The sequence below is a fragment of the Haliotis rubra genome, unplaced genomic scaffold (assembly GCF_003918875.1).
Source record: "Haliotis rubra isolate DU_JTF1 unplaced genomic scaffold, ASM391887v1 Scf22, whole genome shotgun sequence".
In the NCBI taxonomy this organism is placed as follows: Eukaryota; Metazoa; Mollusca; class Gastropoda; order Lepetellida; family Haliotidae; genus Haliotis; species Haliotis rubra.
This window is the reverse complement of record NW_025766225.1, coordinates 3,077,809-3,366,166: the sequence shown is the minus strand read 5'-3', so window position 1 is coordinate 3,366,166 and position 288,358 is coordinate 3,077,809. Positions and strand designations below refer to the sequence as shown.

The window sequence follows — 288,358 nt, the reverse complement described above, 5'->3', positions numbered from 1 at the left end:
AAAAAACGCCACGGAGTTGGGTTACGATGACATTGTCAACCAACCAAGTCAGCGAGTCTGACCACCCTTCCGTTAGTCACATTTTACGACAAGCATGTGTTGCTGAAGACCAATCTAACCCGGATCTTCACGGGTAACATGGGGAGTAGGCAAATGTGTAGCTTAGCCCAGTGAAAAACAGAGCTCATAAAACAGGACTCATAAAATACCTAAAGGTATTTAAGAGAAGTTATGGGCGTAAACTTCTGTTTTTGTATAACACGATGCAACGGAGTATATATTCTTATCCTCCATCGAGTGAATGAAGAGACTAGAAACTAGGAAACAGAAAGCTAAAGACGTACAGTGATAAACAAACAGTGATAAGATAACAAGGGAAGCCAGTACTTAATTAGCGCTAAATTGGTGGGGTGGATGGACAAATGGAAGCCAGGGATTGTTAATCCCGGCATGAATAATGAGATAACAATGGTGGCATTTAACAAGGGAAATGACAATAAAGAAATGCAAGCCAGGAATTAATCCAGACCTAATTAGTGATGTAACAATAAATTAAATGATTGTTATCCTTTTTACAGACTTTTTAAGAGCGCTCATTTATTTCAACGAAACACACTCGGTTTCTGGTGTTATTGTTGGATTATTGTTTGGACAAGTCAAAGGATTAATTACAAAAATGCCACAGAATTCGAAAGCATGTTCATTTTGTTTCTATACGATTAAACCAAATGACAATAAAGCCTCCTGTTGGATTAAGCGAGAAAGCGATAGAGCGAGAAAGCGAGAAAGCGAGAAAGCGAGAAAGCGAGAAAGCGATAAAGCGAGAAAGCGATAAAGCGAGAAAGCGATAGAAGCGATAAGCGATAGAGCGAGAGAGCGAGAAGAGCGAAGCGAGAAAGCGATAGAGCGAAAGCGATAGAAAGCGATAAAGAGAAAGCGAAAGCGATAAAGCGATAAAGCGATAGAGCGAGAAAGCGAGAAAGCGAAGCGAAGCGAAAGCGCGAAAGCGAGAAAGCGAGAAAGCGATAAAGCGAGAAAGCGATAAAGCGAGAAAGCGATAAAGCGAGCGAGAAAGCGATAGAGCGAAAGCGATAGAGCGAGAAAGCGATAGAGCGAGAAAGCGATAGCGAGAAAGCGATAGAGCGAGAAAGCGATATTTCACATAATTCTGCCCTGTCTGCACATGACGTCTAACCTGCGTATGATTTAATCCAACAGGAGGCTTTATTGTCATTTGGTTTAATCGTATAGAAACAAAATGAACATGCTTTCGAATTCTGTGGCATTTTTGTAATTAATCCTTTGACTTGTCCAAACAATAATCCAACAATAACACCAGAAACCGAGTGTGTTTTCGTTGAAATGAGGTCTGGATTAATTCCTGGCTTGCATTTCTTTATTGTCATTTCCCTTGTTAAATGCCACCATTGTTATCTCATTATTCATGCCGGGATTAACAATCCCTGGCTTCCATTTGTCCATCCACCCCACCAATTTAGCGCTAATTAAGTACTGGCTTCCCTTGTTATCTTATCACTGTTTGTTTATCACTGTACGTCTTCAGCTTTCATTCACTCGATGGAGAATAAGAATGTACTCCGTTGCATCGTGTTATACAAATACAGAAGTTTACGCCCATAACTGCTCTTAATACCTTTAGGTATTTTATGAGTCCTGTTTTATGAGCTCTGTTTTCACTGGGCTAAGCTACACATTTGCCTACTCCCCATGTTACCCGTGAAGATCCGGGTTAGATTGGTCTTCAGCAACACATGCTTGTCGTAAAAGGTGACTAACGGAATCGGGTGGTCAGGCTCGCTGACTTGGTTGGTTGACAATGTCATCGTAACCCAACTCCGTGGCGTTTTTTGCTCATAATGTTGATCACTGTATTGTCTGGTCCATACTCGAATATTAACAGATCGCCGCCATATAGCTGTAATATAATGCCTAGTGCGGTGTTAAACAACAGACCAACCAAACCAACTCCCCGTCGGGCTGTATTGTATCCGTGGTGGAATTTTATGCACCATGTGCCTTTCATCTGGTCGTTTAATGTGTGCATATTTCACACATATATATATCTACTATTATGTTTTGTAGATGTGTAGGAGGGTTTATTTGCCTGCATCCCAGTGAATGCCACCTATTGCTCTATTTGATTTGAATCGTTTTGACATGAGTTGACCAGGTTATAAACAAGATGATACAGGTAGATAGTTCCATATATTGAACGAGTTTCAAGTCCTCCTCTGGAAACGAAAATGTTACGAAGGATTAACTGGATACACTAATCAGCTTTTCAAAACCTATGCGACCACGTCCAGCTGTAGCCTTTACTTTACTTTTATTCTCAATAGACCACCAATGGTGGTATAAGAGTACATATCACACACATCAATTATTACATACAGTCAAAATGGCGGCGGAGGGTAATAATATATTGTAGAAAACCAGTTGTTGGTATAACATGTCTATTATCTAACTTTTGCCAGAAGAAAACATGGCGGAAAAGATGGGTTTTGATAGATATTTTGATGGCAGAACAGGTTTGAAATTGGCGGACCAAAATGTCTCTTACATTATAATAAAGGCGTTGTATATCCATATAACTTTCCTCGTTGTTAAGCACACCAACTTCTAAATGCCATCCAAAGAAGTTCACTATATATGGCTAGACCAGCGTTTAACTGCGTACTATTTTCAGCTTTGATTAGACGAACGTTTGACTGCATCCTTTTATTTGCTTAGATTACACCATTGACTGTGGAATGGTTCTGTTACTACATTGAGGTACCAAGGTGCTTTACTGTCACGTGCGTCTTCTCTATCTTTGGGTAGGAGCGAATTGGGTTCATGTAGGTGAAGTTCTTCAGTTAATAAATTTCATCGTTTTTATTAATTCAAAGAAACTACAGCTGTATTTTGATCACCCTGAAATACAATAAAGTGACATAAACATAAACGGTTAAGTTCCCATGCCTCATTTCTAATTCCTCCACCTATAACCAAACAGCGAGAACTGATAATTATTTTTGAATTGTCTACATACAGCTCATTTATAGTGTCACATACTTCAAAACTCTCTGAATGTGATGTATATGTAATAAACTGAGCTGCAAAAGAAACGCAAGCTCCAATTTGTTTGAAATGTAAGTGTAACTCACCATTCCATTAAGTTGGAATTGAACTGATGGCGTACAATATGGCGTCACAAAACCATCAACAATGAACCTAAAACATGAATATTGCTCTTAGGCGACATATACATGTATTTCAATTCACACACTCACTCGGTGATTTTATTTTAGGATGCTGGTTTGGATGTGGTTGATTGTCTTAGTGCTGGCCACTCATGGTGGAAATTGACATGAAAATATACTCGTCACAATGCCTTATTTGTCATAGGTCCCTCTCGTTCATCTGGCACTTCCGACACATTTCTCACACAACATCATAATTCAAAGAAAACCATAAAAAAGAACCAGTCAGACTAGAAAATTCGTAAACTTTTGGAAGCAGTACACATCAAGAAGATATGATCCGCTCTCAACAGAGATGAAGGATAGTACATTCCCAATGCCTATTATTACTTGATAAAGTAATCAATAATATTTCTTGTGTACATTATCTGTTTCAATTCAACTATGTACATTAAACCCATCTTTTGTATATACATCCACCTGGCCTCCTATAAATTCTAATTCAGTCCTTGTATATCACCCTTCTGGATTCCAATCAACTTACTCAATCTCTTCTACAAGCGTTGTACATCAACCTCATTTAATGTATAAACAACTCATCCCCTATCTACTGTAATAACAACTCATGTATATATTCTCTCAATTTGTTACTCATGTATCACTTGCTTGACAACGACATTAGAATCTATGTCGAAACGTCGCCTCCACAGAATAAAAGAAGTTGTATATCCAATATAATTGTCATTATTCTTCATCAACTCAACATCTAAAATGCCCATCAAAGAAACAATTCAATTGGTTGGTGTGATTAAGTTGGTTAAGACAATTCGAATCCAGTTATGTAAAAAAATATGTAATTCCTTAAGTCACATCACAAAATGAACGTTTCCGTTATTTCACGATATGACTATTGCATACGTGCAAATTGCATGTCAAAGGAAAGTCTACATCTCTATAAAATATTTTCTAAAAGTCTAGTCATACACCGCCATTCGTGGGCAAGAACATTACTGAAAACCATTTAATACTATCCAGAAATTACGATGGCGACTGAGCTCCCGTTTGCAGTCGATCATGCGCAGACAGCACTGAATTGTGGGTAATATCGCTTTCTCGCTCTATCGCTTTCTCGCTCTATCGCTTGCTCGCTCTATCGCTTTCTCGCTTTCTCGCTTTCTCGCTTTCTCGCTCTATCGCTTTCTCGCTTTATCGCTTTCTCGCGTAATGGTATCGCTTTCTCGTCTCGTGCTATCGCTTTCTCGTCTCGTGTTATCGCTTTCTCGTCTCGCGTTATCGCTTTCTCGTCTCGCGCTATCGCTTTCTCGTCTCGCGCTATCGCTTTCTCGTCTCGTGCTATCGCTTTCTCGTCTCGTGTTATCGCTTTCTCGTCTCGTGATATCGCTTTCTCGCTTTCTCGCCTCCGAATTTTAAGGCAAGAAAGCGATGGCCCTAATCAGCCACCATAGACAATAGGTAACAATGTGTCATAGAATACTATCAGCTACATGTAACTTCAATTTGAGACTAAAGTACATACATCCGTGAAGTTCAGGATTAGATTTGGTCATGCTTGTCGAAAGAGTAGAAAAGCGGGTGGTCAAGCTTGCTAACATGGACGATGCATGTACACCTACTTCTACAAGCGGTCGGGACGAAAAGATATAAAAGCTAATCGAAAACACATGCTTCTTAAAACATCTTAAAGACAGACAATGTCTATTCATTTGTTCACGAGTTCTTAGAAACATCCTGGTCCTTAGGTTGATTAAACTTAAAATAAAAAGGACGTTTCCGGTGTTGTTACTAAGTGTGCAGAGTTATAGCATATACATGTAGTCTGGTCATGAAGTCTTATATTCCGTTCATATTATTGACATTGTGTTAGTAGTGAACGAGTGTGCCGGAATGAAACAGTAATTTCCAGTTTTGTATAACATTCATTATTCAGATTCCACAGAATTTGTAAACCAAACAGTCACACAAAGACCTTTAAAAGCATCAATAAGATTTACCGCCGTTTCTGTCACATATCCTGTTAGTTATGGGGAAAATACATTCTCTCACATCACTTTCTTATGCACAGAAACGTCAATGGCTGTGCCAGTAATCCTCTTTACGGTCTGAAATCTGTTGATCACTCCCGACAAAGCTAAGCTCTTCAATGCATCACCCGAGTCTCTTGGTGCAGCTAAACCCACTGAAGGACACTGACCACTGTTGCTGAAGGGACATCTACAGTGAGAACGTTGACTACATCTCAGAGGTGCCCATTTGAAGGGAGGGAAGCTTTCACTGTTATCATCAATTTTAGGTTTAATTACAAGGACACATACCACAGGCTCCGCATGTTGGACCTTTGTGGGGAAGTATGTGTACATAAAAATACTGTCTGGTGCTTTACGCCGTATAAGTTAGCATTTTGACTTGGACCTTCAGCCAAATGTATGATATATTGGATATGGTTCGGAGTAAATTTTGAGTTCTATAGAAATTATGTTTTCATCAGTGTCATGAGCGGACTCTCTGACCATTTAGCTGCCCCTAATGGCTAATATCTTGAGGTGATATCATGGTAGGTGACACCAGGTGATATATATCTAATAACAACAGATAATGGCAGATGACTTGCTCACAAAGTGTGCTTACCCGGTTGTTTTTACTATGTTGATTTTTAAAAAGTGCAGTTACTAGGACCCCTGAAAACTGTGAAGTTTCAAACGAATAATACATTTTCCTAATACTAGAGTGACACTGAACGTAGGATTATTCGCAAGTACACAGTGCTTCTAAACAACATCTGAGCCTACGGTTTCACAAATAATAACTGAGTCAATCAAAATAGAATGCAGTATTGGGAGACTCTTGAATATAATTTGAAGGCTCATACTCTTAAAGGATGATTTCAAATCATTGTTTATGAAACGTCATAATTGGAGTCGACGTGTGAAACGTGGGGTTTTCTTCTTATCAGTCAATCAGATTTTAAGAACACTCGGTGTCACGTTCAAACGGTAACCCAGATATAAGACAAGGTGTAAAAATGTTTTACTTTAGCTTATGGAGTGCAGATGGGCAAAATGTTCCTCTCAGATGAAGAAGGGCATACATCAGTATACGACCATTACATCAGTCTCCTGACTCCAAAGAGTCCTGCCGGTTTCTGAGCTAAAAACAGTAAATTGACCATCAGCGTGCGCTTCAAAGACAGAGATGCTGAGTTTAAAGACAAGACAAGACATTTAATAATGTGCTGCTCAACATCAAAGCCTTCCAATTGTCTGCTCAAAGGAGAGAGAGAGAAAAGTCCAAAGATGAAATATTTTACATTTAAAATATTGTCACAATTCCAAATTTTATGAAATAACATCACATAAAGTATTTGACAAGATGTTGCACCTCTGGGAATACGTCATATATTCAGTGGCTTCAACAAATACTTCAAAGGCTCCAATTGCCAAGTATACTTTTGTCTTCTAGGGCTATGGACGCTTGAATACTTCAACGACTCAAAGACTATAGCTAGTTCAGTGGCTTCAATAGCCACAGATACTTCAATGGCTAGGAATACTCCAAAGCCTTTGAAGGCTATGACCAATTCAAAAACTGCAATGGCCATGGATACTTCAACGAAATCAAAGGTCAGGAATATCAAGGTATAGTTCATGATATGGATACCTAAACGACTCTGATGGCTATGGGTAGCTAGTTCAATGGCTTATTTGCTCCACACCGTGAGTGACACAATTTGTTTGCTGGCAGATGCAGTGATATAGATCTTTTTAAATGTTGTGTCGTAATTATATTACTGTTCAACGTTTGATAGGGATAGTGCTTTTGATTTTTCGATAACAGTGGATCATTCATCTTTATGACAATTAGGTTTCTTTGTACAAAATGCCCCATCTCAACTATTCCTAGAAGATCCCTTTAACAAGTTCGTACTAACTAAGGTATAGTAAAAGGTACATCTTCTAATATGTGTGGAGTGAAGCAATCTACGGCAGGTAACATTGTCACATATAAAGCCAAAAAGTTACAAGGTTAAGATGGAGTGTGAATAAGTTGCATGATGCGTTCAGTTAAATCAAGCCCAAAGTATTCGGGTGAATAATTGACTTGCCTATGGATGCATTTGAGACAGGAGACGCTTTCCTTCTGGTCAGCACCTGGGTTAGTAATATTTGATACTGAATTACCAACATGTTCATGATATGGTGGGAACCTTTCATTGACTGCACTCAGGAAAACAACACAAACTCATTTGATGATTGTATTGCCTCAAAACAATACTGCTACATGTTTGAAATTATTGACATCATATATATTTTTCAGTTAACCAAAGTGAGACCAAGCCATCCATTTTCTGTTTGACCTACAAAACTATTCCCTCAAACTTTAAAAATAGTCTTGGGTAAACTAGATGTTATTTTCAACACCAACAGCACATGGGAATCTCTTGATGGGCAGTTGAGACGCTCAAGATGGTCTCCTGAATCAGATGTTACTATTAGCCACAACGCTTCCCCCATCAAGGAGCAGGATAGAGTAGGGACAAGTGGCTGTTGATTCATCGGCGTAGACTCTTAAATATGTGCATGGCTGAACCCAAAAGGACGCTGCACGATGTTACTGTCGTTGACCATAATTCACTGCCACTGAAATGCGGACTCGGGGTTGAAAACTAATTAAGAATTAGGGATTCTTCCGATCGTGAAACAAATAACAACGACAAGATTATCAGGAAGAAAATCGATTGATGCGGGCACAATACATTCGCTGCAGTAACGACCTGAATACAATGTGCAGTGTCTATCCACCTTTCTCTGCTTCATCAACGGTCTTCAAACCTTGTGATAGACCAGTCAATTTGCTCAAGGGAAGCAGCTGATAACGTGACATGTACATTGTATGAACTCCAGACAACACTTAAGGAACAAATTCATGGCCGGAAGTGACAGAAGGCCAGGGACATACAAGCCAACCGTATGTTTACTTTATCTCTGCTGATTTGGATGGCCGGCATAATCAAGGGTATTCACGCTTATCAACTATCTGGGTCGTGAGTAGAAACCACATAGATGTTCAGGTGTTAGATACACAGATGTCAGACCATTGCAATCTAACAATTGGTCCGGAGAGAAGTGCAGATACGGAATCTGAAAACTATTGACACAGTTGATCTTGTGATTGATCTGAATAGTTTTCCTCTTGTGGAAGACCCTCCAAATGACATGTTCAATGATACTCTCCAATGTGTTCTTGATAAGCATGCTCCGTTGAAGACTAAGAAGTTGCGTTCTCAGGCTGTATCACCATGGTACAATGATGATGTTTTGTCCTCAAAAAGACGCAAACGTGTTGCTGAATGACGTTGGCGCAAGTCTCGGCTCGAGATACACCGCCAGATGTACAACGCTGCTCGGCAGGAATTGAAAAACATCATCAGAAAAACTAGAACAGATTACATTAACTCTGAAATCATCATAGCTGAGGCTGATCCCAAACTGCTGTTTTCAAAACTTAATGGCTTATTAGGTAGAAAACAAGACGTTGTATTACCTAAAGGAAGTGATCCTGTCACTCTTGCAAACAGTTTCTCATCCTTCTTTGCCAGCAAAATTTCCGATTTACGTGGGAAACTTGGCTCATTCTGCGATAACCTGTCCTGTAGTGAGTGTAAAGGTGAACACTTCAGTAACTTCCGTGAAGAAAGTGTTAACGAACTGCGCAAAATCATCAAGGACACAAAACCAACCTGGTGTAGCCTTGACTGTTTTCCCACCAAGTTACTTCTTCAAATCATCCACTGTGTTCTGCCAGTTATAACCTATATTGTTAACTTGAGCCTGTCAACCGGAGTGGTTCCGGTAAGCTTCAAGACAGCTGTCATTAAGCCTACAAACAAGAAGCCTTCCCTTGATCCAGACATCTTGAAAAGTTACAGGCCAATATCTAACTTATCTTTCTTGTCCAAAGACTTGGAGAAAGTTATGTCCTTGACCAAATTAAGACGAGGGTCGACTCAGGTTCAGTGGCTATGATGGTGTGTTTGGATCTCTCTGCCGCATTTGATACGGTTGGCCATCAAGGACTATTGGACCGCATACACCAGGAGTACGGTTGACCATCAAGGACTATTGGACCGCATACACCAGGAGTACGGTTGAACATCAAGGACTATTGGACCGCATACACCAGGAGTACGGTTGACCATCAAGGACTATTGGACCGCATACACCAGGAGTACGGCTGACCATCAAGGACTTTTGGACCGCATACACCAGGAGTACGGTTGAACATCAAGGACTATTGGACCGCATACACCAGGAGTACGGCTGACCATCAAGGACTATTGGACCGCATACACCAGGAGTACGGTTGACCATCAAGGACTATTGGACCACATACACCAGGAGAACGGTTGACCATCAAGGACTATTGGACCGCATACACCAGGAGTATGGCGTGAGCAGCACAGCACTGTCATGGTTCACATTTTATCTGTCTGACAGAGTTCAAGCAGTTCAGATAGGTAATGTGCGACCCGACTATATGTCTCTGACCTGTGGAGTGCCACAGGGCTCGGTCTTAGGGACAGTAATATTTACAATGTATACGAGACCACTTGGACGTATCATCTCCCAACAGCAGGTTGCCCATCACAGTTATGCTGATGACTCACAGCTAGTAGATCACTTTAATACAGACGAAGAAAAAACAGTTATTTCCAAGGTCGAGACCTGCATCTCAACAATTCACCATTGGATGTCATCGAACATGTTGATGTTGAACGATGACAAGACAGAAGCGCTCTTCATAGGACCACTTTCAAGACTGAAGAAATGTGACACTAAGCAGCTTCACATTGATCAATCTGCAGTGGATGTTTCATCTTCACTCAAAAACTTGGGTGTTCATATTGACTGCAAACTTTCTATGGAAACTCAAGTTTCACAGTTATGTAAATGCTGCTATTTCCATTTGAGAAACATTGGATCAATTCGCCATCTGTTGACACAAGATGCTACTGCATGTCTCATGAGAACTTTAGGCCTCTCTTGCCTAGATTATTGTAACAGTTTATTGTTAGGATTTTCCAACGATCTGATCAACAAGTTACAAAAGGTTCAGAACGTTGCTGCCCGTATTATAACAAGAAGCAAACCATCTTGTCACATATCACCCATTCTCCAATCTCTTCACTGACTTCACATTCCTGAACGTATCAAATTCAAAACACTGATACTCACTTATCAGGCAATTCACAAAATGGGACCTGTCTATCTTCAAGATCTCATGACACTGTACACTCCCTCCAGAACTCTCCGCTCCCATGATCAGTTTCTCCTGTCCATGCCTACTTATAAACTCAAATCGTTTGGTGCCAAGTCCTTTCAGTATGCAGCTGCTACCCTTTGGAACTCTCTGCCTCTTGATCTAAAACTAGTACCAACTCTGCCACTCTTCAAAATCAGACTCAAAACGCACCTCTTTCAACAATATGTTTCATAAATCCATACATTTTCTTGTACATATGAACTGTGACTTGTCAGCGCTTTGAGCATTGCCTTTGTGTGGTGGAAGTCACCACCATATAAATACTCTTATTATGTTTTACAGATTAAAAATTGTATGCAGCAGAGAGGGTTCGGGTGATCCTGGCACAGTCAGGCTGGTAAGGCTCATCATCAGCTCAGGGCCCTTGCCCCCTCTACACGCAGCCCAGACAGCGAATGGGACTTCTCCCAGGAAACGCTACCTAGTTGAACCCACCAAGAACTTTCCGGAGAATATGAAGGCTCCCCAACACTGCAGCCTTCTGCATTACCCAGAGTGTCAGAAGGGCTGTACTCCCGGTGGAGAACCCGGGCACTCTCCTGATCTGCGCCAAGAGATCAGGAGGTACCAAACCAAGGGCACCGAGAACAATGGGGAGCCTGACGACAGTGTACTTGGGATGCAAGCAGAGAGACATTTCAAAGGCGAGGTCCGCATATTTATCATGCTTTTCCTTAATCTTGCCAATCACATTGGTGTCAAAAGGGACAGAAAATTCAATGATATAAATAAGTTCATTGGCTTTATCAAAAAGGACAAGATCAGGTTTGTTAGCTGTAATTCTTCTGAGGCTGTATATGGGCCTATTCCACAGAAGTTTGAAAGCATCATTTTCCATGACGCCCTGGACATGTTCAGGGTTGTACCATGGATGGACCTCGGAGTCAAAGCCACAGGCATGTCGGAGACGGTAGTAAAAGCAGCGAGCCATGCCATCATGTCGTTTAAGATATGCTGTTTGTGTCAAGGAAGGGCATCCACTGACAAGGTGTTGGACAGTCTCTGTGAATTCATTGCAAAGTCGACATTTCATGTTAATATTCTCTTTAAGAATCACATTTAGGCGATTACGAGTGGGAAGTGACTGGTCCTGAGCAGCAAAAAGGAAGCCCTCAGTTTCACATTTAAGACCAGCCGACTTCATCCAGGCGAAGGAGTCTGTGGGATTGCTATTCTGTTCAACACACTGCATGTACACACGATGCAATGGCTTCTCAGAAAGCTTCTCCACAAAAGACCGACTCTGGGCAGACTTGGTAAAGGACTTCACCTGGTTTACTCTCATTGCTGTACCGTCCAGCAGTACATCGCCATCAGCAAACTCAACCTCAAATTTCAGATTCTGTCCAACAACCTTGGCACGCTTAAAATAGCTGTGGAATTCCTTGCTTTCATCATGAGTCTTCACATGCATCACCAGAGGATCATCCGATAAATAAATATGTGCAAAAGTACACAATAAAATTCTGTCATGAAGAGCCTCCACATTAATCAAACCCCGACCTCCAGAATTGATTGGCATGTATAAACGGTTAAGAGAGGAACGAGGGTGGTGGGCTCTGTTATCAGACATGATCCTTCTGGTCAGACGGTCAAGACTCTGGATGTCTTGTTTTGTCCAATCAACTACTCCAAAGGAATAGGAGAGGACTGGCACAGCAAAAGTATTGGTGGCTTTGACCTTGTTACGAGCATTTAGCTCTGAGCTCCAGATTTTCTTTAAACGAGATTTATACTCGGCCCGAAGTTTTTCTTGAATCTGGGCATTCTGGAGCTTGTCTCGAACTTGCATTCAAGATAGGTGTAGGCCTGATCTTCCACAAGATGCTCAATAACTCCTCCCCTTGTAACCTGACCGATCCATCATTAGTTACCTTGCCACGTTTCAAATGAAGAGTATTACATTTGTCGAGTCCAAATGTCATGCCAATACCATTAGAAAAGGACTCGACAAGGAGAACCTGCTCTTTCAAATTGGAATCTCCTTTGGCAAGGAGTTCGATGTCATCCATGTAAAGGAGATGAGTAAGAGGTGTTGGGGATCTGTGCTGAGGAGGTCCGGGATGGTAACCCTCCTCTTTATTGAGCAGAAAGCTCAAAGGATTTAGAGAAAGACAAAAAAGCAAAGGACTAAAGGAATCCCCCTGAAATATTCCCCTTCTGATTGGAATAGATTCCGAAGTCTTCACCTGCCCCAGCGAGTACATCTCAAGTTGAGTCGACCAGCAACTCATTAAAGACTTGAGTAAATCAAGTAGTCGCTCAGGGAGGTCAATACAATGAAGACACTTCAGAATCCATTCGTGAGGGACAGAGTCGTATGCTTTTTTGTAGTCAATCCAGCACATGGAGAGGTTGCGGTGATAAGTTTTAGCCTCTTCCAAAATCATTTTCTGTACAAGAAGTTGATCCTTGCACCCCCAACATCCCTTTCTTGCTCCCTTCTGCTCTCTGTAAATGATATCATTGGAAGAGCAGTAAGATGACACGAGGTTTGTCAAACACCCTGTGAATATTTTGTATTGTGTATTCAAACATGTGATAGGGCGGAAGTTTTTGGGATCAGTCAAGTCTCCTTTCTTGGGGAGAAGTATTGTGCGACCTTTGCAGAACCATGGAGGAACATCACCTGTGTCCACGAGAGTATTGAAACAGTGTAGTAATGGTGTTTGGACACAGGGGAACAGTTTCAATACCGGTTTCGAATGCCATCAGGCCCTGGAGCTGTATTAGATTTGGACTTTTTTATAACACTTTTCAGGCAATCTGGTGAGATGTAACAGACAAACGACCTAGTTACTTTCTCATGCATTGCATGGTCATAATCACGGACCCATGGTGCCTCAAGGTTACAGTTGCCGGGTACAGACCACAACTGTTTCCAGAACCTTTCATTGGCATCCATGGGAGGCCGTTTGTCTTGTTCACCATCACCTTTTGTTTTCAGTTGCCTGTAGAAGTGTTTTTCATTGGTTCTAAAAAGTTTATTTTGTTTGATGAATTTATTTTTCTTTTCCCATTTTTTCTTTCTTTCAGTCCAAACCTTTATTTTGGCCTTAAGGGAATCGACAATTTGGAGAAGTACTTTTTCTTTTGTTGTCTTGTATTGTATTTTTAATTTTCTCCAAATTGCCTTTTGCCGTTTTGACATTGGACTCCCTGATGATCTTAACTTCAGGCACAGCTCTATCCAGGAAATGTATTTTCTAGTTTCCGTTAGTTTTACTTGAAACCGGTTTTTCTTTGGTGTATTGTTCTTAGTGTTAGATGTTTTTTCTTTGGAAACTGTGTGAATTTCCTCCAAGGTTCGAGCGGCAGCATAGACACAACAATTAACTTCATGTAATGAACAGTCCGATGAAAGTTTCATAGAAATAATATCATTTAATAAATTGATTTCAGTTTTGGGAAAAGATTCATTTGTTTGTTTAATTGGCCTCCGATTTTCTAAAGGTATGCCAGATATTTCATCATAAATAGAATGAAACAAAATATACACAGGGTTTTCAGAAAGATCTGCAACTGAAGAAGAGGAAGAGTGAGGGTCTGAAATTTCGGGGCCAATTAGCTCTTTGTCGGAAGAGTTTCCATCAGCAAGAGGAAAGAGGTTGACACGGACGTCCATTAGAAGTTTCGGGTCTGCTGCCACTTGAGCATTCTGTTCATGCAAAGGTTCCTGACGGGCACCAGTTGTGGGTTGAACTGGCTCGCGGGGCAAGAGATTTTTAAGCCGCCGGAATTGATCTCGAAGATTTTGCTCCGTCAGGTAAGCATACATGGGCATGGCATTGTCCCAATGCAGCTTAAGCGACTTGCCATTTATTCGTGGATTATCAGGCCATCCTGTCGCTTTCGCACACTCAAGTAGTGTGGATTTTAGATGGTTTGACCAAGATATTCTTGGCCGGGTTCTGTGCCTTCCCCTGGGGCAAGTCCCATCTCTGTTAGTAACCCAGAGAAACACCAGCTTCGGGGGGGTCAGCCCTAACTGGGTGATGTACGTTTGGTTCAGGGAATATAATTCCCCTATCTAGGCCCACCACGGAAGAGGCGTACATCATCAGGCCCTTATTATTATTATTATTATTATTATTATTATTATTATTGGCATCATCTCCTCACTCTACTACATGATTGACAATGTTTCCCTGTATCGGGTTTGATCTTCAGAACCCAGGGCGAAGGCCATACAACAACTCTTGTACTTCCAATCGCATCAATCAGGAATGAAACCGGATACCAACCAAAAGAACCCAGACTGCCCAATCAAGCACTTTCAAAAAATCGCCCTGCCTTCATGACATGACATTACCAATTCAATTCAGTGCGTACTGAAGCGAACAACTGTCTTCTCATTAACCATAGCATTATTTTTTTCCTTAACAGTATGTCCAAGCACGGAATATATAAATACTTCATTGCCAAAAATGTATCGGTAAACACAAGAACCCAAATGTTGTCGTTATTGGTGAGTTGACGATTCTATATAGTGAAGGATTTTGAGTCGTGCGGAAACACTTTATATGCTCAATAATGTAGAATCCAAGCAGACAACTTTATGCCCGAAATTTTTTGAAATACATTACATAAGCACAATGTTTCACTTGACTCTTTTCTGATAAGCTTGCTACATTTCTCGTGAACCAAATTTAATGTGTTAAATGAGCCATCACTTCATTGTTTCAGCAGCATTTCTAGTCTGTAATAGACATCCGTCTTCGACTGACATTGGAAAATCTGTCATGCTCCTTGCCTGATTTCCTTTCTCTCAAGGAGTAAGGACTCATTTTGAGGTTCTTCACTTTGGAAGGGATGTTACCATCGACTTGCGTTTGCATGGGTTTCTGAAGGGTGCCACAGCGGGGCAAGATATGCTTATCCATTCGCGTGCACCTGACACCTCTCTTGATAGAGATAAGCAAGATGATGTTTTAGTCTGAATCACACACTGGACTTTTCTGGGTATTTCCTATGATCATGCGCGCTGAAAGAGTCAGGTTCAGCTCCCCACATTGATCCCTAAATTGGTCACAATGATATGTGTGAAACTCATGTCTGATGTGTGATGGAATATTGCTAAAGCAGCATAACAGTCTTACGATTATGGAAATGGTTTCGTCCCTTTGAATGACATGGTTCAGAAGAGATGACTTGGAGCTACACCACGACAATTGACGAGTTCACGCTCATAACATGGTCCCTAGTATGGTAATCTCCCTTCAGTTGTTGGCGATCTCTAGACACTTTTTTATATTGTATTGTCCAAATAGTGCTATTTGTTTTAACTTTCTACGCTAGTTTTATTTCAAATTGTGATATTCTAGTTGTTTTACTGTCCTTCGTCGGCAGGTTTTTATAATATCTATATATATTCTTTTTCCATGTAAAATGTTCTCGTCACGATATGGCTGCAATATTGCCGATGTGACGTTAAATAATAACTCACTCACTCACTAACGCTCATAAAGAACGATCTACGAATTTGGGATATGGTGACACGAATCATCCAGGTCACCGAGACTGACCGCCCGATCCCGTTAGTTGCCTTTTAGGACAAGCCTGGGTTGCTGTCACTATTCATGACCTACCTCTTCATGGGGGAGGTAAACATGGGTTTGGACGTAACTCTCCATAGGCAGGTAAGTAGAAACAGAACCATGTGTAATGGATGTCAAAAACAAGTCTTCTTTTGGGGTTTGCAAGAGGGCCAAGGGATCTCAGCTGCATGCTTTAACCAATAAAAGCTAACAAAGACCATGTTCTCACTACTCTTAGGTCCATATGCGGCACTTTCCACATCTGAATATATTCCGTATTAGATTAAGGAGTGACAGTTGTATAATGAGTAATAATTCCCATCCAGCAAGATACACGTCAGTCATGCTTCTGGATTAAATGGAAGTACGGCTTTGGATAACCCAGTGGTAGTGTCCTGTCAATGTGGAGATAATGCTTTTAACATCCCAACTATGTGTTTATGTACAACATAGGTACACATGGTAGACGAGTTGGGCGCAATCTTCTGCACACGGAATGAAATCATTTATATTCTGATTTCCATTAGCAAGGTGACATATAAACGCGTGATAAATGCATCACTCCTGCAGTTTAATGGCGGTTGGCTACATGGTTGGTGAGCACGGAGCATTCGTACATTAGACCTTGAGTGCTTTATACACATTCGTGGCCAGGTAATGTTAGCATTACGACAACTATAGCCTGCATACTCCAATACAGTTTGTACTATACCCATGGTTTTTACAGCACAGTCCTCAAGAATTACTTCACGAAATGCGCTGAAATTCCTACAACTAAACCACAATGTTTGAGTGCAAAGACAAGACAAGGTAATATTTCATGTCAAATCAAAGCCTTTAAAATCAAAGCCTCCCAATCGTCAGCTGAACTAAGCTAAAGAAAAGACAAAACTGCTATTTAAAGTGTTTCAATATATTTTATATTTCAAACTATAACATCACAATTTGTATGGGTTAAGATGGAGTTGTTCGTCTGGGTATATCCCGAACATTCAGTAGGACAGGACTCAAGTTTAGGGTAGTCTGTTCAATAACAGACAACTCAGTTTTGGTTCGGCTGACATTTCATTTCTTCAAACAGATGCTAGACAAGCTTTACAATATCTCGGTATACTTTCCTTCCTAACAGATCCACTCCTGAAACGATCTGCAAACTAATTAAGATACTGTGACATATAAAGCCTCTCATGTGAGCGTCGGTCAGCAACTCTTAGGAGGTTTGTGATCAGCAACATTCTTCCACTGAAATTAAAAATACACGCAAAAACAAGAAATTACATTGGAACATGAGTTTAATGCCGCTTTCAACGTTATTTCAGTTCCCACTGTTTTTTATCATTGAATGTAAAATATTTGAAGCGGGTGATTCATCAATATGCAATAACTTTGTCTTTTATGATTAGGTGTTTGTGATTTTGTTAAAACACATGAGCACAGATAGGTTGGCGACACACCTGTTGACATAAGCAGGGCCAACTGGCATTTCAACACAGGATTAAAAAGAGCATGATGCAACTCTTACAAGGGGATCACCCGTTCCCCCAAGTTTCAACCAAGATAACTCCAGGAAAGATTCTGTATTATGTTATTTTATTCATGGAACATAAACATCAAAATACCACTCATACATTTTTTTCAGAATCTCTCAAGCATTAAACATCCACTTCTTTTGCAATGTATTTGTGACTATCAATGTACAATGAAGTCAAGATAACTAAATACAAATATTATATAGTCCGTTGTGAGTGAGAACTTTTCGTTTCCTTAATCAGCACTGGAGTTACATTATTTAGGGAGACACACGGTATGACCGTCAATATAAGTTCCTATCATGGGAACTGAACCTGTTCATTCGATGTTGCATGGTTACTTTGGATAAATGTAAAACTCATTCTACAGGACAAAACCCCAAACATTACTACGTTGTTTGTAATTAATGACATCATATTTGTAATAATATGAGTTGTTAGTTCACCACCAACAGACCAAGAAATCATTTAAGCATGAATTAGGGAAATATTTGATCACCTCGATGTTATTTTTTTTCCAAAACATCAACTTAGGATCTTGCTGGCCAGTAGATACGCTCAAGATGGTCTCGAGGTTTTAGTCACTATGCTGCTCCAATCAACGAATATGGTAGTGTAGAGACGAGTGGCTGTCCATCCATCAGAACAGACTCTGAATCCACAAGCCACAACCCTGAACTCACAAGGACGCAGTTCGCCGTCGCTGTCTGTAACCACTCAGGCTTGGGTTTCAGACCTAATTTTGGATCAGGAAATCCTTCTGATCGTGCAACAGGATTTTCGGGAAGAATATCAGTTGATAATTGTCCACGGTCTCCTCTAATACAACGGGTAGGTTTCTATCAAATCTTCCTCTTCAAAATCTTATCATAGATAAGTTAATTGTTTTATCACCTGCCACAACAAAATGAAGCAGCTAGTGCCGATCCATGTATACTGTTAGTCCTTTCACTTAACACTTTCAGGACGACGTCAAGAAGGGTCATGCAAGCCAACCGGAAGTTCACTTTATCTGGATGGTCGGCGTAGTCAGCACTAATCTTGTCAACTATCTCCTTATTCCACCACAAGGCAGACAATGTTTCCGTATATACGATTTATTGTGGCAGAAATATAAATCATCACAAGAAAATAATGATTTTCTCAGACACCTTTGATCCTCAGGACCCAGGGCGATGGTCATACAACAACCCTAGTGCTTCTAATCGTATTAATCAGGCATGAAACCGGATAAGGGCTAAAATAACCTAGACTCTTCAATCACGCACATCTCTCAAATATCGTTGTGCCTTCGTGGTATGACTGATACTATACCGTAGTGTGTGTTGAAGCGAACAAAAAAGACAAGACTGTCTGAACATTAATAACATTCCTTAACAGAATGTCCAAGCACAGACGATAATACTTCATTGCCAATATATCTTTTAAAAGTATCAGTGAAGACAAAAGGTGTTAAAACCGAAATATAAACGTAATTGGTGACTTAATAAGTTTATACAGTCAAGGACACCTAATAGTGTTAAACGCCAGTGGACAGCCAAGTGCTCGAATAATCGATAAAGACAAGCTCAATCCTACTCATTTTACTTTTCTATCGTTGGGTTTGTCACATTTTCCCACTGGACTTGAAGCTGTTCGCATGACTCAAATGTTGTGAGTTTTATAACCTAACAGTTCATTGTTTTAGCAACATTTCCTGTCTGCATGAATACCCGCAAGGGATCAGCCTTCGACCTCGAGTGGTTTATCTCTCATGTTTCTTATCTATTTTTGGAGGAAGGGAGATGTCCTTTCTCTCAATACAAACAGGACAGGACTGACTTTGATTTGCTTCCACCATGGAAGATTACAAGTGATTACAGTTGGCTTGCCTTTGCATGTTTTTACAACATGATCTATTGACAGGGCAGGATATATTGAATCTTAAATACGTTTGGTGGGAATCATACAATGGACTTATCAAGGATTTTTTTTATGATTAAGGGGGCATTGGACTAACCTTGTTGCTAAACCTTCACCGAAAGACTCGGGTACAGTCAGTATTCCTAAAGCAGCAAACGTGGTTTTGTCTGACTCAGATCAGTAGCTGGGTGTAAGAGATTTACGAGATGATGTGCGTGTACATCACGAAAATTTAATGTTTTCAATACGGTGCACATATAGTTTCCGTGAATGGCACTGATTTTGCTATCTTCTTTCAGCGTCACATAACATGTTTGGTTACACTGATTGACATTCAGTTACATTGTAAGATTTAGGACATAGCTGACCCTACCTTGTGCTACAAAACCACATGTTGGCCTTGAATAAAGCCACAATAAAGATGACCTCTGTTCTGTTTAAAAAACATCAACAGTAAGTTCAAGTTCCCCGATGTATCTGTATCTGTTTCCCCTTTGGTCTGGTTTTAATAACTCGGTCACTTAATTAGATGTCCGGGGATTAATTTCCGCAGGCATCTGATTCCTGAGATGTTCTGATTCCTCTGTTGTACGTCAAAGAAATGTATTCTCTAACCACACAGCATTCTGAAGAAGCATTGCGGGCAAGAAAATCGGCTTACTATTAGGGAGGTAATCCTTTCGTACATCCGAAACTGCCCGTGCTCAACTTACCTACACTGTCCTCACTCTAGATTAGATACACATTTGGAATGTTGTTTAAGTGGAATGACTCATTCCATGCAAGGTCATTACAAAGAAAAACATTGGGCGCCAGTATACTCAAACACACACGAATGCTCATACAAACGCATACACACATGTACATACTCTCAACACCTCATTTTGTCAGTATAAAGAATATGATGTTATGTGAATTCTGTGGCCATTACACAAGTGGATTTAGCTTTCCAAAGGGTTAACGAATATCCCGATTCATGTTATTTAAAGGAAAAATGCTACCATGAACTAATGAGCTGGTTTTACTGTTGAGTTGTTGGGGTTAAATTGCTTTGTGGTGTATATTTGTTTCAACGCAGATCGGACGCTCTACCCACAAGACGAAGCAGACGGTCGGGTATTTATCCCACGGACGTTACGACAATTGACTGCCGAAGATGGGGTTATGTAAAAATTGCATTGCACCCTCCAATGTATCCAATTCCAAGTAAACATGACGAGTCCCTTTAAAGAACTATGTTAAAAGCACATGTGTTCTAAGTGAGATGAGCAAATGTTGTGTGCCACCCATTATAACCAGTGGTGGTGGTGGAATTGGGTTTAACGTCGTGCTTGAGAATATTTCGCTCATATGACGACGTGCATGCGTGTGTATGTGTATGTGCGGCTGCTTGTACTAGCCCAGACTTAAGCTGGTTTTATAGCGCTAGCCCACTGAGATACCATGCCGCAGTGAAGCATGAATACCCCCACTCAGACACATTATACTGACTCCGAGCCGACTAGTCCGACTTGTACCCATTAATGCCGAGCGCCAGGCAGGGACCAACAAGAACCATATTTTAACGTCTTTTGGTATGACGCGGTCGGGGATCGAACCCGCGACCTTCCGCACTCCGGGCGGACGCTCTAACCACTACACCACGGAGGGGGTCTGTTATAAACAGTAATCAAATGGGCACATTACTATACACCAGTGAAACAACACGGAGGAATCTTAAGGTATTGTTGGTCTGTACAATAAAATCAACAAGATTCATTAAAAACTTAATCTCGTCAATTCAGAAGTTCAGCTTGCATTATGTGACGTTAGATCCACATCGATGCATGATTTTAATCAAACCTTGGAGCTTTATAACAAACCGCAGGTTCCTTAAAAGATGTAACCCCAATATGTGTTCCTTTTAATGTCGTTTCATAATTTAATACCGAGATGGTACGGTCCATAATGCCCTAACTACCCACCACAACAGTTTAACAACGATGTCAGTACTTTTCAACCTTCGGAACATCGTTGATAGTTATTCTTTGTTCCTTCGAACCTTTGCAGCTTCCGGAGGATATGTTATGCCACATATACGAGTCACACTACCGTGGTACCTTATGTCTGGATGGAGCCATGGACAAAGATCCGCAGAAATAAGTCTTTCCAAGCGTGAAAGATAGTCGAGACTAAGCAGTGTCGTTATTCTTTTATCCTTGCAATGGTTTTTGTCTTAGTCCTGGATTGTCATCGATTTTACACTGATTTCTGCCAGCAAACGTCCAGGTAGAAGAACACATAATTCTGTCAATTAAGGTAAAGATTCAGTCCAAGTAGCGACAATAGCTAACAATGTGTCATAGAATACTATAAGCTACATGTATATGCAATTTGAGACTGAAATACGTATATCCGTGAAGTTCAGAATCAGATTTGGCCATGCTTGTCGAAAGAGTAGAAAAGCCGGATCGGGTGGTCAAGCTTGCTGACCTGGTTGATACATGTACGCATATCTACGAGGTTTCGTCGGGGCGAAAAAATATGGAAGCTAATCGAAAACACATGCTAGTGAATACATCTTAAGGACAGACAATGTCTATTCATTTGTTGTGGGCTCTTGAAATCATCCTGGTCCTTAGGCTGATTGAAATCAAAATATAAAGGTTGTTTCGGGTGTTGTTACCAAGTGAACAGATATAAAACATTTCAAATTGTCTAGTCATAAAGTATTGTCTTATATTCAGTTATATCTACACTGTGCTAGCAGTGAATGAGTGTACCGGAATGAAACATTAATTTACAGTTTTGTGTTTTATTCATTATTCAGATTTCACAGAATCTGTAAACCAAACAACCACACAAAGACCTTAACAAGGAATCAATTAGATTTACCGCCGTTTCTGTCACATATCCTGTTAGTTATGGGGAAAATACATTCTCTCACATCACTTTTTTATGCACAGAAACGTCAATGGCTCTGCCTGTAATCCTCTTTACTGTCTGAAATCTGTTGATCACTCCCGAGAAAGTTAAGCTCTTCAATGCATCACCCGAGTCTCTTGGTGCAGCTAAACCCACTGAAGGACACCATGACCACTGTTGCTAAAGGGACATCTACAGTGAGAACGTTGACTACATCTCAGAGGTGCCCATTTGAAGGGAGGGAAGCTGTCATTATTATCATCAATATGTCGGCTTAATCACAAGGACAATTATATAATTCAAACTATAACATCCCAATTTTTATGTGTTAAGATGGAGTTGTACGTCTGGATATACCCCGAGCATTCAGTAGGACAGGACCCACTGTTAGGGTAGTCTGTTCTATAACAGACAACTCAGTTGGTTCGGGTGGCAATACATTTAATTTCTTCAAACATATGCTTTGCAAGATTTACAGTATCTCAGCATACTTCCCTTCCTACTAATATCACAAATTACCAGTAACAAACAGCGTGGGCTAGATGTGTCCAGGAGGTTTGAGATGGACAACATTTTTACGCCATAGTTAAAAAAACAGACATGCAAAACCAAGAATTTACATTGGAATATGTGTTTAATATTATTCAACATTATTTGATATCAAGCCCCAAGGGATCAAATGGTTTTTTTTCAAATGAACAATTGATTTACCATTGCATGTATTTGTAGCGGGTCCCTCCATTGCGACAAGACACACTCATATGTTTTGTGAACACCTGGTATCAACGATATTTCATAGTGATTCATCAACATGCACATGACATAGTCAGAAGTGTTCAGTCGACTCCAAGTTTGGCAAAGATTTCTAATAACTACGGAAAGAGTTTTGTGGCTTATAATGAGATGTTTGTGATTTGTTTTAAAACACATGAGCACAGACAGGTTGGCGACAAGCCTATTGACATAAGCAAGCCAACCGGCATTTCAAAGGTGTCTAGCTACAATAAATGATGTACCTCTGACGACGGGACCATCTTTCCCTCAAGTTACAACCAAGCTAACTCCAGAAAGTATTCTGTATTAAACATCCACTTCTTTTGCAATGCAACTGTGAACTTTCAAACGAATAATTTATTTTCCTGATACACGAGTGACACTGAGAGTAGATACATTATGAAAGTATCCAATTATCGCATGTACACAATGCTTCTGAACACCATCTGAGCCCACAGTTTCACAAACAATAACTGAGTCAATCAAAATAGAATTCAGTATCGGGAGACTCTCGAATTCCTTTGAAGGCCCTTGAAACAAAGGCTCTATAAAAGCTAAAATTGGCACGTTACTTTAAGGGGGGATTACAAATGATTGTATATGAAGCGTCGTGATTGAGCCGGCGTGTGAAATATGGCGACAGTGGCTTTGATGTTTTTATCTAATCAGTCCGTCAGATTCCTTGAAAATTTTAATATTATAAATACCCCGTGCTAGCCAAACCTGAAAAGGTAGCCCAGACATAACACAGGAAAAATTGTTTCCCGTTAGATGAAAGGTAATATGATTTCAGGCAAACTTTTCTTTTCAGACGAAGGAGGACATAAATCATTACACTCCGGATATAAGGCAAGGGGTGGAAATGTTTTACAAGGCAAGGGGTAAATCGTTTCCCCTCATATCAAAGGCGTAGAACCTGAATGCAGCTGGGCAAAATCTTGACGACTAGTACAGTACACGACCCAAAAAGTCAATCTTCTGTCTCCAGAATGTACAGCTGCATACTAAGCTAACCTTAACGAACAAACGGGATGTTAGTAATACTACAGACACGATTAAATTACAACATGACCATCAGCAATGGCTTCAAAGATAGAGATGCTTAGTTTGAAGACAAGACAAGACATTTAATCATGTGCTGCTCAACATCAAAGCCTTCCAATTATCTATCTGCACAATGGAGAGAGAGAAAACATAGAGAGTCAAAAGATGATATATTGCACATATAAAGTATTGGTCAATTTCATATTTTAAAAAGTAACATCACAATATGTATTTGACAAGATGTTGCACCTATGGTAATACGTAAAGTATTCAGTGGATTTAACGACTTTAATGACCTGGATGCTTCAAAGGCTTCAAATGCTATGTATACTTGATAAAAGCTCACTCACTCAATATCCACGGATATTTCAATGACTTATAATACTTCAAAGCCTTCATAAGCTAAAACCAATTTAAAACGCCAATGGCCTTGGATACTGCAATGACTTCGATGGCAGGGAATACTGGAAATGCTTCAAAGTCTAGGTATAGTTTATAGCCCACGTATACGGCTCCATAAAGGAAGTGGATGCTTAAATGACTGTGATGGTTATTTTTAACCTCTTCAACGGCTTATTTGTTCCACACCCTGAGTAATACAATTGGTTCGCTGCGAATAAGTAGGCGTGAAGGAATTCCAATGCAAAGCCCTGGGATTAAAATACATCCGCCTTTGTGAGACGTTGAAAGAAAATAATTCCCAAGTAACTAATTTAAGCGCTTGTTACTTTTCATAAATGCAGTGATCTAGATCTTTATAAATGTTGTCTCGTAAATTTACGCTGTTAAACGTTTCGTGCTGTTGATTTTGCGATAACAGGGCATGCCACATAATTCCTATTTGCTGACAATTAAGTTTCTTTGAACACAAAGTCAACCATTCCTAGAGTATCCCTGAAACAAGTTCATACTAATTAAGGTATAGTACAAAGCCAAAATGTTATATTTAGTTTGAGGTGGAGTGAGTGAATGTGTTGTATGCTGCATTCAACAGTATTCAGTTACATTAAGCCCAAAGTAATCGGGTGAATTATTGACTTGCCTTGCATTTGCAGCGGATCCAGATCCGGAGACACTTTCCTTCTCGTCAGCACCTGGATCAGTAATATTTGATAGTGATTTACCAACATGCTCATGATTTGGTGGGGCTTGTTCCATTGACTCTATTTATCGCAGAGAATTATTATACATTATGAAAAGGGTTGTGTGTATTTTCTAAAAAAACAAAAACGCCATACATGTCACTAAAGGGCAGTCATAACTATGACGAGCGAGAAAGTTTCGTGCTTCTTTAAGCAGGACTGGGGTTACATTATTTTGGAAGACTCAACCACTGACCTTCAGTAACAGTTTCTATGTCAGAAATTCAATCTTAGCAATCCGTCGGACGTGCTAATTCTTATTATTAGTGAAACAAATTTCAGAAAAAAAATGCACAAACTCATTTGATGATATGTTTTCAATTATTGACATCATATATTCTCCAGTTAACCAAAGTTAGACCAAGTGATCCATTTTCTGTCTGACTTACAAACTTAAAACATAGTCTTGGGTAAATCAGATGTTATTTTCAACACCAACAGAATCTGAGGATCTCTTGATGAGCAGTAAAGATACTCAAGACGGTCTACTGAATCAGGTGTTACTATTAGCCACTATGCTTCCCCCATCATGGAGCAGGATAAAGTAGGGACGAGTGGCTGCTGATTCATCGATGCAGACGCTGAAATGAATGTGTGCATCGTTCAACCCACAAGGACGCTGCTCTCTGTCGCTGCTGTTTACCATAATTCACCCCTTGATCAACAATATTTATACCTTAGCATTAGATTAGTTAATTCAGTCATCGTCGTCTTCAACAATGAAGGGAAGCAACTGGTGACGCGATATATATATTGAATGTAAGCCAGACGACACTTTCATGGGCGGAAGTGACAGAAGGGGGCCATGCAAGCCAATCGGCAGTTTACTTTATCATCGCTGAGTTGGATGGTCACTTGGTGTAATATTTATCTTCTTTTATCACCTGTAATATGCATCTTTGAATGGCATTAGCTATGCTATTTTTTTTAGATCTATTTTAAAGTGTTCGGGTACCATAAATTAAATCGTGTCAGAATGCATAGGTTACACCTTCTGCTGAACTAAAACAGATCGTCATTATGACACTCCCTTGTGGTAAAACAACATATTTTGTGCGTGCCTTGATATACACCACAGTGAAAGATTGGTTGGCAGAAAGCAGTGGCGTCGTGCTGTCGTCTTCTTGAGCGTCGAGTATTACGCTAAAGAGGTCGATGACTGGACCCTTCCTTTTCCAAAAATCAAATTCAGCCAAAAATGCTCCATGTATTTGTAGGCTCTTTTGATCTTGTTTAAAAGCGAAGTCGGTCACTTCATTAAATGTGCGTGGGTTAATTACCACATCATTCTAATTATTCCGCTGTTCGTCAAAGAAAAGTATTCTCAAGCTAATGCAATATCTTGAAGAAGAATTATAGACCAGACAAGCTGCTCTTTGATAGACAAGGTTGACGCCGCTAAAAGGGAGGTATTCCTTTAGAACATCCGGCCTACAGAACAGCCTGTACTTATCTTTATATATTTCAAGTTGACTAAATTTATCCCCAACTAAACTTTAATAGATGTGTCTTATTTGCATTGTAGGTTAAGTGGCATGGCTATAGGACAGGGAGGTGGAAGTATGTGTGGATGTGTTGCGAAGCCATAGGAATAAATACTTTGGCGTCGGAATACGCACACGCACACGCACATGTAAAGACACACAGACGCACATTCACATGTCCACACCACAGTCCCTCATAATCTCATTATAAGATATATGAAGTTATGTGAATTCCGAGACCATTAGACAATATTTAGTTTTTTGAACGGATGAACGAACTCCCCATTCATGTTCACTACCATGAACGAATGAGCTGGCTTTAACTTTTGAGTAGTTGGGTTTAACTTGGTGTATGTTTCATATGGGTTTTTTCCAACGCAGGTCGGACGCTCTACCCACTAGACGAAGCAGACCGTCGGGTCGAGGCAAGGGTATTTATCCCACGGAGGTGAACTACAAGTGAAACAACACAACACGGCAGTGTTATCAGGTCATGTTGGTGTGTACAATAAAATCAACAAGATTCAGTTCCAGTTTCCATTTTATGACTTTAGATCCACGCCAATGAATGATTTTAATCAAACTAGCTTTATAACAAACAGCAGAATCCGTAAAAGGTGTAACACCAATATTTGTTCCATTTAATGACATTTCATAACTTGTTATGGATCTGGTTTGGCCACCTATCAACCCCTGGCATAGTTATCGATCCTCCAACTATTCACCACAACTATGTAACGAATTTAATAAAATATTTCATTACTTTTTTAACTATAGCAGTATCAGTGGTCCTTATTGTTTTTCCTTTCCAACATTTGCAGTTTCCGAGTGATACGTTATGCCACATACACGAGCCACATAATCGTAGTACCTTATGTCAGGATGGAGCCATTGACAAAGATCCTTGGTAATAGGTCTTCCGCAGCGTGAAGAAGCGATCGTCAAGACTAAGCAGTGTCGTTATTCTTTTATCCTTCCAACAGTTGCTGTCTAAGTCCTGGATTGTCATCGATTTTATACTGATTGCTGTGGGCAAACGTCTAGTTAAAAGTAGACATAATAATTATGTCCATTAAGGTAAAGCTTCAGTCGAAGTAGCGACTAAAGTGAACAGTGTGCGAAAGTGTCATAGAACACTATGCTAAATGCAATCTGAGACTGCAAGAAATATACCCGTGAAGTTGGTCACACTTGTCAAAACAGTAGAAAAGTGGGATCGTTTCTATCACATATCCTGTTAGTTATGGGGAAAATACATTCTCTCACATCACTTTTTTATGCACAGAAACGTCAATGGCTGTGCCTGTAATCCTCTTTACTGTCTGAAATCTGTTGATCACTCCCGACAAAGCTAAGCTCTCCAATGCATCACCCGAGTCTCTTGGTGCAGCTAAACCCTACTGAAGGACACCATGACCACTGTTGCTGAAGGGGCATCTACAGTGAGAACGTTGACTACATCTCAGAGGTGCCCATTTGAAGGGAGTTAGCTGTCATGGTTGTCATCATTCTGTCGGCTTAAGCACAAGGACACATACTACAGGCCTCGCATATTGTTCCCTTGATGCTGTCTGGTGATTTACACCGTATACGTTAGCATTTTGACTTGGACCTTCATTCAAATGTATCTACTTGTGATATATTAAATATGGCTCAGAGATCATTTTGAAATATACGAAAATCATGTTTCCAGATCATGAACAGACGGTTTGGCCATTTGGCTGCCCCTAGTTGCCATGTCTCTAGTCGACATTACGGTACGTGACGCCAGTTGATAAATATTTAATGACAACAGATGGTGGCAGATGATACCTGCTTTAAACATGCGATTACACCGTTGTGTTGCTATGGTGACATGATCAACAGATTTTAAAAAATGTGCAGTCACTAAGACCCCTGAAAACTGTGAATTTCAAACGAATAATATTGACTCCGAGAAAAAGGGTGACACCGAAAGAAGATATTTTATGAAAGTATCCAATTATCTTAAACACACAACGCTTCTAAACAACATCTGAGCCCATGGTTTCACAAACAGTAACTGAGTCAATCAAAATAGAATTCAGTATCGGAAGACTCTGGAACTTCCTTTGAGCATGCTGTCGGTGTCGGTGTCGGTGTCGGTGTGGATTTAGCGCAATACAAATGGACTAATTATTAATTATTAAGATCCTTGAAACAAAGGGCCTATACAAGCTAAAATCGACACGTTACTTTAAGGGAGGATTACAAATCATTGTTTATGAAGCGTCATGATTGGAGTCGACGTGTGAAATATGACGCCAGTGGCTTAGATGGTTTAGTCTTATCAGTCAAATTGCCTGGAAAAAGGGATTTTTATAAAAACCCGGTGTCACTCACGTTAAAAAGGTAACCCAAATATAAGGCAAGGGGTAAAATTGTTTTACAAAGCAAGGGGTAAAATGTTTTAGAAGGCAAGGGGGTAAAATGCTTTCCCTTAGATTAAAGGCGTAAAACCTGAATTCAGAATGGCAAAATCTTCTGAGACGAAGGAGAGCATAAATCAGTACTCGACCAAAAAGACGGTCCTCTGTCTCCAAAAAGTCCTGCTGCTTTCTAAGCAAACTTTCAAGAACAAAGGAGATGTTACAGGAATTGACCATCAGCGTGGGCTTCAAAGATAGAGATGCTGAGTTTAAAGACAAGACATTTAATCATGTGCTGCTCAACTTCAAAGCCTTCCAATTATCTGCTCAGTGGAGAGAGAAAAAAAAAGTCAAAAGGTGAACATTGTACATTTAAAGTATTGTCACAATTATATATTATGTAAAATAACATCACAATATGTATTTGACAAGATGTTGCACCTCTTGGAATACGTCAAGTGGCATGAGCACCTTAAGGACCCTTGATACTTCAAAGGCTCCAATTGCCATGTATACTCTAGTGTCTTTTAAGGCTATGGACACTTCAAGGAATTCATCACTATGAATACTTCAACGACTTGGTGGCTATAGCTACTTCATTGGCTTCAATATCAATGGAAACTTCAATGGCTAGAATACTTCAAAGCCTTCGAAGTCTAGAACCAAAATAAAAATATTAATAACCATGGATACTTCAACGACATCAATGGCTAAGAATACCTTAAATGCTTCAAAGACTAGGTATAGTTCATAGCCAATGTATACGGGTCCATACGGATATGGATACTTAAACGACTCTGGTGGCTATGTTTAGCAACTTTAACAGCTTATTTGTTCCACACCCTCCGTAGCATAATGTGTGTGCCTCGAATAAGTAGGTGTGAGCAAAAGCACAGTATGGTAATGAAGAATGTTTGAAAGGACCGAATTTAGTAAAATGATTTCAAAGTGCTTCCCATTTCAGTGCAAACACTGGGAAATAAAATACATCTGCCTTTGTGACACGTTGAAAGAAAATAGTTCCTCAGTAATATATTTCAAAGCATGCTACTTTTCACAAATACTGTGATCTCGATCTTCATAAATCTTGTATCGTAATTTGATTATACTGTTCAACATTTGATAGGAATATTGCTGTTGATTGTGCTATAACAGTGGATGGCACATCAATCATCTTTGCTGACAATTACGTTTCTTTGTACAAACAGTCCCGTCTCAGCCATTCCTAGAAGATCAATTCAACCAGTTCATACTGATTAAGGTACAGTGAAAAGTACAGATTCTAATCTGTATGAAGTGCAGCATTCGAAGTCAGGCGACATGCTTATATTTAAGGTAAAGCCAAAAGGTTACATTTAGTTTGAGGTAGCGTGAGTGAAAGCGTTCTGTGCTGCGTTCAACTGTATTTCAGTTGCATTAAGGCCAGAGTAATCGGGTGAATAATTGACTTGCCTTTGCGTGCATTTCCTTCTTGTCAGCACCTGGGTCCGTAATATTTGATAGTGATTAACCAACATGCTCATGAGCAATCAGTCTGACGGGCTAATTATTATTATTACTAGAGCCAATTTCTGAAGAAGAAAAAATTCATTAGATAATTGTATTGCCTCAAAACAATACCGCTACGTGTTTTAAATTATTGACAACGAAGTCATCCATTTTCTGTCTGACTTTCTTGGGTAAACTAGATCTTATTTTCAACACTAACAGGATCCGAGGATCTCTTGTTTGGCAGTTGAGACGCCCAAGGAGGTCTCCTTATTCAGGTGATGGTATTACCCACTATGCTTCCCCCATCAAGGAGCAGGATAGAGTAGGGATGAGCTGTTGTTGATACATCGGCGTAGGTGCACACATATATGCATCACTGATCCCACAAGGACCGTGCTGTGTGTCGCTGTCGTTGATCATAATTCACCGCTACTTGGTCGAAGTGCAGACTCGGTGTTGAAACCTAAATTAGAATCAAGGATTTTTCTGATCGTGCAATAAATAACGACGACAGGATTATCGTGAAGAAAATCGATTGACGTTGGTCTGCGGACACCATGGATTTGTCCCCCTAACGACCTGAATACAACGTGCAGAGTCTATCCATCTCCCCCTGCTTCATCAGCGGTCCAGAAACAAAATGCCATAGATCAGTTCATTTCTTCATCGTTGGTGAAGTCTTCCACAACAAAGGGAAGCAACTGGTGACGTGACATGTATATTGTATGTAATCCAGACAACACTTTCAGGACAAATTCATGCATCATGTATCACTCCTATGATGTATCTTCTTATTCCACGTTCCACGTTTCCATATATTGGGCTTTATTTGTGGCAGAAGTATAGATCCTCACCAGAAAAATTCACTTCCTTAGACTCCAGGACCGAGGGTGATGGTCATAAAATAACTCTGGTACTTCCTATCGTATTCATCAGGTATGGGCTAAGAGCAAAATATATTCTCCTATTATGTAATTCTTATAAGGACATCACTATGTCATCGGGACATGACTGATACGATTTTCTTCGCACAAAGCAGTGAAAGAGCAAGACACATGTGTGCCCGCCTTAATCATACTGTTACTTAACTCATTAACAGTATGTCCAGTATGTCCAGTATGTCATTGCAGAAGGCGTGCTTCTTGACCAAAATACCTGAAAAGATATAGTTGAAGACATCACACAAACACATTTGACACTTTAATTGGATGCGTTTGTTTGTTTGTTTTTTGGCCCATACCCGGTAATGTAGACATTGTATTGCATCCCAACTATGTGTTTAGGAGACACGGTAGGCACGGTCGTAATGAAACCGTTTCTGTCCTGGTATTCTATTAACATGGTGAAACATTAAGGTTTGATCGATGCACCGCCTACCTCTGTTGGTTAAACTCTAAACGTGACAGAGCACGAAACATGCACACACTGTTAAAGTAAGCAGCGACAGCCTAGAATTTAGCAGATGCATTTAGAAGAGATTTCCTAAGAATGTAGAAAGGGTTGTATCGTTTTTATTTGGATACCAAATGTGCCAAGGAACCCGTTCTTGGGGCCTTTTGCAGTGGTGATATTTTGGCAACATTGTTTGATGCGACGAAAAACATTTTCTCTTAAAGTTTGTTTAACGCTTTTGAACCATCATTTTTGTTAAAATGTACAAATGTACAAATGTTTTGCATGCAATCAATGCTTTAGGCATTGGAAGTATTCTAAACTTCTTTTTGTCAGCATGTTGATGTTGAACACAGAGCATTATTTATCTTTAATGTGGTTCCCTCCTAAATTAGGATACGGTGTCCAAACTGTATCTTAACCCGATACCTTACATTGAATCGAGCCGGTAGGGTGTACACCTTCTGCTGAACTGTAACATATCGTTATTATGACACTAGCTTGTGTCACAACACACATTTTGGCCGTGCCCTGATATGCACCACAATATATAACAGACTTTTCGTGTTAGTGACTGGCTGGCAGCAAGCAGTGGCGTCGTGTTGTCTAGTACTCGAACATCGAGTATTACACTGATTAGGATGATGGTTAGACCCTTTTCTATTCCAAAATCGTATTCAGCCAAAAGTTCCTCCATGTGTTTTATTCTCTTTTTGATCTGGTTTTAAAACCGAAGTTGGTCACTCAATTACCGTATACCGGGAAATTTTCGAGGTATCTAATTTTCGAGGTTTTCGAGGTTAGAAACGCAACCTCGAAAATATTATATCCATGAATTTTTCCGAACTTCAAACCTTTGGGTTAGATTTCGTATCGATAAGCATTTCAACTGCTGGCAACCAATGACTTCCTGACATGCTCATTAACTCTTTGATGCATGTCTAAACTAATAAACAAACAACAGAAATGCGGTGTCGAGACTATTTAATTGTGTTGTAATTGTTGGTCCAGAACAACATGCATTATAAAAAAATGGGTAATTCAATCAGTGTCTTACATGTGAAGTCAAACCAACTGTCAATACACTCGATGTCACTCTCTGGCCAAACGGACTGCATCGGCGATGCCAGGTTTGATGAATGCGCGTCTTTAAGGGGATGGTTTACACAAACATCCTGGGGCTGTAAGGTTCCGTGCAGTTGGTCAGTTTCGCTAAAGAGGTCAACTTGTCAGCTTTCTAACAACAACATAGTTTCAGCAGAGACCCATGCATACATGCTTATAGTTAGTTGTTAAAAAACAATATCGTCTGAGCAAAAATGGCGTCATGTTTGAACACTGCCTACAGAGTGTTTCATCGGTCATTTATCACAACAAAGGATCAAAGGGTTGTTTTCATTACTATTATTTCTGCCATGGACTGGTATACCGGTAGTTATAACAGTCAGACGGCAGTTATCACTGGCTACTTGCCGATAGTTCACTGAGTATTAATCCGGTAAGTCATGTTTGTGGCCACTTTCTTCTAACCTCGAAATTAAAACTGTCTAAAACATTTATATATCTTAGGCCCCGAAACCTCGAAATTTAAATCACCTCGAAAGCTCTGGGGGTCTCAAACCTCGAAATTTTAGTACCTTGAAAATTTCCCGGTATACGGTACATGCGCTTGGAACAATTTCCACATTCCTCTAATTATTCTGTCGTTCGTCACAGAAATGTCGTCTCAGGCCAACACAATATTCTGAAGGAGAAGAACAGACAAGAAAATCTCTTTGATAGATAAGATTGATGCCACTAAAAGGGAGGTAATCCTTTTGAATATCCGGTCTCCGTAACAGCCTGTAATTAACTTTATATATTTGAAATTGACCGAATTCACCTTTACCCAAACATTTAATGGACCCGTTTAATTTACAGTGTAGTTTAAGTAGTATAGTTGTGGGCCCGGATTCAAAAATATTTTTGTTCCATGCAAAACCACATATTTTAACAAGGTCAAAGGATAATGTTTAATTCTTTGAAGGGTTAACAAATTCGCCCATCGATGTTCTGTAAGGAAAACCCTTTTTCCAAATGTTTAAGCACCACATCCGAAGACATATGAACATTTCGTTGTGTGTTTTATGTACTTTTCAAAACATTAGTTTTCTTTATCTCGAGAGCCTGTCATTACAACCGACATCATTTAATGTCTTGTGGTGATAACTCTCTGCTCATCCACTCTCCAGGCAGATGCTCTATCCACCAGATCACGAAGACGGACTGATGTGTTAAAGGTATGATAATACTGAGGTATACCACAGTTGGCAGTCAAGATTGTGACTATGCTAAACCTGCAGTGTATCCTCCACTATTATCGTAGAAGGGCATCATAATGCACTGTTTAAGCCATATCCAGTTTTTGTTAACGCAACGAGTTACTTTAAAGAACTGTGTTAAAAGTACATGATTGTTAAGTGCGTTGGGTATGTGTCTGTTTGCTGCCCTTTGTAACCCTTAATCAAATGTTCCCATATGTCTTTGCACTAGTAAAACAACACGGCAGATTTTTACGGTTCTGTTGGTTTGTACAGTAAAATGAAGTAGATTCCGTCAAAAGCCTGAATCTCGTCAGTCCAGCAGTTTCAGCTTCCATTTTATGACATTAGATCAACACCACTGCCGGATTTTAATCAAACCTTTGCAGTTTTATGGCAAACAGCAGATTCCGTAAAACATGCAACGCCAATATTTGTTTCATTTAATGGCGTTTCATAATTTAATACCGAGCTGATTTGGCCATCGATAAACTCTCCTACTGCCCTCGGCATAGGTATCGATCCCTCCACCAATCAATACAACTGTTACAAAGTTACCAAAGATTATATTAGTTTTCAACATTTGCTATATCCGGGAGGAATGTTACGTCACATATAGGAGTCATCCAATCATGGTCTGCCTCCTTATGTGTAGAAGGAGCCATAGACAAAGATCCAATATGTGAATAAGTGATCCAGCGTGAAGAGGAGATCGCCAAGTCTAAACAGGGTCGTTATTCTGTGTTCCTTCTGACTGTTTTCGCGTTAGTCATGCATATGGATAAAGAAAACGTAACAGTGTTTGCAAACGTCTTGATATAAAGAACATTATATTGTTGAAGAAAATGTTAAAATATTATTTACAATATATTTCACTATAAAGACACCTTTGCAATGAACGTGCTGATTTTATACGTATGGTGTAAATTAAATACAAAAACACCTTCCAGAATTGAAAGAGTGAATGAGTGAGTGAGTCTGCAGTTCATAGCAATGTTCCAGAAATATCACGGAAGGGAACTCCCAAAATTAGCAACAGACACATGGAACGGAAGTGGGAATAAAAACCAGACCTTCCACGTAATGACCAAAAGCTTTAACCACCAGTCTACTCTACCGCCTCATAACCCTAAGAAATCACTACAAACATCAGAGCCCATTGTCTTACTATATCATAAACATGTGCTTATGTGGATTACGATTAGATAATTTTTATACTATGAGCTCATAAAAACGTAACTGATCATGCCCCACAGTTGGCACCCGTCAAATCATGTACGAGAGCTTGTCATTTGTTAACTCAAGCATAGTCCCTTCGGCAGTGAAATATCAAAAACAGCCATGGTCTGTCTATATGCCCCTTCCACCCCGTGAAAATGGAAATTTATCTTTTCCATCAACAGAAATAATTAAAATACATATACTAGACATCGGCCACTCTCGGGAAAGACAGATGCCAAGGACGAATCGTGCATACGAGAAACGCTGCTTCAACAAAAAAACAGAAATTATGAAATTGGAGTCACCAGATCAGATTTAGCTCCAGTGGGAAAATAAGGAAAACGCATCAAACAGAAGAGTCAAATGAAACACTGAGCTTGTGCGATGTCTTCATCGACTATTCTAGCGTGATGGTTGCCCGCTGGCCCTTGCCATGCTACATTATTGAGCATGGGTATCAGTGTTCGGGCGCTCCCCAATGCCCTTGGCTGTATCAACTAGTCAGTTAAGACACCAATGTGGTAGCGAACACTTGTTTCCTTCACTGACACTGTTTAAAGAGATTTTAGTAAACAACCGAATCGTCCATGGCTGAGCTAATACCTAAGGCATTAAATAACTCTAAGATTAATGGGTAGACATTCTGTATTCAGTGTTTGGTACAATACACACTACCTGCAGAGAAAATAGTCATGTCATAAAGACAGTTTGGATGAAGTGGGTGATTGGAGTTTCAGTGTTCCTTTGCCTCTTATCTGATTTCCTGTCAGATTAATATGATAGAAAGCACCCAGTTTGTTCTGTGCTCATCGCCCTGGGACCTGAACATGAGAGATGTTGAAGACACTTATCGTTTTCTGGTGAGGAGCTGTACTTCTACTACAATAACCCAATATACGGAAACGTTCAAAGACTTGCTGATAGGAGTGAATAGTCCTGATTAAGCCGACCATCTATCTCAGCGACCATAAAACAAACTTCCGGTTGGCTTGTATACCCCCGTTCTGTCACATCCGGCCATGAATTTGTCCTGAAAGTGTTGTCTGGATTTCTGCAGTATACACAGCATATCACCGGTTGCTTCCCTTTCTTGTGGAAGACTCCAACGACAACGAGCAAATCAACTGTTCTGTGACTAGCTTTGAAGACCGTTAATGAAGCAAAAGACGATGGATAGACACTGCACGTTGTATTCAGGTCGTTAGGGGGGACAAATTCATGGTGCCCGCGGGCCAACATCAATCGATGTTCTTCCTGACAATCCTGTCGTCGTTATTTGTTGCACGATCAGAAGAATCCCAGATTCTAAATTAGGTTTCAAACCCGAGTTTGCACTTCACCTAAGTAGCGGTGAATTACGGTCAACAACATAGACAGCAGGCAGCGTTCTTGTGGCTTCAGCGATGCACACATTTCAGCGTCTGTGTCGATGAATCAACGGCCACTCGTCCCTACTCTATCCTGCTCCTTGATGGGGGGATCAAAGTGACTAAAACCAACACCTGATTCTGGAGGCCTTCTTGAGCAAAGAAAATATTCCCTCGGTAACTAAGTTGAATGTATCTTACTTTTAACATGACTACATGGTGTAGATCTATATAAATACCGAGGAGAAATCATAATATACTGCCAAGCTTTTGATAATGTGAGGATTGGTAATTAATACCAGTGCAAAACATACCATTCACTTATGGAAGTGAAATTCATTTCATTTTTTCAAAATAGTGCCTCAGTTTTCTAATTAAGCTTAATAACATCTCTGCATTATTCCATCCTTAGGAAATCCGTTGAACAATTTCCAAACTAACTATGGGTCTGTTATATGTAGAGCTGAGACATACTGCAGCCGGTAATAAACAATGCTTACGGTGAGCAACATGTTACCTTATAGCTCATAACACCCAGAGCGATGAAATAACATTTCAACTTGAGTGAGTGAGTGAGTTTATTGCCACTTTGTACAGTATTCCAGATTACATTGAGCGTGAAGTCATCGTGTTTTTTTCAGGTGAACAACTGACTTTATGTCCTTTAACGGCATTTAGAATCAATACACATAAGAAGTCCACATAGCAATATTATTCATTTTTCTAGCTGCGAATAGCTGTAATATGCTGATGCGGCTTAAAACAACATTTACTCACACACTCGTAAATAGTCAGAATCAAACTCGGGTCTTCAGCGTGACGGACGGACGTTTAAACCATTAGGCTACCCTAACGCCCCCATGAAAGGTAAGAATTTTATGGATGTCAACGTCTTTATTATGAGGAGCACGACATTTTGGAGTCGGAATCAATCAAACGACTCTGGATTTGGCAGATATTTCTTGTGAATATGGAAAAGGGTTTTGTCCTTTTTAATGAGAAGAGTAACATTTTGGTGGAAGGTAAAAACAAGCACAAATGATGTGCTCACAAACTTGTGATCAGAGCGGACCGGTATTTCAACATCTGCAATTCCACATTACACACGAGAAGGATTAGATTGCACCGAGAAAGCTCCTGGAAGAATCCTGTGTGATTACATTATACCGAGATAGCTCCTGGAAGAATCCTGTGTGATTACATTATACTGAGAAAGCTCCTGGAAGAATCCTGTGTGATAACATTATACTGAGAAAGCTCCTGGAAGAATCCTGTGTGATAACATTATACTGAGAAAGCTCCTGGAAGAATCCTGTTTGATTGCATTATACTGAGAAAGCTCCAGGGAGTATTCAGTATCATTCCATTGTACTGGTGAAACATATACGTGTATTATAAAGAATCAAAATAGAACTGGCCCCGATTTCTTGAAACAAACTTAAGTCTGAGTTTTTACTCAATTTTTAGAAAACGCAGGAAAATGCATTTCCCAGAATAAACTGAAATCAATATTAAACTCAAATTTAGTACACAATTTGAGTTTGGTGGATAGATTACGTAAGTTGTTTGGGCTTTTTTTATTTTACAAATGCAGTTGACATAACAATTCAGCTATTTCAAATTGTCAAACTCAGTTTGAAATTTGAGTAAAAACTTAAGTTTGTTTCGAGAAATCGGGGCCTGACCTTTTCAGAATTCTCAAAAGTAGTTTGCATAGGCGGATCCAGAGGGGGGTGCAAGGGTGGTCATGATGATGTCAGTTCAGGGGTTTATCGGTAGGTTTGTGTGAGGGGTAGGATGTTGTCTTTCAGCTGTACAGAGGATACACTATTTCGGGATACAGAAAATGAACAGCAATAACGATTCCGATGCTGGGAATTGAACCTGTGCATTTGGCTTTACATGCAAATTTGCTTTTTCTCTTGGTGTTTCTATTCCTTTGACGCAAAACTATTTTATGTTCTAAATCCTTGACATACTATTTTCTCAGTTGCTAGATATTAACCGAAATGAAGTCATCTATTTCCTGTATGACATAGATCTTAGGTTAACTAGATGTTATTTTCAACAAAAACATCATCTGAGTATATCTTGATGGGGAGTTCAGACGCTCGAGATGGTCTCCTGAATCAGGTATTGGTTTTAGTCACTTTGATCTCCCCCATCAAGGAGCAGGATAGAGTAGGGACGAGTGGCCGTTGATTCATCGGCACAGACGCTGAAATATGTGCACCGCTGAATCCACAAGAACGCTGCCCGCTGTCTATGTTGTTGACCGTAATTCACTGCTACTTGGTCGAAGTGCAGACTCGGAGTTGAAACCTAACTTAGGATCAGGGATTCTTCTGATCGTGCAACAAATAACGACGACAGGATTGTCAGGAAGAAAATCGATTGATGTTGGTCCGCGGGCACCATGAATTTGTCCCCCCTAACGACCTGAATACAACGTGCAGTGTCTATCCATCGTCTTTTGCTTCATCAACGGTCACAGACTGACTGAGTTTGGTTTTACGCCGCTTTTAGCAACATTCCAGCAACATCACGGTGGGGGACACCAGAAATGGGCTTCACACATTGTGCCCATGCAACGGTCACAGAACAGTTGATTTGCTCGTTGTCGTTGGAGTTTCCCACAACAAAGGGAAGCAACTGGTGATATGCTGTGTATACTGCAGAAATCCAGTCAACACTTTCAGGACTAATTCATGGCCGGAAGTGACAGAAGGGGGACATACAAACCAACCATAAGTTTGTTTTATGGTCGCTGAGATAGATGGTCGGCTTAATAAGGACTATTCACTCCCATCAGCAAGTCTGTGAACGTTTCCGTATATTGGGTGATGACCTCAGAGCAAACCTTATGCTTCCTATCGTATTAACAGATAAGAGGTAAACGAACACTGAAACTCCGATTACCCACCTATTGTAGTAAAGAATGCCTACCCATTAATCATACCGTTATTTAATGTCTTAACATTAACCCAACCACGGAAGACTTGGTTCTTTACTAAATCTCTTCAAAAAGTGTTAGTGAAGAAGCAAGTGTCCGGCACCACATTGGTGTCTTCACTGACTAGTTGATACAGCCAAGGGGATTGGGGAGCGCCCTCACACTGATACCTATGCTCAATAATGTAGCATGGCAAGGGCCAGCGGACTACCATCACGCTAGAATAGTCGATGAAGACATCGCACAAGCTCATTATTTCATTTGACTCTTCTGTCTGATGCGTTTTCCACATTTTCCCACTGGAGTTGAATCTGGTCTGGTGACTCGGATTTCATACATTCTGAAACCTAATGGTTTATTGTTTAAGCAGCGTTTTTCGTGTGTATGATTCGTCCTTGGCATCTCTCCGGGAGTGGCTGATTTCTCGTATTTGATTCTTAGTATTTCTGGTTATGGAAGAAGATAGATTTCCATTTTCACGAGGTGGAAGGTACATATAGACAGACCAGGACAGTTTGTTTGATAGTTCACTATGGCCTTAAGGGACTATGCTTGAGTTTACAAATGACATGCCTTCGCACCTGTTTTGACGCATGACAAGTGTGGGACAGGGTCAGGTACCTGCTCGTGAGCACCTGGTATGATCACTATTTAAACATACAAATATTCGGAATGCTTTCGGTCATTACGTCAAAGGTCTGGATGTGATTCCCCAAATTCGCTACAATATGTGGAGCTAATTTTGATAGTACCCTGCAGTGATATTGGTGGAACATTGCTTTGAAAGCACAGACTCACTCACTCTTACGATTCTGGAAAGTGTCTTTTCGCTTTAATATAAACTCAATAAAAATCAGACCTGTTTCACGGTCGCCAGTTAGAACATATGAGCAAAGGATGCATTGACTAAGGTATTATTTAATTCTGAGCACCACGATGACGAAGTTCCCTAGATATCAGGTCAATAGTGAGACCATTCCGACCAGAACAGTCTTCCATACGTCTAAGAGTGAAAATTGTAATTCGCAACTTGGATACTGTTCCCAAAGCAGGATGTCAATAACGCGTATGCCCCCCACGTGCGTTCACAACTGCGATGCATCGTTTCCTCATGGAATGACTGATGCGCCGTAACACACCATCAGGGATACGACGCCATAACTGCACCAACATGGCACCAAGTTCCTGTAAAGTCTGTGGGGGGTTCGGTACTTGGCGGAGACGTGTTCGATGGGATTCAGGTCGGGAGACCTTGAGGGCCACTCCATTACATCGATGGCCGCGTTCCGGGGGAAATTCCTTGTCAAGTTGGCCGTATGAGGTCTGACGTTATCGTGTTGAAAGACCAGGCCTGGGTCATGAGCTGCCCATCCTCGATAATCTCCAGGGTATACGTTACGATCACTCTCCACTATACCTTGGATGCATCCACGGCTTGGCCCGATTATTTTATTACCTGCCTCGGCTGGCTTTTTATCCAATAAGGTGTCTACGTTGGGAAGTTGAGCGAACCAATCACAACTCACTTTCGCTTATTAAATTATCTAACCGTTTAAACTTGGCAACACAATTGATGCAGAAGTACTCTTAAAGAGGTAGAAGGAGTTTTTTCATATATTTTTTTAGTTTCAGATCTGTCAATTTTTCTGTATGATTTCCCGAAAAATATGAGTGGCACTGCAAACAAACCTTCCCTATCTTTGTTGACACTGGCAAGCTCGGATATAACGGCGGCTTAGCTGATTGGCTACTGTGAGAATGCGGAGCCAGCAAAGGGAGGTAATATAAACATCGGGCCAAAGCCTTGGATGCATCCAGGGTATAGTGGAGAGTGATCGTAACGTATACCCTGGAGATTATCGAGGATGTGAGCTGCCATGAAGGGTAGAAGCTCCGGAGTTAGCACTTGATCACGATATCCTGCAGCATTAAGGTTTCCCTGGATAACACACAGTCGGGAACGGACATGTCCACAAAAGTCACCCCAAACCATAACATTTCCGCCTCCGAACCGCTCCACTTCCTGTACACAACACTTGGGGTGATGTTCACCACGTCTCCTCCATACTCTGATCCCGCCATCAGCGAATCGTAGAGAGAATCTGGATTCATCAGTAAACACAACCCTATTCCACTGCCTCTGAGTCCATCTCAAGTGACGTTGTGCCCACAGCTGCCGTTGACGTCGGTGTAAGAGTGTCAAAATGGGTCCATGATATGGTCGCCGTACGTGAAGGTGAGCGGCTCGCAGGCGATTAGGTATGGTTTGCGCAGACACACGACTTTGGAACAGTTCATTTCTGGTGGATGTTGCAGTGACAAATCGATTGCGAAGGTGACGTAACACAATATAGCGGTCTTCTGCTTGTGACGTCACACGTGGTCTACCAGGACGGGGACGGTCAGCTGTGGAGCCCGTTAATTGCAGCCGTGTCCGTAGATTATGGATTGTCCGGCGACTGCATCCCATCACCCTCGCAACGTCTGTTACGGACGTACACGTGTGCAGCATGCCAACGACACGTTCATGCTGAAGATTTGACAGTCGTGGCATTGAAATTCACAATATCAATTCTTGTTTGAAATCGTTTTCCTGGTTTGTCACTCTACCGTGCGTAAGTGAGCACAAAAGCGCCTGTCTCATGTGGTCACGTGACAAGTGGCACGTGAAAACACACTTTTGGTCCAAAACTCGTTGCATGTGCTATGGATTGGTGCACGTGGGCATTGATATGCGGCATGTCGTCTTTGACGTTGTCTTTACCGTCAATATTCATGACAACTGTCAGTTAACAAATTTCAATTCATTCTTTACAAATTTATGGGTGTGAAGTTTTTAATTTGACTGAGTATACATGTGTCAGTAGCCGGATGTTGACGTGTTTTTAAGAGATGAATGGGCCAGTTCCTCAAGAGGCCGAGGGTCGAGAGTGCATCCGATTGTTCAGTTCATTAAGTCCCGTGTAATTTTCAAAGGTGTATTTCTACTGCAATATTTTGTTATTTTTACTGTTTCTTCTACAATATTATGTATTTTTTAATCAAGACGGTTGCTCGAAGCAAAAATTGTTACAACTTCTTTATCCATTAAACACAAAACTAACTTTTCTCAATTTGATTTTGTTCCACATTGGAAACTTGCTCATATGGAAACACCTCTCACCTGTAGCTGGGACGGGAATGAGTAAACAGACTGGAACATTTCTGTAAATAAAGTATAGGATCATGTCATAGACAACATCAGAACAGTCCTTAGAGAGAATGAAGCATGTAGATGCAAGAACACAACTCCAAAACTCGCATCGACAGGTATTAATTAAGGTCACATTTTTGGTCACTGGCATATGAACGTTGACATGACTCGATCCATCGATGAGGTTTAAGAAACTAAAAGAAACAAAATGATTATTTTAGAAAATATATTAATTACAGCATTTAAATATAACTTTTCTGAATTAACAAATAAAGCATTTCAAAATTGTTAGGTCAAACGTTTGAATGTTGTGAGACAATGCATTTCAATAACGTGCTTCAATAACAGCTTTCTATCAAAATTACACAATAATAATGGTCAAATGATAAATCCTACAACATATACTATTCAAATATCATGTAAAGCGCACAAGATATAATTAAAGGTACTCACATTTGTGTTGCTATACAGAGAGGTTTGCAGGCAGGCAAGTGACCATGTGGATATCACAGTGATTCAGACTTTGCATGAAGATTTAGTGCAAGGGTTAGGTCATGTGATCATCAACTATGAAAGTGAGGCTATATATTTACTGATTACATCTGCAAAAGTTTTGATCATTAAGCTGGATTTGAACCCTAGCACTTTGGATTTCCAGTCTAATGTGTTAACCACTAGGCCACCATACAAGACACTCATACGTGCCTGGTGTAACATGTTGAACATTACTGAATATGAAATAACTTGAATTTGGCATAAACAAACCATATTCTGTCTAATAATCGACTTCTTTTTTTATCTTATGAAATAATGAAAAGGTTTGGACAGCAACTGCAGTTGTTTCCTTTGCTGTGTAACAGATGTACGCATTCACTGACCTAGACATTTACACTTTGTGGCGTCTTATGAATATACCATCTATCAACTTTTTTATTAATGCTTGCTTCCATTAAATATTACGTGAAAGAGTTACAAAAACGGAACGTCTAAGATGTTTTTCCATCAAGGTTGTCAGTAATTAGATTTGAAGTGAAGTGAAGATGTTTCTTCTTGGCTCATTTGCATTTGCATTTTGCTGGATAACACTTACGGCCGGGTCAAGGGAAGATAATTACGGTCACGGTAATCGCCCGCAAAATCTTCAAGTGTAGCAACACGTGGAACCTTTATTTGTTTTTAACCATTTTCAGTTACTGATCTCGCCATCATTAGACAGGCATATGGCTAGTATCCAGAGTAAACAGTCAGAGTGCTGTACAAATGATGAAGCGTGAATGGAGGGAATGGTTCAGCGGAGAAAGTTGTGGGATCAGACCAACACAATCCCAGGATGACTGGAATACACGCAGCAACATGAGGCTGTGATTTGATATCAATCAGTCAGTGATGTGCGGAGCGAACGTTTGCGGATCGACCATTCAGTTATCCATTCATTCATTCATTCATTCATTCATTCATTCATTCATTCATTCATTCATTCATTCATTCATTCATTCATTCATTCATTCATTCATTCATTCATTCATTCATTCATTCATTCATTCATTCATTCATTCATTCATGCTTTGAGCAAACGTCCTGATTACAAACTACATAAATAAACATTGTAGGAGAAAAAATATAAATTCCAAAATATAGCACCAAAAATACACACTTTGAAATAAACCTGTGCTGACTTTTTTCATATAATTACATTAAAATTACATGGGGCTCTACTAGCTCAACGAGCGGATGCACCCTGTAACTTTATCATCTCGTCTTGCTATAACTGATATCAGTAGACACTTGGGTGAGATTCTCTATGTAGTGATCATACCAGGTGCTCACAGAAAGGTAACTGCCCCTACCCCACAGTTGACACCCGTCAAAAACATGTGCGAAGGCATGTCATTTGTAAACTCAAGCACAGTTCCTTCCACACTGACATATCCCCAAACAGTCCTCGTCTGTATTCTTGTTTTACCTTCCACCTTATGAAAATGGAAATATATCTTCTTCCATACACAGACATCACCACACAAAATGACTGTATTACCCAAATGTACTAACGTCAGGAAATACTCGTTTCATCCGGCGGCCATATGAACAACGTTTGAAATCTACGTATCATCTGGCTGTCAGATTTACACACGTTTAAAGGGGTGTTAAAATAAACGAACATTCGACTCTGCATTTTCATGTATTTCACAGGTGTGTAAATCTGGCCATTGTTTCCATGTGTTTCCTAACATGTGTAACATATGTAAATGCTCTGATTGTAGGACATGCATTTCAACACCCTTGAAATCTCATATGGCCAGGGTTAGGTTTGTCATATATTTTGTACATGCGTAAATGGTGGGAAATGAGTAAGTATAGCGTTACAAGATTAGCACTACTTTAACATGTATTTCAGTGGTGCTGTAATGTAACTGTCACATTGGGTTCGTTAGCGCGCGTCCGACCACGCCATAATGTACTGAGATAATTAGAAACACATGGTGAAGTGATACCCATGACTGAGCACCACTAATAACGTGCGTGTCTGTTTAAAAGGTTCAAATATCGGGTCTATGGGCCAGAGCGATATGTATGTTAGGAAGAGTGTGTGTGTGCGAGGGGAGGGTGTGACATGGGGTAGGCCTAGGGTGGGGTGGTGGTGGCGGTGGCGGTGGTCTGTGTTGGGGTTCTGATAAGTTTTTGACCAATAGGTAATATCATTTATACTTTTTGTAATGGAAATTACATAACAGTTTAAATAACTGACCTTAGGTACACTTCTTATATATGCTATACAAGGAGACACTGCTAATTACAATAAAACACAGACGAATGTGTTCACACAGACATGAACCGGTAGGTTCCTAATTTTAGTGCTCACTTGTATGAGTTATCCGACTGATCATAACTGAACAAATTTCATTATCTATACTTTCATAAAAGATGATTACAATGTATTAATGATTCCCGGTGTAAATTACTGTTGTAAATGTGTGAACATGCACATACTTGGTATGACCTCTTTTTGATTCGGAATACAGGTATTATTCCATACGGACGTTTTCTCAAATTTCAGTTACCCGACGGAATATACTGTAGACATATTTTGTTTCCACCTCTTGGGTAGACTAAAGAAAATTGTAGTGATTGCAATTAGCTCAAAATTTTCATATTATACCTTTTTTGTTTCCATCTGTTGGGCAGACTATAGGAAATTGTAGTGATTGCAATTAGCTCATAACTAAGCAGTTTCGATAATTGTTGAAAGCTTACTACCTGACAGCATTATGTTGCTCATGCGTTTTCTTTTTTGCTTTTGCTTTTTGCTATCTAATTTGTTATACATTATATAATTATGTTAATCATTTTGGTATCTCAATATCATGGAATATGTACTTATTAATCTATCAAAGTACCGAAACGTATTATCTGTATGCTTTACTGTTATTGGGTGAAACTGTTAAAAGTACCTTCGTACAGAATTTCGTGGAAATAGCAACTGAAAATTACTAGATCAATGGAAAACTAAATTGGATAGAGATCGCAAACAATCATTATTCATATTCCACTTTTTAAATTATCAGTGTGCAGATCATGTAACTAACATAAAAACTGAGGGATTTATGGTGACAAAACTGGGTTCAATCTTGAATGTATAATAAATGTACCAACAGTATCAAGGAATGATGGGGTACGCTCGTGGCTAAAGCGGTCGCCTGTCAGGTCAAAAACCGGTGTTTGATTCCCGACATAGGCACATTAAGACTGAAAATATATTATTTTGATAAACGGCAACATCTTAATTTCAATTGAAAAAAAGAGACGAAGTAATTTGGAAGATTCACAGACTAACAACATCTATATTTGGGCTACAGGTTCGGGAAGCATCTTCAATTATAAAATCACATTCCACAAATATCAGATAAAGGTTTAAATGACAAGCATATTTATTGGTATCTTGCCAAGATCTGTCCTCTCTCAATGCAGTATAACCAGAGTGCTGTGGTCACTACCTTAGGTGGACAAATTCAGCAATCCCATTACTTTACAGTATTTTCTTACAGGCATATATATGGAAAGTTAACTTTTACGGGTATGGAGAGTGTGTGTGTATGTGTGTGTGTGTGTGTGTGTGGGGGGGGGGGCACGTGCAAAGTATTAGTACGCTGATATTATCCTTCACAAACATCATATGTACAACAATCACTTGGCATTACAAAAAGGCCATATTTCAAGAAAGCATAACATCACCTTTGGCTGGAGTTCCAAATAATTTGACACCGAAAGCCTGTCAGTTAACGCAAAGGAAATAACCCTTGTGTTTTAAAGTGATAGTCACAATGAAGTGTAGGTTGCCATATGCATTTTATAGTCTGTCTCACAGTCCCTGAACCACATTATTTTCCTTACTGTTTAGTCTGTCTAACAGTCCCTGAACTACATTATTTCCCCTACTGCCAAGCCCTCTGTGCAATGCTAAAACCTTAAATGAAGCAAGTCTAGATCTCCTCAGGTCCATCTGCAAGAACCCTAACTCACTTTTGGGGTCGGCTTACAAAGTAAACATATCTATAGCTAACTGCCATGGCTCGCCGGACTGAATCTCGTGTCTCCCTGGGGCTCAATTTAAATGGGCTTGTTTGTTTCTATCAAAATTATATATATTCAGACACTAAGCGTTAGTCTATGTATTTTCCGATATGATGGAAATACTAATATTGACCAGATAAAATTCTAAAGCAACCTTTCTTCAAGCAGTGACTTAACGCCATATATAGCTAGACTTGCTTAGATGATAGACTTCATATAAGGCATCACAGATATTTCACAAACATGGTACAGGACCCTTAGCCTCATTAGCTTATTGCCTCACCACTTGCGAATTAATTTTTGGCTGATGTAAATGTTACTGGAGATGTTGGTCCCGCCAGCTGTGGGTGTTTGGTATGGCTCTCCATAACCCGAACCCTGCAGTGAGTTTTCCTAGAGACGGAAGGGGAGAAAATATCGTTCTGTGACTATTGAAAACCAAAAATGTGGACGACACACCATTGTTTGGGTCTTTTAATAGTAAATATGATTCAAATAGCTTAACCTAGATTTCGATATCCTCCGAATGTACATTTTGTGGAAAATATACATTTATCCCGAGACAAGAACGAATGTTTATATATAATTAAAAAATGTAACAGCACTAGTATCCATTTTGTCTTTTGTCTTCTACCCGTCAGAACTAGATTAACAACTAGTCTCTGATATGAACATATTTTACAGAAAAGAATTGATAGTAAAAAAGGAATATTATATAAGGAAAAGGAGCCCTGAGACTTTCTCCTGAAGCTGTGGAAATCTAGACTTGCCACATTTTGTAGACTTGCGTGGGCTTGGATATATTTGCTTCAGGGTCTGTATGACAGACTACGTCCCAACACCCGCTCAATCACATGTGTCTCCAGGTCACGGAGAATCAGTGGTTAGAGGCCCGTATTGCAATTCTCGTGCGTTTGCCAGGTTTTTTCGTGTAAGCCCTATGGGCTGCAAAGCCTTATATTTAGGTGGTATTGAGGGCTTACCCAACTTTCATTTCTTATGAGACCTGAAGAGTTATCGTTTGACGTTTGATGATTTCAATAGCTTCAAAATATTGTGGAAAGACTTCCGCCTGTATCCCCCCTTAAATTTCATTCTAGTCAAATAATATCACCTGAATATATATTTAACGTGTTTTGTTTATTTAATCTGAACATACTGAAAGACAGCCGTGGCAGCCGTGGTCACGGACGGAAGTCTTACTACCATGGAAATTCAAGTGTGATTTCCTCATATACAAATATGTTATAAATGTCAGCTGCATTCATACAATACCATACATCGAGTATTTGGGTTTTTTTCTAAAATAATTGATAAACAAATGTTAAATAAACAACAGCATTTCAGTGATCACATATAATCATGACTGTAACAAAACATCCTCATACATGTCAATGGAAAAACAATCATCACTGAAAGCTATGATATGAAGAATAACCTGTTTACTGTACATGGTAATGCTTTAATCAAAGAATATTGTAGTCAGTATGATACATAGAGGGATTTCCACTCTTTAAACGGAACGTGTTTGTAGGTATTTTTGGCAAGAATTAGAAGAAACATTATTTTTTAGCAAAGATCATGTGTATGCTCGAGCTGTTTTTTTTATAATGGTAGCTACGCCCTTGTTTGCATGTGTTGTTGACGCGGCATGGACTCCTTGTAACATCCCTATTTGATTATGATTCACAAATACATGCCCATGATATGGTCCGACTCGTGCCACGGATTAGCAGATACTTATCATGAAAACAGGTTTTTATGTAGGTGGCTTGAAACTCGCTATAGGCCTATAGGTTCGATCACAATCCATTTCGTTTTACAGCTTCTCTTTTCTTGACATGCTCACGTCAAAACTGATTTAAATTCTAATCACAGATTAAAGAATAACACAATAAATAGTATGCCAAAATTATCGTTACCATGACAACCCTGTGATATTTCACCTTATGTAAGAGAGTAATGCAGATGATACTGTCGGCTGTAAATTTTGATAAGTTGCTTCATCGCTATCAGTAATCACTGGGTATTTATACAATTATATGTGTGATCAAAGGCCATATGATAGATTATGTGGTCTCTGGTGTGATGGAGGAGAACTTGCGTCGCTAGTTTTCTCGATAATCTGAACACATGTATGTAACGTGAAACCGGCAGATACTTTAGAAGAAAGTGTTTGCCCTACCTGTAACAACGATATCCCATGTCTATAAAATGGATATAATGTGGGGATGAATGACATGTACTTTTATCTTGGTCCGTTTATGATGATACATACTGCAATCTTTCACAATAATCTCACTGGCTATCAGACTGAAGGTACGTTTTAAACATAACCGGTATTTCTATTATTGTATTTATAAAGTTCTTAGAACGTTCTCCATATACGTCCGTCATATACATCGCACCCTACCCTTTTCTCTTTTGATCTTCTCAAACGACTGTTACAAGTTCGAAGAATCCTGGTCAAAGTAGAAAAGTCTTAAGACTATTCCCTACAATTCTGTAACTTACACATTGTACCCTAAATGGGTAGAGCTTACGTTTGGGGGAATATCAGAAGGACAACGATACAGTTATTTCCAATGTTGTAGAAAGATCTCCACTTACTTAGGAAAACACTGTGATATTGTATTCATGTCGGAATGATATTTTCAGCCCCTGTCAGATAAGAACTTGAACATGCGATGTCCGCGTCTGTGTCAGACTAAAGGCCTATAAGATGTTTAGCAACACTGGGGCGTAATAGCCATAGATCTTCTCCAAACAAGGGAATATACAACTTGTGAGAATGACTTCTTCGACAGGGAAATTTACAGCAATGCGACATCACAATTACTTAGGTGATATTTACTCGCAATCTGAGTTATGGATCGTCATTTAAACAGGACAATATAGACGAATTTCACAAAAGGCACGGAAATCCAACATGTCTATGATATACTCAGAGAACGCACCCGCCTGTGCTATCCGGTCATAATCGCTACTCGATAAAAACAATTTTTCATTTCATGTCTCACAGAATATATAATTTGATATGGCATTGTTTCTTATTGTATACTTTGCGTTAGTGAAACAAACTTTAAAGTTTATGTTTGTCTTTATTTCAGCAAAGGCTGAGCGAATGGAGAAATAACATGGTTCAGGCACTGTGAGACTATTAAGAGGGTCACATGCAGTGCAATAATATTCCAATTATGTACTGCCACAAAATATTTTACAGCAGATGCGCGAGCTGAACAGACTTAAGAAATTACGAGTTGGTTCGTGTAGCATATTTGACTGTGCTCCAAGAGAGAGACAAAGTGCTATTCTTTTGGGGCAGCTAGGGACACTGCGAGGACAAAGGGGCAACGCATCGCCCTTTGTTCACCACTGAAGCTTTCAATCCCTCGAAACATGCACCTCACAAGATTTGCCAACACCACAGACAAGGCGAAACTGATACTGGTAGCAAGAGCGAGTGCAGCTTAATAAGGCGTGTTAGCTTGCGTAATACCGCTTTCTTTGTCAGGCTCTTTGGTGATAAGAATATTGAGGTCATGTGAACGTTGATTTCAAACGTACTCAAATGTGTGAAAGTGAAATTACATGAGCCAAGTAATTCACATGATGGAAACATATGATCATCTTGCTTGAGTACAGGTAACATGATGGTGTATGAACCGTTCATATACATACCCCTGAAATCCGGTATGACACATAAATATCTAAGGTGTGTAAACATTTGCAAATTTGAAACTTTACATGTGTTTCCCCACCTAAGTAAATTCACATGTTTCCAACCCGAGTAAACTTAGAACGGAATCGGAAATTTCAGCACCCATTGAAATTCAAAGGAAAGCATTGGAAATACTGTATGATCATGTATTTACCGGGGTATCTGTTTTGCAGTTCATATTTGGAAATCCCTGACAATACGGTCAGGGCATACATGAACGAGGTGCTTGTGCATACGAAAATGTACGATGAGCATATGTTTCAAAGGTATAGATTCATATGAAATATATGCCCGAAGTTAGGAAATATCTGAAAACATACGTAAACCCGGTCAGGGCATGTATTTCCTACTGTATTTACGTTTATTTCAATGGTTTACTATCCGGTTTTTGGTGCTGTGCATAATTCAGAAACAAATGATATCAGGCACTCGGATGCAAAAATAGATGCAAAGGTCGAATCATGCCAACGAGAAACGCTGCTTAAACAATAAACCATTGGATTTCACAAGTTACGAAAATGACCAGACCAGATTCTACTCCAGTGGGAAAATGTGGAAAACGCATCAGACAGAAGAGTCAAATGAAACACTGAGCTTGTGCGATGTCTTCATCGATTATTCTAGCGTAATGGTTGTCCACTCGCCCTTGCCATGCTGCATTTCTGAGCATAGGTATCAGCGTTAAGCTGTTCTTCAGTGCCCTTGGTGTGTTCATTTAATTCATGGCTAAAGTTGTCAAAATCGTTAACATCTGAAGGGATGCTGTAAATTGTTTTTCTTTCGTTTATGTATTTACAAATTTACAACTTGAATAGTTACGATATGGCTGAAATACTGCCGATATGACTCTAAATTTTAACTCACTCACTCCCTCAGTGCCCTTGGCTGTATCAACTAGTCATTTAAGACACCAATGTGGTATCGGACACGTGTGTTCTTCACTAACACTGTTTAAAGCGATTTTAGTAAACAACCGAATCTTCCATGGCTGGGCTGATACCTAAGGCATTAAATAACTCTAAGAGTAATGGGTAGACATTCTTTACTCAGTGTTTGGTACAATACACACTACCTGCAGAGAAAATAGTCATGTCATAAAGACAGTTTGGAAGAAGTGGGTGATTGGAGTTTCAGTGTTCCTTTGCCTCTTATCTTATTTCCTGTCAGATTAATATGATAGGAAGCACCCGGTTACGGAAACGTTCACAGCCTTGCTGCAGAGTAAGTGGACCGTTGACAGGAGTGAATAAGCCGACCATCCATCTCAGCGACCATAAAACAAACTTCCGGTTGGCTTGTATGTCCCCCTTCTGTCACTTCCGGCCATGAATTTGTCCTGAAAGTATTGTCTGGATTACATGCGATATACACAGTATATCACCGGTTGCTTCCCTTTGTTGTGGAAGACTCCAACGACAATGAGCAAATTAACTGTTATATGTCTAGGTTTGAAGACCGTTGATGAAGCAAAAGAAGATGGATAGACACTGCACGTTGTATTCAGTTCGTTAGGAGGGACAAATCTATGGTGCCCGCGGACCAACATCAATCGATTTTCTTTCTGATAATCCTGTCGTCGTTATTTGTTGCACGATCAGAAGAATCCCAGATTCTAAATTAGGTTTCAACCCCGAGTCTGCACTACGACTAAGTAGCAGTGAATTACGGTCAACAACAGAGACAGCGGGCAGCGTGCTTGTGGGTTCAGCGATGCACATATTTCAGCGTCTGCGCCGATGAATCAACAGCCACTCGTCCCTACTCTATCCTGCTCCTTGATGGGGGGATCAAAGTGACTAAAACCAATACCCGATTCAGAAGAGCTCGAGCGTCTGAACCCCCCATCAAGAGATCCTCAGATGATGTTTTTGTTGAAAATAACATCTAGTTCACCTTAGATTTATGTCATACAGGAAAAAGATGACTTCATTTCGGTTAATAACCAGCAACTGGTGTTTCTGGGAAAAGGGACAAACTACTTTTGCGAATTCTGAAAAAGATTAGTTCTAATTTGATTCTTTATAGATACGTATATGTTTTACCAGTTTAATGGAATAATACTGAATACGTTCTTGAGCTTTCTCAGTATAATGTAATAATACAGGATTCTTCCAGATTTCTCGGTACCGTGTAATCTTCAATGAGCTTTCTCGTGTGTAATTTGGAATTATGGATGTTGAAATACCGGTTCGCCCTGATTATATCTGTAAGTTTGTGATCACCTTATCTGTGCTTGTTTAGCCCTTTCACCTAAATGTTACACGTCTGAATAAAAGTGACAAAACTATGGAAGCGTATTAGGGTCACATAGAAAAAAATATTATGTCCAAATTAGAACTTAGTATCTCCTAATTAGTACTTAGTATCTCCTACTTAGCACTTAATATCTCCTAATTAGGAGTTAATATCTGTATATGCTTTTAGGAGTGTAGGCAGAATGTCATGTAGACACAATGTGAGTGAACCAACCCAAACGGAAGGAGTGATTGACGTTTTCAAATGTATTTATAAGATCCTTAAGTCCTAATTAGGAGATATTAAGTGCTAATTAGGAGATATTAAGTGCTAATTAGGAGATATTAAGTGCTAATTAGGAGAAGAGTGCTAATTAGAAGATAATATGTTTTTCTATGTGATCCTAATACGCTCCCATACAAAACCCTTTTCCATATTCACAAAAAATATCTGCCAAATGCAGAGTCGTTTGATACATTCCGACTCCAAAACGTCGTGTTCCTCATAATAAAGACGTTGACATCCATAAAATACTCACCTTTGAGATGTATCACTTTTGAATGTAGTTCAAGGACTTTAAGTCTATTGTTCACCTGTAAAACACACATGATGACTTTAAGCTCGATGTCATCTGGAATAGTGGTAATATACTCACTCACCCACTCAAGCTGAAATGTTATTTCATAGTTGTGCGTATGTTATGAGCTGTAATGTCAACATGTTGCTCATCATCAGGATTGCTTATTGCAGCTGCAGTATGCCACACGCAGTCTTAGCTCTACATATTACAGAACCTTAATTAGTTTGAAAACCATTCACCGGATCTCCTAAGGATAGAATGTTTCTTGAGATGTTATAAAGCTTAATTAGAAAACTAGTCAATATTTTGAAAACATGAAAATAATTTCACCTCAACAAAAAGTGAATGTTATGTTTTGCACTGATCTTGATTAACTACCAATACTGTCTTTATCAAACGCTGGGCAGTATGTTATGATCTACACCACGTAGTAATGTTAAAAGTAACTCACTTTCAAATTAGTTACCTAGGGAAAATTATCTTTCTATCCTTCACCAAGCAGATGTTGTTTACCACAGGATATACAATGAAATGGGTTGTACTTTGAAACGTTTTTACGAATTTCAATCCTTTCAAAAATACACCCAACATAAATCTTCTAAACGTGTTTTTATTGTGCCTACTAACCCGCAACATTTGTTAAAGTATCTATAACCTTTGAAGTAGCTGAAGTAGCCACATCCTTGAAAGACTTTGAAGCCTTCAAAGAAGAAATAACCATTGATGCCATTGAAGGATCAATAACCACTGAAATAGCCCCAGTCTTTGAGACATGTGAGGCCATTGAAGCTACTATACCTACTGAAGCATCTGAAACATCAATAACCATTGAAGCCGTTGAAGCATCCTTAGCCTGTGTCAGCCACTGTGGTAGTCCCAGTCTTTGGTACCTTTGAGGCCTTTGAAGCTGCTATAGCCACTGAAGCATCTGAAACATTAACAACCATTGAAACCATTGAAGCATCCATAGGCAGTTTCATCCACTGAAGTAGTCCCAGTCTTTGAGACCTTTGAGGCCTTTGAAGCTTCTATGCCCACGAAAGCATCAGAAACAGTAATAACCATTCAAGCCATTGAAGCATCCTTAGCTAGCGTTAGCCAATGAAGTAGCCCCAGTCTTTGAAACCTTTGAAGCTGCTATAGCCACTGAAGCATCTGAAACATTAATAACCATTCAAGCCATTGAAGCATCCTTAGCTAGTGTTAGCCAATAAAGTAGCCCCAGTCTTTGAAACCTTTGAAGCTGCTATAGCCACTGAAGCATCTGAAACATTAATAACCATTCAAGCCATTGAAGCATCCTTAGCTAGTGTTAGCCATTGAAGTAGCCCCAGTCTTTGAAACCTTTGAAGCTGCTATAGCCACTGAAGCATCTGAAACATTAATTACCATTGAACCCTTTGATGCATCATGGCATCGAAGGCAATAAGGTATCCATACCCATTGAAGTTGTTGAATTATCAGAAGCTACTGAAGCCTTTGAAGTCACAGATTGCTCGGATATTACTTAGAGGTACAACTCCAACCTTTTCAATGCATATCATGAGGTAATACCATGCTTTAGAATTTGAAATATTTCAACTTGGTCTCGGTTTTCTGTCTCTCAATAAAACAGATGATTGCCTTTGATGTTGAACAGGACATGATAAAGTATTTGACCTGTCTTTGAATTCAACATTGCTCTGTTTGAAGCCCACGCTGTTCGTCATGTGGCAATGTGTGGTTTTAGTAACGTACTCTTGGTTCGTGGTAGTTTGTTATGGAATCACTTTCTGGTGGGTGTGGACGACCGCGTTTGGTTATTAACTGATGTATCTAGTCTTTCGTATAAGAAGAAGACATTGCCTGAAATCACATTACTTGTCTTCAGTCGGATTCTACGCATCTGAGGGAAACCACTTTTACACATCGACTAACATCTGTGTTACCTTTTCAATGTCACTATCAGACTTGGCTAACACTGGTTATTTTTCAAATTCCGCTTCCCAAGGAACCTGATTGATTCGATAAAAATATCAAAGCCACTGCCGCCATATTTCACACATCGGTTCGAATCAAGACGCTTCATATGCAGTAATTTGTAATCCCCCAAAATGAAACATGTCAATATGAGTGCATGTGACCTTAGTTTCAAGCGCTTTTAGACGAATTACGAGAGTTTCCTATATTGAATTCTGTTTTATTGTTAGCCAAGACGGATGCTCAGATGATGTTTAGAAGTGTAGCTTCGGTAGAATAAATGCACTTTTGTATTAAACCCTACTCACACTGTAACCGGTGTGTTAGAAGAATGTATCACTAGTTTGAATCTGTATCCTACAGTGATTCTAATGATTCTACATTCTAGAAATACGCTGTATATTATGTTACGGTTAAAAATTTGCCGTGACAAAAGGTTTAAGAGTCCCCTTATACCAGCAAATTAGAACACAGACAAGTCTAAAATATTCAATAATATATTGAGCAAACAATGAGCGAGCTACAATGAATGAAAATACAGATACAATGCAATTGAGTCACAAATCTATAATATTGGGTCACAAGTATAAAATATTAAAGGGCCACTGATCCAGAGCAATTTCCGTGGACTGGTTGTTGCTTTTGTTACTGTTTTGCTCCCTTGAGTACCCGGATGATATCCCAGAATTCTTGACTGGGTTCGTGACCTCTGCTGCTCTACCCGCATGCGCAATTGATAGTATAACTAGATAGATTGATCAACAAAGAGGAAATCTTTTTTACTCGATAATGTTTCCATCTTCATTAATTTGATAACAAATGAAAACATTTTGAAGTTTAACAATCTGACAGTGTTGAAAAATGTTAGGACTGAAAATAACGAAGTCAATGTACGTCTTTATATTGTCTTATAATCGTCATTAGTTTATTGTCATATTTGTATGCATTTTGAATCCTAATAAAATGCACACGATATGCTTATACATACTGTAAATTTATAACATGACTGTAATATCTAGACATTTTATAGATTGCAAACGTCGATTATGTATTATTTCGCACACGCCCCAATGCGACCTAGTGTATGTTGTCTGTCTCATTACACTTCACGGCGAAAAAAAAGATTCTGTATAATGCTACAACACATGAATAAAAACAATGATGTCAGCCATTCTTTAACAAAGTAATTTAGTTAGCCAACAATGAGCAATAAATCAATGTATTGGCGGTTAATCCTTTGAAGGGAGGACGTTGTTTTAACACAGGCACTTTGCGACAGGGTGTATTCAGTATAGATTAGTAAATCTACGTAGGCTAAACACTACCTTTTGACAAATCCACTGTGGAAGATAAAAGTAATTTATCAATCATCGTGTTATCGGTTAATCCATTGATTGATGTTTGTTTTTTTAACTCAGCTGAGTATCCCTCTTGCTGCAACTTCCATGCGCATATTACATAAGATGTATTACATTTGCCACATCAGACCTAGTTTATAATGTTGAGTATTTACTCCAGACACGAGAAATGCCAAATGGAAAACTTTGTCGGGTAATCAGAGTGGTGTTACAACTAATTATACCCGTTGTAAATTCTTTAACTGACCATCAAGTGAATGATGACAAATAACGTGCAGGTTTACCACCAAACAAGGGTTACAGAAAGGGAGTAGTAATCGCTGTATTGCATGCAATTTTGATTGCTTGACAAAAACTATTAGGCCGACACTGTTTTGAGGATACGAACGGAACTGCATTATTGCGTAAGAAATACATATACGCATTTGCTGTATATACCTATACTGGACAGATATGTGTAAATTTTGAAGTTATGAATAATGATCTATTTATTCATTGACACACTGACAAAATATCAATCATAAAAATACCAATATCCCTAACTTATTTTGTCCAGTATATTTACCTATTAAGTAAAGTTTTAGATTCTTCTAGCAATGGCAAGGTGAGGTTGTTTAGTTTACGGATTCAAATACATCAAATGTGTATTTTTAATATCTTAGCATAGGTAATAAACATCATATTTTTACATGACATGATTGAATATCCAGGTAAAAAACAAAGAATTAGGATCAAATTGGATCAGTCATTATACCATCCAGGCATTAGAAAATCTGAAAATGTTTACACTTCCGGGGATTCTTCATTACAGTCAGACAAGAACCACCGGGGATATTTTCAAATAACGTGCATCCACCCTTCCTAATGTCCTACTGTTTAGGTTGAAGAAATTCTGCCAAGGTGTTAGCCCATTCCCTGTGCCCGTCACGGTCGAGTGTGGAGGTACCGACCAGCCTGCAGCTTGGTTTCGTAATTAGACTGTTGTCGAGAAACATTACTCGCTCTGGATCAGTGGCCCTTTAACTCACCAGAGTCTTGACATTCACGATGAGAACAGATATACTGATTGAAGGTTGTTTACAATGACAACAGTTGCATATAGGCAAGCACGGTTAGTCTTGACGATATTGAGCAACCTCGACGATGGCAGACAGATGTGTATCAGTTTCATGACGGCAGACAGATGTATATATAACTCCAGTCATGTGATAAATCCGTGTGCGTGTGGCAAAAGACAACAACCAACCTTACACAGTTCTAAAGCATTCCAGTAAAGCTAGGCTGCATTTTTATCCACTCAGATCATTAGGCGATTTTCTCGAACATATGACCGGAAGTTAAAACAAAATAGAGCCAGCCAAGGGAGGCAACTCTGAAGGCGTACCGCTAAAAATACTATTGCCATTGAACATATATGATGCGAGATGTGAGCCAAAACCCACACTCAAATCTTTAAACATTGTGACCCATAATAACTATCACCTAATCAATGATAATACAAATTACAAAAAAAACACTCTCATAACAATTATAATTGGTACTGTCCTTGTAGCAATGATGTAAACTGGTTTCTCCTGAAACTAACTACGTCAGCTGGCGTCATCTAACATCACCCACGTAACCTGGCATCACATGAAGAGGTCGTCTGGAGCAGGCTGGTGGTCAAAGTTTCCGCTCGGGACATTGGGTGTTCACGTGATCTTTTCATTTGTTTTGTGATTCGCTGTATAATTTAACATATCATCCATAAAAATATCTAATTGAAGGGCCATCTAAGTTGAAGTGCAAACTTATAGGGTGTAAAGCATGCGCCTGTGGTATGTGTCGTTGTGATTAAGCCGAAAGAGTGATGACAACGACGACAGCTTCCCTCCCTTTAAATGGATACTTCTGAGATGTAGTCAAAGCTCACATCACTGTTGGTACTCAGTGGTCAGCGTGTCCTTCAGTGGGTTTAGCTGAACCAAGAGACTAGAGTGATTCATTGAAGAGCTTTCACGGGAGCGACCAACAGATTTCAGACAGTAAAGAGGATTACTAGCGCAGCCATTGACGTTTCTGCGCAGATAAAAGCAGAAAACGAGAATATTATATTTCATAATTAACCGGATATGTGACAGAAAGAGCGGTAACGTTAATTGGCCCAAAGAAAATATTTGTTATCCACTTGACGGATCTTAAATGATGAGGTTAACACAAAGCTGAAAATTGCTATTTCATTCCGCTCAACGTGTTTCCAGTCCAAACAAAGTATGCATACAATATGCAAGCCTGCCTCTAAGACAATACGCTATGCAGGTCTTTATTACTAACGCTGCACTGGTAGGATAATCAGATGATCTCTTAAAAACAGACACATATCTGCATTGTCTTTTTCTAAATTTGATAATTAATCAAAGGACATGGGTTGGTTTTTTTCATAGAACAAGAGCGTAAATTAACAAAACAAATAGATATTCAATGGCGTTAAGATGTATTCACAAGTAAGTGTATAATATCTTTCCCCATTTGGTTTGTACTTTTACCATAATTGTCTCTGAATATATCTGGCACGGTCGTTTTAAGAAAAAGATCAGGTATATCGATGAACAAATTCTTTATAATAATACTAGTGGCGTTTCTGTGTAGACTGCTTGGTAACGGTGTTAGAACCAAGACAGAAACGTCCCTCCATCCTTAGTGAGTCAGTATGGTTGTACGCCGCTTTTAGCAATATTCCAGCAATATTCCAGCAATATCACGGCGTGGGACACCAGAAATGGGCTTCACACTTTCTACCAATTTTGGGAATCGAACCCGTGTCTTCAGCATGACGACCAAACGCTTTAACCACTAGGCTACCCCACCGCCCCTGTTCATCCTTATATCTTCTTAGCCTTCCTTACTGCTTCAACTTCTCAGTGCCTCTCAAGACGGATTGTTTTTCTTATCAAGATGTTTGTTTGAAGCAAACTGTATGAAATCTTCTAAATCCACGACAAACACTGATCCATCGAACAAATAAGAACGATACCTGTTTAGTCTTGACGATGTCCTCTTCACGCTGGGGAAGACATCTGTCTTGAGTCTTGTCCTGGGTTCTTTGTCTGTGGTTCCTTCTAGACATTAGAGCGACAGACAATGATTGGATGACGCGTATATGTGACGAAACATACCCCCGGATATTGCAAATGTTGAAAACCTAATCAAATCTTTGGTAACTTTGTAACAGTGGTATTGAGTGGTGGAGGGATCGATACCAGCTCGGTATTAAATTATGAAACGCCATTAAATGAAACAAATATTGACAGTGTACCGTTTACGGAATCTTCTGTTTCTCATAAAGCTGCAAAGAGCTGATTAAAATCACGCATTGATGTTGGTCTAATGTCATGAAATTGAAGCTGAAATGATTGAAATGACGAGATGGGAGGTTTGGGGGCTAAATCACGTTGAATTTATTGTACAGACAGACGTAAACCTGTAAAGCGGCTTCTCTGTTTTACAGGTGTATATAGTCATCCGGGCCCATTTGATTTACGGTTTTACGACAGGTGCAAACAAACTTTAGCTCGACTCACTTAACAGTTAACAGCCGTGTGCTTTAACACATTCCTTTAAAGGCACTCGTTGCGTTTACTTAAAACTGGATATGGTTTCAACAGTGCATTACGATGATCTTCTACGGCAACAGTGGAGGATGCACTGAAGTCACATTCCCGACTGTCAGCTGTGGTATACCTCCATAAGATACTCTCTACCTAGCGGTCCACGTCCTGAACATGAAACAGAGGAGACATGCCAGACCGTCTCATGTGGTTCATATTTAGATCTCTGCATAAAGATTCAGTCAGACACAAAACTCCACAAAACTGTATGACAGAAAGGATGATTATATACTTTATAATTATCAGCTTCCCTTCATGTCGAGCAGTATTCCAACAGCTCGAGGCGTTGGTGTCTATCATTTACAACTTATTTACCTCGTCAGGCTCATGATAAATAAACTTAAAAGCGCGTCATACGACTCTTGCTCAATTGGTTCAATCAAGATTACAACATTCAAGGCCTCAGTAAAGCTTCATGGGAGATTTGTGGATTCAGAATCTGACGCTTCACTAACAAACATTTATATCCGATACTTCCCCATTTTGAATAATCTCGGTTCGTTGACTTACCTTCGCACATGTTCTTGACGGGCGCCAACGGTGGGGCAGGATTTGCTCAACTGGTCTCAACACTAGTGACGCATAAACTCATGCTCATAAGTCGGAACTGTACAATCGACTCTGCTTTTAGGATGTTGAACGGGATTTGCCTCTCTTATCTTGAGGATAGCGTTTGCCAGGAGACCTGACGGTTAAACCAGAAGACGTTAAAAGAAGGTACTGGTTATCTCCCTCATTTGAGCTTGGCATTGATTTAAACACAAATGTGATAGGGATCGGGGACAAGTTATCCAACTTAAAATACCCTCTCCCTAATATTTACATACATACAATTTCAATTATATACATCTTAGGAAAGAATACAGACAAGAGATAGGAAAGTAAAAGAGAGAAGAGAAGAAGGGACACAACTGATGTGATCACTCAAAACGTTTTGATTGAGGAATAAAAGTTTGCACACATTTGAAAATGCATTCATTCTGTTGAATAGTCAGGTCAGGACTTCCAAGTAACATCAGTGACAATGTGATTGGAGAATCAAGTTTTACAATATTTTTGATATTTAACATTAATATCTCTCTTTGAATGTTGTACAGTTTACATTCTAATAGGAAGTGGTGTACATTTTCACAAGCACTGTCACAGTAACAAGAAGCAGAATCTTTCATGTTGAAACGATACAGATCAAAATTTAACTGACTAGTCATATATCTCAACTTTGTGTGAATAATATTAAATTTTCTAATACCAAACGAGTAATATGATGGAGCTACAGGTAGCTCACCCTTTAAATATGACTTGAAACTTTGTAATGAAGGTCGATTTCTTTCGGTTTCAGAAATATTATTCCATATTCTTACAGTTGATGGAAAAAAGGAATCACACGAAAGTCTTAACCTTGCAGAAGGAAGGATAATATTGTTAGCATTCCTAAGGTTATAGTTAGATCTGGATCCCACACTCTCTGGAGTAATATCTTTTAAGTATACAGGAGCTAAATTATTTTGAATTTTATAAAATAGACAAAGTTTCTTCTTTTCCTTCGTTCATCCAGTCTTTCCCACCCTGTCTCATAATATAGAATTTCCCGTGAGGTATATCTAGGAAGACCCGTAACTATTCTGGCAGCTTCTAACTTAAGTTTCTCTAAGTTTTCCTTCTGTTGTACGGTACAACCATCCCATAATTCACAAGCATATTCAAAGTGTGGTCTGATAAATATCTTATAAATATTGTTGATTGTATTTCTGTTTAGTAAATATTTCAATTTTAGCATTTATGATATCATTTTGGAGCACGACTTGATAATTTGATTAGTGTGACAAAACCATTTGCCGTTTGCTTCAAATAATATTCCGAGATGTTTATGATTGTTTACCAAATTGATTTGCTTTCCGTCAAAATATAATTTCAATTCTTCAGTTTCATCAATAATGGAAAACAACACTGCTTGGCATTCACCGGTGAAAACAAGGAACTGTCACCAAGGAGTCAGTATACAGTGTCTAAGCTGGGTATCCATGTTCAACAACAGCATGGTATCTGAGTGGCTTAGAGCTGTAACAACGGCATTTCTCTGGACTAATGAATTTACGTCATTTTTCTTTTGAAATTTGAAATGTCTACCATAAACATCTTAGGAAAGACATAATCAGGTCTTTGATGGTGAAACCTTGATTTAGGCGGATAAACAGGGAAGAATAAGACATTTGGATGACTGTGCCATGGTGTGTGGAAGGCGACGCTCGTTGTTTCCATTATTTTTTTACTGTAACTATCACGTCAAAGAGTTACAAAAACGGCACGTCTATGATGTTCTTCCATCAAGGTGTATCAGTAATTAGTTTGGAAGTTAAGTTATCATCGTAAAGATGGTTCTAATTTGCTCAGAAGATGCCAGCGTGTTGCAGGATAACACTTACAGCCGGGTCAAGGGAAGATAATTACTGTGACGGTAATCGGCCGCAAATCTACCTTCAAGCGTAGAAACACGTGGAACCTTTATTTGTTTTTTAATCATTTTCAGTTACTGATGTCGACATCATTAGACAGGCATATGGCTAGTATCCAGAGTAAACAGTCAGAGTGCTGTACAAGTTAGGCAAGTGATGAAGCGTGCGGCGAAGGGAATGGTTCAGCGGAGAAAGCTTGGAACCCTTCTGGGATGAGGGCAACACCACCTCAAGCGTGAGACACGGCAGCATAAGGCTGTGGGATGATAACTAGGATTCAGGCAGTGATGGCCGGAGCCAACGTTTGCGGATCCACCCATCCATCCATCCTTACACCCAGACCATTACTTTGTCTGCCCTGTATATTTCCTTTTATCCGTCCACTTAGCTGCTTCGTGGCTCTTGGTTGTTCTCAAGGGCACCACCATACTGGGTCCTGGGTCGAACTATCAATAATGCGTGTGAATTTATTAATTAGAAATATGTCACAATTCTGCATTAACACAGACCAACAGCACAAATGAATTTCAAAGAATGTTTGGTTTTAAGGGGTATTGTTTATGGTTGGGTTTGTTCTCTATTTTTATAATTAGATGTTATGCACAATTAACATCGCATGTAGTATGATTCGATTAAATATAGGTCTGTGGCGGACAGATCACATATAAGATGTATATTTACCTCGTCTGGTGTACACAACCCTGCCGAGTAATGCATTTACTTGTTATAGATATTTAACAAACGTAATTCCTTTTTTACAATGTTCAGAAAATGGCATTGCTTGTTCCTATGTCGATGCATCTTACTATACTGAACAGCAAAAGAAACGCAAGTCTGGCTTTTTGTCACTTTGCCATGAACGTTCCATAAGCATGAACGCTTACTTTTATGAGATTTCTTCTTTTTTTTTAACTTGCGTTTCTTTTGCTGTTCAGTATAGTTCAACCAATAATGTGTCCGAGCTACACAGATTGTGCAAGCGCTGTCCTACTGTTTTTCAAATGTATCTACAAATGTTAAATTTGAGCGTGTGAAAGAGTTAGGAAATAAGCATACTGTCTTGGAACATCAGAGGTGTATAACGAAATTATAATAGCTCTAGCTTTGATTTCAAACCGAACACAGTATGTTTATCTCCATTCTACCATAACCGCGTTATTACCATTTAAAACAAATACATACTGTGTTGCAAAATCAGAGGTATATAACGTGATTATATACTTCTGAATGACCTTTATTAACAATCCAGTATTTGCTGAAGTCATGGTAGAATTGTGTTTAACACTGATCCCGTTATATATATATCACGTTGTGTCGGGTTAGTATTTTGTAGAAACGGCCGAACCTATGAAGGTCAGAAACGTTTACCACTTTGGTTAAACCCACGAGCACTCGCTTGGTGAAAACTTAGAAATACAATCGGAACGAACCGGGATGCGACTACACACTCACGGGATTCCGACGTGCCCAAGGGACATAAGCTTACGAAATAATAGAAAGAAGATATAACTGAAACGGTGCAAATACTGGTGTCTGAAGACAGGAAGTTTCTCTGCTCAGATATGGACGTAGCGAATGGTTACCCTGTTACCCTGACAACATGCCTCTTGGATGGCTCGGTTTTAATTCCAAACAGAAGCAATAGTCAACAACTTCATATTTGCACACGATGTATAGAACAAATGTCCCAAAATACACAATCCCCATATATTTTCATTGCGTGCTTTACTTTGAAACGTCAGTTCAGTGTCGCCTATTTGGTGTTATGTATATTACGACAACTACCATCAAGCGTCTCGACCCACACTGTGAAGAAACCCAATTCTGTACAAACAACCACATGGGACGAGTGCTGGTTTAAGATAGCACCGTCCAATTCTCACCCATTTCAGTTGAATATATCTATAACTGTCCTACAAATGAACGTGGAGTGAGCGAGCAAAAACTCTGTTGGCCCTCTCTTTGATACATAAACAAACAGTGCAATTCATAGCTGAATATCTCAGGTTACTTGCCAGTCAGTACGAAGAGAGAGAATTATGTTTTTATTGACACGGAAATGCCTGCTTATATCTTAAGGGCTTCTTTCCTGATGTGGTAATTAAATCATTATCTTAGTTATGACGTATTAGTCACGGGCGGAGGGTGCATATCGGATGATAAGTATAATTAAGAATCAGAACAGACAGTTTTATTTCTTCATTTCAGGATTGACTAAAAACGACAGATATGAAAAGTGGAAAGAGCTACATATACATTATCGCATTGTTGTAATGGCGTCTCTCGCTGTTATTTGGCTGAAGTTTGTAATCTTTATCTTTATGTCAGCAAAATATTGTATCACATTTCATAAACTTTTTCAACGATTTTTCTTTTGAATGTGACCTAAGTAACCTTGAACTCTCGTCCTTGTTCACGCGTCTTCATATCACTGATATGTATCGTAAATATTGATCACAAACTGTAGTCGTAAAATTAATTCAGACCTGCAAACTGGTGATCTGGAATCGTAAACGTCAAAATGTTTCTTAATGCTGTCTACACCGCCTCGTTAACGTCTCAAAAGTCATAAACGACTTGTCTGCACGGATTTACCATGTACCGTGTTGTCTGAGAAGTATTGTGCCTAATATTTAGATACACATTCCCCTAACCTACATAACATAAGTATTTTGGGCAGGGGTAGATTTGCTGACTTTGCAGAAGGTCCCAGGTGAGATTTTGTTTTGTTCAACATTTGGTGTTACAAGCCGTCAATCCCAAGCAGCAATACCTACGATGGAATTCACGTAACATGCTGGCTACTACCAAACAGAGTATTAAACTGCAACACTGAGAGTTCATACACACAAAAAATACAACATTACATAGTGCCATTTCAAAATATTTTGTAGCGGTAACACCTGGTGTTTGAGCGAGTGATACCGGGTGTTTGAGCGAGTGATACCGGGTGTTTGAGCGAGTGATACCGGGTGTTTGAGCGAGTGATACCGGGTGTTTGTAACACAATACCATGGAACTCGTTCCAGTGTCATCCCCTAAGGACAACCCCAACCCTACGCATGCAACCCACCCCTCAACACCACCCGCCCCTACACATTCACCCTACCCCTAGACATACACCCCTGCTCCACCCCAACCACCCACCTCCTTGTGGACACAGTACCCCCCAACGCGCCCAGGTCGATGCGAACTAGACGAGACAGTTACTAATGAGTTCTGGACAATTCCTGCGAGTCAAACATAAATAGCGTTTTCAAAAAGAATATTGTGTTATTACTTTGATCGTGTAATCTTTGAAGTTGTGACTTAAAACGCTGCGCTGATAAGACTCGAGTGCCTCTCCGACTGACGTCTCGAGGTGAGCTCAAAATATGTTGCCCTGCTCTCAGGGAATGGATGTGATCGGTGTTGTCATAAATCTTGTTATAAAACCCTCGGACTCTAAACACGAGGTGTCAAGCCGATGTACCACTTCCTGCTGCACCTTATATTGAAAGGCCCCTTAATATTTCCAAGAGATTAGCTGGTTTCTGTCGAGGGGTGATTGCTTAGTTCTCAGCCTCACACAAACAGATTGAGCCGGAACACATTGGGTCTTATCCGTCAGTTGATGAACGGCTATTTTTCTCAAAACTAAATGTTGGTGATCTAAAAAACACAATTTCAAATTTTGTGTTGTCTTTTGTGAAAACACAACGTGAGTAGATCCTGATGAAAAGCATTATTTGAATTTTTTTAATTCAATGTCATGATGGCCAAATCCTGAACACTTACAGTTTTTGTAAAGAGGCTCTTTGTTGGAGATTCTGTTTTGTTATGTCAGTCGTGAAAACAATTGGTGATACATTTTATTGTTAAGCGCGGTTTACAATCTCTGTGTGTATATGTTACAAGGAATGTGTGAAACCAGGGATTTCACGTAATCCCTGAAAGAGTCAGTGATTTCATGAAATCCCTGTGACCCCCAGGGTTTTCATGTATTCCCTAAAATTTCCAGGGATTTCATGAAATTACTGAAATATTAGCTCAGGGATTTTATGAAATCCCTGTAAGCCCTTATTGAAATAGAGAACACCACATTTAAAAAGCGAGTACAGAGTATATCCTGATAAAATTCGTTTGTTGGGACAAGATAGACAGTTATCAAACAAGCTATTACACTTCAGTAGCACTTTAAAACATTTACAACGTATCTATTTACATTGGTTAGGACCACAGTTACATTTCTGGAAACCCTGACCACCACAATTCGACTCGAAAATCACAGCTGTGTGGAGAAACAGCTCTTTGTCCATTGTCACCTCATTCGTAGAAAGAAGACGCTGAGGACAAACATGAAATATGTGCTTTGAAAAATACCTTTTCCTTCCCAAACCCATATCAGTAATTTCATGAAATCCCTTGAAACTTTAGGGATTACGTGAAATCCCTGGTTTCACACATTCCCTGTAACATATATAAGAAACGGCTCTGAAAGGAGACTATAGAGGAAATATATTTTTTCTTCATGTTTACGGTTGGCGGATCCGTAAATTACTTACAAATAACGCCTTAAAATGACTCTTTGCAACACAGTCCTTTCCACAAGGATACACTTATGACTGCGAAAAAAGTTCCAAAAATGTACCGAATAGGTACCAGAAAGGTTCCAAAAAGAATCTCAACAGCTGCTTTGACTTCTCCTCGTTCGGGCCGAAACAGGTTGTGGCTAGAGTTGAGAGTACCCAACATTACAGGGAAGTAATGTCCGTGAACCGGACAATCGCAAGTAATGTCCGACAACCGGACAATCGCAAGTAATGTCCGTCAACCGGATAACCGCAAGTAATATCCGTCAACCGGATGGGGCGTAAGTAATGACCGTCAACCGGAAAATCGCAAGTAATGTCCGTCAACCGGACAATCGCAAGTAATGACCGTCAACCGGATAATCGCAAGTAATGTCCGTCAACCGGACAATCGCAAGCAATGTTCGTCAACCGCATAGTCGCAAGTAATGTCCGTTAAACGGATAATCGTAAGTAATATCCGTCAACTGGATGGTCGAAAGTAATGTCCGTAAACCGGATGGTCTCTCTGAAGTTGTCACTTTTTACAAGATGCTGACACGTTAGGGTCTCATTGCTTGTTATATATAGGTGAATCGTGAGTAACGTTCATGTGAAGATATCTAGATTTCCGTAGTTGGCCCTAACGCTGTCGGTTGTGGCAAGAGGAGACTAATTTTAAATCTTTGGCCCAAGACTTGTTCATGAATTAACATGTCCACAACACATTCAGAATATGTGAATTTTACCTGTAGTAAACCTATTACTTTCACTATAAGCAAAAACAAAACACATCCCCAAAGTAATCTTTGCTTAAAGCAAAGCATATTGTACGATTCCGACTATATCCGAGTTTATGTATATGGGGAATGCTGCTTCTTTATCTGATTTTGAAACACGTGTTTTTGTCAAGCGCGACTCTTCGAAGTTCACTACAATAACACAAGAAACTCCATTACCTGTCACAGTGTTATAGAGTGCACACCAGTTCAACAGTTTTCTAGGAAACTTCATTATTCAAAAGACCGAATAGTTTCAATATATGTCTAAAGTGCAGAGAAATATCTCCTTTGTCTGTTTAATGCAATCAGCAACCATTCGGTGTATCTTCTCTTATACTAAAATGTCCTCCGTGCAGGACGCTTAATTCTCAATGCCATCTATAAATGTCAAATTGAAATAACACCTGACGTCGGCAGATGGTACGTATGTACGTGTGCATAGGTCAGTGACCCCCCACCACATGGCGTAATGTCTCTATCTATGAAACCGGTCTGACGTGATCAGTCATCGAGAGGGACCCTGATCAGAGACAGAAGCGGACGGATTGTGCGGCTAATCGCACACCTACGACTCCGACGACGATGGAGAAATACCGTCCGGCTTCTTGCGAGCGGGTCTCAGCATCGGGAACATTGGCCACTTGGTCCCGGTGTGCGTTCTGTCACGTGTTTGCCATCAGATTGTTCCATTTCGACCATTATTGCTCAACTATAATACAAACGGCTGCTGCTGTCGCCGCCAGCTCCGCACCTGACTTTTGTAATCCGTTTTCCATCCATCCGAAAGGACCAAACGAATGGCCGCACCATTGTTGGAGGTAGAGACTACACCTGTGAGACACCTGGTTATCCCAGCTGAACTGATAGCATCAAAACACACACACACATAGGAAACGGAAGTACCACGCCTTCCATGAAAGGTAAAGGGTTACACGAGGGTGGAAACACGCGATCTGTAGGATTACGTACATCATAGACTGGTACAGGGCAAGTGAATGAGTCATAGAAACGTTAAACCATTAAACACAAGTCATGATGGAAAACGGCGTGTGTTTGTTTGGTTTATTGTGTTATAAGCCACACTCAGAAATCATCCATCTCAATGATGTCGATCTGTCAATAATCGAGTCTCGACCAGACAATCCTGTGATTAACGCCATTAGTATCTAGGCAATTCATGTATCAGTGAACCTTACCATTAGTGCCTGAGATCAACAGAGACCAAGGGGTTTACCTCCCCAGCGCCCGGTTCATCAACCAGAAATCATAGACTCTCAAACTCAATCTGCTTTAACCACTCTGCTATGTAAACACACCCTTGCCCTTATTGTAAAAAAAATACCCTATCATTGTATTATATTGACCGACTCCGTGGTGTAGTGGTTAGAGCGCCCACCCGGAGAGCGGAAGGTCGTGGGTTCGATCCCCGACCGCGTCATACCAAAAGACGTTAAAATATGGTACTTGTTGGTCCCTGCCTGGCGCTCGGCATTAATGGGTACAAGAAGGACTGGTCGGCTCGGAGTCAGTATAATGTGTTTGAGTGGGGTATTCATGCTTCACTGCGGCATGGTATCTCAGTGGGCTAGCACTATGAAACCAGCTTAAGTCTGGGCTAGTACAAGCAGCCGCACATACACACGTACACACGCATGCACGTCGTCATATGAGCGAAATATTCTCAAGCACGACGTTAAACCCAATTTCACCTCACCACCTCATTGTATTCTGCTCTTTAATCTCACTGCAGTGTTTGTACATACTTAATTATACCTCCTTTTTCCATTGTATATACTCAATTTACATATCTGGCTTCCTGTACATCTATATATCTGAAGAAGGGGCAAGAACTAGCCCGGAAACGTTGTGAAAAATAAATCAAGAAGTTGTTATCCATAAGATTTGTCTTGTCTTACCATGTCTTAAACGCGTCTCACGACAAGACTGGGTTGCTGCAGAACAGTTCTCTCCCTCAACGCCACGAGGCCCGTCAGTGTAATGTTATACCTTTCAAAAGATTTCAGGATAACATACAACTTGAAGCCTATTTGAAGATACAACTACCGTTGAGCAAGAGCAAAGCGACCCGTGTAGAATTGCTAGATTTGGTTGACACATGTCAACGTATCCCAATTGCGTAGATAGATGCTCATGTTGTTGATCAATGGATTGTCTGGTCCAGACTCGATTTTCTACTGACCGTCGCCACATAGTAAACAAAAGAAAAGCCTTCTTATCATTGGAGTTACAACAGTCGTAACGGGTCCCTCGACTGAAGCGTTACGTCGACAGTACCTTGTTTTCACAAACACCTTTCTGATATTTATTCTGCTAGTGCCAGGAACCATCTGACATTTACATGATATTCCATATGCGTATCGGCTTCACCTTGAATGGAAGGTTTACTGCCGGTCTGGGCAACAATCTGGGCTTGGATGAAATCCCCCTGTATCTAGAAAAACAATATCGCCCTTTGAGGTGAGATGAGGGGTTCTTTACGAGGAGTCCGGTAACGCTTTAAGTCTGACATTCATACGGTGAAGCTGTTACTCCCTTACATCATGTGGAGGCGGGTTACACTCTGAGTGTTTCAACCTGGTCCATCAGCTCTGTATTACTTCTCCGGGGGTCCCACCAGTGTACCGCTGACAAAGAGTTGGGGATAACAGAGTTATCGAACTTGAAGACATTCCCTGACTTCCGGTCTTGGAATTGGACTTAATGACGCCATCCTGCGTAGTCTGTCTAAACATGTATATTTTTCTTAATAAACAAAGAAACATACGTTTCTTTTCAATAAAGATTGTCGCATAAAGAGCATGTAATGCTCTGTAATGCTCTCCGTTTTCTAACATTAGTATCGATTTTCATTCGTTTGTTTTGTCACTCTGTCATCAACGTCCTGACATGGAACGCGTTCGTAACGTTTCGACCTGTCGTAACTCTATAGTTTATCATTGGCTTACGAATGTCGTAGCGCTACAAACGTTTTGTGGATCGGGGCTCTGGAGTTATGACGTAGTGTAGTATTTGAGAACATAAACATTGGCTATTTGGACATGTGCCGCTGTAATGTTACGTCAAAACATATGACCAGCCTCAAGACCTCCCACTTTTGCCGAGTTCTGAAATATTTAACTTGCCTTTAATATCATTATTGTTTGTAACCTTATATGGATTTTTTATCATTGTAGTGAAAAAAATCTTCTAATTCGGAAAATGCTATGCGCCTTCAAAAGGTGCCTTGTTCATAGATTGGTTTCACAGCTCGCGCCGCACGTTTGGCGTTTTGAGCACCAGTTTAGATAGGCAGGAGCTCAGTCAAGGGCTACATTCATTTTGGGTTAAAGGCGCTAGATATTCCCAAGGTGCTTGTAATACGATCTGGAGTCGTTGCACTAAAATGATTTTGTGAAGAAATAGAATAATCATCTAAATATTCTATGTTCCCCATGGGTTTTAGTGTCAAAGATATAATCTGGCTTACTGTCACCTAAGTCATCAATTCCACCGCAAAATGATACAAAAACTAATCTCATTGAATGAGTTAGGTTTCACGCCGCTGTGAGCAGTGCCCTAGTTAGACCACCGGGTGTCAGTATGGTGTTGGACACAATGAACCCACATAAAACAGACTGTGATGCGCGTATGAGAGAATAACAAACACAATGCATATCAGTTTATATCTGATCACCTGATTGTCTGGTTTGTTGACTTCGCACTAAAGGAGTACTGCTGTGGAGCATCAGGCTTACTGTACTTCCATGTTCAGCAAATTTTGTGACAGGATGTGCTTACCCTGATTGTCAGTAATGAATTCATATAATTTTCACAGCTATTTTTCTACACCAAACGGTATTTATTCAATACTGGCTATTTATTTGCAGCGATTTTCTATATTTAAATAACAGTGAATAATCAAACTGGAATTTCGTCTATAACAAATATTGTATCATCTACAAGACTGTATAAAATACAATTTTATTTCTGTTTAAATGATCTGGGTCAGTCTACCTAGTGTACCTGGGCCCACATACACAAAACGATCTCAGACCTCAGTGTTTGTTAGTGTTTCGGTCAACGATCAACGTAATACCAAATCGCTTTGTGCTAGGTCTCGCTATTTCTCGTTCGCCGTGTTTTGTGTAATATAAACACAAGGTTGTATGAAGACGTTCAAAATGTTTTCTGGAGCGAAGACAGGATAATGCGAGTCAGATTAGATCACCCGTACGCCACATTGGCCGGCTACTGACGGTTTCATAACGAACGGTGTAACGTAGGCGTGATAGAAACACGAGGGTCACAGGTGTCATACAAAATTGATCTCAGTTTACTCATTTCACTTGATTGGATAATGATGACATAGCTGAGGTCAGACATGGAGTTCAGTTATACACAGACTTACTACAGACAAGCTGCGTCCATTTGTTGAGAGACAGATAGATGGTATCATTGGCTAAATTCAGTACGAAACGTTCAGCACAAGCGAAATGAAGCCTGATTGAAAGGATGAAGAACAATACCTAGATTTACGTTGGATGCTTCATTGTAGCATCAATGTTCAAGGGGCGGTGGGGTAGCCTAATGGTTAAAGCGTTGGCTCGTCACGCCGAAGACACGGGTTCGAATCCCCACATGGGCACAATTTGTGAAGCCCATTTCTGGTGTCCCCCCGCCGTGATGTTGCTGGAATATTGCTAAAAGCGGCGTAAAACCAAACTCAGTCAGTCAGTCAATGTTCAAAGCATGATCTGTGGAATTGATTACGATAGTGTTGTAAATTAAATATATAGCTAGTCACTGAAACTGTCTGCGTAGAAAATACCTACGCCGGATGATACTTATTTAGACTGTGGCAATATGCGTCTCCATATGACACCAAAATATCCCGAGATGTGAACAAAAATATTCCGTGTCATGACATGAAGGATGATTGATTGTGATTGGTTATATAGAGGTGTCTTATATCCACACAAAATCCGTGGCTGTGAATACATCCAGTTATAGACTGCCTACGTATCGATGGATATTACAATGCAACCCGTTAGGACATTGTATAAATTCGATATCAGAACAACAGCTTATCAAGCATGATGGAATCTAATTCAGAACCCACACAGTTTCGTGAAACACACGCTAACCACTGTGTCGGGACCACGTAATAATCGGTTCCAAAAATTGAGCTGTCTCTCTCCTGTCTGCAGCTAATACTTCACAGCGTTTCCAGGGCAATGGTTGTGGTGCCAGCGTACTCATTGCCACCAGTGCATTATCAGGGAAATGTTCAACACAACTAGAGGTCGAGACTGTTCTCTGGGAACAGTAAGCTATAAATGGCACTGTCACAGCGGACAACTATTGTACAGACATCGACACCGACGAGTAGGCCATGGACAGTGACGAGTAAGTCAAGAACACCTACGAGTAGGCCATGGAGGACTAGGTCATGAACAGCGAGGAGTAGGTCATGGGCACCGACAAGTAGGCCATGGACAGCGAAGAGTAGATCATGGACAGCGAGGAGTAGGTCATGGGCAGCGAGGAGTAGGTCATGGACAGCGAGGAGTAGGTCATGGGCACCGACAAGTAGGCCATGGACAGCGAAGAGTAGGTCATGGACAGCGAGGAGTAGGTCATGGACAGCGAGGAGTAGGTCATGGGCACCGACAAGTAGGCCATGGACAGCGAAGAGTAGGTCATGGACAGCGACGAGTAGGTCATGGGCACCGACAAGTAGGCCATGGATAGTGAGGAGAAGGTCATGGACAGCGAGGAGTAGGTCGTGGACAGAGAGGAGTAGGTCATGGACAGAGAGGAGTAGGTCCTGGACAGCGAGGAGTAGGTCCTGGACAGCGAGGGGTAGGTCATGAACAGCAGGGAGTAGGTCCTGGACAGCGAGGAGTAGGTCATGGACAGCGAGAAGTAGGTCCTGGACAGCGAGGAGTAGGTCGTGGACAGTGTGGAGTAGGTCGTGGACAGCGAAGAGTAGGTCGTGGACAGAGAGGAGTAGGTCATGGACAGCGAGGAGTAGGTCCTCTACAGCGAGGAGTAGGTCCTCTACAGCGAGGAGTAGGTCAGGGACAGCAAGGAGTAGGTCAGGGAAAGCGGGGAGTAGGTAATGGGCAGCGAGGAGTAGGTCATGAACAGTGAGGCGTAGGTCATGAACAGCGACGAGTAGGTCATGGACAGTAAGGACTAGGTCATGGACAGCAAGGAGTAGGTCAGGGACAGCGGGGAGTAGGTCATGAACAGCGAGGAGTAGGTCATGAACAGCGAGGAGTAGGTCATGGACAGCGAGAAGTAGGTCCTCTACAGCGAGGAGTAGGTCATGAACAGCGAGGAGTAGGTCATGAACACCAAGGAGTAGTTCATGAACAGTGAGGAGTAGGTCATAGACAGCGAGGAGTAGTTCATGGACAGTGAGGAGTAGGTCTTGGACAGCGACGAGTAGGTCATGGACAGCGAGGAGTAGGTCATGAACAGCGAGGAGTAGGTCATGGACAGCGAGGAGTAGGCCATGGACACCGACGAGTAGATCATATTCATCAAATTCGAAGTTAGGGGTGGGGAGAGAAAAATTAAATAATATTTATTACTGGCGCGGAATTATTTCAAAACAGTTGCTACGTGTTCAAAATAAATAAATGCTGTTATTTAATACAATTTTTTCGAAATTCATGTCTTATTATAAAACGTCTCACATCTACAACTGGAGACATCAGGTTGATTTTTCAAACACGACTTGTCGCTTTGATTTCTCAGAAATGACTTCGTCCAAACAGCGTCATATGCAACAGGTTAGGGTTATATTGAATATGACTTTGAGGGTTATTCGATAACTCTCTCTTGAAAATCTTTGATTTGAATCGCATTTGAACTGGTCAAGACTATGAGTAATTTAATCATGAATGTATGTATACATGTATTACATTTTTACTGTGATCCAGCTTTGTTCCAATGTGTAATAGAGAACCGTTTTCAAAGCCGTTTGTGGTCATGGTAGAATAGAGTTAAAACTTAGTGCAAGGTTTCAAATGTATAAATTAGAGGTATATACTATCTATTCCATAGTGGAACTAAATTAAGTCTCAAAACACCGTAGGGCCCCCTGATTGATCTCCAGCGTTAACGCTACAGGTAGATTACGGCTGTTCTTATTCTGACGGTGACCTTGTCCTGCAGCCTCTGAAACGGCTTCAAGCAGATTCAGGTTTGTCGATTTTCGTTTCTCTAGTACAGGATGGCACTGTTAACACGAACGTCTTGGGCGACTACAGCGATTTCCCCTTTCCCAGATGGTGCGAACAGGTTGTAAATTCAGCTGATTGATCGAGGAAACCCAACCACACTGATTGCATCGGCTGCAGGGTGAAGATTCAAAGCTGTTTGACTGTCTAAGTGTTCGTATAACTACTCTGTCCACTAACAACTAGGGCTTGAATTGCTGCTCCTTGAAGACATTCTTTAGATGTTGATTAATGTTGCTGTTGTCATTGCACACACAACAGCAAGAGGTTTTATTATTTTGTATAGTGTCAGCTTACCATAGATAGTTCGCTACCCGTGAGGATCCGGGTTAGAATTGGTTTTCAGCAACCCATGCTTGTGGTAAGAGGCAACAACAGTCAAAATAGACTAGACGCCAAAAGAAGCGTTACCTTTATGAATTACTGAAAAACTATTAAAGATATTTTAGAAGGTTTTAGTTTACAAGAAAGCTTAACAACACAGCTTTATCACGAAAACAAATTCTCAAATGCATTCATATTTGGGTGAAATGAATCCTTTACAGAAGAGTTAAATCGTCCTATATTCGTCCATGCCGAAATAAACCAATAATAGTGATTTTGATGTCCAAAATCAAGGTTCAAGGTTGAAATAAAATTCTGCTTTGGGACAATGATAAACCAATTAAAGTCATCATTTTTCAACTATTAAAACAAGAAACAACTGTTGTAGAGTGTGTAAAATTTGCTTGCAAAGTAACATATTTCCATTTCCATTTTACACATAGCAATATTAAACGCCAAAACGCAGCAATATTCAAACAGTATTTACATCCATTTCACATGCAGAATGATTCTATAGGGTATAAAGAGAGCCTAGAAGACATGATCTGATACACAAGTCCGAGAAATATGTCACGATTAACAGCTGAAGGGAGAGAAAGAACCATTGGGATGGTACAGATGGGGCCGACATACAATGATGTTGCCAACGCCCGCGGATGCCACCGTATCACGGTTATAAGACTTATTCAGGGCTTCAGACAGACAGGGGTCACCGTAGACAAACCAAGAGGTGGACGTCCACGGATCACAACGCCAGCTGAAGATAGGTACCTCCGTCATTAAGGAAGGAGGGTAACGTTTCTTTTGGCGTTTAGTGTATCTCTGTACAAACTTCCCACTAGTGCACAATAACAATAACTGAATGGTTCATCAACATTTTTTTTAACAAACAGGTAAGAAAATCAGAATATGTTCTACTGTGTAACGGTAATTGGTATATAATTTCTTACGTTTGTACTCTTCGGTGTTTGTTCACAACTAGACAATATAATACTCAGTGAGTAAGCGAGTTTAGTTTTACGCCGCTTTTAGCAATATTCCAGCAACATCACGATGGGGGACACCAGAAATGGGGGTCAGACATTGTGCCCATGTTGGGAATCGAACCTGGGTCTTCGGTGTGACGAGCGGACGCTTTAACCACTAGGCTACCCCACCGCCCAAGAACACTCAGTAGTTTAAGTAACATTATGGGTTCTATATTTCAGTTACAAAGTGCTTACTGTCCGATAATTGTAAATTCAGTACAGAGAGCGTGGTGGTTCGATCGTTGAGCTGGCTTCATGGTGTAGTGGGTAGAACTCTGGACGGAGAGCGGAAGGTCGGCGGTCCGATCCCCAGGTCGCGTCATACCAACAAATGGTAAAATATGGAACTTGTTGTTACCCTGACTGACGGTCGGTATTCAAATGCTAAGACAAGAACTGATCGGCTCAGTATATCGTGTGTGGGTATCCATGTCGAATTGCGGTTTGGTATCTCAAGTGATCTAGTGCTGTAAACCCCGCATTAGTCCAGTCTAGTACCAGCAGTACTCTACTTTAGACATACGTTCCCGATCATCAGTTGGAAAGGAAATCAATATCTATCCAAACACTGACTGTACAGGCAACTGGCTACCGAGTCGCCGCAAATGCCGAGTTTGTTTGTGTAGTAATACGTGTTATTCTACACAAACGAGTCATTAACCTCCCATAGTGCGCCATTTCCACTCTAACCCTATACTAGCTGCAGGCGATGAAACCCGCCAGGGAGACCGCGATTTGGCATATCGGTTTCTGTGGAGCTATATCAACAGCCAGTGTTACTTAAATTACATGCTGACATGGATTTCAAACAGTGTCGATTCCTGTTTAAATAATGTGGTTTTGATCGTACAATCCAGTGACTGACAGCATGAGCATCATTCAACGCAGCTGTGATAACGGTTCCATGCATTAACCAAGACACCGTCTTGACACGTTGAGTTGCTGATGGCTGGTTTGTAAAGACAATAAAATATATCGTTTAAACTATGCTTGATATCCATTCAGATATTTCAGTTGATTGAGACATATTTTATTCATTCAAGAAAAGGATTGGGCACAACTTATCCGACATAAAGCCCTCTCCCAAACCAGATTTTTCTGTCCATTGATTAAGAGAGATTTTTACCCCAGTGTCTTTTTGTCTCAAAACTATCTACACAAGTCGATGAAATTGTATACTTCAGTAACATGACTCCTTTGAAAGGAAAGTTTTGGATTGAATAAGCGAATATTTTTAATATCAGTCAGAATATTCTAATTAAATTACTGCGGGGAGATGACTAATTCTGTCTAGGTAAGGGAACAAGTGGCTGATAGTATGAGCACCCATTCCTGCCATCAGGATCCGATGACACGCTATAATCACAGCCTCTGACCACCTGATCCACGTTCCAGCTACACACTCCGTCTGACTTTGAACGTGCATATTGAATACAGGTTCCAGTGTGGTTCACATCAATCATACGGGGGTTAGCCTAGTGGTTAAAGCATTCGCTCGTCACACCGAAAACCCGGGTTCGATTCCCCACATGGGTACAATGTGTGAAGCCCATTTCTGGTGCCCCTGCCGTGATAGTTTTGGAATATTGCTAAAGGCGGCGTAAAACTCACTCAATCACTACATCAATCGTACCTCCACGGCCAAATGTGATTCCACAGCATGGCATGGGTGTCGTAACCAGAGTCATGTCTAATCAGGTAATGACTTTGTCAGCGGGGGGCTCGACGTCTACAACAACACACTCGACACAGCAAAGCGGAAGTTATACTTTGTTCAATTGGTAACAATATGGACAAAAATAGTGTTTGTAAAGTCTAGCAAACATTCAAGCCACATCAGCTATTCTCACGTTTCGTTATCGATGTAAGTAAAGTGAAGTATTGATTAATCAATACATGAAATATAATGCACTGAAATACCTGAAGCTGGTCCAGATGTCACCTGTCGCCATGTGTTACTGACACGCCCTTTTCTCCAGCACCGTTAGAAACATATTTTGCAGGCTAGTTTTAACGTTTTATTGACGTGCCTTGTGTTTTACACTGAAATTGTCATTGGTTACTTTATTTATAAAGTATTGACAGACATTGTATTAATATATGCTGCGTGTAAGTTTGTGTGCTTTCGGCAAACAAACCCACACAAAACCATTCATACTGACGTACAAAAGAAACTATACGCACCCTGCCTCGGTATTAGTTTCTAGAAAACAAAAACAACGTAGTGTATTAGCAATGTTTGACGCCTGTAAGTCACAATGGAATCAAGTTTTAAATAATTCCAAAACACAAGGTGTCTGTGTTCATTGTACTAGTCAAGAGAGTGAGTGGGTTTAGTTTTGCTATATTATAGCAATATCCCAGCTATATGACGGAGGTCTGTAATTGTACTAGTCTAATGTGTACCATATCATCAGGTTCGTTGAATATGTCAATAGTTGCTCAAGTCAAAATATTGATTACACAACAGTCTCGTTTCCTGCTGACTGGGTCCCATCCTATTGCTCAACTTAGTACAATAACCAGTCCAGAATTTTTAGACCAACTCATTCAACTGGATATAAAAATATTAATCATTATTATTTGATACATCTAATCACTTGTATATTGCAACACTGCGCTCCTTCTAATCGTTGCAAACCCGCCGTGCAGCGTGCTCTGTCTTACAGCGTGCTCTGTCAAACAGCGTGCTCTGTCTTACAGCGTGCTCAGTCGTACAGCGTGCTCAGTCGTACAGCGTGCTCTGTCGTTCAGCGTGCTCTGTCGTTCAGCGTGCTCTGTCTTACAGCGTGCTCTGTCTTACAGCATGCTCTGTCGTTCAGCGTGCTCTGTCTTACAGCGTGCTCTGTCTTACAGCGTGCTCTGTCTTACAGCGTGCTCTGTCTTACAGCATGCTCTGTCTTACAGCGTGCTCTGTCTTACAGCGTGCTCTGTCTTACAGCGTGCTCTGTCTTACAGCGTGCTCTGTCGTTCAGCGTGCTCTGTCTTACAGCGTGCTCTGTCTTACAGCGTGCTCTGTCTTACAGCGTGCTCTGTCTTACAGCGTGCCCTGTCTTACAGCGTGCTCTGTCTTACAGCATGCTCTGTCTTACAGCGTGCTCTGTCATACAGCGTGCTCTGTCTTACAGCGTGCTCTGTCTTACAGCGTGCCCTGTCTTACAGCATGCTCTGTCTTACAGCATGCTCTGTCTTACAGCGTGCTCTGTCTTACAGCGTGCTCTGTCTTACAGCGTGCCCTGTCTTACAGCGTGCTCTGTCTTACAGCGTGCTCTGTCTTACAGCGTGCTCTGTCTTACAGCGTGCCCTGTCTTACAGCGTGCTCTGTCTTACAGCGTGCTCTGTCTTACAGCGTGCCCTGTCTTACAGCATGCTCTGTCTTACAGCGTGCTCTGTCTTACAGCGTGCTCTGTCTTACAGCGTGCTCTGTCTTTACAGCGTGCTCTGTCTTACAGCCGTGCTCTGTCTTTACAGCGTGCTCTGTCTTACAGCGTGCCCTGTCTTACAGCGTGCTCTGTCTTACAGCGTGCTCTGTCTTACAGCGTGCCCTGTCTTACAGCATGCTCTGTCTTACAGCATGCTCTGTCTTACAGCGTGCTCTGTCTTACAGCGTGCCCTGTCTTACAGCGTGCTCTGTCTTACAGCGTGCTCTGTCTTACAGCGTGCTCTGTCTTACAGCGTGCTCTGTCTTACAGCGTGCCCTGTCTTACAGCGTGCTCTGTCTTACAGCGTGCTCTGTCATACAGCGTGCTCTGTCTTACAGCGTGCTCTGTCTTAGCCCAGCGTGCTCTGTCTTACAGCGTGCCCTGTCTTACAGCGTGCTCTGTCTTACAGCGTGCCCTGTCTTACAGCGTGCTCTGTCTTACAGCGTGCTCTGTCTTACAGCGTGCTCTGTCTTACAGCGTGCCCTGTCTTACAGCGTGCTCTGTCGTACAGCGTGCTCTGTCGTTCAGCGTGCTCTGTCTTACAGCGTGCTCTGTCTTACAGCATGCTCTGTCGTACAGCATGCTCTGTCGTTCAGCGTGCTCTGTCGTTCAGCGTGCTCTGTCTTACAGCATGCTCTGTCTTACAACATGCTCTGTCTTACAGCATGCTCTGTCTTACAGCATGCTCTGTCGTACAGCGTGCTCTGTCTTACAGCATGCTCTGTCATACAGCGTGCTCTGTCTTACAGCATGCTCTGTCGCACAGCGTGCTCTGTCGTACAGCGTGCTCTGTCTTACAGCATGCTCTGTCTTACAGCGTGCTCTGTCTTACAGCATGCTCTGTCATACAGCGTGCTCTGTCTTACAGCGTGCTCAGTCATACAGCATGCTCTGTCGTACAGCGTGCTCTGTCTTACAGCGTGCTCTGTCTTACAGCATGCTCTGTCTTACAGCATGCTCTGTTGTACAGCATGCTCTGTCTTACAGCATGCTCTGTCTTACAGCATGCTCTGTCTTACAGCATGCTCTGTTGTACAGCATGCTCTGTCTTACAGCATGCTCTGTCTTACAGCGTGCTCTGTTGTACAGCGTGCTCTGTCTTACAGCATGCTCTGTCTTACAGCATGCTCTGTCTTACAGCGTGCTCTGTCGTACAGCGTGCTCTGTCGTACAGCATGCTCTGTTGTACAGCATGCTCTGTCGTACAGCATGCTCTGTCTTACAGCATGCTCTGTTGTACAGCATGCTCTGTCTTACAGCATGCTCTGTCTTACAGCATGCTCTGTTGTACAGCGTGCTCTGTCTTACAGCGTGCTCTGTCTTACAGCGTGCTCTGTCTTACAGCATGCTCTGTCTTACAGCGTGCTCTGTCTTACAGCATGCTCTGTCTTACAGCGTGCTCTGTCGTACAGCGTGCTCTGTCTTACAGCGTTCTCTGTCTTACAGCGTGCTCTGTCTTACAGCGTGCTCTGTCTTACAGCATGCTCTGTCTTACAGCGTGCCCTGTCGTACAGTGTGCTCTGTCTTACAGCGTGCCCTGTCGTACAGCGTGCTCTGTCTTACAGCTATACAGGAATGAACATGCTTGAGAGAACTAAAAAGTAGAACAGTTTGGAATCTAACCATAACAGCAGTACCTGTAGTGTTAATATTCATACTTTAGTGTATCGAAAAGCCCTTTAAAATGCGCTTCTAACGACGTATAACACGTACATGTGCAATATCTTGCAAAGGTGCTACACACATCTGAAAATGCCGCTCCTGTGTCCAATGCCTCCGACATTAGCGGATGTAGCGTTCGGCTATAACTTCTATACCCGTCGGTCGATCCATCATTTCTATAATTTTATGAAAGCCCTTTAAAATGCCCTTCTAACAACGTACAACACGTATATGTGCAAGATTTTGAAAAGGCGCTACACACATCTGAAGTTGCCGCCGCTCATTGTGTCGTGTCACCTCCGACATCAGCGCATGTAGTGTTCGGCTATAATTTCTCTATCCGTCTTTCGGTCCTTCATTTCTATAATTTTATGAAAGCCTTTTAAAATGCCCTTCTAACAACGTATAACACGTACATGTGCAACATTTTGCAAAGGTGCTACACACATCTGAAAATGCCGCTTCTGTGTCCGATGCCTCCGCCATCAGCGGATGTTCACTTCGGCTATAATTTCTATGTCCATGGTCTGATTTTCAATATGTCTAATGCAGTCGAAAGTCCACGAAAGTACGCTTCAAACGACGTATAACACGGACATGTGAGGATTTGTGCTGAGACGTTACACACGTCGGTTTATACCGCCGCTTTTGGTGTCGGCGGCCTTTCAAATGGGCCTTTGTTCAGGCTTTGCCTTATCGCGTCTTTGTTTGCTTCTAAATACGTTATACCTATCTGCAACATACCTGTATTGGTATCATTAAAAAGCTCTGTTGACGTCGGTGACGGTGGTGAACGCAGATTTGATCTATCCTGAACATTAAAATATATATTGCACAATTTGTTAGAAAAAAACGTCATTTTGTGCTATACTTCTGCAGAAAATCCTATATAACTTTTGTTTCCAGAAGTCAGAAGTCAAACTACATTGCCAGAAAGCCCATTTAATGGCGGAAATGCATGCAAAACGGCGTTTTTCTAACTCTTCAAATAAAGTATTTATTAACTTTTGTAAATGCATAGTACTCTCAGGCGAAAGTCTAACATTCCAACGTATTGACGGGGTATTCTTTACTTGGGGGAAGGAGCCAGGTTGGCCACTGGCTCGGAAATTTGCCTTTGTTCCCCGGGCACGACGATGCGACGGGCACGGCGATGTGAAAATTGCGACGCTGCCCTCCACATCTGCCCACGGAGGTCGGAAAGATGTTAGTGCATAGAGGGATAATTCCAACCTCCACCATGATCAAGCACTTGGTTGACTTGGTGCTTAGCTTGTGTAACGGCGCGCGACGTTGCTCATGCTATTCATCATTCGTTCTCCCGAAGATGCTTGATGTACAGACGGCCATGGTGTAGCAGAACTGAAAAAGATTGAGTCTTGACAGGTGGCTCCAAGGCGACTTAGATAAAAGCAAGCACAAATGTTTGTGTTGCATAGGACTGAATGGGCGACCCTTAGAGGAGAGGAGATGGTGGCGAAACGGTGGCTGGCGCAGGCAAACCAGTTCAAGTCTCGGCAGTGGCTCAGAGGCGACTTGGCAGTAATCAAGCGCAAACGGTGGTGATTTTCTGCTGGAAGCAGGACGAAATACTGGTGTTGCATAGGAGTGAAGGGGCGACCCTTAGAGGAGAGGCGATGGTGGTGAAACGGTGGCTGGCGCAGGCAAACCAGCTCGAGTCTCGGCAGTGGCTCAGAGGCGACTTGGCGGTAACTGTGCATAATTTGCCGTGTCAAATCTTTGCAATTCCCTAAGGTGTGGCATATGGGAAAGGAGAGGTCTATTGCTGTAGTGTCTACAGCTATATATGTGAGGCACTCAATTGATGGGTAGACGCGAGGGCATGACATGCCAGACGGACATTGACGTTTTCTGACGTTTGTTATGCATGTTGATGTAAAGTGTAGTATGTGTTGTTCATCACGTGTGGCAGCTCCACTGCCATTATCAACAGTACCTGGAGACATCACAGAGATCTGATCTACCACGACGACCTTCCTACGTAGACTCAACTGCGCCTTCACAACAATCAGACTTTGAAATCAAGTAGTATCCTTCCAGGTGTCACGTTTCGTATTATTTATTTGTGCTGACATATTTGAATTATCTGTCCATTATGAAATTGTTTGGGTATTGAATTCGTGAGCTATGGTTATCCATGTGGGTATATGACTGTGTTGGATTGTTGTGTTGCACAAATGCTTCGTCCTTATTATGTTGGTCATACAAATGGGGAATGCAAAAATAAAAGTACAAGTTAACACCGTCTCTCTCTTAACTAAACCACTAATCCCAAACCGATAAAACATAAAGTTAACGCGAAGAAGCAGTAAGTCCTTCTCTCTCTAATCTAAAACGCTAACCCAAAACCGAAATAACATAAAATTAAAGCTAAAAGCCTACGACCTTCTCTTTAAGCTAAATCACTAACCCAAGCCGCAATAACATAAATTTAAAGCTAAAAAGCATTAATACAAAGAAGATTAAAACGTAAAATAAACAATAAGAACACGAAACAAAGAACTAATAATACTATTCAAATAAAACATCGAGGTAAAGTCGGTCACGTGAAACTGAAATATAATCCTTGGCTCAAGTGATATTCTACACTTGGTTCAAAATTCAGTCGGTCGGCCGAGGCATTGGAAGTATTGTTCCCAGGTTAGGGGCACATGCTTCAATGTCTACGAACTAGCCAGGATATTTGTCTTTAATTCCACCTGGTGTGATGGCGAAACTCAATTTTCTTATGTTTGCACCTAGTTTGATGTTGTCTGGAAGGATGAAAAAAAACGTTGTTATTGCTGCGTTTTGCCTGGATATCGCCTTTAATTCCACCTGGCGTGATGGTGAATGTTAAACGTTCTTATTGCTGCGCTTAGCCATCGTATTGTATTTAATTCCACCTGGTGTGATGGCGAACTTAATTTTGCTATGTTTGCACCTAGTTTTATGCTGTCCGGAAGGATGAATAAAACGTTTTCATCGCTGCGTTTAGCCTTGGTATTGTCTTTATTTACACGTGGAGAGAAAACGGAGACACGGTTTTTGTGATATTTAGTTCTTATTGTTTGTTACCAAAGGTTACCTTCACACAACATACATTCCTAAAGTAGCTTCATGGTGAGTTCTTACTCACAACGTTGTCTTCAATTGAGCCTTGATTGGTGTCATGTTTGCAGAGGCACTTGTTTGGGTGGGGCACCCAAGCTTTGCTCTGATGTTTTGATTGTAATGCCTAATCCGAGAGTTTCTGAGTGAGACATGGAAGCCAACCAAATGGCGGGAACTACGACTGAAACCGCCAATCGCTGATTGGTTGTTAAATGCACAGATCAGACCCCTTGTGATAACAAATCTGAGCTGTTTTGGCTCCCGTCACACGCATGGGGCTTAGCTTCGAGTGGCTTTAAGGGTGGGGAAACGTGACGACACCCGCACGTGTCGCACATGACGTGAAAGCCAAGACACAGGGCTTTCAATCTATAGTAACAACAAGTGTGGTCGATGTACGCGGCGTGAAAAACTGCCGTAAATCGGGCTTAAAAGCGCCCCGGCGTCGAACCTGTTAAAGACAGGTCACTTCTGATGATACCACCAGTTGGCCCTGGGAACCAGCTTCGCGTCGATATGCAACATGTCAATGGGTTGTGTATAGTCGTAGTTCACGCGACGTTTAAACAACGGCACCCACTGATATAGGTCATACGAAGTATTTATTTCATAGACGTATTTGAATACAGTGTTAATAAAACAATTGTGGTATAGTAAAGACGGAGCTGTCTCCGATCCACTTATAACTGCCTTGCATAATGGAGTTTGACAGTTGAGTTACACACTGGGATGTAGGTCGGAATATAGATAGCTAGTTACACAAAGGTTAGCCCACGGGGTGCTCCGTTGCCATAGCATGTCATTGCCAAACATTGATCCGCGTTATCAAGGCCACATTTGAACCGTTGCTGTAGTACATAATCAGAGAGTGATTCTACCACACCGTCTTGTGAGGAACGCCCTAGGGTGGAACCTCACCACGAAATCTTAATAAAGATATCAAATTACAAATGTCGTTGCAAGATAGCCATCAATGTTATAATGACTCTCTTCTGTCACAGCACTAGCATATGAGGGTGACTATTTGTGGAGATTCAACAACCCTGGTGATATAGCCATGGTGGAGACACCATTACAGTGTCATTGAACTCGTTTCTGAGCTGGTATAGCGATAGTTGAAAACATTATTGGAATAGTAATAAACAGATCCTTCTGCATTGTATAGCGGCCATTACAACCCTGTTGTGACATTATTGAACTACTAATACTGCAATGCTATGGCGATATTTAAAACAATATTTCAATCTTATTGAATTATTACTCTGGTAGTGGTGAATGTTGCAACACTATTGCGCTCTTAGTGAACTACCAAACTTTTACAGTGGTACAGCGGTTGTTAAAACAATCTTGCAATAGCCTTGAGCAAGCACCTGCTGTAATGATATAACCACAGTTCTAACACAAATTCAATATTATTTACCTACCAGTACTTCACTAGTACAGCCACAGTAAAAATCAAAAGCTCTATTGGGATATTATTGAACCACCACTTTTGCACTAGTATAGCGAAAAGGTATATAATAGACACTACATTAATAATATTGAAAAAAATATATAAATATTAATATCAAATACTATTAATAAAAAAACTATTGGGATATTATAGATCTACCATTCCTGCACCAGTGCAGCGATAGAAAATAAAAACATTGTGTTAAAAAGAACATATTGTGATAGTGCTGAACCACACATGCTACACTATACTTCCCCTGCGTCATAGTGACGTAGAACGTTGATGTGTACCCACTTGATGAAACCAGTGGATATGGTACTGACAAATCCAGAAACATTACCACTGCGATGCTGGGATTCTTAACCACGATCCTAGGTTTCGGCGCTCGCCAATGGGAACAAGTTCTGCACAACTACCTCAATGCCTTATGTGATTTGGTTGATAAACGCCATAAACGCAACAGATCTTGAAGTCATTTCTTAAATAATTACGTTTTCATTGTTTCTTTATTGCTTCAGTAATGTGATGTAACTGGATATGTAAGATAACAACCAGATGAATAGCAAAGAACATAGAACAACTATTTGGACTACACTTTTTTTGAGGGGGTGGTAAGTTGAGACAGCTCCCTGTCATCGTTTGTTTCAGAATATAATACAATCCATTAAGAGATTTTACAATTTCTTTGGAAAGCATCCCATGGCGATGTGACGTCATATATTGTCGCGAAAGACGTCAAGATAAGGTCAAGGCTGTTTTATGGGTTTACAAATAGGATGGATAAAGCGATATTGTCTCCGCTTGCGTGAAACACACATTTTTGCAAGTTGCCAGTCAAATTACACTTCCTCATTCAGGTGAATGCGGAGAGATAACGACTAATTTCAGTCTTAAATAGGACCATCTTTTCTCCATTACTTATTATCTATACAGTACGATTTAATAATATCTAGGATTTATCATGTCATCAAATATTTAAAAGTTTCCATAGTGACATTTATGTTGGATCTTTTTAGTTAGTCGTGATCAAATGAATACGAACATGTTTTGTTTGTTTGTTGTTTACCGCCGCACTCAGCGATAAACAAATGTACTGCCTTTGTAACAAATTACCACTATGACTGACTGCCTGACTGAGTTTAGTTTTACGCCGCTTTTAGCAATATTCCAGCAATATCACGGCAGGGGACACCAGAAATGGGCTTAACACATTGTGCCCATGTGGGGAATCGAACCCGGGTCTTCGGCGTGACGAGCCAACGCTTTAACCACTAGGCTACCCCACCGCCCCTACCACTATGAGCTGCGATGGCCCAGTTTGAATACTACTGGAGTTACACCTACTTTTCTTTGTGAACGGGGGCGGTGGGGTAGCCTAGTGGTTAAAGCGTTGGCTCGTCACGCCGAAGACCCCGAGTACAAGCAGCCGCACATGCACATACACACGCATGCACGTCGTCATATGAGCGAAATATTCTCAAGCACGACGTTAAACCCAATTCCACCACCACCAACACCGAAGACCCGGGTTCGAATCCCCACAAAGGTACTATGTGTGAAGCCCATTTCTGGTGTTCCCCGTCGTGATTTTGCTGGAATATTGCTAAAAGCGGCGTAAAACCGAACTCAGTCAGTCAGTCTTTGTAAACGTGTGTACCGCTGTGTCGTCTTTGACGTCATCAGGAAAACTCGATTTCCGCGATCCGTATAGAATATGTAATGGTATACACGGCCTTATTGACCCATTTATATCAGTATGTCGGTCAGATATTAGGCAGTATTTTGTTCTCTTATTATTGACATCAGCGGCAAAATAGAAAAAATAATCTTTGTCCAGTACATTTACCGGGGAACCATTAAAGACAGCTACATTTGTAACTGCTTGAGCATCTGCCGACCGCCCTGAATAAACAGTTTTCTCATCTTAGTGATCCAAAATTAAGAAAATTTAGGATAAAAAAATACTCTTTATGACTACATCAAACTTAATTAACAGACTTGTATCAAGTGACACAATTAGTCAAACATTTTTTTTTTTTCTGGTATATATTATTTCATGTATTTCCACTATTCCACTATAAATACGGATTACCTCACGGACCTTTGGGCAATACTTTTCCGTGTCGCTTTTTCAAACCGATCATAAATTGCAATTTATATGCAGACAGGATGTTTTATATTCTCTATATCTATGTAGTTATAATTATAGTTATGTAGTTAAAGTCATGCAGAGCTCAAAGAAAGTTAACTTTTCACCGTTTATGAAACTTGGAGTCAGAAAAGAGCTCTTGCAATGCAACCCGTACACGCTCCCGACTTGGCGGATGCACGTTCTCGACAAACAAGGGTTAGGATGAAGCCGAACCTGGAATTCAGCAGTGGATCCTTGCAAGACAAGCAACTCTGCACTTTCGGATCATAGTACAACAACATTGCCACTCATTTTCTCCGAAGCTACTATTGTAGTGAGTGAGTGAGTTTGGTTGTACGCCGCTTTTAGCAATATTCCAGCAATATCACGGCGGTGGACACCAGAAATGGGCTTCACACATTGTACCCATGTGGGGAATCGAACCCGGGTTTTCGGCATGACCAGAGCTACTATAACCCTGACAACATGGAGAGTCCTGTGATTTGTCTAATTGAAACACATCATTCAGGATGGGATAATATGAATATACCACCACCGTCCTTTCAGCTATCTTTGTCAGGAATTGTTGCCATGGTACGCCGCTCCCCGCTTGGTCGCCATCAACGTTTTCTGTCGTCTATTAATTAGTGGTGTGACGATTCATCGATACGCATCGATACATCGATCCAAGGGCCGCCGATACAGTGAATCGATACAAAGTTTTACATTTTCGTATATCCCGATACGATACTTCAAATGGGCCACGATACCTCGATGTTTAACTTTGAATATTGCCGAATCGCGATATCTGTCAAGAAATAGGACTTACTTTTGTTTGATGATTAAAATATATGCTTCCTTATTTTCCCTTCAATAGTAAACGTTTTCTCGGAAATTCAAGCGTCAAGAAGTGTGTCAGACATAGCACTCGCATGTTATTAACATTCACAAAGTCCGTGTATAAACTTCAGCATCTCGTTTCCGAATGAACATTGAAAAACGCTGGCGGAATTTGACGAAATACTTTAAAATGGTTTTGCTTGATCTTAAGGTGTTTTATACTTGGTGTTAGAATTAAAGACGTTAGCATCGTGATACGTATCGTATCGCCACCCTTATATCGGGATTCGTATCGTATCGCCACCCTTATATCGGGATTCGTATGGTATCGCCACCCTTATATCGGGATACGTATCGTATCGCCACCCTTATATCGTGATACGTATCGTATCGCCACCCTTATATCGTGATACGTATCGTATCGCCACCCTTATATCGGGATTTGTATCGTATCGCAGCTTCAGTGCACAATATTTTGGCAATATATCATTGTGACTAAAATGTTAGTATCGTGGAGTATCATATCGCAGGTTGTATGCCAATACCAGCACTACTATTAATTGGCGATGAGGAGGGGTGGTGGGGTAGACTAGTGGTTAAAGCGTTCGCTCTTTACGCCGAAGACCCGGTTTCGATTCCCCACATGAGTACAATGTGTGAAGCCCACTTCTGGTGCCCATCCTCTTCCCCGTTATTTCTGGAATACTGCTGCGTAAAACCATACTCTGTCACTCACTCACTCTAGCATATCCCAAAGTGTCCCGCCTACGGGTTAGGGTTGCACGTTTCACAGATGGCACGTTTTTTCAGGTGGGCTGCACAAAGCCGGTTTCTAAGGGAAGATTTTGACATTTGTGTTTCTATTAACCAGAATTCTCTAATGAATACAGGTGCAGATCTGAATCTATTGCGTTGTGCAATTAATGTAATGAGACGATCTGGACAGTATACCATGACGTAAAGCAGGTTTTGACAACCCATGGATACAGGTGCCAGTTCACACACTGCTGAGAGAAACCACGTGTAACAGCAAACATTGATTGTATACCTACAAGGCGCTCAATAAACACTTTTGTTCAACCGAAAATAACGCTGACGCAATGCCAATGGCTTGCTTCAAAATCATTGTCCACGCGCTGTGGGTGTGGTGCAAACAGGAATGGTGCAAAAGACGTTGCCATGTTCATAACAACACGACACATATGTTTGGAGACGTTGTCTACAACAGGGCAAATCTCGTGCCTTGCCACGGACCTGTCGTCCACGTGTGACGTTACGTCAACAAGACAACCATATTCGATTGGTGCCTCTTCGCAATCGATACCTAACATGTATATTTAACGACCAGGCTATACATGCTGACTATGCAATATGTTATCTAGGTTGTGTATGTTTTAAGGTTTGACAACATGCTCTCCATGCCGCTCCGAATGAAACGCCTCTTTGAAAAAGTGGGGTAGCCCAGTGGTTAAAGCGTTTGCTCGTCACGCCGAAGGCCCGGATTCGATTCCCCACATGGGTACAATGTGTGAAGCGTATTTCCGGTGTTGCCCGCCATGATATTGCTGGAATATTGCTAAAAACGTCGAAAACCCCAACTCACTCGACTCTTGAACAAGTTGATAGAACGTCAGACAGAAGACCTTAAGGTCGTTAGTTAGAACCCGGGTGACGTGAAAACGGTTTAACCACATATTGGAAATTGATCCGTGAAGATCCAGGTTAGAATTTGTCTTCAGCATCCCATGTTTGTTGTAAGGCGCGACTAACGGGGTCGGGTGATCCGTATCCAAATTGTGGAGATCGATTCTCATGTTGTTAATGACTGGATTGTCTGGTCCAGATTAGATTACTTACAAACCGCCGCCGTATAGCTGGAATATTGCTGAGTGCGGCGTAAAACAACAAACCAACCAGCCAGCAAGCAATCAATCCATGGCTGCGTCATACCTACAGCTGTTAAATGATGCTGAATGTTGTTACCCTGCCTGGAGATCGGCATTAATGGGATAAAACAAAGAACGGTCGGTTTGTTATCAGGATAGCGTCCGACGTGGGTGTTAATGATCAACTGCCATGGCATCTCAATGGGCGGTCACATGCACATCGTAAAATAAGTGCAAAAACCTATAACACGACGCGAAACGGCAGTTAATAGGGTACATACGGTAAGGTACTCCCAAGTCGTGTCACCAGTTCATAGGTCCCGCACCCTTCGCTCCTAAAACCGGTATACCCTTATATGCCTGTCTTCACAGTTACTTGAATAACGGCCCGTGTGTACATTGATGCGTTTGAAGTGAAACACCTACCTGCAATGATACACGTAATCAGGCCCACCTACTGGCTCTGTTGACATAGCGCACCAGGACTCACAACGAACCTTTCTACACCTCCTGTCTGTCGCTAAATAGCGAAGGTTGTTGACGGTTTAGGGTTTTATATTATTGCGACTCTTCTGTTGGTGTATTGTTGTGCTGATGTTTGAGGTGTAGGGGAACACCTTGGCCAGGAAACTGCAATGCTAGGTTAATATTGACTCTACGATACGGCGCGCGCTGGGGCTTATCTATAAATACCACTGTCCTCAGGGCTGTTTTAATTATAAGTGTAAAAAGTTATATGTTTGTTCGTACTTGCAAAAGGATAATTTAGATATGTGTGTTTAAAGATGAAATTGCCACTCCTGGGGTACCGTATATGTAATCATTCAAAGTTGCAGGTCACTGTGATCGTACGTGGGTAGGATGGGGGAGAAGATACGCAATTTAGCTTGTCAGATGAAAGGTCCCAGTTCGATTCCCTAAATGAGCACTGAAATCAACTTGTCCCACCCACTTTCCCCCTCACTGGCTCACACTGAATATGGGGTATGATTTACCATATTTACCAATCTCTCCCCGTTCCTTTTCTCTGTCTGTATCTATGTCCCACACTTTCTCTCCCTAGCTCCCTCTTCCATCTCCTTTCGTGACTTTGAAGATTCAGGGCAATGTCCTGTAACACCAAGGATCATAATCATTGCGAATATGAGATTCGAACCCACTATCAGCGGATCTCGGCATGTCAAACTAACGCAACTTCACTTGTGCAGTTTGAGATTGGACAGTTTAGTTTCAATTTCATGCATGTCGGTCTTGTCCCTCATTACAAAGTTTGGTAAGCGATATGACTGCGCTGCCAAACATGCCCTCGATAAACTTGCCCCTGATCCCAAATGGAAATAATCCTCTGTAGTGTTTGTTTACCAGGTAAAATGAGATTTAACAAATATGGCAGGTAAATCAACAAACATTAATGAAACTTCAAGACATTCAGTCACCTATCAGATAATAGTTCATATTTCACTGTCTAAACTATTTGTTTTGGGTGAGTCTTCTTCAGGCGTCATTTTTAGCGGCTTTATCTTAACAGAAGGGGGTGGAATATGCATCCTTGCCCTACTCCAACCCACACCTAACCTTTGCCCCTTCAAGGTGTGAATACTGCTGAGTTGAAAAGTTCTACTTCAGATCTGTGCTATATATTCTGACTTCGTTATCTACGTTATGTATGTTCTCTATGATGAAAGGCTGACTGTGTCATGTTGGCTGTCTACGTTATATATTTTGTCTCTGCTGAATATACAACGTCATATGTGCTGGCATACTATATATGCTATATACGCTGTTTATGCTATATGTACTACTAGCTATGTCATATATGCTGACTACAACGTCATGCTATGTATACTGTCTATGCTAAAAAGCTGACAGAGTCATTTATACTATGTTATTATTGTTGTCTGTACAATATATTTGCTGGCAATATCACCTGTACTTTATGTACCCCTCTAACAAGCGCAAATAAGCACGGCTCCCACGGCCGAAGGCTATGAATACCCAATGAATTTTAAGAAAGAAATTTTAAGATTGTGGCTTTACTATTCTCTGGGGCATTTAAGGGACCCTGATAGTAGCGCAGGTTGCGTGCTCCTACGTTCGTGCACCGGGTATAAGAATCTTGGTAGTTTCAAACATAACCATCGTCAGGCATCGCTAGACCGTTTCTGTCCGTACTGTTGGTCAGGTAATGGTCGTTTCTGGTCATACTATTGGTCAGGTATTGGTCGTTTCTGGTGGCACTGTTTGGTCAGGTATTGGTCGTTTCTGTTCGTACTGTTGGTCAGGTATTGGTCGTTTCTGATCATACCGTTGGTCAGGTATTGGTCGTTTCTGGTCATACTATTGGTCAGGTACTGGTCGTTTCTGTTCGTATTGTTGGTCTGATATTTTTCCGTTTCTGTCCGTACTATTGATACTAGGTGGTCAGGTACTGGTCGTTTCTGGCTGTACTGTTGGTCAGGTACTGGTCGCACTGTTGGCCAGGTATTGGTCGTTTCTGGTAGTACTTTGGCCAGGCACTGGTCGTTCCTGGTCATACTGTTGGTCATGTATTGGTCGTTTCTGGTCATACTGTTGGTTAGGTACTGGTCGTTTCTGGTCGTACTGTTGGTCAGGTACTGGTCGTTTCTGGTCAGACTGTTGGTCAGGTATTGGTCGTTTCTGGTCTTACTGTTGGTCAGGCATTGATCGTTTCTGGTCGTCGTACTGTTAGTCAGGTACTGGTCGTTTCTGGTCGTACTGTTGGTCTGGCATTGGTCGTTTCTGGTAGTAGTGTTGGCCAGGCACTGGTAGTTTCTGGTCCTACTGTTGGTCAGGTATTGGTCGTTTCTGGTTGTACTGTTGGCCAGGTACTGGTCGTTTCTGGTCACACTGTTGGTCAGGTATTGGTCGTGTCTGGTCACACTGTTGGTCAGGTATTGGTCGTTTCTGGTCGTACAGTTGGCCAGGCACTGGTCGTTTCTGATCCTACTGTTGGTCGGGTATTGGTCGTTTCTGGTTGTACTGTTGGTCAGATACTGGTCGTTTCTGGCCGTACTGTTCGTCTGGTCCTGGTCGTCTGGTGCTGGTTGTACTGGGTCGTCAGGTACTGGTCGTTTCCGGTCGTCCTGTTGGCCAGATACTAGTCGTTTCTGGTCGTACTGTTCGTCAGGTCCTGGTCGTTTCTGGTCGTACTGGGTCGTCAGGTACTGGTCGTTTCCGGTCATCCTGTTGGCCAGATACTGGTCGTTTCTGGTTGTACCGTTCGTCAGGTCCTGGTCGTTTTTCTGGTCGTACTGTTGGCCAGGTACTGGTCGTTTCTGGTCGTCATGTTGGTACTGGGTGGTCAGGTCAAAACTAATGTTGCTAGAAACTATAAAGGGCGATTTTGATCTAGTACCTACATACTTCTAAAGTTACTGAACAAAACATGTTGGCTAGTGTGTGATATGTTATGCCTCCTAACTCTAGTAATCCGTGGGTTACCAATTTCCCGGGTTTGCTGTGTTTACACGATATGTCTTTTTATTGTCGTGAGTCGAGTCAATAACTCATTTCATAAGTACGTTCCATAAGTTTTCTCGTTCAGTCGAAGCGTATGTTTCTGTAAAACTGTGTTGTTGTTTTCACCTAGGCGTGTTCGTTGTATCTTAGTTTCCAAGAGACATGGAAGGAGTAGGCCCTCACTCGAATTGTCTTGTTAGTGAGTTGTAGCTATCTTTGGTAACAGCGGTTATACCGTTGGTTAACTAATTAGTTTAAATATTGGTCAAGGTCATCAGCGATCCTTGTCTGTGTCGATTGTGACTTTAGATTGTTTATGCTTAGTTAGAGTTAGCTGCTGATAATAACACTGTGACGTTTTTGCCACGTTTTCTAGAATTACTTTATTCTTATTTCCTATCACCCTATTCTCAGGCACACAGCTTCATAACAGTTATACGCATATCAAAACAAAAGTACGGTGCGGTAACATGCGCGGATCCAGAGGGGGAGGAGGGGGGGTTGACCTTCTCCGGATCATGTGACGAAACACCATTAAAATATTTCAAAGCTGCCTGAGCAACAGACATACAGCGACATGGATGCGGAAGGCGGAATTGTTCGCCCGCACATATATGTTGACCTTGTCATGCCACCAGTACATGAGACTTAACAGGACGGAGATATCCACAAAAACGACTTGAGCTTCCAACATCACTGGTCTCTTTTATGGCAGAATATATCAAAGAAACTGATATGATGCATCTATAAAGTTCTTTGTTCCTCTTTGAACATATTACAATGATAAACTTCAGAATGTTCTTCTGAAGACCTTACACAGCGAAGACGCTTCTTCTTACAGTGGCACGTGAAAGTGATACATTGTTATCAAAGGGTATATAATATATCATATCTCGCTCAGCTGAAATAAGAGACAACTTTCTTAAGTATATTGATTATGGCAGGAGTCGCGGTCAGTGTGACTCGAGGTTACTTTGACCTACTTGTGTGTAGCTAACGGGCACCTGTTGGCGTGCGACAACAGCCTATGGTAACTGAAATGGCTAATACAGCATCATAGCCATACCCTTTTCACCGAGGTGACAAACAGCCTTTTTCTGTGGACGTGTTACGGTTCCATCGTAGAACCTCAGTCAGAAAACGCTGATTATACGTTCAGAAATGTAATAGGTTACCCATCTATATCTAGATAAAACATGAAAGTATGGCATCCATGTTCAACACAGCTTTAAAAGCGTGTTTTATGGTATCAGCTGATGTATGCACCAATGTCAGACAGCCATGACTGAAAAAACCTGATCACCTATGCTTTACTTTACCATCATTTGTTTCAAACACCCAATTCAGCAAGTGACCAGTTTTACTAAAACTAGAGTATTTTCAAGACAACCATTTATGTTGCCACAGACCTGCATGGTTTTAGTAGAATAATCTATAATAGTAACATCGCCATGGTAGTGCCAGCCCTTGATATGGTGCTTTTTCGCCAAACCATTTCCAGAATAGGAAACTAGAAACGAAGTATCATATATTCAAAATGTGAAGTTGGAGACTTGGAATATTTGTTGCCTATGTTAAAATACTAACGTATATTGATATAAATCGAAATGCTGACATTATATCAAGATATCTGATTGTTCGTTCAGTACGGTTACTTCTGTTGAATTTTTTCAGTTAGGTCAGAGGGTAAGGTCATCGACCTGTTACATGGTGCCACATAATGGAGCATTGGGCTAATCTGGCGAGGGAACCCATAGTCAACGGGTTCTGTCATAGCTAAGGGACGCAACTCTAGACAGCTCCATACAACGCCTCACACACATGTCACCGTTAAAACGTAAATCTCTAGTGATGTCTTGTTTCTATCAATGGTGTCAGGATCCGCTTCTCGTGAGATCGAATCCCAGGTTGGTCGTTTCAGGAAAGTGGATTATGATGTCTTCTGCAATATGCACTCTCTTGAGCTTTTAAGACCATATATATATATATATATATATATCACGTCTGGATTGAACTGTAATACTCTGTTATGTACAATTTGCATCACACACCACAAACTACACACCACACACGCTACACGCACACAACACACTACACATGCTACACACCACACCACACGCACAAAACGCACTGCACATGCTACACAACACACACAAACCACACCACACGCACAAAACGCACTGCACAACACACACAAAGCACACAACACACTGCACGCACACAACACACTACACATGCTACACATCACACACCACACCACACGCACAAAACGCACTGCACATGCTACACACACACACACACAAACCACACACACACGCACTGCACATGCTACACATGCACACACACACACCACACCACACGCAAAAACGCACAAAACACATGCACACAACACACTCCAAACCACACACCACAAACACACACACTACACACACACCATACGCACACAACACACACTGCACATGCTACACAACACACACAGGACGCATGCACGCACCACACCACACCACACCACACCACACCACACCACACCACACCACACACCCTCCAACATTCCACTGGTACTCCAATCCAATAACCTGTCCGTCTACCAATAATCTATTACCGGTATGGTATTGGTATAGGGTGGTACATTAATCAAGTGATAAACGAATTTCTACTTTGAAGTTTCACCTGACTCGAAGCATCAATTCGTTCCATAATCGACATGTAATGTCAAGTTGGTGTTCTTTATTCCGCGAGGGCTTCCGTGATGGATGTTACATATCTGGATAATGCAGACGACATTTTAAATGCCAAGGGAACAATATGTAACATTTGGAGATGTAGACACCGCCGAGGTCGTCCGACGTCACGTGATTCAGCCTCACAGGAGAGCGCTGGTTATACCTTGCACAAACACGGCTTCTGTTTGACATACGTAACGGTGTCAACATGTCCAACTGTTAGCTCTGTACTTAGCTGATGACGTGATCTCGCGATGTTTGACGAGACCTTAATGACGGACATGTCTACAAGATTGAGTATTTGAGTTTACAAAGGGACATGACTCGTGACCAGAGCAGGGTTAACTCTTGGTACATAAGGTACATACGTGTGTGAATAGTGACGTGTAACATATTGTTTCGTAGATCCATCACGCTTCATTATAATGCTGATCGCTTCATAATTTAGTTACATATGAGATTTCTGGAATCAATTTTACCAGTGGTCGAAATAAACTCATTTAAACATTTTTCAGCGTAACTTCGTGATCTCGTGGAAAAGGTCGGTGGTTCAATGTCGCCATTGTCATACCAACATATGTTAAGATATGGTACTTGTTATTCCCCTGTCTGGCTTTCAGCATTGTGGGTACTAAACACGGTCTGGTCTGTTCAGAGCCTGTATTCTTGTCAGGGCGGAGAATCTATGTTCTGCGACATGATAACTCAAGAGGTGGTGGAGCAGGCAAGTGATAAGTATTCGCCCAAAGGCTGGGTTCGATTCCCCATATGGGTACAATGTGTGAAGCCTATTTCTGGTGTCCCTCGCCGTGATATTGCTGGAATGGTGCTTGAAACGGTGGAACACCACACCTACTCACTCACTCATGATATCTCTATGGACGAGCACCCTGAAACATACATAGCACATTGGTCCACATTAATACCAGCATCGAGACATGCATGCATGTGTGTGCGTCGCGAATTTAGTGCAATAATCTTCAACGCGTTCCTGTTTCACATTACCTCACCATTACAGCACCAGTACGTAAGCTTCTGCACCAACTATGATACAGGTGTTGTAATATTTGTATCAATAGCAGATACTGAGTGGAAAAAATACACGAATCACTGTTGATGTGATAATGGCGACACCAGGACGTCACACGTTGACCCTGTAAGTTTGCCTGCATGTGGCGCATCATAACAATACCCAAAAAAACTGAAACATTGTATTAGGTAATCGGAAAGAATGTAAATATCTTCAGAAGTTTGTACAATGAAACCCCCTTAAACCGCGAACCTGACTTACCGGATTCATGATTGCAGGCAGTCTACACTGATATACGGAAGTATAACACCATGTCTAATGGTGGCTTAAATCAGATAAACAAACAAGGTTTGCATTTCGGCAACAGTTTTCACCCTAGTAGCATGTATGTAATGTTTTGGTGATATCCTAGACTAACGCTTATTCTCTGAATGTATATAATTTTGATAGTAACAAATGAATCCCATTTTATTTAAAAAGGAGCCCCAGTGAGATGGGAATTTCAAGATAACAATTAGGAATAGAGGAAATCTAGACTTGCTTCATATAGGGCTTTAGCATGGCAAGGGGGGGGGGGGGGCAGTGTGGATCAGGGACTGTGAGACAGACTTACGAAAAACTAGTATCAAGTGTATGCCTACTTTTGTCCGACAGAGTATTAAAAAACAAACATGCATCATATCACGTGGAACAAATTAGCAAGAACATATTCACGCAACAAACAATATACCAAACTACGTGTACCAGAGATTATATTTCTGGAAATTACGTCTGGGTCAAAGCATACAAATAAAATTGATAACGTTTTAAAAATAAATACAAAAGAGAAGCATTATCAATAATACCCCCTCAGGCTTGGTTTATTCATAAAGCAATAAAGGCTTATAACTCACTCAGACCATGGCCAAGCCCTGCTGCCTTGGTGAACCTGAAAACCATTAAGCGGTTATAATGTATGGATATTCTGTTAAATAACTGTAAAAAACATTTAATTGGTACACATATAGATTTTTTTCTCCTCCTCATTATTGTTTTATTAATCTGAAATTGCCTCGGATTTGGAGACACAACGGTATTTTCCGCTTCAGTCGGTTGCCAATGTTGGATTTATTAAGCTTAGTTTGTTTAGTGGAACTCTCCAGTCAAACAAAACTAATACAAGCTTAATTGATGAGAACTAAATACTTGAATATCTGGCCTAAATGGACGGTATCGACCAAAGTCGAGTTGTGGCCACAATCAAGAAGATTTTCAATAAGTCCTCACTAAACCCTTGTATAGAATGGTTATTCAATACCCGCACAATGGCTGCCTTGTTTCTCTGCTTCATCCGGTGATGGTCGTTAATGGCTCCCATCGTGGAATACATAATAATATACCCCGGACAGAATACGCTGCGGTTGTGATTATTGTCGGGGCAACATTTGAAATCACGACGGGACACTACAGCAAAATGACGGTACCCTGCCGTCACATCATAACAAGGGGGAGGTCCCTGCAACAGCGAGGCTTAATACTATAGTGGATGTTGCTTTAGGAACCTTTGAAATAATGGAGGAACACCAGAATAAAATAACGGTACCCCTTCCCGTTACAGTATGATAGGAAGGAGCGGGGATGGTCCCTCCAACAGCGAGGTCTTATGATGTTGTTTTGACAACATGTGAAATAACGGAAGGACATTACAGTAAAATAACACTATCAGGGGGAGGTACCTGCAACAGCGAGATTTCATCCACAAGTAATTGCTGAGCAAGGGACATATGAAATAACGAAACGACACAGCAGTAAATTAACCGTACCAGACAGACCACACGCACGCACGCACGCACGCACGCACGCACGCACACGTACGCACACGCACACACACTCTTCTTTTCGTTATTAAGATCAGCCAGTTCGTTTTACAAGCTGATTTGAAGCGCACGTGTTTAAATTATTTTTCAACTAGTTGAAGTAATTGTTTTAACGACAAACGAAATCCAGATAGGAGTTACCGTACCGCTAGCCGTCCCAGCATCACGAGGGAAGATGACTGTAACAGCGAGGGTTGGAATGACTACAGAACTGGTTTTAACGTTAGCAATATACATCATTGAATTACCACATTGTTCCCATCTGGAGATTAGAAAATTTGAGATTTCACTGTTACCAGCGAATGACTTAATTACTAAGCTACAGTACTGATGAAAAACTAAATCGGTGATGGCCGAATCACGTGACGAACCAGAGTAATAGGCTCGAATCTTGCATGTTCCACACTTACTGCTACGCTATATGTCTACAAACTTGCTGATACAACGGAAACTACGACCACACACGCAATACAATACAAAAACTTCAAACAGCTAACGCCATGTTGTGTCAAGGTCAAGGCCGCGTTCACCAAGTGCACGAGAGCAGATGACGTGTGCAGTCGTGACAGATGATGTAACGGTGCATGCATGTTAAGGACACATCATCACAGGAACAGCATCAACAGCGTCAATCAATACACTGCCCGATAATTTCACCCTGATTCAAAGCATTTTTTGGCTTTCAAGAAAATTATTCCATTCGTTCGAAGTCCTTAAGCTGCACGAGATGCACTGGACCACGTGGTTCATCCTCACGCTCCGTTTAGCGCGTTAGTGAGTTTTTTCGGTTATGTCACGTTGCTGTGACGACTAGCGGTTGACGCTTTCAACAGCATTTCAGTTACACCACGGAGTGTGGGCTTGATATGGGAAGAAAACCCGAAGTAATGCAGGACTGTTTTTATGAAGCCCATTCTTTCCTTCCCTTCAAATTGCTGGAATATCATTTAATGAAAGCTTCACTTGTGACAATCTGTCCGTCCTTTCTTATTCAGAAATCATAGTTTTGATCATAAAAATGAAAACAAAATCAGCCTATTGCAAATCTGAGATTTGACTTTGTTTTGGTAACTGGTGCTGAGTGAGTGGGTGGGTTTTAGTTTTACGCTGCTTTTAACAATATTCCAGCAATATCGTGGCGGGGAACACCAGAAATGGGCTTCACACATTGTACCCATGTGGGAATCGAACCCGGGTCATCGGCGTGACGAGCGAACGTCTTAACCACTAGGCTACCCCGGCAGGTCTTAGACGTCTGGCTGACCTCTTCCACAGCTTGGGTTATCCGGGGTAATAATGTGTTAATGCGCTTTCAGCATACCTTCATGAGGTATACTTACAGCGCGATATAAGTGCTATTGTTATTATTTATTATTATATTCCAAAGTATTTTACCAAATTCTAAATTGCCAATCAAACAGATGTTATAATGGCTATTCTAGCGTTACTTTAGTTTCACTGACGCAAAGTAATGCAGTGACCGTCATTCCTTTTAATTCTCAGTTAGAAGAATTACTGAACAGTATTTATGCTATATCAGGACATGTCAGCTTGATGTGGGAGTTGAGTGAGTGAGTGAGTTGGCTTTAACGCCGCTTTGACCTGTGTTCCATGTATATGACGTAATGTGGCTATTGAGGTAATGATTTAGCTAACCAACCAACAATACGGCAAAAGATATTCATCCAAATTAGCTTGCAAGAACAGAAACGAAATAAGGTCGAAAATCAATAGCACTTCAATACTGCAAAATATCACTTTCATCAAACTGATTAGCAAAACTGGGAGAAGCCACGAAACAACATGGAGGTGACATTTCAACGTTCGCCCTACCGTCATTATCAACCATCTGGGAACACAAACCTGCTGTGGCAGCTCTCATCACTGTCTGCATTGCGTGTGCACGTATACGCTGCATGGAGCTTTATTTGTTGATTCAGAAGCAACGCGACCGGCATGACCTATAATGTCGACATGTTCGATACGTTGTATTAACACCACGTGTAGACACGTCTAAGTCGATGAAGTGGCTGCAAGATGTAAAGGTCGTAAACGATGAGAGAAAAACACAAGGGAGTATTTTTATTATATCTTTGCGTCAATATTCATATTATTTACAGCAGCTCAGGTGTGTTGGGCGGATAATAACTACCCAGATATTTATAACGAAAATCACTAACGACAATTTCTCAGCAAAAGAAATGTATATCTCGACAGATGTGACTTGCATACAAACAGAATTTGCAGTGAAGCGAGATAGAAGTGACAAAGACCTTTCCGCACCCATAAGAGATCTCAGCTAAAGCAGAGTCGGTTGTACCAGAGACCATATAATATATCTATTATATGGTCTCTGGTTGTACAACTGTGACCATATCATTAGTACATGTTTGTTTCAGCGGGATTACAGCTGTACGATGTTGTTTTTAAACAACATTCTGAAGCCATTTGTGCGCTTAAATTTTCTCAATTAAGATTTATGTGTTGAAGTGTTTTAGGTTTTGAAATAAAACACCACAGGGGATACCAGAAATGGACTACCACTGGTCTGGACTGGTACAGCAGCCATACACACGTATATGCACGCCTCTATTCAAGAAGAACACTCTTGAACACAACGTTTGTTCTGTTGTACCTGGTCTCACGTCATATTTCTAAAAACATATATGCCAGGTCTTGTTGTTAAAGTCACCCCTGCTGAGTCACCCCGGCCACAGAAAGCATGCTGAAGGTCAAGACATCCCACGTGTGACACGTTATGTCACGTTGAACGGCCACAGAAAGCATGTGGAAGGTCAAGCCATCCCACGTGTGACAAGTTATGTCACGTTGAACGGCCACAGAAAGCATGTTGAAGGTCAAGACATTCCTGGTGTGACAAGTTATGTCACGTTGAACGGCCACAGAAAGCATGTTGAAGGTCAAGACATCCCTTGTGTGACAAGTTATGTCACGTTGAACGGCCACAGTAAGCATGTTGAAGGTCAAGACATTCCTGGTGTGACACGTTATGTCACGTTGAACGGCCACAGTAAGCATGTTGAAGGTCAAGACATTCCTGGTGTGACAAGTTATGTCACGTTGAACGGCCACAGAAAGCATGTTGAAGGTCAAGACATTCCTGGTGTGACAAGTTATGTCACGTTGAACGGCCACAGAAAGCATGTTGAAGGTCAAGACATTCCTTGTGTGACAAGTTATGTCACGTTGAACGGCCACAGTAAGCATGTTGAAGGTCAAGACATTCCTTGTGAGACAAGTTATGTCACGTTGAACGGCCACAGTAAGCATGTTGAAGGTCAAGACATTCCTTGTGAAACAAGTTATCTCACGTTGAACGGCCACAGTAAGCATGTTGAAGGTCAAGACATCCCACGTGTGACACGTTATGTCACGTTGAACGGCCACAGAAAGCATGTGGAAGGTCAAGCCATCCCACGTGTGACAAGTTATGTCACGTTGAACGGCCACAGAAAGCATATTGAAGGTCAAGACATTCCTGGTGTGACAAGTTATGTCACGTTGAACGGCCACAGAAAGCATGTTGAAGGTCAAGACATTCCTGGTGTGACAAGTTATGTCACGTTGAACGGCCACAGAAATCATGTTGAAGGTCAAGACATTCCTGGTGTGACAAGTTATGTCACGTTGAACGGCCACAGAAAGCATGTTGAAGGTCAAGACATTCCTTGTGTGACAAGTTATGTCACGTTGAACGGCCACAGTAAGCATGTTGAAGGTCAAGACATTCCTTCTGAGACAAGTTATCTCACGTTGAACGGCCACAGTAAGCATGTTGAAGGTCAAGACATCCCACGTGTGACACGTTATGTCACGTTGAACGGCCACAGAAAGCATGTGGAAGGTCAAGCCATCCCACGTGTGACAAGTTATGTCACGTTGAACGGCCACAGAAAGCATGTTGAAGGTCAAGACATTCCTGGTGTGACAAGTTATGTCACGTTGAACGGCCACAGAAAGCATGTTGAAGGTCAAGACATCCCTTGTGTGACAAGTTATGTCACGTTGAACGGCCACAGTAAGCATGTTGAAGGTCAAGACATCCCTTGTGTGACACGTTATGTCACGTTGAACGGCCACAGTAAGCATGTTGAAGGTCAAGACATTCCTTGTGTGACACGTTATGTCACGTTGAACGGCCACAGAAAGCATGTTGAAGGTCAAGACATTCCTTGTGTGACAAGTTATGTCACGTTGAACGGCCACAGAAATCATGTTGAAGGTCAAGACATTCCGGGTGTGACAAGTTATGTCACGTTGAACGGCCACAGAAAGCATGTTGAAGGTCAAGACATTCCTTGTGTGACAAGTTATGTCACGTTGAACGGCCACAGTAAGCATGTTGAAGGTCAAGACATTCCTTGTGAGACAAGTTATGTCAAGTTGAACGGCCACAGTAAGCATGTTGAAGGTCAAGACATTCCTTGTGAGACAAGTTATGTCACGTTGAACGGCCACAGTAATCATGTTGAAGGTCAAGACATTCCTGGTGTGACACGTTATGTCACGTTGAACGGCCACAGAAAGCATGTTGAAGGTCAAGACATTCCTGGTGTGACAAGTTATGTCACGTTGAACGGCCACAGAAAGCATGTTGAAGGTCAAGACATTCCTTGTGTGACAAGTTATGTCACGTTGAACGGCCACAGTAAGCATGTTGAAGGTCAAGACATTCCTTGTGAGACAAGTTATGTCACGTTGAACGGCCACAGTAAGCATGTTGAAGGTCAAGACATTCCTTGTGAGACAAGTTATCTCACGTTGAACGGCCACAGTAAGCATGTTGAAGGTCAAGACATCCCACGTGTGACACGTTATGTCACGTTGAACGGCCACAGAAAGCATGTGGAAGGTCAAGCCATCCCACGTGTGACAAGTTATGTCACGTTGAACGGCCACAGAAAGCATGTTGAAGGTCAAGACATTCCTTGTGAGACAAGTTATGTCACGTTGAACGGCCACAGAAAGCATGTTGAAGGTCAAGACATTCCTTGTGTGACAAGTTATCTCACGTTGAACGGCCACAGAAAGCATGTTGAAGGTCAAGACATCCCTTGTGTGACAAGTTATCTCACGTTGAACGGCCACAGAAAGCATGTGGAAGGTCAAGACATCCCTTGTGTGACAAGTTATGTCACGTTGAACGGCCACAGAAAGCATGTTGAAGGTCAAGACATCCCTTGTGTGACACGTTATGTCACGTTGAACGGCCACAGAAAGCATGTTGAAGGTCAAGACATTCCTTGTGAGACAAGTTATGTCACGTTGAACGGTCACAGTAAGCATGTTGAAGGTCAAGACATTCCTGGTGTGACAAGTTATGTCACGTTGAACGGCCACAGAAAGCATGTTGAAGGTCAAGACATTCCTGGTGAGACAAGTTATCTCACGTTGAACGGCCACAGAAAGCATGTTGAAGGTCAAGACATCCCTTGTGTGACAAGTTATCTCACGTTGAACGGCCACAGAAAGCATGTTGAAGGTCAAGACATTCCTGGTGTGACAAGTTATCTCACGTTGAACGGCCACAGAAAGCATGTTGAAGGTCAAGACATCCCTTGTGTGACAAGTTATCTCACGTTGAACAGCCACAGAAAGCATGTGGAAGGTCAAGTCATTCCTGGTGTGACAAGTTATCTCACGTTGAACGGCCACAGTAAGCATGTTGAAGGTCAAGACATCCCTTGTGTGACAAGTTATGTCACGTTGAACGGCCACAGAAAGCATGTTGAAGGTCAAGACATCCCTTGTGAGACACGTTATGTCACGTTGAACGGCCACAGTAAGCATGTTGAAGGTCAAGACATTCCTGGTGTGACAAGTTATCTCACGTTGAACGGCCACAGAAAGCATGTTGAAGGTCAAGACATCCCTTGTGTGACAAGTTATCTCACGTTGAACGGCCACAGAAAGCATGTTGAAGGTCAAGACATCCCTTGTGTGACAAGTTATGTCACGTTGAACGGCCACAGAAAGCATGTTGAAGGTCAAGACATTCCTGGTGTGACAAGTTATCTCACGTTGAACGGCCACAGTAAGCATGTTGAAGGTCAAGACATCCCTTGTGTGACAAGTTATGTCACGTTGAACGGCCACAGAAAGCATGTTGAAGGTCAAGACATCCCTTGTGAGACACGTTATGTCACTGTCAACGCTGAAGAAGTTGTGTCACGGGACAACACCGCCCGTTGTTTTATTGGTTAGAAAGACCCCATGGCTCTGCAAAGGGAACCAACTCATCTGCGTGTCGGGCGGCAGGGTAGCCTAGTGGTTAAAGCGTTGGCTCGTCACGCCGAAGACCCGGGTTCGATTCCCCACATGGGCACAATGTGTTAAGCCCATTTCTGGTGTTCCCCGCCGTGACATTGCTGAAATATTGCTAAAAGCGGCGTAAAACTAAACTCAGTCAGTCAGTCATCTGCGTGTCGAATACTGGAAGTTAACAAGGCCATTTTGTTACGTGCTTTATAATTCATTTGCCACCCATTGCTCGGCTTAGTGCACGGGACAATACTGCAAGAAGTGTACAGGTCACGTGTGACAAGTTATGTCACGGTGAACGGCCACAGTAAGCATGGTGAAGGTCAAGCCATCCCACGTGTGACACGTTATCTCACGTTGAACACCACAGAAAGCATGTTGAAGGTCACGCCATCCCTTGTGTGACACGTTATATCACGTTGAACGGCCACAGAAAGCATGTTGAAGGTCAAGACATCCCTTGTGTGACAAGTTATGTCACGTTGAACGGCCACAGAAAGCTTGTTGAAGGTCAAGACATCCCTTGTGTGACAAGTTATGTCACGTTGAACGGCCACAGAAAGCATGTTGAAGGTCAAGACATTCCTTGTGTGACAAGTTATGTCACGTTGAACGGCCACAGTAAGCATGTTGAAGGTCAAGACATCCCTTGTGTGACACGTTATGTCACGTTGAACGGCCACAGAAAGCATGTTGAAGGTCAAGACATTCCTTGTGTGACAAGTTATGTCACGTTGAACGGCCACAGAAAGCATGTTGAAGGTCAAGACATTCCTTGTGTGACAAGTTATGTCACGTTGAACGGCCACAGTAAGCATGTTGAAGGTCAAGACATCCCTTGTGTGACACGTTATGTCACGTTGAACGGCCACAGAAAGCATGTTGAAGGTCAAGACATTCCTTGTGTGACACGTTATCTCACGTTGAACGGCCACAGTAAGCATGTTGAAGGTCAAGACATTCCTGGTGTGACAAGTTATGTCACGTTGAACGGCCACAGTAAGCATGTTGAAGGTCAAGACATCCCTTGTGTGACAAGTTATGTCACGGTCAACGCTGGAGAAGTTGTTTCACGGGACAACACAACCCGTTCTTCTTTAAGACTTACAATGTGTAACGTATGTACATCACGCTACAACTGCGCATGAAGCATGGTGATGGTCAAGACGTCCAACGTGTGACGAAGTTTCGTCACGTTACAACACCACAAGAAGAGTGTCGCTCTTAAAGACATCCAACATCAGATATTCAAGCTCTCTGGTGGCGGTCTGTCGATAACAGAGTATGATCAAACAGCCCATGGACAGAAGTCATGACCATCGATCTCCACAATGGGGTTACGATGACCATCGATCTACACAATGGGGTTACGATGACATACCTCAAGAAAGTCGGCAAGTCTGACCCCCTCATCCCGTTCGCCCCGTTCAAGCGTTGGATCCTAAAAAAAACCTTTCACACCGGATCTTCACAAGGGGGAGCCCATACTAGCGTGCGTCAGGCGTTACTTCTTGTGACATACAGAACGTGTTTACAAGCATTAAATCTGTTTGTTGAAGCAAGGGGAATCAAATGTGAAATTTCATGGACGCCGAGTTAAGTGCATTTGATATCTTCCCCGGCGCACAGATAATTCCAGTTGGCAGGTGCCTTTATTATCCTTTCTCACAACAACCAAAATGTATTTACTTTTTAAAGATGTCTAAACACATTTAGTTAAACGTTTTTCTCGACCGCATGCATTTCTCGATTTATCCTGAGTTATTGATTTCTAGATTAGAAGGGCCTTAGCCAGCACAGTTACAAATCAGAAGTGACAAGCATAGGTGGCGCTAAATACCAGCTGCTGGTTCATCTGAAGGTGCGGCGCACTTGTTAAATGCGTTTCAAACCGCTGCTCATGGATTGTTTCCCTTTATGGTACCAGGAGCTTGTGTTATACTGCCTTTGGATTTGCACTGCCTCTATGTTGTGTACTGCCACTTGATTTGTTAATTAGAATACAATTGTTAATGACAACACACTGCTTTGTTGATTGTTGGTTTCACTATACCCAATTCTTTTATGGACTAATTCCCCGTTAATTTCATCGTAGGATTCAACACATAACAAGTTTAATATTGCACTTATTCCGAGTGGGTTTTGAGGAGATCAGCTTGATATAGGAAAAAAAACGAATTGTGCATGTCTTCGTTTTCCAGGTACTGGTGAATCCGACGAGCATTGGTGTTGTGCTGACAAATATAACCAGGCACCGGGATTCGAAGTCACAATCACGGGTTTCTGGCGTGTCTAAGGGACGCAACTCCGCACTGCGAATTACGGCACCTTACACCACTGAGCCCGGTTTCTGAAGAAAGATAAATACACTTCACTAAACACACGAAGTGAACCGGTTAATATCTTGTATGGTAATAACGATATATCGATCAGAAAAATTCGATGTGAGTTACGTCCCTTAATCGTGCCAGAATCCGATGGTCAGTGTTTAGAGATTTCGCCCTCGTTGTGAAACTTGGTTTGTCAGCGCAATACGTGTTTGTGGTAAACGTGTGAGACCTGCACCCACATGATGCCAGTACTACGTGATACAACTGAGATACGGTTTCAAAGCCCACTCACTCTTGGAAATCTTTCCCGTCAGTAGAACTGCAAAATTTGGCTGATTCATTTTGTTAGCTATATTTTTAAGACACTGTTTAATTGCTATGGCTGACGAATTGCTGTACGTTATTTGGTCTCTGGGGAAGCCGAACACACGAGTTGTTAAATAATCAATGATTTAACAACCCATGAATATCCAGGTTAGAATTGGTCTTCAGCAACCCACGCTTGTCGTAAGAGGGGATCGGGTGGCTATGGACGTAATCGATGTGGTACCATGGAGGGTGGACCAGAGCACGGGTTGTCTCTCAAATCCTAGCTCCAATTCTGAACGTCCTCGACCCGTGGAGTCCCTGTTAGAATTGATCTTCACCAACCCATGCTTATCGTGAACGTCGACTGATGGGGTTAGCACAATCAGGCACGCAGACATGGTTGTCCCAATTGTGTAGATCGATGTTCATCGTGTCAGTCACTGGATTGTCTGGTCCAAACTCGATCATTTACAGACTGAGGCCATATAGCTGGAACCGTAGACAGCCAGTATTACGTTCACCATAATGAGTGTCTACAGTGTGCACCAACAGAAATAAGGTTCATACCCGAACCGTAGACAACCAGTATTAGGTTCACCACAATGAGTGTCTACAGTGTGCACCAACAGAAATAAGGCGCCATTAAACACCAATCAAACAAAACCAATAATTTAACAATTTAATCACTGCCCTTTGCACAACTCGATGTGTTTGATAGATTTAATTATTTTGTTTAATTGTGAAATTTTAAATTCGATTAGACTTAGGCGATCTACATTCAAGATTAACCGTGTTGAACCTTCCGTGTATACACGGGGCGGTTGGGTAGTCTAGTGTTTAAAGCGTTGGCTCGTCACGCCGAAGACCCGGGTTCGAATCCCACGTGGGTACAATGAGTGAAGCCCATTTCTGGTGTCCCCCGCCTTGATATTGCTGGAATATTGCTAAAAGCGGCGTAAAACCAAACTCAGTCAGTCAGTCCGTGTATACACCGCATGTCACCTGACTGTGTGGCTGTGTCTGGGATATAGGAAGCACGATCGAGGGTTAACTCGGGTCAATGAACTAGAAAGGTTGTATGAAGATCTATAACCGGAAAACGTAATACGAATCCAAGCAAGTCAAGTGTTCACGCATCGTAACAAACCATCCAACATATTTAATGCAATACGATATGTAAATGAAACCATATGACCGGAAATCTTGTAATCTCTCAAGCATGTTTATTCATTAACATACAGCTATCAAGCCATTTATCTTATTGCCCTATAAATATACATGGAGCATGTAAATCAATAATGCATCTATCCATGGTGCATATTTTATTTAACGCGGGTAATGAAATGGCGCTAAGTAGTGGCTGCGTGTTTCGCTTTTAAATCTTGAGGAATGTCCTCTTTTACTCTGGATTACTTATAAGCATTTTACTGAGATGGTATATTTAACGTGAATATTTTAGCAATATCACAGTGAGTAGGAAAGGAGGGGCAATGCACTTGACAATGAAGTTTAACGATACCAACGTGGGATTCGAACACATGGCCAGGGTATTCTGGAAGCGGATCCAGGATGTTCTCAGGGAAACCTTCTCTTGAAAGACAGTTCTCAGGCATGTTCGTGAAAGTATACAATATACCTTCCTTGAAAGACAGTTCTCAGACATGTTCGTGAGAGTATACAATATACCTTCCCTTGAAAGACAGTTCTCAGACATGTTCGTGACAGTATACAATATACCTTGCCTTGAAAGACAGTTCTCAGGCATGTTCGTGAGAGTATACAATATACCTTCCCTTGAAAGACAGTTCTCAGGCATGTTCGTGAGAGTATACAATATACCTTCCCTTGCAAGACAGCTCTCAGGCATGTTCGTGAGCGTATACAATATACCTTGCCTTGAAAGACAGTTCTCAGGCATTTTCGTGAGAGTATACAATATACCTTCCCTTGAAAGACAGTTCTCAGGCATGTTCGTGAGAGTATACAATATACCTTCCCTTGCAAGACAGTTCTCAGGCATGTTCGTGAGCGTATACAATATACCCTCCCTTGAAAGACAGTTCTCAGGCATGTTCGTGAGAGTATACAATATACCTTCCCTTGAAAGACAGTTCTCAGGCATGTTCGTGAGAGTATACAATATACCTTCCCTTGAAAGACAGTTCTCAGGCATGTTCGTGAGAGTATACAATATACCTTCCCTTGATAGACAGTTCTCAGGCATGTTCGTGAAAGTATACAGGATACCTTCCCTTGAAAGACAGTTCTCAGGCATGTTCGTGAGAGTATACAATATACCTTCCCTTGAAAGACAGTTCTCAGGCATGTTCGTGAGAGTATACAATATACCTTCCCTTGAAAGACAGTTCTCAGGCATGTTCGTGAAAGTATACAAGAAACCTTGCCTTGAAAGACAGTTCTCGGGCATGTTCGTGAGAGTATATAGGATGCCGTGTTCTTGTTCCTCGTAAGAATATTATTCGTATGGTACGACTTAATGGTGGCCAGAATTGGAGAAATAGGACACTGGACTTATCGAACCCCGATAGCATTAACGTTAGTCATAATATCAATCAGTGGATTGTCCGGTCCAGGGTGGACCTGTCATACAGCTGAAATATTACATAATAGGGCGTTAAACAACACACAAGTCTTGTTTCAAATATAAATCGCTTGTTCTTTAATAAACTTTGGTCAAACTGTCTTGAATACATTGTTATGCGCAGCCCTGTAAATGCTTAAGATAAAAAAAATTTATAAAAGTAAACAAATTAAGAAATTAATCGCTTGAGCACTCTTGATATAAAGAAAAAAGTTTTATGGATGTCAACTTCTTTATTATGAGGAACACAACGTTTCAGAGTATATCCTTACTCCTTCATCAGGTGAATGGATGATACGAGGCAGGGGAGCATATATATGTACATGTAAGAACAACAAAAGTTATAAGACAACAAAGATGGAGGCTAAACGAGGGAAGCCAACAGTTAACTGGCGCTGATTGGTGAATGGCAAAGGGCAACTGGAAGCCAACCCTCAACAGAATTAGCGCTGAACAGAAGCCAACACTTAACAGTTACTTAGTGCTGATAGGCGATGACAGTGGACAACCGGACGCCGGGATTTACATTATAGGCAATGGACAATTGGCAAATGGGACAGAGATGGGCAGATGGACACCAGAACAAAATAATTAGCCCAGACAATGATCAAAGCAATAAGTACAGACAATAATCAAAGCAATAAATTCCAGGCGCTGGGCAGATAGGTTCCCTGGTCGGGTTCATGGCCGGTGTCTCCTGATCTCAGTGAGATGGTGAGACCACGATTGTTTGGGGAAACAAGACTCTTATCAATGATCTTATCACACATCGTTTTGTTGGTTGTATGTGAAGCATCTTTGTTCCACTGAGAAAAGCGAGATGTTATTTTGTTTTCTCATAAATTACGAATTTGGTTGATACTTTTCAGGTCTAGGGCTCAAACGTTTTGAGATATCTGACTCACAGGTTATTGAGTGGTAATTTTTCAGATATAACACAAACTGTTTTGAGATATCGCGTTGAAACATGTTATTCAACTCACACCATGGAACGATTTGTGAAGATCAGGATTAGAATTGGTCTTCAGTAACCCATGCTTGTCGTAAGAGGCGACTAACGGGATCGGGTGGTCAGGCTCGATGGCTTGGTTGACACAAGTCATCGTAACCCCAATTGCGTAGATCGATGCTTATGCTGTTGATCACTGGTCCAGACTCGATTTACAGACACCGCCATATAGCTGCGATATTGCTGAGTGCGGCGTTAAACAACAAACAAACAAACAAACAAAACAAAACAAACACACTCTGAAACAGTTTTGCAAGGTTTCGCTCAAACTCGATGATCTGATTACTTTCAATTGTTAAAACAGGGGCGGTGGTGTAGCCAAGTGGTGAAAGTGTTCGCTCGTCAGGCCAAAGACCCGGGTTCGATTCCCAACATGGGTACAATGTGTGAAGCCCATTTCTTGTGTTCCCAGCCGTGATATTGCTGGAATATTGCTGAAAGTGGCGTAAAACCCAACTCACTCACTAAAAGCGGCGTAAAACCATACTCACTCACTCATTTCTAAAACATAACGCTGCAGCGGTATTGTTTAGTGTGTCGATAAACGACACTCATTCACACATAAAGCTGGGTCGTTCTTACCGGGTTCTATTCTACATTGTGTCGAGTCATATTTCCTGTATCTCTGGTACGGTTGTACTATTGTTACAGACTGCGGGAAATCAAACTTTATTCACAAATGTGTGGTGGCTTATTCTAATGCAAATTGATCATTTACTGCGAAGACACTAGTATTTTTGAAGGATTACAAAGCCGAATATACTGAAGGGTGACACCTCTTGATCGTCGAGACCATGATGGCATTTGCTACTAAAGACATGCGCCCGAGGTTAAAGGGTGCGCGACGGAAGCGTGTGGTCACCTCGCCCTCAGCAGCAGCCAAGACGTGTACTTTAGGGGAATATATCGCATTCTTCCTTTAAGTCGCACAAACGCCTAAACGTGACATTGTATATTCATAACAGTCACTTGAATGTATGGGCTTCGGGAAGGCAGGGGGGCGTTGGTCCGGGGGTTGAATACTGGCACTGGTATTTGAGGAGGGATGTGGGGGTGGATTGTTCAGGCGGGGTGTGGGGGTGGCTTGTTCAGGTGGGATGTGGGGGTGGATTGTTAAGGTGGGATGTGGGGGTGGATTGTTCAGGTAGGATGTGGGGGTGGATTGTTCAGGCGGGATGTGGGGGATTGTTCAGGAGGGATATGGGGGATTGTTCAGGCGGGATGTGGGGTGGATTGTTCAGGCGGGATGTGGGGTGGATTGTTCAGGCGGGATATGGGGGGATTGTTCAGGCGGGATGTGGGGGATTGTTCAGGTGGGATGTGGGGTGGATTGTTCAGGTGGGATGTGGGGGATTGTTCAGGCGGGATGTGGGGGATTGTTCAGGTGGGATGTGGGGGTGGATTGTTCAGGTGGGATGTGGGGGATTGTTCAGGCGGTATGTGGGATGGATTGTTCAGGTGGGGTGTGGGGGGATTGTTCAGGCGGGATACGGGGGATTGTTTAGGAGGGATGTGGGGGATTGTTCAGGTGGGATGTGGGGGGGATTGTTCAGGTGGTATACTGGGATGTTGAGGTGGGTTAAAGGAATGGTATACATGGTGGTATACTGTAATGTTGAGGTGGGTTAATGGAATGGTATACCGGGATGTTGAGGTGGGTTAATGGAATGGTATACACGGTGGTATACTGGAATGTTGAGGTGGTTTAATGGAATGGTATACCGGGATGTTGAGGTGGGTTAATGGAATGGTATACCGGGATGTTGAGGTGGGTTAATGGAATGGTATACCGGGATGTTGAGGTGGGTTAATGGAATGGTATACATGGTGGTATACTGGGATGTTGAGGTGGGTTAATGGAATGGTATACATGGTGGTATACTGGGATGTTGAGGTGGGTTAATGGAATGGTATACATGGTGGTATACCGGGATGTTGAGGTGGGTTAATGGAATGGTATACCGGGATGTTGAGGTGGGTTAATGGAATGGTATACTGGGATGTTGAGGTGGGTTAATGGAATGGTATACCGGGATGTTGAGGTGGGTTAATGGAATGGTATACATGGTGGTATACCGGGATGTTGAGGTGGGTTAATGGAATGGTATACCGGGATGTTGAGGTGGGTTGATGGAATGGTATACTGGGATGTTGAGGTGGGTTAATGGAATGGTATACCGGGATGTTGAGGTGGGTTAAAGGAATGGTATACATGGTGGTATACTGGAATGTTGAGGTGGGTTAATGCAATGGTCTACCGGGATGTTGAGGTGGGTTAATGGAATGGTATACATGGTGGTATACTGGGAGGTTGAGGTGTGTTACTGCAATGGTATATTAGGTGTATACTGTAATGTTGAGGTGGGTTAATAGAGTGGTATACATGGTGGTATAATGGGTTGAGGAGGGTTAATAGAATGGTATATTAGGTGGGTATACTGGAATGTTGAGGTGTGTTAATGGATTGGTATACTTTGATTTTGAGGTGGGTTAATGCAGTGGTATAATAGGTGGTATACTGGGAGGGTGAAGTGGGTTAATGGAATGGTATACATGGTGGTATACTGGGAGGCTGAAGTGGGGTTGACATTAGAGTGAAGTAATAGGTGCGGGTATTAGGTTCGGGTGTCTGGATAGGGTACTAGGGGTATTTGAGTGAGGTTGGCATAGAAGCACGAGAGTAAGGCGCAAGGGTCGGGTATTGGAATTGGTTGTTAATGTTCGATGTTGCGATTGGTCAGAAGTAAAAATATTACATTACATCTAGTTATTTATTGTTTTAAATGAAAAAGAATAGCCCAGTTATAATCTTGAGAAAAAACAACTAAAACCTAAAACCCATAAAATAGTGACGTCTGTCTCTCCAAATTAGTTGTGAGCTCAACTGTAAGACTTTTGTAGATAAACATGCAGGCTAGCACGCCATACGGAGATTTACACGGTATAGTCAAGGTCACTGAACAAAGACCACAGCATGCATAATGTAGTCAGTGACACGAATGTCACGTGTTTGTTCGTTGTCGCCATTGTGGGCTATATGGTAGCAATGTCACGGTGACCGTACACAATCGACTATGAACTACACAAAACGGCGGTTAATGATATGAGCAAAGCCTATGCAACTTGAGTATGAAGCTGGCATTAAAATTCATTGAAATAGCTTGACTGTTACAGAACGTCATCATATAGTTAGAATAATGTTGTAGTGCGGCATAAAGTAACATTCACATTATCTACATTACCCTGGAGCTAGCGAGGCCATGGTGCTACAATATTTCACCTGGATATATTCTGGATGTCTCACACCCGTGAAGATCCAGGTCAGAATTGATCTTCAGTAACCCATGCTTGTCGTATGAGGCGACTAATGGGATCGGGTGGTCAGGCTCGCTGACATGGTTGGCACATGTCATCGTAACCCAATTGCGTAGATCATGCTTATGCTATTGATCACTAGATTGTCTGGTCCAGACTCGATTATTTACAAACCGCCGCCATATAGCTTGAATATTGCTGAGTGCGGCGTAATCCTCAACTCACTTGCTCACTCATTCTGGATGTCTCACAGTCTCTGAACCGAATATTTTGCCTTCCTTCCAGCCTTTTCTGCAATGCTAAAGCCTCACATGAAGCTAACAGGAATTATTTGTTTCTATCAAAATGATATACATTGAGTGAGTAATCGTTAGTCTGGAGGGCTTGTAATGATAGTTATACATATAAATGAAAAAGTCTCCCCATAGAGACTAGGAATAAATTTAACGATGCAATATTCATATATTCATAACTTATACAAGCAATTCCCTCAATGAGTTGTCCTGAGGAAAGTGGAGGGTACATGGCTTGTAACATTTACAAGTGTGTCTCCCGTGAGCTTTACTCACCGTAAGGGAGTGTGTGCTAGCTGAAGGTCAAACGTCAGTCGGTAAACTGTGTCGGGTTCGACCCGAACTGGTCGCGAGGACCACGGCAACATTAGTACATGGTCTGCAGTTGGAGATGTCCTTTTCACACCAGTCGACAAATCGGAATCACTCGACCATCGGACATGACTGTACGAAGCGATACAGTATGTAAGGTTAGGTGAGGTGAAATTGGGTTTAACGTCGTGCTTGAGAATATTTCGATCATATGACGACGTGCATGCGCGTGTATGTGTATGTGCGGCTGCTTGTACTAGGCTACTAGCCCAGACTTAATAGTTTGATAGTGCTAGCCCACTGAGATACCATGCCGCAGTGAAGCATGAATACCCCACTTAGACACATTATACTGACTCCGAGCCGACTAGTCCTTGTTGTACCCTATTAATGCCGAGCGCCAGGCAGGGACCAACAAGTACCATATTTTAACGTCTTTTGGTATGACGCGGTAGGGGATCGAACCCGCGACCTTCCGCTCTCCGGGCGGACGCTCTGACCACTACACCACGGAGGCGGTCCACAGTATGTAAAAGTGTAGGAACATGGGTGATGTGCTTCAAAACGGGGCTGCTTGTGAAGTTAACGTTTTCACACTGGCCGATTGCGGAAGAGAATCTCAACATGACAATACAAGACCATTCGAAGCGATGCTTTATTGGAGTGAACGAATGAGAGTTGGTTACCAGCCACTTTAAACAGTAAGTGAGTTTAGTTTTACGCCGCTTTGGGCAATATTCCAGCAATATCGAGGCGGGGGACTACAGAAATAGGCTTCACACATTGTGCCCATGTGGGGATTCGAACCCGGGTCTTTGGCGTGACGAGCGAACGCCTTAACCACTAGACTATCCCACCACCCCCTTTAAACAGTGTACATGTTGTAGACAGTCGATGGCAGTGTGTGAGTTGACGCCACCTTCAACAGTATCGTAGTAACATCACAGAGTGCAATAGCACCGAAGCGGTGCAGGGAGGGTAGCACTTTCGTGTAACCAATAATCACGGGCATGGTGCAATCAAATCAAGAGGATTCTTGGATTCAAACCCGTGAACACATGTTCCTGCTGAGTCGAACGGACGCAGGTATGCAAGGCAAACTGTGGCGCATTAGACCACTGGGCCACACAATCCCCTGTATTTAACTCGGAATTATGTATTACGACTCTACCCCGTATTACGATGGTATTACTATGCTTCAACGGGTATTTAGGTTGGGTCAGTAGATCAGTGCCTCGCAAAAGAAAGACTTTAGGGTTCGACTTTGGTATTGCATCCTTAGGCAACGACTTAAATGTCCCCTATTGTCTATACACGCATGTAAGACGGCAGGGTTCGAATCCAGTTCTTGCATAGCATCCTCAGGCAAGGACTTAAGGGTCCCCGTCTATATATTCAGAGATATGCAACACACGTGACATTTCATAGCAGCAGTCTGCTGAAATATACGTTTCATTTCCGTTAAAAACTTAATTATGTCTGAATTGCCAATTGACAATTCTTTGGGACTTATTTGAAAGGTTTTCATTTAACTTTTTCATGAAATTGACAAACATAAATTATATATTACCAAAACACAGACAAAAATGTCGTCATATCTGTATAAGTATGATGCACAGAAGTCAAAGTTCTGGTTTGAAGTAAGTGCTTCGAGTCAGGCATAGCTACTTCCCTGGAATGTTCGCGTGGGTATGTATTACTATAGGCCCGTGTTTGTTGAGTCATCTTCCATAGGTTGGCGTGCTTCAACCCAGTGAACTCCTGATAGCTGGGTTTGATTCTGACACACCTTAGCTTTAAAAAGGACAATACTGAGTATTGTGCCATTATCATTTCCGCTTAACCGTAGGGCTCAGAAATGAAAGAACATTAATGAACGGTTGCATGTTGTTTTCGGAGAAGCTGCCCAATTATTTGTGAGGACATGTATAATTGTTTATTTTATGCTTAACATCGCACTAAGCAAGCCGAATCTGGACCAGGCAATCCAGTGACCAACGGCATGAGCATCGATCTACACAATTGGGACACGATGACATGTGTCAACCAAGTCAGCGAACCTGACCACCCGATCCCGTTAGTTGCCACTTACGACAAGCATGGGTTGGTGAAGATCAATTCTAATCCGGATCTTCGCGAGGCGAGGACGTTCCGAGTAGGAGGGAGGGTTTGAGTGATAACCCAAGTCCTGGTCCATCCACCATGGTACCACAATAATAGAATAACCTAGAACTGAACTGTTTGCCCGTCACGTCGAAGGCCTTTGGTTGATTCCTCACCTGCTCAATTGTTATATATCACTGGAAACTCATGCATGTTGACAAAGTGACAAAATATCCCTGTTTACCCATGATTCACTCTTGTGGAAAGCCACAGTTCGGATTAACGAGTTTTCACTGTACACTAATACCGATAATGACCGGCAAAGAGATTGTCAATGTGTTCAACGCTAAAGTGTTACTGGAACGGAGAACAACTTAGAGCAGGCTCGTGACGTACAGTATAGGTTAAAGCCTGTGCACAACATGTAACCTCTTTCAACGACTTCAGAGATGTGGGGTGCTCAGATCTCAGCTGTTGAAGAGCTTAAGTCCGGTTTTAGGGTTATAAAGGCAATGCATCGTTTGATTCCGTCGGGAATTATTTACTGTCGACAGAAAGCGGGAACAAATATTCTCTAAGCCACAGTTGAGGTTGTGCGTGTTTGTCGGGAACGTCATCGTTTTGAGGTACACGATTGGATGGTATGGTTACTGCATAACGTTTTCAGGTGTTCAAGAAACAGCATATTGGGGCAATTCACCATCTGAAAATATGGTTTATCAGAAACGTTTTAAGTTTATATAGTTGGGAAGAGTATTATTTTATAAAGGCATGTTGGTCAAAAGATGTCGAAATCTAGACTAACAAATGAACTGAAATATTTTACAGAAAAACAGTTCATAATAAAAAAAAAACATGAATAGGAGCCCTGAGACTTTCTTCATTTTCAGACCCGTGAAGGTCCGGGGTTAGAATATAGGCCTTCAGTAACCCATGCTTCTCGTAAGAGGCCACTAACGGGATCGGGTGGTCAGGCTCGCTGATTTGGTTGACACATGTCATCGGTCCCCATTGCGCAGATCGATGCTCATGCTGTTGATCACTGGATTGTCTGGTCCAGACTCGATTATTTACAGACCGCCGCCATATAGCTGGAATATTGCTGAGTGCGGCGTAAAACTAAACTCACTCACTCACTCTTCATTTTCAGAACCTGTGGAAATCTAGACTTGCCACATAATCTAGACTTGCATGTGCGTTCTTGGATATGTTTCGTTTCAGGGACAGACTAGGAGTAATCCTACTACTTCTGAATGTTGTAAGGTGTGATTGAATTGAGTTGGTGAGTGTAAAAAAAGGTGTTGGTGTAAAAAGTTTATATTCATAAGTCAAAGCTATCTTCTTGGATGCTACAGCTTGTAAAATGCTTCTCTCATGTACTGTTTTAATCTTTAAACAGCAATATTCAGTGCATCTGTACTTAGCGTAATTGGGACAGGTACAAGTCACGTTATTCGATTAAACGCGTTGTAAAAAACGACAAAAATTGAAATAAATATGAAATAGTTATTCGATGGTGATGAATTTTATAAGGGTATCCCAGTTGTGGTTTGGACCTTATGGGTGTGCGTGCGTGCTAGCGTGTGTGTGTGCGTGTGTGTGTGTCCCCATTAAGACTCCAGGTAAGATCAGAGGGCAACGATGTGTTCAGATTGTGTCCACAATGAGAGACGACCGTCGCTAGCTGTGACACAAGGCTGGCCACCTGTCTTGACATATGTCAAGGATCGCAGCTCCGACCATCGGCCAGCGAGTTTGAGGTGTCAAGCTGACCACGAAAGTATTCACGCCCTCGCTTGAGAAACCGGAGCAAACTGTGCAAATATTAGCCCATGAAATAGTTACTAATGCGTCACTGTGTGTATAACGTACAACGTCACCTGAACGGGCGGGTGGAGAAACGGGTGGCCCAGGCGTAACAGGCCAAGTAACGGTACTGTAACAATTCCTATTTGTGGGTTTGAATCCCAGAGTCGTCCTATCGTTAGCGTTGGTCTCCGATAACTCCTGGTCTTGCGTTTCACAAAATTGGTTTATCATTAGACTAACAACTAGTCTCTGAAATGAAATTATTTTACAGAAAAAAACAGTTCATCGTAAAAAAAATAAAATGTAATGAAAACGAGCCCTGAGACTTTCTTCTGTGGAAATCTAGACTTGCCACATATTATAGAATTGCATGGGCTTTCCTGGATATATTGTTTAAGGGTCTGTGTGACAGACTAGTTAATCATCTACGTCCAGACGGAGAGAGAGAGAGAGAGGGGGAGAGAGAGAGAGAGGGAGTTGAGGTTGACACAGACAGGGAAAAACACACACACAGAGGGGGAGAAAGATTTTCTAAAACAGTGAGTATGGTTTCTTCATTCAGTACGAGGCTGGCCTGCTTTAATTGCTTGTCCTTATGGGTTTTCGGGTATGTACGTTGTATGTCTTCCAGATTTAACCAATGTTTTATTAATGGCTGTCAGTATATTGAAGATCGCTTCTATAGCCATATTTCAGTTTGTCTTTGGGAGAACCGTTATAAGGGTATTCAAGACTGCTAGCATGAATGTTTCTGGTAGCAATTACCAAGTTCATGAATTTCAGATTTCTACAGTATATTAATATTACACCATGGCAAGTCGCCCAGGACGCACACAGCCTTGCAGACTATGGTGCCTCATACGTGCAAAAACTGCATGATCGTGGGTTCGAATCTCTTGATTTTGTTTCTTAGGCTTATCAGCACCAAGGCGATGGTCATGGGTAAATATCTTGAAAGGGTTGCTTCGGGATACCCTCCCATGTGAAGCTGAGACGCGATGGTATAAATGAAATTAGGACCAAAGCGGCGACATACAACATCAACCTAAATACCACTACTCAAAAGCAGTAGTGTTTGTTTTTTTAAGCTAGGTATAGCGTATAATAACTATGTTACGAGGTGGTATCCAAATTGAAATGCAAAGGTTAATCCAGAAACCGGTTGGAACAGAACTAAACTGTGTAATCAGTAGATGGTCAAAAAGTATCAATGAATATGGAGAAGTTTTTAACCACACACAGTTTAGGTATACAGTAACAATGAGCATACAATGGATCAGATACGTGTCAGGGGCAACATGTAACAAGACTTGAATTCATACGTTAGTGCACGAGTGTTCGGAATAATGAGCCTGACGAATGTTTGAAAACAGACCTGTCTCTGTTCTTGAGTCGAGAATAGTTTTGGAAGCTTGCATGAATTCAGTGTTTACAAATGGGTGTCTTGCCCGCACATGACAAGAAGGTACAAAACAAGTCATGCTGAAAACCCACTTGTATTTCAGCGAGAACAAAACGGAGGAACGAGTGGGCAAATGTCGTTTAAGGTCATATACAGCAAAATTCTACTGTATACAGGCGGCCTGTAAATAATCGCGTTTGGACCAGACAATCCAGTGACGTATGAACAATCTACGAGCCATCCCATCATGGACGGTGAGTTAGCGTAATGGTTAAGGCGTTAACTCGTCACGCCGAAAACACGGGTTCATTTCCCCGTGGGTACAATGTGTGAAACCCGTAGCTGGTGTTCCCCAACTTGATATTGCTGAAATATGGCTGAGAGCGACATAAAATAATACTCACTCGCATCATGCCATATAAGTCACCTAGCGAAATCTTTGATGGCCTAATGGATAAAGCGTTTTCCCGTAACTCCAAAGACTCGGGTTTAATTCCCTACATGGGCACAACCTATAACTACCCCGCAGTGATAAGGGTGGAATGTTGCTATAAGCGGCGTAAAACAATGCTCATTCACTAAGCCGCACTCCCTTTAAACGCGATTAACTAATATACCACGTGTAGTTCATTTCACACCAAACCAAAATATGTACATTGTGAAGCGGGAAAATATGCTTGTGTTAAATATGTTATTTCTAATTTCGAGAACGGTAAGCATTAAAATTTTCAAATAAATATTATTTTGAATTTTCGAAAACGTCCACTTGGTTAGGAGTTGACTGTACACAGCTTCATGTGCGACAGTTCTCGCCACCAGTGTTGTGACGATTCTCAGCCAGCAAAGCTGTCAATAGCGGCTGTTCTAGCTTCTAGCTTTACCCATAAAACTTTATCTTTTCAAGTTCAGTCGCTGATTTTACCGATATCAAAATAATTAACTTGGCAGTTTACACGTACAGAAAAGACGGGCGACGAATACGAGAGAGTATAGTTAATTATAGAACAGTGAGTCACCCCCGATAGCTGAATGCAATTTACGGGGGAGGAGAACGGAAGAGCGAGGTCAATATTACGATACCCTGTGTATAGCAGCTATAGCTGTCTCAGTGCTGACCACTGTCGGATATTACGGTGGTATAAGACGATTATTTTGGAATATACTACTTCCGTGTGATATTGTGTATTAAGGTAAGCATGATGTGTGCATATGATATAATTTGAGCGCTTTTCTCACCCGGTCAGACGCAAGAATCGCGAAGAAATGAATGCGAGTGTTTCTAGCTCAGGAGTGACTTCAAACAAGCCGGGCGATCAAAGTGCAATCACAAATTACCGTGCATGCTTTGTAATTCTCTTTGTTTTGAACGCGTTTGCAGAGGCCGTTAATTTTAATTTTCTCCTACATTCGTGGTGTTTAGTTGAAGATTTACGGTTAAATGTCGAAAAATCGGAACGATGGTGAACATTTATGACAAAAATGGCTGCCCGTCTAGCGAGGCTCAATCGAGGGTGAATAGCCTCCCCAGTGCCAGTGTTTCTCCTCTATGGTTTATTCATGGTTCCGTTTCACATAGGGGTAAATACTTTCCCCCAAGGATGCGAGAAACAAAGCTGTCGATGCACACAAGGTCAACGTCAGTGTAGCTGGAATATGTTAACCTATTTTCTCTTTCTATCACAAAACTAAGTGAAATCATACACTTGGATATGGAGGGGGGCTTTCCCTAAGAGTAACACAACTATGCACTATCGATTAATATTTTCGTCTTATGACAGCTGATAGTTGAATGAAATTAGCTCATAAACTAGACAATTAAGATTTAATTTTCAATGTGTCCTACAAAGGAAAAACTAATTACACAATGGCTTTGCCTTAATTTACTAGTATCAATTACGTGAGACAAAGCTTTAGCTAACTGGCACACCTATCTAGATTAACTCAATTTTTATAATGATCAATGATTTCGGTTAATAAGTATTCTAATTACACAGAGGCAACGGGTCAGTTTCACGTATCTCACTAATTGCAACATCTAAATCTAGACTGGAAGGGTCTCGAGACAGTAGGGCATACTCTGCAGTAAGTTGGGGATCTATATTCACAGTGTTATCTGCTTAATAAAATACTCAGCTATGTGGGTCAGAACATTCTGATAAGCAGGCATTTTATGTAGGTTAATATAACTGTTCATAATTCACCCTATTCACATCCGTGACACACACTGATTTAGGTAGTGTCCTTACCATCCATACACGATGTACTGGGAATTTTTAGATATTATATAAAACAGGTTTGTCTTGTTTGGAGTTGAGCTGAAATAAACATATTTTCATAATTATTATGTCATGACTTTCAAAACTGTTGCTAATTCACATGAAAGATATGAGGACTACACTTTTAAATAGTGTTTAATTAGCAGAAGAAACTATTTTGTGCCTTAAATCAGTATTTTTGTAATTGATCTATAAATGCAGAATATTAGAGAAGTTTACAGTGCAAAAGAAATTAAAAACAATAATCTTGACAATAGTTGGCCATGGTGAATGAGAGGTTTTGTATTTGTGGAAAAGTACTGAATCTAAATGTAGGGATTCTCCGAAATCATAAACTATGTCACTTTAAGCTTTGCTTGCACAAGAAGCATCATCAAGAAAGCTCATTCAGAAGCCGTTGAGTGTCATCAAGTCAATAACATGGTGGCGTTAAATACAGTCTTAACTCACGCTGGAGCTACAAGTCCATTAAGTAAACATTATGAGACAACATTGCACAATATGACCCAGTAATCTTGTAGAACATTATGGCATAAGTTTCTATAACACTCTCAGAGCTATGCCTAAACAGGGCCTTCCTGCATCACTTTTTTTGTAGCTGTTGGATACAGCGATTTCACCACCTCAATGTAAATATACTGCACCCGTCATAATATTTACATCGTTATTGGGGCTGCATCGTCTTTAGAATAATTTCCTTCTGTCTCTCCTGTTTTTACCCACTAATAACATGTAAATATATATGTAGAAGGAAGAATTTTTTAAAATTTTGTTTCCAGACATTATGCAATATGGCTGGAGGTATTTCAGGGGCCAGTCATTTAGTATAGGTTTTGGGGTGTTCAGAGATTTTTTATGCACATATCTACTGCTTTTTATATTTTTGGATGACCCTTCCCATATTCTAGTTCATATTTTTTATGACACTCCCCAACAGACTGCCATATTTTGGGTGACCCTGTCTGGATTATTTACCCGAACACCCACACACCCCACCCACACCACCCTATAATAAATAACCAGTCCCAAAGTACAATGGTCTGTGCAATGACGCTTCATTTATTTATTCCCAGAGTTGGCAAAGAATGCAAGTTTCTTCATTTTGTGTTAACTGTATGTGAAACTTTTCAGACCCACCACAGCTTATCTGAGAACTGCCTGTGTACAACAGCACATTCTTCGGTGTTGTGTCTTGCCTAAACGCCAGTATCTTCTCATGCCTCACAAAATGGATTGCTTCCCTGCTTTGTTGTGAACACAGAAGCTTCCTCTATAAATGACTGTATCCAGGCCTGGTACACTCATCCAGTTTGCTGAAGAGAATGGCTATCTCATCAGATTCTGGAACTCCAGTGAGGCTGTCGGCTTCTGTTTTTTTAGTGAGATAGGGCACCATCTGCCCTTTGTGAAGTAGCATTTTATGAATTTAAGTTCATCTGATTCAATGCACAGATGTTATCTAGGTTTTAAACTTGACCTATCCAAAATGTCATGACCTGTGGCATTACAGGTTAATAACAGTCATATGAAAAGAGTGACATGTATCTTCAACTTCTTTTAAATAAAGGGTCGCTAAAATGTTGTGTGTTTCTCATCACAGACAAACCCTAAACATCATAGAGACTGTTTTCTGCTTCAGTGTTTTGGAAAGTCATGTCTGAGTGTTAGGATATTAGTGAGCAATAAACTGTTGGTACAGACCAGCATACCCACTTTTGTAACCATGTCAACTATTTGAAGTTAAAGATGATAATGTTTTACATGACCTGGAACTAGAACTACAATCAGATTCAAAATACCTCTAGATGCCAGTAAAGCTAATTACTAACCTGAGCATATCAAACACATGTAGCAATATATGAGCATGACTAACTAGCAATCAGCTGAATCTGGATTCAGTTAACATCTTTTTAGTACGCACCGGAGTTCACAAGGATTTAATCAACACCTTTCTAGTACACACCGGAGTTCACAGGGATTTAATTAACACCTTTCTAGTACACATTGGTGTTCATAGTGATTAAATTACTGCCTTTCTAGTACTCACTGGAGTTTACAGGGATTCATTGAACACCTTTCTAGTACACACTGGAGTTCACAGGGATTCAATTAACACCTTTCTAGTACACACTGGAGTTCACAGGGATTCAATTAACACCTTTCTAGTACACACTGGAGTTCACAGGGATTCAATTAACACCTTTCTAGTACACACTGGAGTTCACAGGGATTCAATTAACACCTTGCTAGTACACACTGAAGTTTATAGTTGATGTTTTAATTGTCCTTTCTTTAGGCTGAAACAAATAGTTATTTAATCTTACTAAATTCACTGTAACTAGTTGTATTGGGTACTTAGAAAGGTGATAAAAGGGGCACACTGATTGATACCAGACACGATAGATCTGATATTACACACTGAGTAGTACTGAGTGTTTTCAGTCTTTTAAGGGACCATTTACAAAGCTACTTGCAGATCGATCAAGCGGCATGCTTATTGGATCAGTGCACTTAGTATGGCAAATACGGTAATTGTGAAGTTTTCAAAGTGGAAAGGTTTCTGTATCAGTGTTGAGACCCTGATTTGTTTAACGAGCTGGCGAGCGAAAATCCACTGCAAGCCCTGAATGGGATTCTGACCTGTCCAAACACCAGTGTTTCAGTTACCAAGCCCTGACCAGGTAAACAGCTGTTGGTCTGTATTCGTTATTGTACCATATTTCCTCTATTAAACCAGAGCTGTAATACATGCTGATTTCTAATAGACACAGGGCCATTCACTCAATCAGGAAAATAGAGGCTAGGCCTCCATTAAAGGCCCACTCTCTATTACTGTGCTATGTTGGCATTAAACAGAATACACACTAAAAGATGCCTTGTAAGATCTGTATAAAATGCATAAGGAATTTAGGCTACTTAGATTGGTCATGTTTGGGAAGTGTCATAGAGTTTGAATCAAGATCAGGGAAGTTGGGTCAAGTACTGAGAACAAACACAGCCCAATGAGCTATCTATCATCCATCTCCACTGGTCCAGCCAAGATCTGTGTAGTCTTTTGACTGTCAGGCTTGTCGATCTGTGTTCGGCCTGTTGATCTGTGTCAGACTTGTTGATCTGTGTCGGGCCTGTTGATCTGTGTCAGGCTTGTTGGTCTGTGTCGGGCTTGTTGGTCTGTGTCGGGCTTGTTCATCCACGTCAGGCTTGTTGATTTGTGTCAGGCTTGTTGATTTGTGTCAGGCTTGTCGATCTGTTGGGCCTGTTGATCTGCATCAGTCTTGTTTATCTGCGTCAGGCTTGTTGATCTGTGTCAGGCTTGTTGATCCACGTCAGGCTTGTTGATCTGTGTCTGGCCTGTCGATATTTGTCGGGCTTGTTGATCTGTGTCAGGCCTGTCGATCCTTGTTGGGCCTGTTGATCTGTGTCAGGCTTGTTGATCTGTGTCAGGCTTGTTGATCTGTGTTGGGCCTGTTGATATGCGTCAGGCTTGTTGATCTGTGTCAGTCCTGTTGATCTGTGTCGGTCCTGTTGATCTGTTTCAAGCTTGTTGATCTGCGTCAGGCTTGTTGATCCACGTCAGGCTTGTTGATCTGTTTCAAGATGGTTGATATGTGTCAGGCTTGTTGATCTATGTCAGGCTTGTTGATCTGTGTCCGGCCTGTTGATCTGTTTCAAGCTTGTTGATCTGCGTCAGGCTTGTTGATCCACGTCAGGCTTGTTGATCTGTTTTAAGCTTGTTGATCTGTGTCCGGCCTGTTGATCTGCGTCAAGCTTGTTGATCCACGTCAGGCTTGTTGATCTGTTTCAAGCTTGTTGATATGTGTCAGGCTTGTTGATCTGTTTTAAGCTTGTTGATCTGTGTCAGGCTTGTTGATCTGTGTCAGGCTTGTTGATCCACGTCAGGCTTGCTGATCCACGTCAGGCTTGTTGATCTGTGTCAATCTTGTTATCTGTGTCAGGCTTGTTGATCCACGTCAGTCTTGTTGATCTGCTTCAGGCTTGTTGATCTGTGTCAGGCTTGTTGATCTGTGTCAGGCTTGTTGATCTTTTTCAAGCTTGTTGATCTGTTTTAAGCTTGTTGATCTGCGTCAGGCTTCTTGGTCTGTCAGGTTTCTTGATCTTTGCTAGGCTTTAAGAAAGAAGTAAGCTTCATCATGACATCTCATTCTGTCAACATTTGACTTGCCTGTGCATGTGTTTATGATGGATGCCACCAGGGGGACAGAAAAAAGTTCAAATCCCGTGTATCAGCACAAATAATTAATGGTTCATAACCTGAGCTCATGGTACTGTCAGATCCATGCATGGGACTCTGATTCAAGCAGATATTTACTATTATGATGGAAATGGTTTTCTCTTTTCTATTGTACAAGCATTGTGTAAATGTAACCATTGCAGCATTGTACAGTTAGGATGCACTTTACCTTTGCTGTTTCTATTCATTTTCGAATTTTTCTATCTCTTCTGGCCGACTACCTGACAATAACCTAAAATACGATCAATGTTTAACAATTGAGGATATTTATACTGATGTATTAATGTAATATGTCCTCATACTTAAAGCAAATAACAACCCTGAAACCATTCAATCAGTGAATGAATGTGCTGAATCCAATGAAAAACAGAATATGGTAATTTGCAGCGCATGTTTTGTTCCACCTGGGTTCATACTGCAGTCTCCTGTTAGTTCATTTGCATATTCCAACTATCATCTCAGTAACCCGACAGCGATTAAATTATCTATTTTGACAAGGTAGCAGCGATTGGATTATCTGTTATATCTAGGGAGCAGCAATTGGATTATCTGTTGTATCAAGGGAGCAGCGATTGGATTATCTGTTGTATCAAGGGAGCAGCGATTGGATTATCTGTTATATCTAGGGAGCAGCAATTGGATTACCTGTTGCAACAGAGTAGCAGCGATTGGCCATGGATTATCTGTTTCACCAGGGGAGCAGCAGTTGGATTATCTGTTGCATCAGGGAATCGGCGATTGGTTAATTTGTTCCTGTGGAAAGCAGCAATTGGATTGTCCGTTGCTGGGGGGATCAGTGATTGGATTATCTGTTGCCGGGAGGATCAGCAATTGGATTATCTATTGTACCAAGGAAGAAGAAATTGTATTTTCTGTTGCAACAAGACGGCAGTGATGAGTTTATCTGCCAAGGGGATCAGCGATTGGATTACCTTTTGTACCAGCGGATCAGCAATTGGACTGAATGTTGCATCAGGGGATCAATAATTGGATTGTCTGTTTTTTCAGCAGATCAGCGATTGGATTATCTGTTGAACTGGGAATCAGCGATTGGATTACCTTTTGTACCAGGGGATCAGCAGTTGGATCATCTGTTACACCAGGGCAGCAGCAATTGGATTGTCTGTTGCACAAGTGTATAAGTTATTAGATTATCTAAAGCAGCAAGGGCACATGGTTTGTAAGAATGAAGTGTGGAACATAGACGGAGAGTCGTTCATGTGTGTAGTTTCCACGCACCAGTTACCTGTAGAATTGCACTATTTATTTGTACTGGCAACAGAGGAAGTAGATCTGGCGTGTGTACAATACAAACAGCTCTCTTTCATTCCAGATGTTGTGTGTAAGGGTATTTGTGTTGCATACAGTCGTTTGTCAATTAGTCAGGGTTATTGCTAAACCATCAGGTGTATTTGTACAGGTATGATCTACATCAATTGCTTTGGATTCAAAATATGTTTTGAATACACAGTAGGATGTTTGTATATGAAATTACAATGGATGCCCATGATTAGATAAGAAATGAACACCTTAATAGAAATGTTTTAAAATATAAGTGATATTATTATTGTATTGTTTGTTGTTTTGTTTGTTGTTTAATGCCACAGTCAGCAATGTTCCGTCTATATGATCACAGTCTGTAAATAATCAAATCTGGACCAGACCATTCAGTGATTAACATCATGAGCATAGTCAGCGAGCCAGACCATCCCAAATTTGTTTAGGGTTAAATGCCACAGCATTTCGGATATATAATGTAAATATCAAGCTTGCACCAGACCAGCCAATGACTGATGTTATTTGTTATGTCCAAATCTGGATATGATAACACTCTTGCACCCAATCTGTTAATCATCTGTCGTGATCAGCGTGGGTTGCTGGAAGCCCATTCAAATTTTATTTGCCTGGAGAGTCCATTATGAGTTAGACTAACAACTAGTCTCTGAAATGAACATATTTTCCTGAAAAAAGTTCATAGTAAAAAAAAAAAAAAATGTAATGAAAAGGAGCCCTGAGACTTTTTTCATTTTCAGAAGCTGAGGAAATCTAGACTTGCCACATTTTCTAGACTTGCGTGGGCTTTTTTTGATATATTTGCTTCAGGGTCTGTACGACAGACTAATTATGAGTATAACATAATCAGATGCTGTTCTCAGAAGAATACAAGGGTTAAAGTGGCATGTGTTCCAATTTGAAAGTCTAGAAAACTGCTTAGACTCACACTTAGTCCCTGAATATATATAATTATGATAGTAAGAAATAATCCCATGTAAATTGAAAAGGAGCCCCAGCGAGTTGGGAGATTCTGAACCTGGGGAAATCTATACTTGCTTCATTTAGGGCTTCAGCATTGTACGTGGACGAGGCTGTAGGGAAAATAATATGGTTCAGGGACTGTGAGACAGACTTAATACTGCTCAACATGCTTAAGACATTATTTATTTAATTATTTTTTTATTATTATTATTTTCCTATCTATCTATCTATCTATCTATCTATCTATCTATCTATCAGTGTGCATGGAAGGTGTTGTTATGTATTGTGTTCTATGTGGTACATGTACCTCTCAAGCGTCTATGGGATATTTATTTTATTGTCACAAAGTATTCTGTTACAGCCCTACAAATACGCAACAGCACTATGTCAGGTAACCAGTGTACAGAATATCTCATATGTCAATCCTGCTAAATCCAGTTACCCAGCAACAATCGACAAACATCACTAGCCAACAAAAAATTCAAATCAGCGAAATAAGTCAGAAATACAAAGATAGGTGAATTAATGTATTCTAGTCCTAAAATAGGCTGTGCCATGATATATCAGGCAACAGCTATCTCAGGTGTTTACAGATATTCTCTGACATGCTCTAACGGGTTTTGAAAACACCTACCTTATTTTTAAATCTATTAAATGTATCCATGGCAATCAGAAATACCGCATTTTCTGCTTTATGTCACCGTGCCTGTGTTTTATCACCTTTGGCGGCTACTCAACCAGCTGTATGATCATAAATGTGAAATGTATGATATATTAAATTGAAGGCAGGTGAGAAGTGCGTTGATGTAAACTCCAATATCCTGCCATTTCCCTGGTCTGTTATGTGAAGTGTTGCTGATACAACCACAAGGTGTTACTAAGCGCGAAATTAAGAGCTTTTATCCTGTTTAATGATGTTAAATATGCCTTTCATTTGTGACTTCAGTATTCATGTTGTCAGTTCACAGGTAAGTCTTAGCATGCTTACCACTTACTGTTAATCAAAAGTTATCGGCAGTTAGTTTGAAGTCCCTCCCCACTGAGTGGAATGTCTGACAGCTGGGGATGTACAATCCCCGCCCCCATGTGTACTGTCTGAACCGGATCAGGTTACAGACAGGCTTTCCATCCAGCCAACCCTCAATCCAGGCTGTATCTGTCGGAGCTAAACCTGGAGGATTTACAGATTTACAGGGAAGAAGTCACAGCCAGGTCATTTTAAACCTTGCGGGTCAATGCTTGTTTTTTCCAAGTTCAGAAATTCAGCCTTTCCTAATTTTCCACTTTGGATTTAGGAATTAACATAGTCTCTCCATGGAATTCAATACACACTCTTATTGTTATGTCTCTGTCTTTTAAGGAGCTGTTTGAAAACATAACCATTGACACAAAAATGTTGGTTTAAAAAATAAACAATGCTTTGTCACCTTGCCATTTTTATGATCAATAGTTGATGAGGAACCCTTTTTTTGTGGTATAGCCTATTAATTAGATGAATCTGTTGCATGTTTTTGAAGTACACACTCTATTAGGATGGCACAATATCAGGCTGGTTAGCCCTATTTAGAGATGACCTTGACTTTTTTCCTTATTTGCTGATGGGGATTGAGCTTCGCTGGGTTGTAGATCATGAGATGTTTTAGGAGAATAGTTCCATGGAAATTTAATTGAAATGCTTGAGGTTTCTGAAAGCTGCTAGTAAAATCAGCTGTCCTTGGATGAAGTGCTTGGCCTCTTCACATCAAGATCTTGAATTTTAAAGATATGACATGCGCTAGCATGCATGTTCATGAGACATCACTGGGGCATGCTGAACTTGGGGTTTCTGGGGATTTTAGTTGTAACAGGACGATCTGCCCTTGTACAAGCGGAATAGTGGTGTTCAAGGGATTTAACTTTCAACAGGTCGACCTGCCCTGCTGAAAGCTTAATGTGTGTGCTCAGTGGACTAAATCTCAACATGGCAAGGTGCACTTTTGTAGGTTTAATGTGTTATGGGGGCGTAATTCTCAACAGGTCAAGCTTCTGTGTTGCAAGTTTCATGTATGTTCAAGGGACTTAACTCTCAACAGGTCAAGCTGCACTGTTGCAGGATTAATGTATGTTCAAGGGACATAACTCTCAACAGGTCAAGCTGCACTGTTGCAGGTTTAATGTATGTTCAAGGGACATAACTCTCAACAGGTCAAGCTGCACTGTTGCAGGTTTAATGTATGTTCAAGGGACATAACTCTCAACAGGTGAAGCTGCACTGTTGCAGGTTTAATGTATGTTCAAGGGACATAACTCTCAACAGGTGAAGCTGCACTGTTGAAAGAATGTCAGGCTCTTAATTAATTGAGTTGACATTATGTCTTCAAATGAAAAGATATTTAGGATGAATCACATATTGATGTAATAGTGATAACCTTGGCAAAAATATATTCCACTAAAGATGTCATCGTGGACAAAAGGTTCAGCCAACAAGCAAGGTCTTCTTTAGCTTGTAGTCTTGATTAAAACCATAGTCAAGTATTCTGACAGAGATATAATCAGCCAGACAGTAAATGGTATGCTTCAATATACGTATCTGAAGTCCTACCATGAAGCAGACGGTCGTGGGGAAGCTGCATACGTTTGTCAACGGTCTCAGCACCCACCAAACCGAATGACTAGTCATTGGACTCCTCTGCACTGAGGCCATCTTACTGAGGTCGGATTTATTTTTGATCAAAGTGATAGGATTCATATTGAATCTAGCTGGAACCCATGTGGGACTAATCAGATTGAATTGTCTAGCAGCTCTCTGCCCCTATGGATCAGACTGCTGTGATATAGCTGAAAGATTGTTCACGATGGCGTGAAAACCCTACACACTCCTGCTCTTTAGTTGCTGGAGATGTCAGTCCTATTTTTGACTTATGAGATGGTCTGTCACAGTGCAGCAGGTCTGCATGGTCTTTTATCAGGAGAACCAAGCTGGCCCTAACTTGAATTTTGTCTTATCCGTGTTGCATTTGTTATCAATGTTGGATGTTTTGGGGTGTAGATCCTCAGTACCAGGGATGAAACTGATGGAGACATGCATCAGTGGTCAATATGGTGACCTTTCTTTATTATACATTATTTACAGGGCACTTTGAATAGCCTGGAATATTGCTTACTTCAGCGTAAAATATCTGATTCAGGTAGGCCTGTGATTGACATTTTCACGCAGTGTATATACAAGGTATATCACAAAGAGGGCATGCAAGGTATGCCACTCAATGGGTATGCAAGGTGTATGACGGAGTATACAAGGCGTATCACACAGAGGGTATACAAGGAGTATCACACAGGGAATGCAAGGTGTATCACTCAATGGGTATGCAAGGTGTATGACAGAGTATACAAGGCGTATCACACAGAGGGTATACAAGGCGTATCACACAGGGAATGCAAGGTGTATCACTCAATGGGTATGCAAGGTGTATGACAGAGTATACAAGGCGTATCACACAGGGAATGCAAGGTGTATCACACAGAGGGTATACAAGGCGTATCACACAGGGAATGCAAGGTATATCACTCAATGGGTATGCAAGGTGTATGACAGAGTATACAAGGCGTATCACACAGAGGGTATACAAGGCGTATCACACAGGGAATGCAAGGTGTATCACTCAATGGGTATGCAAGGTGTATGACAGAGTATACAAGGCGTATCACACACAGGGTGTACAAGGTGTATCACATAGTAGCTATACAGAGTGTATCACAGATGCTGTGCATGGTGTATCACACAGAGGGCATAAAAGGTGTATCACGCAGAGGGCATAAAAGGTGTATCACAATGGGTATAGATTACATATTACACAACAGATATACAAAGCGTATCACACAAGGTATGCAAGGTTTTTCACACGGGGTATGCAAGGAGTACCACATTATGGGTATACAAGGAGGCCCTCACAATGGGTATATATGGCATATCACACAATGGGTATTAAAGGCGTATCACACAATGGCTATACAAGGAATACCACACAATGGGTATATATGGCATATCACATAATGGGTATATATGGCAAATCACACGTATTAAAGGTGTATCACACAATGGCTATACAAGGAGTACCACACAATGAGTATATATGGCATATCACACAATGGGTATTAAAGGCGTATTGCACAATGGCTATACAAGGAATAGCACACAATGGGTATATATGGCAATTCACACAATGGGTACACAAGGCATATCGCACAATGGCTATACAAGTAGTACCACACAATGGCATTACGGTTCATATCAAACATTATGGATAATGTATGTGGTAGTTGAAAGTCCATCCTCACTTATTACACAAGACCAAACAGTGTCACGGTTGGATGGCTAACTTTATCCATGCTTTATATATCACCAGGAATCTTAATGCAGTGATAGTAGCAGCATATTTATCTTTTATCAGATTTATCCGAGATGGACGATTACACCCAGCAACATGAGCACCGTGCAGTGTTCCTTTAGTGTTAAATGAAGCAGCTAAAATATTATTGTCCTCACGCTAAACAAGATATTTTCTTATAATGCCTGTTCAGCCTTGAAAGGTAGATAACAATATTTGCTTCTCTTCAAAAGATCTGGTAGGGATATGGAGAACCAGAGATGTCCTTGTCTCCAGTGTACGTCTGCTTCAATGCATCTGCTTTACGCCGTCTGCTCATTCATGCATGAATGAAACAGCCGTGCGCTGTGAACAGGGTTTTGTCAGGCAGATGATTTGCATGAAGATGAAGGTCATCAATTACATACTTGTTCTTGATACTGTTAGTGTATTTAGAGTGTCTCTTTTGCACCATCATCATCATCATCATCAATATTGTCGTCATCATGCTCAATGTCTGGATCAGCTGATGTTCTGATACTTTCATCTGTCCAACATGGCCTTGGTATAGTCTGATTATCGGTATAGCCAAAAGAAACCTGTTGAACCCTTTCATGCTGTTTGTGTATAATCAACCAATCAGCTCAACATACAACATGCTTTGTTAAGTCTTTTCAATACCTTCAGAGTAAGAACATATATATGACCCTGCCAATAGAAAAAGGACTCAGATAGGCTGAAATAACTCAATCTCTGTGACAAAGCCCGGATACTGCCTTCAAACATATCGAATTGCCGCACAGACTGTAATTTGTCACCCTTCAGCTCAGAAAGGGGATGAGATGCTAACTTTTGTATTCACTCTTTCAAAAATAGATTTTTTAATGTTTCAAGCTGATTCTCTGCAAAACGTACAGGGAATATCTGGAAAATGAAATGCCAAGTTAATATAACTCTGGCATATGATTATGATTAGTTGCCTCACTCCATGATAACCCAATCAGTAGATGCTCTTGCTGCACTCCATCATGTCGATAACACCAATGCTCTCATGCTGTTACTCTGGTTGTCTAGACAACCAGACTTCCTTCAGTATTTGTATGTACATGTTCTACCTATGGTAATATACAGAGGGGTTTTAGATCCGATTTGCTGTTATAGAGTAACCTGATTGTAGGGGGTTCCTTTGATCCTTATGACACGGCTTTCATGTGTATTCCATCTTGTCTGTCTCCAGTGGGAAGTGCTTTTATCTTGAACACAAGTGGCTGGGTTGTTATTTCTCGTAATGCCCACTTTTGATCCATTACCTGCTTATCTTGTGCCCACTGTGTTGTAAATAGTTGCAAACAACATGTTACATCACAGATCCAGGCTTACAAGGACAAGCTTTTATCATACTTTGGATAATATGCGTCAGGTTTGTTGCTTGGAAACATCATGTATTTTTCTGGGGCAATCTCTTGCATGTTTGTAGTGATCAATCTTTCTGTGTCGCCAACGGCACTGAAGTTTACAAGGAGCAGTCAGCTACAAGGATGCTGGGTGTATTGATCTGTGTGATGTCTCTGGAGATAATTCTTGACTGCAGATGGTCAAGATGGACCAGTTGGGTATTTGGAGTGAGTGAGTGAGTATGGTTTTACGCCACTTTTAGCAATATTCCAGCAATATCACAGCGGGGAACACCAGAAATAGGCTACATACATTGTACCCATGTGGGGAATCGAACCCGGGTCTTCGGCGTGATGAGCGATGCTTTAACCAGTAGGCTACCCCCTGCCCCGGATATTTGAAAGGAGCAAACCAAAAACATTCAACCAAGGCTCTACTAGCAGACTCATGTATGTGGGATGTAGGGATAAGTCATACAACTGGTTACCTTATAGTTCCTCACAGGCAGCTTGTCCTTAGCACCACTGAGCTTGGATGTTAGAAGTGGATGTTAGGCTTGGGTTTGATTCCCCACGTAGGTTTATGGATGAACTCCACTTCTTGTGTCCCTTACTGTGATGCTGCTGGACTGTGGCTGACCCGAACCACTCATCAGATGTATCTGTCTGGAACCGATATCCAGTGGCGCCAGTACCATTCTTTGAACCATTGTTGTAGTTTCTTGTTTATCGCTGCACACTGCAAGCTGTTGCTGAAACAAACATGCCTGAATCTGCATGGTCACTGATCTCTGCTGTTGAGTGCAACAAGATTAAATACAATGTTGATTAACAATTTATTTGAAACTACATTTGTTCAGTAAACAGTCACAGATAGTGAACACTGGATTAAATACACTCCTGTGACTTCGATCAATTTGTACGGAATCAGACAAGCGGCAATACTGTTTATCATATTAGTGAGCTAAAGTGAAATAAAGTATTTGATGTCAAAACATTGTTTTAAAATATGGTTTTGGAAAGGTATGAATAAGCTGTACAATCTGTACAAGTTCGCCAAAGGCATTGTTTTAAATTCCCTACATTTGTTTGTGAAAACCCATAGCTAATCTCTCTCTCTCTCTCACTCTCTCTTTTTGTGAAACACTTGTCATAACATGTCATATTTGCTCTTCAAATTCATGACATGTGGTTTGTTTTCCATTTTTAGTTCTATTTAAACTGTGAACTATTTACCCTTTGTTAACTGCAGTAATGAGAAGGAGACAGTTTTAAGAACCGCTTGTATGATAGGACAGATAAGGGCAACAAAATGTCAACTGTGTCAAAACAGACACATCAAAACAGCTATACAAACAGTTGTCAAAATTGCCACTTCAATTTCGGTTTGTTCCCATTTTGACTTTTGAATATGTACCTTTTGATTTTTTTAAAATGACTATGTTGATTACAATAATTTTTTTGTTGTAAATTTGTTTAAGGAACAGAGTTTGTTTATGCGTCGCAAGTTTTCTTGTTATACTTATCAGTAAAGTCATCCCTGATTTATCAGTGAATCCATTTATATATACTTCACAACATGTCATTATTTCATCGAAAGGATATCCTGTCTGTACTCCAGTGAAGTGGGAATGATGCCAATGAGGACTGCACTTGTTGACTGTCTATTGTCTTGCATAATATCCTATTCGCCGAATCCGCAAACGTACAACACAAGGGAAGGAAGTACAAATTGAAATTTGTGGAGCGCAATAGTGCAGTGGTAAGTTATCTGCCTTTCACGCTGAAGGCACGGGTAGTATCCTGGGTCAAGATACTTCGTTCCACATTGTCTCAGTTCACCCTGCTGTAAAATGAGTACCCGTGAGGATGTGCTGGCAATGTGAGGGTTTAGGTCATTGCGCCTAACAGGCAGCATGGCTGTATGATCCCCAGTCGGAATGTACGGGAGTGTCCTATGACCGGGGATAGTAATGTACATAACGCCGTGAGCAGGCAATGTGCCTGGATATGAGCGCCATATACTATTACTAGTTCTTAAGCAGTGTTTGACCATGACAGTTATAACGAGGCATAAATGCTAAACTTACAAAAGCACCCATGTCATTATCATGATGGTCAGTAATAATTAGCGTGACAAAACAAGACTTTGTTAATGCAACAAGATCTGAAATGACCAAATTGTGCTCATGTTGACACGTACTGGTGAAGATAACGATGGTTAGCGTAAGTGTTCGCTGTCTAAATATGGCCATAACCGGAGTGGTACCAGTTTCTGTGCTATTCTTCGATTGTAATACACCCAAGCTCAGCAATGAACAGCGAGAGAGCTGAACTAAGCCACAAGTAACCAAACTTGCCAGACATATTTTCTTGGTTGGAATCAGGTCTGAAATAAGTATTGATTTGCAAGTCAATTCTTGATGGTGTTTTTGCTTGCCGACTTTAATTTGCCACTGGTAGAAGCTTGCTCACAGATGTGAGATGCTACTGCTCTGCTCCTCGATGGCCATATTCCAATTACGGAAAATGTTTTGATTCTCTATTGGACTATTCTAGGAATGATGGTGGTAGACATTTCCGTCTCAGTACCAGAGGCACGGTGGGGTGGCTTTGTGGTTAAAGCGTTCATTCGTCACGCCAAGACCCGGGGTTCGATTCCCCACATGGGTACAATGTGTGAAGCCCATTTATGGTGTTCCCCGCCATGATATTGCTGGAATATTGCTAAAAGCGGCTCACTCACCTGCTCATTCACTCACTCACTGTTCAGTATATAACGGATCGCAAACTGATATCCACCTGATTACTTCAGCTGGGCAGTGTGGATGTCAGTTAAGTCTTCCTACCTTGATGTCCACTATGACCACAGAGGAGATTCAGAACGGAATAATAGCTTATGAGTCTCACATTATAAAGATATTACTGACAGTAATTTGGAGATTGGGAGTACATGTCTGGAGATTAGGTGACCATTATGGCCTCTGAGAACATGTCTTAAATGTTAGATCCTCAGGAAAGCCTAGTCCAGAGGACTAGTTAACCTTATTTCTCAAGCCCTGTGAGTTTGAGGCTAAAGGTAAAAAATGTTTACAATGCTCTCATTTTCTATCAATTGTATTCAGTTCAGTTTTATTGAAGCAGATTTGAAGCTGGTTCACAACTATAGCTTCCAATGCTACCTGTCAATTAGGACGACCATCATTAGATTTTTACTTGGCCTCGGCACAAGTTCACAGTTTGAATTTATTTTGAAGGTTGGCTCAAAATTATTGCAGGGGATAAAGGGTCTATGAGAGGGTGGTGGGGTAGCCTAGTGGCTAAAGCGTTCTCGTGTCAGGCCGAAGACCCAGGTTCAATTCCCCACATGGGTACAGTGTGTGAAGCCCATTTCTGGTGTGCCCCACCGTGATATTGCTGGAATATTGCTAAAAGATGCGTAAAACTACACTCACTCACTCACTCACTCACTCACACTCACACACACACACACACACACACACACACACACACACACACACACACACACACACACACACACACACACATACATATACATACTCACTCTGTTCACTACACTACAGTGGCAGTCCAGAGATTTACCCATTCACCTTACTCTACTCCAGGTCTCCATGGCATCTGTGATCTGACTTATAATGTGTCACTGTACCCTAATAAGGACATTGTGGGCGATCACACTTTTCTTCAGATTTCCACTCTATTAGGGCTCAAATAATAAACCCAAGTCACGAGTTCCCAATAATGTGTGTATCACAATACACTCTCTTGCAGAGAACTTTCTCCAGATACTATTAAGAGATACTTTATACTATGACATCTTGCAGAGAACTTTCTCCAGATACTATTAAGAGATACTTTATACTATGACATCTTGCAGAGAACTTTCTCCAGATACTATTAAGAGATACTTTATACTATGATATCTTGCAGAGAACTTTCTCCAGATACTATTAAGAGATACTTTATACTATGACATTGACAAGATTAGAGAAACAGTATTCTGTCTTTAACAGGAAATATCAGTGTTATTTTTTCCCAATTACCATGACAACCGATAAGGATGCAGTTGCAGGTACCAGGATTGAAATATGAATCCACAGTTTGTTTTATGCTTGTGGTTTATTTGACAAACCCCAGTAGAGATTCCAGGTCACAATAAGTAACCAACAGCAGGTGAAGAGGTGACTAAATCGATAACTTGGTGACCTTGACCATTGCATTATATGCCACTCTGATAGCTTGAATCATTGCTCAGAATGTCAATCAGTGCATTGTCTGGTCATGACTCCACATATTTCAAGTCTGCTGTCAAATTGCTCTGGTGTTGCTGAGTGCAGTGTTTTAAAAAAACCACACACTTTGTATCAAAATGTCAATAAAAACCTGTTATAATGTGCAGCTGCTTATGACAACCTAACAACTCACTCAATTATTATATGATCTATTCACACATACTGCCGTCATTGGCTCGGCATACTAAACCCGGGTTCGATTCCCTACATGGATTCAATGTGTGAAGCCCATTTCTGGTGTTCCCCATTGTGATATTGCAGGAATATTGCTAAAAGCGGCGTAAAACTATACTCACTCACTTATGCTCCTATCTCCCCACCTTACATCTTTGACAAAGACTTGCACAATACGTCATATATTCCTGATATATATTTTTTTATATACAAAAGCGTGCCCCAGTTATAAACTCTGTATGTCATGTTTCACGAACTCAACACCAAGATTATGATTAAGAAGATATTGGTTTCAGCTGAAAAATAATTAATGGTTTATCGGCATTAATGACCTCTTTAGAAGACCAGGTATTGAACGCCAGCACGTTCTTTGAAGATTGATTGAGTTGTAAATATGCTGAGACGTTTCAGGTGGTAATTGAGTACTCCACCATTGATTATCAGTTTAGCTCTGTACACGCAGGCTGATGACTACAATAAGTCTACAATCAAGACCTGTTTGTTATGCGTATACCTGAACAGACACTGAGTCAACTGGTCCACGTGTGATGCACTGGTTTGGATATCGGGTCACATGTGACGCACAGGTCTGGCCTTTGGCTGCGTAAAATAACACTTATTTTTCTCTTTGAAGCTACCATGATGTAGAATTCAGCTGAATCCAGCGTGATTTATCTGAGACTGGCTGAATTGTGTTGTGAGTTATAAGGGTTGTACACAGGGAGTTAAGAGGGTGATGCATTGTGGGTGAGATTGAGGGCAGGACATCAAGGGAGATAATCAGGGTGATAATAAAAGTGTGTATCGACCAGTCTCGAGTGGCACGAGCTCACTTTACAAGTGCCCTTTGGACGCATCTGAATAGAATCAGCTGGTTAATGATTGGCTTCAGGATTCTGATGGAGCCCAGTGGAGCCCAGTGGAGCCATAATATTTACAGATTCAGTACAGTGAACAAACATCAACTGATGTAGTTCAAATATATTTACCAATCTTTGATAAAAGAGCAACATTGTTTTAATAATGATTTTGCTGATGAAATATCATTTGTTTCACAAATTTGAGATGCTATATGCCACATGGATTACTGAAAAATAGTGTTTAGTTCAAAAGAATGGATTAAAGACTGACAAAAATGTCAGGCAAGATAGGTCAATTGGACTGACTGACTGAGTTTTTGGTTTTACGCCGCTTTTAGCAATATTCCAGCAATATCACGGCGGGGGACACCAGAAATGGGCTTCACACATTGTACCCATGTGGGGATTCAAACCCGGGTCTTCGGCGTGACGAGCCAACGCTTTAACCACTAGGCTACCCCACCTCCCCAGGTCAATTGGAACCAATTTGAAGATGTCAAGATAAAACAAAACAATTTTTTATCAGTATGTATCAAAACAGAATCAGTGTATTGTGTATCTATCTAGCTGGAACATATTCATATTTAATGCAATGGTGCAGTGTGTGAAATAGCCAATGGTCCACTAGCCCGTGGCTAGTAAAAATCCACTCGGGGCAGTAAATCTTCACAGTCACTGCCCTCTCAGGCTAGTGAATTTTCATGGGGTCATTTAGTAAATACATGTATATCACTCTCTCCGACTTGTTAAGTTATAATACACTTTTAAATCATGCAAGAGTATGGCCTGATAAAAATGTTCATCATATTTCCAGCGTAATGATGAAACCCATGTCATGCCAACAATGTCTTATTCTCATTTACTTTTGTAATCTTTTGCTTAGTTTCTACGTTTAGATTTCAGGCTGGTGAATTATTTTATGGGCTAGTAACTTTCAGGCATAGCTAACCCGACTGGCTAGCAAAATTTGGAATCTATTTCGCACCCTTGTGGTGAACTAGTTCATCACTAAACTATTCCCGCCTTTCAATTGTGATCACAAGTAGATCTTTGTCTGTGTAGAACCTCTACCAATCGCTACATCTTACATCAAGTGCAACGTCTGTGATGTATTTAAGCTTTCAAAGAAATTATTTATGCGATTTTTAAGAATCCCCACATAATAAGCACGTATCTTGTAATCAAAGAAACATTTGCAGTGTACAATCTAATATAAATATTGGCCAACCAGGAGCAGCTCGTTTAACTTATCATGATTAACTTAATCAGCGATCTGCAGCTAGAAGGTGAATTTACACTGGCATGTTAAGACTTATCAGAGCTGTTGGATTTAAAGTGAATGGTTCGACCTTGGCGGAGAAACAGTAAAAGCCTGAGTTGAATGCCTATAAATCAAGCTGTTGGGTACTGCTCCTGTACAACTGGTTTTAGTCCTTATACCGGTGTGATCTACCTGTACAGGTAACGCCAAGCAATCAAGTAAGTTTATATGTGTTTGTCTGAAAGTTAACAGAGGCAGTGTGTGGAGCTGTGGGAAGCTGTGGGGAGCTTGTTGTGAGCATTCCAGGGGTATTTGATAGACATATGTTGTGTGGAGTAGTGTATTTTGTCAGTGTTGAATTATTTAGTTTGAAAGGTATTGGAAGTATGTTTTGTCTACTAAAGAGATGACAGGGGAAGTGTAGAGAGTGAGGTGTGTCAAGACACTGTTCTCACTCATTCACTCACTCACTTGTTAACTCACACTTTCACTCACTCATTCACTTGTTAAATGACCTAATCACTCACTCGTTAACTCAACCAATCATTCACTCACTTACTCCAACTCAACTCAACTCACTCCCTTGTCAGGTCACCCAATCACCCATCCACTCACTCACTCTCTTGTCAAGTCACCCAATAACCCATCCACTCACTCACTGTCAGTCACCCCACTCTCTTGTCAACTCACCTAATCACCCATCCACTCACTCACTCTCTTGCCAAGTCACCCAATCACCCAGCCACTCACTCACTCTCTTGTCAACTCACCTAATCACCCATCCACTCACTCACTCTCTTGTCAACACACCCAATTACCCATCCACTCACTCACTCACACACCAGTGTATTGGTATTTTTTCCTGTGTTTGACATGTGGAGTTTCCTATGTTATCACATAGATTGACAGTATTTTCTTATTCTCATACCTGGTAACTAGATGAATCAGATAATGTTACAAGGTAGAATGCACATCATCTGATCCCAGTGGTGTGGATGCTCGAGATGTCACTGGATTGTCTAGTCTAGACACGGTTATTTATAGGCCACCATCATATACCAGGATGATGTTTGAGTGTGGTGTTAAACAACAACAAACAATCAGCCATCCTGAGTTAAGATGTTGCTATTTGCTCTACAGAGTTAGCCCCCTTTATCGCAATCGCCTGGTCCATGTCTGAATCTTGGTTTGTCTTGTCTGACATCGGGAGTACACAGCACAAACTGAGACGAAAAATATTGACGGACATATCTGCTGTTTCACATCCGACACTCATTCAGAAGCCCTGTGAGCATCAAAATCATTTTGATCATACTGCAGCAGGATAATTCTTTGTTTGTATCTCAAACAGGTCCAACTCATGACCTTAAGCCCCAGCGGAATTATATTTGTACTTGTTTAATTTCCAGGGCTAGATGGGTTTCTCCTCAGTCAGGTCATGCTAGCCTATGTTCCTATCTTTGTTGAATCAGGATGGCAAACTTGACTGTGCAGGCCATGTTGTTTGTTTAATGCTTGTCAAGGCAGTTATGTTTGGAAGTATGGCTGAGTTCTCCCTGGGCCTTACATCACAGCTCCATGCAGTGTACCTCCCGCTGTGGCACTGCAGTAGAGTGTGCTTCGAGAGTAATCTCAACCCTGTAATGAATTTTCTCCCTGACTGTTGCAGACTTTTCACATCATGTAACAACCGGGAGTTCTTGTACAGATGTCTCCAGGGTGACACATCGTAAAGAAATGTTCACTGATAAATGGCGATTGCATAACCCGTGGTCTGGTTTTATATCACAGCCATTGAAACTTCCACGGAAAGTAAGGTAGAATGTAATTGCAACGTGACATGTTGCCTGTTGCCGATTATGTATAAGTCATGAGCAAGATGTCAGTTACCGTGGCTATGTCTGCTATGTCATCATTGCTTAATACGAGAGGAGTTTAACGTTTTATGGGACTGGCTTTGTGAGTTAAGGTGTATCACGTCTTTATCACCTCTCATGGCTGTTCCGAGCTCACCATCTTGGGTTTGGAAAAGGTCTGACACTCAACAAGAGTTACAGAGTCAGCTATTATTCTTTCATAATTTTTATGAGGGTGGGGGTAGCCTAATGGTTAAAGCGTCCGCTCGTGATTCAATGTGTGAAGCCCATTTCTGGTGTCCCCCGCCATGATATTGCTGGAATATTGCTAAGAGTGGCATTAAACCAAACGCACTCACTCATAATGTTTATGTGGTCTATAAGTAGGTTCAAGCAGAAGAACCTGGTGTTGTTGAAATGTCAAGTTACAACATGTGTAATATAGAACTTTGTTTTGATTACTCTATTCATAACATATTCATGAACTCTGTGCTTAGCTATGAGAGCATTCAGAGTTGATCGTGCATGATGCACATGAAATATGTTCCTTGAGCCTTGCGTACCTTCATATCGGTCTTTGTATGCACATCCCGAGGAAAATATATGATTTATTCACAACTGAAGGGCACTCATCGATCACACAAGTATTATTTGCCTATGATGATGTGCCTGTTATAATCATTAAACATAGCTTGAAAACAGCAATTTTAACAAAAGGTTACCGAATCGCACATACAGTATATCATACTGAATAAATCACAAGTATCCCTGCTCATAACGTTTTAACTATCAATGTTTATATTTGTAAATATGTCGGTGTTAATCCCACATGTATTTGTTCTGTGTCATGATGGTAGAAGACTGCATTCACTAACCTCTTTGCAGACTTTAGGGTTGGAGAACATGAAATTGTTCCATTATCTAAATGAATGAATGAACGAATAAATAAATAAATAGTATTTCCATCATTGCCAAGTGATGTTTATCTGACAGTTCAGTAAAGCATTGTCAAAGACAATACATAATGGTTTAAAATAAATGTCATAATATTTATCTTTTGTGATTAAACTTTAATTTCATTTATTTCTCAAAGCCATGGTTATGTTCAAACTGTGTTTTACTGGACAATCTCCTTCATTTTCAATCTCAACAGACTGTAATCCACCACTAAAGATGAGTCAGTTTCCATATACAAGTCATTTAGGTCACATATAGAACTATAGTCCTAAGTCATAAATTTAAAAGTACTGTTGCTTTGTGAGAAGCCATATTTTTTAACATATTTCTTAAAACATGTCTATAACTTGTCTTTTTGGTAGAAACATAATTATTAATTGATGAGTTTTGGTGACAAGACAAATATGAGCAGACCACTGACCTGTTCTATTTTGTTAACCACCACACAGTGTATGTGATACAGGTATTTTAACCTTTGCCCTTTCTACAATTACCCATGACTCTTAGCATCCTGTTGTCTGAGTATGAACAAATTAAAAAACTGTTACCATGGAAACATGGTTAACACTTCCTGTGCATACATCCAAGCTCAGAACCAAACACACTGGATCTGCGTGGTGAAAACATCTGAACTCTCAAGACAGGTCAGTAGCAGTTTGACCATTCTCAATCAGCCTTTTAGATACTTTTCTCAAATTATTTTACTTAGTACAATAAATCTACAAAATGTTAATCTGTTAACAAGGTTAAGCTTTAAAAAGTGTTGGGTGAGTTGCATGTTTCTTAATGATAATTCATATGTGAACACATCCTAATTAATGGAAGTTTGATTTTAAGAACGACATATTTTGTAATTAGTTTCATTCGGACTCATTATGGAAGGGTAGGTTTTGAGAAATGTACACTTGTTTATGTGTCTGTATAATAAGGCAGGCAGTGGCCTGGTGCGAGGGTTGGGTAAATATCTGTACGTGTTTACTGGCGATGTTTCCCCATCATGCCACTTGTTGTGATTTAGAGTGGCACACGTGGGTGTCATTAAGCTGTGAAAACAACCTGCAGATTGGGGTTGAGTGAACTGATGGAAGTATATTGCTTACCGGACATGTTCAAGTGATGACGAGCGTCGTGGAGGAAATATTTTAGTGCTGTTTTCAGAATGTTTGGCCTAGAATTAACTGCAGTAAAGAACAAAGGCCTGCACTGCAGAGTGAGTGAGTGAGTGGGTGGTTAGGTGGGTTTGTGGATGGATGAGTGGGTGGGTTTGTGTGTTGATGGGGGAGTGGGTGGTTAGGTGGGTTTGTGGATGGATGAGTGGGTGGGTTTGTGGGTTGATGTGTTTGGATTAGAAAGTGGGTTAGATGGGAGAGTGGATGGGTGAGTTGGTGGGTGGAATGTTAGTCTTTCTCAAGTCCCTGAACCATGTTATTTTCCCAATGCCCAGCCCTGCTAGACTAAGGCTTAGTCTCTGAATATATATAATTTTGATAGTAACAAACAAGCCCATTTATATTGAAAAGGAGCCCTAGGGAGACCAGAGATTAAACCTAGACTTGCTTTATTTAGGGCTCTAGCACTGCAGAGAGGGCTTGGCAGTAGGGAAATTAATGTGGTCCAGGGACTGTGAGACAGACTACAGTCCTCCCTGCAATGCTAAAGCGCTAATCATGCTAATTGAAGCAAGTCTAGATTTCCTCAGGTTCTGAATCTCCCTTCTCATTGGAGTTCCTTTTCAATTTAATTGGTTTCTTTGTTACTGTTAACATTATATGTATTGTGAGTGACTGACTAAGTGCTGAGCATCAATCAGCAATATTCAAGCAGTATTTTGACGGCGGTAAAACATTTGGGTTAAACTCCCCAAATCTAGTATATTGTTTCATGATCTATGAGACATGCCTTAGACTTGCGTATAACCATCTGTTGTAATGGCGGCCTGCATGCATGTGGATGGTCAGCACAATACTGCGTAAGTTTCCAGTATAATGGCAGTCTGTGTGTGTGCATGCGTGCGTGTTTGTCGCAGTACGATAGAATATCAGCTGTTATGGCAACCGCGATATTTCTGAGATGATGGACTGGGAGGCCTCTCTATTCTGTCACTGAGTTCAAGTGGTGTGTTGATATACAGTAACCTATGGTGATATACAGTAATCTATGGTGAGATACGTGACATGTAGATATCCTGTTCTTCAGAAAACACAGCAGCTCCTTGTTTGGAGGCTATGTGCCCAGGTCACAGTGTCAGAACTTGTGGTTTAGGGGAAACAGACCGGTATTAATCATCTACCACCAAGACAACAACAGACACTGGCTACTTCACCCATGGAAGTGCCATGCCGTTAGATTCCCAATGCCCATGTCTGTCTTGCTGCAGATAACAGGTTAGAAGTGGTCCCCCGGTACCCCATGAGGATTGAAAGGCAAAGTAAGTCCCATGCCCCATGCTTGCATATTTGTGAGAAGAATTAGTGCCCAAGACCCGTGAAGATCCAGGTTAGAATTTAGTCTTCAGCTACCCATGCTTGTCTTAAGAGGCGACTAACGGGATCGGGTGGTCAGGCTCACTGACTTGGTTGACACATGTCATCATATCTCAACTGCTTACATCGATGATCATGATTTTGATCATTGGATTGTCTGGTCCAGACTCAGTTATTTACAGACCACTGTCATATAGCTGGAATAAACAACAAACCAACCAAGCAATCTTATTTAAATGCCAGAAAAGAACCAGTTCCGTTTATCTGATGAAGCAGATTCCATTAAGATGAAATGAAAATTATATGAACAGGTTACTGAATATAAGTGGCACCATTTTGCACAACATGATAACCTTGTCCTGCTCTGCCTGTGTACCCAGCTAAACCTTACCCAGGAAGGAATATCCTTGGCCAGATCTCCAGGTTTAGCCTCTGTCAGATCCTCCCCAGAAATGGACTAACTTAACTGACTTTTTGTACAAGTCTTCACACAAGTGTATTGAGCTAAAATTAATGAGAATATTCAAGCTGATTCGAGTTAATTAGTTCATGGTAGTGTCTTTGTGTAAATAGGTTAATGTGATTTTCTTTGTGAGTTGATGTGGGTCCCTTTGTGTTTGATTAGTACAAGCCAGTAACCTTCCGAGAGAGAGAAATAACAGTGACTTAAGCCTATCCATGTGGTGGAATCTATTAAGATACCAAAATACTAGCTTCGGCTCCCAAGGCAGTAGACCATCCACATCCTCACCTTGTTAATGTGGCTAGCATATGGCAGCAATTTAACATTGCTCCCTTTGGGTTTTAGTGCTCTCCAAATTCACCTGAGGATATAGCGGCTTTATGGCTTCATTTTGTGGAGAGCTCCATCAAATGGAGGATGGAGGTCACGCACCTCCATGGAACCCAGATGTTATATCTGGAGAATCTCATTGGAGAGCTTCTCCCCCAAGCTCTTCAGATCAGGGAACGTCCTGTACTCAGAAAGCTGTGAGCTTATCACAACTACCAATCGGAAAATGTGTAACAGTTCTGTTCAGCATGGCTGATGATCGCGATTGTTGTGAAAACTGATGTCGGAATAGTTGGTGATTTCCGGGTCAGGTCAGAAGTGGAGGGCGCTAATCTCAAATGAGAATCGGGAATTCGTAACAGTTGTAGTTCAAAGATGGATGATTGAGATCTTTGTAAAAGCTGAGTTTCTTCGATTAGTTGTGTGATTTCCGTGTCTGCGTTGAAGTGAGAGATGTGTTAATCTTAACTGCCAATCAGAGAGCTTGTTACAGTTGCAGATAGCTGGTGTGAAAATTGCCCTCGGGTGAAGTAGACACGTTTTTGGAACTGTTCTCATTCTTTAGTTCCTGCGGCATGGAATGTCTTCAGATCTATTTATGATATCACCATGACGGTTGACATGGCGGTTGACATGACGGTTTTCTGCTGGCAATTGTTTATGGCATTTTTTCATGCTGACTCACAAATTCCCATCAAATTCAGAACAGAAAAAGTTTGTTTACCTTCAAACGCAACCAAATTAATATTTACCACTCAAATGAATATTAAGAACACCATTGTTTTCACGATCTGTATAGTTCATCTGTCATGGGTGGTGCATACTGCAAGAGACTGTCTTCCAATTATGGGTATCCTTTAACTTGTTTTGAATTGTAGATAACAAGGATATAAAAAGGCCTGCTTGAAAGAAAAATATTTTAAGTCAATTTTTAGTCCTTTATCATCAGTCTTGACTGTCAGTAATTCATGCAGCTCTTAACAGAGTTTGGATATCATCTCTTGATTAATTATTCTTGAAAGATCTGAAATGTCTTCCATGATTTAATGCCTGTCAAGTCAATCTGTCAATATAAAATCACCTAGTTGCAACAGGCATGTGGATGCTTCTCTTAGGGGCAATGATTTAATACATGACTTCAGTAGTTTGTGTTTAATGAGGTATGAACAAGTAACCCATGGGAAGTGAATTTTCACAAATATGCTCGGTTTTTTATATCCATAACTCCATAGCTTCAATACATAATGACAACTTTTATTTATATACAACTCAACGACTAATCTTATTTGTCATCTTCTCAAAAAATTGTAGGCAACAATACAAAGTCATATGCATATCGGACCCAAGCCCCAGCCTCCCTCTGATCAGCCAATCAGAAAACAGTAATCAGTGAGCATGGTAAAAAAGTTTCATTTGGGGATTTTTTGTGAGTGTTCAAAGATGGATTCACTAAGAAATCATTTATTCTGAAAATGATCATATTCTAGTTCACATGGTTACCATGGTTACCAAGCATGACTAGATCAGATACTTTATTATTATCACCCTTGAGTAAGATGCATTATGTAATTTACAATATATTTAAATGGCATTTATGTTTTGTGTGCTTTTATAACCTGTATTAATACAAATATATAATGCAGATCACACTGTTGAATGTCACAGTGTATGTTAGTCTTCATGATGAGAATATGTTGACTAAATGTGTCAGAGAGATTGAATGTTACACCATCCATATTAAGTACAAAGTCAGATAGTAGTTGGTTAGTAGTTGTATGGATAACAGTCCAACTTGTCATACATGTAACAATCAAATGGACTTTGTAAGCATTATTCCAGCGAAATCACGGCGGAGGACACCAGAAATGGGCTTCACACATTGTACCCATGTAGGGAATCGAACACGTCCTTCTGCATGATGGGCGAATGCTTTTAACCACTGGACTACCCACAGCCTGTCAAAGTTGTAAGCCTTATCATTCCATCAATCTGTAAATGTTTACTGTTATAAACATTTAAATAAAGAAGCAAATCAGTAACCATGGTAACAAACATTACAGACAAAGAACTGTTTAGATATTTTATTTTTCTCACATTTCTTGCGGCTCCAGCCATGATATTGCTGACAGGACTGGAGTACCAAACTCGATTAATTTCTACTTGACTTGTACAGTTCAACTCATTCTCTCAGAAAACATGATTCTTGAATTCTTTTCATAGCTTTGTTACTTATAGTAGATAGTCATAATTGTGTGATCAATGGGTTAAAAGACAACCCTGCAGATATTTACGAAACAGTTCTGTGATTGCTCTTTAAGAGCCATGCATGCAATCCCTTTGCTCTTTCCCGACTGTTTTTCTTGTAATTGCTGTTTAAGAACAATGCATTGAGTTCTCGTGTTCCCAGAACAAGGCCTGTGACTGCAGACTGTGAACAATACTTATTACCTTTTTATGTTTTGTATGTTTTTCTTCCCCTGCACAATTATACCCCACATAATTCTTGTAAGGTTAGGAAACTTGGCGGCAAAGCCCTTCATCAAGTCACGAATTCTATTCATTCCTGAGATCGCGGAAACCCTGCAGTGTGTGAGACAAATTCTACTTTCTTGTGATATATTACACGTCACACGGACCCATGTCCCTGTCTGCATCAACTGAAGGATACATTACATGTTTGCAGGAAAGTAGTATCTCACCGCCAGATGTGTAATATAGGAGTGTAAGGCAATTCTATTGTTCTGCATCATGTCTGTATTCCCCAGGCTATAACACATTTATCCCCTGACTAGAGATCTGTTGTGTGGAAAGTAGCACGTGCAATGCCTCCATCTGGAGATACGATATCACAGGTGGAAGTGCTCACTTTGGAAGCTGCAGTTTGATTGTTAGCAGTTGTGTGTTGGCTCTTTGAACAAATAAAATATTCTCTTTGTATACACACTAGTATATGCATGTATTAATACGAAGCTCACCTGAATCTGAGTGTTACGATATTGCTAGTGTGAGTACATGCTGTATTCTCGTAAAACCACAGGAACACTGTTACAAAATTGTCTATGTCTTTGTTCATGTAATACGTCTATAAAGCTCACCCCAATGAGAGACCCGGGATGATGAAGTTGTATTTATACACAGTGGCAAAATCTACTGGACCACTGGAATATATCTTGGCCTTGTTTTCAGTGGAGTTTACCGTTAATACATGCATTGGAATCTTCTGGTCTTGCTGCAAGTCAAATGTATAAAATGTATCTTTTAATGCATTCCAGCAGTCCACAAAGTTACGTTGATGACGACATTGTTACGTACAAACTTAGCTGATGTTACGTCACAAGATTACACATTAAAGACGTCAGACCTAGATCGGAAATGAAGGCAGATGATGTAATGATGGCAGCACAACTGGAATAAAGTTATTTAGCTGTAATAATTCATCATGGTAAAAACAACAGGGATAGACATTTAGTTCTGAGCATTAAGTGCTATTGTTAGATACTGCATGTTGTATAGCAATCTTTTATGAGAAATAATATGTGACTTCAATATGTTGATAAATAGACACTTCAATACAGACTTCAATCATAAAAATAAATTTCAATAATAAATATATTAATAAATATGGATTTCAATATATTTTTAAATTTAAACTGCAAGATATTGATAAATATAGACTTCAAGATTTTTACTTCAATTTAGTAATAGATATATACTTCAAGATATTTACGAAATACAGTTCGCTCTACCACCATGTATAGTGTAATAAAGCACACTTTCGCCCTGAACTATTATAGTTAAAGTACGAGGACGCTTGCGTCGTAGAATAATAAATATATATTTTAATATTTTGATAGATATGGACTCCAATATATTAATAATTATTAAATTCCGTAGACCCCTAAAGGCCCATTGCTTGCTTAATGGGCTAAATCCGAAATAGGAAAAGGGCGTTCCATCATTGGAAATGTTTGTGTTAGCAGTGAGACTGTATTGTACTGCGTCCATTTTCTGAGGTACTGTAATTGCCATCGTTACAAGGTGTCACGGTTAAGGGTTATTGGTCATATAAGAGAAAGGCTTTGTCGGGAATTGCCTTTTCAACCAGAAGACCCAAACTACCCTCATTTGGGCCATTGTTGACCTGAGGGACGGTGTGGTCACTAAAGTGACTTTCATCACGCGATGGTCCAATTATCCGAGATTGTTGTAAGTTATTTAGTGGTTGTTCTGGCTTCACACAATACACTGCCATATGTCAGTGTTAAAGAGACCATCACTGGACATGGCGAGGTAGACTAGGGGGCACCTGCTTGTACACACGTGGACACAGGGAATGTTTGGTATGTCCATCTTCGGTATGCGGTCATTGCTTTTTAGGTCAATAGTGAGTGAGTGAGTTTTTACTTTTAGGCTTTTTTATTGCTTTTTTGCAATATTCCAGCAATATCAAGCTAGGGGACACCATAAATGGGCTTCACACATTGTATCCCTGTGAGGAATCGAACCCGGGTTTTCGGCGTGACGAGCAAATGCTTTAACCACTAGGCTATCCCACCGCACCATAGGTCAGTAGGGGTAGATGGGTAGGCAAGTGGTTTGTGCATTCGCTTGTAACACTTATGGCCTGGGTTTGATTCCAAAGACTTTCCTTTTAGATGACATGGCTTCAACATGCAATTAGGCTTAGTTTTATGCATGTTTCATGCTTGTTGGTACAGTACTCATTCACTCACTCACCCATTAATCATAAGGAGTAACCTTATATAAAGCTGAGTTGTATATATTTGATACCAGTACGCTACCATAGACAGTCCTTGACTGCCAAGGTTCAACAACAAAAAGAATATTTTACATCATTCTTATTGTTAATCAATATTAATGACATGCAATATTTGTACAAGCATCAAAAAACTCACCAACTCATTCATTCTTACTCAAAACACATAAATAACAAAATGATAGGGTTCATGCTAATTTAGCATAAAAGATATTTGCCCAATATTACGAGGATGTTGAGAACAAAGAGCTTGTATATGTCCATTCATCCACAAACCGTGAACAATCAAGCAGATCCTGATGTCTGGCCTAAAGTTGGCTTACAATTCCATCCATTCAAGAATGAATTCAGCCTCACAGAGATCTGAATTATAAGGAGGTCATGTTCTGCTTTCATCAGCTACAACCAATTTACTGCAATAACTTACAAACTGATGGCCATGTTATCCCATGATAACCATCCTATATCGATCCTGGCTTGTGGCAGCCGACTGAATGCCAGCAGTACAAGGTGAAGGTCACTTTGCTGTATTGAACATCATTAAATTGTAGCAAGCACTTAAGAGTGATTTCATATTTTTACAATTTGTGTCAAGTTTATGTGAATTGGGTATATTGTGTCAACTTGTGTCATAATAATAATAATAATAATAGTGCCTATTTATAGTGCGCACAAATCCACGCTCGTAAGCATACTCATGGGTCAGCATGGATATGTTGTGTCAGTTTGTGTTGTCATGGGTAGGTGGGGCTGTGGGGTAGCTTAATGGTTAAAGCGTTGGCTCGTCACGCCGAAGACCCGGGTTCGAATCCCCACATGGGCACAATGTGTGAAGCCCATTTCTGGTGTCCCCCGCCGTGATGTTGCTGGAATATTGCTAAAAGCGGCGTAAAACCAAACTCAGTCAGTCAGTCAGTCATGGGTAGGTCATCTTGAAAACCTCTGGGCTTTCATTCCAAATATATAGACAATGTTTGAAGCCATATGTTTAAGTTCATGATATCGATTTATCAGTTCAGTAACTCACTCACTCTCAAACCCATTCCCATATCCTCTCATTCATCCGTCCAGACTCACTCACTCCAGTATCAGTACACGAACCAAGAATGTTGTTATGTACGTGAGACAGACATGCAGTGATGATGCTCAGAGGGAAAGGAGGGTGTCATGCACTTGAAAGGTTAGTCGTCTGCGTGACGACCCGAACGCTTTAACCACCAGGCTACCCCACTGACCCCTGATTGAGCATTTGTGTTGTTGGTGATGACGCATTGATGATGATGATGATGATGATGATGATGATGATGATGATGATTGAGTTTTATTTAGGTAAGACCCAAACCCAATAAACTTTTAGGCGTAACATCAACAAGATTCTAAAAATGTTAAATTTTTGAAACTTTGACTGGTAAGACACTTACCAGGCACAATCCTTCTGACTGTTTTTCTATTGTTGGTATTTCTGGTGTCCCCTGCCGTGATGTTGCTGGAATATTGCTAAAAGCGGCGTAAAACCAAACTGAGTCAGTCAGTCTATTGTTGGTAATATACACCAACCACACAATACGCCCAGATGCATTACGCTGTGCCTGAGAGGAAGGCCATATTCAATAATGCTGTCATATTAAGTGAAGTGTTGTGTTAACTCATTTCCAAGCTGCTTGACACGTGATGTGGAATAGAGTTGCATTATGTCAAGTTACTTGTGTAGTGATTGGTCCTTCTTAAGGGACCACTTCCAGTTTCAATTATTGCGCTTGAAAATCAAGTGGTTCAAGTATGTGATAACCGTGGTTACCGTGCACAAGACTTCGGTTCTATTCTCCACATTGGTGGGTGTTGAGTCAGTAATTGGCCCTACTATAATGTTCCAATGCTTCTCAAAATGTATTCATCAAGGTCCTAGGAGAGGTTACTGCCATGTAGGGTGTATTCATCAAGGTCCTAGGAGAGGTTACCGCCATGTAGGGTGTATTCATCAAGGTCCTAGGAGAGGTTACCACCATGTAGGGTGTATTCATCAAGGTCCTAGGAGAGGTTACCGCCATGTAGGGTGTATTCATCAAGGTCCTAGGAGAGGTTACCACCATTTAGGGTGTATTCATCAAGGTCCTAGGAGAGGTTACCGCCATGTAGGGTGTATTCATCAAGGTCCTAGGAGAGGTTACCGCCATGTAGGGTGTATTCATCAAGGTCCTAGGAGAGGTTACCGCCATATAGGGTGTATTCATCAAGGTCCTAGGAGGGTTACCGCCATATAGGGTGTATTCATCAAGGTCCTAGGAGAGGTTACTGCCATGTAGGGTGTATTCATCAAGGTTCTAGGAGAGGTTACCACCATGTAGGGTGTATTCATCAAGGTCCTAGGAGAGGTTACCGCCATATAGGGTGTATTCATCAAGGTCCTAGGAGAGGTTACTGCCATGTAGGGTGTATTCATCAAGGTCCTAGGACAGGTTACCACCATGTAGGGTGTATTCATCAAGGTACTAGGAGAGGTTACTGCCATGTAGGGTGTATTCATCAAGGTACTAGGAGAGGTTACTGCCATGTAGGGTGTATTCATCAAGGTCCTAGGACAGGTTACTGCCATATAGGGTGTATTCATCAAGGTACTAGGAGAGGTTACCGCCATGTAGGGTGTATTCATGAAGGTCCTAGGAGAGGTTACTGCCATGTAGGGTGTATTCATCAAGGTACTAGGAGAGGTTACTGCCATGTAGGGTGTATTCATCAAGGTCCTAGGACAGGTTACCACCATGTAGGGTGTATTCATCAAGGTACTAGGAGAGGTTACTGCCATGTAGGGTGTATTCATCAAGGTCCTAGGACAGGTTACCACCATATAGGGTGTATTCATCAAGGTACTAGGAGAGGTTACCGCCATGTAGGGTGTATTCATGAAGGTCCTAGGAGAGGTTACTGCCATGTAGGGTGTATTCATCAAGGTACTAGGAGAGGTTACCGTCATGTAGGGTGTATTCATCAAGGTACTAGGAGAGGTTACCTCCATGTAGGGACCAAAAATGTGTCTTTCTGACCAGATTAATGTGATGCCCAGAAACTTGACATTGTTGATCATTTCGTCACCAGTTGGAGATTCTCCTCCTTGTTTCTACTTCTGTCCGCTCCGTAACATTGCCCATGGACTTCACCAACATTAAGCTGATATTCCATCAAGTAAATGAAAAGTGAAAAACAGTTCTAATTGTGGTGGTGGAGTAGCCTAGTGGTTATGTGCTGTCTAACGCCAATGACCCGGGTACAGTTCCCCACATGGATACAATATGTAAAGCCGTTTTCTAGTGTCTCCTGCCATGTGAATGCTGAAATATTGCTGAAAGAGACATTAGACCATACTCACTCACTCACTCACTGTTTTTATTGAGTAGCCTTGTGGTTAATGTACGTAGGGGGATCGATATCCAGAGGCGGGGTGCGCACCCTGTCTTTTGTCCTGAAAGTTTATTAAATAACCATAGAAACTCTCATGAAAATGAAGTGTGCACCTCCCCTTTTCAAAAGTGTGCACCCCCTCCCCTTCCCCCCCCCTTCTCAAATAGCTGTATCCGCCCCTGATGTGCTCTCTCAATGACAGGAGTTCGATTCCCCACATGGTTACAATATTTGATTTCCTTTCTGGTGTCTCCTACCATGATGGTGCTGAAATATTGCTGAAAGAGATATTAAACTATACTCACTCATTCATTATATCCATTAGATCCTTGTCAAAAGCTTAGAAGTATATATTTGATACCAGAATGCTAGCACAGACAGTCTGTGGTTGGCTGCCAAGCTTCAATAACAGAAAAATATTTTGAATCAATATCAACATGATCAATGGCATGCAGTTGTTAAAAGAAGAAACTAATAGATTAGGCCAGGCCAGAAACTTGACCACATGTTTGGCTACTTGTGAAAAGGCGTATATTGAATGACTATTTAACCTGTGGAAGAGGTATTGCTTCGGCATGCATTAGTCTACGGTACGCCAGGATGTTACAATGGCCTGACAACTAATCTTCATTCAGTTGTGTTTGTTAATCACGGGATTGGAGGAGGCAGTCATTAGAAGGGATGCACGGGATCTGATATCCTCCATATTGCTGGGCTCTTTTGTTGTGTAGTCACCAATGTAACAATAGCCTGACAACTAATATTCGTAGTGTTTGTTAATCGGGGATTGTACTGACGTGTGTCTCTGGTTTCAGGTTCTGTGTTGGGTGGGATATAGCGGCCACCGAACTCAGTCAATGTAGCCGAGGTGGATTGGATTACTTACTCGCGAGTTACACTGGATCGAGGGGTCATCTACAGGTGAATATTGCTACTGTCACATGACAGTCAAGTGACTTCATCATAACCACAATTGATATTTGTTGTGTACTTTTTTACAGTTCTGATCATTTTGCTGTTTTTATCATGTCTTGTTTCTTTGTGACATTGCATAACATGTTTATCAATGTAGGCTTTTGAAAGGAACACAAAGTACGTGATCTAGACTACCAATTGTCTGATTTTGTGGAAGCTGATCACTTACTTTGGTGAGTGGTTAGATAACTCACTCTGTATGCTAGTGATTAGATGCATCTCTCTGAGAGTCGGGGTTCAAATCCTGGATGGAACTCAACCCAGAAAGTTCCAAAATCTGTACTTAACTGAGAAATTTAACATTTGACCACTTTCGAAATGTCGCTGGTTATTCATAACATGTTTAGTGAATCCTCTTAATGTCATATGAGACAGGGGCGGTGGGGTAGCCTAGTGGTTAAAGCGTTGGCTCGTCACGCCGAAGACCCGGGTTCTATTCCCCACATGGGCACAGTGTGTGAAGCCCATTTCTGGTGTCCCTCGCCGTAATATTGCTGGAATATTGCTAAAAGCGGCGTAAAACTAAACTCAGTCAATCAGTCAGTCAGTCATATGAGACAACATCTGTGTATAAAGGATCAATCTATTGTCTTTAGGATGTGAATAGGAAAGTATTTAATCCAATACATCCTTCAGAAGTAAATCCAGAATGGATAGTCTGTAGTGGATGATGAAAGAAATGAATAGTTTTGTGGAAAATACTTAAACCTCAAAGTTTTGGTGTTACTGGAGAAAGTAATAGGTTGATGGTACCCAATATGAATAGTTAGTTGGATACCTCCCGGGAAGGAAATAGATTCTTTTTTTAAAATACCTATCATTACAAATCACACAGATGTTCTCCAACTGTATCTGTTTCCTCGTCAAGCACTGATTGTGTTGATATCCTGAGGGCATTCTCCTCACATTTATCTATGTGTTGATTTTAGCCAGTTTTGACAACTTCATGTGTTGAGGTAAGCTGACAAGATCTAGGATAAGTCTACAGTTCTACATCTTATTCACCTGAAATTATCACAACTTTGAAGAGATAATTCATTCATTCATTCATTCATTCATTCATTCATTCATTCATTCATTCATTCATTCATTCGACCGCCTCCGTGGTGTAGTGGTTAGAGCGTCCGACCAGAGTGCGGAAGGTTGCGGGTTCGATCCCCGACCGCATCATACCAAAAGACGTTAAAATATGGTACTTGTTGGCTGACTTGTCGGCTCGGAGTCAGTATACTGTGTCTGAGTGGGGTATTCATGCTTCACTGCGGCATGGTATCTCAGTGAGCTAGCACTATAAAACCAGCTAAAGTCTGGGCTAGTACAAGCAGCCGCACATACACATACACACGCATGCACGTCGTCATATGAGCGAAATATTCTCAAGCACGACGTTAAACCCAATTTCACCTCACCTCATTCATTCATTCATTCATTCATTCATTCATTCATTCATTCATTCATTCATTCATTCATTTGTGATAAATCCAGGTTAGAATTAGTCTTCAGCAAGTTGTGCTTGTTGTAAGAGGTGACTTACGGGATCGGTTGGTGAGGCACACTGACTTGGTAGATGCATGTCATTGTATCCCAATTGTGTAGATCGATGCTTATGATGTTGATCACTGCATTGTCTAGTCTAGACTTGATTATTTACATACCGCCACCATACAGCTGGAAAAGTGGCTTTAAACAACAAATAAAGAAATTCCAGTGATAGCTTTTAGCTGACTTTGGTGTTCAATCATGACAGCACTCTGTTATTTGCTCTACACCAGAAGGAAAAGTTCTCTGTTGTTTTCAAGTACTGTCACTGATAAAAAGGACTAACAAAATATAATCACTCCCTCACTCATATCATTAGAGTATCATCCCGGAGTGTTCCTGTGGCTTCTGTAAACATGTTGCAGAAGGATCCGTATGTGTGGTATCTCTTGCGTGTTTAGAAACAACGCTGACAAAACACTGAAAATATACCTTCAGACATATTTGAGTGGCATTTGGTTACCTCTGTGTGAACAATGCCATGAACCCTCACAGACTAAGCAGAAATGTTTTCAGCATTTTAGCAAAAATGCACCTGTGGAACGTTTATGAATAACATCCACTAAGTGTACAAATACTGCAAAGATATTTACAAATTTCAAAGAAATTCCTCAGGGTGTCTGCTCATTGACATAAGAGGAGTTGTGTTGAAAGTAGCAGCAGCCTGAACCATACTGCACCACAGGGCAGATGTGGTTTGCTTATTTGACTACCACCGTGCATGGTTCATGCTTGGAAGATGATGTTTTCCAACATATGCTGTATGTTGAATTAAAGACAGTGTGTGAAAGCAAAACATTGTTGTTTGAAGTTCAGCTGACAGCCCTCTGACTGTAACTCAGGTGTGAGCAGTCATGTGGAGAATAGTATCTGCAACCTGATTGCTCATTAGGGGTATTATCACATGTGGGACCCTCCGCAAGTGAAAGAAAAATACAGAGCAGGTGTGGGAAACTTCTTCCTGAAAAAACAAGCATTTTTATAGTTGTTTCTTTTCTTCAAGATGCCAATAAAAGTCAAATAAGATGGGGAAAAAAATTGAAAGCTAAAACATTTGATTGACTGACGGTTCAGGTGAAGTACTTTTGCAGTGTTTTTGTTGGGAAGGATTACACAGGCAGTGTTATTTTGGGGATGAAGAAGCAAAAAAAGATTATTTTTATCGGCATCACTAATATTATGTTTCTCCTATATTTCTTTTGACAGCTAAAAAATAATGTAAAAAGTATATCAAAAATTGACATTTTATACTTGTGTACATTTTATTAAGAATATAAAAGAAAATGAGGAAGAAAGTCCGGAGTTAAGAATCTGATTCAAGTGATAGAGTGAGGTTTTTTTTTTACACTGCTGTTAGCAATATTACGACGGTATGACAGCAGGGAACACCAGAAGTGGGCTTCACTCATATTTGGAATAGAACCTGGGTCTGGCTAATATTATCTATGTCAGGGTAGAGACTGCGATCTGGTAGAATGGGAGATTCTACCAGTAGAGATTGCGATCGGAGTCTCTACCAGTAGAGACTGCGATCGGAGTCTCTACTGGTAGAATCTCCGATCCTACTAGTAGAGATTGTAATCGTAGTCTCTACTGGTTGAATCGGAGATTCTACCAGTACATTTTCCAGTTCAACTGGTAGAAACTCCGATCCTACTAGTAGAGGCTGCAATCGTCTTCACCAGGTCATTACCCCATCTGCCATATCCCCACCTGGTCATTTCCCCACCTCTTTGGAAAGCAGTGTTTTTATAACAATTACCGTATATGACCGTCTATAAGACGACCCCATGGATAAGACGACCCCCAAACTTGACCCTTAAAATCAGTGTCAAAATGGTATGTTTCGTGCATAAGTCAATCCCCCGCGATGGGGTCCTAATCGCGGCAAACACAGACCACAGACAACTGGTAGTTACCAATAATTATAACTTTGGTCCACATTATTCAAAGAATTCAGTCATATATTGTGTCTACTCACGGATCGAAACGAAGTGTAGTTGACAGAAAATGCAAAATATATTTTGCTTCTCTAAATATCATATTTATTGTAATCTTGTCTAGTGATGTTTAATTGCAAATTTGACGTCTCTACTGACAAAGTCGTCTTCTGTTGTTTGTTCACGCGAAGTGATACGATGTTGTTTTCTTACCCCTTGAAAAAAGTTTGACGAAAGCGTAACCCATGGATTAGTCGACCCCGTTCTACAGACTGCTTTTTTTGGTCCTCAAAATTCGGCTTATAGACGGTCATATACGGTACTGATCATAAGGTTTGAAATACATGTGAATGGACTCCACTCAAAAAACAAACACAAAATACCTTACTCCAAAACAGACTTAACAAATAAAGTTAACAAGATAACAATAAATAAGTTCAATTATAACTGGCAAATAATAGGAAAACATTATCCCCACTTATTATACTTGCTTGCATAGGTTATTCCATATAATCGTAGTCTCTACCAGTAGAGACTACGATTGCAATCTCTACTAGTAGGATCGGAGATTCTACCAGTAGAGACTCCGATCGCAATCTCTACTGGTAGAGACTCCGATCGCAATCTCTACTGGTAGAATCTCCGATTCTACCAGATCGCAGTCTCTACCCTGACATATATATGGAACTTGATGGATGCATGGATTTTGCTTATATAACTGAAGCTAGGATCATTCATCTGGCTATTCTACAAATTGTACTCATGAAAACTGGTTTCAATATTCCGAATCAAAGTTTCATTTGTCCAATATAACATGGTGTAGTTCGATAAACACCACAGCCTCTTCGCCTGTGATATCAGTATTTGTTACTTTTCTCTCAGTTTAACAGAACAGTGAACTCTGGATACATTTTTAGATGGAAAAAATCATGGACCAGCAGTACTGTGCCAGTAGACAGGATGCAGCAGTGCCTGTCCAACTGTCTGCATCCTGGCCGTGGTGTGTGGACTATGTGATACGGATGTTGTATACAATAGCGATACATGCAATTTCCTGGCCCAGGTGTGAACTGTGTAATACGGATATGATATATGTAGGTTATACATGGATTGATTACCATAGTCATCATAATAATCATCCATGGTGCTCATGAAACCATCAAGGCTCATGTAAAGACTGGACGCTTGTTACATAACATTTAGACCAGGGAATAAAGTTATCCTATCATATAGACTTGGACAAAATGATTTCTGTTGCCCATATTTTTATACATTCCATACTCACTCACTCACTCACGCACTCACTCATCCTTTGGTCAAGACACTGCAATTCACTGTGTAGAGTTGTCTCCCTTGAGCATGCCAGGAACATGGGATTTTGGGTTCAAATCCCAACTCGTCCAGATTGTTTCTTGATTTTGTCAGCAGTATACCATGGATTTCACCAAGCTTCTGAGACCTGTAATGAACGTCGTCATATGAAGCGAAATATTCTCAAGCACGACGTTAAACCCAATTTCACCTCACCTCACCTGTAATGAAGATTGAAGTTGTATGCTTCTTTCTTGACTCGCCAACTTCTAGAATGCCAATCAAACAATTCAGGGTCGTGCATCCCTTCAGGCTTTTCTCCCACACCAAGCTGACATGCTGGGATATACAGTGAAACCTGCCAACACCGGAACTTGTCTAATCCGGCACACTGTCAAAACCGGCATAAAATTTTGGTCCCGCCATTTTACAACGATATTATGATCATTAAAACATTGTCTAATGCGGCACCTGTCTATTGCTTATTCCAGCACAACTTTCCGGTCTCAACAAGCAATTTTAACTGTAATTAACACTGTCTAAACCGGCATGGGTATGAGCAGTCCAATCAAGCACCCATAATCCAATACACTCCTCTCGGGACGCTAGATTGAGAGACTGACAAGTGTAAATGACAGCCATGTTGGAAAATGATCGTCACTGTCTAATCCGGCACCCTGTCTAAACCAGCTTTTCATTCGGTTCCGTGGGGTTCCGGTTTAGACATGTTTCACTGTAACTGAAATACTGCTCAGGTTGACTTCAAACCCAACTAAATGACTTATTCCTGAGAGACTTGCTGTCTACAGATTTTGACTGGTGTTTCCAAATTTTCAATTGCTAAACTACCATCACTGAATTACTCAGCATTTTGAATGAAACAAAACTTTTTGTGTATTTATAATAAATCTATGACAGACATTGTAACATGTAAGCATGATGGGGCTGTCACCTGAATAATGTCATCTTGAACTTGTCTCTGAGATGTTTACGTCAACTGATCAGTTGCTATGGCAACATCGTCTCCAGCCTGCCCACAGTGTTTGCATAACCCATTTCCTGTTTAATTAATTGATCAGTTCAAACAATTTGATAAAATATTTTCAATGCTTATAATGAGATGCTGAAAAATTATTCACAGAAGTTTTCTCCTTTTGGTGATTCTAGTTGTTGGATTTACATGTTATTGTTTATAGAGGAACGCAGGACACAACAGTGTCTATCCATTCTTCTAGGTCATGCATACCAAGACTAGACTGTTTAGGTGTGTTCAAAGATTTGTTTCACAGGCATCAAAATGGGGGAATATGCACTTTGCATATCAAATTTATCTCATTTTAGGCAACAGTTATCCATATTCCGATTAGATAATGAAGTCATTAAGAAAAGTAATAAAAAAACATCAGATGTGTGGATACTAAATCAGTTTGTGTAACTTTAGGGACACAGGTGAGCCAGTTGTCAATTTCTACGTCATTGCAGCAGAATTGCATCCCCTGGGCATACCAGGAGCCTGTGAAATCATTTCTAGGCCTGTCATCAACACAGACATGCATGTTAGATTGATGAAAGAGGAAACATCTGACGCTTCCATTAGGACTTTCCGCCCACATGTAGCAGACGTACAGAGACCTGACTGGAATACTGTTGAAAACAACATTTAACCACACTCCCTCACTCACTCATTCTGTAAAACTTTGTATCGATACAACATGAAGCATGTATTGTATCATTTGGAGTGATTTTGTAGTACATGATAAAATGTCTCATCTGTTCTCATCCTTTGAGAGTTACAAGATTGTACTTGTTACCCTGTTGTTATACTTAACGGATATAGCCATGTCTAGTCATATTCAGAGCAGAATCACGTGTCTGGATGGTGAATCCATGTTTAACTGCCACTTGCTGTCTCAGTGTGTCTATAAAACCAACAGTGTGGACTACCACCAGCTGTCACACACACACACACACATGCATGTACATCATGAAACATAAGAAGTGAAGTCATCCTGAATGCAATATTTCCCTCTACCACACACCTCTCCTTGTATTCATACAGAATCAAATGAAGTCCAGATAGATATCGTGATGCATCAGTGCACGCACACAATGCCTCAGCTTTCATTTATTTTCCTGTGCCACAAGCAAGGGAAATAGAGCCACATTTTACTATGAAGAGTTACATCCCTTGACTGCACCAGGATCCACTTGTGAAATTGAGCCACATTTTACTATGAAGAGTTGCATCCCTTGATTGCACCAGGATCCACTTGTGAAATTGAGCCACATTTTACTATGAAGAGTTGCATCCCTTGCCTGTACCAGGATCCACAGGATTTTACCACTGCACAAGGATCCACTTGTGAAATTGAGCCACATTTTACTATGAAGAAATTGAGGCCACATTTTACTATGAAGTTGCATCCCTTGACTGCACCAGGATCCACTTGTGAAATTGAGCCACATTTTACTATGAAGAGTTGCTTCCCTTGCCTGTACCATTATCCACTAGTGAAATTGAGCCACAGTTTACTATGAAGAGTTGCATCCCTTGACTGCACGAGGATACACTAGTTATGGATTGGAATAACATATTTTGCCTCTTATCATGATTACATACTGATTTGTCACAAAGTTTTGCCAAATTTGCTGATAGATTCTTCTCAAGGAATTCATCAATCAATCATTATGTTTCCTTGAGAAATGGAACCATTCCTTGATAGTGTTTTTGCAAATAAACTTTCTTCTATAACGTAAATGTCTCACAGACTAGGCATAAATTTACAGCAGATGGCAGTTAAATGTTACCAAGTCTTAAAACAATATTGATTTGAATTCAAAACTTGCTTTGCTGTATTACTCTGCATCCATGCTTGAAATAGAACATTAAAATAGATTGTACTTGAAATAAAGAGTCAGTTGACAAAGCTTTATTAACTGTTTCCCAATCCTCTGCTAAATTATGTTTAAATGAACAAGAAATTGTGGAATTAAAACTGTCTAAATCATGCTTGAAATAGATATTTATATTGCATGATGAAAACTGAAATGTAATTATTTCAGTGTTGACTAAGATGGGATTTCTTCTTGTCTATTTAAAGCTTTTTGCAATTTTCAATTTCATTCTGAATTTTTCAGGAATCCCTGGTAAATTACTGAAATGGTTTGACAATTCAGGTACACAGTGCCATGACAGATTAATAAGGGAGGAAACAATCCTGAGTGTTCTTTATTCCGTACTGTCGTTTCACATCGTATTAATGGCAGTGGGTTAGCGTAGTGGTTAAAGCATTCACTCTTCCAACCTGGATTTGATTGCAAACATGGGAAGATTGTGTAAAGCCCATTATGGTGTCACCCACTGTGCTAATATTCCTAAAAGATATGCAAAACCCAACTCACACAGCAATTATTCTGTTGTAATTACAAATCAGAAGAAGTCCAAGCTATCTAGACAAGAGGTGACTGCAAGTGGGCTGACTCAATGAGTGAGTGAGTTTAGTTTAACGCCGCACTCATCAATATTCCAGCTATATGGCGGCGGTCTCAACAGCATGATTAACGATCTGCGCAATTGGGAACCGATGACATGTGTTAACCAAGCCAGCGAGCCTGACCACCCGATCCTGTTAGTCGCCTCTTACGACAAGCATGGGTTACTGAAGGTTCATTCTAACCCGGACCTTCTCGGGTCTGACAGAATGACTTTGCTGATCATGTGACATCATAGGGATGTTACTCATACTATCAATCACAGGATTGTCTCATCCAAACTTGAGGGTGCATAGGGTAGCCCAGTGGCTAAAGAGTTCGCTCGTCACACCATAGACCCAGGTTCGATTCCCCACATGGGTACAATGTGTGAAGCCCATTTCTGGTGTCCCCCGACATGATATTGTTGGAATATTACTAAAAGCAGCTTAAAATCCAGTTAACTCACTCCAGACTTTTTACAGGCCTTCATCTTAGGGCTGGAATATTCATGCACTGAGCCAGTATTTCAGCAAATGTTCAGCAAAGGTCCCCATGCTGTAGGCACACTGCGTCACCAACCAGCCACTTCCTAATAAGGTCGAATGACTCACAAGAGGGTAATTGTGATGAAAGTGGACACCTAATCCTGTATTGAATTATCCATGACCTGTAAAGTAACCTTTGCCCTACGCTGTGATATGTCATCTCTATTAGGATATTTGATTTTTCCGGTGATAGAGATCCAGTTGAATTGCCTCCACTGGCATCAGCATACTGATGTGTGGGAATTACTGGGATGTAAGTCAGCGCTGAATGGAGGTTTATGTGCTGGTTGTAATATTGCTTTGAATTAACTCATGTCCGGGGTTTACATTGCACTGAGATAAGTGCAAAGGTAAATAGTATTCACCACTCTTCACTGTGGGATTATATTTTTGCTGTCTGACTTATTATAGTTCTCTAGGGGCTCGTCACGCTGAAGACCCGGGTTCAAATCCCCACATAGGTACAATGTGTGAAGCCCATTTCAGGTGTCCCCCGCCGTGATGTCGCTGGAATATTGCTAAAAGCGGCGTAAAACTAAACTCAGTCAGTCAGTATTATAGTTCTCAGGATGGTGGGGTAGCCTAGTGGTTAAAGGACTCGCTCGTCATGCCAAAGAATAGGTTCTTTTCCTCACAGGGGCGGTGGGGTACCCTAATGGTTAAAGCATCCGCTCGTCACGCTGAAGACCCAGATTCAATTCCCCACATGGGTACAATGAGTGAAGCCCATTTCTGGTATCCCCCCGCTGTGATATTGCTGAAATAATGCCAAAAGCGGCGTTGGACCTAACTCACTCACTCACTCTATTCCTCACATGGGTATTCCTTCACATTTCTTGTGTCTGCTGTGATATTGCTAGAATATTGCTAAAACTTGGCATAAAACCCAAATCACTCACCATCATAGTTCTCAAATGGTTCTGCAGTGCCATGAATTGATGGTTGGTTGGCATTCTCCCTAAGGAGTTGAGAAAGATAATTGAGTCCATATACTGTGGTAATAATAATGTCATACCATGAGCACTCGCTTGGATGGAAGGAGGCACATTGTATATAAATTGATTTATTCTAATAGGAAAAAGCTATGCTTTATGGATGTTTTGAGACATCTGGTGCATATTTCTGCTTCTTCATAAATGGGTATGTCATGTTCAGGCTCTTTAACATGGGCAGGGGTGGCCCAGTGGTGTAAGTCATTACAGGGGCGGTGGGGTAGCCTGTGGTTAAAGCGTTGGCTCGTCACGCCGAAGACCCACATGGGTAAAATGTGTGAAGCCCATTTCTGGTGTCCCCCGCCGTGATGTTGCTGGAATATTGCTAAAAGCAGCGTAAAACCAAACTCAGTCAGTCAGTCAGTCAGTCAGTCATTACAAGTACATGTTCGGATCTAGGTCTGGTTTCAGTATGATAATGAAGGGTTATACGTTTCTTCACTTAATATGCTTGATGGTGCTTTTGATTATTTTTCTGTTTCATCCCATCATCCATCCATCTAATATCTATTATCCGTCCATCCTTCCATGCAGCCATTTTCAGTCATCAATCATCCCAAGTATTCTGTTGTTTTAATCCATGTATCCATCAACTCACGAGGGACGAGTGGTTTAGTCAAGTGGTCAAAGTATTTGTTTATCACACCATCAGTCTGAGTTCGATTCCCAATGTGGATACAATGATCAAAGCCGATTTCTTGAGTCCCCTGAAATGATATTGCTGGAATACGGCTTAAAGTGAGATAAAACCTCTCACTCACTGACTCACTGCATTGTCAATTGTAATGAGTAAGCTTGATTATTGTAACTGTTTACTGGCCAGTGCATCAAAGACCCAGATAGCCAAGCTACAGAGAGTGCAGAACGTCTCCGCCTGCATCGTGACTCGCTCTGGAAAATATGAACACATTACTCCTATACTGTACACTCTCCACTGGCTTCCAGTCGAGTTCAGGATCCAGTTTAAACTCTTATGCCTTGTTTTCCGCTGTCTCACTGGAACTGTGCCTTCGTATATATCCAACCTTCTAACCGTGTTTCCTGATCTCTTAGCTCACAGGATAAGAACTTGCTTGTTGTACCCAAAGTAAAGACAGTGCAGTATGGAAATAGGTCCTTTGTCCATGCAGGATCTATAGCCTGGAACAGTCTCCGACAGAGTCTCAGAGACTGTTATGACTTTCATACTTTAAATCCAATCTAAAAACACACATGTTCAAGATAGCCTAACTGTAGCTCTTTGCCTTACTTGCATTTTTATTTGTGCGTTTTGAGCATGCATAAGCATGGATATATGCGCGTTACAAATATGCTATTATTATTATTATTATTATATAATTTGTTGATAGAATCAGCTTTTCCCTCAGTGTGTCCCTGATTGCAGCTGATCCCTCATGTAATGTTAATACATTGAAACGTGCCTTATCTGATTTTATTACTCTGACCCTCAAATATAGACAAATTGATTGTTTCTGTGTATGTCAGGTCAGGCTTTTCTTGGTGTACCATTACAAACATTGTGTAATAGGCTGTAAGAAATATACGGCGGAGCTGGAAGTCCAGTCTAGAAGCCATCAAGATGTAGTTCTTCCTCATGCAAGCTTCTGGGCTGACTGAATAGCGGAAGAAAATGGGAAACATTCGACAAGGTTTTGTGAAATGTTTGTGTTTGTGTCTGGCTGAGACAATGTCACGCGAGTACGCCTGACCTCTGGGTGTCTGCCTGCTTCGTCACCAGGGGGCACTGGCTGAGTTTGAGATATTTGACACGTGTTCCAAAGACAGTTGTGATAAAATTCCCAAATATGATGTAACGATTGGTCAGTTACAGAAACAGCTTGGAGTGACAAGCCACAGTCTTCTGGGGAACACAGAGGTCAAAGGTTATAATTGATTCGGGAGGCCGAGGTCGGTGAGGTCTCTTGACACAGTCATTGTGGATGGTGTTGGTGATAGGGCTGTTGGACCCTGTGTTGAATATCAAAGGTTTATTCAGTGTTGAAATTCAGGATCAAATCCAGCGTTTCATATCATATCATTACCGCGAACCAAAGCGTTATGTTAGGAGATTTAATACCTGATTCCAATGCAGTAATGGAAACATCAAGAACGCAAGGAATTGCAGCATAATTTCTAATACTGTTATTTTTCAGGAAAGAATGTTTTATTCAATGAATTATATTACTGAATGTGAAATGTATAATTTAATTTATATCGTGTGATCATAAATTGCATCACTGCTTACTTGGGATGTAACCATGGTAACAAGGAGTCTTGTGTCACACAGACATTGTAGGTTCTTGAATGATGGCTTGTATTTAGGATATTGCTATCTTTATAAGTTCGTGACATGTTTTTTCAGTTGTTTATGCAATTATCAAGACTACGAAGGATGTTGTTAAGTGTCCGAAACCCCATAGCACGTGGACATATGGATCCACCATGTGACTGTGATTTTCCTTGCTTGTTCATGTTGTGTGGGATTTTTTTGGGATATTTATTTGTTGTTTGTTAATAGCAGCACTGAAGTGGTATTTAGAAGCTGGTATGATGAAGAGGAACATTGTTTATGAATGGACATGTTGAATATATACAGGAAGGATATTTGAGTTTATACATTGAAGAGATCAAGGTTATTAGACCCTGTTACCGGCATCTAATCGAGGCCAATCAAGAATAACTCTTCCATGCCCTTTGTCCATCTGGCTTCAATCATCTCTGTGATCACTACTGTCACCGCTGTCATCACACTGTCCATCAGCCTCTTCAATTGTATAAACTCAAATATACCAAAGTGTATGAATAAACTATTAATATATTGTTCTTAATGTTGTGAGGGGGGCGATGGGGTAGCCTAGTGGTTAAAGCGTCCGCTCGTCACGCCGAAGACCCGGGTTCGATTCCCCACATGGGTACAATGTGTGAAGCCTATTTCTGGTGTCCCCCACCATGATATTGCTGGAATATTGCTAAAAGCGGCGTAAAACCAAACTCACTCACTCACTCACTCATAATGTCGTGTATCACTTGCTTGAGGACGGTGTTTGCAAGCACCGAAACATCACATCTATTGCATTAAAGAAGTTGTCTATCCATAAACATTGTTCCCCTGCAATGCTAATGCCACAGTGTTCCAGTTCTTTTGATCAAGCATGTAAGAATGTGAGTTTGGACCAGCCAATCCAGTGATTGAGCAACAACCTACCCTGTACTGGTATGATAACATAATAATATGTGTCCCCTATCTTGACCATGTGATCCGTCAGTTGCCAATAAACATGAGCTGTGTTACAGGAGATGTAAAACCCAAGAATGACAAGAGGGTGTGTGTGATATCAATTTCAAATATGAGAAACAGTGTGGAATATTGTGAAATTACTTTGAATAATTCAGAATAGTAAGGCAAATGAATAGAAAAGTAAGGAACAGAACGTGAATGGAAATGCATTAGTGAAATGACATGAAATAGTGTAGGAAAACATGAAACAGAGTGGCATAGTGTGGTATATTATGGAAAAGTGTGGAATAATATGAAATAGTGTGGAATGATGAGGAATAGTGCAGAATAGTATGAAATAGTTTAGAATAATATGAAATAGTGTGGAATAACATGAAATATTGTGGAATAACATGAAATAGTGTAGAATAACATGGAATAGTGTAGAATAACATGGAATAGTGTGCAAAATCATGGGATAGTGTGGAATAATATGAAAAAAGTGTGGAATAACATGGAACATTCTGGATGCCGCCAAAGTCATACTCTGGTTGCTGAATCACCTCCAGCTCAAGCAGCAGGCCATATAACAGTTGCTGGGCATGTGTTGCTGGGGCATGTGTTGCTGGGCATGTGTTGCTAAAGCAGCATAAACAATGTCCAATTTACTGAATCGTGTATCGCTGATTCAGCTGAATCTGTCACTTATTTATCAAGCCAAAATCTTTGATTCATAAATCATGTTCAAGCTGCCAAATCCTTCATTTCTGATAGCTTTGTTAAAATGTCAAATGTGTTTATTTGGATTACACAATCTGTGTGATAAATGGAGAGAACTATTTCTGTGTAAACCTTTCAGTGATGCTGTTACGGTAATGTTGTAAAAATGTTTGATCTGTACACAACCGTCCTAGTCATCCCATGTGTTGGGTAAAAACGATAAACTAACACATGGAATGCCCGTAATAAACATGAGCAAGTCATACGCTGGCGAGAACAGGAGCAATCAAGATTATTTTGCAGATGGGGAATTCTATTAAATGCACTTTTCAGAAAAAAAAACATGATATTCATGCTGTTGCTAGTGCAAATATCATGATAATGTGAAATATTTTTTGGAGTAACCTTTTTCACTGATTAAATTGCAGACTGTTTAACACTTTCAACACCGCAGACTGGTTCACCCCCCATGACGTCAGGAGTCCCCAGGCACGGCAGACTGTTAACCATACCATAGGCAAAATAAATCAATGTATAACGTTATAAACCTACCACACAAAACATAATTTATTAAATTTCATTGTATTATATTTTATAGATAGATTTAAAATTATTACCAATCCACAGCAAATGAATGATGTTGAAAGTTTTCTAGCAATACCAAACATCAAACAAATATCCACTCATATTCTTGAAAGCTTCGGAAAAAACAGATATTTTCAATTATTTTTCATGTTACTGAGTGGAAAAGGATATTATGTTATGTTAGTATTTATAATTTATTACAACATTTTCCAATTTAAAGTTATGAAAAAATTAGTAATAAATAAGTGGATATCATGAAATGTTACCATTGCTGGAATTTTCCGCAATTGCCTGCTTTCATGATTCTTAATCTAGATGTTACATGTGTGTAGGATTATTTTACAGAAAAATCCAAATATAATTAAATTCTGAAAGAATTTTCAAAAGAATTTGATAGACATTTGCTATTTTATAAACAGCAGCGTTGGCATTTTTTAATGATGTTTGCAAGTAAATGTTGTAGCAAAGAAGTTTTCCAACCTCATAATTCCCATGATGAATGTCAGCTTCATTTATCACCCACGTCTCTGGGAATTCTGGGAACTCACTGTGTGATCGCAGTCCTGGGCCCCATTTCACAAAGCGATCGTAGCGCTATGACTGTCATAGTCTATGTTAAAGTATGGGAGTTACGATCACCTTAGCGCTACGATCGCTTTGAGGAACGGGGCCCTGGTGGAGTTGCAGTGAAAGAGTTTAAACTTTGTGAAATGGGGCCCTGGTGGACTGGCAGTGAAAGAGTTAAACTTTGTGAAATGGGGCCCTGGTGGACTGGCAGTGAAAGAGTTAAACTTTGTGAAATGGGGCCCTGGTGGACTGGCAGTGAAAGAGTTAAACTTTGTGAAATGGGGCCCTGGTGGACTGACAGTGAAAGAGTTAAACTTTGTGAAATGGGGCCCTGGTGGACTGGCAGTGAAAGAGTTTAAACTTTTTGTGAAATGGGGCCCTGGTGGACTGGCAGTGAAAGAGTTAAACTTTGTGAAATGGGGCCCTGGTGGACTGGCAGTGAAAGAGTTAAGCTGTCAGTAAGCTGACATGTGCATCATGTATGCAGCGGCATGTTGTGCTGACATGATATGGTGATGGAGTGTGATAATGATGGCTGCCTATGCAGGGTCAGGTAGATAAGGCTGTAACCTGCCGTGGGATTCAAGTGAGGGCTGACCTCATTCACTGCTGGAGGTCCCAACTGAGTGAGTGAGGGAGTTGGGTTTTATGTCATGGTTTGTCTGCACCACACCCATACCTGTGGGTTTCCTTAATGTGGCAAACATGCATGATCTGCATCACTTTATGCCTTCCTCCCTCTTACCGCTAACGAACTGACTGTGAGGTGAGGTGAAATTGGGTTTTACGTCGTGCTTGAGAATATTTCGCTCATATGACGACGTGCATGCGTGTGTATGTGTACGTGTGGCTGCTTGTACTAGCCCAGGCTGAAGCTGGGTTTATAGTGCTAGCTCACTGAGGTACCATGCCACAGTGAAGCATGAATACCCCACTTAGACACATTATACTGACTCCCGAGCCGACCAGTCCTTCTTGTACCCATTAATGCCGAGCGCCAGGTAGGGACCAACAAGTACCATATTTTAACGTCTTTTGGTATGACGCGGTCGGGGATCGAATCCGCGACCTTCAGCTCTCCAGGGGGACGCTCTAACCACTACACCACGGAGGTCACGAACTGACTGACAGTTAGAAATACTGTTTGAAATTAAATACTCTGTGATATTTAACCTATCTCATTGACTCAAAGTAATATTTCAGTTTTATTATAACGTTGAACTACGACCATATGAACATCTTTTTTAATTGTTCAAGTAGAAATAGCTCCAAACTTTGAGGATATCTGTATTATAGTTTCCATAAGTCTTTTTTGGACAAGTCTTGAATTTTGAAGGCAGTGGAATGGAATTTCTAAATTTGGTACCAATGTGGTTCTTATGTTCCACATTCCACTCAGGTACTTCTTACAGACCTACTGTTTGGTATGAACTGGAGGGTAGCATGGCTCAGTAGTCAATATGCAATGCAGAGTTGTCTCCCCTTGGTGTGCCAGAATGCTGTAAACACCAATCCTGATAATTGGCTTATTAGAATCATGCCAAGTTTGTTGGTCTCACAAAGAGGGAAGATGTGTGACACCTGTGTTTCATCCTTCCAATATCAAGCCCACACACCTAGTTAAAGTAAAGTGCTGTTCTGTTCAAAACAGTGTTAAACTCACTGAAGTGCAGAATGTTTGTTTCCAGAATGTTGAGGTCGATGTGATTTGGGCTTTGAGATGTTGTCATGTGTATAGTATGTAGATGATCTCACCCGAATGTCTTAAAATATATCAACACAAGTCAATAATGTTAAATACCCTATGCTAGCGAGTGAGTGAGTTTAGTTTTACGCCGCACTCAGCAATATTCCAGTTATATGGCGGCGGTCTGTACATAATTGAGTATGGACCAGACAATCCAGTGATCAACAGTATCAGCATCGATCTGCACAATTGGGAATCGATAGCATGTGTCACCCACATGAGCCTGACCACCCAATCCCGTTAGTCGCCTCTTACGACAAGCACGGGTTACAGAAGATCAATTCTAACCCGGACCTTCACGAATATCCCTATGTTAGACAAATACTGAAAGACACAAGGTTGATTTTCAATTTATTATCCAAAGTCATTCTTCCATTGTTATCAGTTTGTAAACATTATAAGCCGTGTCTTGAGGTTAAGTAGTACAGCCAACTAGCTTCAGTGGCAGAGAGGTGATGGTCTGCAGGGCATTGTGATGCTAGTTCACTGAAGTGATATTTCATAGGTGATACTGCTTGATTTCACCAGGTGATATCTCATAGGTGATGATACTGCTTGATTTCACCAGGTGATATCTCACAGGTGATACGGCTTGATTTCACCAGGTGATATCTCATAGGTGATACTGCTTGATTTCACTAGGTGATATCTCATAGGTGATACTGCTTGATTTCACCAGGTGATATCTCACAGGTGATACGGCTTGATTTCACCAGGTGATATCTCACAGGTGATACTGCTTGATTTCACCAGGTGATATCTCATAGGTGATGATACTGCTTGATTTCACCAGGTGATATCTCACAGGTGATATCTCACAGGTGATACGGCTTGATTTCACCAGGTGATATCTCATAGGTGATACTGCTTGATTTCACTAGGTGATATCTCATAGGTGATACTGCTTGATTTCACCAGGTGATATCTCACAGGTGATACGGCTTGATTTCACCAGGTGATATCTCACAGGTGATACTGCTTGATTTCACCAGGTGATATCTCATAGGTGATACTGCTTGATTTCACTAGGTGATATCTCGTACGTGATACTGCTCGATTTCACTAAGTGATATCTCATAGGTGATACTGCTTGATTTCACCAGGTGATATCTCCTAGGAGATACTGCTTGATTTCACTAGGTGATATCTCATAGGTGATATTGCTTGATTACACCAGGTGATATCTCGTAGGTGATACTGCTTGATTTCACCAGGTGGTATCTCCTAGGTGATACGGCTTGATTTCACCAGGTGATATCTCGTATGAGATATTGCTTGACCCCCAAGTGATATCTCCTCTGGATGCCAGTTTTGGATGAGCAGAATAATTTTCGTAATGAAACATGTTCATATTCAGTTTATGTTTATATGCTGACATACATGTATTGTATGTTGTTACAGTAAGATATTTATCAGCGTCTTTATGAAATTGTCAGTGGTAGATTCAGATTGGCCGAGTTTGACAGCTTTTTCATCTCAACCACAGCATGTATATTTAGCTATTGACATTTTTATGTGGGTCTATATACTATGAAAGCTGATGTCTAGACATGCAAGTTTAGAATGGGCTGCTAGTCTAGATTTCCACACTTTCTCTTGACTCCTTTTCACTGTATTTTATGATTGTAGTCAATGAACCACATTTTTCTTGAAATATGTTCATTTCAGAAACTAGATTTTAGTCTGCCAAACTCACTGTCTAACTAATAATGATGTTCAAATCTGTCTGGTCATTTTATATTTGAGTTACCATCTCATGACATTCTGGGGTATGTCTTGAAGTGTACAACCATGTTGTTTGTTCAAGCTATGAGCCAACAAACTGACATTTTCGTGGTGGTCTGGAGCAGAAATACTGCGACCTACCTGTAATTGAAATCTGTAAAATCATGCTCTCATCTGTAATTGATATGTTTGTGCTGACACACAGAAACCTATCCCTTTGTCAGAACTGTCAAACACTGAGCTGACATTTCAAATAATATGAAGGCGAAAAAACTTCCATGACCAATCCTATAAGTTACGACCCATGTGCGAGACGCTCCGAGATAAAGGTCACTGTGACCTTGTGTTGAAGTAAAGCTGCATGACGAACTAAGTATGTACCTTTCTGTCTGAAATGACCCAGACAGGTTTCCCTGAAATGACATTGATGTGTTGCCCTTCACCTGTAACGACGAAGAATATAGTCTGACACCTCTACTGACACAGGTATAGTGCACTGCAAGAAAACACGCTATAATACCACAGGCTTGCTACGTGCTATGATACCACAGGCTTGCTACACACCGTAATACCACAGGCCTGGTACATTCTGGATCAAGAGAGTTATGGTACTCCCCATAGCAAGAGAGTTATGGTACTCCCTGTAGCAAGAGAGTTATGGTACTCCCTGAAACAAGAGAGTTATGGTACTCCCCATAGCAAGAGAGTTATGGTACTCCCCATAGCAAGAGAGTTATGGTACTCCCTGAAACAAGAGAGTTATGGTACTCCCCATAGCAAGAGAGTTATGGTACTCCCCATAGCAAGAGAGTTATGGTACTCCCCATAGCAAGAGAGTAATGGTACTCCCTGAAACAAGAGAGTTATGGTACTCCCTGTAACATCAGTCACATGATACCCTTGTAACGACACACACACAGTACCACCCAGATACCTTACATTTTGTTACAGTAGGGTATACAGAGAATCTCACCCGAGTGTCTTTTGATATCAAACATATCACCACAAGTTGATAAAGTTACAAATATCTGAGGCTTGCCGAGGCTATATTACTTTTGTCAACGAATGTTGATATAATTGATATCAGAAGACACGAGGGTGAGATTCTAATTATCATAAAAAATCACTCTTCTTTAGTTTTCAATGAAACTGTACATCTCTGAACACAGTACTGCCATAAAACTTGCAGTGCAGCGATGTCATAGCATTGTGACGTCATCAAGTTCATGACATCATAGCATTGTTAGGGCATTGTACAAAATCTACTGTCAAAGCTATATCTCCTGTGGAACACAGTTTTGGATGATAAATGCCATGCTGTAATAACTTCAGTACATGATGTATTGTTTATTTTGACCTAGACATTGTAACTGCAATCATTCAAGATTGCAACCACCAGTACACCCCTACATGTGATTGATGTAGCCCAGTTGCTACACAATGATACAAGTGTGTCTCTCAGACTCCCAATTTAGTGAGTGAGTGAGTCAGTCAGTTAGGTATTACACCGCTTTTAGCAATATTCCAGCAATATCACGGCTGGGGACACCAGAAATGGGATTCACACATTCTACCCATGTCGGAAATCGAACCCGGGTCTGTGGTGTGATGAGCGAACACTTTACCACTGGGCTACCCCACCGCCCTACTCCAATTTAAAAAAGAATCCTGCCCAAGTATGATTTAGTCATTCAAATTTGCTCTGAAAGGCATTAGCATTCTCTTTTTTCGATTTCATACCACAGTAGGAGCAGTGGGGTAGCCTAGTGGTTCAAACATTCGCTCTGTGAACCCAAGTCCAATTCCTCACCATGGATACAATGTGTGAAGCCCATTTCTGGACTTGTTCAGTTCAAGAAATTCAACATTTGTCTGGATATGTCTTAGTAGATGTATAATATATTTGAGATAACTATATGTCCTGGAGTAGTGTTAGTCTAATATGATATGACCATGTATTTTGCTGACACAGCACAATCGACCCATCTGCCAGCTCTCCGACTGGTTATACAGTGTTTATGGTATTTTGGTTCATTTATCATGTTATATGGTCATATTCATTGAAAAGCATGCCAAATCTATTCACATAGCTTTCTTGCGTGTCTCCCTTAATGACATAATATCACCCAGACATTGTACAGTTTGTCATTTACGACACCATCATACAAGTATAAAACACTTGCTGTGGGATATATGACATAATTTATGACAATTCTGACAATGCCCAATGCTTAATCAATTTCACTGTGAAATCTGCTGCATGGAATTAGCCAGTGATGATGACAAACTCACACTTAATATCGAGATACAAATTTGTCTTTGAGAAGACTGGTGAACCAGCTGAGAGTTGGCTCGGACTTTTAATTACTTCATTTCCTTAAGAATGTTTTCCAGTCTATTCTATATTGCGTAATGATTCTTCTGAGGATATATTACGAGCACAGCTTCGGCGATCAATTGCCCCTTTGAACATGTTTGAGAGACATTAGAGTGATGAATGGTCTTCTGCTGGTGATTAGCATTGAGACCTTTCCTCTTCATCTACTCATGTCGTGGCTTTTTTATGTCAGCTTCTTCGGTCCTCCGAGGGGAACATGTTCAAGGAAACCTATTTCATAGGCATTGAATAAAACCAGCACGTCGAACACAGGTTGACTGGTATAGATCATGTCTTATTGCCAGTTGTAGAACGAGAGGGTGAACATTGCAGTTGTGTTCATAGTGAGGGTATGAAGCTGTAGACCTTACAGAGTTACTCCCCTTTGACCAGGAGCTCTAATTCTGGTTTGTGTATTTCTTTGCTGCTGACGGAATTTCCTTCATATCAGGAACATGTTTGATTTTCTACAAGAAACACCAGATTTAAATAAAATTATACCAGATATTAGGATAGTTACAACATTAATCAGATCCCAGAACTATTTCAAAAGGCACCATAATTGGTATATATTTAAATAATGGATAACACGCTTGAAAAATTTGTTCCACTGAGTGGGAGGGCAGTTTTCTGAGGCACTGCAACTTGTTGTACAGAGTGACTTCCCTTAGGTGATCCAGGAACATGTGATCAGTTGTTATTTGCAGACTGCTGCCATATAGCTGAGTGCGACATTAAACAACAAACCAACCAACCTTGTGAGCGGGGATGCAGTATTCTCTGTATCTATGTTCGCAGCCCACTTTATGATGATGTATCGGAGGGGATGCTGTATTCTCTGTATCTATGTTCGCAGCCCACTTTATGATGATGTATCGGAGGGGATGCTGTATTCTCTGTATCTATGTTCGCAGCCCACTTTATGATGATGCATCGGACATTGATATTACAGCTCATAACAATGTGCAAAGTTAACTTTCACAAGAAAATGTACAATACTGATATTGCAGTATAAGACAGTGAACAGTGATAATGTTGCAACTTGTGACAATGTATACATGGTATATGACAATGTACAGTGATGGTGTTGCAGTATATGACAATAATGGTGTGTGTTACAGTATATGACAATAATGGTGTGTGTTACAGTATATGACAATAATGGTGTTACAGTGTGTGACAGTGTACAATAATTGTGTTACAGTGTGTGACAATAATGGTGTTGCAGTATATGACAATAATGGTGTTACAGTATATGACAATAATGGTGTTACAGTATATGACAATAATGGTGTTACAGTATATGACAATAATGGTGTTACAGTATATAATAATAATGGTGTTACAGTATATGACAATAATGGTGTTACAGTATATGACAATAATGGTGTTGCAGTGTGTGACAGTGTACAATAATTGTGTTACAGTGTGTGACAATAATGGTGTTGCAGTATATGACAATAATGGTGTTACAGTATATGACAATAATGGTGTTGCAGTGTGTGACAGTGTACAATAATTGTGTTACAGTATATGACAATAATGGTGTTACAGTATATGACAATAATGGTGTTACAGTGTGTGACAGTGTACAATAATTGTGTTACAGTGTGTGACAATAATGGTGTTGCAGTATATGACAATAATGGTGTTACAGTATATGACAATAATGGTGTTACAGTATATGACAATAATGGTGTTACAGTATATGACAATAATGGTGTTACAGTATATGACAATAATGGTGTTACAGTATATAATAATAATGGTGTTACAGTATATGACAATAATGGTGTTACAGTGTATGACAATAATGGTGTTACAGTGTGTGACAATAATGGTGTTACAGTGTGTGACAGTGTACAATAATGGTGTTACAGTGTGTGACAATAATGGTGTTGCAGTATATGACAATAATGGTGTTACAGTATATAAGAATAATGGTGTTACAGTATATGACAATAATGGTGTTACAGTATATGACAATAATGGTGTTACAGTATATGACAATAATGGTGTTACAGTGTGTGACAATAATGGTGTTGCAGTATATGACAATAATGGTGTTACAGTATATGACAATTATGGTGTTACAGTGTGTGACAATAATGGTGTTACAGTGTGTGACAGTGTACAGTGATGGTGTTACAGTATATGACAATAATGGTGTTACAGTGTGTGACAGTGTACAGTGATGGTGTTGCAGTATATGACAATAATGGTGTTGCAGTATATAATAATAATGGTGTTACAGTATATGACAATTATGGTGTTACAGTATATGACAATTATGGTGTTACAGTGAGTGACAATATGGTGTTACAGTATATGACAATAATGGTGTTACAGTGTGTTACAGTGACAATAATGGTGTTACAGTGTGTGACAGTGTACAGTGATGGTGTTACAGTATATGACAATAATGGTGTTACAGTGTGTGACAGTGTACAGTGATGGTGTTGCAGTATATGACAATAATGGTGTTACAGTGTGTGAGAGTGACAATTATGGTGTTACAGTGTGTGACAATAATGGTGTTACAGTATACTGTAAACGTATTATATTTCGCACAGGTTTTATTTTCGCGCTTCTCGTGCAAAACATTTGAGCGCGAAAATTTATACACCGCGAATGAACCTGTCATTCATTCAGTCTAGCCATGCTCGCCCCTGAGTTGTTACCATAACACAAGTTTGAAGACAGAAATCTACGGGAATCTTAAAATGACGACTGATAGTAGCATAAAGAATCATACTTAACTGTCGCTGTAATGGATTTACCAAAACATAATTAAATAATGAACGAAATCCCATCGCCGAATTATCGAAAACAGCAATGTGTGTTGTGGCCGCCATGGAAATTGGTCACATGACAGATGGTTTGAAACAAAACAGATTACCATGAAACGACTCGGAAAGAAATAATACAGCAGTATTTTATTTATTCATTAAGATTTATTTACCAGTACATCATGAAGCGAATAGTCACTTAACACTCAATCATCTCATTCACAACAACCCGGCTTGTTTGAAATCACAAAGAGCTTCGTATACAGTAGAAGTTAATTCGTAAGATCGTCAGAATTCGGAACATAAGACTGATGTGTTTTTCATCACTTCCGTGAGTAAACGGATTACTGTGTACTAGTATATCGCACAGATAGGGATTTCCTGTGAGTAAGCAATAAACGCCGCCTGACAGGTAAAGCCACTCTGTTTGTTTTCACTGCTATTAGTGGCGGCAAAAGAGACAGCTGGCAGTTCCGGCAATTACTGATTGCGCGAATAATTGACCGCGCGATGTAGTCTAAACTGTCAATTCCGCGAAAATTGCACCACGCGAAAATAAGCACGTTTACAGTATGACAATAAATATATGACAATAACGTGTTACAGACAACATGACAATAATGGTGTTACAGTATATGACAATAATGGTGTTACAGTGTGTGACAATAATGGTGTTACAGTATATGACAATAATGGTGTTACAGTATATGACAATAATGGTGTTACAGTATATGACAATAATGGTGTTACAGTATATGACAATAATGGTGTTACAGTATATGACAAATACAATGGTGTTACAGTATATGACAATATATGGTGTTACAGTATATGACAATAATGGTGTTACAGTATACAGACATATGTTACACAACAATAATGGTGTTACAGTATATGACAATAATGGTGTTACAGTATATGACAATAATGGTGTTACAGTATATGACAATAATGGTGTTACAGTATATGACAATAATGGTGTTACAGTATATGACAATAATGGTGTTACAGTATATGACAATAATGGTGTTACAGTATATGACAATAATGGTGTTACAGTATATGACAATAATGGTGTTACAGTATATGACAATAATGGTGTTACAGTATATGACAATAATGGTGTTACAGTATATGACAATAATGGTGTTACAGTATATGACAATAATGGTGTTACAGTATATGACAATAATGGTGTTACAGTATATGACAATAATGGTGTTACAGTATATGACAATAATGGTGTTACAGTATATGACAATAATGGTGTTACAGTATATGACAATAATGGTGTTACAGTATATGACAATAATGGTGTTACAGTGTATGACAATAATGGTGTTACAGTATATGACAATAATGGTGTTACAGTATATGACAATAATGGTGTTACAGTATATGACAATAATGGTGTTACAGTATATGACAATAATGGTGTTACAGTATATGACAATAATGGTGTTACAGTATATGACAATAATGGTGTTACAGTATATGACAATAATGGTGTTACAGTGTGTGACAGTGTACAATATTGGTGTTACAGTATATGACAATAATGGTGTTACAGTGTGTGACAGTGTTTCCTGTTTGTGTTTGCAGTGCGAGAGGATGTTGATATGACGGCGGAGACCGCCGGACAGTAGCCCCTGGGATGTCGGACCCCCTGTCCCCCAAGTCTCCCCGCAAGGGGAAGTTCGTCAGTCTCAGAGTCCAGTTCCTGGACGATACAGTTCATGCCTTTCAAATTCCGGTAAGTCACAGAGCTTTTTTCAGGAACGGCTTAAGAAAGAGTCTCCAGTCATAACCCTGCTAAATACAACTACAGCCATATTCATGAAAAACTGAGAGAGCAGGGTAGGTTAGTGGTTAAAGTGTTACTCATCACGCCGAAGACCCGGGTTCGATTCCCCACATGGGTACAATGTGTGAAGCCCATTTCTGGCATCCCCTGCCGTGATATTGCTGGGATAAAACCATACTCACTCACTCACTCACTCACCTTGAGAGAGTTACCAAAATATGGTGTATATAAACCATGCAAGAAGAAAAAGCCACACATTGCAAACAAGACACGATGAGCAAAGAGTTTGCTGTGTAATTAATTCCATTTCTGTTTTGAATGCACTTTCTATGCGATGATCTCAAGAAGTACACAACCCTGTGCACTTAAAAGAACCCACGAATCCGTTGGTATATGACCAGATGGTGGCCACATGAATACGTGCAAACACCTAGTTGCGGGTACAGCAACGTGCAGTAAAACGTGGACAAAGTACTGTGACTATGTGTCCCAGTCCACCCAGCTGTGAATGGGTACATCGTAAGGATAGGAATGCCACAATAACTCGGTGCGCCAAGTGGCTGCAAGAGTTGTATGCTCCCCAGGGAGTTGAGATTGACAATACGATGTGCCGCTGAGATTGACATCCAGTGATCGAGGTAAAAGCTAAGCGCCTTTGAGCAGCTGAGCTGAGCTGGATATCGGCGCTATACAAATGTTAGTATGTAATGTAATGTCTGCAACCTGCTAATCATAGTTCAATCTATGTATGAATAGTACACTGTATAATTATACCCCCGCTACGAAGTAACGGGGGTATATAGCGTTCATTCTGTCCGTCCGTCCGTCCCGAAACTTTGTCCGGAGCATATCTCTTAAAGTTTACATGCTAGGTTCACCAAACTTCACACACATAGTAATCATTACCCATTTATGTGCCTTTTGCTATTTTAATTTTTTTTCAGAATTTAGTTTTTTTGCTGTTTCCATGGAAACATGATTTAGGCTGTGACTATGAGGATGTCATCTTGTCCGGAGCAGATCTTCCAAACTATACATGCTAGCTTCATCAAACTTGGTACACATATCAAGCATGATCCCTAGATGTGCCTTTTGGGGTTTAGATCCAGATATGAATTGTATTTTTTGCTGTTTCCATGGAAACATGACTTAGTGCCAAATATGTTTGATTATTTTGTCCAGAGCATATCTCTTAAAGTTTACATGCTAGGTTCACCAAACTTCACACACATGTTAATCATTACCCATTGATGTGCCTTTTGCTATTTTAAAGTTTTTTCAGAATTTAGTTTTTTTGCTGTTTCCATGGAAACACGACTTAGGCTGTGACTATGAGGATGTCATCTTGTCCGGAGCAGATCTTCCAAACTATACATGCTAGCTTCATCAAACTTGGTACACATATCAAGCATGATCCCTAGATGTGCCTTTTGGGGTTTACATCCAGATATGAATTGTATTTTTTGCTGTTTCCATGGAAACATGACTTAGTGCCAAATATGTTTGATTATTTTGTCCAGAGCATATCTCTTAAAGTTTACATGCTAGGTTCATGCTAGGTTCATGCTAGGTACATGCAAAATGTATTTGATGGTGACCTGACCACGGCATATCATCGCAACTATACATGCTAGGTTCACCAAACTTAATACACAAGTTAATCATGACCCACAGATATGCCATGTGCTAAAAAATAGCAATCTTCATCTACGTCCATTGTGTGCAACATGACACACTCAAGTTCAATTACATGTCAGGTTTCCACGGAAAACACAAAAAAATCTAGTTTCCATAAATTATTACCGTAATCAGTACATGCCAAAACTATTATCTAACATTTATATAAAGTTTAGTAGAGTCAAAGAGAAAGTCTTGTGAGCTGCTGATCCTTGTGACATTATATATATCAATATCAGTCATTTCCATGTCCCAAAGTGGGAAGCGGGGGTATGTGAGCTTTGCTCACTTCTACACTTGTATTTGCACACGTATGAGATGCAAACCTTTTCAGCATGTTGAATATATCCTGTACAGAACACTCTATATATATCAACACTGTATATGTTTCCACAATGTCAGGGTTCCATCGCAAATTGTTGATCCACCTTATGTAAAATTATGTTTAACTTTATTTAGAAAGAAGGCAACCAGAAGTGGTGCACTTGTGCCCAATCCCTTTGTCTTTTGGACTATGAAATATGTTCTTGTAAAAAAGAAGGGGAACTTCATTTTTAATATACGATTGAAAAAATTGGGAGATATATCAGAGTCAATCAATGTTGATATGATAATAATGAATGTTTCGAGAGTGCATCACCACTTGCACTTCCTTATGACCATAGTTGTTTGTACAGTAATCGCTCTTGAAAGATGATTGGTGTATGACATGAAATTTGAATGTGTAAGATTTTCATTTAAAAACAAACGTCTGGAAACAAACCCTAACAACTGTGGGATGCAAAATGATTGTCAAAATTATTGGTCTACAGTGACCTTCTTGAAAACCATCACAATCAAGAATGACACCCCATGCACATGTATGGGACACACTGCGTACATTCCATGCGTTGTGTTTAGGGGTGGTGATAAAGAGAAATGGTGGTGCATTCATATGATGTCTGTCTTTGAAAGGTTTGTTTACGCTTATACTTCCTATCCAAAAAGAAAGTAGAGGTAAAAAACGACAACACAATAGTGATAAAAATCAAGCACATTTTCAATTGAACCATGGTAAATTTTGCAATGGACATGTTTCCAAAAGAACCACACTGAGTATGTCCATCCATTGAAACTGTGCATTGAAGTCATTATGCTGCACACTTTACAGGGATTGTGTCGTCTTTGTGTTTTGTGTGGCTGGTACTATATATAGTGTGCACATATTCTATAGGTTGGTAACGCTGTACTGGTTTTCATTGGGATTTAAACAAGTTTACTGTCCATGTCTACCCTTACACCGATTTGTGCCAACACGATAAAACGTGAAGGTCACACTGCGTTTTGAGAGCTGCAGATGCCGGACTATCACATGATGTCAGGAGAAATTGTACCAAGCTTGACAGCACTTCTGGTGCAGGACTTGATTACATTAGATAAGCTGATAAAATCTAGATAAAATCATGTAAAACACAACTGGTGCAGTGAAAAATATGAACCTAGCCACATTGCTGAAATTTGCTGATATTGCTTTATAATGGAAGATTAACGCAAACAGAACAGCACTTCAACCCTTCTGTGTATTTTTCCTTCTCATGTATAAACGCTTGGTTGAACATCATTTTAGAAAGCAAGCAAATACATACTGCCAGTGATGTGTCTGCCCTGTCTCAATGGTTGGTTGGTTAGTTTGTTGTTTAATGATACCCTCAACAATATTCCAGCTTTATGGCGGCTGTCTGTAGGGTAAGAAGCTACCATTGATCGTTCTGAGGGGCTGTAGGTTTGTTATTTCAGACACTTGTTTTAAGTCTGTGCTTCAAAAGTCTTTAAAATTACCAAAATTCTTTCTGGGGTAGTGGGGTAGCCCAGTGGTTTAAGGGTTTGCTTGTCACACCGAAGAGTTGAGTTTGATTCCCCACATGGGTACAATGTGTAAAGCCCATTCCTGGTGTCCCCCACTGTGATATTACTGGAATATTGCTAAAAGCAGCGTAAAACCATACTCACTCACTCACTCACTCACTCACTCACTCACTCACTCACTCACTCACTCACTCACTCACTCACTCACTCACTCACTCACTCACTCACTCTTTGGCTTATTAAGGTTCTTTCCTTAAAACAAAAACATTAGTTGAATCCTACTGCAGATTTTGATTTCTTGTATGGCCGATAATAAGTTAATGCATTATCAGTCGGAACATTATCGCTCTGATTTCATACAATGGTCCACAGACTTGGGTATTATTGCTTCAATAAGCAGCTGTAAAGTTTGCCTTTTTATTAGAAGACCCGTGTAGATCCGGGTTAGAATTGGTCTTCAGCAATCCATGCTTGTTGTAAGAAACCCCTAGCAGGATGGGGTGGTAAGGCTCACTGACTTGGCTGACAAATATCATTGTATCCAAATTGCATAGATCAATGCTCATGATGTCAATCACTGGATTATGTGGTCTAGACTTATTTACAGACAGCCATATAGCTTTCATATTGCTGAATGCTGCGTTAAACAACAAGCAAAGAAACCTCCATTTATTAAGGCATAATGTATAAACCAATGTTCACATTTTTTATATGCTGTCTTTCACAGACTGCTGTACTTACAACGCTGTGAACTCCCTCAATGTATTCCTTCTTATAGTACTGAGGGGTGGTGGGGTAGCCTAGTGGTTAAAGCATTTGCTCATCACATCCAAGACCCAGGTTCGATTCCCCACATGGGTACAATGTGTGAAGCCCATTTCTGATGTCCCTGCCATGATGTTACTGGAATATTGCTAAAAGTGGCGTAAAACCATACTCACTCATTCATTCTCAAGGTGCTTAAACTATCCAGCTTTCTCTGTCTTCAATCGTAATGGAGTTTGACAAATGACAAGTCAGTTTTTCACTTATAAATTGTATATTTTGGTTATCTCATGCATTATCATATCAACAGCATCCACAAAATGTTCTTTCTTGTGGTTTTCAACAAAAACACTATCCGGAACACTATACTGAAGTTGCCTAGCAACACGTACCACGTTCTTGTGCAGCCGTTCTATCTCATTTGGAGGTATTTTTCTCAATATATCAAGTATGTTCTCCTTGTGAGTGTCTATGTGGTATGCATCAACGCTTACAACAAAATCTGTATAATTTAGAGCATCTTGAAATGGATAGACCACATTCTGATTAATGAATTTGAAAATCACTGGGATGCAGCCACTCTGAATACTGTCGTAGAAACTCTTGCGAGTTGGCGAATCTCCATGGGGTTGTAGACAAAACACGCTATTCTCCATCCATTCAATCGTGATGTTCAGATGGGTCTCCGAGCACTCATCAGTCACAAGCATCAGCTGTTCAGGAAGTGTTGTAGCATTTTTTTAAATACTTCGCTTTACTTACGTCTCTTATTTTGTTTGTAAACTGATCTATAAGAATGGCTCGGAAGCCATTACTTCTCCTTGTGCTTGAAGCGAGAAGTAAGAAGACTTTTCTCTGGTCCAAACCAGGCGAGTTTATGGCCTGGGAATATGTATACAATGTGTTACGATGCACGTACGAAGGGTACGGGACTACAATAAGTCGTTGATTCTGTATTCCAACTTGACTTCTCCACGATACCGTTGCCTCTTTTTCAATTCCCAGATATGTGACATTTCGACAGTGAGGATTCTTCAGGTATGGATACCTATTTGAACATTGTTCCCGTTCAATTTTAGCCAGAGCTGCGAAGTGAGGTTTTCCCCGTTTCAAATATGGCCAAGTGTTGAGCATATCGAACAGTTCTGTTGTCATTGACGACACGTTCATTGAGAGTCTTTTGCAGAAGAACATTACACCAAGGTACGATGGAATGTAGAACACATCAGCTTCATCTGCATCATAAGTTCGGTATCGACTGTGAGCCAGCTGGTGATGCATCACAACTTCCAGGGAGAATTGATTTGTGTTATGAACTCTCATATCGCCTTTCTCGTACATGAAATCGCCGAAGCCATTGTTGCTCAGGTTGAAGCAACTAAATAAGCGACCGTTCCTGTGTATGCTTGGAGATATACAGTTTTCAATATCATAGTTAAACTTTGGCGGAAGTGGGTAGATGAACACTTTTGGTATTTTCTTCTTCGTGCTTTTAATAGCGTGAGTAGAGTTGTCTCCCTTGAGTATATTGATGTGAGATTTAAGCTGCGCGACTCTCTCCTGACGTTGAAGCTGGTGGATTCTGAAAGGAGAAAGTATATTTTTGGATTGAAAAATTGGATTGCATATGATAGTCAGTGAGCAATATCACATCAGGTGGGAATGAGGCAGTTCTTATTCCCATTAGTAAAACAAATGAAAAGTCATGCTAATTATGTTTGAACATTTAATATGTCAAAACAGAAACAACAAGACAATAAAACCAAGGACCTTCTCCACACTATACATTCACCGAAATTGTGAATGTTAAAGGTCACATGCATCCAAAAAATCAAACATAATTAAAACACAATTATCACTTATTCATGACATATAATATACATTGCTGGTTATGAAAAAACATATAAACAAAATTATAAGCGTACAATCGCAAATCAAAAGTGCAATATTGTGTACTTCGGTTTACTTCCCAAGAAACGAAGCAGCCGGGATACCGAACCCAGTCAGAGCGGGTGGGTGTGCACTCAAGTGTAACGGCTGGTTCATTTGCAGATGGCCTCACGAGTCATTGTGTGTGTATATATAGAGATGTTGGGTTTTGTAAATACATGCTCATTTTTTGTGTAAAACATTTTGCAGTCAACGGACATCATAACATGTCATGTGTTCAAGTATCACACCTGCCTGTCTGTGTAATTACATAATGTGACAGTCCGAACTCGGGCCATAAATCAATGCATTTTGTTAATGGTGTATAGCCTGATTGGTGTTAAGTTCAAATTGCATGTGGTCAGTGATAGCAGCTGTGTATTGAATATTGTCATTAGCAGACAGGCAGGCAGACACACAGGTGTCAATAAAACAAGACATTGAGTTTTGTCTGTGACAACGACATATCTATATATTGAAATTCTGTCAACGCTAAATAATGACATTGCTTTTAAGTATCGAACTGAGAAAGTGACTCGGTAAGAAGAACGTGTGGTGAAATAGACAAATGAAATTATATAAACAGTTAATTTACTGTCATAACATATAAAAAGCTCGCGCCTGTGAGATATCAACAAAACATTAGAAAAATAGCTCACACCAAAGCCTTCACCGAGTATTCACCGGACAACCCGCTTCCTAGCTGCGCGAACCTATTTCACTGCGCACATGCTATGAGCGCAGCCCAGCTGTTGAAACCCGTTTTCCCCAGAAAAGTCTGGGGAAAATTAGTGAAACGTTTGAACTCCGATTTCGCACGTTTTTTTTCATCGCATTATTTTTCAACTTTATAAGTTGAATTTGCATTTTTGACGATTTGTTTCGGTAAGTCCACACCGAAAGGTATCAGAATCTGCAAAGTTGTGTTTTACGTTGCATGTGACCTTTAACCAAAGTTCTGTTATGGATGCATTGTTTGCCTTGTAAAGAATCGTACGTAGATGATTCCGTTTGGGTTCTGAGTATGAATCAGTACAAGAGGTGGGGAGATAACACGTGCTTGAAGCATTCGCTTGTCACGCCAAAGATACGATTTTCAACCCCACAAAGCCTATATCTGGTAACCCCCTCTGTGATATTGCTGGAATATTGCTTCACCCAGTCCAGACCCTTTTACTTGAAATAATCGAAGATTGGTTGCAGCGACCATACGACCAAGCAATCGATCACATTTTCTCATAATCGAATGCAAACGATTTTGGAACTACTGTTTTAGTCTTTGAAACACTTGACGATGGAACATATATTTGAAGTTGTCAGGGCCTGCAAACTTGTTTTATTCTTAGAAAAGTCACTTCACTAACTGAAAAGTCATGACTGAATATTTCTTGAAGACTACAGGAAGTTTATGGTCATGATATATTAGTCATCACTTCAAAGTAGCAAGTTGTATCATGTTATACGTATCTGCAATAACAACCTGGATAGGACAATTTGAAAAATGACGCTAACCAAATTTTTTTGATGATTGTTCGTTGGTAATGAAGCCATCATCAGTTGTGAGATTTCAACCAATTTCCAACACTAGTACAAACTGTACATACTACCACAATAAAGATGTAATATTGCAGCTAAGCTAAGGCAATGCTGCCATTGTACAAGACTACCTTAGCACTACCACTGTCTATGCTAAGGTATTGGAATTACAGTCACTTTAACGCTAAGATTGCCTTGTACAAACCTGTCTTCTTGATGCGACAGTGCTACATTGAGCCAGACCAGGATGCTTAAGCCACAGACGAAGGCGAAAGTGACTAGAAAACGGGGATGTCGCCATAGTCGTCGCAACATCATCATCAGAAATGCGTCAATGTCTGAAAATAACAGAAACTATTAGATAAGATCAGATATGATATTGGTTTATTGTCCTGTGTGAAGTTTGGTTTGCTGTTGTTGTCCATTTTGCTTCTTATCAATGGTGGTTGAGTATTTGGTTCATTTCCCCTCATGGGTGCCAAGGATGAAGCTCATTTCTGATGTCCCCAGCTGTGATATGGCTGGAATATTGTTAAAGAGGCATAAACTACACTCACTCACTCACTCACTCACTCACTCACTCACTCACTCACTCACTCACTCACTCACTCACTCACTCACTCACTCACTCACTCACTCACTCACTCACTCACTCACTCACTCACTCACACTCACTCACTCACTCACTCACTCACTCACTCACTCACTCACTCACTCACTCACTCACTCACTCACTCACTCACTCACTCACTCACTCACTCACTCACTCACTCACTCACTCACTCACTCACTCACTCACTCACTCACTCACTCACTCACTCACTCACTCACTCACTCACTCACTCACTCACTCACTCATACCCTGGCTTGTATCCAGCAACTGATAGATATCGGACTTGTATATCTTGCCAACATGATAACAAGTCTATTTGGGCATTTTCTCATATCAACGATATTGAAACATTTCACCTAAATGTACATTGTATGCAGGCCAGATTTGTTAGGTCGTGGCTTTCAGGACAACCTTAATTCATAGTTTATTACTCATCTTATGTGCCGTGGGATCACATGGATCTCCCATCGCTCACATAAAACTTTCTTCTGATTAGGGCCTTTTGTACTCATTCAGTACTGCTACACAGTAGAGAGATCCCAGTTTTGCAGTGTAGCTTGTACAAGGTGCTGGGAAATAAATTGATGATGATGATGATGTACTCATTCAGTACTGCTACACAGTAGAGCGATCCCAGTTTTGCAGTGTAGCTTGTACAAGGTGCTGGGAAATAAATTGATGATGATGATGATGGTGATGATGAGGAAACATTGGTGGTAGAAGGTCATAGTCTTTTGATGATTAGGAGGAGAAGGATTTAGCAAGTACTTTAAGCCAAGGGTTACAGAGCCAATTTTGCGCTCAGCAGTAATGTGCTTCTGAGACAGGAAATATAAACACAAAGTTGTAATTGTGACGGATTTTCCCACAATTATCCCTATTACTCATTTATTAAATAAAAACCTAAATTATCTTTGATATTTATTGCTGCCTCAATTTGGCTGGTGTTGTGCAGTGGTTGGCCGTCTACATGTCTCTGTTTAATCTTTGTACGTCAGGTAACTGTGCCAATGGATTATTGCTGTGTCATCAACAAGAACCCCCATGCAAAACAGCTACGGTGTGCGTGGTTTGTACCGTGGTGTAATCCTCTTGAAGTTCAGACCCCGCAGTGCTGTGGGAAATAACCTTTGTCCTCAGTAGGGACCGGGTTTGTAACTTGTCAATGCTGTGACAGTTACAAATAGGCCGTTGTTTGAAAACTGATATTGACCACGATAGGGCAAGGACAGAAAATGTTAGTATCGACAAGAGGAGACAATACAATGGAACACTGACTATCATCAGTGACAGATTGTCATGTATGACAACCCAAGTGTGAATTGGTTTGTCAGAATTGCGACAGTATTGATGACACAGTTTCAATGACACAGAGTGGCTGAGGTGACAACACTGAAATAACTACTGTCGGCTGTCGCAGATCATCATGCTAGGCAACTTGAGTGTGGATTGGTTGGCCCAAACTGCATGGTATTAAAGCATGCTCTGCCAGAGAGACACAGAGTGGCTGAGGTGACAACACTGAAATAACTACTGTCGGCTGTCGCAGATCATCATGCTAGGCAACTTGAGTGTGGATTGGTTGGCCCAAACTGCATGGTATTAAAGCATGCTCTGCCAGAGAGACACAGAGTGGCTGAGGTGACAACACTGAAATAACTACTGTCGGCTGTCGCAGATCATCATGCTAGGCAACTTGAGTGTGGATTGGTTGGCCCAAACTGCATGGTATTATACCATGATGTCTGATTGTCCTCCTGGGTGATGGTGTGGTTGTTCAATTGCCTGAGTGGTCTAATTGCCTGCAATCACAGTGTACAGTTGCATCCCTTGGGAATGCCTGGAGCTGCCAGTCACGGAGTGGAGTTCCAGGTGCATGTTAATTATCTGACAGTAGTATATCACTACACATAGGGGTCAATAGAATTAACATCAACAATCGAACCAGGTTTGCTTCCCCAAGAAATGCTTACCCGGTAAATGAAAGTTATTATTGTCTGACTCACTTGTGAAACAGATGTCTTACAATGACCCTTGGTTGCTATGCATAAAATTAATTCACTGAACATTATCTCAATAATTATCTATACACATAAAGAGGATATTCTGACTTACTTACTCATACACCAAAATATAGTCTCGATTTCTTCAGTTTAGCTTCAAAGCCTGATTAAAGAGAATCTCCAGGCTGCTTCTATACTAGTTTACAAAATTATGATATTACAATTTGACAATCTGAAACAATATAGTTCTTATAAGTCTGTAATATATTGGCCAGATATTTAATTTTCAGGAACAAAATGTTTTATCAAAGATTACTTCTATTATATAACAGGCTATAAAAAACATCTTGTAAGTTGACTTGTTAAGCTCGAAACTTACCAACGTGTCCGTATCATGAACGTGTGGCTGATATAAGGAGAAGATCGTCTACATGAGGGATGAACTATCCAACTCAATCGATTTGCACACTTTATAGAATAAGTGTGTCGTGAGCTGTCAGCTCAGCTTGCACATGCAGTGGATCATTGAGAAAGGCTATTCTCAGTCCAGTCATGATTTCAATGCAGATTCTAGGTAATATTTTGAAGCTTTGTCAGAGGTGCTTTATTAATACCAGGCTTTACATGCATGGACAATGACAGTTTACGTCTCACTTCATCATGGTTCATTGAATGTAACCAATATTAAAATGACATTGAGCAAATGATCAGTGTCGAATTTCAATATTAGTCCGTACACATAACGTCCACACAATTACTTCTTTTGTACAATTTAGACTTTCAGTATCTTTTGTAAGTCACTTTCGGTATATGTTGTCAGTTTTCATGTATTCAGAATGATGTTTAGAGATAACGTTTAGATGTTGTAAACTGATATTGTAACCCAAGGTGTCATAAGGGAATCATCAGCAGCAAATGTTAAGAAAAACACATTAGAATATATTTTGCCATTTCTGTTTCATATAGTGATAGACAATAAATGGCTGGTCGAGATGATTTATGTTTCTCTGAGAACAGAAACAACAGAAGAAGTATTGTAGTAATCAATATTATGCAAAATACCTGATTGTAAATAATGTTATTTTCTAATTTGCCAGCCTAGATAAGTCGATGGGATGTTATACATGGTAAACAGAAGACAGACAGTTGCAGTGATTGCAACATTCTGAAGTTGCCAATTGGCCAATGGTCTATCCATTGAATGAATATTCTGAGCTAAACTTACCTTAATTACGCTCCAGAATTGGTGTTAAGGACTGAACTATTGTTACAGAAGTATTCACTTATTCCCATCTTGATATGGAGTTTTGGTGAATTATCGTGTCAAAAGTCGCCCAGAAAAACTTGAAAGTAAGCTTGTCAGTATTGCACACCGCTGTGGACTTACCTTGAATGTATGAACCAAGCATCTGGCCAAGTGGCCAGGCACCTCCCAGTACACCCTTCCTGTCAATCAAGCCGTCTGCTCTTCATGGCAGCCATCTTGGATTGTGTTGTTATAAGCACAGCTGTTGTGAAGGTGATGAAGGGGAATAGGTTTCTGGGAGCTTGCAACCACACATGGTCAACTAAGGGTCACTGAACAGCCTTGCTTCCTACCCCAGAAGGAAATTTGGCAGATGTTTCACTGATCAAACCAATGTTTAAACCATTTTCTTGGATGTTGTTCCATTCAACTTCAGCTTGACATTAGTTGTGGGAAGTAGTGTATACTGTTTGTCCTCAGAGTACAGCTGCTCCACAGAAGACTGATGAGCTCATTTCACAAATTCCAAATATATTCAGTCAAACTAATATAGGTAATTTGTAGACTGTTCAAAAATGGCGTTCATTACAATGAAATCTTGATTAGGCCGGACCATTTTTATTTCTTGTTTTACAGATGTTTGTCCTCAAAAAAAAGTAAAGGCAGAAGGGGTAAAAAAAATCACCAGTCAAAGCAAAAACCCACATGAGTTTCCATGTTAAATCTTTTGGTTTGTTTATATCAACTAAAAATAAGTGGATTGAGTTTAGGTTTCTCACTGATTTCATGAGTATTTCACTTATATCACATTAGCATTAGGATTTTATTTTTTGAGTGGGGAAAATTAGTTGTTGTTTTTTCACTTATTCTTGAAAAAATAGGACCGGCGGAAATACATTTCACCCTGACCATCTGGTTATTCGTGAATATATTAACATTAAGTGAGAGTTTTGTTTCATTTTGGAATTTTTATTCACATCTGCAGAAGATGTCCCTGACAATCATCCTCAGAGCTCAATTTGTGTTTAAGCTATTTTTATTTTGCTGGGACAGTTTACCTGAGATTTGTCCCCTAATCAGATGCATTTCTTTCGTGACAATATTGCCTTCATTTATGCAACACATTAACATACATATGACACTGTATTTTCGTGAAGACTTATTCAAGAGGAATGTTTTGAAAAGGAGAATTTAGATATAGAGAATTAAATTAAATGTAGGTGAGCCAATTATTTAATTATTTGAATTCTATAAACAGACAGTACTCTTTGTAAGATTGGAACAGGTTTGATCTGTCACAGCTTCAGCTTGAGAAATGTTTGAATATATCTTTTGAAGCTGAAGTTTGAAACTTGAAATAACAACATTTTGAAATAGTGGACAGGGAAATATTGTCATGCTAAATCTGGAGTATCTAGACAAGGCATTTACCAAGTGAGATATTCAGGACTCAGGGGTATAATTATATCATCTGTAACAGTTTTTTCACAGAACATCTATTGTGAAGGTTTCCTAACTGAAGTCGGCCATCTTGTTCAGTTACAAAAATCAGGAAAAGTGGCTGGTTCTTTCTTCTCCGTAAGTGCACAACGAATACACAGATAGCTTTCAAAAATATTTTTTCAATAAATGTGAAACTGTTTATTGAAACATAGTGCAAATGTTTATATTATCAGGCACAATTTGATTATGAGTCTAAGTACTTGAGTCTGTCTTTTCTTCGGTGGGCCGGTACTTCATGTTTAAATTTTGTGTTTAAACTTCGTGTTTAAGCTATTGATATTGTCACTACTGGGTGGTGATCCATAAACGCATGCTAATGATGTCGGATTGTATGGTGACTCAGATTTCTTATTAATATAGAAAGTGTTCTGTTGCTTTATTTAGTTGAGTTGAGATTCAGGGTTCAGTTTCCTGATCCGTCACCTATACAGATCTTCCATAGGTTCCACATCCTGTGCAAAGTCTGGCTTCCCGCAGATGGAGTTCACTCAAATCGAGTCTGAACTTCAATACTGTTCAAAGTGTAGGTTAATATTTTAATCTCTATAACAAAAGTATTTTAGATTTCTTTGGTAATTGTCTTTTAATGTATTAGAAAGGAACCCCGAGAATCTCGGCATTTTCAGAGATTCTGAAACAGAAGAAATCTAGACTTGTCAAGGTGGAAACAGATGGGAGATATCAGATGTTTTTGTTTCAGTGTTTATGTGTCTGTTCAAATTGTTTCTTCAAACTTTAAACTTTTACATCTTTTTGGTCATCCTTATATTTTGGTGCACAATTGCTTATACTACATTCTGATCGATATTCGCCATGTTCAGTGGTACATTCATCATGCTGTTAAAGTATTTTATGAGGTTGTTTTTTCCCCTTGCATGAAACTGATCAAAGGACAGTATTTGTAGAAGCATCTGTTGCCATTATCACAAGTCATCATGTACCTTTCCTGGTGTTGTTTCAGCAAGCAGGACAGCCTTAATGGCTGAAACATCCCCCAACTGAGACATACCATCATCACAAAACTTATAGCTTCCCTGGAACTTTTAACATATGAGCTCACTTAGCACTCTCTTTTGATAAACAACACAGATATGAATTACACCATTGAAAAGCTTACAACCGGATAGTGAGTTGTGTTCTGTTATTCATTCAACAGACATGTGTCTTAGGTTTCCAAATTGCAAAAGTTGGCTGAGTTGTTCTGTTACATATGTCAGATCGTATTTTGAAACATTTGGTTGTATCACATTAATACTTATTGATTGGCATATTTATTGATTGTTAAATTACTTTATTCAAGGGCGGTTGTATCTTATTGGTGCAGAGGGAAGGAGAAAGAGAGTGACAGATAGACATGAGAGAGAGACATTGAGCTTAACCACACTGAAACATCACATCAAAAGGATTTATCCATGAGAGTGTTAATTGCTCATTAATTTACTCGAGTGGCAGGGTTGTATCTCAATAGCTGTGGCTGTGGCATATGGTGCAGAGGGAAGAGCCTGAAAGATCCATGAGAGCAGATTGACAGATAGACAGTCTTACAGAGAGAGAGACATTGAGCTTAACCACACTGAAACATCACATCAAAAGATGATTTATCCATGAGAGTGTTAATTGCTCATTACAATACTCGTGTGGCAGTATTGCACCTATAGAAGCACTCACCTGTATCCAGTTCTGCTTGTGGTCTCCCCAGGAGCCAGTCTTACAGAGCCATCCCCAGTAGCCAGTCTTACAGAGCCATCCCCAGTAGCCAGTCTTACAGAGCCATCCCCAGTAGCCAGTCTTACAGAGCCATCCCCAGTAGCCAGTCTTACAGAGCCATCCCCAGTAGCCAGTCTTACAGAGCCATCCCCAGTAGCCAGTCCAGAGCCATCCCCAGTAGCCAGTCTTACAGAGCCATCCCCAGTAGCCAGTCTTACAGAGCCATCCCCCAGTCTTACAGAGCCATCCCCAGCCAGTCTTACAGAGCCATACCCCAGTAGCCAGTCTTACAGAGCCATCCCCAGTAGCCAGTCTTACAGAGCCATCCCCAGTAGCCAGTCTTACAGAGCCATCCCCAGTAGCCAGTCTTACAGAGCCATCCCCAGTAGCCAGTCTTACAGAGCCATCCCCAGTAGCCAGTCTTACAGAGCCATCCCCAGTTTATCTTCATGTCTATTCTACTGTATGCCAGTCTTACAGAGCCATCCGCCTATATCAATGTCAAGACTTGTTTCTACTTTGTAGTACCTGAATGGGATTCCCAGACACTGTTGTTATACCTGTTAGACAAACCCCTGTAATTACTAAAAGATTTTTATGAAGCCAAACAAAGGACTTACCCACTGCTTCTGACAATATTATAGTGCACTTGATCAGCCATCTACCTCTTACCTGTGATTGTTCGTTAGGCCAGGTAAATCCTACCTGTATATTATTAACTTCTTTTATATTGCCTGCTGTATATGAAGATTCCTCACATTTACCTGCTTCAGTGCTCAACCGAATCGTTCAGATAAGCCAGGTAACATCTTGACATTGCAGTTATTGAACAAGTACATGTTACTGTTCACACCTAAGGTGACATGTCTGAGGTTTACCTGTTTAACTGAGTAGCCAGGTAAATATTAACATATGCTGTTTTAGCTGTGAGACAAGGATGGTAATACCTGCTTCGGCCCTGGCAACAGGTAAATCATACCTGTCGGAATGTCTAAGACAGCAGCTAAATCTGTACGGAAGAATGTTGTATGATATAGAAGCTGCCATGGCCACCATGACTGTAATTAATTCAGATGTTACAGGTGCATAGTCATGGAGTCTTACCTGTAGTAACGATCACTGGGAGTAATACCTACTTTTACCTGTATTACTTCTTCCCTGACCTAACAGATAGGATAATTAGGTGTTAGTCCAGGTATGAATTATCTGTAGTAACAACCCCCATCATTAGATGAGCCTACCTGTGTAATATTTGGTTCATGTTTTACCTGTAGTAACGATCAGAATATTTTTCCTCTGTCCCTGTTAGTCACTTATTACCTGGCTGAATTGGCAGCATAATTAGGACACATTAGTTCAGGTATGAATTATCTATAGTATCAACCCCCATCATTAGATAAGCCTACCTGTGTAATATTTGGTTCATGTTTTACCTGTAGTAACAATCAGAATATTTTTCCTCTGTCCCTGTTAGTCACTTATAACCTGGCTGAATCGGCAGCATAATTAGGACACATTAGTTCAGGTATGACTTAGTAACAGCCAGCATGATGAGATGACACTACCTGTATAATCATCAGCTTATTTCTTACCTGTACGGTCAGTAGATTAAAGGGTTCGATTGCCAAGCCTTGGAATTTGCTTTGATCCCCAGATGAGAAAATTGAATAACATCCTTCCTTCATATCCCGTCACAGTGTTTGAATATTGCTAAAAGCATCTAACGCCAAACCCACTCACTTTTACCTGTGATGACAACTCTGAAGCACTAATATTACCTGTAAAGTGCAGGTACGTCCTGTTGTGATGACTTGTGGCGATATACAAGACGTGGCCACCACCGTGATCAATATAACAACAACAGTTCCCAATTCTCTCCCAGTGCCTGACTGGATGCTTCGAGCACAGTTTCAACATCTGTGGTAGTCAATGTTGATGTTATGACAGATCGTTCAGCTGGTTGATGGCAAAGGCCAACTTGACCACAATTACCAGTTCATGTGTCACCCTCTGTCTGCTGTTCCTAATGATGGCTAAGTAGTGGGAGAATAGCTTCCGATGGATTGATGACCTTTAAATATTTCAGGTTCCGGCGCCAGAGTAGTATTTGGCCATTGTTGATGATGGATGAGACTCTAACAATAACCTGTTGTCCGTGACAACTGAACTGGCAGTGATAGTTGGCTTTGATGTTAAGAAGGATTAGAAATACAATTGCATTATTTTCCCCAAAATTTGTCAGTGTAAGACAAGTGCTCTTTAGCGATGACTGCCATTTTGTGGCTGAAATATTCTGAGTGTGGCAATATAAGACAGCAAACAAACAAATAAGACGTTAAAATATGGTACTTGTTGTTCCCTGCCTGGCGCTCGGCATAAATGGGTACAACAAGGACTGGTCAGCTTAGAGTCAGTATACTGTATCTGAGTGGGTATTCATGCTTAACTGCGACATGGTATCTCCGTGAGCTAGCACTGTAAAACCAGCTTAAGTCTGGGCTAGTACAAGCAGCCAGACATACACATGCATGCACGTCGTCATATGAGCAAAATATTCTCAAGTACGACATTAAACCCCATTTCACCTCACCTTATGTATTGTCAACTAGAAAATAAAAAATTGTATTGAAGAAACACCTACCTTGAATATATTCTAACCACCTTTGTTGAAGACAGAACGTATTTGTACTGATGTTAAACCAAGGGAGTATTAAAATGCTAGTTCTATGAGCATTATTCACGTTTTTATGTCATGTTGCCGTGTGGAATATGGCAGCATGACATACGAGATATATAACACATGAAAGTAATGTTTATTGTGGTCATATGTGTTACAAAGTGTCTCCCACCTGGATATAGCCTGGAGCTATGCACTCCACCAGGGTAGGCCCCCGTTTGTGCTGATAGTTACACAACATCTTTGTTAATTGGCGCTGTAAACCACTATTCTCTCCATTTAACTTTCCCTCTTAGTGCCCTTGTTGGAAGAGGCTACAAGCAGAATTTGATAACACCATTGTCTGCAGCGATTCAGCTGTTTGGATGAAGGACAAAACATTTGTTGAGAAATTGTCAATTTTCAGTGCTCATCAAATGTGACTTGCTAGAATCCAATTAATGCAGAGCGATGGCAGTCTAAAACATGTCCCACTGGTCTGAAGACCGAGTCAAATAAAATATCATTTAGCCCAGCCCACCCATTAATTAACTGACCTTACAGGTAAGACGTCAGTGGTTGGTTGGGTACAACTTATTGTCATCAGTGGTTGGTTGGGTAGAGGTTAAAGTGTTTGATCTTTTAATCAAAGATCTGGTTTTTGATCCACTCACTCACTCACTCACTCACTCACTCACTCACTCACTCTTATTGTGAACAGGACCCGTGAAGGTCCGGGTTAGAATGAACCTTCAGTAACCCATGCTTGTCGTAAGAGGCAACAAACGGCATCGGTTGGTCAGGCTCGCTGGCTTGGTTGACACATGTCATCGGTTCCCAATTGCGCAGATCGATGCTCATGCTGTTGATCACTGGATTGTCTGGTCCAGACTCGATTATTTACAGACTGTCGCCATATAGCTGGAATATTGCTGAGTGCAGCGTAAAACTAAACTCACTCACTCACTATTGTGAACAGATGAGCTATAAGCAGCATCTATATGAGAGAGATTACGTGATGCATTGTTAAAAGGGATTCTGGTCCTCACTATGTGTCATCCCACATCTGGAGACAGCCCAAATCTTCACCCTTCATCCTCTAGTCTATTACTACTGTAGACTCTGTGCTCTGTGTAGCTACGTAGACAGCGTGAGTGAGCAGCAGCTGTGTTGCGTGTAGATCTGACACAACTGGACACAATAATAATAATAATAATTAATGGGTACAACAAGGACTGGTCGGCTTTGAGTCAGTATAATGTGTCTGAGTGGGGTATTCATGCTTAACTGCAGCATGGCATCTCCGTGAGCTAGCACTATAACAGGCTAATACAAACAGCCACACACACACATTGTCACATGAATGAAATATTCTTAAGTATGACGTTAAATCCCATTTCACCTCACCTCACAGCTGGACACTTTGTGTAGCAAGACTGCTTTCACTGCTTTCACTGCTGTACTTTCATTACTAAATGAGGCTGAAGAGTGAATTCACTGTATTGATCAAAAGTGGCAACATGTGACATACACACATATCTTGAAACATTTCAGCATTATATAGAACCATATAGCGCAATATCTGTCTGTTATATTGATAAGGTAGAAGGAGTGAAAGTATTAAATTTGAAACATTATGTAAGGTTAGAATGAAGTATTAATTAAATTAACCATTATGTAAGGATAAATATTAAATTGAATTTGAAACATTATGTAAGGATAACAGGAAGAAATAGATTGAATTTTAAACATGATGTAAGCATAAAAGAAATTAAAATGACTGTTGAATGCATATGAAACGCTGAAAGGCTGAAGACCCGTGAAGATCCGGGGTAGAATAGGTCTTCAGCAACCCATGTGCTTGCCATAACAAGGCGACTATCTTGTCGTAAGAGGCGACTAACGGGATCGGGTGGTCAGTTTCGCTGACTTGGTTGACAAATGTCATCGGTTCCCAATTGGGCAGATCGATGCTCATGCTGTTGATCACTGGATTGTCTGGTCCAGACTCGATTATTTACAGACCGCCGCCATATAGCTGGAATATTGCTGAAGCGCGGCGTAAAACTAAACTCACTCACTCACTCACTGAAAGGCTGAAACATTTGTGTTGACATACCGCCTAAAGCCCAGGATGTCTCGTGACAATCCATTTGTTGAGGCTTTGCGTGATTGCTCGTCCAGTGCAGAGGGCCATGTTTGATTGGTTAGGTTTAATCATTAATGAGATTGGCCATGTACCTGTGTATCAGGTGTAAGTTAGCCTTCACCAATCAGCATGCATCGTCAAGATGCTGTTGATAATATTGGACTCAAACAGGAAATTGGAGAACATGGTTTCAAGAGAAATATGGAGAATTTTTACTGCTATTGGTTACAGAGGGAATTTGGAGACCTGTCGTTTCTTCCAGAAATGTTTTCATGTAGCATACCATAAGTACAGAGGTAGTGGGTTAGTGGAGTGGGCAAAATGTTCTCTTGTCACAACCAAAGACCTGGATTCGATTCCCCACATGGGTACAGTGTGGAACACTCCAGTGTGGAACAGGGGGACACTCCAGTGTGGAACAGGGGGACACTCCAGTGTGGAACAGGGGAACACTGCAGTGTAGAACAGGGGAACACTCCAGTGTGGAACAGGGGAACACTGCAGTGTGGAACAGGGGAACACTCCAGTGTGGAACAGGGGAACACTCCAGTGTGGAACAGGGGAACACTGCAGTGTGGAACAGGGGAACACTGCAGTGTGGAACAGGGGAACACTGCAGTGTGGAACAGGGGAACACTCCAGTGTAGAACAGGGGAACACTCCAGTGTGGAACAGGGGTACACTCCATTCGTGATGGTTTGGAGGAGTAATTTGTCTAACACAAAATGCTGCACAGCATTCTAACTCTCCACTGTTGCTGATCCATGTGCATAGTTTAACTAATATCTGTCTTAGAAAAATCAAATCAAATAAAAAATCGAATACAAATACACCATTAGACAGCATTAGGCCTCCTTTCCGCCCTGAAACGCAAAGACTATCTTATTTCCTCACCCCTGAATCCCGAAGACCATTTCATTTCCTTCACCCTGAATCCTAAAGACCATCTCATTTCCTCCACCCTGAATCCCCGAAGACCATTTCATTTCCTCCACCCTGAATCCTAAAGACCATCTCATTTCCTCCACCCTGAATTAAATTATGAACACCATCTCATTTCCTTGACCCTGAAACTCAAAAGATTACTACAATCTCAAAATCAAAATCATTATTGATATATACGTAATTGTATCTGCAATTATTGAGCCTACTTACCAAATAAGACTTTATTTGTGTCCCGCATACAACACTGTTGATTCCCAAATTCCCAGAGTAGACTTCCGAATCCAAGGTAGCAAGGCCTGCATCACCCATCGATCGGGAGATCCGGAAGGTTGAGCTTGATCCTGATGAAGCAATGGACATACTGGAGCAAAACAACAGTGATTGGGTGTTCAGGGAGCAGGAGATACAGGAAGTTATCTGCTCCACCTCTCCTCTTAAAAACTTTCTGCTTTGTTCGCATTTCTAAAAGGGAGTGATTCTCTTTGCTTGAAGTGGATTTCTGCTTTGTAAGACAAGCAATGATGTGTTAACTGTGATATGCTCGCATGGCTGCCCACAATGGCATTTTAGTGAGAAATTTTGTTGAGAGAGCTTGTATGAGATTGTGATGACACAGTGAGCACCAATGGATGGTTTCATTTCTGCTGATAAGATGATATAACAACTAGTGAATCATCCTGACTGTTCTGTCCATGACAAAGGGGTATATTACATCTTGTAAAAGTTTTATAACCCACTGTCACGACAGACAAAGTTGTAAACAGGATATGTCGCCTCATTTCTTTTTTGTTGTAAATGAAATCCTGTTTGCTGCTCAATTTATCGGCTTTCATCTCTGTTGAAGTCCTTTTGTTCCATGCTTTTATGTATGCCAGACTGATGTACTATGGTTTGGGCTTTGTCTAAAGAACATTTTGTAACTGTAATATATCTGTTGTTGGACTCCATACTTGAGTCGGGTGGTCCTGTAGTCACTAAATCAGTCGTTCCAGGCTCTAGTGACTGGGTTCAAATCCCTGGCTCCACTGAGGCGCTGTAAGTTATTACCATCTCATCCTCCCAGGTACCCACTCACTGCTGGGTGACCGGAGGGATGTTTTTAACACAAAGTCCCAAGGATCCCAAAGAGACAGCACATGTGCTAAATGTGGTTCATTGTGGGGCAGGATGGAAGCCCAAGCACAGTCAGGACTCAAGTGCCGAACACTATCCTGGTTTTTGATTTTCGTCGTATCTATGTGGGAGTATGACATCAAGGTTGTGTGTCAGGGCCCTCCTCCCACATCTAGTGCCCTGCAAACATGACCAGAGTACTGTTCAGGTAGTGTCACCACTACACCCCATCCTACAGATAGCTGACAACTAGGCAGACCTGCCTGACACACAGGGACCAGCTTCAGATCAACACCAAGAAGAGATCGGCATATCGATACACATTGGACTCTCATTTACCTGCCACAGTGATGAGCCTTTTCACAAAACCTTGATTGATACTTCAGTATTGAGGTCTTTTCATAAAGCAGCTTCAGATCAACAGCAAGAAGAGATCCTCATATCAATACACATTAGGCTCTCAGTTACCTGCCACAGTGATAAGTCTTTTCACAAAACCTTGATTAATACCTCAGTGTTGAGGTCTCTTCATAAACCAGCTTCAGATCAACAGCAAGAAGAGATCCTCTTAGCGATACACATTGGGTTCTCAATTACCTGCCACAGCGATAAGTCTTTTCACAAAACCGTGATTAATACCTCAGTATTGAGGTCTTTTCATAAACCAGCTTCAGATCAACACAGAGATGAGAATTTTCCGTGGAATTCCGGGAATTTCATAAGGCTAAGGGTCATTTTTGTGAATTGTCTAAATCCGTTGACAATTGTATGAATGTGCTTCAGCAGATTTAAAGTTTTTTGATGGTTGCTGTCTGCATGATATTGTCATTTCTGAGTCAGTTTTAAAGGTCTAAAATGCCTAAATATCAGGAGCTTCGGCTAGTTTTCAGAGTTTTTCTCAAAACTTCATTCTCATCCCTGTCAACAGCAAGAAGAAATCCACTTATTGATACGCATTGGGCTCTCAGTTACCTGCCACAGTGATAAGTCTTTTCACAAAACCTTGATTAATACCTCAGTATTGAGGTCTCTTCATAAACCAGCTTCAGATCAACAGCAAGAAGAGATCCTCTTAGCGATACACATTGGGTTCTCAATTACCTGCCACAGTGATAAGTCTTTTCACAAAACCTTGATTAATACCTCAGTATTGAGGTCTTTTCATAAACCAGCTTCAGATCAACACAGAGATGAGAATTTTCCGTGGAATTCCGGGAATTTCATAAGGCTAAGGGTCATTTTTGTGAATTGTCTAAATCCGTTGACAATTGTATGAATGTGCTTCAGCAGATTTAAAGTTTTTTGATGGTCGCTGTCTGCATGATATTGTCATTTCTGAGTCAGTTTTAAAGGTCTAAAATGCCTAAATATCAGGAGCTTCGGCTAGTTTTCAGAGTTTTTCTCAAAACTTCATTCTCATCCCTGTCAACAGCAAGAAGAAATCCACTTATTGATACACATTGGGCTCTCAGTTACCTGCCACAGTGATGAGCCTTTTCACAAAACCTTGATTGATACTTCAGTATTGAGGTCTTTTCATAAAGCAGCTTCAGATCAACAGCAAGAAGAGATCCTCATATCAATACACATTAGGCTCTCAGTTACCTGCCACAGTGATAAGTCTTTTCACAAAACCTTGATTAATACCTCAGTGTTGAGGTCTCTTCATAAACCAGCTTCAGATCAACAGCAAGAAGAGATCCTCTTAGCGATACACATTGGGTTCTCAATTACCTGCCACAGCGATAAGTCTTTTCACAAAACCGTGATTAATACCTCAGTATTGAGGTCTTTTCATAAACCAGCTTCAGATCAACACAGAGATGAGAATTTTCCGTGGAATTCCGGGAATTTCATAAGGCTAAGGGTCATTTTTGTGAATTGTCTAAATCCGTTGACAATTGTATGAATGTGCTTCAGCAGATTTAAAGTTTTTTGATGGTTGCTGTCTGCATGATATTGTCATTTCTGAGTCAGTTTTAAAGGTCTAAAATGCCTAAATATCAGGAGCTTCGGCTAGTTTTCAGAGTTTTTCTCAAAACTTCATTCTCATCCCTGTCAACAGCAAGAAGAAATCCACTTATTGATACACATTGGGCTCTCAGTTACCTGCCACAGTGATAAGTCTTTTCACAAAACCTTGATTAATACCTCAGTATTGAGGTCTCTTCATAAACCAGCTTCAGATCAACAGCAAGAAGAGATCCTCTTAGCGATACACATTGGGTTCTCAATTACCTGCCACAGTGATAAGTCTTTTCACAAAACCTTGATTAATACCTCAGTATTGAGGTCTTTTCATAAACCAGCTTCAGATCAACACAGAGATGAGAATTTTCCGTGGAATTCCGGGAATTTCATAAGGCTAAGGGTCATTTTTGTGAATTGTCTAAATCCGTTGACAATTGTATGAATGTGCTTCAGCAGATTTAAAGTTTTTTGATGGTCGCTGTCTGCATGATATTGTCATTTCTGAGTCAGTTTTAAAGGTCTAAAATGCCTAAATATCAGGAGCTTCGGCTAGTTTTCAGAGTTTTTCTCAAAACTTCATTCTCATCCCTGTCAACAGCAAGAAGAAATCCACTTATTGATACACATTGGGCTCTCAGTTACCTGCCACAGTGATAAGTCTTTTCACAAAACCTTGATTAATACCTCAGTATTGAGGTCTCTTCATAAACCAGCTTCAGATCAACAGCAAGAAGAGATCCTCTTAGCGATACACATTGGGCTCTCAATTACCTGCTACAGTGATAAGCCTTTTCACAAAACCTTGATTAATACCTCAGTATTGAGGTCTCTTTATAAACCAGCTTCAGATCAACAGCAAGAAGAGATCCGCATATCGATACACATTGGGCTCTCAATTACCTGCTACAGTGATAAGCCTTTTCACAAAACCTTGATTAATACCTCAGTATTGAGGTCTCTTTCAAAACTGTTTCAGCTGAAGTCCCCATCACATGTTAGTTGCCTCAGTAATGATCCTGTTTCTCAGTCCATCAGCCATAGTATGTCCCTTCTCCCCAGCACCTAGTGTTCTTCTATAGCTCTAATGAAGCAAGTCGAGATTTTACACTGGTTTCATTTGAATGTTCCGAGCTGTGGCTGCTTTACAGTTGTAATGTCGTTGCTTGTTTCTACCCAAAATATATATTTTCAGAGGCCTGTACAAGTCTGCCTCAGTATTGAGCTCTTTAAAACGATTGGATATAATAGACACTTTGGCGACATCTTTGGGGAATGTTTCCCATGCTGGAACTAACAGTAACAGTGACTGTCACAGCTGCAGTGTGAGTGTAACATATATCAAGGCTGTGCCATCATCAAATATTGGGCGTGAAGATACGGACATATATTACCAACCTTGATATCCAGAACAGCTGCTAGTATATCCAGTACTACTGCAGGTGTATCCAGTACAACTGCCAGTATATCCAGTACAACTGCCAGTATATCCAGTACAACTGCCAGTATAATCCAGTACAACTGCCAGTATAATCCAGTACAACTGCCAGTATATCCAGTACAACTGCCAGTATATCTAGTACAACTGCCAGTATATCCTACAACTGCCAGTATAATCCAGTACAACTGCCAGTATATCCTACAACTGCCAGTTTAATCCAGTACAACTGCCAGTATATCCAGTACAACTGCCAGTATATCCAGTACAGCTGTCAGTATATCCAGTACTACTGCAGGTGTATCCAGTACAAGTGCCAGTATGTCCTACAACTGCCAGTATATCCAGTACAACTGCCAGTATATCCAGTACAACTGCCAGTATATCCAGTACAGCTACCAGTATAATCCAGTACAACTGCCAGTATATCCAGTACAACTGCCAGTATATCCAGTACAACTGCCAGTATAATCCAGTACAACTGCCAGTATAATCCAGTACAACTGCCAGTATATCCAGTACAACTGCCAGTATATCCTACAACTGCCAGTATATCCAGTACAACTGCCAGTATATCCAGTACAACTGCCAGTATAATCCAATACAACTGCCAGTATAATCCAGTACAGCTACCAGTATATCCAGTGCAACTGCCAGTATATCCAGTACAACTGCCAGTATATCCAGTACAGCTGCCAGTATATCCAGTACAACTGCCAGTATATCCAGTACAACTGTGTAGTGGTGGATGAGAGAGGCAGCTACACATGCAGTACAACATATATCCCATGGATATGTGACTGGAAGGGGTTAACGTGTCCGTCTATAACCATTGCCAGTGGCCCAGGTGGAAAGACCTACCCTGGCGTGAACCTCTTGACAAGTTGACTAAAGTGATAAAAGGTTGGAGTGCTGTATGATTCTCCCCACTAGGTGAATGGGGGTTTGAGATACCAAGCCTGATCATATCGTAATTGCTGGTGATATTGACAATATACATGTTCTGCACTGATTACCGTGTTTACATTTCCCTGAAAGACACATTCCCAGAAGTGGATTTTAAAGACAATTTATTTCAAATACAGTGGGTTGACATCGCAGATGAGATTCTCTATCAATCAAAGAGAGGGACGAAGAGATCTAAGCCTATGATTGCCAATGAACATACAAAGAGCTTTTCCTGTGCAACAAAGCACCCTTTCACTTTATGCTGTCTTTGAAAGTGTATCTGAAGTTTGTGTTTGAAATAGGATCATAATTGGCCTTTGAAAGATGGTGGTAGGGTGGCCTAGTGGTTACAGTGGTGACATCAAACCGATGTACTGTGTTTGATTCTCCACATTGATATCCCCCTTGTGTAATACCAATTGGATAGCTCCAGCTGTGTTTGATGATTATTTCAACTATATTCAATAGTTTCACTTGACAAGATACGGGTTAACATGTCCCTGACATTAATACCAGGGTGATACAAGATATAGGTTAACATATCCCTGACATTAATACCAGGGTGGTACAAAATAAGGGGTTAACACATCCCTGACATTAATACCAGGGTGATACAAGATATGGGTTAACATATCCCTGACATTAATACCAGGGTGATACAAGATATAGGTTAACATATCCCTGACATTAATACCAGGGTGATACAAGATATAGGTTAACATGTCCCTGACATTAATACCAGGGTGGTACAAAATAAGGGGTTAACACATCCCTGACATTAATACCAGGGTGATACAAGATATGGGTTAACATATCCCTGACATTAATACCAGGGTGATACAAGATATAGGTTAACATATCCCTAACATTAATACCAGGGTGGTACAAAATAAAGGGTTAACACATCCCTGACATTAATACCAGGGTGGTACAAGATATGGGTTAACATATCCCTGACATTAATACCAGGGTGATACAAGATATAGGTTAACATGTCCCTGACATTAATACCAGGGTGATACAAGATATAGGTTAACATGTCCCTGACATTAATACCAGGGTGATACAAGATAGGGGTTAACATGTCCCTGACATTAATACCAGGGTGATACAAGATATAGGTTAACATGTCCCTGACATTAATACCAGGGTGATACAAGATAAGGGGTTAACATGTCCCTGACATTAATACCAGGATGATACAAGATATAGGTTAACATGTCCCTGACATTAATACCAGGGTGATACAAGATATAGGTTAACATACCCCTAATATTAATACCAGGGTGATACAAGATATAGGTTAACATATCCCTAACATTAATACCAGGGTAGTACCAAATAAGGGGTTAACACATCCCTGACATTAATACCAGGATGATACAAGATATAGGTTAACATGTCCCTGACATTAATACCAGGATGATACAAGATATAGGTTAACATGTCCCTAACATTTATACCAGGGTGGTACAAGATATAGGTTAACATATCCCTAACATTAATACCAGGGTGATATAAGATATAGGTTAACATATCCCTGACATTAATACCAGGGTGGTACAAGATATAGGTTAACATATCCCTGACATTAATACCAGGGTGGTACAAGATATAGGTTAACATATCCCTAACATTAATACCAGGGTGGTACCAAATAAGGGGTTAACATATCCCTGACATTAATACCAGGATGATACAAGATATAGGTTAACATGTCCCTGACATTAATACCAGGATGATACAAGATATAGGTTAACATGTCCCTAACATTTATACCAGGGTGGTACAAGATATAGGTTAACATATCCCTAACATTAATACCAGGGTGATATAAGATATAGGTTAACATATCCCTGACATTAATACCAGGGTGGTACAAGATCTAGGTTAACATATCCCTGACATTAATACCAGGGTGGTACAAGATATAGGTTAACATATCCCTAACATTAATACCAGGGTGGTACCAAATAAGGGGTTAACATATCCCTGACATTAATACCAGGATGATACAAGATATAGGTTAACATGTCCCTGACATTAATACCAGGATGATACAAGATATAGGCTAACATGTCCCTAACATTAATACCAGGGTGGTACAAGATATAGGTTAACATATCCCTAACATTAATACCAGGGTGATATAAGATATAGGTTAACATATCCCTGACATTAATACCAGGGTGGTACAAGATATAGGTTAACATATCCCTAACATTAATACCAGGGTGATACAAGATATAGGTTAACATATCCCTGACATTAATACCAGGGTGGTACAAGATATAGGTTAACATATCCCTGACATTAATACCAGGGTGGTATTAGATAAGGGGTTAACTCATCCCTGACATTAATACCAGGGTGGTACTAGATAAGGGGTTAACTCATCCCTGACATTATCGGGGCAGTCGGGTAGCCTAGTGGTTACACTGAAGCCCCAGGTTCGATTCCGCACGTACAATGTGTGAAGCCCATTTCTGATGATCCCCGCCGTGATATTGCTGTGATATTGCTAACCATACTCACTCACTCTCTCTAACTCGCACGCTCACTCACTCACTCTGACCAGGCATGGCCAAAGGGGTACAAGATAAGGGGTTAACGCATCTCTATTGCTGCCACATATCAACGTGACATTTTGCCTTTTATAAACGCCAACATTCTACATAAGTTCCCCCCTCAGATACATACAAGCACTGTCACAGGTTGATGAATTTGTGCGGGAAAATGCGTTGTCAACATTGTATACACCTGTGCAAGGAGACTTCACCTGAGATAAAGAAATCAGGAACAACACAATAATTGCGTCATGTTATTTCTTGAGCCTATCTTTAAAGGCGCACTATCATGCCATACTGCTCTAGATATCAATATTGCATTTCTCTCATTAATACTAATTATCAGCCGTCAGCGAAGCTACCATATAATTTATCCCGAAAAAAAATATGTATTAAGATTACAATCTAAAATTACAATGTTTGAATGAATGAAATCAACTTTGCATTAAATCAACTCTCGCGCCCTCTACTGACCAAAGTTTTTTTCAAGTGAACCCCATAGAGTTATGTCCCTTGGAACACTCTTTACAAATATCCTATAACGCAACTTGCGATTGAGGCCAGTTCGACAAACACTGACAACACCGCATGCGACAGTTTTCAATGTACGGAGCAATCGTTTACATTCCATATATGGCAAGTCTTATCTGTTTGGAAGGTGTTCGACTCGAAGTTTCAATTATCTATTTCAGGAACGTTGTAAGGGATAACAAGTCTTTTATTGCATCAATAGGAAGCTGAAGTGTGTGCATATGGCCCAGTATATATAATATAAGCCAAACTATTGTCTAAAAGCGTGACATTGTGCCTATAAAAATGACAATGTAATCTGAGATGTGGCTTGGTTCGTCTGTGTCTTGTTCGTTTGTAACTACTTGTGTCATTCCGGCAAGCTAGATGGCAACTCATACCCCTCTCGTGGCCATGTTCACGGCTGGGCCTTGTTCATTTGTAACTACTTGTGTCATTCCGGCAAGCCAGATGGCTGACTCGTACCCCTCTCGTGGCCATGTTCACGGCTGGGCCTTGTTCATTTGTAACTACTTGTGTCATTCCCGCAAGCCGGAACACGACTTAAACCCCTCTCGTGGCCATGTTCACCACTGGGCCTTGTTCATTTGTAACTACTGTGCCATTCCAGCAAGCCAGATGGCGACTCGTACCCCTCTCGTGGCCATGTTCACGGCTGGGCCTTGTTCATTTGTAACTACTTGTGTCATTCCGGCAAGCCGGATGGCGACTCGTACCCCTCTCGTGGCCATGTTCACGGCTGGGCCTTGTTCATTTGTAACTACTTGTGTCATTCCCGCAATCCCGAACGCGACTTAAACCCCTCTCGTGGCCATGTTCACCACTGGGCCTTGTTCATTTGTAACTACTTGTGTCATTCCAGCAAGCTAGATGGCGACTCGTACCCCTCGTGGCCATGTTCACGGCTGGGCCTTGTTCATTTGTAACTACTTGTGTCATTCCAGCAAGCCGGATGGCGACTCGTACCCCCTCGTGGCCATGTTCACGGCTGGGCCTTGTTCATTTGTAACTACTTGTGTCATTCCGGCAAGCCGGATGGCTTAATTGCACCTCTCGCGTGGCCATGTTCACCACTGGGCCTTGTTCATTTGTAACTACTTGTGTCATTCCCCGCAGCCGGATGGCGACTGCACTCCCCTCGCGGGCCATGTTCACGGCTGGGCCTTGTTCATTTGTAACTATTTTTGTGTCATTCCGCAAGCCGGATGGCGACTCGTACCCCTCTCGTGGCCATGTTCACCACTGGGCCTTGTTCATTTGTAACTACTTGTGTCATTCCAGCAAGCCGGATGGCGACTCGTAGCACCCTCGTGGCCATGTTCACCACTGGGCCTTGTTCATTTGTAACTACTTGTGTCATTCAGGCAAGCCAGATGGCGACTTATACCCCTTTCGTGGCCATGTTCACCACTGGGCCTTGTTCATATGTAACTACTTGTGTCATTTCGGCAAGCCGGATGTAGGCGACTCGTACCCCTCTCGTGGCCATGTTCAAGGCTGGGGCTTGTTCATTTGTAACTACTTTTGTGTCATTTTGGCAAGCAGGATGGTGACTCGTACCCCTCTCGTGGCCATGTTCACCACTGGGCCTTGTTCATTTGTAACTACTTGTGTCATATCGGCAAGCTAGATGGTGACTTGTACCCCTCTCGTGGCCATGTTCACGGCTGGGCCTTGTTCATTTGTAACTACTGTGTCATTTCGGCAAGCCGGATGGCGACTCGTACCCCTCTTGTGGCCATGTTCACCACTGGGCCTTGTTCATTTGTAAGTACTTTTGTCATTCCGGCAAGCCGGATGGCGACTCGTACCCCTCTCGTGGCCATGTTCACCACTGGGCCTTGTTCATTTGTAACTACTTGTGTCATTTCGGCAAGCCGGATGGCGACTCACACCCCTTCTCGTGGCCATGTCCATGACTGGGCCTTGTTTAAGCCCAAACGGGCCCTGGCACGGAGATGAAAATAGTCTAGTACTATTTCCAAGGAAAGTTAACATCTGAATTTCCAATCATGGCTACTCCAAGAAATGCGTCAACAATATCCTACACCGATTAATTTAAAATGCAACACAAAAGTCACTTTAAGTAAGTTTCTTATGTCTTTAACAAATAAAGGTAACAATATAATTTTACAATCAAGGAAATAATCGCAAAGAAACTATTTGACCTCATTTCTCATTTTACTACACAGTATTTGATTGATTTGCCATGATTCTTGTCAATAATAGCGTCCTATACAGGTACAAGTCTTGTTGTAGGTAGGAAGGAGGCTAGTAGTTACGAATGTGCCATGTTTGTTTGGCTGCTGTTTAATGCAGCACTCAGCAATGTTTCAGCTGTATCAAGGAGGGCTGTGGTTGAATCTGGACCAGACAATCCAGTGACTGATGCAACTGGAATGTGATTACCTGCATCAACCAACCCATGTTGCATGACATTAGACCATGTTCAACTGTACCATGGCTTGTTTCAAATAAGGGGCTGTGGGGTAGCCTAATGGTTAAAGCGTTGGCTCGTCACGCCGAAGACCCAGGTTCGATTCCCCACATGGGCACAATGTGTGAAGCCCATTTCTGGTGTCCCCCGCCGTGATGTTGCTGGAATATTGCTAAAAGCGGCGTAAAACCAAACTCAGTCAGTCAGTCAGTGTTTCAAATAACCTGGGAAGGTACCACAGGTTTAGGTGCCACAGCCAAATTATGTTTCTAGGTTGGTCAGCACAATAACTGTGTTGTCACTCCAGGCTTCAGAGTAACAGGCTGTGATTTGACTGGAATAGAATATTGTTAAAAATGGCATTAAACCCAACACTGTCCCTCACTTACTTCCTGCCAGACTCGTTCATTTATTACACGCTCAGCAACTCACTCACAGACTTACTCGGGATCGGGTGGTCAGGCTCACTGACTTGGTTGACACATGTCATCGGTTCCCAATTGCGCAGATCGATGCTCATGCTGTTTATCACTGGATTGTCTGGTCCAGATTCGATTATTTACAGACCGCCACCATATAGCTGGAATATTGCTGAGTGCGACGTAAAACTAAACTCAAACACTCACTCACAGACTCACTCCTATGCCACAGACTCACATGCATCAATCATCACCCTGTGATGAAACAAGAGATTGGTGCGACCAGTTTCTCCTAAAATAGCTTTAGAGGCATATTTACCAACACCTAAGAAATGTTTAAAATATCAGTGCTCTCTATGCCACAGACTCGAATGCATCAATCATCACCTTCGATCAGAGCACCTGCTGTGAGGTGGGTGAAACCATGGTAAAGATATGCAAGATTTCCCGTAGTTATATGAATCCTGCCATGATTTATCGCCTATTGCTACAATGTAGTTGTAGTTTTTCTGTTGTTACCCCCTAATGAGTGTCCTGTTGTGTTGCAGGTGAAGTCCCTTGGGATCACGCTATGGGAGGCGGTGTGCCAGCACTTGCAGCTTCTGGAAGCCGACTACTTCGACTTGGAGTACACCGACATTGGTGGACTCAAGGTCAGTGTCAGGGGAGACAACTGGCTGAACAGTCAATATTGATAACTTCTGTAATTTGTATCTAAATTGATGCAATGTTTTCGTCAGTGACAGGGGAGACAACTGGCTCAACAGTCAATATTGATAACTTCTGTAATTGCATCTAAATTGATGCATTTTTTTGTGGAGAGTTGCATCCCTTGGTCATGAATGAGATCCTATGATGGTTTGAATCCCACTTATCTTGTTTGTTGGTTTGTCAGCACCATACCTCGTAAAGGGACTTACACATGAATGGTGAAAGCCTAACACCTTCATGACTTCCTTCCAACATCACTTTGTCGTGATGTAACTGATATACTGTACAAAGTGATGTTAAACAAGATTCACCTGTTTCACCAGTGAAAGGAGAACTGACTTCAACAGTTTGTATGTAATGGCAATAACAACTAGACCTCAGTGTAACATGTTATGTCTCGTATAACACTTTCTCAGTAGACCCTTGAAGATCCGGGGTAGAATAGGTCTTCAGCAACCCACGCTTGCCACAAAAGGCGACTATGCTTGTCGTAAGAGGCGACTAACGGGATCGGGTGGTCAGGCTCGCTGACACATGTCATCGGTTCCCAATTGCGCAGGTCGACGCTCATGCTGTTGATCACTGGATTGTCTGGTCCAGACTCGATTATTTACAGTCCGCCGCCATATAGCTGGAATATTGCTGAGAGCGGCGTAAAACTAAACTCACTCACTCACTCACTTTCTCAGTAAAGTAAAGATTCTAGTACCCTTTGGCATTTGAATTCATACTCTTTGTTTTGTTTGTTGTTTTTTACACCGCACTGAGCAATATTCCAGCTATATGGTGAAGATCTGTTAATAATCGAGGCTGGACTAGACTATCCAGTGAGCAACAGCATGAGCATCGATCTATGCAATTGGGTTAGGATGACATGCAGCAACATATCAGCAAGCCTGACGAACCGATCTCATTAGTTGCCTCGCACAATAAGCATGTGTTGCTGAAGACCCAATTCAAACCTGGATCTTCCACACCATCAGTGTGAGGGTTCCAGAAGATGTGAAACAAGTCAAAATCTAGATCACAGACTTATTTATTCCATGCATCCATGTGTAGTTGCTGAGCAAGGAATAGCAACACAATCATGTTTTATCACCTTGGTTACTGTTTACAGATATCACATGGAAATAGGCGCTGGTTAGATTGAGTGAGACATGAATTGTTTATCAGTTTATTGCATGAAGGCCAGAGGCCCATATACAGAATAAATATGTATGATATGTACAACATATACAACAGGCGACACACACGTTACATTGAATCTCTTCTCAATATAAGCGCGTGATAAATAAATAGAGCTACCTTATATTGTAATAGGGATGCTTTACATGAAAGTATTGAGTACAGTTTTGAAGCATTAATATTTGATTGTAGCCATTGTGGAAAATACAGTTGCCTTAAATCATTATATGCAGGACAAAGAAATAGAAAGTGTAATTCATTCTCTACAGTATTACAAAATGGACAGAACCTTTGTGATTTTATAATAGATGAATATCTTCCTTGATTGATATATAAATCATTTAGGCCAAGTCTCAGGCGTATGAAAACACTACGAAGCTTTTTACAACGTAAGTTGTATAGATTCGACTCAGGTTCAAGTAAAGATTTGAACTCACGATAGCAATCATATCTTGAACTTTCATATAAAGATGAACGCCAGTCTTGTTTAAAGATATCAATAGCCCTGGTACGAAAGAGTTTGATAAATGCATTAACGTCGCCCAGGGTTTGGGATAGCCAAACAAACAAAGCCGTGATCTAAACAAAAGAATACTGAATACGGGTTGCCCAAGTATTTTACCAATATTATCAAGATGGACAATCATATTGTAGGTTTTTGGGCAGACGATGTTCTGGCATATTTATTACTTTACACCAGTACTTTAAACAGAGAGAGTAAGAAATTATGTACAAAGGAAATCTCCCACATTCACCGTACACCATATTATTAGGGGTAGACATCCCAACATTTAAAAACCTTTTACATGCAAGAAGGTGAACCTTTTCAGTGGCATAAAATTCCTTATTGCCCCAAATTTCTGACCCATAAAGAAGAATAGGCTGTACTTGGGAATCAAACAATTTGAAAAATATATTTGGACCAACAACCCCCAACTTTGGTATAACAGAGAGCAATTGAAGTAGGGCCCTTTTCCCTCTAATTGCCAAATTAATAATGGATTTGTTCAGATTTAGTGTATGTGTAAACAGTATCCCTAGATATTTATATTCGTTAACAACAGTCATACGTTCACATTTAAAGTACCACTTTTCTGTAGCTGCCGTTGGGCCACCCTTACTGAAAAACAACAATTTTGGTCTTTTCAAGATTAACATCAAGTAAGCCAGTTATCTGAATAAGATGAAAGTGTATCAATTTGTCTCTGAAGGCCAATAACAGTACTTGACATAAGGATCACATCGTCGGCAAAAAGTAAAATAAAAAGTTCAACAAGATCAGGAAATAATTGGATGCCATGTCTGCCAGATTGTATAACGTCAAAATATAGTTCGTTGATAAAGAATGAGAAAAGTATTGGGCTTAGAACACAGCCTTGTCGTACACCAGTAGGACAATCAAAATAGTCACTGAAAGCATCATCACATCGAACACAAGACTTTACATTTGAATACATTGACCTGATAATATCAAACATTTTCCCTTTAAGACCCCTATTTCTAAGACATTTCCACATTTTATCTCTGTCAACAGAATCAAAAGCCTTTCTAAAATCAACAAAGGCTACATACAATTTTCTTTTACTAAAAGCTAAACATCGCTCAATTACTGAGTATACAGTAAAAATATGATCAAAGGTTGAGTATTCCTTTCTAAATCAAGCTTGTGAATCTGGGATCAAGTCCCTCATATTTGACCACTGTGTTAGCCTATTATTGATAATCGATACAAATGTTTTACCAACAACACTTGTCAGAGAATTAGAATGTGCATCTACAAGTACTCCTTCATTCTTGTGTCAGAAGTGATTGTTCCTTAAAAATCTGTTTCAGTGTTGGGTCGACCGCCAGAAGCCTTTGTTGAAACAGCTGCCTACCCCAGACACACCCCTTAGTTTCTGTATAAAGTTTTACACCCCAGACCCTGGTCTACTGGAGGACGACTTCACTAGGTGAGTGAGTGACTGAGTGAGTGAAACAGATGCCTATCTCATTCACAGCTACAGAAGGGAGAATTAATTTTGTGACAAGTGATCGAAGGAATTTGCAGATAAGCAAGTCCTGTTTCTTGCAGTATTCTACAACCATTCCCCTGTATATATGTTCAATTGCAATCAAGTTTTTTACCTGTTCAGGTGTGTGTATATTTTGTTTCAGGTATCTGTTCGCTCTCCAGATCAAGCAGGATCTGTTGTCGGGGGTGATGCCATGCAGTGACAATACAGCAGCTCTTCTTGCTTCATATATTGCTCAAGGTGAGGGTCAAATCATCTAGCGCGTATAAAACAAGCTTCTGATGCCCATAATAGTTGGACTTATCTTTAGTCACAGTTCTTATAGGTTGTCACTAGCGATCAAGGTGCCGTTGTACAAAACAATCTCAGTCTATGTTGAGGTATAGGACTGACGACCACCTTACCGCTTGAGTTGTTTTGTTTTCACTTCTTTAGAAGTTGGAGAATCAGATAAGGACAAAACTTTATGGATGAACAACTTCTTTATTCGGATGGTGTGACGTTTTCGATGCAGATTTAATTCTTGTATCGTTGTCAAGCCAATTTGTTTTGTTTTGTTGAAATAACCTGAAGTTTGAGTTTTTACTCAAATTTGAGAAAACTCTTCAAAATGTATTTCCCGAATTATGAAATTAAGTTTGTATCGAGAAATCAGAGCCAGGTTCTACTGACAATGACATACGGCATTTGACTCTCTTCCTGACTGCCGTCACAGCTGTTCTTGTCCGTGTATACACACTCTGAACCTCATTGTCTCGCCCACTTGGTCTTCTTACATAGAGTGTTGGTCTGAAAGACAGACCAGCTGTTGAATGCCCAGCTGCATCATGGGGAAAAATGGGAAAAGACGGTGCTTGTTGAGATCATTTCTTGTGTTCTGGGTTCAAAGAGACTGGTCGGTTCCGAGTCAGTCTTCTGTGTGGGAGGAGGGGTTAAACCAAGGCATGGTGTCTCAGTTGGCTAATGCTATAGAACTGGCACTCTTCTGGTTAAATACACCTTTACGCACACAAACGTCTGACAATAAATGAAAAGACACTGTGTTTTTGTTCTTCGAAATATTGATTAAAAGTTTAAGGTAGTAGCACAGCGGGTGCTTTGATCAATTTTCATTCAACAATTTTATGACAATTTTTTTTGTTTTTGAGTATGGGATTAATTCAAACAGTTTGACTTTTCAATGACCATTCTGTTTTCCTTCATTTGACAGCTGAAATCGGTGACTTTCTTGTCGACGATTATTTGGACCATACTTACCTGTCTTCCATGAAGTTTGTTCCCAACCAAACTCCAGACCTCGAGGAAAAGATCATGGAGTACCATAAACAACATATGTGAGTTATCTCCCCTTTCCGAATTGTCTCTTAAAAATACAATATCTCCCTCCCTAGTTATCTCCCTTATCTAGATAGCCTCTTCTGATGGTTGTTTTTGGTTTTTCTAAGAGTTGTCTCCCTTTCATGGGAGTAGTTCCCCCTTCATCATCTGGTGTCTTCCTTCCCAGAAAACATTTGGGAATATAACATTGAATATATATTTTGGCATGCATTTTTGGGAAAAAGTTCAGTGAATATTTTTGTTGGATGTTTCCAGAGGAGAGAGTCCTGCAGAGGCCGACCTGAATCTGTTGGACACAGCACGTAAAGTGGAGCTGTATGGCATTAAAATGTTCCCTGCCAAAGTATGTACTTAAAATGTCCCTTGAGTTGTGGCAGCTAATGACATAATACTGTAGACGGTCAACATGTTTGTTACAGTGGTATCAACTTTTCTCTGTATATGGATGGGCAGTGGGAAAGCTTAGTGGTTAAAGCGTTCGCTCGTCACGCCAAAGACCCAGGTTCAATTCCCCACATGGGTACAATGTGTAAAGCCTATTTCTGGTGTCCCCCGCCGTGATATTGCTGGAATATTGCTAAAAGCGGCGTAAAACCAAACTCACTCACTCACTCACTCTGTATATGGAAGGTGATAGTTAAGCGCTTAATTTCACTTAAATATCTTATAACCTTTGAAGATCCAGGTTAGATATGATCTTCAGCAACCCATGCTTGTCATAAGAGGCGACTAACAGGATCGGGGTGGTCAGGCTTGCTGACTTGGTTGACACTGTCATCGGTTCCCAATTGCATAGATCAATGATAATGCTGATGATCACTGGATTGTTTGGTCCAGACTCGATTTTTTACAGACGTCCGCCTATAGCGGTGATAAGCAACAACAATATTTAAAAAAAATAAAGATCTTATAATATACCAACCAACAGAATTATGTCTTTTGATGTTCAATCAAGTTGGACAGTACAATACAAGTGAAATATTTACGTTTAATTTATACAATTAGGACACAGATGTGATTTTTAAAAATCTTTAATAAATGTTTGTGAAGTACAATTTACCATTTATAGGCTGGTCATTTATTGTAGAGAAGGAGGCCCAGGGTCAGTGAATCACTTAAAACTTTGAACATTATTAAGGCACCAGTCATATATATATTTGGAGGAGGGTGTCATGAAAAAAATGTTACATGAAAAAGGGTGTGTCAGCAAAATATCTTACAAAAAGACCCTCCTTGATCCAGTTTTTTCATGAATATTTTACTTCCTGTTTCAGGATCACGAGGCTGTTACTCTCACCCTGGCTGTAGCACATTTGGGCGTCCTGGTGTTCCAGAGTGCAACAAAGATCAACACATTCTCATGGGCAAAAATCCGCAAATTAAGCTTTAAAAGGAAAAAGTTCTTGATAAAACTACACCCTGAGAGCTATGTGAGTAAGGTACAGATATCGTTTTCCAGAGGTACAGGGATAACTTCACTGCATCGTTACACTGCATTGTGGGAAAACTACCACTTCCTGTCAAATCGTGAATTATCTTTAATATCCAAGCAGGCCACTTCAAAATCTCCTTTGAAACTTTAGATGTTTTCAAAAGTGTTACTATTAATCAGTTATTCTGAACATTTAACTACATTTCCAAATTTGTCCTTGGTTCAAAACAATGTTATCTAAATTTACATTGCACAGTGGCTTCCATTGTGTACAGTTGCACAAGTCTTTTGTAATGTTCAACAATGTTGTAGGCGGCCTACAATGCAGTATAGGGGTATAGGAGGTCCTGTGTATAAAGGTGAATACAATGTATCAGACTGCTGAACAATGTTGTAAGTGCAATATAGGTGGTCCTGTGTATAAAGGTGAATACAATGTATCAGACTGCTGAACAATGTTGTAGGTGTAGTATAGGTGGTCCTGTGTATAAAGGTGAATACAATGTATCAGACTGCTGAACAATGTTGTAAGTGCAATATAGGTGGTCCTGTGTATAAAGGTGAATACAATGTATCAGACTGCTGAACAATGTTGTAGGTGTAGTATAGGTGGTCCTGTGTATAAAGGTGAATACAATGTATCAGACTGCTGAACAATGTTGTAGGTGCAATATAGGTGGTCCTGTGTATAAAGGTGAATACAATGTATCAGACTGCTGAACAATGTTGTAAGGTGCAATATAGGTGGTCCTGTGTATAAAGGTGAATACAATGTATCAGACTGCTGAACAATGTTGTAGGTGTAGTATAGGTGGTCCTGTGTATAAAGGTGAATACAATGTATCAGACTGCTGAACAATGTTGTAGGTGTAGTATAGGAGGTCCTTGTATAAAGGTGAATACAATGTATCAGACTGCTGAACAATGTTGTAGGTGCAATATAGGTGGTCCTGTGTATAAAGGTGAATACAATGTATCAGACTGCTGAACAATGTTGTAGGTGCAATATAGGTGGTCCTGTGTATAAAGGTGAATACAATGTATCAGACTGCTGAACAATGTTGTAGGTGCAATATAGGTGGTCCTGTGTATAAAGGTGAATACAATGTATCAGACTGCTGAACAATGTTGTAAGTGCAATATAGGTGGTCCTGTGTATAAAGGTGAATACAATGTATCAGACTGCTGAACAATGTTGTAGGTGCAATATAGGAGGTCCTGTGTATAAAGGTGAATACAATGTATCAGACTGCTGAACAATGTTGTAGGTGCAATATTGGAGGTCCTGTGTATAAAGGTGAATACAATGTATCAGACTGCTGAACTATGTTGTAGGTGCAATATTGGAGGTCCTGTGTATAAAGGTGAATACAATGTATCAGACTGCTGAACAATGTTGTAGGTGCAATATAGGTGGCCCTGTGTATAAAATTGAATACAATGTATCAGACTGCTGAACAATGTTGTAGGTGCAATATAGGTGGTCCTGTGTATAAAGGTGAATACAATGTATCAGACTGCTGAACAATGTTGTAAGGTGCAATATAGGTGGTTCTGTGTATAAAGGTGAATACAGTGTATCAGACTGCTGAACAATGTTGTAGGTGCAATATTGGAGGTCCTGTGTATAAAGGTGAATACAATGTATCAGACTGCTGAACAATGTTGTAGGTGCAATATAGGTGGTCCTGTGTATAAAGGTGAATACAATGTATCAGACTGCTGAACAGTGTTGTAGATGCAATATAGGTGGTCGTGTGTATAAAGGTGAATACAACGTATCAGACTGCTGAACTATGTTGTAAGTGCAATATAGGTGGTCCTGTGTATAAAGGTGAATACAATGTATCAGACTGCTGAACAATGTTGTAGGTGCAATATAGGTGGTCCTGTGTATAAAGGTGAATACAATGTATCAGACTGCTGAACAATGTTGTAAGTGCAATATAGGAGGTCCTGTGTATAAAGGTGAATACAATGTATCAGACTGCTGAACAATGTTGTAAGTGCAATATAGGTGGTCGTGTGTATAAAGGTGAATACAATGTATCAGACTGCTGAACTATGTTGTAAGTGCAATATAGGTGGTCCTGTGTATAAAGGTGAATACAATGTATCAGACTGCTGAACAATGTTGTAGGTGTAATATAGCGTGGTCCTGTGTATAAAGGTGAATACAATGTATCAGACTGCTGAACAATGTTGTAGGTGTTGTTCAGCACACTATTGGGTTTTAAGAGATTCTGTTTATACTGTGTGTAGTTGAATATTGAATGCTGGAAAGGATAGGCATATGTATAAGACAACAGACACATATTTTATGAGTAAGTAAATTGTAGTAGGCAGTCTTTTCACAAACTCACAGGAGCCTCAGGCTCTACTGAGATTTCAGGTGACTTTGTTGTCTTTTAATCATCTTATCCCAGTTTCAATGTGTGTTGGATAAGTCTGACACACACACGTGTCACCATGTAAGCGCAAAAAAGTTCAATGCAATGTCAAACTGCCACGTGGTCTTCACCATCATCTGTCACAATCACATGACATTGATTCTGGCTGTTTCTGGTGAACACGCCTATCAGACTTCTGTCCACACAGCAGACATTACAGCTTAATGTTTAAGCCCAGTTACTGAAAGTAATCAACCAATCTGTCATTCTGACAGGACATTTTGACATTGATAATCCTAAAACAAACTATTTATCATTTCAAAAATACCCAATCCAGTTTGTTATTTAACATATTTCAAATGATCCTCTATGCATGAAGGGCGGTAGGGTAGCCTAGTGATTAAAGTATTTGCTTGTCACACCGAAGACCCAGGCTCAATTCCCCACATGGGTACAATATGTGAAGCCCATTTCTGGTGTCCCGAGCCGTGATATTGCTGGAATATGGCTAAAAGCGGCATAAAACCAAACTCACTCATTCACTCCATGCATGTACAAGAGATAACATAATTTGATATTAGCAGCTTGATACTAATCTGCATGAAATCTGATGTATGATTATGTGTGTGATATATACTGCTTTTTTGTAAAGTGAGCTACAGGGCCTTGCCAACAGCATTGTTTGCAAACTACATTGCATTAGCTCTTGTTAAAGGCATGGCATGACAAGTGTATATTTCATATCCAAAGGATTCCAAAAAGCAAACATCCCAATGTTTATTTTACACAGAGAATCATAGATTTTTTAATGTTTATTTTGGTAGTTCAGCTACTATTTTGATTAACTTTCTGTACTCACGTTTTTTTGTGTACTTTTTTCTTGACCCTTTTCATATCCAGGTGAATGGAGCGTGGGTATGTTGATTAAAGTGTACAACTCTGTACAACTTTGTTGCTTTGGCATTACTTCAAAAGTGGTATAACTGACATATCATACGGCTAAATAACTTGAGTTATTTTCTAACGAAGTAATGATATTCACTGACTGTGCAATAACGAATAACAGTGTACAGCTATATATGCATTGTTTTCAACGGTTTTATAAGTGTGAAATAAGCTTTGGCAATTTTCTGCTTTATTTTTACTCTACTAAAAGAAAGTGAAATTGATTTTGTAAGGCAGATTCTTGAAGGTTTATTGGTATAAATAATCTTCAACAGTAGGGATTTTGTAGCATTTCTTGGATATACTGTAGAACTTATCCCTGTATCTGTTTGGTTTTTTTTGTCATTCCTTAGCTGTGTCAAAAGGCAATATGACATTTTCCAACAAACATTTTGCATCGCATTTTATGGAATATTTTTCCTCTTGGTTGATTCTAAGATATTTCATTGTGATATTTCAAAATCATTCATTGTAGAGAATGTTATTAGTTTGGTTTATTTGGAATAACTGAGATATTTATTTCTTTAAATATATTTATGACAACTAGTTGTGAGGAAAATAGTTCAAATGTCAAGATCCTAAATGAAACATAGATATAATGAACACATATCCCGGGAAGGGGAAATCTGAATTGATTTGGCAATTGTTACCAATTAGTCGAATAGGTTTAAGGGTACAATATGTTGAATGGGAAAATGACAATCTGCCTTTTGACCCAGCCCCTCTTCCAATAATAAAACTCCCTGTCACCACATATGTTCTGCTACGTCAATCAAACAGTCGTTATTTTGGACATTAAAGAGATAGAGAGTCTTTGTTATTGATCATTATTGATTTTGAAGTGGATCGATGTTAATTTGTGGAAAATATGTTGCACAGCATTTGCTGTAATTTACTCTGTCACATAAGATGTTCCGTTTAAATTTGATAATGGGAATGATATGTTTTACTTGAACAGGTTGAACATGTTTGAATTTTCAAAAATAAGTTTGATTGATGTAAGTGTGGCTAACTTGTCTGAAAAATAATGTTGAAGTTGGGGGTTAACGACATCACTAATCTCATGTTAACAAATACATAACCTGATTTTAATTTTCGGAATCGTCAATGTCAGTATGTGACTAGTTGGTCACATGGTGGCATTGATTCGCCATCATTTAACCCGACTATTTGAGTGATGCTCATGACATTGACCACTGTTTTCCTGGCCTCAATAACTAACGAGCTGTGTTGTAGCTGGAATACTGTTGACAGCAGCATAAACCGACATTTATACCCACGAAGATCCGGGTTAGAATTGATCTTCAGTACCCATGCTTGTTGTAGGAGGCGACTAACGGGTGGTCAGGCTCGCTGACTTGGTTGACACATGTCATCGCATCCCAGTTGTGTAGATTGATGCTCATGCTGTTGATCACTGAATTGTCTGGTCCTGACTTGGTTATATACAGACCGCCGCCATATAGCTGGAATATTGCTGAGAGCGGTGTAAAACTAAACTCACTCACTCACTCACTCACGCACCTTTTGATGGGGTTATCAACTTTGATGTGTGGATAAACTAATTTTGAGCAAAGCATGCTGCTGTATCTCATGTTAAACTATCAAATAATAATCACAGTAAAATGAACTTGTGAGTGTGAATATAATCATCTTTTCAGTAGAAGTTTGTGACTATAGTGTACCCAGAATTATAGAACTCAGAAATGATATGATTGTTAAAATGGTGTCTTGTTAACCAAGTGGTCAGTGATCTCACCTTTCATACAGTAGACCTGGGTTCAAACCCAACATTGACCCCAAATGTAAAACCCATGTCTGTCATCCCGTGCAATATGTGGCTTCGCTATATAAACATCCCTGTTGATGATGGGCAAGGTGGCTTAGTTGTAACAGGTGGAGTAGAGTTGCCTCCCTTGCAGCCATGATCTGTTGAACACTGGTTTGAATCTTGTCCAACTACTGCTTCACTATGGGTTTTCTCTGACATACAGTTGAAACGTCAAGATATCCCACTAATAGAACAGTCACTGGAGATTAACAAAGGAGAAATTTCGTTGAACAAATTCGTATATTCCTTCACCACAACCACAAGCCCCCATGCTCTCTCTCTCATCACCACCCCAGAATATTAAACAGTGGGTTCCTGAGCTCTGCTTGAAGAAAGACATCAGACCAGGTTGTTGGGCTCGGTAACTTTGTCGATTATATTATATCATACCCTGGTAGAGAAGGATATTGCTGATGACATCATTCGCTGGTTTGTCTGTTCCAGACTTGATTATTTTCTTATTATTATTATTGGATATTTATATAGCGCACATATCCATGCACTAGTGAATGCTCAAGGTGCTGGTATTTTTTTCCCTCGATCATTGGATGTCAGTCTCAACGGCACATCTTATGGGGAGCATACAACTCTTGCTGCCACAAGGCACACCGAGTTATTGCGGCTTTCCCATCTTTACGAGGTACCCATTCACAGCTGGGATTCGTGGGTTCTTTTAAGTGCACAGGGTTGTGTACTGTACACTAAGGGTTGTGACAACACTGAAAGAGTCGGCACACAAAGTTGACTCCTAGGTTTTTACACACGGTCACAGGTGGGCACGATCCCGGCACCTCATGCTCGCTGGATCACTAGCCTGGCGCTTTAGCCAGCTCGCCCACCGCACCCCCATGTGGTATTTACGGCAGTGTTGTTATTTTGAAACAACAGAGGGCAGTGAGGTAGCCTAGTGGTTTAAGCGTTGGCTTGTCACGCTGAAGACCTGGGTTCAATTCCCCACATGGGTACAATGTGTAAAGCCCATTTCTGGTGTACCTCACGGTGATATTGTCGGAATATCGTTAAAAGCGGAGTGAAACTAAAGTCACTCACTTAATTGAAACAACAGGCAAATGCATGCCATGATATTACTAGGTCATGTTTAATCCAAGGTGCCCACTCACTCACTCACTTGTATTTTGGCTATGGCTGTGAGTGACTCAGACTGCTTGTAAACTGAAGCTGATTGTAGATGACACGGAAGTTCGCAGGCTACTATTTTGCTGACTTACTCATAAGTGAAATGTCAGCTTTCCAATGACAGCATAATAGCTTCAGTCTAAATTACAGTCAATCAAGCCATGTTTGTTCCTGAAGTAATGACATTAGTAATTACACTTCCTTCATAAGTGAGTCTGGAAAACTTTCACAGAGATTTAGTCATGGTGATCAGATGAGGAAAGCATGAGTCAGTCGTCATGGCTGAATATTTGTGCATTAGGTTTATGTTTTGTTTACTTTGATGCTTGAACCTAAAACATTTCATGAAAACAGCTAAAGTTAAAGACCGTGTGGAGATTTAGAGAAAGTTAGATGGCAAGTACTGGAAGTTTAAAGAACCTGTGGTGATTGTAGAGAAGGTCAGATGGCAAATATAAAGAACCTGTGGTGATTGTAGAGGAGGTCAGATGGCAAGTACTGGAAGTATAAAGAACCTGTGGAGATTGTAGAGAAGGTCAGATGGCAAGTACTGGAAGTATAAAGAACCCGTGGAGATTGTAGAGAAGGTCAGATGGCAAGTACTGGAAGTATAAAGAACCTGTGGAGATTGTAGAGAAGGTCAGATGGCAAGTACTGGAAGTATAAAGAACCTGTGGAAATTGTAGAGTAGGTTAGATGGCAAGTACTGGAAGTATAAAGAACCCGTGGAGATTGTAGAGAAGGTCAAATGGCAAGTACTGGAAGTACAAAGAACCTGTGGAGATTGTAGAGAAGGTCAGATGGCAAGTACTGGAAGTATAAAGAACCTGTGGAGATTGTAGAGTAGGTTAGATGGCAAGTACTGGAAGTATAAAGAACCCGTGGAGATTGTAGAGAAGGTCAGATGACAAGTACTGGAAGTATAAAGAACCTGTGGAAATTGTAGAGTAGGTTAGATGGCAAGTACTGGAAGTATAAAGAACCTGTGGAGATTGTAGAGAAGGTCAGATGGCAAGTACTGGAAGTATAAAGAACCCGTGGAGATTGTAGAGAAGGTCAGATGGCAAGTACTGGAAGTATAAAGAACCCGTGGAAATTGTAGAGTAGGTTAGATGGCAAGTACTGGAAGTATAAAGAACCTGTGGAAATTGTAGAGTAGGTTAGATGGCAAGTACTGGAAGTATAAAGAACCCGTGGAGATTGTAGAGAAGGTCAGATGACAAGTACTGGAAGTATAAAGAACCTGTGGAAATTGTAGAGTAGGTTAGATGGCAAGTACTGGAAGTATAAAGAACCCGTGGAGATTGTAGAGAAGGTCAAATGGCAAGTACTGGAAGTATAAAGAACCCGTGGAGATTGTAGAGAAGGTCAGATGGCAAGTACTGGAAGTATAAAGAACCTGTGGAGATTGTAGAGAAGGTCAGATGGCAAGTACTGGAAGTATAAAGAACCTGTGGAAATTGTAGAGTAGGTTAGATGGCAAGTACTGGAAGTATAAAGAACCCTTTGAGATTGTAGAGAAGGTCAAATGGCAAGTACTGGAAGTACAAAGAACCTGTGGAGATTGTAGAGAAGGTCAGATGGCAAGTACTGGAAGTATAAAGAACCTGTGGAGATTGTAGACTAGGTTAGATGGCAAGTACTGGAAGTGTAAAGAACCCGTGGAGATTGTAGAGAAGGTCAGATGGCAAGTACTGGAAGTACAAAGAACCTGTGGTGATTGTAGAGAAGGTCAGATGGCAAGTACTGGAAGTATAAAGAACCTGTGGAGATTGTAGAGTAGGTTAGATGGCAAGTACTGGAAGTATAAAGAACCCGTGGAGATTGTAGAGAAGGTCAGATGACAAGTACTGGAAGTATAAAGAACCTGTGCAGATTGTAGGGAAGGTCAGATGGCAAGTACTGGAAGTATAAAGAACCTGTGGAGATTGTAGGGAAGGTCAGATGGCAAGTACTGGAAGTATAAAGAACCTATGGAGATTGTAGAGAAGGTCAAATGGCAAGTACTGGAAGTATAAAGAACCTGTGGTTATTGTAGAGTAGGTCAGATGGCAAGTACTGGAAGTATAAAGAACCCGTGGAGATTGTAGAGAAGGTCAGATGACAAGTACTGGAAGTATAAAGAACCTGTGCAGATTGTAGGGAAGGTCAGATGGCAAGTACTGGAAGTATAAAGAACCTGTGGTGATTGTAGAGAAGGTCAGATGGCAAGTACTGGAAGTATAAAGAACCTGTGGAGATTGTAGAGTAGGTTAGATGGCAAGTACTGGAAGTATAAAGAACCCGTGGAGATTGTAGAGAAGGTCAGATGACAAGTACTGGAAGTATAAAGAACCTGTGCAGATTGTAGGGAAGGTCAGATGGCAAGTACTGGAAGTATAAAGAACCTGTGGTGATTGTAGAGAAGGTCAGATGGCAAGTACTGGAAGTATATAGAACCTGTGCAGATTGTAGAGTAGGTTAGTTCTCAAAGAACAAGTGGTGATTGAGGAATAGGATAGGTCATAGGTACTTCAAGGTAATGAGCCACTGGTGGTTGTAGAATGCAAGTACACTAAGTTAAATGACTTTGGAGATTTTAGAATATTTTAGGCCACAAATACCTAAGATTAAAGTGCCTGTGGTGATTAGGGACTAGGTTTGGCTGTAAGCGGTTTAAGTTAAGAACATGTGGTGAATGTAGTGTAAGTTAAAGGGGAGTTGTTGTCACACAGGAATATTCATGAATTGAGCAGTGTTCACACAATCAACCACTTGTTTACCACACAATATCACCATGCCTGTGAACCATGAAGTCTGGACGACATGAACCAGTGATGATTGCAGTCACTGCAATGCTCCCTTGCCCATCGTCCCATCCTGGGTTCAAACCCCAGAATTTGGCGGGATGGCTTAGCATTTTAAGCATTCACTTGTCACACCGAAGACCCAAACTGGATTCCCCACGTCAGTACAATGTTTGAAGTTCATTTTTGTTGTCCCCTTTTCTGATATTGCTCGAATGTTGCTAAAAATGGCGTAAACACCAACTCACTCACTCATTCAATCCTCCCCACACTTGCCCTCATTACATCCAATAGTTTGTCAGGACATACCTACGTTTCTTCCCTATGTTAAACATCTAAGGCCCGTCTCACATCAAGAAGAGGCGGTGGGGTAGCCTAGTGGTTAAAGCGTTCGCTCATCATGCCAAAAACCTGGGTTCGATTCCCCACATGGGCACAATGTGTGAAGCCCATTCCTGGCATCCCCTGCCGTGATATTGCTGGAATGTTGCTAAAAGAGGCGTAAAACCAAACTCGCTCACTCACATGAAGATGACGCCACATTAAGCTGACACCACAAGATATCACTAAAATAGTGTCCATAGCGACCACTCACAAGTATAACTGGACTGTACTTTTCACCTGAGGAATCGTATCATGAACCCTGTGTAGTGGTTTTGGTGCTCCAGGCTTGAACCTGAAATATGTGACACAGCTGGTGATAACCTCACCTCTTCCTTTAAAAGCTGTTAACATAACCTGTTTTCATTTCAGGGCTACTACAAAGACACAGTGGAGTTCTTCTTTGACAGTCGGAATGAATGTAAAGGGTTTTGGAAGAAATGCATCGAACATCATGGCTTCTTCCGATGTCAATCTGTTCGGAAAGTGCCAAGAAACAAAACTAGAGTGGTCAGTCGAGGCTCATCATTCAGGTACGTCTATCTGCCAGGCGTGTAGCAAGCCATTTTCCTTTATGTAAGCCCAACAGGTTGCAAAGCTTTATATTTAGATATGGCTCGTCTAACCTTTTTAGGGGGCGGTGGGGTAGCCTAATGGTTAAAGCGTTGGCTCGTCTCGCCGAAGACCGGGTTCGAATCCCCACATGGGCACAATGTGTGAAGCCCATTTCTGGTGTCCCCCGCCGTGATGTTGCTGGAATATTGCTAAAAGCGGCGTAAAACCAAACTCAGTCAGTCAGTGTAACCTTTTTAGCAACAATCATGTGTAAGCCCAGGCTTTTTTTTTTATAATGGCAGCTATGCCCCTGTCTGCTACTTCTCTGTATTTCTCCCATCATGCAGTACACTTGACAGATTCTGCATGTCTAATCATGCAGTAGACAAGAGCATTTTCTTATATGGCAAGTTAACGATGTGCAATAGTATGCAGTGTACTCAAGACATCTGTGGGTATGCCATTGACACTTGCAGTGATTGCTAGACATTACCGGGATTCTTGAGGTATACAGAACACGTGACATCCATTCTTGTATGTGCCTGTTTCCATGGAGATGAGTATGTAAAGTACATGTGGTGATTCTATGACATGTTTCTGACATGCAGGTACAGTGGACGAACTCAGAAACAGCTGATGGAGTTTGTACGTGGCAACATCGATAAACGGCAGCAGTTTGAAAGGTGAGTTCAGTGTTGTATGCCTGTGTTGACAAACAGCTGCCCCATAAAACACCTTGTCAATAACAGCAGCCCAATAAACCAAATTGCCACAAATGGCTGTCCAGTAAAACACTTTGCAACAAGTGCCTGCCCAATAAAACAAATTGCCACAAATGGCTACCCAGTAAAACAAATTGCCACAAATGGCTACCCAATAAAACACTTGCCACAAATGGCTGCCCAATAAAACACTTACCACAAATGGCTACCCAATGAAACACCTTGCCAATAAGACCTGCCAGGGGGAAACACCTTGCAACAAATGGCGGCCCAAGTTTTAAAGAATTCCACAAATGGCTACCCAATGAAACACCTTGCCAATAAGACCTGCCAGGGGGAAACACCTTGCAACAAATGGCGGCCCAAGTTTTAAAGAATTCCACAAATGGCTACCCAATGAAACACCTTGCCAATAAGACCTGCCAGGGGGAAACACCTTGCAACAAATGGCGGCCCAAGTTTTAAAGAATTCCAACAATGGCTACCCAATGAAACACCTTGCCAATAAGACCTGCCAGGGGGAAACACCTTGCAACAAATGGCGGCCCAAGTTTTAAAGAATTCCACAAATGGCTGCTTCTGTGAAATGCCTGTACGACTAATGGCCATGGTTTGTGTGATTGTCAAAAATATATTCATTTTCTAAGTAAAAAACTAATATCAGCCAATGTTGCCTAACTGTTCAATGAGGATATTAACCTTTTTCCTAATTTGCAACTTTGTTTCCATTTTAATCCATGCTTTTGAAATAACATTGGTTTTGTGGTGGGGACATAAAACCAATCCTTGTTGACATTTTGTACTTATTTACACTGCCAAGCAAAAAATACGCTACTCAACCTATAGGTATAATCAGATATGTCATTGTATTTGAATATACACTTGACAATCAGTTGTGTGTCATAGAAAGGTGAAAATATCCCTGTCCCAAGTCGAGTAGAGTAGTTATTGCTGATCTTCGAAAGCTGACAATAAGTCTTTCAAATTCTATTTTTGACTTCAAAGTATTTTAGAGATGTGTTTCCCAGTTTGGCGAGCACATTTTGACTAATTAAGATTTTGGAAAGCTTTCAACCGATGGCCCCATTTCAGAAAGTGATATTAGTCCTAAGACCATTGTATTCCCAATACGTTAAAAAAGACATGTCAGACATAGCGCTAAGATAGTCATATCTCCTATTCTTTTACCCAGACATGTCAGTCGTAGGGCTAAGATAGTCATATCTCTCATTGTTTAACCCAGACATATCAGTCGTAGTGATACGATAGTCATATCTACCATTTGTTAACCAAGACATGTCAGTCATAGCGCTATGATAGTCATATCTTCCATTCTTTAACCCAGACATGTCAGTCATAGCGCTAAGATAGTAATATTTCCCATTCTTTAACCTAGACAAGTCAGTCGTAGCGCTAAGATAGTTATATCTCCCATTCTTTAACCCAGACATGTCAGTCGTTGTGCGAAGATCATGTCTTCTTCGTGTAAGGTTGATTCAGTTATTGTGAAGTGAAGACCAGTGTAACCTGATGAGGCAGAGTTTTGCTGGACATCTATCAAACCTGCTGCATGTATCTGGCTAGTTATGCAAAGTGATCTGGTCAAGCTCTGGTCAATAACTGAGTCCACTTTATAACTTTCTAATCCTTGTTGTTGTACCTTGCTCTTTAGATCTGTGAAAAGAAATAATTTCTTTTGAAGCAATAATACATTAGACATCTGCTTTGTTTTATTTTTGCCATCCCATGGATTACAGGAAGTAAGTAGAGTTATCTCCCTTGGCTGCTTTTTGCATGACACATGAAGTACCATCCTCATGACACAGGGGCATGGTGGTATTTTGTCCACATAAAATATCACAAGTCTAAACTGTTACACTTAGCTGTCTGGTCCCAAATGTCTAGAATTACTTGTTTTATTGCTTAAACCACAAGCCAGAAATGATCTCGCCTTTCAAGCACTAGTTGACATGTGATCTCCCCTGTCAGAGCCAGGATACAGTATGAACCATACCCTGCTTAGGCTATTCTCTGTGGTTTTCACAGTATCACGTCGATTTACCCATTTGTAGCAACAAATCTTCTATGTTGAAACCCAGGCTAAAAATGCCCCTGTGTGGAGAGGATGATCTGTGAAGGACATTGTGCTATAAACTTAAGTTTGGCTGGACTTGTAGCATGATAAGAGGGATCAGTGGGAGAACTACTTATACATGAGAATTGTAACAAGCCTACAATTTCTCAGTAAATTCAACCAAATGCTCCTAATTAGTAAGTAGCTTCATGTACTGCATTGTATACTAATCAGTGTATATCAATGACAGATTATCAGTAGCCATGAAAAAAAGATGTTATTTTACTTCTTTTATGCAGATATTTTGACCCTGTGACATCCGTAGCACTTTGTACCCACAGTGTCATCATGCTTAAACTGTCTTATTGGTTGCCTGTTAGTGAAAATGTCATGCCTGCATCTCTGTTGGATATATGTTGATAAGATACAGTGTTGTCAATTGTCATATGCACAATATGGTTGTGTTGTCTATTGCCATATGGGCAATATGGTTGTGTTGTCAATTGTCATATGCACAATATGACCATGTGTTGTTGATTGTCATGCGCACAATATGACCATGTGTTGTCGATTATCATAGTGAGTGAGTGAGTTTAGTTTTACGCCGCACTCAGCAATATTCCAGCTATATGGCGGCGGTCTGTAAATAATCGAGTCTGGACCAGACAATCCAATGATCAACAGCATGAGCATCGATCTGCGCAATTGGGAACCGATGACATGTGTCAACCAAGTCAGCGAAACTGACCACCCGATCCCGTTAGTCGCCACTTACGTCGATTATCATAGGCACAATATGGTCATATTGTTGATTGTCATGTTAGCAATACGGTCTTGTTGTCGATTGTCATATGCACAATATGGTTATATGTTGTTGATTGTCATCCTCACAATATGGTCATGTTTTGTCTGTTGTCATATGCACAGTATGATGATGTGTTGTCAATTGTCATATGCACAGTTTGGTCATGTAAGTGGGAATATTCTATTAGATTCTGGTTCAGAAAATGGTATCACACCCCTGATGTTCAATATGCCAGTTATCACACCCCTGATGTTCAATATGCCAGTTATCACACCCCTGATGTTCAATATGCCAGTGATCACACCCCTGATGTTCAGTATGCCAGTTATCACACCCCCGATGTTCAGTATGCCAGTTATCACACCCCTGATGTTCAGTATGCCAGTTATCACACCCCTGATGTTCAGTATGCCAGTTATCACATCCCTGATGTTCAGTATGCCAGTTATCACCCCTGATGTTCAATATGCCAGTGATCACACCCCTGATGCTCAATATGCCAGTTATCACACCCCTGATGTTCAATATGCCAGTTATCACACCCCTGATGCTCAATATGCCAGTTATCACACCCCCGATGTTCAGTATGCCAGTTATCACACCCCTGATGTTCAGTATGCCAGTTATCACACCCCTGATGTTCAGTATGCCAGTTATCACATCCCTGATGTTCAGTATGCCAGTGATCACACCCCTGATGTTCAATATGCCAGTTATCACACCCCTGATGTTCAATATGCCAGTTATCACACCCCTGATGCTCAATATGCCAGTTATCACACCCCTGATGTTCAATATGCCAGTTATCACACCCCTGATGTTCAATATGCCAGTTATCACACCCCTGATGTTCAATATGCCAGTTATCACACTCCTGATGTTCAATATACCAGTTATCACACCCCTGATGCTCAATATGCCAGTTATCACACCCCTGATGTTCAATATGCCAGTTATCACACCCCTGATGTTCAATATGCCAGTTATCACACCCCTGATGTTCAGTATGCCAGTGATCACACCCCTGATGTTCAATATGCCAGTTATCACACCCCTGATGTTCAGTATGCCAGTTATCACACCCCTGATGTTCAATATGCCAGTTATCACATCCCTGATGTTCAGTATGCCAGTTATCCCACCCCTGATGTTCAATATGCCAGTTATCACACCCCTGATGTTCAGTATGCCAGCTATCACACCCTTGGCAATAAAACACCATTATTTAACCGTTCAGTAAATATGCCTGCTGCTTAGTATGCCAATTATTGCATCCCTGCTTAACCATTGCCACCCATGCAACTATGATGGTTATAGCCTCAGTAGACAGGCAATATTGACGTCTCCAGTATAGCCGGGCTGGTACAGGCTTGACATTGTGTAACATCATGCATGTTTGTTTGGGATCTGACATCTGGCTTGTCAGTAGTGCTGCAAGAAGCTGTAGGATCTGTATTAATCAATACAGTAACTCCCCATACAGGAGACTCTCACTTGAATTTGAGCTAAATTGATTGTTCTATTCTTAACTGTATGATAACTATAGAATGATTACTAGCCTGGTCCCACTGTCATGTTGGTGACAGTGACATCTCTGTTTTTATTGCTAGCTTCATGTTATATCTTTTAATATATCGTGGACAAACTTTCTGTATGTAACCTGTTGAAAACTAGGTAAGAACTGGGTAGACAAGGGTTTCCTAATAATCTATGGTGCCGATACAGTACAACCAGAAATTATTGAGAATTTAAAGATTGTAAAAAAAAAAAAATCACTCATTACTCACGTATTAAATGTGAATATTAGCAGAACATAACTCCAGATTCAAAGACAGGTGAACAGTTAGTATTTTGTCATGTCACCATGGGCAACAATGCAGGCTTCAATGCGGCGGGGCATACTACTGATCAAAGAAGTTAGAAAGTCGTGGTCCATGCTGTCCCAATATCGGACCACCTCTTCTTTCATTTCAGCAATATTTGTCAGATTTTTCTTATTGACACTTTCCTTCATAAGTCCCCAAACATTTTCTATTGGATTTAGGTCAGGGCCATAGCTTGGCCAATCTAATAATGTCATATTTTGGGTCCGAAACCAGGCCTGTGAATGCTTTGAACGATGTTTTGGGTCGTTGTCCTGCTGGGAAATCCAAAAATTTCCATAGAACACGTGAGCAGATGGAAGTAAATGTCCCTCGAGAATATCTGTGTACCGCTCACTGTTCATATTCCCTTCAAATACACAGAGGGGTGTTGCCCCTAACACAGATGTGCCACCCCACACGTTAAAGTTCGGACTGTACTTTGGGCGCTGATACAAAGGTGTTTCAGTTTGTTTGGTCCAGAATTTCAGTGTATTAGGAAACAGCCACACAGAACTTTCATCTGAGAAAATCGCATTGTCCCAGTTAAAATTTCTATGCTGTAAGCACCAGTTCAACCTTTCACTTCTTTTGTTCAGGTTTCATGATCGGTGATGGAATTCCTCGACTTTTCTGCCAACCCATTGCATGCAGCTCAGTTCTAATTGTCTCCTTGCAGACAGCCACAGTTCCTCTATCAATCATATCCAGCCTTAAGTTTTCTAAACTCCTTCGTTTGTTTTTAGAAACAAGAATATAAAGCCGCCTCCTGTCACCGACAGTCAATTTTCTTGGCCTACCTGTGCCCCCCCCTGGTGCTCAATGCCATATCCATTTGTAATATTTTTCAAAACACGATAAACAGTGGACAAAGGGATGCCTGTTCTACTTGAAATCACTTTAGCTGATCTGATGTCCTTGTTATAATACTCTAAGATCAACTCCTCTTCTCTAAATCATCCATACTGAGGATCACTGAAAATGTTGTCTGCTAGCAAGTAACTGACTGACTGACTGAGTTTGGTTTTACGCCGCTTTCAGCAGTATTCCAGCAACATCACGGCGGGGGACACCTGAAGTGGGCTTCACACATTGTACCCATGTGGGGATTCGAACCCGGGTCTTCGGCGTGACAAGCCAACGCTTTAATCACTAGGCTACCCCACCGCCCTGCTAGCAAGTAAACAAAGGGGGATAACTCTTCACAAACTAATGAAAAAAGGATTAACGGAGTTGTCTCTCTTGAATGAAACCAAGCACTTGATAGCTGGTCAAGGTTGTTTATACTAGAAATCCAATTAAACATATTCCTAAAATTCTCAATAATTTCTGGTCCTACTATATATTTTGTGTAGTTGACTCCCTTATGCTTACCAGGAACCTATGAATGAGTGAGTGAGTTTAGTTTTACGCCGCACTCAGCAATATTCCAGCTCTATGGCGACGGTCTATAAATAATCGAGTCTGGACCACACAATCCAGTGATCAACAGCATGAGCATCGATCTACGCAATTGGGATGCAATGACATGTGTCAACCCAGTCAGCGAGCCTGACCACCCGATCCCGTTAGTCGACCTATGATTGAGAGTTCCAGATTCAGCATGATAATTTGCTGGTTTGTCAGCACTATCCCCTTTCCTCCAGAGTTGTGAGACCTCCGTCACTTCGGGCTTTCTTCCAACGTGAAGGTGACATGTTGTCATCAATACATATTTGCATACAAACAACTCAAAATTAATCGAATATTTTACACAAGTACCCAGCTATTCTTGAGGTCTGGTTCACACACTGCAAAAAATTAAGAAAGGTTATTGAAGGAATGGTACTCAGTATTTAATTATCGTAAAGGAACATCATACAATACGTTTGGCCTTATATGTATTCTAATTAATCAAAATATTAAACATTTGTTAAAAATTACAAACGTAAGAGGCATGGGATTAGTTGAGGTTTTTGTCGTATTATATAGGAAACTTAATCCAGTTGTCTATGTTGCAGGTCGGCAAGTGGTCGTATCTCAAGCCGGAGCACCAGCGTGACACCAAAGATTACCCTGAAGGCTAACACCCACAATTCCTCGGACCTCCACAACAGCACAGCTTCCAGCGGCTCCCACACTCTCGACATCACGCAGGACAACCACGTCAGCCCTATGAGTCGTGTTGAGACAGCTGAGGTCCACAGCGACAGTTCCATGTCTGGGAGCCGCTCTCTGGGCTCCCCGAAACTGGAACACATCCCCGTCGCCGGGAGGCGACGGCAGCAGCAGCAGCAGCAGCAGCAATGATGAGGAAGGAGGACAGTGTTGATTCCAGGACAGAAGCCGATGATAGAGGTGCAGATTCAGATCTCGATAAGTTGAAACAAAATATAATTATTAATAATATTGCCATGCAAAATGAACCATCAGCCAATCAAAATGCAAATGACAATGATGATAACACATCCCAGGATTCGTATCACCTCGAGGGGGAGGAGAGGGTGGGGAAGGGGAGAGAACCAGGGGGTAAATCTGTAACGTTTTCTCCCGAAGATAGTCCCAAGCTGAAGAGTGTTAATGACACAAATGTAATAAACAATGTATCTGCTTCAGAGAAATCTACTAACCATATAGACAGACTTCCTGAGAGTCAGGCAGCTGATAGGCCAGATTTAGCTAAACTAAATTCTACTAACCTGTATCCTAAGGTGAATGGGGAGATCCCACCAAGTGCATGTATAACTGCTAGTGTGTATGGTAGAGAGGTAGAATCCCCTCAGGGGGAAGGGAGGAAGGATGTTATTGGTGAAAATATTGCAAGTGCATCACTGAAACCGGATGTGGACAGTTTCACTGACAAGAGGAAGTATTCCGCTGATACCGATCTCATTGTGGATATTCCATATACCCTGCATCGACGGTTAAAGGGGGAGACAGAGAACAAGGAGGAGACCGCATTCTACAAAGGTCCGGAAGGTGCCTCAACAAAAGAGTCACGACCAAGGGACAAAAGTCCAGGTCGGCCGCCGACCAATTCCGAACCACTCAAGGCTGTGGATATTCCACTGTCACCTCCTCTCAAACACCCTAATACTATAGGAAAATCCTCATCATTGGAAAGGTCTCCTTCAACTTTACGGAGGTTTGAGCTCGTCAGTTGTCACAAGCTTCCCTCTAGGACCAGCTATTCCTCAGTAGATGACACCACAAGTCCTTCATTCGAAAAGGAGATCCTCAAACAGCTTGAAGACAAAATGCAAGATGATGAAACCGTGCCAACAAGTGATGACCAATGCAAAACTGACATTGTCGGTGAAGGGGCACCTGTTCCCTTGCCAAAGGCAGTGCCCGAAACCAGTGTAGCTGAAACTGTTAATGATAAAACCAGTGTAGCTGAGACTGTGAATAGCAAAAGCAGTGTATCTGAAACCGTAAAGGTCGAAAGCAGTGTACCTGAGACTGTAAATGGCAAAACCAGTGCATCAGAAGCTGTAAATGGAAAACACAGTGTTGAAAAGTGTGAGATGACAAGTATTGTGTCATCTAAACCTGCCAGTGATAAGTCAGTTTCAGAATCAGGTGCTTATGTGTCTGTTGAGGTGCGGAAACCGCAGACGCAGGGAGGACCGCCAGTTAAACCTGCTAAACCGCCCAGAGAGAAGCGCCCAGAAGCAGCAATTGACCCCAAGAGAGCATCATCGTCGTCCACATCATCCGAGTCTTCAGCTATATCTTCCACAAAAGAACCTGCTCACATAGCAATAGACTCCAAGATCTCAGTCCCAGCCAGCCAAAACCTTGACAGTAAGTCACCATTGCCAGCTCCTCCAAGTCCTGTTCTCAAAGATGCATCACCCACATCTTCTGAAGACTCTTCTAATATCAACACATTCGGGGTGCCAAGGACTGCTGCTTTTGGAACAGAGGGTCCCTGCATGACTGAAAATCCTCAACAGTTTGTGTTAGATGGAGAAAAGGATCCCTGGTTTGCTGTGAAACCTGAATCAAAATCCACGCATATGATCGCTCCAAATCCACAGGAAGAACAGAAGGAGAACTTGAAGGTGGACAGTTCTGGGAATCCATTAATCTTTGACCTTCCATCTCCTGCAGCAGCTTTTATATATAGCGATGAGGACAGTCCGCCTTCAAAGAAGGAAGACAATTCGGCAGCCTTGACCTTCTCAACGTTTAGACCGGAACCTGGAAGCGATGGTCAGTTAGATCCGTCATACATTCGTGAGAAGAAGGAACCGATTGACTCAATGAAGCGGAGGTCATTGAACCGGGTTGAGGAGGAGGAGGAAGAGATGACGAGTGAAGCGATCACTGCCGTAACACCAGAACCGAAACCAGAACCAAAGCGTGTCAGTTTCCATGAAGATGTTGACATTGGTCAGAGTTTCCATAGTGATGTGAGCATGATGGTCATGAGGAGCCCCGTGGATGATCGTGATGACTCAAGTTTTGGAGGAAGTTGTGGGGAGGGAATGGACTCTGGGGATATTTTGGATACACTAGAGAACATGTGTGGCCACGGCTCGGAGAGCGACATGACATACAGCGGAAGCTCTGGAAGTGAGAGTGACACCGAGTCCGATATGGATGACACCATGGCAAAGGAAATCTATGCGCAGTATGCAGCTACCAAGTGCCTCGCGGAGTCAGGCAAGGATATGACAATAGACTCGGGGGTCGGTGAACTAAGTGAAGGGACGACACATACCAGAGAAGTCTCACCTCTAGAATCACTTGAGCGTCTCGATGCCATGGATGGTAGTTTTATTGGGGATAAGGATGATGACTTTAAGTTTCCTCCACCTCCCCCGGAGCTTCAGGAACCGAGTGATAATTCATCATCGTCTGCCGAAATTGAAATGCATCCGCATCATCAAAAACGGTTTAGCATCGACCCGCTAGCCAATCTTGAACATCCTGACATCGCAGACATTGAATACACGACAAGCGAGAGTGAGAGTGATTTTGAGGACAAACCTCCTGTGAAGAAGCCACCCCCTCCCCCTGTCGCTGCCAAGCCGAAGCCCGAGTTCATTAAGGAAAAGTTCGGAAACGAGAGTCAGACCTGAAGTCAGCTCTAATTAATTGTACATTATCTTTTTTATGACAAGTTGATGATTTATTTCTGTGAAAAAATCAATATTTTGAAAACTTCATCCCACTTTTTGAATACAACTGTCATGCTTTCTTTATTAGAAAGGGAGATAACTCATGTAACATCATTGAAGGATTATATTTATGAAATTTCCTCATGTTTGAAATAATATCACAATGTAAAAAAGTAATTCTGCTGTCCAGTGTGTACCTTGTCAACTTCTATCTTTTGATACTAACCGTCTGATTTATTCTTGTAACCAACATTTCCCATTTAGCATTGGATTGTATCAGTATTCTGTTCTGTGTTCTAATCAAGGGAATTCGTCTTACATTTTTCAATCCTATTACTATTTTAATAGACATGATGAAGAAGTTGGGCTGGTTACATCTTAGTTTGTTATGGAAAATAATAAGGTTGAAAGGGTGAAAAGCTAATGTGTAAAGTTAAAGCAATGAATTTTTATAGTTATGACAATATATTTTATGTTTTCGATTTATGCAAACAAATGCAGAAAAAGATTTTTTGATATATTGAATATATATGATCAATAGTTCTTGTTGATGTTTATTGACATCAAGATGGATTCACCATATTTGACCTGTTTATCATCCCTATCCAGTGATTCCTGGAAATAAACACAAACCAGTTCTGATGGAATTACAAAAGTAATACGTTAAGTAGGTCTGTTTGAACCATGAGAACGTCATGCTGCAAGAATGTCTACGCACTCCGGAAGTGCTTCCATATCACTCTCCGTTGAGACCTTAAGTTGTGCCAAAATAACAAAACATTCCATATTGAACTGTTCGCAACTCTACCATCAGTCATTAAATTCACCGCATATCAGAAATGAAAGAAATATCCGAGTATAGTGAAAAAATCTTCCAGTTTCACCAATTGATCTGAGCACTATCACATGGTTCGGTGTTAAGATGGTCGTAAATCTTATGCTTTAACATTGACTTACAACAAAATAGTGCTTAGGTGATCTTGACCCTGTTACTTTAACATTGACTTTCAAGAGCATTTTGTCAGGGCTAGTGATGTCCTATGATTGTGATGTCATAGAAACTGATGACATCATAGTAGAAACTGATGACATCACAGTGGTCTGCAAAGCATGGAGATGCAGTTTCACTGAAGCAATATCTCATATGGAACCGACTTAGGGATGATAAACATGTTAACTGCAGTGCTCCATTATTATACAGGAAACAGCAGCTTAATGCTTGAAGTAACATTGGGTGACATGGAATTACAATACTTACATGGGCATATAGCTTTATATTTTGCATATGTCAGTATTATCCTTTAAGTATTGCAGAGATGTTGCTACATAATACTTACAGCCAAATACCTACTTGTATACTTACAGCCAAATACCTACTTGTATACTTACAGCCAAATACCTATATACTTACTAACACCCTACGGTAAATAATGGGACAAAACTCAACACCTAGGCTTTATTCCTTTTACTTGGTTTTCAAGACAAACAAAAAGAAAAGAATATGGAAAGAAAAATGTAATTATGTTGACTTAAAGCAAATTCATATGTTTTATTATATAAAATAAGGTACAGCAAAATATTTTGATTTGATAAACAAGAAATGGTAAATTATTCTGTAAACATCTCTATTCTGACAAAAATCCACTCAGTAATTTCTTGTCATGTACAAACTTGTTTTGTATTCATTTTAGCAGTAAGTACTTATTGGGAACTTGGATTTTTTGTAAGTTCAACCTCTTACATTGACTTTTTCTCAAGTTTCTTGGTGAACAAATAATAATCGATAACAGGCCCTACGAGTATCAGTGCCACCCTGTTTATCCAGAATTTCTATTAGTATAACTGACTATACAAATACAGCTGTAGCCTCACACTTTTATTTAGTCTGGATAAGTGAGTCTAATTGAGTAATTATGTAAAATATAATATTCAGTTTTCATAAACATTGTCGAGAGGGCAGGGCTTTTCATCTGATGTCTGGCTAAAATGGATCTTGTTATGTTACTTCTTACAAAAGAACCACATACTTCGGAAGGACTTTTACAAAATAGTCACAAAGATTGTTTAGCAGCCAGTCAATAAATTAACATTGAACAGACTTTCTGAGGCTGTTGGATCAGTGCTTGACTGTCCATATGAGTTTGGGTTCAAATCCAATTGCCCAAGTTTCTGGGTTTGTCTGTACCATTCCCTGTTTATGGGTTTCACCAATGGTGAATATCTGAGACCTGAAACCCTTGGGGTTTCCACATTAAGATGACTGGAATACAGTTAAAATCAGTGTTAAACCCACCTACTCACACAATGCAGGAGTATTGGGGAGCATCAGGGGTGTGACTTTAGTCTACTTCCACTTCTTGTGTATTCATAAACTAGAACTGCTACTTTTCATAATCATTACTTGATTAGTCAAATAAAGTTCCATTTTCTTTTCTTTTTTCATAACTTATTTGTAATTCATGTCGCATTAAATTCAAATAATAAACTTTCATAATGACTGCCATTCATAAAGGATGTAACACACAAATTCTTGTAACAATATATGTATATTTTGAATAACTATGAGTGATATATTACAAACCACAATTTAATGGAGAAAATATGAAATTACCACATGCTTTCTTGTATTTGTTGGCATTAAGCTTTTGTTTTTGTTGTTTTTCTGTATATTTTTATCTGGCATTATTTCTAATGAAGCATGGCTGCTAGTGCTTCTTTCTCTTGTTTACTCTTAAGGTTTATTTCCATGGCAAAGTAGAGATTCATTATTTTGTTTTATGGTGTATTGTATACATAATTATTTTAGTGAGCTGTGATACGGTAAAAATTGCCATGACCTAAGATGCTTGCATGTCGCATACCTAGTTCATCACATGACCCCAAGTTAAAAATATTTTATTTAATTCATTCAAAGTTCTTATTTTGGATGATTTTAGAAAATTTGGGGATGGGGTATATTTTTATTTATTCATTATCAAAATTTTAGATGAAGAGTGATTACAAGATCCCAAATACATGCAGATTTGTATAAATATTATGTTCCTGGCAACTCGGAACATTTCAGTCATACTAGTTTTATGTATATTAGGTTGTTGATTTTGAAATTTGCTGAACAGACTCCTGTACGCAGTTATTTTGTGACAATTCCTTTGTAGTCATAATTTTATTGTTTAGTAACTTTTGAATCCTGTGGGTAGAATTGGTCGAATTTTGTCTTTCACTTAACATGGATGGCGTCCATATTTATAAGTAGTTGTATTCCCAATAGTGTTCAGTTGAGTCCATTCTGGAACAGCAAGTAGAACTTTCAGTGTTCAGACTGGTTAGTGAGAATTGTTGTTGTTGTATTATGTTATGAGAGTTGCCTGCCCTTGTTTTAGGATAAGGCGCCATTTGATTGGATGTTCATGGGACAGGAAACATTTGAATGGTCAAGAGAAGATTTTACTTCCCACTAGCGTGAGGATTTGTTTGATTTGCTTGAATTATATTTGTTTGCAGACAATATAGCTGTCCTTTCTCTCCTCAATCTTTCTCAGCTACAGACATTGTTGATTAACAGTGACTAGGAAAATAGTATTTCTTATATAACTAGTTATTATGAGTGTAGTTTTTCTGAAGAGCCTTTTGAGGTATTTCAATAAAATATGCTTAGATTTTGCAATGGAAAAAGAGGATGAGGTTGGTTATCGGCCTTAATATATTTATATGATTAGATTGTATGTGTGATATGATTAGACAGCTTCAAGGTTACTGAGGTTTCTATATGATTAGTTCTGTCTAGATTAGGTGCTTGGTTCTCTTGACAGCCTTCTCCTGCTTGTGCAATGTATACAGCCTATACCAGCATTGTGTTGCTTATCAAGCTTAATGAGAATATCAACTAAGTGATCGCATGAAACACCTCCGTTCTTCTGTAGTGCAAAGTTTGATTATGATGCGGATTAATTTATTCAGCTGTTATATTTTAATTATACATTACTTTCATAGGCAACAATAAATTCCAGTTTGAAAATCACTTAATATCCTGAAAAAACATTGCCCTTTGCGACTAGAATCGAAAAATTTTGCTATGCAGGAATTTAAAGTAATAATTGTATAAAGAGCAATAACATGTAATATTAAGTATGTAATTCATGATCATCATTAGTACCACACCAGGGAGGTTTCCCTGTGTCTTAAGGCAGGCATTGATAGTGGTTTAAGAGTTATGGCCCTTAGATGTCCCAGGAACCACTGATCTTTGGTTTAAGAAGCAGTTTTGCCCTGATAAGGATCTTGGTCTGTTTTCGCCATACTTGTGTATGTGGTTTTACCAAGCAGAGGATGTCAGTGACCTGATCTCCCATATTGATCTGCCATGCCGTGATATAACTAAAATACAGGCCATGATGGCGTTAAACCCAAGTTACTCACTCACTAAACGTTATTGGTCTAGCAAAAGCGTGGTATATTATCAATGTATCTTTACTGCCATACTAAGCATGTACGCATAGAAACTATATTCCTTTCCTCACTCACCACTGAGTCTTAATCCTCGCATGTCTGAAAGACAATTGTTTTTTCTTAAAGAACTTCGAGTAAATATGTCCAACATACTAAACAGATTACAATAAAGAAGGTAAAGTTTTGGAGTCATGATTGTGTTATAAAATATCTTTTGTTTTAAGCATTCATGACTTTTTTAAACAGAGTTTATTCATTTTTACGAATCTCTCCTTCCCATGTGCAAATATGTTTGTAGTCAATGTAAGATTATTTTTTTAGTATATCATTCCAGAAGTAGCCCTGAGGTAAATATTATTCAGACCAAACACGCTACTTATTGCCGACCACGTGAGCTGTGTATGCAGGGGAGATAATTACAAATGGTTGATTGTTAGTGTGGCTATTATTTGGAGTTATTTAAAGGCTACATTGTCATTGAGCTTTAGATAATGTATGAAACTACATCGTGTATGTGACTGTGTTATGGTCGAGATGAGTATGTTATTTACTGTCCACAGAAGATTATTTTCTGGTAATTTACTAAAATTAAACCTTTTAAGCAAATTTCAAATACATTGCCACTAATCTCATATTAATCAATTTTTGGTAAAATCCAAAGAATTTTCTTTTTTCAATTTCTATTAGATTAAATATGCTTGCGATAAGGAACTGTCTTTTCAATAATGTTGAAAGAAATGTTAAATGTTTGAAGGTGCTAAGAGGCTGAATAAATACAAAAAGAGAAAGTACAAGGAGTAGTGATGTTATTTACAAACTTCAGTAAAATCCACACATTTTCTTAAACTTTATTATCATAAACAGAAAGAATATCAATGATAAAACATTTACTGAAAGTGCAATCCTTGCTACTTTGTGTAAATTTGGAACATGCCTCTTTACAGTTACAATTTTGGCAAGCAACTTTTAGTCAAGGTAGGTAATTCAGTTATGATAGCAACCAAAACACCTCTAAAAAAATTTATTATAAGATAAAATACTGTGTTCTATGGAAGAACTATAAATATTTATAAATTTATTCAGTTCAGTGGCTTAACAGTTAGTGTAATAGTATGACTAATAAAAGAATACAAGATACTTTAGCAGTATATGTGGTTGTCATGGTTACTGGTGGTGGTACTCTCATAATGAGTGGCATAGCCTTAGTGCTCGCATATTGTTTTCTGTTTTGGATGAATATGATGCTATATACACCAGATGTAGATAGTATATTTAACAGCTAATCCAAGGTACCAGTTACAGTATCAGTTTGTTCTTCTGCCGACAGTAAATATCATAATGTTGTTTGTTATATGTTATTTTCTATTCATAGTTTAAAAAACTATTTGTTAGATTTGAAAATTGCAATAATATGGATATGTACAGAGATCCCCATTGTCATTCGCATTTTGATTTCAGAAGTTTATTTTTTAGAGTTTTAGGCACAAACATTGAAAAAAATTATTTTGAAAATCAAAGCAATACTTGAAGAATCTGTATCCTTGATTACAGCATCAATACAAATTGTGATTGTTTCATGAAATTTGCACTTTTAGATAGAGATAAACCTGAATCTGTGTCCACGTTGTGTTTCCCTCGAAACTAATGTTATGAATTGATGTTGTTCTCTCCAGTGTGTTAGAAGTGACTTTAATATTATTGAGATGCTACATACCTATGTTATGCTGTTTTCATTCTAATGTTTGATTTAATCCTTGTTATGTTTTGGCGCGCGAAATATTCCAGTTATATGTGGACTACATTTTTTTAGATTTTATACAAATTCTGTGAAAGTACATCATGTTTTGTGTCGTCATACAAATAGTATCTCCCATCGATGCTGTGGCAACATGAGTTTGAAAGAGCAAATGTGACAATTTTCTGTTCATTTCATTATTGCAAATTCTCTCGGATTTCTCACTGAGGAAGGGTTAACGCAACTGCTTATTCTGACGTGATAAAAAGAGATGAGCGTTAACCCTTTCTTAACCCACTTCTGTGAATAATAATGAAAATTACTGGATTAAGTGGCTTAGATTTCGAGGAAATTGTACATTGCTAAATGTTGCGCTTAGAATGAAATCAATAAAGAAAATCAATTTATAGAAAATATATCAGTATTTTGTTTTCTGTCTCTATCAATAAACATCATAGTGTTAACCCTTTCACTGACTGGAGAATGCATTTCCTTCTTTCATTGTACTCAAAACCTTGGGGTGATCAATGTTGTGCCTTTAGATGTTTTGTGTAAATAATTATTTTTGGCAACCATTTTATATTTGATAGTAAATGTGTAGGAACAATGTTTGTCTTATGCTTGAAAGGAGGGAATTCATTTCGTAAGATCTTTGTCGGAAATTTGGCAAGGAATCAACAAACATATGGCTTGTCCCTCTGTATGTGAAGATGGTGTATATTACCACCCATTCTGGTTTAATCCCGCTAGGGAAATATATTCATACTCCTCCCGGGGAAATATCAGCATTTTCTATGCTTAATGCAAACATGGCGTGCTGAGCTCAATGCATGCTCAACAAAACATTGAAAGGAGACTGCAGCTTTAACAAGCATGGTGTCGCCATGATTGATTATTTTTTACTCCCTGACTTCAGCTACCAGCTAATTATGTGACAACTTTATTTTCTAGTACAGAAGCATTACTGTGAGCATGTCCACCTTGGTTGTGATTTAGTTGGTTCTCTCCCTGTCTCAAATTATCGACCAAAAATTGTCTGGGATTTTTATTTTATTTCCACCATTCTCATTTGTAATATGATTGGTTGTTGAATAGTCTGGTTCATTTTGATTGGCTGACAAATTACTGCATGCGGGCATTATACGTTGATGAAGTGTGTACTTTTTAGTTGATATGTATTGATATTCTGTTTCTTCTGCCTTTTTGTGCAAATCATCGGACAGCATTGCTATTGTGAGATATTGATTTCAGGCTTGTGGGCATGATCTGTGTGTATATGTAGGGGATGTTGGAGGGTTGTAATGATGAACCTCCAGAGGAATCACACCCAGGCAGTGACAATTGCCTCCCTTTGGTCAGGCCAGGATCTGCTAATGCAGGTTTGCTGGTCAGTGATGGCAACAACTGACAGGTTAAATTATCTCCTATCTGTCACAAGTATCATAGGGCAAGGGGCCTAACATGCCACAATTACCTCCCCTTGGTGGTACAAGGATCTGCTGGTTGTGAGTTTGAATCTCAGATCCACATGATTATGCTCCTTGATCTGTCAACACCAGCCTGTAATCCATCCGAATGTCAACAGATACTTGGGCCTCAACCAAAGCACATATTTCACACAAGGTAAACTCACACGCTCACTTTTAATGATACATCCTGGCTACTAGGAAATTAGATCAACACACCTCACACAGTTCCATGTCTCAAGGGGCCCCGAATAGGTTATATTTCATGTCAAGCTGGAATTCTCAAGGAACATTAAAGTTAGAAATACACCTTTATCTCTTCTCAAGCAGACCTTTGACATGGGCAGGGTATTTATTTCAAACCTGTCAGGGAGGCATTGAGAGCAGAGAAAAATCTTCGTCAAAACATGACTCATGCTGAGCAAATAGTCTCAAGGGGCCCTGATAGGGTGGTGGATTACATTCTCATAGCTATAGCTTGCACCATTCGTATCCATGGTAACTGTTCACAAGACACATTATTATATAAGCAAGGCAATAACACAGGATGTTGCCTTTTTTAAACACAATTTACTGGAGGAAAAAATCTAGGTCTTATTTGATTTCGCATTTGACTCAGACAATGTGGAGACTTGTGTCCTTAAAAAACCTTCATTTGACTACCTTTATTTGTACATTCTGTATAAATGGTACATAAACAATGAAGTTGTGGGGTATTAACATTTAAGAATAAATAGTAAGAATACATGAAGTTGAAGTACCAATTATTGCAGATACATTTTAATCTTACATTCCTACTGAAAAGATATATAAAAAAATAATAGCTGAGCGTATTTTCCTATTATAAATGTCACATTAGAAATGAAAATCGTAATAATCAAGTCTTTGGTGAGACAATGAAGAGGGTAATAACCTCTCTCTTATATAATGTCATTCTTTGAGCAACTGTTGAACCTAGTAGGTAAACAAAGCCTGACTGATCTGCCCTAATTTATGACATGTTGCAAACTGATTGGCAGCCATATTTGTTTACAGATCTGTCTGAACAGTTCTTTACTTACACGCAAGTTACTTGTATTAACATTAAAGATATTCAGATATCGTTTATACACAAATTTATACTCCTTAGAAACATATTGCCGTCTCAGAAATTTCTTTTGTGAGGAGTTGGACCAGGTGGAAACAATTAAATATTCTTCCAGATTTCAACTTTACCTTCAGAATTTTACACAACTATATAACTTTCTTAATGTTTCTACTGTTAAATTCTTTTTCTACATGTTATGTTTGAAATACATTATCTTTGGCAGAGTGGGAACTTGTTTCCAATTATTAATATTTTCCTCCACCTGCACATTGTAATTGGTAATTTATGTTTGAAGGTGCCAAAACTCCCCTATGTCTCGTCTGCAGCAGCAGCAGAAGTAGTAATGGTATTATTTGGACCGTAATTATCAGAAATAATTATCATCAATAACACTGTTAGGTGATATGTTTCTTTACAATACCCAGAGTGGAAAAGTTATTTCAGCATCCGTCAGAAATACTGTCAAGGTCAGAAATACTTTCAAGGTCACTTTATCATCACTGGTCAATATGTCAATTTATGACCATTAAACACACATCTGCTTTCTCCAAATATTCAAAATCACTTTTTACTCCACTGCAATTGTGATTAGAAATTGTCATGGTTAATATATTCAAGAGCCCAAAATCACAGTATAATAAAGTATGGATTAAGGCATTGAATATGACATCTTGCATCCACCATACGAAGCAGCCAAGTCTCACAGCAAGTGTGGCGGCAGCCTGCAGCCGTGATTGATGCTGGGACTCCAATGGAGAATCCTGACAAGTCACATGTAGGACAGAGGGGACAGAAATTCGTACAAATTAATTGGAGCAGAGAGCAGCGCAGAAGACATTTAATAAAACTTGACGTCAATCAGGCTGCTGGCAACATTCCAGGTCCGATCTGATGGGCAGAGAGGACATGGAGTTGGCGAAGAGATGCTTCAAACAGTCCCTGGAGGGCCCAATTGATTAGATGTGCTCATTATTTTCAGTTAATGTACCAGGTATTCAAGGAAATTCTAAACGTGCAGTCACTCGGTCACTCCTACTCTTGGTTCATTCTTCTGAGACCTGATTGGAACGTTGCTAATAGCAACATAGATCAATATTAACTCACTCATGCTCTGTCGTTGTGTGGATAGAGCACCTGCCTTGGGTACAGAAGGTAAGCTGGTTCAATCCCAGGCTGCATCATACTGAATGTTCGAAGAGATGGTACTTTTTGTTATCCTGCCTGGTACACGACATTAAAGGGAGACAACAATGATTGGTATTTCAGTGGTCCGGCACAGTAGAACCAGCAATCTGGACTAACACAAACAGCCACACTCAAACACACATTAATTCACATTGTAAAAATGAAAACATGTTGAATGAGACATTTGACCCCAGTTTATGTCACTTTCTTTGTCATAGTATGATCATAGAGTCAAGAAAAAGTAATTATTCAATCAACATTATCAACAATTAACACTCCAAAAATATGCTGAATGTAGCTTCAATCAACTAGTTTATTAATTAAATAGCAATATAATTACTTCCCATCTTGCCAAAAAGACATCTTTAAAATTATTTCTATACAACCTTGTACACATCTGTCAGACAAATGTGAGAATTGGTATGGGAATTTTAACTAAATAATGAGTTTTACTCAGGACATGCAGATGTTAGTTAATTCTTGTAACTAAAACAAAGCTACCTTAGTCTATACTAGTGACCTATAACTGATTAACATTGGTTGATACTAGGCACCTAACAACTGATCCAAATTGATTGTTTTATCAGCATTCTAAAAGTTTGTGAGTCAATAATGAAGCATACTACATAATGGACAACAACGTCCTGTTTATTGCATTGAGCGATGTGTCGGTGTAGGTTCTTAGACCGTTATCAAGCTAAAAGTGTAGACTTTCACACAGTTTTGATCCACTGTGGTTTACACTGGTCACAAAACAAATAAAAGTAGTTCATACTAGTTACCTAAACACTGATCTGCATTAGTTCATGCCAGTCACCTTGCAGCTGATCCTCATAATGCTAAGCAAGTTATCTACAACTGATCCACATTAGTTGATACTAGTCACCCAACAACTGATCCACATTAGTTGATACTAGTCACCCAACAACTGATCCACATTAGTTGATACTAGTCACCCAATAACTGATCCACATTAGTTGATACTAGTCACCCAACAACGTTTCCACATTAGTTGATACTAGTCACCTAACAACTTTTCCACATTAGTTGATACTAGTCACCCAACAAGTTTCCACATTAGTTGATACTAGTCACCCAACAACTGATCCACATTAGTTGATACTAGTCACCTAACAACGTTTCCACATTAGTTATTACTATAGTGGCCCTTCAACAGATCTGTACAAAATATTTCACAAGCTTCAAGAATACATGCGACCTGAGTTATGACATTGAGCTTGTACAGGTTTCATTGAAGAAGATGCTACAGAATGTACACACCCACACACACATCTCAAATATTTGGCTTTGCAGGTTTGACATTATCTTATTGCACACAATCTCAGTAGGCTGTATGCATTCACACGTGTAGTGTTCCCTTCTGAAACACATGTATAAACATTATCTCACCAGCTGCAGCAGCGTGTGCGGTTGACGATAACCCGAGGACCTGAATTACCATATTTCCTCTGTTAGAAGCTATCACATGTTCTGTCTTTAAATTAGAAGCCAAACCTCTGTTCTCAGATCTTAAAAACTGATATTTTGGTAATTAATGGCCTTTTGACATGCTGGCCTCTAATGGAGGCCGTCAATGTAACTTATGTACAGAATCTAGTACTTTTTTTTAGTTGAGTCCCATCCGGGATTCAAATACACACCCTCAGAGTCAGGCACCTAATCACCAGCACACAAATTCAGCCGTCTAACCCACTCAGCCACCGCAGCTTCCACAAAAGTGTTCCATGGGCGGATCGGGGGGTGGGGGTGGGTGGTGTTCAGGGGTTTCAATGTATTCATGGCCTAATCGATGGTTTTCGTTAAATTGTCACGTACCTGGGCATCTTATAGAGGAAATACGGAAGGGCTGGTTTTTAAGTTTGACATTATAAGAAGCACAATCCCATGTATATTTGTTTTGGAGCCACAAGTACAGAACTGTTTGTTTGAACCTGTGTAGATTTGTTTGATATGGAGCCATAATATGCAGTGCTTCCTTCAGTGTATGTTGATAAGAAACAATGTTTTCATGGAGAGAGGAAAACATTGCAACAACCTGAAGTTATTCTTTCTTTATGCAGTCTGACATTTAGAGGGTTAGGAAAAGTTGTTAGGGGAACAGCAGAAGTTGATCAGGAAGATTGTCTGCATTGCAAATTGTTGAGTTTACATTTATTGGCACACCTGGGTACGTTGCATGGAGACATTGTGACTTGTACTGTCTAGTGCTTCAGTTAACCTGGAAAGTCTGAAAATTACCATAACATTATAGCTCTTTAAATGATGATAGTATTACTTTCAATTTTGAGAAATATCTTTATTGCATCACTTTAATAAACAAAAATCTTGGGAACCAAAGAAAAATATTTTTGCCTGACAGAATTCAACATCTTGCACTGCAAGCACAAGCTGAGGGAATTAGAAGATTTGATCCATCATTACAGGGCATGAGATGTACGACACATGAATCATTAAATGTATCTTAAGTTTTCAAATCCAGCAAATAGCAATAGCGAAATGAAAATGTAATTAAGATTACTTTGCTGATATCTATTTTATGCTGTCAGTGTTAGTGATTAAAAAATACACACAAAAATTATGTTATTTCACTCGGTAGTTTGTAGAAATAGTATTCATTCTGAATTAAGCCATACGTAGAAATAGTATTCATTCTGAATTAAGCCATATGTAGAAATAGTATTCATTCTGAATTAAGACATACGTAGAAATAGTATTCATTCTTAATTAAGCCATACGTAGAAATATTATTCATTCTGAATTAAGACATACGTAGAAATAGCATTCATTCTGAATTAAGACATATTATAGAAATAGTATTTATTATTAATTAAGCCATGCGTAGAAATAGTATTCATTCTGAATTAAGACATACGTAGAAATAGTATTCATTCTGAATTAAGACGTACGTAGAAATAGTATTAATTCTGAATTAAGACGTGCGTAGATATAGCATTCATTCTGAATTAAGACATAAGTAGAAATAGTATTCATTCTGAATTAAGCCATACGTAGCAATAGCATTCATTCTGAATTAAGCCATACATAGAAATAGTATTCATTCTGAATTAAGCCATACGGAGAAATAGTATTCATTCTGAATTAAGACATACATAGCAATAGCCTTCATTCTGAATTAAGCCATACATAGAAATAGTATTCATTCTGAATTAAGACATACGTAGAAATAGCATTCATTCTGAATTAAGCCATACGTAGAAATAGTATTCATTCTGAATTAAGACGTACGTAGAAATAGAATTAATTCTGAATTAAGACGTCGGCGTAGATATAGCATTCATTCTGAATTAAGACATACGTAGAAATAGTATTCATTCTGAATTAAGACATATGTAGAAATAGTATTCATTCTGAATTAAGACATACGTAGAAATAGTATTCATTCTTAATTAAGCCATACGTAGAAATATTATTCATTCTGAATTAAGACATACGTAGAAATAGCATTCATTCTGAATTAAGACATATTATAGAAATAGTATTTATTATTAATTAAGCCATGCGTAGAAATAGTATTCATTCTGAATTAAGACGTACGTAGAAATAGAATTAATTCTGAATTAAGACGTGCGTAGATATAGCATTCATTCTGAATTAAGACATACGTAGAAATAGTATTCATTCTGAATTAAGACATAAGTAGAAATAGTATTCATTCTGAATTAAGACATACGTAGAAATAGTATTCATTCTGAATTAAGACATACAGAGTTGAGTGTTTACTACATAGCTTGAAGTGTCGTAAGCCGATATGAGTTTTGATTTGACATATCCAAATGCACAGTCATTTAGGAAAGAACGAAGCCACCTTCTTGTACTTCAGAAATTCATTAAAGTTTGGGGTGTGTTTTTTTTGTGTTTTTTCACCATATTTGTTTTTGGGGGGAAACAGCATATATTTGTTGTCACTCCTTCAAATTATTTTATGTATTTGAAACAAGACTGTGAACATTTTCATCATGCTATACTGCATATACAGCATTTTTTATTTTCCAACATCTTCTGAACAAACACATCAAACTAGGGGCCTGCCCTGATTTTCCAATGAAACAATGGAGATCTGAGAACAGCAGAACAGGAACAATTTGAAACACAAGAGTACGGATATATTATCATATTGATCATTGGACTGTGGCTTTTAATGAGACAATCAACAGAAAGTGCACAGTTTCTTTTATATAGTATGCAAAAGTTGAATATTAGTTCCAGACGCGCAGACGTCTCAAACAGTCGCAACAGCTGAATATATCAACATCTCCATCTGCTGCTTTAAGGTTGCACAAAATCAATTATTACTTCTATAGTAATGGGTTTTTTCAAATCAACAAAGCCATCAACAGCCATTACATGTGTGCACAGTCTAGCCTTAAAGCAGCAAAGGAAAATAAGGAAATTACTACCTCAGCCAATCCATCTTAGTACAGGAAGCTAAACAGACCAACCCCAGTTCAGCATAAAGTGTCAACCGCTTGAAAATACCTTGGGTCACATTCAGCGAAAGTCCTCATGTTCAATAAGACACAACTAAATATCAAGAAACATGGCAAATTTATATTGCTGGATAGATGTCCATTTAAAAAGCACAAAAACCTTACACAAAATCATCCAATCACAACGGTCAGATGATTCAATCTGCACTTAAGACTCCCTACAAAAATGGATTGTTAAACTCAGGATTCTGATCTGGTGTAATGTAACCTAAACATGGGGATCCAGATTCTGTTGGAAGTCAGTAACTAATTACTGTTTACTGACTCTGGAAGGGAATGGAAGATGTCTCCTGAACACACTAGTGATAGAGCCAGATTTAGATTGATGGTTTTCGTCTGCAGATCAGGTTGCATTGAACAAATGTGAATCAGTTGTAGGGCCATTAGTATCACATTTCTTGCATCACCCACCTTATATGATAAGCATCAAGTCTCCAGTTTGAAGTCGACATGGAATATACAAACTATATACCCAGTCTTTAACTGACTGGGTCATTATAAAGGTTATCAAATAGGAAATTCTCACACAAAATTTCATGCTCCATTATCCATTTTTGGTACATATTGATACCATTTTGAGCCTGATTCAAATGACACAAGGCATCAAATAGCCATCCAATCAGACAACACTCTAAAGCAAACTACATTTTGTGCTCGGTTAGTGACAACAAAGATGGTCATGTGACTTCCAGTACAGAACAATCGTGACGAAGAGGTCCAGTGTATGAAGAATGTCAACACTGGATGGTCAAGGCACAAACTGGTACAGGCACACCACAGAGTGTGGATGAAGGTCAAGGTCACTCTGTGTCTGGTATGAGGTAGTTGTTGGACAACTATGATTTCACTCTGTTTTTTACTGAGTCAATGATTGGTAACAGAGGCTGCTTTGCTGTTGCTTGGCAATTAACCTCCTCCAATTGCTAATATATCTGCATCAACATAGTGACCTTGACCTTCATTCACTCTGGAATTGAAATGTCTACACCTCATCAGAAGTTTCAAATCACTGACTCACTCACTCTTACATTTTATCTTTTATGCATGACACAGAAACATGCTGCTTAAAACAATGACCTAGATCGTTCCTAGTCACACAGCGCCATCACAACCTAGGACACAATCTGTCTCCCCACTAGCATGGGAAGACTAAGGGAGGCTACTGTGATGAAGCAGGTCTTTGACTTTGAATCTTAAATGTGTGCTGTTCTCTTCCAGTTGATTCTCCAAGATTCTATCACCCATCCAACTCTCCATCAGGGTTCAAGGTCATGGACCGAAAGTTTTCAGCCCCAGTTCTTGGGTCGAGGGACATTGTCCAGAGTATAGAAGATGAACACCGCCTGTCCCGATGCCCTGAAGTGGAGAACATTCCAGAGGTCGTGCAGGAGGACGACCTTAATCTCAGTCCTCCCAACAGATTGAGGTAAGGTGCTCGAATCTCGCGCCATTGAAGATTCTGGTGCACATACATGCTGAGTACCCAATGTGTTTTGCAAGATCTTGTTATTATATGTGACAAATGGCCATTATTGCCTGTAAGTCATTAATCCCAGCCTAACAATGCATAATCCGGTCCACACAGTACTAAAGTCGGTCACATAAGACATGTGTTCTTCACAGGTGCAATCATCATAGCCAACATTAAGTGTGTGTCCCACTTTGATTTTGCTGGAGAAAGTGTGTGAGTTTGTATTTTTTGAGTGACACTTGCCAGACAACATCAGACATGGTCTTCACTTGTTGTTCGCTTGTGGTGAATTGAACCCTGGTCTTTGGCATGACCAGTGAATGCTTTCATTAAGAAGATAACTCAATTCTTTGATATTGCTGGAACGTTTATTAACGGGGCACACGTGCATAATCAGCTCAACTCTGTATAACTTGCTAATGATTCTTTCAAAATAAAATGGAAGCTTTTCAAACTTTGGACATTCAGAATATAGTTAGGCCGACTACTTATTGACTGACCCTCGTATGAAGTGAACCCAGGTCTACGGCATGACTAGCGAACACTTTCACCACCAGACTGACCAAAACCCAATTTAACAGAGTGTGTGTATGTTAACACCTAATGATTAATCTCACACAGGAGCACAAGATTCAACTCAAATCAAGTTTGTATGTTTCAGTCTAATGCGAGGCACAAATGCCACTACCAGTTCTCCAACAACTGAGAGAAATGAAACCCTCCCTTCACCATCATCCCCATCTCCTCCACCTCCTCCCCCGCCTCCCATCCTGGATGAGAGTGACTACCCCCTCACACCTCCGTCCAAGAACAAGAAGTCCTACATGCATGCGGCATCAACAGTGAGCAGCTCCAGCTCCGGCATCCCCAGCAACATCTCTACGCTGTCCACAACCAAGTCCGAGGACCAGGAAGACATCGACACAAAGAAGAAGGTCAAGGTTAGTTCATCAGGAAAGAGGTTAAAATTCAACATAGCATCAACATTGTCTCAGCTCCGTTGTCTTCGACCTCTAACCTGTGACCTCACAATAGCCCTGAGGTCAGGTGCCACATTTCATTGTTCAGAGTTGTTTCCCTTACACATGCCAGAAATCTTGTCTCATTTCAAATCTAGATATATGACAAGTGTTTGATTGGTATATATGACTTGTCTATGACAGGTATAAGATACTTATTATTCAAGTATATGACAGGTGAATTACACATATACAACCTGTATAAGAAGCTTTAAAGAACCTCACACTGCTTCCATGACCATATCTCGACATGCACAGGGAAGTAGTTATCATGCAAAGGGAGGTAACTGCATCTTGTTATTCATAGTATTGCAGCATTTCACTGCTGGGTTTGTTTGTTCGAGATGTGGCAATATTTTTTTTTCAAAAATGTAAACAAACAGAAGTATTCAGACTTTATCATTGTGTGCCTGAGAACCAAGACTATGTAATGTAATGTAATGTAATGTAATGTAATGTAATGTAATGTAATGTAATGTAATGTAATGAAATGAAATGTAGTAATGTAAATGTCAAGTATATGACACACAGACAACCTGTATTTTAAAGGAATATTTCACATACATGCCATGTATATATACCACATTCCACATTGATACAACAACAGGTATATCCTGTCTGTACTTGCAGCGCCACCCAGTGGACAGTTCCTACTACATCGCCAAGGAGCTGCTCATGACGGAGCGGGGACGTACAAGAAGGATCTGGAGCTCATCTGTGTGGTGAGTTACATCCAACAGGTCTCTCATCTTTCCACAGTGACAAGGGGTGGTGGGGTAGCCTAGTGGTTAAAGCGTTAGCTCGTCACGCCGAAGACCTGGGTTCGATTCCCCTCATTGGCAATGTGTGAAGCCCATTTCTGGTGTGCCCCGCCATGGTATTGCTGGAATATTGCTAAAACCATACTTATTCACTCACTCTACAGTGACAAGCTCCATACTCTATCTGGAAAGAGTCACAGGGAGCATATGGCCAATGAATGAATACATGTTTTAAGAATCTATAAAGTGTGTTCTTATATTTGCTTTGATGATATAAGTGCTGCATACAATGATGTCTGAAGATGCTTAGAGTTCCTGTGTTTGTATCTAGCAAAAGTCCAATGGAGGATGAAGTTAGTCATTTTTTTGTGCCAGAACATCTGGATTGTTGATGTGTGTTATTGTTTCAGTGGTTCCGCAACGCTCTCAGTGGCGACACGATGATCCTCAACTCCATGGTGGAGCTTGTATTCTCCTACCTCGACCCCATCTACGATTTCCATTGCAGCTTCCTCAAGGATGTGGACCAGAGACTCTCCATGTGGTCAGTTACTGTCATGTGTCATGATATAGCTGATATTTCCCTGATATAGCTGACATGTCTTGATATATGTCATATTTCCCTGATACAACAGATACATCCTAATACGGACAATATTCGTCTGATAAAACAGATACCCTGATCTGGCTCATATTTCCCTGATATAGCTGACATGTCTTGATATGTGTCATATTTCCCTGATACAACAGATACATCCTAATACAGACTGTATTCGTCTGATAAAACAGATACCTTGATCTGGCTCATATTTCCCTGATATAGCTCATATTTCCCAGATATAGCTCATATTTCCCAGATATAGCTCATATTTCACTGTATAGCTCATATTTTACCTGATATAGGTCCTATTTACCAGATATAGCTCATATTTCACTGTATAGCTCATATTTCCCTGATATAGCTCATATTTCCTTGATATAGCTTATATTTCACTGATATAGCTCATATTTCACTGTATAGCTCATATTTCCCTTGTATAGGCCCTATTTCCCTGAAATAGCTCATATTTCCCAGATATAGCTTATATTTCCCAGATATAGCTCATATTTCCTTGCTACAATAGATATGTCCTGTTTCCCAGATATATGTGTGATATATACTTGAGTATATTTCTGCCTCAGGGAGGGAAAGTCCAACGCTCACCAGAACGGGGACTACCAGAGAATCGGAGACATTGTCCTAAATGCTCTAGTCGTGGCGGAAGAGGTGAGGGTGTAACTTCTACATAGTACTTCAGATACGATGTTGTTTATCAATTAGTTGAAAAATCATTACATGCATTCTTTCCAACCTTGGCATCAGTTTCATGTAAACTTGGAAATTGTCAAGTGTACTGAGGTCATGTAATGTAGATTATTACGGGGTGGCATCTATTACTGGGTTCAAAGTGAAAGCCCATCGAAATGTCATGCCGCAGTTATAGTTAAAATAGACCCAGGACACAGCAACAGTGTACAGACTCCAAGACAATCAGTTTTGATTTCTTAATGCTGAGTGCCAGGCAGGGAAACATTAAGTACCATATTTAAATGATACGGCCGGGGATCAGATAACCAACCTTCCCCTCTCCTGACTTTTCCCACTAGATCATGGTGGCAGACACTTACGTGGAGTAGAAAATACATCCCTGTAGAAAATAGACTCTGTTTTAATTGTTTAACCTGTGTTGAAGATGAAGCTCACGTTTTAACTGAACTGTCTACATACACGTTTTACAAGTGATCTTCTAAAGCTTTGCAGTGTTAAATTTACTTTTTTTTACTGATTTTACAGCCCCTCAGCAACTTGCCCTTATTTTTACATGTGTAGAGTTTAGTTATATTTTAGCCAAAACCTGCTGTAATATTTTAGAACATAGACGCTTTTTAATGTACAAATAACTTTATGATGTGTTTCACACTTTTTTAATTTTTGTTTTTAATTTAAATACTTACGCCTGTTTACACTGTACAAAAGATTATCTTCTTATGTGTTGTAACATCTCTCATAAATCGCTTTGCGATTGGTTGCTTTTATATATTGTATCACTTATATGTATTATATTTGTGACGGTGAGATGTAAATAAACTAATCTGTCTGTCTGGAGTAGTTCCTTATAGAATGTACTTTATAACATGGAGGCATTACATTTTTTACAGTTTATTTGATCATGAAAAGTCACAAACAGCTCACAGTTTATGAGACACATTTTAGGAAAGAACTTGATGATATGTTGTTTTGAATGTGATGTAGGGTGCTAAAACTACCAAACTTGTTGCAGAATCTAATGTTTGTGGGCATAATTCAGGTAAACAATCGATTTTAATATGTTCATATCTGACCTCGGACCTCTTTTCCACAGCTGTATTGCAACTATCTGGATCGACAGGAGGAGATTCTGTCGGAGGTGGAGACCAAGATGAGGAGAAACAGGAAGTTTGAGGAGTTGTACAAGGACTTTGAAGCCCAGAAAGTGTGTTACCTCCCCTTGAATACATTCTTCCTGAAACCTGGTCAGAGGTTGTTACACTTCAAGCTGATATTAGAGAGTGAGTGGAAAATCACATGGCTGCATTTACCTATTAAACATGTTAATAAAATATTTAGATAGTTCTTCAGATCATTGAGTAGGATTTATATATATATGAACAAGCTACATGTTTTGATAATGTACGTTTGTGTGTTATCATCGTTGAAAATTTAATGTTTTGTTTGGAGAGTAGTCTCAAAGATATTAATAGTTGGTGATGAAATTATCATTTCGAATGAGTAATAATATTTATTTTTCCTTATCCTGACTCATGCTCTTTTGCTTGTCTTCTTCTTCTTGCGAACATAGTGGAACACTTGTATCTCCTTATTTGAAGCTCCCTTCAAAATAAAATCACTAATTGGTACTCACCACGAGTTGCTCCCCTTTGTCTCCCCTGGCGGGAAAAGGTGTCGCCACCCTCTGGCCATGTGCTCCACTCTCTCCTTCTTCGCCCAGTGAGCAGGATGTGAGAGCGCCTTGTGTCTCCTTACACACATATCCTTTGATAATCTCTTAGTTTTTACCTCTCATAGGTTACTATAGAGGTATAGCTAGTATCCTTTACTATTTGTATTGATTAATTATCATTATTTCTACTGTTTATTCACGTGTATTAAGTGATTGTTCAGCTAGCTACGTTCATGAAAATCTATGCGATTTGTAGATTACGTTTTCTGCCTCCGATCCACATGTAATATGCCCTAGTTGTTCTCGCGTGTGTATGCGTTTAATTCACGTTGCAGTTACTGCATTAATTTATCTCATTCTGCATTTAATAAATATCATCTTTGCGTCTTAAGGCGTGCTGCAGATAGATCACGCAAACAAGGGCAAAACATGGCAGGCGTGCTGCAGATAGATCACGCAAACAAGGGCAAAACATGGCAGAGAGTCCAGATATTCCTTCCAGTCAGCTGCTAGCGATCGACCCTCTCCGTCTGGTGTTCTGCTAGAGACCCCTGGCGGCAGAGAGCGTGGGGCTTGATCCGTTACCTCGAAGAAAGCGACCGGCCTCCCCAGACATCCCGTCATTGCAGACTAAGTCTAAGAGGGCCTCATCGTGCGTCTCAGCGCAGATTGAGGACACCCAGGGCAGCGCAGACTTCAAAGGGAAATCTCACGAAGACAGCAAGAACTTTCTCAGCGAGATCGTTCCAGCAGCAGAGTTGGGCCTCTCGATGATCAGCCGATAATCATCCCGACTTACGGCAGAAGAAGGCGACGGTGTCAGCGACTGTGACTTCTGCAGAGATCTCCATGCAGCCTGATGCCTCTACACCCGGCGTCAGGCGTCATTGATGTGAACCCCATCGCAGAAAAAGGCGCCGGCGACTTCGTCACAGATCATCCCAGAAGACATGATCGGCAGATTATGAACATCATGGAGGACCACTACAAACTGCGCAAGCGAAGTCGAGCAACCAGCGAAGGCTCCAGCGTGAACAGCACCCCAGAGGCACCCCGTCAGCGTAGCAGCCAAGGCGATGTCACCTTCGGCGAAGGAAGTCCGCACCACCTTGGCGAAGGACCTAGATGTACAGCCGGCGAAGGCCTTCGGTGGCGGGAGAGATCATCACCATCTTCGATTTCATCTCTAGATATGGACTCAGACCATCAGACATCCGCGGAAGCGCCGCGAAGGTCATATCATCGATCCCCGGACGGGACGCAAATGAAGAAGGCGAAGGCATTCGCGAAAGACATATGATTCCAGATCTTCATCGTCTAGAAGAACATCGAGGGACTGCCGAAGAGCTTCGGCGAAGCTATCAACATTCACCTCACAAGTCTCGAGAAGATCATCCCATAGGCGATCTCCACTCCGTTCATCACCAGGTCGATCACCCATCAGATCTCCACATAGAAGCGGCGCACAAGTCAACTAGATGCATACAAACCTCATCAGATATTCAGACAGCTACGCGCGGTCGAAGAGCATCTACAATTTATTAATGATGATGGTTTGAGGGATGATGGAGGAATCATATTTTCTGATGCAGAGATACGGTATTGGATGGTCAATAACCTAGATCTCACATCACCATCTAAAAGTGGCAATACAGCTCAGGCGTATTTGATGAAGGAAGATGATCCAGATGCAATCACTCTACCCCGATCGACCCGATTGCGGCAGTGCCACAGAATCTAGATGCAGCTTTCCAGAAAGCTACGAAAGTTCAGATACCACATCTACCCAACTTTCAAGCCAAGAAGTTCTCCACGCATAACATGGACTCCTTCTACAAGGCCCAAGACATCGATGAGAACTATAAGATCATCAGCGATGTAAAGAACAAGATTTACAAGATGGATGATGTATAAGTTGGCTCATATAGAAACCATGGCGAGGCATTATGTTCTTTGGGTTAAATAGATCTAGGGCGATCAATGAGACTCTTATTACTAGATTCGGGATTCCACGGAAGATGATAGAATGATTTATTCTGCCTTACTTATGCAAAGAAAGATCAGCAGTTTTAACGGATCATCTTACATCTGTTTCAGCAGCACTGACCTTAGCTCGTCGTCAAGGCCTCCTAAGCCTCCTGTAATTGGGGAGAACTTTACAGCCCCACTTTATACAGCCCGTGGTCGACAACATCCATCTTTGGCCCGGAGAAATCGACAAGATTCGCCAAGGAAGTCTCTAAGGATTCCAGGGGAAGTCCTTATGATTAGATCGATGGACACACTAGCCAGCGTCATTCGATCAGACTTCACAAAGATACTCAGGCAGATCTAAGTTCACGGGCCTACAAAAGAGCAGAGAGACAGGAAGATAGCCAGCTCTAGAGGTAAAGATTCTTTTCGTGCGCCCATATGGCAACTATAGAGGAGGATCAGGAAGAGGCAGGACACCCAGAGGTTCCGCAATTATAGGCGCTGAAACACAGGTTTGGGAACGACTGGAGTCTTCCACCCCAGCCGTTCCAGTACAACCAGCTCAAGTGGGTGGGCGCCTCCAACTACACTGGGAAAACTGGGGAATACTGCAAGATCCTTACGTCTCCAACATTATTCAACACAGATTTCGTATCCCTCTACAGGACAAGCCTCGCTGACAATCAAACCCCCAAGTTCGATTTACAAAGCAACAACTACCAAAGATAAAGAGGCTGTCTCATCACTCCTATCCAAACAGGCCATAGAAGTAATAGATCAAGCAAGCGTCGAACCAGGTTTCTACTCCCCAGTTTTCCTAGTTCCCAAGAAAAACTCCGCGGAGAAATACAGACTCATCTACAACATGAGCTTTTCAACAAGAACTATCTCGCCAAACCACGAAGTTTCGCATGATACATTTACCTCAGTTACGCCAGATGATTAGATCCTTTGGACTACATGGGCAGCATAGATCTACAGGATGCCTACTTGCACATCCCCATTCATCGATTCCAGGAAATACCTACGATTTACTCTAGAAGGGCTACATTACCAGTGGAAAGTACTCCCATTGAATATCATCAGCCCCTGGCTATTCACGAGGATAGCGAAACCCGATTATCAAATTTCTACATCGTCAAAGGGCTCGCAGTCGCGTTTTTACCTCGACGGCCGGGATACAAGTAGATCAAGATCCACCGTCTCAAACTACAGTTAAATTACATCATAAAGCTACTAACACAACTAGGTTGGTTAGTAAAACTTCATAAGTCGGACCTAGTACCATCGCCAAAGACCTACAGTTCCTAGGTATTCGATTCATCACAAATCGCAACCGTATTATGGTACCAGAAGACCGTTGGCTCAAGATACAACAGACCATTCCACCAGCTCTACTCTCTCCGTTACCACTGCGACAATGGCAGAGCCTACTAGGTCTCTCACATCAGCCCAAGACATGACTGTCACAGGCAGATTACAGTTTCGTCCCCTACAGGTCCTCATCAGCGCACATCTCAGCGATGTACAACCATTCAGTCTACGAAGCATCTCAGACCACATCTACTATGGTGGACCAAGAAATCGAATGTCTGCGAAGGGATTTGTTTAGCAGAGCAGGAATACAAAACCCATCTGTATGTAGAGCGTCACTCCAAGGTTGGGGAGCTCATCTCACCAACCACACGATATCAGGGTTATGGAATCAGCAAGAATGCAAACTCCATATAAACAGTCTAGAAATGAAAGCTGTAATCAACGCCATTCTACATTGGAGCACATTTCTACAAAATCTCATGGCGCCTAATGATCCATACAGACAATTCGACAGTGGCGTTCTACATAAACAAGCAAGGCTCAGCGAGATCGATGAACCTTTTGAACCTAAGCTTTCAACTGTTGCGATTTAATACAAGATCTAAATCTACATGTCAGAGCAGTGCACATTCGAGCCAGAAATATACTAGCAGCGCTCTCTCTCGGCCTCATCTACCATCACCGACAGAGTGGATGATCAACCGGAAATTTTGCACAGATAATCAAGCAATTAGGGCGGGCTGATAGACCTATTCACCACAGCGATTCAACAATCAGCTACCGACATTCGTGTCACCAGTCCCAGACCCCAAGCTTGGGCAACGGACTCTCTAAGTCTATCATGGGAAGGCCTCAATCGTCTGCAGCGTTTCCGCCGCCAGCAATAATACCTCAAGTATTACAGAAAATCAGACAAACACAGAGCCTACAACTCACTTTGGTGCGGCCTACTGGTCGACCAGAGCGAATGTTTCCCATACTAATTCAAGAAATCGGTCAACCAACACTGGAGCTACCCTGGCGCCAAACCTGTTAATTCATCCTCACACCAAACAAGTGCACGCGAAACCCAGCAATGTTCCAACTGCGTATGGACTGTATACAAATGTGTTTAAACAAGAGAGGATATTCTGCCAGGCGGCAAAAGCAGTCACGCTTGCCTTACGTTACTCAACTCAGTGGCTTATGCGACGACAAGTGGCACAGTTTGAAAATTATGCAACAAAGAAAGGGTTTACAGCAAGAGAGGCTTCACAACCTCAAGTGGCAGACTATTTGTGTTACCTCACGCCAAAACAAACATTTTAAAAGGTTCAACGATATCAACATATCTTGCCAGCTTAGCTCTGTAATCACCATGAGAGCGGGTGTCAAATTGACAAGATCTCCAGAGTTACTGGCCTTACTCTGAGCTTTCGATTGAGGACCAAAAAAGCGGAAGTTCCACGCCCAGCTTGGGATCTGAATATAGTGTTACAACACCTCACGAGTGAGGTCTATGAACCCTTGGAATCGCACAAACTTTGAATTTCTCTCACAGAAAACATTGTTTCTGCTATCGCTAGCCACAGCAGCAAGAATGTCTGAAATTCAGCTCTGGATTACGAGAGGATACAGTTTGATGACAATCATAACACAGCGCACCTCCGGATTAAGATGGGATTTCATTGCAAAGAATCAACTGCCAGGTCAACCAGACAGATTATTCCACATCCCGGCGCTATCCTCTATTCTCGGATCACAAGATACACAAGACCTATCACTGTGTCGGTAAGAGCTCAAAGTTTATTCTGACGATCCAAAAAACAAGGAGAAGATTTCTCAAGCGTTTATTCATCCCATTATAAGCCTCGAATCAAACAGAAGTGTCACGGACCACAATATCTATTTGGATAAGGACTGTCATTCTCCGTGCCTACAAGGCAGCAGGCTTGGACCCACCAACAGCATCAAATCCACATGAGATCAGGGCACTGGCCTCTACCCTCGCCTCTACACGGTAACTGTTCCTTGAACACGATTATGGAAGGATGCTATTGGAAATCTAACATGGTATTTGCTAATCACTACCTAAGAGACATCACTACAGAAGATGTCTCTGGCATTCACCATTTCGGACCACTGGTCCTGGCTCAACAACTGACAGTCCCTCGTGAGCGTTAAAATATTAGCCTCACAAGATTAATATGTATTTTATACATACTCATCTAGCTTATAACTCTAAGGAGTTTTAGGGCTATGTATATATGTTCAGCTTAAGTATTCTACCTTAAGCATATACTTGGATATAGTCAATTTCAGTGCCTCTATCAGAGTCACCTATATATATATATATATAATTTATATGTATTGTTCAATATATTCATAATGTAATTCCTTTAATGGCTTTATATAACCTATGGTTTTTTTATACAGGAAACATCCTAAATCTAAGACTTCATGAAGTTCCGTAGGGATATTACAGTATATCTATACAAAATCACTAATTATAAATCCAAAGTATTCTGTTACCCACCTCCGTTCCATTAGGATGCCACAAGCAAAGAGCATGAGTCAGGATAAGGAAAAATATGTAATTTTTAGAGTAAAATTGATATTTTATACTTATCCTGACTCATGAGGTTAACCCTCCCATCCTCCCCACATAACACTTTGGATTTCCCTGTAAATTCAAGTGTTGGGCTCGCTAAATCAGGAGAGAGTGGAGCACATGGCCAGAGGGTGGCGACACCTTTTCCCGCCAGGGGAGACAAAGGGGAGCAACTCGTGGTGAGTACCAATTAGTGATTTTATTTTGAAGGGAGCTTCAAATAAGGAGATACAAGTGTTCCACTATGTTCGCAAGAAGAAGAAGACAAGCAAAAGAGCATGAGTCAGGATAAGTATAAAATATCAATTTTACTCTAAAAATTACATATTTCAAGAACTGAAATGAAAGTTAGGTCATGTACGTGTTTGAAGCTCTCATAAAATATCCCATTTATCCCATTTCATTGGAAGTGTGAACCGCATCTGTGGTGTAGTGGTTAGAGCGTCCGCCCGGAGAGCGTAAGGTCGCGGGTTCGATCCCCGGCCAAGTCATACCAAAAGACGTTAAAATATGGTACTTGTTGGTCCCTGCCTGGCGCTCGGCATTAATGGGTACAACAAGGACTGATCGGCCCGGAGTCAGTATAATGTGTCTGAGTGGGGTATTCATGCTTCACTGTGGCATGGTATCTCAGTGGGCTAGCACTATAAAACCAGCTTAAGTCTGGGCTAGTACAAGCAGCCGCACATACACATACACACGCATGCACGTTGTCATATGAGCGAAATATCCTCAAGCACTATGTTAAACCCAATTTCACCTCACCTCACCTCATTGAATGTGTGATAACACAGCATGAAAAGCCTTCCTCTTGGGAATTATTGCATGTTATACAATGTTGAATTTTACTTATGTTTCAGAGCTAGTGAAGCACTATTCACTGAACCATGCCGATTTAGATGACTGTACAGGTGAGTTGTGAACTCAGTAGTGAAGCATCGTGACAATAAATTGTATGTAGTACTGTTGTAAATATGTATGAATGTTCACTTTAGTTAAAGCCTACCGAAAATTATTCCTTGGCACATGATTATAGAGTTAAACATGCTAGTATTTCATGATAGTGCTCCATTCAGTGAATTAAGTAAGGATTTATTTGTTGTCAACAGAAGCTTTAGCCAAAGTCACGGAAGTAACAACATCATACAAGGACAAGTTGAAGCGAGTGGTGAGTTACTGCTTGAAAACTGTTTAATGCCTTAAAATGTCTAAAATGTTTTGTAATTATTGATGCAATTTTTTCATAGATGTAATCTTTCAAATAAATTACTCACAACCAGGTCAGAAAAAGCCCCAGTATGTTGCGACACTCATTGAGTTGGTCAGTTTGGATGTCATTATACCTCACCTGCGTTGTGTGCATTGTTGCTTGTATCAGTCACAGGATCGTCTGACCAGGACATACGGACAACAGGAAGACTACTGTGTGTCTGTAACAACCATTGTCTGAGTAGATAGAGAATCTCACCAGAGTGTCTGCTGATATCAATTATATCAACACAAGTTGATAAAGTTACAAATTTCCGAGCCTTGCCCAATAATATTTTTAGTTTTATCAGCAAGTGTTGATATAATAGATATCAATGGACACAAGGGTGAGATTCTATTTATCATCAAAAATCACGCTTCATTAGTTTTCAATGAAAAATGTGCATCTCTGAACATGGTACTGCCATTAGACTTGCAGTGCAGCGATGTCATAGCATTGTGACATCATCAGGTTCATGACATCATAGCATTGTCAGAGCATTGTATAAAATCTACTGTCAAAACGATATTTGTTAGGAGATATCGTATGATCTCACACAAGCAATATCTCCTTCAGAACAGTTTTAGATGATAAAATGACAAGCTGCACAGAGTTGCGTCCCTTTGATGCTACGATCTGCTAGTTAAGATTCTCACTCCTATTGGGAACATTTTAGTCTCCTGGTTTTTGAAGCTCAAATAAAACGTAATATTATTTTAATGAATTCTATCAGAAATGAGTATTTCTTATGTGTACATTTACCAGAATTACAGCTATTATTTTATGTATTTTGTGTTTTTTCCAGGAAAACCTTCAGAAGATGATAGAACTACAGCGTGACCTTGTTGGAATAGAGAACGTAGTCAATGCCGACAGGGTGAGTGGTCAGGGGTCACAGACATATACTGATGGGAAGAAATAAAGGAACAGATAAGATAAATATCCTTCCTTGTCCAATGAGAGGCAAAACGACTCGGGCATCTCAGCAAACAGACTACCCTGAGTAGAGTTGCATCCCTTAGGCATACTTAATCAATGATTTACATCCAAGATGCACCTGATGGTGTCAACAACATATCTGTACTAAACAGGCATCTGAAACATGCAGTCACTTTCCTCTTGCATCGAACCGACACGCATGATGTAACTGAAATACTGCTTAATGCAGCGATAAATCAAACTCACTCACTCAGTTCACTGTTTTATTCCATCAATAAATTTAAGTATTTTGTATTTTATCATATAGAGACAAGCAACTTATTTACTCAATTGACATGAAAAATACAATTCTGTGTCTGTGGGAGAACACACGTACACATGCGCGCACACACACACACTAATGCTTAACATACATGCACACGCACATGTATATGTACACACACACATGTTCTCATGCACAAACACACACATCTGCATGCACACGTATACACCTCGCTATGTTATAGCAATAATCTGTAACAGGAAGTTAGGCTAGTTTCATCTTTACAAAGGGCTAATATCAAATCATGAAGTCTGAAACGTATATTAATGCATATGTGTGTGTTTGTATGCTCCCCAGGGAGTTGAGATTGATAATATGACGTGCCGTTGAAATTGACATCCAGTGATCGAGGGAAAAACAAAGCGCCTTTGAGCAGCTGAGCTGGATATTGGCGCTATACAAATGTTAGTATGTATGTATATTATTTATTGTAGGACTTCATCCGTGAGGGTTGCCTTCAGAAGTTTTCTCGGAAGGGTTACCAACAGAGGATGTTTTTCTTGGTGAGTTGTTTCACATTGGGTCTTATGATGAGTTATATGTGAGTTCCATGTTTCACCAACAAACAGTTTACCCTGCAACTAACCATAGGGTCAGTTTTCAAAAGAAGATTAAGTGAACATGATTTTAGAATTATTTTGTGCAAGTTTTATCTGTGGATAAAGTAAGGAAAACGTGGAAAAGCTTATTTTAGTGACGAATTAAATAGTTTATAATCTTTTTTTTTCAATAATATTATTTATTCCTTATAATGAAATTTTGCATCGAGGTAACCAAACGGAAAAGAGAGGACTCACAGTAAGAGAGTCATCTATACTGACTGATTGTACAACTGATGTACCTTGTGCTGTGTGCTCTGTTCTCTAGTGACCTGTGAAGGTCCGGGTTAGAATGAACCTTCAGTAACCCATGCTTGTCGTAAGAGGCGACTAACGGGATCGGGTGGTCAGACTCGCTGGCTGGGTTGACACATGTCATCAGTTCCCAATTGCGCAGGTCGATGCTCATGCTGTTGATCCCTGGATTGTCAGGTCCAGACTCGATTATTTACAGACCACCACCATATAGCTGGAATATTGCAGAGTGCAACGTAAAACTAAACTCACTCACTCACTCTGTTCTCTAGTTCTCCGATATGCTAGTCTACACCAGTCGGACAGCGACATCGCTGCTGCAGTTCAAGGTCCATGGGCAGCTGCCGTTGAGGGGGATGATTGTAAGTGTTGAATGACATAGTACCACTACCAATAAGACCCAAGTTTAGTGATGACTCCCTATCCAACATCCCCATAAAGTGATGTCATAAAACTATCCTCTTGCCTTTTCAGGATTTAGTGTAGTTATACCACTATTTACCGTCTCAGTTCAGGATTTATTTAGAAGATAAACATCATGTGTTGGCAAATTTCTGGGTGTTATTGAGTATTTGAAGCACGGGAATTCATTTGGAACGGCGTCAGCCGGAGGTTTAAAATGAGGTTTAAAATGAAATATTCCTGTGCTTCAAATACTCAATAACACCCGGAAATTCGCCAACACATGATGTTTATCGACATTGTAAACACAAAAGTAAACCGAAAGGTCCACACGTTTTTTGTGTCTGCTCTCATTGACATCGAGTACGGGTACAGCAGTGAAATGTCATCAGCCGGCCGTTTCGGCTGTCTCCCATGGTAGCATCTGGAACTGCTCATTTGTGACGTCATTCGGACTTTACGTCACAATATGATTTTAATGACGTCATCACAGCTGACGACGTAACAATACAATGGTGTGAGCAATGTTTGTATGTGTTAATACGCAGAGAATTTCCGGGAATCAAATACCATTTGATCACGTTTTTCAACCAATCAGATTAAAGAACAGTGACTTTTGGTTTACAATGATGCTTTACTGCTGTCCACCAGTCTCTTCAGTGTATACTGATGACTATTAAAAATCTCACTTAATCACTCACTCACTCACTCACTTCCCCCAGACTCAATCAACCAGGAGTCTTTATGTTGATGATGATGATGATGATGATGATGATGTTGCAGGTGGAGGAGACAGACCAGGGCAAGGTTGCTGTACAGAACTGTTTTGCCATCTACGCCGGCAACAAATACATCCTTGTGGCAGCCAGGTGAGCTAAATCTGAGATGTAAGACTGGCAGATTGGGTGTGACAGGGGCGTTGTGGCAGCCAGGTGAGCTACATCTGAGATGTAAGACTGGCAGATTGGGTGTGATAGGGGCGGTGTGGCAGCCAGGTGAGCTAAATCTGAGAAGTAAGACTGGCAGATTGGGTGAGTGAGTGAGTTAATATTTAACGTCACATCGGCAATATTTCAGCCATATTGTGACGAGGGCAGATTGGGATAAGGGCAGTGTGGCAGGCAGGTGAGCTACATCTGAGATGTAAGACTGGCAGATATGGTGTGACAGGGGCGGTGTGGCAGCCAGGTGAGCTAAATCTGAGATGTAAGACTGGCAGATTGGGTGTGACAGGGGCGGTGTGGCAGCCAGGTGAGCTAAATCTGAGATGTAAGACTGGCAGATTGGGTGTGACAGGGGCGGTGTGGCAGCCAGGTGAGCTAAATCTGAGATGTAAGACTGGCAGATTGGGTGTGACAGGGGCAGTGTGGCAGCCAGGTGAGCTAAATCTGAGATGTAAGACTGGCAGATTGGGTGTGACAGGGGCGGTGTGGCAGCCAGGTGAGCTAAATCTGAGATGTAAGACTGGCAGATTGGGTGTGATAGGGGCGGTGGGGAAGCCAAATGGTTAAAGCGTCCGCTCGAAATGCGCTCGTCATGCTGAAAACCCAGGATCTAATCCCCACATGGGTACAATGTTTGAAGCCCATTTCTGATGTCCCCCAATGTGATATTGCTGGAATATTGCTGAAAGCGGCTTAAAACAATACTCACTCACTCACTCACTCAAAGACTCACTCAAAGACTCACTCCTAACTCACACACACTCTATGCCACGGACTCGCATGCATCAATCATCACCCTGTGATGAAAGAAGAGATTGGTGCGACCAGTTTCTCCGCAGACGCAGATATGAACAGGCTGATTGTGTTCAGTCATACTCTGTGGTATTGGCTGTTGCTTACTGCCAGTATTTAATTGTTTACAAACCACTGTCCCCAAAAAATGCTTATTTGGTGACATAGAGACATTTACAGCAACATGGAACAACATTCACTCACTCACTCACTACATATTTACCCAGGAGTGACACTCACTGGGGTAGTCCAGTGGTTAAAGTGTTCGCTCATCACGCCGAAAACCTGGGTTCGATTCCCCATACGGGTACAATATGTGAAGCCCATTTCTGGTGTCACAGAAATCACTAATTGTTTCCGTATTTACCTAAGAGTGTCACTCAGGTCACTCACTCACTCATCTAAGTTAACCACATTGATTGTTTTGTGACAGTTGTCAAGAAGAGAAGGACAAGTGGATTGAGGACCTGAACGAAGCCATTTTACAGTTCAAATCCAGGACGGACGACAAGTTGCAGTACGCCAGTCTCAAGTCCAGTGCAAGTGAGTATACACAATATAGACCCAATATCACCTGCTGCTGATAACACCTGACATATTGCCTCTGTATCTCCTGAAATAGTGCTAGAGAAATAAAGGGTCCAGTGCTAAAAAATGTGCAGAATTTGCGCTAAAAAATATTGTACATCCCAAAAGAGAATAATGAAATTTATGTAAATGAGGATACTAGAAAAAATATTCTTTAATGAAATGATATCGTATATTGCTACAAAATATACAAGTACAAAATGACATTTATCTTTGATGCTATTGAATATATATAGTTAACAGATTCTTCTTAGTGGTTCGGGGCGGTGGGGTAGTCTCGTGGTTAAAGCGTCCGCTCGTCACGCCGAAGACCCGGGTTCGAATCCCAACATGGGCACAATGTGTGAAGCCAATTTCTGGTGTCCCCCGCCGTGATATTGCTGGAATATTGCTAAAAGCGGCGTAAAACCATACTTACTCACTTACTCTTAGTGGTTCAACTTCATCTTCCTGATTCAGTAAGGAGAGTATGAGAGCTGGATGCTATTCTAAACTTCTCTAATTGTGTTATAAACAACCAGTTCCCTCTATTTAAGATTGATTAAATTGCAGGATTTTGATGTTATTATTGCACAGAGGTATAGAAAATAACTGCTTTGGGAAGTGTGTGAAATCAAAAACATATAACAGAAATAGACTTTACTCACACATGTTTATATAGATGCCGAGTAAACAACATAGTGTAACAAATGTATTATGGGTTGTGCTTTCTCGTACAAATTCTAGAATTCTAGAAAGCATTCCAAATGACACTCAACTCAATATTCTGGAATTTGTGTATTAAAGACCCAGTGTAAATCGCTGGTGTAGATCTCGTTCAATGTTGACATTGATGTAAACACTGTCTGACGCAGGTTCTACAGAGAACATGGATGGCACAGAAAACCACACAGATGGAGAAAACGCCACGTCGCCATCATCCCCCGAGAAAACCATCCAGCATCGAGCCAACACCACTATGCACGTCTGCTGGCATCGTAACACCAGCGTGAGCCAGCGGGACCATCAGAAGGCAGTCAAAGTACGTAGACCTGTCGGAGTTACCGACTTCCCGTCCTGGGTAGTCACGTGATATATTGATGACAGACTTTGTGGTTACACTGCCAGTTGTTCACATGTCCTTCTTGCTATGCATTCTTTCACTCGGCCTGTTTCATGTTTTATTGAAGATCATTGTATACCGGTACATATACATAGTTTCTGCTAGAGCTACCAGTGAAGATGCAGGTTAGAATTGATCTTTAGCTACCTATGCTTGTCGTAAGAGGCGGGTGGTCAGGCTCGCCAACTTGGCTGGCACATGTCATGGTATCCCAATTGCGTTGATCGATACTGTTGATAACTGGATTGTCTGGTCCAGACTCGATTATTTACAGACTGACGTCATATAGTTGGAATATTGCTGAGTGCAGTGTTAAATAACAACCAAACAAAAGTAAACTAATACCCAGTTTGACATTTTGCACTGTCTGTAGTGACCTACAGTGGGTACCCAGGTATAGTTGGATAATAGCGGTAGTAGATGTGGTACTTTGGATTCTTTCCAGTCCACTGTATACTAGTATATTCCAACCTTGCCATGTTTGCTGTTATCATGTGACCAGTCTAATGATGAGTGAGTCACTGGTTTTTGTCTATCTTCAGAACCAGCTCAGCGGCTATCTACTGCGAAAGTTCAAGAACAGCAATGGATGGCAGAAGCTGTGGGTCGTCTTCACAAACTTTTGTCTCTTCTTCTACAAGACGTACCAGGTGAGTTTAGTCACAAGCTTGGAGAAATCCGTGCACACAAAATGGTGATGTCACAATTTGATGCTCACACCAACACATAGAAACTATTGTATGTTAACCTTTGTATTAATTTCTCTATTTTGCACACAATCAGTATATACACTGAACATTTCTTCATCAGATTATTCTGAAAACAGCAGCTATTTCGAAATGTTTTGTAAATTTAAGGGACCGTTCATAATTTATGGCTAGGGGGGTGATGATGATTTTTATGGAGAAGCATGTACAATGTGAATGACCCCCCCCTAAAATTTGTGTACAAAAAAAGTGACCCCCTGCTTGTCATGTACAAAATCAATGACCCCCCCTCCCCTTCCCTTAATTTCTAAGCATAATTTTAAACATATTCTTATGTACAAAATTGCTGACCCCCCTAGTAGTACGTGTGTACAAAATTGCTGAACACCCCCCCCTCTCCAGAACAAATGGGTGACCTCCCTTAAAATCATCATCATCACACACACACACACACACACACACACACACACACACACACACACACACACACACACACACACCTAGCCATATATTATGAACGGTCCCTAAATTGTCTTTTTTTTGTTTTACACTGACATTTCATAGCTCATGTGTCGTATTTCACAGGATGACTTTCCGCTGGCGAGTCTTCCGTTGCTAGGATACGCAGTGAACACACCCGAAGAAGAGGATGGGATTCATAAAGACCATGTGTTTAAGTTGCAGTTCAAAAACCATGTCTACTTCTTCCGCGCCGAGAGCGAGTATACGTTTGCAAGGTATGCCTGCATACACTTGGTTTTCTTCTGTTAATTCAAAACTCCTATTAAAACAAATACATTCCAGTATTCTTGCCTTGATATCAAAAGTGTTTTGTTCATGAATTCCTTTCCTATACCCAAATCCCTTTGTTTGTCCATGTAATTCCCGAATCATCGGGAGTTTGGATAGTATTCTTGACTTGATTCATGATGATGCATGCTCCTAGTTCCTGTCCTGTGAATACCGGGGGCGGTGGGGTAGTCTAATGGTTAAAGCGTTCGCTCGTCACGTCGAAGACCCGGGTTCGAATCCCCACATGGGTACAATGTGTGAAGCCCATTTCTGGTGTCCCCCGCCTTGATATTGCTGCAATATTGCTAAAAGCAGCATAAAACTACTCACTCACTCACTCACTCACTCCTGTATATACAATGTATATTGTGATGATGTCTTTCATATAGTACTGCAGAAATGTTTATAACCCTGACCTTAAAAGATTTCATTTTGATATTTGTAATTCATCAAAAATTATCACAACTTACTGCTCTTGAACTCATGAAATTTGTTCAGCCAATAACTTTACAATTATATATTAGATGTATTTCAGATTTGCATAATGACTTCTTTGTTTATAGGAAAGGTGCGGTGCAGAGTTGGATACAAAATTTGTCAAGAATTAGCCATTATTAATTTTTTGTTCAGCAGAAGTTGGGAATCCTGGTCTGGTTGTTAGTGAGGTGAAATTAGGTTTAACGTCGTGCTTGAGAATATTTCGCTCATATGACGATGTGCATGCGTGTGTATGTGTATGTGCGGCTGCTTGTACTAGCCCAGACTTAAGCTGGTTTTATAGTGCTAGCCCACTGAGATACCATGCCGCAGTGAAGCATGATTATCCCACTCAGACACATTATACTGACTCCGAAACAACCAGTCCTTGTTGTACCCATTAATGCCGAGCGCCAGGCAGGGACCAACAAGTACCATATTTTAACGTCTTTTGGTATGACGCGGTCGGGGATCGAACCCGCGACCTTCCGCTCTCCGGGCGAACGCTGTAACCACTACACCACGGAGGCGGTCTGGTTGTTTGTGAGTCATGCTCACTTGTTTGTTTGTTTATTAGTATTGCCACAGCGTTAACAGCAATGTTCCGTTGTTTATTAGTATTGCCACAGCGTTAACAGCAATGTTCCGTTGTCTCTGCAGATGGATGGAAGTGATCAACAGCGCAACCAACAGCTCGCGTCGAGTCCGTCTCTTCAGTCGCCTTGACTCGAAGATGGAGGTGGACACGCCTTGAACATAGTGCCATAGAGTTATCTCCCTTATACAGGCTGTTCTGTTGATGTTTCAGAGAATTAATTTGTGTAGCCAATCTGTTGATTGTACCATATTGTATATAACCCTTGGAAAGCTGTACCTGAAGGGGCGCTGACAATTTGATTACATGTTCGCATCTGGAAATGTTACGATATGAACAAATGTATGTGGAAGTATTGAGGAGAGTGGGTTTTTAGGTCTAATGACTCCATGCAGATATTGACAGATTTAATGGCAGAAAACAGTTTGTAAGCAGTTATTATGTGGAACATTTGAGTTAAAATGTGAAAATGATTTTGAGTACTGACACAATGGGCTGTCTTTCAAGACTGAAAAGTGCTTTCTACTGTGTGACTGTGTGAAGCCCTTTACTATTTTTAGCATTTATACCAGTCTGACAACAACGAAAATTCTGCAGCTGGAAAACTTTAGAAATCTCATGTCCATCTTAATCAAGTGAGACAATATCATTGTTTTACAAAGTAATGTCCGGATACTAACAGTCTTTTAATGATACCAGTCCCCCTAAAAATCATATGTCAAGCAATACATTCATTTCACGAATGAATTGTAGCAGATTTAGATTTAGAGAGTCATGTTTTTAAGTCGGTGCTGATTAATATGTCTTGGAAACATTGTGATACAACAAACTGTCAAACTGAATTTAAAGATTTTACATTCTCTAAACAGAGACCATGTTTCACGTAGAAACAAAACAAAGGTTTCATCAAGCGAAAAATATTTTAAACTCCACTCTTCTTGTCAGCTAATTTGCACATACTACTCAATCTTTAATAGGGATTATCGTTCAGTCTATTAAAATTACACTTGACATTTGAGAATCAGTTTTGTGTAACGTGGAAAGATTAAATATCCCTATCAATGGTTGATAATCATATGATGTTGATCAGTGTCATAATAAACTGATACCTCAAAGACAACAGCTCACAACAAGGGGCGTGTTCCACGAAACAATCCCGGCGTGACAGCTGTCACATGTCTGTCATCGAATGAGACCTATGACAGTCATAGCTTAGATCTCTGGAATGGAACTGTCCCTTGATGTGAGCTGCAGACAGTGGAACCTACCATATTTCTTCAAATAAACATTGATTAAACACTCTTTTGCATGGAATCCTCCATATTATCAGCTCTGCTTTTAAAACCCAGTGGTAAAGATTGTCTTGAAGAAATTTATGGCTGTGTGATTAATTGAGGAAATATGGTGGTTTATTTTGAAATAGAAGAAGGAGGTAGCTAAAAAAGTTAAGTTATTTCAATGAATCTAGTATGCAGGAGACAATTGGGTAAGAATGTTGGACAATTCCCAATACTGCTTAGGTCACCTCTTCAAGACATTCATATTATAAAACCTGGATTTCTTTTAATTATTTGTTAAAGTCTGTATATATTCACAGAAAAATTTGTTCGTTTAATTATAACAATATTTAAAATTTTAATCATATAAAAGCAACAAAAAGATTCCATAATCAAATTTTCTACCACAAGCAGAGTCCATTTGTGACCATATCATTACCACCGGTTGACCAAACTATTCATGAAACATGCATTTAATAAATAGTTTCCAAGATTAATCTTAATCTGTATTGCTTCAGCATTTAACAAATTACATGTAACATTTGTACAAATAAATCAATTGTAGAGGTAGTTCTAAAACAGCTGTTGTCAGCAATATGTAGGGACAGGTTGTTTACATAAGTTGAAATAATAATTTGTGACTATTTATTCAGTAGTTTAGTTTGTAATTATTTCAGTAGGAGCTTTAATAAAAACAGCTGAAACCTTGAAACAAGTAATTAAGTGCTTCCAAATATTGCAGTGTGATAGCTTTAACCATTTATTTGTTAATTCCAAAAATTCATCAAAGTCATAATTTTCCATATAGGTGCAATAAACAAAATGATGTTAGTCCGTATATGCCAAACTAACCTGAGAGGGATCAAAACATTTTCAAAATTGACTTGTCAATATTATTAGTATGAGTTGTGTACAGATGGTCATAGAGTTGTTAATTTATTTCTCCCTTTTTTTTTCAAATTAAATCAAAATATTTATTTTTCACTTTATTACTTCACCTGTTGTTAGTTTCCTAATAAGGCAGTGAGAGTTATCATTGTCATAATGGTAAAGGGCCACTTCAGTGACAGATGTCAGAGTTATCTCCTTTGTTTCTTGTATAAGAGTGATTTCCCTTGTGTATGAGAGTGATCTCCCTTGTGTATAAGAGTGATCTCCCTTGTTGTGTATGATGGTCAAGATAACCAAAACTTCCTTCTTTCCAATACTGCACAGAACCAAGAATTTGATTCAGATCATATTATTTTATATGAACTGTGGACTTCCCTGTCAAATTTATGTAGAACTTTCAGTTTGTGTATCAAATGTTTTTTTACCACAAGTTGGTATTCTGTCAGTTGCTTCAAATATTTCTTTGACAGTCAGATATATAAGCAGTTATACATGTATATTAAGCTGTTGTAAATGTTTTCCTTATTTTTTTCTATTAAAGAATTACATTAATTAATATAAGTACAATGTTACCATGGTTATTGCACTTAGGGGCTGTGTCATAAACTTTAATGCCATTTTCAGCGGAAGTATCTATCTAATGGCTGGGTCCACCTTTCTATGTGGGTGTGTTTGTTTATCTCTGCTTGTCTAGACATCTGTTTATAATGTTAGTCATAAATCATATTAACGTCAAATCAAGTACCTTATACAATGTAATTATAATTGTTCTATAAAATTAACCTAAATGACAGTGAAGTTTGTTGAAGGTTGGTTTTTTTCATGAATACTGTCATGAAAATTCAATGAATATGTTTGGAAATTGAAACCACATCCTCTATTGACACAGCTCCGATGATAATATATTTGTAACCAACACCTATCGATTTTTCAAAGTTGTTTGCTTGTTTGGTGAACTTTTTACAGAGGAAGGGGAAAAGTGCGGTATGATTTAAGTGGAAGTAGCATAGAGTATTGAACAGTAGGAGAGTTGTCTCCTGTAGGTAGATGCTAACATATCGTATACCATGTACTGCACAAATATCGCATTCTCTGGTTGTGTTGACCTTTTTCACTGATGGCTCCGACCTGATTCACCCCTCATCCTGCGATAGACTGTTCCAAATTTGGAACGTACTATTTTTGTTACAAGGGTGGACAGGTGATACATCTTACTGGTGCTTTTTGCTTTTAACAATTATGTATCTCTTTTGCTTTTTATTTGATTCTGATTTTAGGAAATGTAGCATTTGTGTGCTTTCATATTGTGTATTTACGGAGAGACATGATGCCGTATGCGTGGACATTGCACAGTGTACGTTTAGTTTGGTGCAAGATTAATGCAATTATGATTTTACGAGAAATAATACAAGAACTCGGTTGGGGTGTGTTTTTGTATTTGTCATCAATCAATGGTTGAAGGTGTAGTCAGCAGAACAAGCTGAAACTTGAACATACATTGTATGGTTACATGAAAATATCTGTCATGAAATTATTGAAATCTGATGATCGTGTTGAATAAGGAGGCGAATATCATACACTACTCACCAGAAGTTAAGAACATCCACATTGTTAATATGGCTATAGTTATTGGATACAGCCTTATAGTTGTACCTGCTCCTTAACTTATATTGAGTAGTGGATGTTCATCCACGTTTGTAAATGACGTTTGTTGTATTTTGTCAAGAAAATCCTGACTTTTCCATTGTTTACTTTCATATGTTGATAGAAAGGTTATCCATTTGATAATTAATACAAAGTTTGCATAATCATGTAGAATTTAGTTAAAATGGACTACAACATGTGCTATTAAATTGATCGAAACCAAATGGAATCGAGACACTATGGAGATACCGTGTTTATTCTAGTTACCATGGCAATGAGAATGGAATCGTGTGTATACCTCAGTGCCATAACTTCATGTAGTTTTCATATCTTAGTATATGTATCATGATAATCGCCACCAGCCCCCATCCAAGAAAACATTAGCCTCAAAGACCCATCCAATAAAACATCAGCCTCAAAGCCTCATCCAATAAAACATTAGCCTCAGAGCCCAATCCAATAAAACATCAACCTCAAAGCCCAGTCAGATAGCTTCAGTGTTTTATTTCGCTGCTCATCTCCCAACATTTAATACTTTGTATTGGGTACATGTTTATTTCAGTTATTAGCTCATCGCACAGATACTTTGCTGTAATGATTTGCTCAGAGGCTATATTTTGTTACTATGACAACTCCATCCTAGTGCTACATATTCACCAGAACATAGAAACAGAAATCTGTTCTAACAAACCCTATAGAACATACCGGATGCTATGCTTTGTATTCCCCACGTGGGATTTATAACAATTATTAATACAATGACTATTTGATCTGTTGTGTGATAAATGTGTGAAACAGAAAGTAAGGCGACACTCAATTGTAAATGTGTAAATTTGTATTTTCTTTTCAAATTTGTGAAATATATTTTGTAGGGTTTTTCAAAGAGATTTCTAAAAAACACAAATGTCTTCCAATAGAAATCATCAACACTATTCACTGTTCTTATATATTTATGTCTCTGAAAAAAAAAAAAATGCCAAGTGTTCCCACAGTATGTATGGTGAAAGAATTTAACAAACACTAATATTGTGTTTTAAAATAAAAGTACAGTTGTTTTTGTCCCCTTTAGTTGTTGGCCGGCTTCTAGGATAGCACAGGTAAAACTGTGATCTGGATCACTTCAAGGTGTCCTCCTTCCTGAACTGACAAGCCGTGGTATAACAGGAACGCTGTTCACACCAATGTTAAACACAACTCACTCAGAACACAATGCAAACCTTAGATTCTCCTTTTTTAGTTGTATAGACTTGCATTGTGTCTTCCATACCTACTTCTGGAAAAAAGATGCGTTCTTTTAACATGCATCTTTTACAGTTTCTTGTATTTTAATACATAGCATAGCACTTCTTTTCAATTAATTTCATCTGCATATCATTTCTTGAATGTGCATCACAAAATCCCCTTTATATCCTACATACCTATTACAGAGCCCCAGTGTTAATTTGAACGGACCGAATTAACCTATAAAGTGGAAATGTGTTGAAAGAGTTTCCCAGAAATCACATGCAGATGCTATCTGCAATATCCATAAAAGTCTGAGGATTGAAGAATTTAGCATTTTTAAGGCTTTCTGATTGGTCAGCCATGTTGGGATTGACAGGTAGGATATGTTAATTGCAGGCTCTGTTTAGCGAATTGATTTTACCTCTTCTCACTTTGAAATGATCAGTCGACTTGAAAGCGTTTGGGTCATGATCGATCTGAGAAAGTCATTTCAAGATCAGTGACATTTTGAGTGTCGTCTTTCTTTCTGTACGTTTTTGACTTTAGGACCAACATTAAACACTGCCACAGCCTGGTCATGTGACTGTGTTCCCAACAACAACAGTCCCTGTATTGGTCCGGCGATCCATCATTAGCCATGTCATTGATTGTATGTCAAACAAAGTCACGTGTTCATTGTATCATTCAATGTGTTGTCAGTGGGGCTCTGGTGGCTAGAAACAACTCAGATTGCTTTAGATGGACTGGCACCCATGAAGTAGTAATTGATACCTGACAAGGGGAGATAACTCATCTTTCACTTCTCTGAAATATTTGTAGGCAGAAAAGAGAATAAAAATTGTGTTTGACCCATTTTCCGTGGACACCTTTTTGTTCTGAACGGAACTGCAGGTTTTGTAAATCAGCAATTCAGAAGAAAATGAGAAATATAATCAAAATGATATTTCTTTTATACAGCAGCTTAAAAATCCCTCAGACAATGAAAGTGACAATTAAATAAATGTCATATTTCAAACTTATGACGAATTCTGGCAAAGATCTTTTAATCACCTACCAATTCAAATAAAACTTTAACATGATTAAAAACATCCTCTGCATTGGATATATTTGAATATTATCAATCTAATGACATCACTTTTTCCAAATCTGTAATGTCAGGTATCAACGTACAGGTGCCAGAGACTTTCTTTCTACCAGTCGGAGCCCTATCTTTCAAACAAATTAAAAGCCTTAGAAAGTTGAACCAAAGATGATGAATCAGTATTTTATACCCCACTGTGACGTCTCTGCAATGGCCGCCACAGATCCAGGGTTGTGGGAGCGATCACTAGATGTAGCTTGTATATAAACAGACGGTCATAATATCTGTGGATAGGTTTGGGTTTTGAAAATACTGAGGTTAACTTGCCAAGCAGACACTGGGATCCTTGCTTTCACAGCTTTGGCCAGAACAGCATCTCGAAGCATACCGGTAGTTTGGTGTTCAGGTGATCACCACAAATTTCATCAGATGTGCAGATGCTCTAAGTAAAGATGTGCATTTGATAAACCCCAGGTTTCAGCAAATTTTAGCTGCTGAGAGCCCATGACTAGTGTTAATTAGTGCTCTAAGAAGTTCAGGAGTAAAAGACGAAATAACATTGATGATCACACTGAGCTTGTTAAATACGCTAAGCAGTTTGGGGCAGCTGTCAGCAAAGTTAAGAACCTTTATGCAGTGTTAAGCAACTAAGCACTTACAGGATTAAAAGATTAAGTATCATTTGTGATAAGACTGAGCTTGTGTGATCTACATACTCAGCAAATCTAGGCAGTGTAAAGTTAAGAATTAAAAGGGCTTGTGTTATCTATAGCCCATCTCAGCCGATCTCTATGTAGCTTTTTTCTACAGGTACCACCAGATACGAGAAATAGTCATGGAATGTTTGGTTTGCCTGTATACATTAACTGCTTGATCAAAGTTCTTTGGTGTTTTTATTTTATTGGATCCAAAGATTATAATATGCTTGTTCAAAGTTGCCTCCCTTAGGACCTGGTGGTCATTGGTTCAAATCCCAGACTTGCCCATATTTTCCCTAGGTGGTAAACATCTTCACCAGTGTTGCTGTGGCCGTCCCTCATCACATCGAAATAAATTAAATAAAATTTGAAGTAAAATGTACCCAACTCTATAGCCAGACATTTTTTGCCATTTAAGCAAGAACTTCGCGCTTATCATAAAATGAAATAAAATGTTTTTTAATGATCATAATTTGGTTGAATTTTTTTTACATTTTTTTTTCTGAAGTATCGCTGGTCTTGTATAATTCAAGTGATATTTGCTACACCACATCCTCACATCCGTGGGTCCGATCTCACAGTCATACATACTCTATCATCTGTTTGCCAGTGTCAGGGATGACGGGCTCACACTAGCAGGACAGACCAAGGGCTGAACGTGGTTTGTGACACAAACAATTCAGCTGCCTTTCAATAGCTGTCATCCCTGCTATGTACACATGTAAAATTACTTGTAAAATAATGCAATTGTAATAAATGAAATATGACAGAATATTTATCTTGTGCTTTTTCAGTGGGTGAGTGAGAATGGTTTTACTCCACTTTCAGCAGAAAGGCTTGGAGCACCAGACAAATGCTTCAACATTATAAATGTGGGAATCAAACCCAAGCCTTAGGTGTGATGAGCAAACACTATAACCTATAGGCTACCCCATCTCCCTTTGTGATGGACTGACTGACTGAGTTCGGTTTTATGCCGCTTTTAGCAATATTCCAGCAACATCACGGCAGGGGACACCAGAAATGGGCTTCACACATTTTACCCATGTGGGGATTCGAACCTGGGTCTTCGGCGTGACGAGCCAACGCTTTAACCACTAGGCTACCCCACCGCCCCCCTTTGTGATGGAAGTAAGGAAAGAAAACTGATGGCTGTTTATTGTTTAACGTCGCACTGAGCAGTATTTCAGCTGTATGGTGGCAGTCTGTAAATAATTTAGACTAGACCAAACAATCCAGTGATTGACATCATGAGCCTAGATTTAT

General features: G+C 40.5%; 3 protein-coding genes across 7 annotated transcripts; 1 reads left to right on the top strand and 2 right to left on the bottom strand.

Annotated features, from left to right (window-relative positions):
- Nucleotides 1-94,329: 94,329 nt before the first annotated feature.
- Nucleotides 94,330-100,715, bottom strand: LOC124277267 (homeobox protein 2-like). Its single transcript, XM_046712916.1, has 2 exons — nucleotides 100,656-100,715; nucleotides 94,330-95,439 (listed from the first exon to the last, which is right to left on the bottom strand). Exons 1-2 carry the CDS (start codon nucleotides 100,713-100,715, stop codon nucleotides 94,330-94,332), a joined length of 1,170 nt encoding a protein of 389 aa, XP_046568872.1.
- Nucleotides 100,716-124,035: 23,320 nt separating this feature from the next.
- On the top strand, nucleotides 124,036-287,864 carry LOC124277266. The gene is given in 32 exon segments (XM_046712915.1): nucleotides 124,036-124,170; nucleotides 159,190-159,295; nucleotides 184,480-184,630; nucleotides 217,225-217,329; nucleotides 220,406-220,524; nucleotides 220,730-220,827; nucleotides 221,798-221,921; nucleotides 222,181-222,268; nucleotides 223,200-223,364; nucleotides 226,648-226,662; nucleotides 233,200-233,360; nucleotides 233,991-234,065; nucleotides 240,846-241,131; nucleotides 241,299-243,903; nucleotides 259,620-259,827; nucleotides 260,534-260,813; nucleotides 261,522-261,578; nucleotides 261,581-261,613; nucleotides 262,063-262,196; nucleotides 262,835-262,919; nucleotides 264,055-264,241; nucleotides 271,375-271,425; nucleotides 271,624-271,682; nucleotides 272,569-272,640; nucleotides 273,459-273,527; nucleotides 274,151-274,240; nucleotides 275,064-275,149; nucleotides 276,450-276,559; nucleotides 277,459-277,625; nucleotides 278,249-278,356; nucleotides 278,999-279,150; nucleotides 280,343-287,864. Coding segments are annotated over 30 exon segments (5,982 nt in total). The 5' UTR covers nucleotides 124,036-124,170; nucleotides 159,190-159,295; nucleotides 184,480-184,531; the 3' UTR covers nucleotides 280,437-287,864.
- LOC124277318 (probable xyloglucan galactosyltransferase GT17) lies at nucleotides 189,224-209,932 on the bottom strand. 5 transcript variants are annotated; one of them, XM_046712973.1, is made up of 4 exons: nucleotides 209,735-209,932; nucleotides 205,466-205,596; nucleotides 192,639-192,771; nucleotides 189,224-190,550 (listed from the first exon to the last, which is right to left on the bottom strand). In XM_046712973.1, the coding sequence occupies exons 2-4, from the start codon at nucleotides 205,491-205,493 to the stop codon at nucleotides 189,686-189,688; spliced, it is 1,026 nt and encodes a 341-aa protein (XP_046568929.1). In that variant the 5' UTR covers nucleotides 205,494-205,596; nucleotides 209,735-209,932; the 3' UTR covers nucleotides 189,224-189,685. The 5 variants fall into 5 exon arrangements, with proteins under 5 accessions (XP_046568929.1, XP_046568931.1, XP_046568928.1 ...); XM_046712975.1 differs by lacking the exon at nucleotides 205,466-205,596 and having other exon boundaries at nucleotides 209,735-209,751; nucleotides 209,815-209,932; XM_046712972.1 differs by lacking the exon at nucleotides 209,735-209,932 and having other exon boundaries at nucleotides 205,466-205,955.
- Nucleotides 287,865-288,358: the final 494 nt, after the last annotated feature.

Coding starts and splice junctions, on each gene's coding strand:
- LOC124277267 (XM_046712916.1), bottom strand. CDS start 100,715: ATGGGAGCCATTAACGACCATCACCGGATGAAGCAGAGAAACAAGGCA. Junction 95,440..100,655: donor ACAAGGCAGCCATTGTGCGG/GTATTGAATAAC, acceptor CTGACCACCCAG/TACCAACATGACGACCAGAA.
- LOC124277318 (XM_046712970.1), bottom strand. CDS start 201,422: ATGTTGAAACTGTGCTCGAAGCATCCAGTCAGGCACTGGGAGAGAATT. Junction 192,772..201,283: donor GACGTACCTGCACTTTACAG/GTAATATTAGTG, acceptor TGTTATTTTCAG/ACATTGACGCATTTCTGATG. Junction 190,551..192,638: donor CTGTCGCATCAAGAAGACAG/GTTTGTACAAGG, acceptor TTCTCCTTTCAG/AATCCACCAGCTTCAACGTC.